General features: G+C 41.0%; 2 protein-coding genes across 4 annotated transcripts; both read right to left on the reverse strand.

The window, feature by feature from the left end:
* Positions 1–381: 381 nt before the first annotated feature.
* On the reverse strand, positions 382–122,856 carry LOC126188329 (ralA-binding protein 1). Of its 3 annotated transcripts, none has more exons than XM_049929927.1 (13): positions 122,748–122,856; positions 115,870–115,967; positions 102,154–102,292; positions 72,786–72,988; positions 63,377–63,493; positions 63,096–63,240; positions 42,530–42,707; positions 39,777–39,907; positions 28,274–28,457; positions 25,305–25,692; positions 19,404–19,587; positions 19,102–19,225; positions 382–713 (listed from the first exon to the last, which is right to left on the reverse strand). In XM_049929927.1, exons 2-13 carry the CDS (start codon positions 115,952–115,954, stop codon positions 603–605), a joined length of 1,989 nt encoding a protein of 662 aa, XP_049785884.1. In that variant the 5' UTR covers positions 115,955–115,967; positions 122,748–122,856; the 3' UTR covers positions 382–602. The 3 variants fall into 3 exon arrangements, with proteins under 3 accessions (XP_049785884.1, XP_049785900.1, XP_049785892.1); XM_049929943.1 differs by having other exon boundaries at positions 122,663–122,763; XM_049929935.1 differs by lacking the exon at positions 122,748–122,856 and adding an exon at positions 116,246–116,368.
* A 61,499-nt stretch (positions 122,857–184,355) lies between these two features.
* On the reverse strand, positions 184,356–214,350 carry LOC126188352 (uncharacterized). Its single transcript, XM_049929954.1, has 3 exons — positions 214,301–214,350; positions 196,224–196,287; positions 184,356–186,159 (listed from the first exon to the last, which is right to left on the reverse strand). Exons 2-3 carry the CDS (start codon positions 196,263–196,265, stop codon positions 184,597–184,599), a joined length of 1,605 nt encoding a protein of 534 aa, XP_049785911.1. The 5' UTR covers positions 196,266–196,287; positions 214,301–214,350; the 3' UTR covers positions 184,356–184,596.
* Positions 214,351–243,403: the final 29,053 nt, after the last annotated feature.

The raw sequence follows: 243,403 nt of genomic DNA on the forward strand, positions 1-243,403 counted from the left end.
TTCTTCATCAGGATAACTACTAATTCCTTCTCTTGCTATTTTTGAATAGAGCTGATGTGCTTAGTATTAACGTGTACAAAAGATCCTGTTCATCTGCTGAATCTTCAGATCTACTTTGTAAGGCATGTTGGAATGACTGTCTAAATACAATTGTCAGTTTGATGCACATTCTTACATGGATAACTATTAACAAGATCATCATTTTAATATACCCATAGAAAAGGGAGTAGTACCCTTTTATGGGATTTTTCTCACATTGTTTAAACATTTCCACACTCACAAAGTACATCTACATTACACTTGAAGCTACCTAAATTCTCTTACTGCATACTCCACACACTTCTGTTTCTCAAAAAGGATAATTTGAAATGAGAGTCAACATAATAGCATACTTGTTTTATTACACACTTTGTACTACATATAATATCAGATACAGTTCAGTAATGAAAGCAGAATGATACTGTTACTTTGAGTGAACTAAAAACTTTCACCAGCCTGCTTATTGTAATAAAACTTTGTATTGGATAGTTGGAGTAATTAACTTCTTCATTATCAGTATCACCTCTTTCAACAATAAGTTCTTTGTTTTGCGTGTCACTAATTCATATTTGTTTTGACTCTTGTGAGAGTTGCAGAAGGCTGAGCTGAACTCTGAGGTTAATACATGCCTTTCTCTCATCCATGATGCATTTTATGAGGCTGGCCTTCTTTTGCTGAAAAACACCCAAGTAAAATTAACAAGAGCAACAAGTAACATAACCAATTAAATGACGGCTGTGGAAGTTTAATCTCTTATGAGAAGCGAGTTTTTCAACTGCAACTTTTACAAACAATACTGCTTCGCAGAGCAGAGCAGAGCACGCATGAATAATAAATTAAACTGGAACCTTTTCTGCTGTATTGTTCAATAAGTAATCAGAGTTATATATTATGCAAGATAAGACAATGGTGATAGTTGATACTTAAATTATATACTTGGCATCACATCAGTAGTATCATAGAACATTGAAAGCTTGTTGTGTGCTACAATTAAATTTACAAGCAATAACAGAAAGTATGGATATCTTCTCACTAGATGGTCTACACAGTGCATGTATGACAGTATAACAAGATAATATTCAACATGATTTTAAAAAGCACTTAGAGTAAACTCTGACAACTAATCTGAGGTAAAATCTGATTCCATTTTGAGATTATACATATAATTCAGATATTTCTAAATTACCATCTTTTCCTCTAACTTCATAACTCATTCTGATTATCTACTGAAGGGTACAGCAGAGCAGGTTACGCACGACATGAATTGTGATTGAGAACTTCTGTGATTCGTGCACGAGTGCTACATTTGTAAGTTTTGGCTGAAGATCGCATAAAACATTTAAATTCTAGAATGCTTTTTTGTCAAAAATGAAAAACACACTCCATTACAAAATAGTGCACTTAAACTACACACACAAGGTTTTATGTATACATATAATGTAAGGATAATTTCTGTAAATTACAAAATTTCATCAAGTTAATGTTGAAATTATGTATCTTGAGTAACTGTGAAGATAATACTATATAACTAGTGATAATAACTCTTTGTCATTTTATATACTTAAGTGTTAGCTATGAAGAAATGGTAAAATACATCACTGACTTTGAAGTTTATAGCTTGCTACATGACTTTCTTTTATAAATAAGTTGTTAATACACGACAGTACATATAGTAGTATTAACTTATTTCACATCAGTTATTTGCTCACACACACCATAAATGGAGGAGGAGGAGGAGGAGGAGGAGGAGGAGGAGGAGGATACAGGATGTCCTAGTTATCTTGACCACCTCAAATAACTTTCTGTCCGGCAGACAAAAAAAATCAAGCAAATATTGTTTAGTTAGCAGGGGGCATTAACCAGCATGACTGCTTTTCTTCTATATTTGTTGGTACAAAGATATAAGCTGCAGTATGTCTTTCTTAAATAGCATCCTATATTTTTTATTTAATAATCCACTTTATCTCAAGACCTGTTCAGAAACTTAACACACTTTTCTCACATGACATATTGAAAGCTTTGGATCAAGGCAGTCAGGTAGGTGCACTATTTCTTGATTTCTAAAAAGCATTTGGCTCAGTCCATACCTATGCTTATTGTCAATGGGGTCCCAAGTGAAATTTGTAACTGGACTGAGGACTTTTTGGTAGGGTGGGTGCAGTATGTTATCTTGGATGGAGAGTCGTCATCATCAGGTGTGCCCCAGGGAACAGTGTTGGCACCCTTGCTGTTCATATTGTATATTAATGACCTTGCAGACAATATTAATAGGAACCTCACACTTGCAGTTATCTACTATGGAGCACTATCTGAAAGAAGTTGCATAATTATTCAATCAGATCTTGACAACATTTCAAAATGGCGCAAAGACTGGCAACTTACTTTAAATGATTAGAAACATAAAACTGTGCACTTCATAAAATAAAACAAAAATGTAGTGTTCTATGACTCTAATATCAATGAGTCACTGTTGGAATCATCCAACTCATACAATTACTTGCGTGTAACACTTTTAGGGATATGAAATGGAATGATAACATAGGCTCAGTTGTGGGTAAAGCAGGTGTTACACTTTGGTTTACTTGTAGAAAACTGGGGAATGGCAATCAGTCTACAAAGCAGATTACTTATAAAACACTGGTACAACTGGTCCCAAATAGGATTAACAGGGGATACTGAATCTATACAGAGAAGAGCAGTATGAATGGTCACAGGTTTGTTTAATCCATGGAAAAGTGTCACAGAGATACTGAAGTAACTCAACCAGCAGACTCTTGAAGACAGCCGTAAACTGTCCCCAAGAAAGTCTATTAACAAAGTGTCAAGAGCTGGCTTTAAATGATGATGCTAGGAATATACTAAAATCCCTTACATACTGCTCACATAGGGATTGTAACGATAAGATTAGAATAATTACTGCAAGCACAGATGCTTTTAATCATTCATTCTCCCCGCACTCCATATGTGGATGGAAAGGGAAGATACCCTAACAACTGGTATAGTGGGACTTACCCTCTGCCATGCACTTAACACTATGATGCAGAGTACAGATGTAGATTGTACCATTCACGTAAACATTACATAATTGAAAATGTAACACAGGATTGACTTTGACTCACTGTACTAGCACACAGAACAGCTAACTGGGGTAATGTAACTTGTCTGATTGTTGGAGTTGACAGTAAATAGTGGGAACACAAGAAAAATGCACACTGCTCATTTAGTCAGCCGTCCTCATTGTCCTCATGCAAGTCTTCAATTGAAGACATTTGTCTCAGTGATTGGCATGCATTTTATCGTGTTTCCATGTGTTTGTTGTCAATGCCAGCATGTGGATGACATATATAACCTCAGATACCTTCACTGTGAGCTAATACAGTGGAGTCAAAGTCTACTTTGTGTTACATTTTGAACAGCATCATGTTAATGTGAATGGTACACTGTGATACAAGTTTGGAAAGATCTTGAGGACAAGAAGTGGATTACTGAATAAAATACGCAGGGTGCTCCTTAAAATAGGGAGAGTGAATGAAGTTCAGTTAGAAGAAATAAAAACTTTGAGTTTTGCAGTTGAAATCATAATTCTGTCAGGGACAGCAAAGGATTTGGAAGAACACAGCAAAATAACTGCTGAAGGCTGAAACAGATAAGTTAAAAATGCAGACTAACTATTGCAGAAAAAGCATATTTGTAAAAGAGGAATTTGTTAATACTGAACACAAATTGTCACCAAGTGTTTTCTGGACTGTAGCCTCATACAGATGTGAAACCTGGACAATAAGCAGTTCAGACAAGAAGAGAACAGAGGCATTTGAAATGTGCTGCTACAGAAGAATACTGAACATTAGATAGGTCAAGTAATTAATGATGATGTACTGAATCAAGTTGAGGAAATGTCAGTTTGCTAATGGTAATGGGTGGAAAAACTTGGGGGGGGGGGGGGTAGTGTGTACTACTAGAGGGTGACCGATGGATGATTACAGTAAGCAGATTCAAATCGCTGTAGGTTCAAGTAGTTATTCAAAGATGAAGACTCTAGCACAGTATAGAGTAGTGTGGAGAGCTGCACCAAATCAGCCTTCGCACTGAAGATATCAACAAAAATATGTAGTGCTGTTCATGTTCTGTAACAAACAAAGATAAAAGAAGGGCACTTATGCTGGTTAATTTCACTCTGCTACCTAAACAACATTCTCGTTATTTTTTGAAATTTTGTTTCTGGACAAAAAAATTATTTGTGGTGGTTAAGATAAACAGGATACCCTGTAGTATACCAGAGTTGGAAAAGATACGATTTCTGCTATAATGTTGATCTACTGCCACGTTAGACAAGATATTGGAAGAAGAAAGAAGACTTAGAGACAAAGAAAGAAGACCACTGCCCGAATGTAACTGTGGAGCAAAAAATGAAGCTACAGAACGTAGAAAAACGTGCAATGTGAATTTTGTAGCATGAGCTTTCAGTGGTGTAGACAACACAAAATATGGGTTGCAAACAAATAATATGGTCTGATAATTCAACTTTTTTCTGCTACAGGATGTGTTTACGTTTGGAGAATACTATGAGAAGTGAACAATGCAGTCTTCAACTGTTAAATATGGCGGAAGTTCTGCATTTGTTTGGGTGGCCATATCGTAGTGTCCAGTGGATCCTATAATTACACTGCAGGTAGCTAGCAATCACAGTATCTAAATATTATTGATTGACTCATTAAACAGTGGCAGGAGCGCGCGCATGCCCCCCCCCCCCTCCTACCACACACACACACAAACACACACACACACACACACACACACACACACACACACACACACACACACACACAAAAGAAAAAAAAAGAGAGGTGTAACTTATGCAAGCTTTCAGAGTCAGTGGCTCCTTCTGATAGAAGAAATGGCTCTGAGCACTATGGGACTCAACTGCTGTGGTCATAAGTCCCCTAGAACTTAGAACTACTTAAACCTAACTAACCTAAGGACAGCACACAACACCCAGCCATCTACATCTACATCCATACTCCGCAAGCCACCTGACGGTGTGTGGCGGAGGGTACCTTCAGTAACTCTATCGGTTCTCCCTTCTATTCCAGTCTCGTATTGTTCGTGGAAAGAAGGATTGTCGGTATGCCTCTGTGTGGGCTCTAATCTCTCTGATTTTATCCTCATGGTCTCTTCGTGAGATATACGTAGGAGGGAGCAATATACTGCTTGACTCTTCGGTGAAGGTATGTTCTCGAAACTTTGACAAAAGCCCGTACCGAGCTACTGAGCGTCTCTCCTGCAGAGTCTTCCACTGGAGTTTATCTATCATCTCCGTAACGCTTTCGCGATTACTAAATGATCCTGTAACGAAGCGCACTGCTCTCCGTTGGATCTTCTCTATGTCTTGTATCAACCCTATCTGGTACGGATCCCACACTGCTGAGCAGTATTCAAGCAGTGGGCGAACAAGCGTACTGTAACCTACTTCCTTTGTTTTCGGATTGCATTTCCTTAGGATTCTTCCAATGAATCTCAGTCTGGCATCTGCTTTACCGACAATCAACATTATATGATCATTCCATTTTAAATCACTCCTAATGCGTACTCCCAGATAATTTATGGTATTAACTGCTTCCAGTTGCTGACCTGCTATTTTGTAGCTAAATGATAAAGGATCTATCTTTCTGTGTATTCGCAGCACATTACACTTGTCTACATTGAAATTCAGTTGCCATTCCCTGCACCATGCGTCAATTCGCTGCAGATCCTCCTGCATTTCAGTACAATTTTCCATTGTTACAACCTCTCGATACACCACAGCATCATCTGCAAAAAGCCTCAGTGAACTTCCGATGTCATCCACCAGGTCATTTATGTATATTGTGAATAGCAACGGTACTATGACACTCCCCTGCGGCACACCTGAAATTACTCTTACTTCGGAAGACTTCTCTGCATTGAGAACAACATGCTGCGTCCTGTTATCTAGGAACTCCTCAATCCAATCACACAATTGGTCTGATAGTCCATATGCTCTTACTTTGTTCAATAAACGACTGTGGGGAACTGTATCGAACGCCTTGCGGAAGTCAAGAAACACGGCATCTACCTGTGAACCCGTGTCTATGGCCCTCTGAGTCTCGTGGACGAATAGCGCGAGCTGGGTTTCACATGACCGTCTTTTTCGAAACCCATGCTGATTCCTACAGAGTAGATTTCTAGTCTCCAGAAAAGTCATTATACTCGAACACAATACGTGTTCCAAAATTCTACAACTGATCGACGTTAGAGATATAGGTCTATAGTTCTGCACATCTGTTCGACGTCCCTTCTTGAAAACGGGGATGACCTGTGCCCTTTTCCAATCATTTGGAACGCTACGCTCTTCTAGAGACCTATGGTACACCGCTGCAAGAAGGGGGGCAAGTTCCTTCGCGTACTCTGTGTAAAATTGAGCTGGTATCCCATCAGGTCCAGAGGCCTTTCCTCTTTTGAGCGATTTTAATTGTTTCTCTATCCCTCTGTCGTCTATTTCGATATCTACCATTTTGTCATCTGTGCGACAATCTAGAGAAGGAACTACAGTGCAATCTTCCTCTGTGAAACAACTTTGGAAAAAGACATTTAGTATTTCGGCCTTTAGTCTGTCATCCTCTGTTTCAGTACCATTTTGGTCACACAGTGTCTGGACATTTTGTTTTGATCCACTTACCGCTTTGACATAAGACCAAAATTTCTTAGGATTTTCTGCCAAGTCAGTACATAGAACTTTACTTTCGAATTCATTGAACGCCTCTCGCATAGCTCTCTTCACACTACATTTCGCTTCGCGTAATTTTTGTTTGTCTGCAAGGCTTTGGCTATGTTTATGTTTGCTGTGAAGTTCCCTTTGCTTCCGCAGCAGTTTTCTAACTTGGTTGTTGAACCACGGTGGCTCTTTTCCTTCTCTTACGATCTTGCTTGGCACATACTCATCTAACGCATATTGTACGATGGTTTTGAACTCTGCCATCACGAGGCAGAGAAAATCCCTGACCCCGCCGGGAATCGAACCCGGGAACCCGGGCGTGGGAAGCGAGAATGCTACCGCACGACCACGAGATGTGGGCCTGATAGAAGAGTTGAAGGGGAAAGAGGAGGGGTGAAGAAAAAGGACTGGAGAGGTTTAGGAGAAGGGGCACAGTTCGGAAAAGTCACCCAAAACACCGTCGCTGCCACTTGGTTAGTAGATTTTTTTACCTATCTAGTAACATTATACTGTCAAAAACTGATTATGTTTTTGTTATAAATACTATCAATGGAATAAATGTTGGAACTTCAGAAATCAAGTTACATATGTTGTCCAACAATAAGACCATTGTGCAAAAAGAGTGGCGCATTGTCAGAAGAGAGTACATATTCTGAGTGACATGGAGAGACAGTTCTGCGGCAGTATGGTAACAGATGCATCACAGTGTGGGAGTGAAATGGTGTAGCACCTGTAAACGAACTCTAAAGTTGAAATACATGGAAGAGTGTGATTTTTGTGAGCAAAATCTCTAAACTGCACATAGATTCACTGTAAAATTCTGGTGACATATGGACTAATTGCAATGTTGCCTTCACCTGTAATGAGGTGATGCTGGCAATTTGACCAAAGTCACACAGATGTGGGTGGTGCTGACAGGGAAGTCCAGATCTTGCATTATGTGATTTCATATTTTCAGCACGCTGAAAGAATATCTGGGCGGGGGAGGGGATTTTCCAACAATGCGAATATTCTCAAAGGAGTTCTTCAATGGCTCTGTGACCAAGAAGTGGATTTTTATCATCAAGGAATTAAACAATTAGTAGAATGCTCCAACCATTGTGTACTGGGAATTTGTGACTATGTTGAAAAATAGTGTCATGTATCTGTGCCACTTTGAAGTGTAATGCAGCATTCAGTAAAAGTTCCACGTGGGAAAAATATATCTAAAAACAAAGATGATGTGACTTACCAAACAAAAGTGCTGGCAGGTCGATAGACACACAAACATACACACAAAATTCAAGCTTTCACAACCAACGGTTGCTTCATCAGGAAAGAGGGAAGGAGAGGGAAAGACGAAAGGATGTGGGTTTTAAGGGAGAGGGTAAGGAGTCATTCCAATCCCGGGAGCGGAAAGACTTACCTTGGGGAGAAAAAGGGACAGGTATACACTCGCACACACACACATATCCAACCGCACATATACAGACACAAGCAGACATTTGTAAAGGCAAAGAGTTTGGGCAGAGATGTCAGTCGAGGTGGAAGTACAGAGGCAAAGATGTTGTTGAAAGACAGGTGAGGTATGAGCAGCGGCAACTTGAAATTAGCGGAGGTTGAGGCCTGGCGGATAACGAGAAGAGAGGATATACTGAAGGGCAAGTTCCCATCTCCAGAGTTCTGACAGGTTGGTGTTAGTGGGAAGTATCCAGATAACCCGGACGATGTAACACTGTGCCAAGATGTGCTGGCTGTGCACCAAGGCATGTTTAGCCACAGGGTGATGCTCATTACCAACAAACACTGTCTGCCTGTGTCCATTCATGCGAATGGACAGTTTGTTGCTGGTCATTCCCACATAGAAAGCTTCACAGTGTAGGCAGGTCAGTTGGTAAATCACGTGGGTGCTTTCACACGTGGCTCTGCCTTTGATCGTGTACACCTTCTGGGTTACAGGACTGGAGTAGGTGGTGGTGGGAGGGTGCATGGGACAGGTTTTACACCAGGTGCGGTTACAAGGGTAGGAACTGCACAGGTAGGAATTCTCGTTACAATGTATCCTTTGTTACTGCAACCCCATGTGGCCCAAAAGTTTGCTAACAATCCATGTCCTTCAATTGCCCTTCCTCCATCTTTCTCTCTTTTTCCATGCCCCTGTCCCCACACCAGCCTTCACTCAACTTGTTACATTTCTACTCTACCATAGCTCACCCATTCCGACCTTGCCTTATCACTTTCCTCTTTTTTCATACCCTGGGCCCTACATCTTTACCTATTATTTCCATTTTACTGTAAGTTTTTTTTCCTAATGGTGCCTTCATTAGAGTCAGTATGTGCTTCATGTAGCGCCTTAGTGTGACCTTTTCCGATTCCCTCCCAACAGGTTCTATCTTATCCACACATACTCTGACTGTCCTCTTGGGTGCTAGTACACGTTAGGGTCATTGAGAATCTGTATAGTATCTTCTCAGAATCTCCATCCATGGACACATCCATTGTGATTCTACACACAGAACTGAGAATCACTGGAACAATGACATGGTTCCATTCCTGTATCAGTCATTGTGTATAACGTCAGCGTGTCCGTCTCTGTTGCTGCAGCAATGAAAACTGCAACACTGTTTGCTGTTCTGACACTCTTTGTGATTCAGATTTTGTCACACCGTCTATGTGGTACTTGTCTTACTGCACAAACAATATGTCTGTTTGCAGGTGGGACTAGCCGACAGCCATTGATATCCCGCAGGATACTGATTACAACCCTCCCCTGAACCCATCGATTCCACATTCCTGTTGTTTAATGCATTGAGAGCAGCAATATTGCAGAATGATAAACTGCTGTTTTGATAAGCCACAATTTGACAACTGTCAAATTCAGACATGTGCTGGAAGATATTTCTCTTTCTTACATGAGCCATAAAACAATCTACTCAAAAATAGTTGGCATTCAAATGTGATTTTTGAATGCTTCTGTAATCTTTCCTTGTATACAGAATGTAGATTGAGTTACTTCTAGCTTGTTTGTGCAGTTGCACTGAAATGCTAATCGTGTCCAAGTACGTATTGCATTTCAGATACATTTGATATTCATTGCATGCAGTCTTCATGATGCAGATTTAATGGCCCACAGTGTACTTTCCCAGACAAATCAACAGGCGCTGGTTATCATCAATTTTTGGGAGACAAATTACTAGCGTTATCCAAGAACATTACCTTTGCATATGTGATTCATGCATAATGGGGCAACACCCCATTTCTCTACACATTTTACACCTTATGGTACATAACCCAGATGTTTAATCAGTGACTGAGTGGCCTTCCCATTCATCTAGCCTTAATTCCTAACATTTTTGGGTCTGTGGGACATTTAAAGGAAATGGTGTATTACACACCCATTAGGAACGTGCACACTTATAACAGTGGGTGTCACATGCCAGATGACAGCCAGGTGTCTTTGCACACATTGGGGACTGACTGAGGAGGATGTGTAAGAATAAGAGGTAACCAAATTAAGCACCTCCTGCAGTGTCTTCAAACTGATGGTTATAAAAGGACAGAATGTTCCATATTACAACAAATTACTCTAAGACAATAAATAAATAAATAAATATCTGACTTGGACAGAAAACAGTAGATGTGATGTACATGTACAGACAAACAAATGATTAGAGCTTCAAAAAAAATGGATGATTTATTCAAGAGAAAGAGCTTCACAAATCGAGCAAGTCAATAACACATTGATTTGAATTGGCATTGGTGGAATTGTTGGATGTTCTCCTGAGGGATAGTATGCCAAATTCTGCCCAACTGATGAGTCAGATTTCCAGATTCCCAAACTTCTTGGAGGGCCCTGCCCTTAATGCTCCGATACGGTGACCTTGCTGGTCAAGCTGGGTTTTGGCAAGCACAAAGACAAGCAGTGGAAACTCTCGCCATGTGCAGGTAAGCATTATGAAGCACAGGATGGCTTGCCATGAAGGGCAATGTACCGCTGTGCTGTAGGGGTGCCACGGATGATGACCAAAGGGGTCCTGCTATGAAATAAATAGCACTCCAGACCACTACTCCTGGTTGTCGGGTTGTACGATGGGTGACAGTGAGGCTGGTATCCCACTACTGTCTGGGGCATCTCCAGACATGCCTTTGATTGTCATTGGGGCTAAAATTGAAGTGGGACTCATAACTGAAGAAAATTCTACTCCACTCAACGAGATTTCAGGCTGAAGAAGTATCTGGAGACACCCCTGACAGTGGTAGGGTACCAACCTGACTGTCACTCATCATATAATTTGACAACCAGGAGTGATGGTCTGGGGTGCCATTTTATTTCATAGCAGGAACCCTTTGGCTGTCATCTGTGACAGCCTTACTGCAAAGGGTATATCAATGATATCCTACACCCCGTTTTGTTGCTATTTCATGGAAAGGCATTCTGGGCTTACGTTTCATCACTCTAATGCCTGTCTGCACAGGGTGAGAATTTATATTGGTTGTCGTTGTGCTTGCCAAATCCTACCTCAGCCAGCAAGTTTACGAGACCTCTTCCCAATTGAGAACATTTGAAGCATTATGGGCAGGGCCCACCAACCAGCTCAGGACTTTGACAATCTGACGTGCCAGTCGGACAGAATTCAGCATAATAACCCTCAGAAAGACATCCAACAACACTATCAATTAATGTCAATCATAATATCTGCTTGAAAAACGGCCAGACATGGCCAACTTGCTGAATTTGTGATGATCTCAATTTTAAATAAATCATCCATTTTTTCTGAAGTTCCAATCATCTGTTTATCTGTGCATGTACATCACATCCACCAATTCCCACTCCATTATGATAATTCCTTCATTGTTGCTTTTTTAAGTGTATGTTTTAGCAAATTTTCTACTAGTTTTGACCAGTACCTACTCTTGTAAGAAAATGAAACATTTTTTTTAAACATCCTATATTTGAGCAGATTTTGGGTTCTGGATATGCCTAGTAAAAGGTAGGACACATATGCTTATTTAAAAATTGTTTAACTCTGATTTATAAATAAGCATGTTTGTAAAATTTCTGGCAATAAACCTTTGGTCAACTTTTCATTGATTAGCCCATCTAATACAGGCTCCACTGTATGTGGCCCGGTGCAGTCCCTGTTGCTGCAGCCATCAATAACCAAAGGGAGAGATTAGATTAGATTAGATTTACTTTCATTCCAATTGATCTGTAGTGAGGAGGTCCTCCAGGATGTGGAACATGTCAGAAAAACAACAATACATGACAAATATTTACAACTAAAACAAATAAGCTAATGTACCATTCCACAGGTCCCAAGTGGAGTGATCGTCATTTTTTAATGAACACTAAGAGTCATTTTACAAATACTAATGCACTGAATTTAAAATAAAAAAGTTTTTTATTTATTTATATGGTAATAAACATGTAATACAACTACTGTAATACTTATTTACAATAAACACATTACTGCACTGAAATGGTGCAGAAGTTAGATTATACTTACACACACACACACACACACACACACACACACACACAAATTTTCACTGAACACATTACTGCACTGAAATTGTGCAGAAGTTATGTTTTACTTATATACAAATCAGTTGGTTTTACTAAGAAATTCATCAATGGAGTAGAAGGAGTTGGCCACCAATAAATCCTTTAGGCTTCTCTTAAACTGAATTTCATTGGTTGTTAAGCTTTTTATGGCTGCTGGCAAGTTATTGAAAATGTGTGTTCCTGAATAATGCACACCTTTTTGTACAAGACTAAGTGACTTTAAATCCTTGTGAAGATTATTCTTATTTCTAGTATTGATTCCATGAATTGAGCTGTTGGTTTGAAAAAGTGATACATTTTTAGTGACAAATTTCATTAAGGAATAAATATATTGGGAAGCTGTAGTTAGTATCCCTAGTTCCCTAAACAGGCTTCTGCAGGATGTTCTTGAGTTCACACCACATATAATTCTTACTGCACGTTTTTGGGCCCGGAAAACTTTAGCTTGGCTTGATGAATTACCCCAAAAAATAATCCCATATGACATTATGGAATGAAAGTAAGCATAGTATGCCAGCTTTTTCATTTTTATATCCCCTATGTCTGACAAAATTTGCATTGCAAACAGAGATTTGTTAAGACGCTTCAGGAGTTCTGTGGTGTGCTCCTCCCAGTTGAATTTATTATCAAGCTGTAATCCCAAGAATTTAACACTGTCCACTTCTTCTATCTTCTTGTCATCGTATGTTAGACATATACTCTTGGGACACCCCTTACAAGTTCTGAACTGCATGTAGTGTGTTTTTTCAAAGTTTAGTGACAAAGAATTGGCTAGGAACCAGTGATTAATGTCCACAAATATTTTATTGGCTGATCTTTCTAAGACTACACTTGATTTGCTATTTATTGCAATGTTTGTATCACCGGCAAACAAAACAAACTTGGCATCTGGTAATGTTACTGATGAAAGGTCATTGATATACACAAGGAAAAGTAAGGGCCCCAAAATGGAACCTTGTGGGACCCCACATGTAATTAGTTCCCAGTTGGATGATGCCTGATAGCTTGATACATGTCTCTTTCCTAATAACACCCTTTGTTTCCTGCCAGAGATATAAGATTTGAACCATTTTGCAGCATTTCCTGTTATGCTATAATATTCTAGTTTACTTAAAAGGATATTGTGATTTACACAGTCAAATGCCTTTGACAGATCACAAAATATACCAGTTGCCTGCAATTTTTTGTCTAATGAATTAAGCACATTTTCACTGTAAGTGTAGATAGCCTTCTCAATATCAGAACCTTTTAGAAATCCAAACTGTGACTTTGACAATATGTTATTTGAGATAAGATGGTTATAAAGACGACTGTACATTACTTTTTCGAAAATTTTTGAGAATGCTGGCAACAGTGAAATTGGACGGAAATTTGATGCTATTTCTTTATCTCCCTTCTTAAACAGTGGCTTAACTTCAGCATATTTCAGCCATTCAGGAAATATTCCACTGATAAAAGACTGGTTACACAGATAGCTTAATATGTTACTTAGCTCAGAATCACATTCTTTAATTAACTTTGTTGATATTTCATCATACCCACTAGATGTTTTTGATTTTAAAGATTTTATGATGGACAGTATTTCTGTTGGGGTAGTGAGGGTCAAATTCATATTATGGAAGTTACTTGAAATGTCTGGTCTAAGGTAATCCATAGCAGCATCTACCGAACCTGACAACCCCATCTTTTCAGTAACAGTTATAAAATGTTTGTTAAAAAGTTCTGCAACACTATACACATCTGTCACCAATGTATCATTTACTCTTAATGCTATTTGTTCCTCTTCACGTCTGGTTCTACCGGTCTCCTCCTTCACTATATCCCATATTGTCTTTATTTTGTTATCTGATATGACTATCTTTTCCTTGTAATATATTTGCTTTGACATCCGTATTACAGTCTTTAATATTTTGCAGTATTTCTTATAATGTGCTATAGCATCAACATTGGAAATGTTTCGGATTGACAGATACAGTTTTCTTTTTGTTTTACAAGATACCCCTATTCCTCGAGTAATCCATGGCTTCTTTGTAGACTTTGCTCTAACCTTGGTAAGTTTTCGGGGAAAGCAGTGTTCGAATAAGGTAAGCACTTTATTAGCAAAAATGTTATATTTTTCATTCATGCCATGAGCACTGTAAACATCAGTCCAGTGAATGTCTCTGAGGAGTGTCCTAAAATAATCAATTTTTGGCTTACTGATTACCCTCTTGAGCTCAGATTTAACCGATTTTATATCCTGTTCAGTATTAACATTTAACAGAAGGAACTGCATGTCATGGTCTGAGAGGCCATTGACTATTGGTTTTGTAATATAATTTTGTTCATTGGACTTTTCTATAAAGATATTATCAATGGCTGTTTGTGAGCAAGTGGCTATCCTAGTGGGGAACTTTACTGTGGGAATTAAGTTGAATGATAGTGCTACTAACTCAAATAAGTTCTTATTGGGAGAGTCTTTAAGGGAATCTACATTGAAATCACCAGCAACCACTATTTCTTTGTTTTTGGTTGTTAAATGGGCCAGTAGAGCTTCAAGGTGGTTTACAAACAGATTAAAGTTACCTGCAGGTGCTCGATATACACTTAATATTATGAAAGATTTTTTGTGAAAATCTAATTCTGTTGCACATGCTTCCATATGCTGTTCTAGGCAAAATTTATGAATGTCTATGTTCTTAAATTTATGACAGTTCCTGATGAATGTGGCAACTCCTCCTTTCTCCATTTCTGATCTACAAAAGTGAAATGCTAACGTAAACCCTGTAACACTTAAAAGTTCTATACCAGTGGTCACATGATGTTCAGAGAGGCAGATTATGTCAGCTGGGTTTGAAGACTCTAATTCATCTATGCAGATAGTTAATTCATTAATTTTATTTCTCAGTCCTCGAATATTTTGATGCAATAAAGATAGCTGACATTTCACATTGACTGAGTTAAAATTGGGTGGAGTTAAAATATCTGCTGACAGTTGAAAATTCTTAGCCAATGGCTGTTTATGCTGATGTAATAAGGTGGAATTATGTTTTTTGATTTCTTTCTCAAACTGAAGGTTTGTCTCAGTTCTAACCTCTCTTAAAATTTGCTTTCTTTCTGTCCTCCCTACCCTAAAAAAGGGTCTTTTCTGAATCCTATAACCACTGGTATTTTATCACTCATGACAGTGCCTCCCCCCTTTAACTTTCCTGCTATTTCCCCAGCCAATTTACCCTTCCCCTTCCTGTTGAGATGAAGGCCATGCCTAGTATAATCCCACCTACTGAGAGAAGCAACATGAACCACACCAATGTGTGACCCCGCACCCGACATGAGCAGCCGTTCCAGCTCCAAATTAACTCTCTTGACAGAAGAGTTCAAATGAGGTCGGTCATGGCGCCCAAGAACAGATACAAACTCAACACTAGTATGCCTCGATGCTGATGCAATCTTCGCCAGGTCACACTCTATACTGTACCCAGGATCTCTGTCAATACTGTTACCTGCTCCACCCACTATAACCACGGTGTCTTCCTTAGTGAAATCTTTGCAAAGTGATCCTAAATCCTCTGTCACCTGCTCCAGACCAGCACTAGGTTTAAAAAAGTTGGTGACCTGGTATTCTGATCCTAGTTCATCCTGCAAAAGTTGGCCAACACCTCTTCCATGGGAACTACCTAACAACAACACTTTCTTTCTCTTTACTGATTTCCCTACATTCTTACTTTTCAATTTGCTGCTGAAAGTTTGTTGTGCCCTGTCTACACCTGCAACTGCTTGAGGCTCACCAGCTTCTAACTGAAGCAACAGGTCAAATCTATTTTCCACATTCACCATAAAGCTGTCAGACAAAGTTCTAGGCCTGTTCCTCCTGTTGCCTGTTGCCACTTCCCACCTCTCTTTACCTTCTCCCTCCTTAACCTGTCAAGATCTCCCCTGGCCTTGTCTAACTCAGCCTGAAGGGCGGCAATTTTCCCCTCCTGTTCCAGTATCTTCCTATCTCTACTACAAATTCTACAAAACCACTGATGAGTCTCATTTACTTCCCCCATTCCCACGCCACTACAGTCACCCACATGGAAAAAACTACAGCACCCATCACACCAAAGCCCCGACCTAACAATTCTACGGCAAGTCAAGCACTTTTCACTCACGATAAACATAATAGTTTATTAAGAATAAGTCAGTTAAATTACAGATAAACACGAAAATATGGTTACACAAATTTGGCCTATACGCAACTGTGTGTAAACAAAAACAAAAGTGCAAAGTTTCTGAAACAACAAGTTAAACTTTACGCTACTTTCCGGAAATGCTAGTTAAATAATGAAGAGGTACGCTAAGTTAAATTGCTGGAGAGAGCAAGGAACAACTAAACGAAATTCTATAGATTTGCTGCAGCAGAACGTAAACAGAAAATACGACTGTACGTTCTTTTCGCGTTTTCTGCTATATTACGTAAAGAAAAATGAAACCTTTAATGGTACACTTAAACGGCACACTAATACACTTATTTACCACGTAATCAGTACTAGTCTATTTGTTTTATAATCTAAAATAACTTATATTTACGAGAACACCAAAACTCGCACTAGTCGCATCTGTCTGTGAATTGTGTAAACTTTGCCTGCATGTTGTATTTTAACTGTTTGCATATTATATTTTCTGAGGCAGAAAGAGGGGACCAGCTCATCATTTGTCTAAATGAATGTGGGAAATTGCCTAAAAACCTCACTCAGACTGCTCATGGCACACACATACATGCGGATTTAATCTGGGGCTGGCTCACCTTCCTGTCTCACAAGCTAGTGTGCTGTGCATTGAGCTAAATCACCAGGTTAGCAATAAGTCCTTGGTAACCTTTTTTAAATAAAATTAGAAATTTAAGAAATAGTTTTATAGTGAAAGTTTTGTATTAGTTTTCGGGCTCCCTCTTCAAACTGACAGCAGCAGGGTACTAGAAGTAATTTTGCTCTAATTATCAAAGGGGACTAACAAAGCGATATTACCTATGTCAATATATATCCTGTGTAATTTTATAGTGGATAGTAAAATGCTATTATTTTTTTGAAAAGTCCGGCAGAATGTAAGAATGAGTTCCATTCCAAAACAATGTTCTAATCATGTAAATGAAATATGTATGACAAACCACAATGGAAGACAGTATATTGAATCTGAAAAGATAACAGAATTAAGTATATACATATACAAAAAATCTGAAATTGCTGTTCATTTCCTCTTCATACCTTCAATTATGGAAATCAACTTGAAAGTGCCAAAAATTACAGGAGGGGGGTAATATTTTGATTTGAAGTTCAAATATTTTCTTGGATTGCTTGCAAATATTCCAAAAAGAACATTTCTGGAAATAACTTACAAAGTGGAATGAAATTATATGAGCGTATCATGTTATTGACTGGGAGACCATGGCTGGTGTTGTTCGGCTGCCTTGTGCAAGTCTTTTTGTCACCACTTCAGCTACTTGAGAGCCCACAATCTAGAGGCAGCAATACTAACCACTAGACCATGAGCTGAGTGCAATGACAATCATGTACATGTGTGAGTTGGGGGGAAAAGATTATTATTATTAATTTTACTGAGATCACAAAAGTCATGGGATAGTGATATGCACAAATACACTTGGTGCTAATATCGCTAATGTCACATATACAAGGTATAATAGGGCAGTAAATTGGTGGAGCCATTTGTACTCAGGTACTCATGTAGAACAGTTTCAGACATGATTATGGCTACATGATGGGAATTAACAAACTCTGAATGTGGAATGGTAGTTGGAGCTAGATGCATGGGACATTCCATTTCAGAAATAATTGGGGAATTCAATATTCCAAGATCCACAGTGTTAAAGAGTGTGCCGAGAGTAACACATTTCAGGCATTACCAAGAACCATGGACAACGCACTAGCCAATGGCCATCACTTAACAAGCAAGAGCAGCCGCGTTTGCATAGAGGTGTCAGTGCTAACAGACAAGCAACACTGCATGAAATAACCACAGAAATCAATGTGGAATGCACAACAAATATATGCATTAGGACAGTGTGAAAAAATCTGGTGTTAATGAGCTATGGCAGCAGACAATGAATGTGAGTGACTTTGTTAACAGCATGACATCACCATCAGTGCCTCTCCTGGGCTCATGGCCATATCTGTTGAAGCCTAGACAGTTGGAAAACTGTGGCCTGGTCGGAATTGTCCCAGTTTCCATTGATAAGAGCTGATGGTGTGGCACAGACTCCAAGTTGTCAACAAGGCACTGTGCAAGCTGGTGGTGGCTCAATAATGATGTGGGTTGTGTTTACATGGAATGGACTGGGTCCTCTGGGTGTTTGGCTACTTGGAGACCATTTGCAGACATTCATGGATGGCATGTTTCCAAACAATGATGGAATTTTTATGGATGACAATTTGCCATGTCACCACGCTGCAATTTCTCATGACTAGTCTGAAGAAAATTCTAGATAATTCGAGTGAATGGTCTGGCCATCCAGATTGCCCAACTTGAATCCCATCAAACATTTATGGGACATAATCAAGAGGTCAGTTTCTGCACAAAATCCTGCACCAGCACACACTTTCTGAATTATGGATGGATGGTTGTAGAGGCAGTATGGCTCAATATTTCTGCTGGGGACTTCCAGTAACTTGTTGAGTCCATGCCATGTCAAGTTACTGCACTAATTCAGGTAATAGGAGGTCTGACATAAAATTAGGAGATACTGCATGATTTTTGTCACCTCAGCAGTTTATTATTATTATTATTATTATTATTATTATTATCACAATACCTGCAGTAATAAATTCTCTCGCTGCAAGTCAGTAATGCGAGACTCTATTTCTAAATCTTCTGCATCACTACCATCTGTATCAGAGGCAGAACTGCTTCCATCTGAACTAGTTATTTCTAGGCTCCTGAAAAAAAGAAGAAATTGATTAAAAGAAAAATAATGACATATTGCATAACCAATATGACAAACATAAATTGCTTAGAAACATTTTTCACAGTAGAATTCTTCAGTACAGTTTAACAACAGAAATATGCAGCTTTCATGCTGTATGCCCTTCATAGATGCTAAGATTAGATTATTACCTGTAGCCACATTTAGATTTAATTGCGGCAATCTCAGCCTGGAGTCGCTTCACTTCTGCCTTCTCTCCTGCTACGCGGCCCTGGAGGTCAGCCTGGAGATTTAACAGTTCACGGTATTCCAAACGCAATAATGTTTCTTCATGGTGAGATTCACTGGAGTCCTCCACTTCTGGGGAATGATGTTCTGCAATTTTCCATATTTAATTTAATGTTGTATCACTGCCAGCGCAAAACAGAAATTACACTAAATGATAAGACAACATACGCTGAAGTGACAAAAGTCATGGGATACCTCCTGACATCATGTCAGACCTTTTTTGTCTGGCGTAGTGCAGCAGCTCAATGTGGTATGGACTCAACAAGTCATTGGAAGTCCCCTGCAGAAATATTGAAACATGCTGCCTCTATGGCCATGCCCCATGCGCCTAGCTCCAACTACCTTTCCACATTCAAAATCTTAATTCCTATTGTGCAGCCATAATTACAACAGAAACCTTTTGATATGAATCACGTGAGTATAAATGTCAGCTCTGATAATGCACCGCCCTTTTATACCATGTGTACATGACATTACTGCCATATGTATATGTGCATATCACTATCCCATGACTTTTGAAACCTCAGTGTACAAATATTGATATTTAGCCATTTCATTTCAGCAAGACACAAATTGCTCTATCACCAGGATGTTTTATACACTTTCCAGAACAGTGATGTTGATCACTCATGCACAGACTTGGCATCTGTAGTGACTATAGTTTTCAAATGAAATACATGCACTGAAATAAAATGATCAGATCCTTGGGAATGAGACCAATTAAGAAGCAATGACTCCTCTCCTCCATTGCTACTGCTCCCACAAACCCCAAGGAACAACCTCTAGTAGGAATGTTTAGGAAGCACACAGAAACATCAGTGACAATGAAAGCTTGAGTCAGGAATGTCCGGATAACCTATGTCATGCTTTTTCTGCAGCATCAAAACATACTGAGTAGTTTTGCATGTAAGTCTTATATTGCAGCACTTGTTTCCATAAGCGTGTTTTACTTTCTGCAGTGACTGCACCATTCTGTACAAAATGAAAGAATGTGTTTTTGAATACACTATTTTCTGTGTTACTGTGTAAAGACAATTTTTTGAATTACAGAGCTTTTGATACAAGGGACAGAATATTTGATTGATAATAATAGTGAGTAAATAATATATATTTTAATTCATACAGGCTTGTCATTTTTGCAGTGATGTGCCACAATTGGTACTTGATAATGTGCTGAAATTTTCTTGTTCCCAGTTTTTTTTGTGTAGCATAATATTTTTTTTTTTTTTTGGGCACACAGCCTATGGGTCTTTAGGATGGCCTGATGTGTGTTTGAACCATTGACCTCCCGAATGCAAGTTCTGAATGCGCCAACCACTGCACCACCTCGCTCTGACATGGTGGGTTGTATACAGTACCTTGAGGTGTAGTGTTCTTGCTGATATATACACCACACAACTGCAGTCAAGTTGCAACTGCACACAAGCTCTATAAAACAGGTGCAGCCACTCTTGTTTTTCTCCCCATACACAATGGGCAACATATTCAAAATATTAAGAGCTTTGAGGGATTGAGTTCTGAAGTTCCTCTGGTGGTAGCCACATAGCTCATGATTGGAAGTGTGACCCACATACTTCACTGTCTCTTTAAAATTTAAAATGTGTTTTTCAATTTTGTATGTAAAAGATTTTATTTTAAAACTAGTTTTTAGCACCCATTCCTCCAGCTTCATAATTGTCACCTGGCATGTACTTTCTGTAAGTGTGATAGATGAACTAAAGTTGAAAAGTCATCCAGAAATAAAGAACTCTTGACTGGACGCCTTATGTAATATTACGTGTAATTATTAAAGACAGGGCCACACACTTGAGGGACACAGTCATCTTGTATAGAATGATCCGACAGGACATCTCTGACTTGATATCTAAATTAGCATGGCGAGAGGAAAACCTATAAAAAAATTAGGGAGATGTCTCAGAATCCATCTTGTATGGAGCTGTATGTGGCTATAACGCCTCCATGTATTATCACAAGCCTTCGACTGGCTGGGAAAGAAAACTGTTAGGTGATGCTTATATAGGAAAACCTATTATGTAGCCACCTCTTTCAGGGTTAGCTGATCAATGCTGGATGATGTCTCTACACTGAAAGCGACTAAGGAACTATCTGAATTCTAAAATCGAAATAGGACAGGGCAGTGGTTGGTCATCCATTTCAAGGTCTTTCTAACACAGCTAGTGATTGCAACACAATAGCTACTTCGGCATTCCTGTCCTTCTTAGGCATAATAAGTGGAATTGAAGTAGCCTTCTTCCCTGTTACAGGAAATTGTCCCATCTTAAGTCAAAAAGTTCAGGAAGGATCTCCTCATCAGTTCCAGTGAAGTGCTGCAGTGGATGTTACTGATACCTGGTGCTTCATGCTGCAGACAATGCTAAATTCACCATGTAAACACAGAGAGGACAGTTATAAACTATGTCACAGTTTTGTATGAAACTGATTAATGAATATATGTGTAATTTTCAACAGATATTGAGACAGAACCATTCAAATGTTATCTGTTTGGTTATGAGACATTTCTCTACATTCAATGCGTAATCTTCTACTTTTGATTCCTTGACATCATTCTCAGTCCCCACATCTTAAGCAGCATTTGCCCAGTCTCTACATCTTCAGCAGCATTTGCTGTATGATCTTGATTCTGTGTTACATTTTGATCCTGCCTGTCACCAATATCATTAACAGTCACACATGCTGGCAGTGCAGTTACTGATACCTTGTGTTTCATGCTGCAGACAGTGCTAAATCCGGCTTGTACATATAGTGGAGCCAGTTATAAACTTCATCACTGGTCACACTGAAGTCCCTCTCAGTAAACACTTGTACAAATGGACAGCCAGGTTCTAGCTGACAGTGGCAATGACTTGAGGAAAGTGCTTTGCTGTGGTCCGTGTAATGCACCTTTTGCGGATTGAGATACTCCCATTAATCATTACAGAATTAAGAGGACACTTCCACTTCTCCCTAAAATCTTCCTACAGGCTTCTCACACAAGGAGTGGTTTAGAGGAACAACTTTACAAACTGTTCCTATGATCTTTTGCTCTCCCTAATTTTACAATGGCTTTTGCCCCCACCATTTCAAAGCTACCAGGTTCTCATAAGATTGTGCACATTTGGGCCTAAGCAGAGCCATGTACCTGCCATAGTAGCAGAATGGCATTTGCCATCGCAATAGAGGGCCACATGCTCTTGGTAGCTCTCCCAAATTGACATGGAAGCATCAGTGGTGTGGTGAATCATTTGGTGATATGATGCATACAATACTAGACACTCTCTCCAAATTCTAACAGATCCAGTTGGAAGTACAATGCTTACCTTGCTGAACACTCATCTAAGTGGCATTTTTAAATTTTTTTCAGCACCTCTCTGTCTGGTAGATGTATCTGGATTGGTAAATGGTCACTGGAGTGAAGGTTATCATCCATTTCCCAATGAGCAGTGTGCCTGAGAACCGCAGAGCATAAGGATAGATTGAAGCTAACAAAAAACAAAGGTATGTGTGAGTACACTGGCCTGGTGCTGCAACCCAGCTGTGGTGAGGGCTTGTGTCAGGTAGAGTGGATATGAGGACTAAGGAGGCAGGGAAGGAAGACTGACAGTAGAGAGGGAGAAGCCACAAGGAAATGGGACACAGAATGTCACACAGATGTGCCCATCCTGGCACAGGCAGGGACAGTTGCACTGCTGCACATGATGATGTGGAGGAGGGAGTGGTGATATGGTACAAAAGAACAGAGCACCTGCAAAGGAAAAAGTGAGAGTAGATGTATAGAGGTATGAGGATAGGTATGGAGCTGAGTATGAAACAGTGGAAAGTGGAAAGGCTGTGAAGCAGCCTGTGTGCCACTAAGTGCTCTTTACTCTTGGTCACAGTTTGGCTGCAGCCATTCATTTCAGTAAACAACTGGTTAGTGGTCATGCCCACATAAAAGGAGATGCAGAAGTTACAGAATAGTAGATGACCTGACAGTGTTTGTAGGTGACTCTTCCTCTGACAGGATAGGATATGCCTGAAATGGGTTGTGCTACGTGGATGCATATGACAGAGCATGGTCCAGGATATTTCACAGGTTAGGTGCGAGGATATTCCTCATTTTAAAGCCTGCTGAAAGATAGTCAAAGCCACGGGTCTTTGTAGTGGACTATTTATTGAAGCTAATCAAATCAAAACTCAGTATACCCTTCAGGCCAATAGTAGAATCATTACATGAAATGAAACATGAATCCTTCACATATAAATGATACGGGACATGCTGGCAGATATTCTGGAGCCATTTGTGCTCCTACAACACTCAGTTAGGGACTTGTAAATTCAACAGGACTCCCACCACCAAACTTCTTCTGCATCATGTCAAGGCAATTCAATGAATATATTACAAACCTATGGTAATTTTCATGGCTTCTGGGGTTATCTGATCTCAAATATCCAGGGTTAACAAAGGGTGCTGTTAAGAGAGATCTGCATTTTCAATACCTTCTTCAATTCTTTATTTCCATGAGCTGCGAATCTCACATTACTATGATCCACAGCAGTCATCACTAGTTGAATGCTTTGTGCATCTAGAAAGGTGTCTCAAGTTCAGCATTTGCAAGATGTGAGGAATAGTACTACCAACAGTTTTTTAAGTCAGTACCATTTCGAAATTAAAAAAAATACGTACTAAGGTATCTCAATAATTTTATTTTTACATGAAAGCCTGTACCTTAATCTACTTTTCAACATAATTTCCATCAATATTGAGGCACTTGTTATAATGTTGTACCAGTTTTTGAATACCTTCCTCATAGAAGTCTGCCATCTGACTTGTTAACCAGTGCAGCACCACTGTTTTGACTTCATCATCATCTTGAAGACGCTGACCATCCAGGTGTTTCTTCAAGTGCGGGAACAGTTGGTAATCACTGGGTGCAAGATTGGGGGTGTACGGAGGATGATCTCGAGTTTCCCATCGAAAAGATGTGACGAGATCTTTCGTCTGATTCACCACATGCGGACGGGCATTGTCTTGCAGCAAAACGATGCCCTTGCTCAACTTCCATGGACTGTTGCTTTGATTCTGGTGTGACGTAGGCCACCCATGTTTCATCGCCCATAACAATTTGGCTTACGAAATTATCACTGTCATTGTGGTATTGCTCAAGAAAAGTCAATGTGCCCTCTAAAGATTTGGTTTTGTGCACATCCGTCAACATTTTCAGTACTCAATGTGTGAACAATTTTTGGTAATTCAAGTGCTCGGTCACAATGCCATACAAAACACTACGAGAAACATTAAGAAAGTCATCCCGCAAGTAGGAAATCATAAAGCATTTGTTTTCTATCACCTTATTGTCCACTTTCTACACCAAACTTTCATTAACGACCGAAGGACGCCCACTCCGTTGTTCGCCATGGACATTTGTGCAGTCATCTTTAAGTGCTCTGACCCACTTTCTTTCCATTCCATCACTCATACTGTTTTCTCTGTAAGCTGCACAGATCTCACAATAAGTATCAATCGCTTTTAGGTCTTTAGAACTAAGAAATCTTATAACAGCCCGTACTTCACAGTCGGTGGAACTCACGATTATCGGAGGCATCTTAAACACTCAGAAAACAAGGAAGAATCAGACTGTAATAGTGTCAGTATGTAGATTAAGGTACAAGCTTTCATTTAAAAACAAATTATTGAGATATCTTAGCACGTCTTTTTTTAATTTCAAAATGGCACTTAGTTAAAAAACACGCCTCGTATAAAACAGATGAGATGCACACCTGTGTGACTTTCAACAGATATTGAGAAAGAACCATTCAAATGTTACCTGTTTGGTTATGAGGTCTTTTCTCTGCATTCTTCCCATTATCTGCTCCTTTTGATTCCTTGACATCATTATCAGTGTCTACATCTTCAGCAGCTGCTTGTGATTTTGAAACATTTGCTGTATGATCTTGATTCTGTGTTACATTTTGATCCTGCCGGCCATCAATGTCATCAATAGTCACAGATGCTGGTGGTGAAGTTTTCACTGTGCGTGTTTCTGCTTCTTGTTTTACAACTGCAGTTGTGCCAACAACTGTATCATCTTCTGAACATGAATGGAACTTCTGTAGTGATAAGTCAATATGGAATTCATCCTCTGGCGGTTTCTCCTCCAAGCTCTTCTGGCCATGATTCATTTCCTGTGATCTTTGAACAGTCCTCAGTTTTCTCTAAATTGGACAAAATTAAAAATTAACTATTATATAATAAAATATATAAAAAAACATTACATTATAGATATGCTGTAAAACAGGGAACCACTGTTCATATATAATCAACAACTCAAAAAGAAAATTGTACAAATTGACAATGAAGACATTTAAAAAATGGTTCAAATGGCTCTAAACACTATGGGACTTAACATCTGAGGTCATCAGTCCCCTAGACTTAGAACTACTTAAACCTAACTAACCTAAGGACATCACACACATCCAAGCCCAAGGCAGGATTCGAACCTGCAACCGTAGCAGCAGCGCGGTTCCAGACTGAAGCGCCTAGAACCGCTCAGCCACAGCAGTCGGCGAAGACACTGAATCAGTCGATGAATTCGTATATTTAGGTCAGTTGAAAGTGCAACTGGAAGTACAGCAAAACAAACAAACAGAGGAATAAAAATGGCCTGGGTAGTTTTTGGGGAAACTAAACGCAAGTTTTATTTGTTGTGAAATGAATGAAGATAAAGAGAGGCAACCGTATCTTGTGTTCTCCTGGCAGCCAGGGAAAGGAGCAGACATAAATAAAGACACACTCTAGTCTTTGTGCTGTTGAGCTTAATAAAACAGTGAGCTTAAGGAATCTATGATGTGGACAACACACCTAAACTATTCTCTATAATCATTTTTCATAAATGTTATAGAAATCTGAGCAGCAACCACAGCAGCAAGTCAGAGGGACAAAGCTATTTAACAATAAATTACTATTAGATATCTCATCTTATCTTCTTATTCTTATTATTCACACACACACACACACACACACACACACACACACACACTATGGTAAACAGAAAATTTCTCAGTGAAATATTTATTATGTGTTGGGGTCACTTACTGTGTATTGAACAATTATAGATTTATTTTCCACAACAACTGCATTTGGTTTACATCAAAATCAGAGGTTGTATTATGAACGGTACTGTTCTGAAACAGATTTGGAAATATGACATGGTATCAGTTTTAGTGGGCTTCCTACACAGATTGTCTCTTAAAGCGGCATTCTCTCTACTGAAAGTGAAGGTAAATTTTAGATGAATAGTATTTACATATAGTTGTGCAATTACTGTTCCCTAAGTAGCCATCCAAAGGCAAAACAAAAACTTCTTGGCCCATCACAGGGATAACAATGAAATGAAATGTTATTTTTGTTATGTTGGTACATGTTACATAATATGTGAAGTGACAACTTGATATATGGAACAGTTTTGTTTGTTTCATTCAAATTAATACACTGGGTTATAGCAGATATAGCACCACACTAAAATTATTTGTTTTGAACAGCATATAAACATAGGAAACTCATCATTTTTCAGAAGTTGAGAATTGTTTAGTTGAATTTATATAAGAAGAGCCATTTAAGGGACATTCCTAAACTTCAACCACAGAGGAAAAGAAAGTCCACAATGTAATATTGGCCAGTCAGCACTGAATAGTGTACAAAATAGATAATCCCATAGGTGTAACAAAAGAAAGAGTATGGTACATTTGACATGAATAACTGACTATTAGAAAGCTTTGTGTAAGACGGATATAAAGTTGATTGAATTATGAGCTACAGAAAATAATAAAATAAATTTGTCAGCAATATTTGCACTGCTTCAAAATTAATCCAATTGATGTTAGTTACTGTGGATGAATCATATCTATCAGTTTTACCTGGAATAAAAGTATCAATTAGAAGCCAGAGAAACCTGAACAAAAAAGGCAACATCCATTTCATCTGCTGCAAACAAACAGCCAGTATTTTCTATGATGTAAATGGGATTCTACTTGTTGATTATCTTGTGAAGGGTAAGAGAATGACTAGTGAATACTGTGCAACTCTTTGAGACCAAATGTATGAAAAGTGGCCCAGACTGAGTGAACTGCTGGAGCATCCAACCTGTTCTCCATATTCTGCCTTCTCTGACTTCTCCATCTATGAAAATGTTTTGAGGCCAATGAATTTGCTTAGGTAACTGGAGACAAGTATTCTGTAGTCTTTCCAGAACTGCACTTTAAAAAATGAATCTTTCCATTGAGAAGAATGTAGATGGTGAGTTATAACTGACATTAGCATGTGATGAGAACAGAAAAGATATCAGTCAAAACATACTGCAAGTGAATAACTAAGATGAAAAATATACACAGACTGAGGGGGAAAAAATGAACAAATTGAGAACAAATAAAGAGGAACATGTGGACATGCTGTAGAAAGTGAGAAAGGTGAAAAGAGTTATGCTCGTATAAGAGCAGACCATTGGATAGAATCTGTCTATGGTACTCTACAAATAATTTCCAAATCAAGCCATCCTTATTTAAAACTGAGCACTCTAATTAGTACAGAACTACCTACTCCCTGGAGATGCCATGAGAGCTTAAAAAAGCTGCTCTTCTGACCTTTCGGGGTCATGAACTCAGGAAATATGATTTTAATGCAACTTGAATAAATAACAAAACATTTTCTATAGTTTTCTAACATGTCAGTCATAATCACTTACCATATTGACTTCTCTTAAATTTTAGGAGTCTTTAAGTAAAATGTATATTATCAAACCTTGAGTTGTGTGATTAGCCTTTGCACCTCCCAGAGTTGTTCCTCATTTCTCTTTGACACATAACCAGCATTCATTTGTTGATGAATGTGGTTAAGTAATGACTCCTGCTTTGCAAGTTCAACTGATATTGCAGGCACTGTGTCTGGAAGGCTTGGGCTCCCGGCACTCAGCGGCGGCACGTATCTGCTTGCACACATGTACAGTGTTCACCCACACATTGATAAAGTTATCAAAAAAGCAGGATGTCAAATGAGATATTGTACCTCTTTCACTTGAGTTGTGTCCCATGTTCTAAACTGAGTGGTTTTAACTTACAAAACTAGTGTACAGCTCATATGAAAATGGGTACATTTTCTTAGAATGAATTTCATAAACATTACTAATAATGAAAAGTAAACAATTAGATACAAGGTCCTCATTATCAAATGCCACCAGAAACTCATTTAGTGGGTGTCAGGATTACATTTATGCACTTACATTTTATGTACTTTTTATGAGAACCACATATGCACAGAACATTTGAGTCAAAGCTCTCTTTATATTTGAATGTTCACAAATTTATTCATGTTCTACACTATGTCATTTCATCAGAATATGAAGGAAACTGTACTAATCTTGATTTATGAAGTTGTATCCATTTGGAAATTTCAATAACTTCAGTTTTTGTGACAGAAATGTCAAAAAAAAAATTAGGTGTGAACTGATTTTTAGCTGGAGACTAAATAAGAGTGAAAGAGAGAAGAAATGTTGGTCCGGTGTTGCAGTACTACTGGGATTGGCCCATCTAATCAATTCAAACATTATGCCAAAGCCTGAAATGACTAAATATTCTGCAGTGATCGTATATTCCGCTGTTGTAACTGCTTATGTTTCTCTTGAGGTAGCTTTTGATGGGCATGGCAATTTGCTACTACCACAGAAAACAAATGGCTATAAAATTAGGGTAATATGAAAGAAGACCATTTTTTTAAATTTTATGTGTATCTGAAAAGAACTGCTATTATTCTGTTTCAACAGTGGCACAGCCACTGATTGCACTCAAACACTTTTACATGTCTTGAGCACAGAATTTATTCACTTATTATGCCTTTCCTGTTTCGGCTTTCACCATTTTTAAAGGTTACAAAAAATTGATAAACCGGTATCAGTAAAGGAACATTATGATAATGCCACAAAATATACATCACACATTGATATAAAGCACTCACCAGAAATACATATTAACCCAAATGGATATGTCAATAGGAATACATGATATCTAGTCAACCTTCAGTGATGACAAGATAGTGCAAACCGATTTACAGTATAGTGATACCATGAAGTGGAGAAAGCCATTAGGTGGCATTACAGTCATGGCAATTATAAAACATAATTTTTGATGTACAGAAATAATATACAATCAGTGAAAGTACTAAGTTAATTATCTGCACAACTGTGACAATGGTACTAAACAGCACTGTTGGCTCAAGGTTCTCTATGGACCAACAGTAGCTCGACAACCTGGTGAACAGAACTGCGCAGGAGAAAATGAAAAATTCTATCTACAGGAAAGCAAAAAATCCAAAACTACATAGAGACACGCATGAAGATGAACATAACACACAGCAGGCGTGAATGGCTGATGACTGAGCACATGGAAACAGCACAAGTCACAAGGCGAGGTCCACGGTGGTTGAACTCAGTGTTAGAATTGCTCTGTCCAACTTACTATTGCCCATAGGTAAACACTTCCATCAGCAGGTTCACCCATACAAAGTGTTACCTGTGCCCACCATGGCACTTGTCCACACTAGCCTGCTGCGCTACTAATGCCAGCTCATATGCCTCCTTCCATCCATCCATCTGTGTTGTCTGTCTGTTAATTTTGTCTAAACCCATCATCCCTGATTAAAGCCATGTAGGACCAAAAATGGCTAGGCTTGGGCTGTGACCTACTATGCAGAACTGGAGAGAGCACCGGAAGCCAGAAACTGACCAAGCACCAAACGAGACAACATCATCACTGCTGGCTCCATCAGAGGGGTGGTAGGGTGTAAATGCTGAGGCAATAGTTGGCCCACCAGCAGTGATGGATGCAAGGCCACATCCAATGGCAAGGAGGTGGAAGAGGCATGGAGATGTAGTATGGCAGTCAGAACCCACGGGCTTCTCATCAGTAGTGCAGGAGTAAGCCTTGCTGGGGCCCGAGGCAGCAGGCAAATGGAGGATGGTGGTAGGTGCAAAGGGGATGGCAATGGGGAAGTGCACCACTGGAAGTGACAGCTTGATCCTGGAACAGCATCTTGCATGAAGAAGGAAAAGGGGTGGGGGAGTCAAAACGGGAAGTTTCAAGAACCAAGGAATTTTTCACAGGTTAGTTGGTCTAATGACAGAACTAAGTGGCATCTTATAGCAACACAAGGAAAAATTAAAAAATGGGTTTTCTTAAGTCTGTTTAGAACAATACAAAATTAATTCCTGGAATCAGTATATGATGTATGCTTCAATTGAATCAGGAATCAACCATCAAAGACATATTTCCTCACAATCTAACCTGATGAAACCATTACCTGTGCAAATTCATCACAACTGTCCCTAATAATGTGGTATAACATATTTGAGAAAATAAAGAGACATTAATTTCCTTTGAACAACCAAAAAGTCACACTGCAGACAACCTGACTGTAGCTATTCTCATTGAGCTAGATAAAATGAAAGTAAGGTAAATGAAACACCTGGAAACTGACAGCTCAGTGTTTTCATTGCAAATGACCTCAAAAGTAGAGTCCATAAAATGTTCACTTTATTCAGTTCTATGCAAATCAGTTATATTTAATTGCTGAACACTGTGTGAGAGGTAATAAGCAAGTGTGGATTTTCAGCAACTTGAAAAGAATTTCTAACTTTTTCTCAGTATTCTAAGTGCACAACTGTTTTTGACACGGCACATTCTTACGTGTCCTCAGTCCATCAGGTAGAATTTCAAATCAAGGAGTGCAACCATTATATACAAATTCCACTAGGAAATAGTTAAGTGGAGAGGAAAAATTATTGGCAATGATTACAGGTCAATAATGAAGGCTAAGTGACAAAGAGTTTCATGTAAGATGAAGATTTTCTCTCACTGTGACAATCTGTTCAATGAAGTACAGCATACGAATATTGATGCAGTGAAAACTGTTCCATATGTATATCACTTTGCAGCACCTGAGTGTGCATGAGATGTCTGCGAATGCATCATGACTCATATCAGGGATGGAATCTATTGCATGTGAAGTATTTTCAAAGCTATTAAAAATTCACAATCACAGATTTTCAGCACTATATGGGGGGTGGGGGTTACAAATCCATATGAGGCTATGAGAAATTATTTTATACTTTTTAGTTTGATTTAAGAACTTAATATATTAAAAATTCATTTTATTTAAATAATTATTTTGTAATCACACTGTGTATAAAAATTTTAAAAGACATAATAGAAACAAAACAAAAAAAAAAACAATCTTTTTCATTCATATTCTTCATGATTTATTACAGTTTCAAGTTCCACACCTTCAAAGCGGGCGAAGTCGCAGTGAGGAGCCAAAACTTGCATCCTGACACAATTCCCAAGAATAGCCCATATTACCATATACAAGGTAATTCTGAAATTCCTGTTACAAACTTCTAGGGCTTGTAGAGGGTTTTTTTTTTTTTTTGTTGGGTTTAAGGGCGCTCAACTGCTGAGGTCATTAGCGCCCAGTCACTGTTGTTAGAGCACATGGAATCTGGTAAAACTCAAGGGGATGGAGGGGACACCAGAAGGACCCGACAAAGATGCAGACAAAATAAGTAAAAAGATTAAATGTCTTTGGACAAGCCAGTTAAAGTTATAAAACGCAGAATACGAGCAGCTGCTCGAGCGTCATCAGCTAAAACATGCGGTAAAGTAGATGGCAGGGACAGGACAACACGAAATTGACTAAAACGGGGACACGACAATAAAACATGGCGCACTGTTAATGCCTGACCACAAGGGCACTGCGGGGCTGGGTCACCGGAGAGCAGGTAGCGGTGGCTAAACCGGCAATGCCCAATCCGCAACCTGGTCAGAAGGACCTCCTCGCGCCGAGATGGTCGGGAGGATGTTGTCCAAGCGGTTGGTAGCGGTTTTACTGCCCGGAGCTTGTTTCCTTGGAGGGATGCCCAAGCATCCCACCACAACGACACAAGCCTCTTACAGACATCCCCACGAACGTCGGATGACGGGACACAATGGGAAGCTGGCCGAGGCAGGAGGACTGCAGCCTTGGCTGCAGCATCCGCAGCCTCATTCCCAGGCACTCCCACATGTCCGGGAACCCACAGAAAGCTGACAGAACCACCGTTATCAGCGAAAGAATGGAGGGACTGCTGTATCCGTTGAATCAAGGGATGGACCGGATAGGGAGCTCCAAGGCTCTTAAGAGCACTGAGTGAGTCAGAGCAGAGTACATATGATGAATGGTGGTGGCGGCGGGCATACTGAACGGCCTGATGGAGAGCAAAAAGCTCGGCCGTAAAGCTGGAACATTGGTCGAGGAGCCGGTATTTAAATGTGGCGGCCCCGACGACAAAGGCACAGCCGACACCATCGTCAGTTTTGGAGCCATCGGTGTAAATAAAGGTGTGACCGGCAAGTCGAGCACGAAGTTCGGCAAACCGTGAGCAATACATTGCAGCCAGAGTACCCTCCTTTGGGAGTGAGCTGAGGTCGAGATAAATATGAACCGGAGCCTGGAGCCAAGGTGGTGTCGGGCTCTCACCCTCTCTGCAGGTGGTAGGGAGGGCAAAATCCAATTGTCGAAGCAGGCGACGGAAGCGGACTCCGGGGGGCAGCAGGGCAGACACATACAACCCGTACTGACGGTCGAGAGAATCGGCGAAGAAGGACTTGTAAGAGGGGTGGTCGGGCATAGACGACAGCCGGCAGGCATACCGACACAGCAGTACGTCGCGCCGGTAGGTCAACGGTAACTCGGCAGCTTCAGCATAAAGACTCTCGACAGGACTAGTGTAGAAGGCTCCGGTCGCAAGACGTATCCCCCGATGGTGGATGGAGTTGAGCCGGCGTAAGAGGGACGGCCGAGTGGACGAGCAGACGAAGCTCCCATAATCCAGCTTCGATCGGACTATGGACCGATACAAGCGAAGCAGGACAGTGCGATCCGCTCCCCAAGATGAACCGCTAAGAACTCTGAGGACATTAAGGGAACGTGTACAACGGGCTGCCAAATAAGAGACATGTGGAGACCAACACAGTTTCCTGTCCAACGTGAGCCCTAGAAACTTAGTTGTGTCCACGAATGGGAGAACAACGGGACCGAGATGTAAGGATGGCGGAAGGAACGCTTTATATCGCCAAAAGTTGATACAAACCGTCTTTTCTTCAGAGAACCGGAAGCCATTTGCCACGCTCCACGAGTAGAGGCTGTCTAGACAACGCTGAAGGCAGCGCTCCAGGAGGCATGTTCTCTGGGCACTGCAGTAGATCGCGAAGTCATCGACAAAGAGAGAGCCTGAGACATTAGGTGGAATGCAATCCATAATTGGATTGATCGCGATGGCAAAAAGGGCTACGCTCAAGACGGAGCCCTGAGGCACTCCGTTCTCCTGGAGGAAGACGTCGGACAATACGGAGCCCACATGTACCCTAAACTTTCGATCCGTTAAAAAGGAATCAATAAAAAGGGGCAGGCGACCGCGTAGGCCCCACCTGTGCATAGTGCGGAGGATACCTCCTCTCCAACAGGTGTCATAAGCCTTCTCCAAGTCGAAGAACACGGCTACCGTTTGGCGCCTTCGCAAAAAGTTGTTCATGATGAATGTCGACAAGGTCACGAGGTGGTCAACAGCGGAGCGGCGGCGGCGAAAGCCGCATTGGACATTAGTAAGTAGCCGTCGAGATTCAAGAATCCAGACTAACCGAGCATTAACCATGCACTCCATCACCTTACAGACACAGCTTGTAAGAGAAATGGGGCGGTAACTAGAAGGAAGGTGTCTATCCTTCCCGGGTTTGGGTATAGGAACAACAACGGCGTCACGCCAACGCATGGGGACTTGACCTTCGGTCCAGACGCGATTGTAGGTACGGAGAAGGAAGCTTTTGCCCGCCGGAGAAAGGTGTGCCAGCATCTGAACGTGAATGGCATCCGGCCCCGGAGCAGAGGACCGGGACAGTGCAAGCGCACGTTCGAGTTCCCGCATAGTAAAGGGGGCATTATAGGTTTCCAGATTCAGCGAGTGGAAGGAAGGTCGCCGAGCCTCTTCTGCCTCTTTCCTGGGAAGGAAGGCAGGATGGTAATGGGCGGAGCTTGAAACCTCCTCGAAAAAGCGGCCAAAGGCGTTGGAGACAGCCACCGGATCAACAAGGACCGCATTACCTGAGGTCAGGCCAGGTACCGAGGAGTGGGCCTTAATGCCCGACAGCCGGCGCAGGCTACCCCAAATGACGGAAGAGGGAGTAAAACTGTTAAAGGAGCCGGTGAAAGAGGCCCAAAAAGCTTTTTTGCTGTCTTTGATGACTCTACGGCATTGCGCTCGGAGTCGTTTGTATTCAATACAATTCGCCAACGTAGGATGGCGGCGAAAGGTGCGTAAAGCACGTCGTCGAGCACGGATAGCGTCCCTACAAGCCTCGTTCCACCAGGGGATGGAAACGCGACGTGAAGAAGTAGTACGAGGAATGGAACATTCGGCAGCATGGATGATAACAGCCGTGAGGTATTCGACCTGACTGTCACAACTGGGAAAATCGTGGTCCGGAAAGGTCGCCAGGGATGAGTAAAGTCCCCAGTCAGCTTTCAGTATGTTCCAGCTCGAAGGACGTGGGGATGGGGTGTGGTGCAGGAGATGAACGACACAGGGGAAGTGGTCGCTCGAATAGGTGTCAGAAAGGACATACCACTCGAACCGACGGGCAAGGGTGGTAGAACATATCGAGAGGTCCACGTGGGAGTAGGTATGAGTGGAGTCCGAGAGGAAAGTCGCATCGCCGGTATTGAGGCAGACAAGATTGAGATGGTTGAAGACATCTGCCAAGAGTGAGCCTCTTGGACAGGATGCAGGAGAGCCCCAAAGGGGATGATGGGCATTGAAGTCGCCAAACAATAAAAACGGCGGGGGAAGCTGAACGATCAGGTGCATCATGTCAGCCCGACTAGCAGCAGACGATGGTGGAGTGTAGATGGTACAAACTGAAAAAGTAAAAGCAGAAAGAGTAATGCGGACAGCTATTGCTTGGAGTGGGGTGGTCAATGGGATGGGATGGTAATAGACGTCGTCCCGAATGAGCAACATGACCCCACCATGAGCTGGGACACCGTCCACAGGGGTGAGGTCATACCGCTCCGAGGTATAGTGGGTAAAGGCAATACGGTCAGTCGGGCGCAACTTTGTTTCCTGGAGTCCAAGGACGAGCGGACAGTGCAGGCGGAGGAGCAGTTGTAATTCCTCCCGATGAGATCGAATACCTCTTATGTTCCAATGAAACAACGCCACCGCTAGTCAAAAAGTTGGGGGAACGAGACGGGGGAAGAGCTGGTCACCTCGACGGCCGCAGAGGGCCAGGTTGCGAGGGAACAACGCTACAACCGACGGGAGGCGGATCCGGTTCCATCGACTGGTTGCCATCTGTGGCCGCTGTCCCTGGTTGTGTAGGAGGGGCAGCATCATTTGCCGACGAAAGGCCAGCTGAGCGCCTGGCAGCAGAGCGTCCCGGCGAAACTGAGGACGGCCGGGAGCGGCGACTCACGGATGGAGCGTCAGTCGAAATGCGCCGGGGTGGAGAGGGGGATAGAGACTTCTTCTTGGAGGCCTTCTTGGAAGGCCGAGGAGGCACAGGGATGGTGGGCTGGACCCGAAGAAGGTCCTCACGCGCGGGGTCCGTTTTGGAACGCCGGACCTCGGAAGCCGGGGTCCGGAATGTTTCCCCGATGGACGCCTGAGAAGAGGATCGCTTCTCAGGTGGCGTGTGGGGAGAAGGAGGAGGAAGGGTGGCCCCTGGGGCAGAGGGGGTGGGGGCCACGGGGGAGGAGGATTTGGAAGGGAGGGATTTGGGAGGCGGAGGCAGAACCCCCTGATGGGCGGAGGAGGCAGAGGGGGGACAGGAGAGGGGTGAGGATACCGCGGAAGGAGTGGACACAACTGAGGCAAACGAAGTGGTCAATGGCACGGGATGGAGGCGGTCGTACTTCTTCCTGGCCTCAGAATAAGACAGCCGATCCAAAGTTTTGATTTCTTGTATCTTCTTCTCCTTCTGATATGCGGGGCAGTCTGAGGATCTAGGCAAGTGGACGCCAGGACAATTAACGCACCGAGGTGGTGGGGTGCATGTATGTTCCTCACGAAGAGGACGTCCACAATCGCCACAGAGGGGCTCAGCCTCACACCGTGACGACATGTGCCCAAAGCGCAAACACCTAAAACAGCGCATAGGAGGCGGAACGTAGGGTCGCACGTCACACCGGTAGCACATTACCTTTACCTTCTCCGGGAGAACGTCCCCCTCGAAGGCGAGGATAAAGGCCCCAGTGTCGATGCGACGGTCTTTGGGGCCGCACTGGACTCGCCGGACGAAATGCACGCCTCGGCGCTCCAGGTTGGCCCTGAGCTCCTCATCAGATTGTAGCAGGAGGTCACGATGAAAAATAACCCCCTGCGTCCTATTGAGTGCCAGATGTGGGACAATGGAGACTGGGATGTCCCCTAGGCGGTCGCACGCCTGGAGCGCCGCCGACTGTGTGGCGGACGTGGTCTTGATAAGAACGGATCCTGAACGCATCTTGCTGAGAGCCTCGATTTCCCCGAAGATGTCCTCAATGTGCTGAACAAAGAACATGGGCTTGGAGGTGGCGAATGTCCCCCCATCGGTTCGAGAACAGACCAAATAGCGGGGGAAGTACTTCGCTCCAAGCCGGCGGGCCTGTCCCTCCTCCCATGGAGTGGCCAAGGGGGAAGGGGCAGGAGAACCAGAACTAGAAACGGTACCTTTTCTTTTGAAAGACTCGGGCGCAGAGCGACCCGATACATGGTGACGTTTCATCTGCGAAACGTCCGCCCCGATACCACCCACTCCGACCAGGGGCTCTCCCCACGGGCGCCACCCAGCCGCAGCAAGGGCCACCTGGCAGGATGACCATTGCCGGGAGTCCTGATGCCCCAAGGAGACGGACATCTACTCCTTGGCCGACGTGGGGAGGGTGCACCTCAGGTATCGGCAGTACGATCCCTGTGTTGTCAGGGGGCTACAACCTAGAGGGTACATGACGACCCCACCACAACGGGCTGGCTACCGTGCTGGATTTCTGGTGCCATGGAAAGTCCATCATGATCGCTGGTGCAGATGGAGACGCACTATGGGCGTAACTGGGACAACCCAAAAGGCGTTTAGGCCCAATTTGAGTAATAGTGGGTATGGTTACAACGCCGGTGCATTGCTGAGTGCCAAGGTCTGAGTGCACTTAGGACCAGTGGTACACCACGTAAGGTGTCCTTCCCCAAAAGGCTCGTACTTCTGTAGAAATTTAGAAAAATGGAGGTCAAACCCCAAGGGGGACCATCACATGGAAGGCCGAAACGGTTGAAACTCCTTTTAGTCGCCTCGTACGACAGGCAGGAATACCTCGGGCCTATTCTTACCCCGGACCCGCAGGGGGGGTAGAGGGGGATGAGAACATAACATTTTGAACAGGAACCCATTTCTGAAAAACACTGTTTCCGTGCTACAACCGTTTGAAAACATATTGGTAATGCAACCACTTTTACAAGTAATTTTTTTATAATTCCACTCATTAATAACCAAAAAAATTGCTCCTGTACTCGTTGATGGTCTCTCTTCAACGTAATGCACTAAGGCACCTTCCACTTCTGGTGTTTGGCGTCTCCTTGGAGCACCACAGACACACCTGCTGATGGTGAAGGTATGCCTTTCTAAGCCATTGCATAATTGTGGTGGAAAGGGTATGCAGTGCACTCATATGTTGTGGATAACAATCATGATAAAGGTGATGAGCAGCTCCTCCATTATCATGAGCTTCGCCATACAGGAGGATCATGTCAGTGTATTTTGCAAATGTGTTTCAACTATGTTGCTCTAACACTCAGAGACAAATGAGTGAGGCTCGAAGCAGTCAGAGAGGTAGGATGGATGTCAAATTATATAAGCCAATCTTATGTAAGCACCTGCTACCATGACTACCATGTTGCATACCTACCCTGCAAACATGTTTTCAAACAGCTGTAGCATGGAAAGGTATGTTTCCAGACATGGTGTCCAATTCAAAATACAGTATTGTCTACTCAGTCCCCTCTACAAGTCCTAGAGGTTTGTAATGGGAATTACTAAACACCCTGTATGCCTAGCAATTGTGAAACATTTCCAGGTTTACTAGTGATATACAAAATTCCACTGTTGCACTAAACTGCGATGGTTGTAACATTACAAAAATAGAGGACTGGTGGGGCAAGTTCAGGGAAGTTTTCTGAGTTTTTGACATTTGGTAAAACCCAGGGACACAGATATTTTATTAAATGCTGTAGCTGTGGTGAACACAACCCCAAAAATTATTAAGGAAATTTATTTTTAATTACTGAATAAATTTCTGTCAGACTTATTACTATTCATTGGAAATGTAAAGTACACACCTGTCAAGCTCCCTTAGATATCTGTACCATGCATGGAGAGTTGGGGAGGGGAACTGGAAAGGGAATAAGGAGGGGTAGGTAGGAAGGGGGTTGACATTGGTGAGAGCAGAAAGTGTGGGTGAGTAATCGAGTAATACATCGTGAATACCTTCCACTGTTCTGCAATGAGTCTGAATCACAAACATTATACATGGCCACACTAAAATGGTGCTAACTGGTGCTGTAACTAACTAGGTCCTATACTTACCCACCATCCCAATGATTCCACTACATCAGATTGCATCACATTTACACACACAAATAAATAACAATAATAAATATGAGTTGCTTTTGAATTTTTGATATTTGAGCAATGCTCCACTAATGACACAAATGTATCACTCTGTGTCTAATTACATTTGTTCTCTTTATATCTTTCTATAATGTAATTTTGCTTATGTTTCTTGCTTGCTTGCCTGTTAGCTAGCTAGATTGCTCTTCTATGTTATATGTAAACACTATGTTGACCTGATTATGATTTGTGATTGAAACTGGATATAAATTTTAGACAAATTTCCAATGTAGCAGCTTCTGGCAATCTGAATATATCAGTTCTGAATCATCTGAAAGTTGTAGAGCATTAACTACAAAAGTTTCTTGTTAGAATATCTGGGTTGATCCACTAAATGTATGGCCAGTAAAATTGGAAGCTTGAATATCTTTAGGAGCACTATGATTCACTCCTCAAGTATTTTTGAGGTAAATCATAAATCTGTGTACTCGTATTTCAGTCCAAAGGCATTATCTAAAAATCTATTTAAGTTATTTATCAAATGTAATTTCATGAAAAAAAATCCATTTCATCTCTCCATAACTTACTTGACAATACTGATATCGGGGAAGAGGGTTCGGCAGTGACACAGCAATGTTGTAAGCAGTCGGTGGCTCATTTGCAAAACTGGGCTCAAAGTTATTGCTATGTTTTGAGCATTCATTTTGTTGTACTTTTCCTGAAATAGAAATAACGGACAATGCCTAATTTTTGGTGCACTGAAAAACATTTATAAATAGTTTTCACAATAATTAATATTTCATTTTTGGCTGTATGCACCTCACACTAAGACATTTTAGAACACTTAAAGAAAACTATGCTCTTTTTATAACATTTTGTTTGAACCTTCCTGACAAGTTAAAACTTTTTGTGCAGCATCATGACTTAAAAGGCAGACTGTAAAAGCCTGAACCATCCAAGGTTATATCACACATTGATTCAAAATACATATCTTTCTTTTGTTACTGTAAATTCTGCAATAGGGTGTTTATGAAATGAGATTTTCATTCTGCAGTTTGGTTAATTTGGTATGAAGTTTGCTGCATCAGACACTAAATGCTGGAGCAGGGCTCAAGATGGAATAAATGTTGCATCTGAATGACTGTTCACTTCAAATTTATTTGAAAGACATTCTTATCATTTCATTTTTCTTTAACATCTAATGTGTTGTCTCATTAAGTGTTTATTTTTTTCTGGAACTGACGTCCCATGTTGAGACTTTTTTTTACCATTTTGCCTTCAGGTGTTATAGGCAGAAATTAGGTACTGTTTAAAAAATGTGGAGTTCGGCAAGTGTTGATGCCAACAATGCAGCTCACAAGCAGTTCAGTTAGTTTAGTATTTTGCATGTTTTGTGGGTTATATTTGTGATAAATTGCCATGATGTGGAACATGTCAGTAGGTTTACAAATAATGAAATTTCGCTGTGAAAACATTGTTTAAGCATTACCTACAACAAAATTTGAAAAAAATAACCCAACCTCATGCATATTATCCAATCAGAAATTCACGTCTGGAGTAGAAAGAGTTGCCAAACAACTCCTTCCCATGCAAAAGAAAGTTAAATTGTGGATAGTGTAGGCTGCTTTTTATGAATGCTGCTCTTAATTTCAGATTCTTCACAAAATGCTTTATAAGAGAGCAAATGTATTATGAAGCTGTAGTTAGTATGCCTTTTTTTTAAACAATTGCATACATGAAGTCTGTGGATAGACACTAGATATCCGTACAACAGGTTTCTATGGAATGAATACTTTGTGTCTACATGTATAATTGGTTCAAAAATTGCTTCATCAGTGAATGAAATTATGTAAACTAAGTTAATTTTCTAATGTTTTCATCAATTAGACACTGAAAAAATATTGCTAAACACAAGAATTTGAGAAGACCTATTCATGTTCACCTAGGAATTTTGAACAATCAGTTTTATGTATTCCTCTCCCCCTCCCCACCCATGCTGTTTGTTATTGGTGATGATATATCTTGCCTTACATCACTGAATGAACTGTGATATTTCTAAGTGATAAATCATCAACCAAGAAAGAATAATACTTTTAAATATTTCATTTATTCTTCATTTTTTGCAGCTCTATTGGGATTCATCATGCTTGCATCACCAGCAAAGAGCATTATTTCTGCTTTGTCAATGTAAGATGGAAGGTCAATTATATATAACAAGAAAAGAAATAGTCCCACAATTGAACCTTGTGAAATGACAGTAATAATTTGTCTCCACTCTGAGGAAGATTCATCATGAAAATTGCACTAGTTATCTAAAATGACCCTTTGCCTTCTATCAGTTAAATATGAAAGGAAGCACCTATTCATTGCATCTCATGTCCTCTGTATGATTAATTCTTTATTACATGTTTACTTCTTATTAACTAATGGAAAATGTGTTTATGAACTGTGATGACAAGAGCGAGAATTTATTAACATGATTCACTTTAGATAAATGAGAATCACAACAGAATAGGTAACAAATCTATCACTGTTGTGGTAATTTGTTACCAACTCCAGTGGACTGTGTATGTCTAATAATAAGACTCTTCCTTGTTCTATTATCTTATTACCACTACACTAGTATAGTCTTGTATCACAGGCTGCTTTCCAACATGTCTTTCTGCACCTGTATCACCCAATCACTTCTGTCACTCTCCCTTGGATTTCTTCTTCTCACTTAAATTACAAATCAGGTCTTCAGTATGTCATGGTTTCATGTCGTAATTGACTTCCTTGGACAAAGTATCAATTTTTGATACCAAAACACTGTGTAGAGCAGTGATCATGATAGTACACTAATCATTTTTCATCTTATATCACTATGAAAAAAAGAAAAATGGCGTGCGCTTTAAATAGCTCATGGGGAATCCATAATAGGAACTTCAAGACTTCTCTGTCTTTGCCAACATGGTGAAACTGCCAAGCAATGTTTCCCACTATCATGACTGTGTCTTTCACAGTTAGTTGTCAGTTTTGAGTAATGGTGTATATGCAAATGCTTTTGTTTCAATGTTGTATCATTGGAGTGCCATTTTTTCAAATAATCATTGTACAGTTCATCCAGGTTTCTGTACTTTTAATTATTTCAAGTGAATAGATTTTGGTAAAACAAACTGCTTTGCAATAATGTATTTAGTAATTTGTCCTTCACTCTGAATGAAAAATCAGTCAAGAAGTACTAAATCATAATAAAATGGCTAAAGAAATGCCGAATTGTAATAAAAGTTATTTACAAAAGAGTGGATTATAGATTAAGAATTTCTGTTTTCACAAATAACTGTTGCAATAAAATACTTACATGTATTGTTACATTATCAAGATGTACCATCATCCAGCCCAAAAGATGCAAATTACATTTTGGGAGCTGGCTAATGAGTCCTTGCAGTTCAGCTTCACGAATTGTAACTTCCTTCTCTGCAGCAGCCTCTTCAAATCGAGACAGAAGATCATTTGTCAAAATAGGTTCTGGTAGTTCCCTAAGTAAGAATAACAAATAATTTAAAATGCCTTCATGAATATACTCTCTGGCAGTACTTAACTTACAACACTTCACAGCTGCTGTGAAGTGTAAGTGTTCCATGTTATTTGTTATCAGTTTACTTAATATTAATCCAACACATGTATTACGGGTCATCAAATGACAAATATCTATTAGAATTAATAATGTAAGTTTGGTGAATATAGTTTGTGTTACATGATCAGTATTTAAGCTGACCATGCTTTTGTGAGGTTTTTTTGGCACTATTCATTAACATTTGTGAACTAATTAGAATAAAGAGAGATGATTTAAAAGCATTTATGACACGTAGAGACAGTATGCAAGAGGTGGTAAACAATAATAATGAGCCTTTTGAAAAATGTAAGGTGTGGTGCATTGCTAACAAGTTATGTATAAACACAAAAATGGAGAAAATTTGTTTTAATCTGAAGGTACAGAAAGAAGAGAATCACAGTGTCAAATTACTGAGACTAAAAATACACCAAAGGCTCTCATGGAATGACCATATAAGCTATCTGATAGGCAAACTTGCACATGATATTCCTGCTGTATTAACTAAGATATTCTGTCAGTAAAAGTTTATTGATGCTTTGCTACTATGCATTCTTTCAGTCACAGCTACAATATGGGATTCTGTTATGGTGTAATTCAACAGGCACAAACTGTGTATTCAAATGGCAAAAATAAAGCAATTAGATGTATACAAAGATTGGGTCCAAGAGAAACCTGTAAGGAACACTTCTGCCAAGTCTCCATATGTATAACTGCTTAATATATGTAAAAGAAAATACACAACAATTTACAGAGAGAATAAAGTTAAGTTTGCCCAGCACTAGAAACAACTGCATGCTTGATATACCACACTCTAGGCTGTCACTGACACACAACAGTCACAAACACCTAAGTCTAAAATTATATAATAAACTGTCACAATCAGTCACACCCCTCACCCTCTTTAAATTAAAGGAAGTATTAGACACATGGTTTAAAAATAGAGCATACTACTCAATTGAAGAACATCTTGGAAGGAATGCATAATGAAATAATGTAACTATCATTAACTAAAGGTGTAAAACTGTATAATTAATTATTGAATGTAACTATATAATAATTATTACTGAAATGCTATGATTAGTAAAAAGGTTTATATATTTATATGTGTAAGTAAAACAACGATGTGTGTAAAATGTAAAAAATACTATCTACTAAAAAGATGTATGTATATACAGAGGCAATTCTAGAAGTCAGTCAAGGTGGGGGAGGGGGGGAAGGGGGGGGGGGGGGGAATGAAATATCGCTTAAGAAAAGAAGAGTTGGGGTCCTTCACTGACAAATTGGCACACTTTGGTGTTGCTTAAAGTAGTTTTTGGTAACTGTTTTAGAGTTCAGGGTACAAAGATGTCTACAGAATGTGTGTGCCTGGGAAAATAATATGATTTGACCCAGATGTCCGGCGATTTCGAAGTGTTTGTCTGGGGTCAGCAATTTAAGTGTTGGTAGGCATACCCGGCATATTTAGCTTTCTTGATAATTGTAAGTGGTACTTGTACATTAATATACATCCAATGTATATTAATAAATAATAAGATGCCCATTTTAAGTTAAATGATACTTATGGTTTAGATAGTAAGCTATTTGCCACTCTTATTCTTTTGTTAACATGTGTTTAAAATACATTGCAGCCTAAATCCCATTCTAAAAAAATAATAATAATAATAATAAAAAATGATTGAATCTGTTGAAGTAATATATTCACTGGTTTCTGAAGTCATTTTATCCAGTGTAATATGATACTCCATTGGGGGGGGGGGGGGGGGGGGGCATAGCCCCGATAGTCTCCCCCCTTGCCGCCACCCCTGTGTACATGCATGCATAATGTATAATGTAAAAATTAGTAACAACTATACTTTTATGAATATGTAAAATGTATTTTGATGAAGCCAACTGCATGGTAAACATACTGAACGGCTAATAAATAAACATATAACATGCACTACTACTTTTTCCAGGCAGATATTGCTAAAAATTACTTTTACAGGTACCACTCTCACATATATCATGATCCAAAGATCCCATCATATGGACTGAGGGTAAGTATCTTACACAAGCAACTTCTGAAATATATATTAACAATTAATGGAAAAATTATTTGTGTTCATGCAGTAACTGCATTTATTATAATACAATGTCCTTCAAACATGCATGCATGACTGAAAGAACAGATGATTTGCAGCTGTGAAAGTCAAGAAATGGGTTCATATACTGTAAATTCATAGTAGCGCCAGCTACTTGTGATAAATGAAAATTTGTGCCACACCAGGACTCAAACCCAAATTTCCAACTTATCATGAGCAGTTGCCTTAACCACTTTGGCTATCCGAGCACATCCTCAGTACCAGTCCAGTCTCCCATATGCCATGCAGTCACATTTCAAATGCTCACACTTTCATGAAACTAAGCTCTGTATGACCATTGTTATTATTTTGTGTAATCATTTTTGCCCCAAAATGCATGATATTATCATTAATTGCAACAGCGCTTGTGTGTATGCGGCAACTGCATTTATTACAATACAATGTCCTTTAGATATCCACAATTAGCAGCAAGCCTACTTAGTAGAAGAACAGCTGAAGAACAGGGCCAGTGTCATGGGGAAATGATGCAGTCCTTCACACAGAATGTTTGCGCACTCTGCCACTTTCTGCATCCAAAAATGACAGAAGCTGACAACATCTCACATTTGATGAAAGAAGTTGTAGAAGACATGTACCAAGTTCTTCTGGTGAAGGATGCCACAACATCCAGGGAATTCATCAAGTACTGTCAGGTGCATCGAGGAAATGAAACAGAAAAACAATCGGACTAAGGAAGTATGACTGACTACCAAATGTGGTCGCTACGGCAGTTGTGGAAGACCACCATACCTCATCTCTCTCATACACCAGGTGGTGAGACAAGAGATACAGCATTTCACGGCAACCAGAACTAGAGGGAAGGAAGATCAGGATTTAAATTCTGTCAACATCGTCATCAATAGAGACAGGCAACTAGGACTGTTGTACTTAGTAAGCAAGAGACAGCAGCCACGCCGGCCGAAGTGGCCAAGCGGTTCTAGGCGCTTCAGTCTGGAACCACGTGACGGCTACGGTTGCAGGTTTGAATCCTGCCTCGGGCATGGACATGTGTGATGTCCTTAGGTTAGTTATGTTTAAGTAGTTCTAAGTTCTAGGGGACTGATGACCTCAGATGTTAAGTCCCATAGTGCTCAGAGCCATTTGAACAGCAGCCACGATTGTTGACCTGAGGTGCTGGAAGATAATTGTAAATGTTTAGGAAGAGGTTTCTTAATCTTTAGCATCAATCTCCACCCCCATCTGAATGCCCCAGGAAGAATGCATTTGACCAACTTGGAGTTATGCTGCAACCACCAAACAGCAAACAAGCACCCAACCATCACAGCTATAATGAACTCCTACACCAAACATAATTCCCCATAGAAGAACAGAGATTTGGAGGACAGCAGATAACACCCTGGCCTGTTCCTGCTCTGGATGCCCTAGCACTCTCTACACTACAGCAGAGAAAATAGGTGAACTTTCAATGACTACTTCACCACCTTATGTCAACCGTCACAACAGTTCTATTCATACCATTTGCAGATGATTATTGTCAACCTGTGGGTCAAAACCCATCACCATGCCCTGGGAAAGATTACTCTCCAACACACCATAGCTGTTTCCCATTGCAGTTCAAATGTACCAGCCACTCGCCTAGCCGCTGAATTCAGGAAAACTAAGCAAGGCAACCATCTATGGAAGTGAGGTGGCTGCAAATAAAAATCCTCCATGGACAACAGTTACCATGATGAAAAAAAATATCAGTGTCATCATCAATGGGCAACCTGTTCACGTATTAGTTAACCGGGGTTCCGCTTTCTGTAATGTTGGGTGCTTATTGTCGACAGAATGGAGTCAATGTTATTCTTGGATGGACTTCTTGCAGGCAATGCAAGCAGTCATAGATTGTGGAGGATGGGAGATCCAGAGTGATAAAGCTATTTCAAAAAACAAATACAACAAAGATTGTCCTCTGTGAATGTTTGCCAATGAAGTGATAACCATTCCAAGTCAGTCTTGGGATGCTTTCAAATCTGGAGTGGAGAACAGACAGACCAAGTGGACCACTGGAAAACACCATTGAACGCTGGGCATCACCCACCAGTTAACCATTGCTCAGGTAGAATGTCTGCGGCTCAATGATGGATAATTCAGGAGGAAGCAGAGAAGATTCAAGATGCAACCATTTAACATTCAGAGAGTCCTTGGTCCTCTCCTGTGGTTCTTGTGAAGAAAGATGACACACAGTGTTTCTGCATCGACTACTGACAACTAAACAAAATCATAAAGAAAGATGTCTATCAACTGCCACACACTAGACAGTTTGAGAGGAGCAAAGTATTTCTCAACTATTGACAGCTCATAGACTACTGGCGAATCAATGCTGATGATCCTGACTGGGAAAAGACTGCTTTAATAATTCCTGACAGCCTCTATGAGTTTAAAATTATGACATTTGGACCGTGTAACAGTCCAGCCACATTTGAACATATGACTGACCACTTGCTCGATATATTAAATGCATGACATGTCTTTTTTTGTCTGGATGACAATGTCATTTTTTTGGAGACATCTGAAGAACATCTAAGCCACCTTACAACTGTGACGAAATGTGTTCAGACTGAAAGCCTCCATCACAATTTGCAAAAGTGCCTCTTTGCTCCCCACAAAATAAAGAAATTGAGGCTTCTAGTGCATGCTGATGTAGTCCATCTTTATCCAGAGTAAATAAGAGCAGTCACAGATTTTGCAATTCCTTGAAAGATATATTATGCGAGAAGTTTTCCTGGAATGTGCTTGCATTACTGCCAAATCATGAAGGGCTCCTGTACCAAGGAGCAGATACCAAATTTTTCTGGAATGATGTCCAAGAAAGGTCTTTCCTTGTCCTTGAGGGGACACTACTATTTTCTCCTGACCTAGCATTGTATGAAGAGAATGCCAAGACAGAACTTAACACTGACACTAGTAGTTATAGGATTGGTGCATTTCTAGTGCAAATTCAGGAAGGTGTTGAAAAGGTGATAGCTCATGCTTCTAGAGTATGCTCCATGTATGAGACGAACTACTTGTACAACTGATAATGAGTATCTTGCAGTTGTTTGAGCTGTCAGCAAGTTTCTGCCACATTTACTTAGCAGATCATCCACTGTTGTGATGCACCACCATTATCTATGCTGGCTGACTAGCCTGAAGATCCACTGGGTCGAATGGCCGGATGGACACTAAGGCTTCAGGAGTGCGAAGTCCCAGTGGTACATAGAAGTGGATGCAAACATGTACACTGACTGTCTTTCAAGGAATGTCAACAATGGAAGCATGTGCCACAATTACCTCCAATGCATCTTATACCAATCCCAACTGCCGCAGTGCCATTCCACGGAATTGGAATCAACATCTTGAGGAGATTCCCAAAGTCAACAAATCAATCACTGCACTGCTATGTAGTCAAATCACTGCACTGCTATGTTGTCAGTAAAGCTGTACTGACTGCTGTAACTCCTGAAATTGCAAAATTCCTTTTAGAGGACCTAATTTTAAATCACAGCGCTCAGCCCATGTGTTGATCTCTGATTACAGAAAAGTTTTACAGTTGAGAATAGTATCAGATAAAATCATGCTGTGACATCTCCCACAGGATGACAACTGCCTACCATTCACAGACAAATGACCTCATAGAATATTTTAAGAAACCATCAGATATGCTCTCAATGTATGTTGATGGAGAACAGATCAATTGGGATACAACACTGTCTATTGTGACATTCGCATACAATGCAGTGTGCAAGACACTATGTGTTTCACGTTGATCTTTCTGCTAGATGATCATGAAGCTGAAATGAGAATGGGTACATTGTCCCTGTTTCAACCGGATGACACTCAAGATGACTACATAAAAATGCTTCATTATCAAGATTGAAAAGCAAGGCAGGTGGCTTGCATATGGAGCCTGAACACCAAGGAATTGTCCATGATCTCTGTGTGAAACTCTACTGCAGCCCAGAGGTGCAGATCAATGATAAGAGATTCCAGGAAACTGAAGACCTAATCAACCACTGCAAATTTTCAATGGGATGGGCTACCTTTGATGTTCACCATAGCGGAGATAATCTAACAACATGACTAGAATGTGAGGATCTGCCAGGACCACATACAGAAGATCACTGACAATATCTAGATGTAGGGTGCTGTAGCTGGCTCCAATGAGAATTTCTGAAACATCAGGTCACTGAATCTTCAGGACAGGGAACAACGTCATGAGCTGTGATGCATGTAGTATGGCATAGGGATTAGCATCCTTAGCTGGTGTACTGGAGATTGCCAGTTCAAACTCATCCATCAGCAATTATTTATTATTTTGCATTTATCATTTTGGAAAGTTCTTGAAATATCTTATGCTGTAATGTTTGTATATTCTTGAATATTCGACATTTGTACAAATATTTGCATTCTGGAATATTCAATGTTTATATAAACAGCTGCACCCATCTCAATAGCTGAGATCACTGACACATGGTTGTGTGGTGGTGCTTGACCTGAGGCAAGCCAGTTCAAATCCTGCTGGTGAAAAATTTTCTTTGCCAGTATTTGCCTGGCAAGGGGAGGAAAGGTGGTTCCATAAAGCTCCTGATTACCAGTCTTTGTGCTAATGTCCTGGATTTAATTCCAAACCTCTCTGCTGTGTCTTATGATGTAGGGGCACATGCCACTGTTCCTGGTGCTGTTTGAGAGGACTGTGCTGGGTTTCACCCTCTCCCTTCCCATCATCCATACTACACTGTACACACACTGATCCACATGACACAGATACACACTTGACACTTTGTAGCCAGTTGGGGGAAGGCAATGGCAATCCACCTCCACTAGGATCTTGTCCAGACTGTCAGTGAAGGATTGCTGCATCTGATCCACTGCACTCATTTCCTGAGTATGGGATTACTTTGACTTTGATAAATAGCTGCAATCTCCTCCCAGGAGGTCAGCTCTGTTCTGGCTGTATTTGGTTTTCATAATTTAACATGCTTTCAGTGCTAAATGTTGTATTTCATTGATGACCCTGTTTTCAGATTAGGACTTAAATGCTGTTATGACATGGATATATTAATAACTGAGTAAAACTGATACCAGTTTGAAGAATGAGTTGAATACCACAGTATTTTATTAAAAATAGTTTGTTATGGTGTGTGCTTACATTTCTCCATTCTGAGAAAAGGCTGACTCAGCCACAAGAACCTACAGTTTAACCATGCTACAAATTGATTTTTTAACATATGCACATACATTGTCAGAGGTGAAAATCTTGTTAATTACTACAAAAGCCTTTTATGATCACATGAGGACAGAAACTCATACCTTTCAAAAGTCTCTCACTTACCTACTCCCCCAAAAGCCTTATTAACATTAATTGTAATTGTCATAAGTCACTGGTGTTTTAAAATACTATAAATGAACACATTTACATTGAGTATCAGGTGCTATGTGATCAAGCAACAGACAAAGAATCTAGAAATAAATTTTCATCTTAAGTTATCAGAGGTGTCAGTTGGAAAACGATGTTAACAGTAGGATGAGAGCCATTTTCATTGGAATTGGCATAACAGAGTTTTTAATGAAGTTCTGGACATAACTGTGGGACAGAGAGACACACAAAATAAAATTTTGGCATTACAAGAACAAATGACGTGTTAGTCTGTTGGTCGTTTTTGGAATAACCGCGCTGGGAGGCAGCCCACAGCTAACACAAAGAGTATGAATCAGCATGAAACTTACATAATGAGAGATAATTACTACTTGCACTACTAAAATTAAAAGCATGGATTCTTGTTGAAACTAAATTGGTACCATGAACAGTCTCCCTCGTAGTGTAAGAAAAATACAATACAACATATAAATACTGAAGCCAAAAAATGAATAATGTATTCAGGATAATTTTTCTTACTCTGTCCATGAAGATTTTTAGAATGTCTGAGTTTGCAGCAAACTTGGAGCTCTAATTTTCTGTGGTTGCTGATCATGCAGTCCATCCACTAAATCTTGATGATTAGAACATGTATATTTTAAAATGTCTTGCAGGATGGAAGAAATGACTCTTCTTATGATTGCAGGCAAACGTCATGCTTACGAATGAATACAGCATTTACTACACAACTACACACATTGTTGACGCACAAGTGAAAATTATACATCCTTTTTATGTGAGATCTTAAACATAAATACTCTCAAGCGAGACTGAAACAAAAGTTGTTAAAAAAATTGAATATTCTCTGGACATTGCTGTTCTATTACAAAGATAATTTTAAAAGCCTATATTTGCTGCACTTTGCAGCAATGTACAAATTTCTTTTTCTTTTTTTCTTTTTTTTTTTTTTCTCACGATAAAGGATGACAGGCAAAACAGTTGCAGGATAAAAATTTATTAAAATTCTCGACTGAGGTTTCGGTATCTATAAATATACCTTCATCAGAAGTAAAAAACCTGAACTACAAATTTCTTATTACTAATGAGGAAAAGGAATCATTCATACAAATTAATAATGAGAAAAAATAAAAAGGTATGATGTTGGGATCTAGTTGTTTAGTATTTCACAGACTCTATTGATGGAGAGTGTTAAATGTATCCCAACAGACATCAAGGTGTTCTAAAGCTATTAACATCCACAAAGCCATGCATCTCTGCCAAAGCCAAAGCATAAATGAAGTTCCTGGCGCAGATGACACGAGAGAGAGCTTTCTGTGCAATGCATCATAATCAATATTAAATTTTTCATGTGTAAGTTTGGTTTTAGCTGAGTTGAAATTATATCTTTAAGGGATTGAGAATGTTTGACATTGTGATGTATCCTGATAAAAACAATAAATCAAAGGTCAAAAGCAGTCGTCTTTCACTAATCAAAAAAGAAACCTATCAGATATTGCTGTAGAAAAGGAATTTCTATCATACACATTTTTGAATCCTTCCTAGATGGAAGAACATACTCAGTGTAAATCTAACAATATTAGAACACGAAACAGTTTACAATATTATATAAACAGAGCCAGAAACGTGTGGACAGTCAAATGTAATCAATTTATAGGACTGAGACAACAAGCATGGCATAAATGGTCATGCAACAAAAATCAAATGATGATAAAATGTCTCAAGGATGTCAGGGAAATGGTTACAAAACACAGAAGAAAAATTCACAGATAAAATGAAGATGCAAAATTACAAGAAGCAGAAGCATAATTGAATGAAAATAATTGAAGATATTTCTACTGAACATTCAAAAAGAAATTGATTAAACACACCTCACCCACACAGCAATTCAAATTGCCCTTAATAATAGTAAAAATTGTGAAATCCAATCTCAATACTTTTCTAAATTACTTAACTGTGAAAAAACACAAAATTGTCAAAGAGATTCAATTTCTTTTCTTTCCAACAGAAGCCTGAGTCATAACCACTATACATACAGGAATTAAACTAGATAACCCAATCTCTGAAAAGTAATGAGGCTCATGGGACACACACAAAGAATAGACCAATACAGGCTAACTTGTCAGATTCACACATTCTTGGAAAATTCGGTTACTAAACTGAACTGATACAAACAAACAAAAAAAGATCTTATGAATTTGGATCACCAAATTTACAGGATCTAGAAGGAATTAGAAAAATTACACTAACACACAGTTACAAGGAAGAAGAGGGAAGGACGAAACTAGCAGGTATGAACAGAACAATGGAAACACTGTCACTTGTTGTGCATGAAAGAATAATAAAAGGAAGGCCAACAAGTGTTAATTCTGCATGATCCTAAGCAAGCTATTCAAGAATGATGAAGAAGAATAAGAATACAAACAAAAGCATCAACTCATATCTGGAACTGGTACAGTGCAAATAAAAGGGAGCTTATGCCTGTTAACCGATGTGCCAGCCCCATGTCATGAAAAAAATCAATGATAAGCAGCTCAAAAGAATCCAAAGTACAATATCCACAGCACAGATATCACATGGTTATGCCAGCTGGAAATAGAGGCCATCCCTGTCATAATTGATTCCCTGGAATTAATAATGTGCAAGTACAGGTGGGCTGTTTCAAAAAATCATGATGGTGTCAATATAGCAACATACAGGTATTTCTTGGAACGACTCATATCATCTCAAAAATAAAATTGTTTCAATGATTCCTAAGGAAACTGGGAGCAATCTGCAATAGACCTCAAATCCAATGACTGAAATCATATGTTGTAAAAATATTGATGGGAATAATGTGTTTGTTACAAGATATTAATTTCAAATTAATTAATAATGAAGTTATCCTGACAGTCATGGCCTATTGTTAGAATTGTCCAAGCATCTGACTGGAGTGATTTGCAAAAGCTATGGCTAATCCAGCTGATGTTGGCTAGACCAGGATCAATGCTCAGGTCTCATAAAGGAAAAAAAGGTTTTTTCAAAATCTAACCATTTTCTGTAAGTTAATGTAATAACAATGCAGTGAAATCAATCCAAAGCATTCCCAGATAGGTAGATAAGATAGATAGATAGATAGAGAGAGAGAGAGAGAGAGAGAGAGAGAGAGAGGAGTTTACAAAGAGAAAACCATACAATCTGGGCTTGAGAACGTATAATTTGTCACTTGTTGTCCCAGTTCTTGAAGAAGCCTACTGACATTGTATTCTGCAGAGTTCTCATGAAGATTATCCATCTTGTGTTCACTGAATGGATATAGTTGCCTTTTTTATCCCCTATTGCAAGTCTGTGGTAGAGACCATTGCTTCTTCTGAGGAACTTGAGATGAGTTTCAATATTATTTGGGCAATGATCTGCAAATTTGGGGTGTGTACTACCACTTTTCAAAGCTCTAAGGTGCTTAGAATATATCATTTTAAGGTTTCTGCATCTTTGGTCCATGTAGACAGATTAAGACAAACTAAAAGTTAACTATGAGATGCCATCATTGTCAAACTTGCCTTGGGGGGGGGGGGGGGGTGTTGTCAAACTGAAATGTTTCTGTGCTGTGTTGTTTGTGGCATACCTACTAATATTAATATATTTAGTTCTTGTTTTTTCAGTGTGTCCCCAGCCTAAGGACATTTTTGTTCATGCTTGTTGCTATTGTCCACAGAAGCAAAATCTGTTGCAGGAAACTGTGGGTAAGGATCTTTTTAACAACATTTACATTAAAAATAAGTTTGCTTTATGTAGCAAGTAGTTGTTTATTTTAGCTGCAAACTTCAATGTAACTGTCAAGCTGGCAAAGAGGAAAGACTTGTAATTTTTGAAATGTTCCATGATTTATCATGCAAAAACAAACAATACCTTCATCTTCAATGGCTCATTGAACATCACTCAGCCGCACAATGACATTCTCATGATTTCGACAAAGAATGACTGCCAAAGAGTCAAAGAAGTATCTCTTACATGTACTCTGTGCTGACTGGAAGTATTCAGAGCAACATAAGTAGAAACACTTTTATGAATATGCATGCTGTCACATGTTCACAGATCAACATCTCAAGGAGAAGCACCTTTGGATATAAGTGGTTTCAAATCCTGAAATGCATACTATTTACAGCGAATATGCAGTTTTATCAGAGAACAAACAGCACAGTTACATGTTACAATAATTGAATAATTTTTTACAAAAACAGTATCCTAGTGACATAGTGAGATACAAATATTGTTTTAAAATGTTAGTAAAATTTTTCTTTTCATTTTTGAAGGCTTTTTTTTGTAAAGAACTAGGAGTAAATATTAAACCACCTTTGAATTTAAATCTGCTACATCAGAGTTAGCAATGCATAAGCCAAGGAGAATTAGATTTTATTCATCTATGAAAATGAGCAGCAAAAAATGTATACAGAAAGGTGATACAGCCTGCTTGGTGTTTGACTAAATGCAGAACTTGCCACTCTCCCCTATTCCTGTGGGTAAATGTATTTTGCATTCATAATCTCCAGGATGACAGCTGTCAAATCTATAAGAGGCACTTAAGTGAAAATGAGATAGATGAAAAAACAGGAAGTAAACTGTTCATTGTTTCAAAAGTAATCACTATAACTGTTAATATGTTTATCCCACTGAGAGGCAAGATGGTTAGTGCCTTCAGGAATACTGTGATCACAAAACAGAAAATTCTTGTTAAATTGGTAAATTCAAGAGACATTCCTGACTTCAACAAATGTGCCCAGAACTGTAAAAGAAAACTGCACTTAGTGATGAATCTTATGGATGAAGTGTCCTGAGGAAAGAAAAGATTTCTTTTTCTCTAGTTTTACACCTGGGGTTTGAGTACTCAGCTTCCCATCCTGGACAGTAACAACCCACCCATTCATTGGAAGCATTGTGGAGAAAATCTTCAGCTTATTACAACTTGGACAAAAGAAAAAAAGAAATATTTTCAAAGGTATACTGCAAGCTTATCCCAAAAGATGAGTTCTCGTAAAAAATTTAAAAAATGGAAAATTTAAGAAACATTTATTTATTTATTTATTGGCTTGGAGGACAGTAATATACTAACATATTTATTTATTTGGAGTTAATGTTATTTCATGGTTTACAGGCAGATTTCTTTTTAAAATTTAAACTAATGTAAATATTATTCAGTATTATCATGATTATTTCTTTAAAATCATTTTCTTCACCGAATAAAAATTTCAAAGTTTTTGTTAAATTCTTTTCTGATTATCTTATTTAATGTTGAAGAGAATCCTAACACAATGATTACCATCTCACAATATATCACAAAATGAAAATATGCAAAGTAAGTCAACTTAAGTTCATAACATTTCTCTCTTTGAACCTGTCAACACTTACTATCCCTTCACGTCACCATTTCTTCTTCACATCACCTGCTCCACCAAACACAACCCCTGACCTCAATTGGGCCATTCTGCTGTGACAATGTAACTGTCCATCAATGGGCTCTGAAGAAGAATGGAATTTTATAAACTGATCTGTGATGTTCTCACAATTAAGTTCTTATTTATAGGCTTCTATGCCTTTACCATATGGTGACAGGTTATCTTAACCCATTCTATTACTTGTGTACCACCAAGGGTTTGCAGTATTGTAATAATACACAAAAAATTGGTTTGTCTATCATCACCATATGAACTTTACTTTGGCTCAAAAAAGAGTGAAACACACAACAATAAAGCAAATTGATAACCAACTCACATTGTTATTTACAATGAAAATCTTGAAAAATATTCTCTTTTCATTTACTGGGAACTTCAAAAAGTAAGTTACTCATTATTATGGCAGGCTAAGTAACTTTTATTCAGTGCAACATAGTAACAATGTCTCTATAAATAATAGTCACATGATTCTACCAACTGTTCAATTTCTCAACAATATAAATCCACTCCATGGTCACAGAGCCATTCAAGAACTGCTACATGAATATCCCTATCACTGGAAAAATCTGCGATGGCTGCGTAACAGTTCTTCAACTGCCTTAAAATTATTGTCTGTGGTCAATGTTGATGGCCTTCCTTCCTGATCAGCACCACCCCTGTCTTTGCATTCTTGGTCAAATTGTTGTCACCATTTCACCATGGTTGGATGCAACATTGCATTTGGTATATATACCACCAGAATTTCATAGTTAATCTGTGTGCTATTTAGAAATTTAGACATTTTGCTCCATGTGCTTCAACTTTAGAATATGTTTCCAGTTACTGTGTCATTTCACTCACACACTGTGATGCACCCTTTATCCATAATGCAGCAGAACTATATCTGCAGCAAACCCAGAACACATACTCACTTCTGACATGTGCTGCTCTTGTTCCACAATGATCTTACTATGGGATGATATGCATAACTTAATTTTGAAGACCCCTCATAGCAATACGCAGTCATTTGCAGAATCATGAGCTGAACATGAACTACACTGATAAAAATGTGGTGAACAAATTGTAAAATCATCCCTCGCTATTAAAGAGAGTGAGAAATGATGCTAGTTAACTATCTATTTAGGTCTCTCCCCCAAGGAAATGCACTAACTAAACTATGTGTAACAGAGCTGATACACACTAATTTTCGGCCCAACAATGGATCAACAGTTGCAGGTAATCACATAGTGTTCTGGATTAAGCACAGTGGTGACTAGCTGTGAAATGAATGTCAAAGATTGTGATCCATACTGTCAGTGTTGCCCATAAATTTCACCATCATTGGAGAATGGATGTGCTGGCTGTGGGAGGTGCCTATGGCTCACTATATATGCCTTTGTGCATACCACTGCTGCATCGTCCACAAGTCTGCTGTGCAACATTTCTGTATGGAGCATCCTGACTGAAGGATATCCCAGCTATGTGTGGAACTCAAAGTGTGTCTTCCAAGTGGAAAACACAAAATGACTCTGCTGCAATTAGAGGCAGGAGTTGCTCTACTAAAGAACAGAATCCATGCAGAGTCTGTATGTTCTGCAAACATTTCTGTTATAACCTTTAATTCACGAATAACTTGCGTGGATATACAAACGTAGAAACAATAGTGGGTTTCATGCTACCAACTCCGTAGCTGTCACTCAACTGCCGTGCCATGACATGCGGCCGGCGCCGTTCATAGCCAGGTGGCGCTCCCGCGCTCAGCCGAGCTGCGGAGCGCCTCTATCGCCGTGTTTGTGTACTGACGTAGCGGCACTTTTAAATCTCGTGGCACTGTCACAACACTTTTCCCCCCTTGAAAAAAAAAAAAAAAAAAAACCACACTCACTTCCTTGGAGACACGGACAGTGCGGAGACATCCATGGCCTCTTGGGAGACCCCGAGAAGATCCTGCGGTGAAACATGAGAATATGGTCGAAAATGTCCAGGACGGAAGCCTGTGCGTGGAACGTGCCTCCTGGACGAGATGATGGGTGAAAACTCCGGAGCAGCATCCATAGGTGTCGTGGACCTGGGGTTGTGCTCCAGCGAGATGGGTCCCGGAGAAGGCGGCGTCACGACTGGGGCTGGTTCCGGCTTACTCTGAAGTGGCAGCGACGTTGGCTGCAGCGACACGCACGGGAGATCGGCAGCAGCGACAGGACTGGCTTCTCGAGCTGGTGGAGGCGAAAGAAGGGGCGGTGGCACCGGCGTGGCCACCACTCGTGGGCGCATCTGGTCGTAATGACAACAACCATGCCGTCGTCCGTACGTATTTCACAAAGCCGGCGGCCGCGAAGAGCCTTGACCACCCCTGGAATCCATTTAGGGCAAGATCCATACCCTCGTGCCCACACGTCGGCGCCCACCGAGTATTTTCCCGCACTAGGGGACACAGTACTAGGCCTGACAGGGTGAAGCAGGTGCAGTAGAGTGCGCGGTTGGCGGCCATGCAAGAGTTCAGCAGGGCTGCGATCACCCAGAGGCGTGAAGCGATAAGAACTCAGAAATTGCAACAGAGCGTCATCGGTAGAAAAATCAGTAAGGAATTTTTTCATCTGGCTTTTGAAAGTGCGGACAAGGCGCTCGACCTCCCCATTCGATTGGGGATGGAAGGGCGGTGCTGTAAAATGATGAATCCCTTGTCCAGTACAAAAATCACGGAAGGCCTGCGAAGAGAACTGAGGGCCGTTGTCCATGACAATCGTGGAGGGAAGACCTTCTAGCGCAAAAATTTTGGACAAAGCCAGCGTCGTCGTCGCAGTGGTGGGCGACGGACATCGAACTACAAACGGAAACTTCGAGAAGGCGTCAATCAACAGTAGCCAATAAGTGCCGAGGAAGGGGCCGGCAAAGTCAGCGTGCACCCGTTCCCATGGCTACGCCGGATCAGGCCACGGAGAGGGCATTGTACGGGGTGCAGGCAGTTGTTGAGCACACTGACCACACGCAGCGACCATGTGGGAGATGTCCGAATCGATACCGGGCCAATAAACATGCCTGCGGGCCAGGGACTTAGTCCGAGAAATCCCCCAATGGACTTCATGCAACAGTTTGAGAACATCTTTGTGAAGAGAAGCTGGTACCACGACCCGTGGAGATGCGCCATCCATGGCCAGAAGAACAACACCCTCACGAACAGATAGACGAAGGCGCAAGGCATGGTAGTTGCGAAGGGGATCCAATGCCCGGCCCTTGGTCCTGTCCGGCCAACCCCGTTGAACAAAACCGATCACCTGACACAGGACCGGGTCCCTCGCAGTAGCCGACGCGACCTGCGAACCTGTAAGTGGAAAACCCTCGACCGCACGACGTTCTTCCTCATCAATGTGGAAACAGAGTAGTTCATCTCGATCGAAAACCGGGTCGGGGCCCATCGGCAAACACGACAACGCGTCAGCGTTGGCGTGCTGGGCCGTGGGGCGATAGTGAATCTCATAGTGAAAACGAGACAAGTATAAGGCCCAACGTTGCAGGCGGTGAGCCGCCTTATCCGGAAGCGACGCCGAAGGGCTGAACAGAGAGACCAGCGGCTTGTGGTCGGTGATGAGGTGAAACTTAGAACCATACAAAAAAACGCTGAACTTGTTTAGAGCATAAATGATAGCGAGCGCCTCCTTTTCGATTTGAGAGTAACGCCATTGGGCATCGTTGAGGGTCTTTGAAGCATAGGCGATGGGTCGTTCCGACCCATCCTCATACCGATGGGCGAGAACAGCCCCTAGGCCATAATGTGACGCGTCAGTCGCCAGAACCAAGTGCTGACCCGGACGGAAGGTGGCAAGACAAGGCGCCGACTGCAAATGAGCCTTCAGGCGAACAAAAGCCTGCTCACACTCGTCGGACCAACAGAAAGGGACGTTTTTGCGTAACAGCTGATGCAGAGGATGAGCCACCGCCGCCGCGGATGGAATGAATTTGTGATAATAAGCAATCTTGCCTAGAAACGCCTGAAGTTCTTTGACCGTAGACGGCCGGGGGAGAGCGGTGATGGCCGCAACGTGCTGACGTAGAGGACGTATACCTTCACGGGACAAGTGGAAACCAAGATACACAATGGAGGGTTGGAAGAACTGTCACTTGTCCAGATTGCACTTCAACCCAGCCAAATGCAGAACCCGAAATAATGAATGCAAATTGCGAAGGTGCTCCTCAGTAGAGGCCCCCGCAACAACAATGTCATCCAGGTAGTTGATGCAGCCAGGAACGGAAGCCGTGAGCTGTTCCAAAAACCGCTGAAAAATGGCTGGCGCACTAGCGACACCAAATGGTAACCGCTGGTACTGATACAACCCACAAGGAGTGTTGATGACGAGAAATTCCTTGGAAGACGCATCCAACGGCAACTGATGGTACGCCTCCGATAAGTCAAGTTTGAAAAAGAACTGGCCCCCAGCGAGCTTGGTAAATAACTCCTCAGGACGGGGAAGAGGACAAGTGTCAATGAGACTTTGAGCGTTGACAGTGGCTTTAAAATCGCCACACAATCGCAGACTCCCGTTGGGTTTAGAAACCACCACGATTGGCGATGCCCATTCGCTGGAGGTAACAGGAAGGAGAATCCCTGAAGCTGTTAACCTGTCTATCTCAGCCTTGACAGGTGCACGCAACGCCATCGGAATAGGGCGTGCCCGGAAAAACTTAGGGCGAGCTGTAGGTTTAAGAGTAATGTGGGCTTCAAAATCCTTGGCACGACCCAGACCAGCAGAGAACACGGACGAGAATTCAGAACACAATCCATCCAGCTGTTGATATGGAATATCCTCAGATATGAGGTGCACATCATCATCAACGGAGAACCCAAACAACTGGAAAGCATCATAACTGAACAGATTTTCAGTGCCCGCATGATCTACCACGTAAAACGTGAGGGGCCGAACAACAGACTTGTAAGCAGTGGAAGCATCAAACTGGCCAACGATAGGAATTTTCTGTTTATTATAAGTTCTCAGATTTCGCGTAACTGGAGACAAGGGAGGGGAGCCCAACTCCAAATACGTGCGAGAATTAATGAGAGTTACTGCAGAGCCAGTGTCCACTTGCATGCGAATGTCTTTATCCAGAACACTAACAGTAACAAACAACTTATTTGTTTGAGAAAGCACACAGTTAACATCCATGTCTGATGCCGCGTCCTCGTCGACAGGAACGTGAGGGGACTGACACACAGAAGCAATGTGGCCTTTTTTCCTACATGAATTACACGTGGCCCAACGTTTTGGACACGCGGCCCTGTCATGCTGTACGAAACAACGTGGACAAGAAGGAAGGGCGGAACGAACCTGTTTCTGTGGTTGCTGTTTTCGCTGTGAGCATTGCGGCCCAACGCGACATTGTTTACGCGAGTGAACCGCCGCCACATCATCGTTCTCCTGGGAAACAGGCAAACTGTCCGTGTTGAAAGTTGACTGTACAGCACCCACATCACACCACGCGTCTATTTGCGCGCCAGCAGCGTGAGACCTTCAAAGGATTGAGCGATGCTTAGAACTTCCGACAACGACGGGTTTGGCAGTTGTAGGGCACGTTGCCGAACTTCTTTATCAGGAGCAAGCCATAGAATAGCATCCCTAACCATTGAATCAGCATAAGACTCATGATGAGTGTCCGTGACAAACTGACATTTCCTACTCAGACCGTGTAGTTCCGCCGCCCACGCCCGGTAAGATTGATGGGGCTATTTACGACACCGGTAGAACGCCACGCGGGCGGCAACGACGTGGGTGTTTTTTCGGTAATAGTTAGACAATAAGTCACACATTTCTTGGAAGCACAGAGAGGCAGGTTCCCGCAGAGGGGCTAACTGTGATAGCAGCTGATAGATCCGTGGGGAAATCCAAGATAGAAATAACGACTTACACATCGGGGCGTCGACAACGCCGAAAGCCAAGAAGTGTTGCCGCAAACGCTTCTCATAATCCTCCCAGTCTTCAGCGGCCTCGTCGTAAGGAGGGAACGGAGGCGGAGAAGAGGACGACAGACGATGAGTAAGCGACGTCGACAACGCCTGAATAGCAGCCGTCAGCTGTGTTTGTTGTGCCTGAATAGCAGCCGTCAGCTGGGTTTGTTGTTCAATGAGCGCTTGCATAAGCTGTTCCATGTCTGCCCAGACACGAACACGCAATACACCAACGCTGGAAAAAAATATCTGACCTCGTTGCCAAAAAGTGTTATAACCTTTAATTCACGAATAACTTGCGTGGATATACAAACATAGAAACAATAGTGGGTTTCATGCTACCAACTCCGTAGCTGTCACTCAACTGCCGTGCCGTGACATGCGGCTGGCGCCGTTCATAGTCAGGTGGCGCTCCTGCGCTCAGCCGAGCTGCGGAGCACCTCTATCGCCGTGTTTGTGTACTGACGTAGCGGCACTTTTAAATCTCGTGGCACTGTCACAACAATTTCCCATGTCTCAAGCAGCAATTGACAATCAGAAAGTACCATTTTTGTTCCACCAATGACAAAATTAAAGAGACACTGTTGCACTCCCACCAACATAGAAAAAAAGTGGCCCTACCAATCAAGTGTACTGAAACTCCTCTTCCAGAAACCTGCATCTAAAAATGTTACGTCACAATACTCCAGCCAAGCCAGATGTCTTATATTTGGCATTTTTTGCACACTGTTTTCTAGTGTGGTAACACAAAAAGAGAAAAGGAAAGAAAAAAAGGGAAAAATGTTAGGCTAGATGCCGAACATGCAGTCGAAGTGCATGACCATCATTTCCAGGGACTCGCCATGTCTTTTGAAATATTTTGAGAGCGGTATCTCCCCTACAAAGTTTTCTCTTAGGAACGACTCAGAAAATTGGCCATGTTATTTACCATATCCTCTTTCTGCCATGGAAATGTTTCAAAGATGTTCTTTGCAGAAAAATGTTGAAGAGTGTGCCTGGCCAATAATGGCTCCCCAGGAAGCATACAGCGCACAAAGAATAGCTCTCTCCAACACCTGTGTCCCCTACCTGCTGAGTCTAGCACCAGAGACCGATGCTTTCCCTGTTTGCTAAACCTTCAGGGGTTGTAATGGTTCTACTATGGAACTGTCCTTGTTGCTCTGCAGCTGGCACAGCATGGAGGAATCATCTTAGCCCACACACAGTACATGCAGTGAAATATCTACAAGTTTTGAGGTGGAAAAAAAGGAAGAAATCACCTATGCAATCTTTGTTATTACATTGTAATTGAAAATAAATATGCTTTTCCACAATTTTCATGATTTCAATTGGGTTTAATTTGAAATGTAATTGATTTTCATATCAAACTGATGCTAATTTGCATATAAAATGTCACTAGTGTGACAAAAAAATGAAAAAGGTAATGTAGAAAATATTGTTAAGGCAGTAAAGATAAAAACTCTAAGACTGTGATTAACAGCAAGCTTACCTGAAAAATTGTTTGAGAAGGCTTGTAACAACTGGAGGCTCATAGTCAGACAGTTGGACACATTCTCCTTGATTATATAATCTCCTAAGATACTGGACTTTGGACTTAATTCCAGAGAGCTTGTATATAGAGTCCATGGTAAGACCTAAGAAATGAACTCAATTTACTAACACTAGTGAAAGTATCTACACAAAATAATCTTGCACACCAAATATAATATAAAAATGTTAATATATATTAAAAACACATTTATACATGTAAAAAAAGGGCTAATGACAAACCATTTTCTTGTACATAATCAATGCATTCTCGGATCACCAATGGAATATATGCTCCATCATGACAATGACTTCTTTCTGTAGCCACGTGTAGTGGGACACCAAAGACAGGTTGCTCCTCTGTAAAATTGTGACTTTTTTAAAATTTATTTGTCCTTTCAGTAACAGTCAAAATTTATAGAACATAACTATGAAAATGTTAAAAAGGACATTTAAATCTTTTATTTTTATTTTTTTGGTTACATTGTTCAGTAGGGTGCTACTTCATTGTAGTGTTAATCCCAAGTTCTCCAGAAACTCTTATTATCAAGTTACAAGGTGATTTATGAATAAGCATCTTTGGAAATCATTCACAGCAGGAAAAAAATAGTTGCCGCATAATTTCATTGATGGCCTAACAAGCATTATGGAAATTATGAATGTGCTTGAACATGAGGCTGGACCTGCCTGCTACAGCTTATGCACAAAAGTGGACAAAAAGTGTGTTGACTGAGCAGAACAGCAGATGACTGAAGCTGCCAAAGCAGACTACAGGACCACCAAGGTCATGAAGAATATGGAGGAGGATCTCCTTCTGGATTTGGAAGGATTGCTGTATGGTACAGGAATAACTGACTAGAGGTATGCTTAACTTAACTACAAGAAATGTAACCCAAAACTTTCAACACACTTTTCTCGAAACCATATTTTTCAAATTGGCAAAAAATATAACTTTAGAATGGTACATAAATTTTTTGTTGGAATTTGATGCACTCTCGATTGAATTCTCTATCAGTGTATGTAGCCACTTATTTTCAGTTCACACTTTTGTCTCAATATTGTGTGTGAGGAAAATTACATTTGTTTCAACATGTCACCATTTTGTTAGAACTTAATATTTTTTTTTAATTATCCTATGCATGCTGACAGAAAATTTATTGAAAATGACTTATACAAATTGTTTTGTTAAAGTTCCATACTTGTAGTTCTCCGGAAAGCATTTGACATTGTTCCCCATTGCAGACTGTTAACAAAGGTAAAAGCATATGGAATAAGTTCACAGATATGTGAGTGGCTCGGCTTGAATTCTTCTTAAGTAATAGAACCCAGTACGTTGTCCTTGACAGCGAGTGTTCATCAGAGACAAGGGAATCATCAGGAGTGCCCCAGTGAAGTGTGGTAGGACTACTGTTGTTTTACTGATACTACTTTGGTGTATGGTAAGGTGTCGAATTTGAGTGACTGTAGGAAGATACAAGATGACTTACACAAAATTTCTAGTTGGTGCGATGAATGACAGCTAACTGTAAATGTGGACAAATGTAAGTTAATGTAGATGAGTAGGAAGGAAAAAGCTGTAATGTTTGGATACAGAATTACTAGTGTCCTGCTTCACACAGTCAAGTCATTTACATAACAGGGGCCTAACATTGCAAAATGGTATGAAATCGAATGAGTTGCGAGAACTGTGGTCGACTTTGGTTTATTGAGACAATTTTAGGAAAATGTGGTTCATCTGTCATGGAGACTGCATGTAGGACACTGGTGTGACTTATTATTCAGTACTGCTCAAATGTTTGGGATCCATACCAGATCACATTGAAGGAAGACATTGAAGCAATTCAGAGGCGGGCTGATAGATATGTTACCATTAGGTGGAACAACATGTAGGTGTTATGGAGATGCTTTGGGAACCCAAATGGGAATCCCTGGAGGGAAGGTGATGTTCTTTTTGAGAGACACTGTCAAGAAACATTTGAAGATGGCTGCCAAACAATTCTGCCGCTGCCAACATAAATTGCGTGCAAGGCCCACAAAGACAAGATATGAGAAATTAGGGCTCATAAGGAGGCATATAGACCGTCGCTTTTCCCTTGTTCTATTTGCGAGTGGAACAGGAAAGAAAAAGGCTTGTAGTGGTACAGGATACCAGCCGCCACGCATCATACAATGGCTTGTGAAGTATCGATGTACATGTAGATGAAGTCCATGGAAGTAGAAATATGCCCCAAGTGTGCTGTGGTATGTTGTGCCAAGACCACCAGGTTGGATGGCAGCTAGGGTCTATGTGCCTCGTGGTCAGTGGCTGCTGTAGGGCCTGGAAACTCTTGAGCATAGACTATTCCGATCTCAGTGCAGCCATAAACTCTTTCACATAAATGTGTCTGGCAGGCTTTGTTATTATTGGTGGTTTAGAAAGTGAAGCAAATTATATGTGAGGTTCCATCAGCCTGATACAGCTTAGCAGACAGCCAAACAGCAGTTTAAAAATTAAAGGAGTGGACTTTTTGTCTACATTGCCCTACATTCTAGACCACATGCAGATAGTGCACTGTAACACCCTGAGTGGAATGACATTTCCCACCAGACACTTCCGCATCCTACACTATTCCCAGATCATGTAGATGGCCTGACAGAATTCAGAGGGGAAATTGGTTTTATTGGTGCCTTATGTGAACAACTCGGACACAGACTCTGTGGTGGTCAGGTTTTGTATTCAAGACTGTACATGTTTAGGGACAGCCAAACCAGTCTGGAAAGTGCAGCTTTGTGTCAGTCATGAAGAACTGTGCTCTGCTGCTAGTGCTATAGACAATGCAGGGGGAAAACAAATATCAAACTGTCAACAGGATCTAGTTTAACCAAGGAACAATGCTGATAAATGGTAACCAGTCTGTGTCAATTTTTGGATGTTTTCAAATCTGGAGTGCAGAAAAGACAGACCAAGCATCCCATAGCAAAACACAGTACCAGCAGTGGTGAACATGCACTAATTAGCCAGCACTCATATAGAGTGTCACCAGCTGAATGACAGATATTCCAGAAGGAAGTGTAGAAGATGTTACGACATCATTGTACCTTCAGAGTGTCCTTGCCTCACCTGTGGTCTTTGTGAAGAAGGAGTATGACACATGGCATTTCTGCACCAACTATTGACGACTGAACAAAATCAAAAAGAAAGATGTCTATCCATTGCTCCACATTGATGATACTATAGACTGATTGAAAGGAGCAAAGTATTTCTCAACTATCGACATGCAGGCTGACTACTGGAAAATCGAGGTTGATAAGGCTGGCCAGGAAGAAACTGCTTTCATAATTCCTAACAGCCTCTATGATGTTGAAGTTATGATTCCAGAATGAAACTTTCACTCTACAGCGGAGTGTGCACTGTTATGAAACTTCTTGGCAGATTAAAAGTGCACTTGCCCGTGAAAGGCAAAGATCCCGAGTTCAAGCGTCGGTCGTGCACACAGTTTAATCTGCCAGGAAGTTAAAGTTATGCTGTTTGGACTGTGTAATGCTTTAGTCACCTTTGAATATATGGTAGACAACCTGCTTCAACATTTTAAATTGATGACATGTCTTTGCTATTTGGAAGATGCTGTTGGTTTTTTGAAGACATTTTAAGAACATCTGGACCATCTGAAAACCATGCTAAAGTGTGATTAGACTGTAGGCCTCCACAAGAAGCATGCCTCTTGGGTGACCAAGAAATAACAATTTTGGGAATCTAGTGAATGGCAATGGAGGCCATCCCAATCCAGAGAAAATAAGAGGAGTCACAGATTTTCCATCTCCTTGGCACAATTGTAATGTAAGAAGTTTTCTCAGAATGTGTTTCTACTACTGACAATTCGTGAAGGATTTCTGTACCAATGCACTTCCCTTGCAAGAACTACTCCAGACACATGCCAAATTTTCGTGGAACAAGGCACAAGCAAGATGTTTCCTTGTCCTTAAGGAAGCATTAACATCTTCTCTTGCCCCAGCATTGTACAGTCATCATAAAAGGCTTGTTGATACCCAGCTGAATACGACAATGTGCATAATATCTGGTGCAATTAAATCTACTCCAGTTTACTGGCTTCCACTGTTAACTGGTATAATGCCTCTTGATCTACGCAGATGTACTGCCCTTATGAGATAATTCCACAAGATCTCCAGGAATTCTAACCTATCCGTGCATAGCAACCTGCCACTTCTAAATCGTAAGAGACTGAAATCATGCCATCCAACTCTGTGCAATGCTGCTGACATGGTTGCTAAGGATTTCAAACCTCTTGAAGAATGGTAAGTCCGTGGTAAGCAGTGACAGATGTGCACCTGCATAACATCTTCTCCGGTGCTAAACTTCCAAGTGGATTCGACCTACCACACAAGACCTGGGCTACTCTCAACAAAATCCGTACCAGCCATGGCCGATGCAGGGAAGCTCTCTTTAAGTGGAAGAAGCTGCCTGATCCAGCCTGTGACTGCAGGGCTCCATACCAGACTGTTCACCACATTGTCAGTGAATGCAGGATTCGAGCCTATCATGCTGCCAAAGATGACTTCCTGCTAGCAACTCCAGATGCAGTGTGCTGGATTGAAGGACTGGATATTCAGTTGTAAAGACAAACTTAAGTTTCTTGTGTGTCAATATGTACATATAAATATGTGATTTAAATTCATGATATGTCTGTATTAGCCATATGCTAAATAAATAAATGTACCACAAGAATTCCGAGGCAGAACATCACACCGACAGATAGTATAATTATGCTTTCCAGAGTACTCTCTGAGTCCGGGATGAACTAGTCTGCAACCCTCGAAAGAATGCCTTGCAGATTGTTTGGGCCATCAACAAGTTCTTGCCCTATTTATTTGGTGAGCCATTCAACAATGTGATGGACCACTATTCACACAGTGGCTAGTCTGAAGGATCTGTTGGTTCGACTGGTGAGACAGGCACTGCAGCTTCAGGAATAGTCACAATGATATATAAAAAGAGATGCAAATGTACGGACACTGGACACCCTTCAAGAAATCCTTGGTGTGAATGAAATCTTAATCGTTGTTGCATTAAATGAAACTGCTGCTGAGCAGAGGGCAGATCCAGCACATTTGGAAAACAGAGGCCTTGAAGGAGGAGGCAACAAGCAAAAGAGAATTTGAAATAATAAATGGAGCATTATATAAGAGTAACTATGATACCAATAGGGCAGAAATGGTTACTCCTCATCCTAGCTCCTCTAAGCCAGTTACCCTGAAGTTTTAGATGATACTCCAACATCGGGTCGTAGGGTGTATGTGAGGACTCTAGGTAGAAGCAGATCCAGGTATCACTGGCCAAATCTCTACTGATCCATTAGACATTGCGTGAGCTACTGTAAGGAATGCCAACAAGAGAAGTACGTGCTGCAGTTACCTTCACAGCATCTCGTACTACTCCTGCTTACAGCAACACCATTCCACCGAATTGGGATCAACCTCCTGGGATCCAAAAGCTGATGAATGGGAATCAACGGACAATAGTCTGCACTGATTACCTCACCAGCTACGCTGCCACCAAAGCTATGCTGACTGCCTAAGCTCCTGAAATTGCAACGTCCCTTGTAGAAGACAACATTTTGGAGCACAAAGATCTCATGTGATGGTCTCTGACACAAGTATCAGAGGTAGTTTCATGTTGCGATGTTATCCACAGGATGGCTACCTACCATTTGAAGACAAATGGCCACAAAGAATGGTTTGATAAGACATCGGCAGATATGCTCTCAATGTAAACTGATGTCAAACAGAGAGACTGGGATACAGTACTCCCAATCATGATGTTGACATATAACACAGCGAATCAAAACACTACAGGTTTTACACCATTCTTTCTGCTACGTAGTAGAAGATCAAATGCCAATGGATAGACTGTTCACATTTCAACAGGGTGAAATTTGGGATGGCTATGTGAAACACTTCATCACCAGGACATTCAATGCTCACCATAGTGAAGATGATGTAACAACATGACCAAAGCACAATGATCTGCCAGTCACCATACTGAGAACAATTGACAAGATCTAGATCCTGAGTGGTATAGCTGAGTTAAATGAGAACTTCTGAAACAGTACATCACTGTTTTTCCAAGAGAGGAAGTAACACCACAAGCTGTGGTGCTAGCAGTGTGGCATAGTGTTTAATGTCACTGGCTGGCATGCTGCAGGTCTGAATGTTCTTGAAATATATTGCATTTGTCATGTTCGTATATTCTGGAATATTCAATGTTTGTATCAATACAAGCACTGTGGAATATTTGATGTTGAATAAAAAACTGCACTCTCCATGCAGGAGGTTAGTTCTGTTCTAGCTGCACATTGGTGTCTGTAATAAATATGTTATATTTCAATGATTTCCCTGCTTTTGGATTTGGACTTTAGTGTGCTTACATAAAGTGATGGTATTTTTAACTGAAAAATTGTTGGCAGACATTTTGCAACAAAATGTTCCCCCACTCCCAACACAAAAATAAATATCTTGAAAGATTTTTTCAAACAATGGAAAATCCAGGATGGAATGTAAAAATATTCCGAGAAGAAAATTTGCCACTCACCATACAGTGTAGATGCTGAGTTGCAGATAGGCACAACCAAACGATTTTCACACTTAAAGCTTTCGGCCAATGGCCTTTGTCAACAATAGAGACACACACACACACACACACACACACACACACACACACCAGTGAGGTTTCAGTTGCTTGAGACTGCAGTCATGTGTTTGAGTTGCATTTGCGTGAGTGTGTGTATGTATGTATGTGTGTCTATTGTTGACAAATGCCATTGGCTGAAAGCTTTAAGTGTGAAAATCTTTTTGTTGTGCCTATCTGCAACTCAGTATATCTGCTGTATGGTAAGTGGCAAATTTCCTTCTCAGATTATTGAAATATTTTGTGTTTGCCATGTTTTTATAGTCTGGATTATTCTATGTTTGCACAGATAATAGTATCCTGAAATATTCAAGAACTCATTTCGAAAATAGTTACAGCTAATGATGTAACATGTGGGCATTGTTAGCCTCATCATACAATGCCAGAAATCTGAAATGTATTATATAAACTAATCCAAATACTATACTGGTTGATTACTGTAAAAAGGGAAATAATAAAACTTCTATGCAGCACTGTTTACACTCCAATAAAAGAACACTGCAAATACTTTGTTTACAATCTGAAATATTTTTTTTATTATATATTTGTTAAATTCATATTAATTATTATATCCCATGTGTCTTCTGATATTCCCAATATATTTTGAATAAGTACATTTATTCTTTAATGTCTAAAGTTCTACTCAACCAAAAAATGTCACGACTTCTTTATGAAGAAATGCACTCTCCTTATATCACGATTAAACAATGCACTCAGTGATTGCAGTAAAAAGAAATTAATTAAAATTACTGTGTAATCTCTTCAAAACAGTATGAAGCAAAAACTTTGTGCCACAATATGAAATAAGAGCTCACTTGTTTGTTTAATTGAAATAATTTACCTTGTTTATCTATCCATCATATACTTCCATATAAACTGCTCAAAAACAGTTATGCGCTGCCCACATGATTAGCATAGTTCCCTTTTTAAAATCATAAACCTGTTTCTAAATATTCTTCTTGACCATAGGAATTCACTATCTAAAGTAAAATGTTTAAATGGAGGTAAAGGTAGAGCTGCAATTTCTACGCAGCTCTCTTAAGTGTGTTGTGTTTCCATGTTTGCACTGTTCTGTCTGTCAACATGTCTTAAGGATTGTTTTGATCTTAGACCTGGTGCACATTGTCACTTTATGGTAATAAGGGTTGTCAGCATGGGTAGTTCCCTACTGAATTGGTGCACACCACACTGGTATCATTCAAACTTTCAACTATTATCATGAGATACAAAACACTGAAGATCAGCCTCATTGTGGTTGTCCACTGTCAACAACACCAGCTGATGAGCGGCACCTGCAAATCACGTTTCATAGGTTTCCTGAGAAGAATACAACAGTGCGGTACTTTTTTGAAGGCAACCAAGAGTGCTGCATCATCCCAGACAGTATGTAACCATCTCCACATGATCAGTTTGGCTGCTGGATGCTCTTTAAAAACAACAGTACAAATCCCACAGAAGTGTGGAACACAAGGAAGTAGGGCATGGAAATTTTTCTGAGCAGTTTATAGTCAAAAGAAAGAACTACCACTCTTGGGTGAAGCATTATAATTCTAATTAAACAATGTAAGAATTTTTATGAGAAAAGCTCACATGTGATACCAATTACAAGTAAATAAGACAGCCAAATCATAACGAACACACAGGAGTAGAATATCAATAATGTGTCATTCTACCTGATTGCAGTGTGCTCAGAAGTCAAAATCTGCATAATGTTATAACAATGAAATTGTATCTTTGATTTCAAATGCTGTACTAATATATTTCTACACTTAAGTGGAATGACATATCAGTCAGTAACAATAACTGGTAATTGTAACTAATGAAGAACAGCTGCAATTAATCATTCCAATGCTCAGTGACTGAATAATGAGCAGCAGGGCAGACTTCTCTGTGTGGAAGTTCACGTGAGCTAGTAAGTGTGATATTGTAAACTGTTTGCAAGTCTTGTTATTTCTACATGGTAGGAGGGCTTCCATAGAGTTTTAATGGAATGCATAAGTGCCCATAACTAGCTGAAGTACTGCACTGATGTTAGCTCAGACAGTTCAATTCAGGGAGTACTGTCCAGGAAAGAGGTGTCTGTCTGCCTTCAGTGCTTGGTTTGTTTTGCAGTTTTAACCTATCACAAACAATTAGTACTACATAAAGTGGCTTATTAATGAATCAGTCACTATATTATAAATGAAGCTATACTGAAACAGAATGGATTTATCACATTCAAATACATGGATGGCACACACATAAATACTTTTGGTTAATGTCACAAATGTTTAGAGCAAACACATGAAAAGTCAGACTGTGCTGAGACAATACCAATTTGTAGTAAACTTCACACACACACAAAAAGAACAATTTATAATAAATTATTAGGGTGCAGTATTTAAAATAAGGTGTGTTTCAGAGTTATATGTGAAAATATGAAGAGAAAGACAAGAGATTGCATGACTCCAAGAATGCAACAAACAAGCCTGGATGAAAAGCAATTGTGCAAACTGAAACAGGGACCCTGACTATGTAGATCACACCTGTGATAAACACACAGTTAAATTAATTATAACTGTTTCATTTGATGTCATCTGGCAATAATTTTTAAGTTGCACAACAGTTTCAATGTAATTCATTACCTTTGGACTAATGACGTCCATTTGATATGATAAAAATCTATCAAAATGGTGAACTTTTTAGATAGCAGCAGGCATACTGAGCACAGCTAACAACTATCATTGGGGACCCCATATTAACCACATTAAACAAGCAGTGAATCTGGTATACATTCATTTTTCAACAGTTCAGGGAAAAAGATATCTGGATTAAATGAGAATAAAGGCATGTAAGAGGCATACAGCATGGTTTTAGAACCTCATACGGTTTAAGAGGATGAGAAGAGAATTCAGTAGAAGGAGAGAAAGATATGACAATAGGTATTAAACTATCATAAGTAGGTTTTATATGATGTGAAATATAGGTTACCACCAAAGATTGAACCATCTTCCAAATGTTTTGATTTTTTGCGTTCCTTTAATTTCAGTTTCATTTTTGTTTCCTTTTCCTTCTTTTTTTCTTTTTCAGAGTCTCTTTCCTTTTCTTTGACTTCCTTTTCTCTCGATTTTTCCCGTTTCTCTTTCTTGCTTGGAAATTTAAATGATTTAGACTTCTTAGACTTGGATGGGCTTCTGGAAAAAGAAAAAAAAACCAGAAAATTTTTTCTTATGTACATGCAAGTGCCTTTAGTTTGAACTTAAATTCTTCAGTTATTTCCTTTTCAATTAAATTCTACAATGAATGAATTAAACAGTGTTGCCATTCAATTGCTAATAAAGTAACCTCAGAAAAGGTTGGAAAGGTCACCACTCATCATAAAAAAATGATGCAAATGAAAAATTATAGTGGAAAGAACAGATATCTTGAACTTCCAAATTAGGTGATATTTTTATGTAGAGGCCAAGACAATGCAATGCAATGAAAATGAGTTATGCTCAGCTCTGAGAGAGTGTGCATCTCATGTTTTTTACAATGATGCAAATAGATGTGTACTGATACAATGAAAAATTGTCTAATTTGCTGCTACATAAACATGTTTAATGAGTACTATATGCCAAAAAAGAGTATACCATATGAGGAAGTGTTATATAAGGTCCAACAATTTGCACACCTCAGATTTCAACTTAATTGCTTTATCTGTTGAACAATGACTTGTATGGAATAAGTTCTCTTACTCTGTTCAGAATACATGCTGCACTGATTGTAAGTAACTTTTTTTGTTATGAAGTACTAATCTCGACTTCCTTATCCTCTAGGGAAAAATATTATGTTTAAATTGTTTCCATTAACATAATTGTATGTACTAGGTGAAAGACTAGTTAATACCCTGACAAATTCTTTCACTATAGTGTTTCTTCTAAACAGTTTATTTTTGCATGGTCACGGATTTAAGTCATTAGAACATGTGAAAACAAATTCTATGGAACATTGACAACAGAAAGCTTAGTAAATATTCTGCTTCATTTAAAAGAATTTCACTGTCATTTCAATTAGCATAAAAACTCAGTGAGTATTGATGTAATAAACAAATTTTCAACACAAACAAATTTTCACCACAACTGATAATTAGCAAACAGCACAGCAACAGTGACATGTAGCACATCCAACAGGTTACATATGTTTTTTTATTGGTGATGGGTTCCTTAAAGTAGGAACACTGATACAGTAAGCCGATTAGTGCAGCCCATTCACTGAGAACCCCACAAGAAATGTTATTTCACAGTAAACTGAGTTCATGAAATGTAAATTTTTATTTGTATAATAACAATGGAAATTCTTGGATTTAACAATACACAAAACAGAGGTACGGCAACTGCTCACATATAGCTGACCGATGTGTTGCCCATAGGAAAACACAACAGTAAACACTCAAGCTCTTCCTCTTTCTCTAGAAAAAGTACATACATTCACACACACACACACACACACACACACACACACACACACACACACACACACACACACACACATAGACTGACTATTGATCATTGATAGTAGTTGCCTGGGCAGTTGGAGACAGGAAGGGGGTGTGAAAGAATGCTCGAGATGAGGAGGAGGCATCAGGATTGTGCGAGGCAAAATCAGGGGCAGCGCAATAACGTGAGAGGGTAGAACATATATGAGGTAGAGAGAGGGAGAAGTGGATGAGAAGTGGATGAGGAGGGAGATAAGTAGGGAAGAGAGAAAGGATGAGTAGAGGAAAAGGGGGGGGGAGAGGGAAGGTGAGGGGGGGAGGGAGGGGGCAGATGATTCTAAGTGGTGGTGGGGAGACAAGAGAGGTGTGGAAAGACAGAACATGATCTGGACATGAGAGGAATGATGTGGACAGAAGAGAGAAGCAAAAAGGGAAAATGAGGCAGTGGAAAATAGGCTAGTGGAGGTTTAGGGCCAGGGGAAATACGAGAGTGTAGGATATGCCTGAGAGACAATTCCCACCTGCTTAGGATAGAGAAACTACCACTGCAATGCAGTATCCAAATGGTTTACCAAGTGAAGCAGGTATCGAAGTATTTTGTGTTCTGATGCATTGAATGCCCTGCCTTTTGTAGAGTAAGAAATGCATGTTACTGGATTGTGGCAGGTGGTGGTTGGTGGGTGTATGGGACAGGTCTTGCATCTGGGCCAATTACAAGGGAACAACCCGGGGGGCGGGGATGGGAACAGGGATGGAGAAGGATATTCTGCAGGTTTGGTTGGTGGCAGAACACAACTTTGGATGATGTGGATAGGATATCCCTCATTTCAGGACACAACAAGAGGTCGTCAAAGTCCTGATGAAGAATGTGGTTGAACTTTTCAAGGCCAGGGAAATAACTGAGTAATGAAAGGAGTGCTGGTCAGCAGATGGTTAACAGGTGTACTGCTGTCAGAGAATGAGACGGCAGGGATGATCTGTTTATAGATGAACTGGTAGGATACTGTGTGTCAATAGAGGCTCTGGTATGGTTGTCGGCATTATTTTGACAACTCCTGCTTTCCATTACATATGAGGCGAAGTAGTAAGGTAGAGACCTGCTCCACACTCCCACCCAACATGTTCTACTGCAGTCCAGTCATGGGCATTTTGTGCCTTACAAAGGGCAGGGCTATGGGTGAAAGCAGCCATGTCGTATATCAGCTATGCTGCAGTTGCTGTGCAGCATCCTGTGTGGGCATGACAAGTAATGAACTGTCTACTCGCATGAATGGCAACATCCAAACTGTGGCAAACTGCAGATCTGACCATCCAGTTTCCAACCATGCTACACACCACAACACAAATGACTTCAATAACTGATTTACTGCTTTCAACCATCTACTGTGCAACTCGGTCATGAACTGCCCAGACAGGATGTTCGATTCCTGGGATGACATGTCACCACTATTATGGTTTTGTCTCACCCAACCAATATGCAGAAACTACAGGCATTACTTGGTAAAACAGTGTAATATCACAGGTTTATACCAGGTGCAGCCACTCTGGCTCATCCTCCCCACCAGTTGCTTCACAAAAATATTCCTTTCTTTTTAAGTGATTGCCAGCCTGTGAACGTGCATATAATTAACTTAAAAATAAGTTACACTCCATACCTTGCCTTGCAGCTTTTCAACCTGGAAAATATTTAGTCTTGGCCACAGATGCACGTCAGTATGGGATGGGGGTGGTTCTGGCCCATTGTCATCTGGATGGCTGTGAGCAACCTATCGTCTTTACATCCAAAACACTCAATGCATCTCAGTAGCATTACTCACAAGCTGAAAAAGAAGCCCTTGCAATCGTTTATGCCACAGAGAAATTTCATATGTTCTTATACGGTACAAAGTTCCACTTAGTCATGGATCACAAAACTTTAGTTTACTCTTTTCACCCTTTAGATGCTTTACCTAACAAAGCTGCTCACTGCATTCAATGTTAAGCCTTATTTTTGTCATTATATAATTGCAAGAGTCATTTCTGTCCTGTGTCACAGCATATAAATTCAGATGCTTTGTCTCGGTTCCCATAAGGCCCTGTCTGTTGTTTAATCAGGAGAAACTGTTGTGTTCTCAACCTGACATGGAAGAGAGACAGACTATTCATGGTTTCCCAATTACCAGCCTTGTTTTACACCAAGCCGAGCATCCAACCTGTTGTGGAACTTCTATGCATTCTGTCACCATCTTTCCTTGTTAGATGGTGTTATTCTCGTGTTGGTTGCAAGGGGTACTTCCCATGTTGTAATTTCAGCAGCACTGCATTGGGAAGTTCTCAACCTGTTACTTCAGGTTATTGGGGAGCCTTGTGCACTAGACAATAGGCATGCCAGCACATGTTTTGGACTGGTATAGACTGCAAGATGGAGTGCTCGATCACAGCCTGCCTCAAGTGTCCAAATTAACAGGCAGCACCACACACTCTTTTTTCACAGCACCCCCGCTTCCTTGGGAAAGAATCCATACTGACTTTGATGGAACTTTTTAGACACTTTTTGGTTGGTTGTTGATACCTTTTCTAAGTTTCCTTATGTTGTTCACTGTCCACCTATCACAGCAGACATGACAGTCAAGGTACTTGCGATCAATTTTTTCCATCAATGGGGTATCAGACACTGGTCCTCAATTTTTGGCTCAATCTTTTCAGAATTTTGATGAAGGTTTGTTGCATTTTGTTGTAGCCTTGCTCTTGTTGGGTCAGGTCTGCTGTTCATCTGCCCTGTTGCTCAATTCCGACATGGGTTTGAATCCCATCTTTCCTCTTAGCATTGTCATCATTCTCACCTGCTCACTAATGTGTGCACCGGTATCCAGTGACTCACAGATATAGCAATTGGTGATGAGGAAAAAGGAAGTTGTTTCATAGTATGGAAGCTAAACTGATTAGGCAGCTTGAGCAACACCAGCAGCTGATGCACCCGTAGAAGATACAGATAGATTTGTTAAAAAAGTTGCTTCAGCTCTTAGCGGACAAGTTGTGTGTGTAGGAGGCCGTTGCGCCCCAAGGACCAGTGCTTCCTGCACTCGACACACACAGACGATTCATTGCAGCAGTCACTCTTTCTGTCTTGGGCAATCCCAGACACATTTTTTCTCTTCCAAAAATTGGCGCCTCTGTCTGAGCCCGTCACCCTCTTCTTTCAGGAGATCTGCAGTCTGCTGACTAATTATTATTCCTAGCAGTACCATGTGGTGCCCTCCATGCTGGTATTTCATCAATATTATAAACAGCTCGGACAATCATACCACTCATGGGTCACTGACTTACAAGGACTTAGCTGAAAATGTGATTTTACTTGGGTTAACCAAGGCTTCCAACACCGATTCCTTGATTCATGATCTGGTGGTTCAACTGGTGCCTGACCCAGAGGTTCACATGGTGGTGCTGAAACAGGATAAACCATCATTAGAGGACATCTTGCGCACCACTCATTTATTTCAAATTGTACAGGTGGCTAACAAACATCTCATGGCAAGGCCGCAAGTGGCGGCAGTTCATGCACCACCATGTGCGCCAACCCAGCATCGTCATCATCGGATGACCGCCAGATTGCAGCAATGTCGTGATTCGTCTTTGTCAGATGTCTCTATGACTTCTGAGCCACCAGTCACTCCTCGACGATGGCTATGGGGGCCGCAGTGTTTTTTCTCTCACTCCCAAGCAGATTGTCCAGAAGTTGGGCACCTCCGCTCAGTATGTCACAGCCACATAATCCGTTCCATCCAGTGCCATGACCACACCAGGACATGGTATATGTGACGTGATCAGTAGTCCCCAACGGCGACCCTTAATGCAGAAATTGTTTCTCACCCTTTGCATGTCCCACCAGGACATCCGTTTTCAAGTGGACACTCAGGCCACAGTCTATTTGATCAATCAGGCAACTTATGTCTGACTGTATTCACCTGACTTGTCATCACCCTCCGCATTTAGGTGGCCTATGGTGATGGAATGAGTCTTCTTCATGGGTAGTTCTCAACTGTGGCAACTTAAAAATATGTTACCCGGCTTTTGATGCTCTTTGTCATTGACCATTTGTCAGCTACCACCATTTTTTACCTCACCACCTTCACGGTGTTTGGATTTTTTGTCTTGGATTAAGTCAAGGTGGTTTCCACTGCAGTCCTTTTCCAGGAACTGGACAGAGTTTCCGTCTCTCTTTCAATCAGATTTGGGTTGAGCTTCAGACTTTCAGGTGCACATCAGCCTTTGGCCAGATACCACACCTCATTTTTACTGCACCTCACTGATTCTGGCGACCACGTGGGCTCGATTGTCTGCAAGCAGCTGTGGTTGTCAGACCTGTCAAATTTAATGCTTGGGCCATGCCCCTAGACATCATCTGGAAGTCAAACGAGTCTCTTTGCCTGTGTAGTGATATCAAGATGACCATCAATGCTCAGTCACAGATAGGAACCTATCCTATTCCCCAGCAAGAAGATCTCCTTATGAAACTGGCTGATGGGGAGTATTTTTCCAAGATCAACCTCACTGATGCATACCTCCAACAGCCCTTAGATAAAGCATCTCAGAACATTGTCATTCTTAACATGCAGTTTGGGTGGAATAGGTACAACTGACTCGCCTTTGCCATTTCCTCAGCCCCTGCAATATTCCAGCAATTTCTGGAACAGCTGATGTGGCATACTCTGGCTTGTCTCAATTACTTGGATGACCTATTGTCACAGGATCCTCTCACCAAGTGCATTTGGCAAACCTTTGTACCCTGCTCATGACCCTGCAGGACGCAGGCCTGTGTTGTTGTTTGAAGAAGTGCAGATTTTTTCAGCCAGGAGTGGAGTACTTGGGGCACTGGCTCTCCAAAGAGAGTATCTGGTCTACCAATCAGAACTTCGCCACAAGCACTTCTTTACCTCACCTGACAAACTTACCCTAAATTACAAGCGTTTTTGGGCAAGCTTAACTATTATGCTAAATTCTTACCCAGGCAGCCCACATTGCACAATCTCTCAGCAGTGCATAAAAATGGGGTCCCTTCTACCTCGACCCCTTCCGGCAACCAGACTTCTGTCAAATTTAAAACTATGCTGACATTCACACCCTACCTCATGCCCTTTTTTCCTGACCACCCATTGGTAGCGGCATCCGCATATGGTATTGGAGAAGTCGCGGCACACAGGAGTAGGGATGGTTCCGAACAGCCTATTGCAAATGCATTCAAGACCTTAACCCCAGCACAGTGCAACTATTCACAGACTGAAAAGAAGGCCTTGACAATAGTGTTCACAGTCAAGATATTTCATGTATACCTTTTCAGGACACGGTGCTCTCTAATTCCAGATCACAAGCCATTGTTGGCATTACTCAGGGCGCATTCCAATCTCCCAGAATGAACAGTGCAATGCCTTCAGTGCTGGGTATTGTTCTTCAGTGCCTACAATCATACTATCCAGTACAAGTTGAGAGCCCAGCATTTTAATGCTGATTCATTTTTCCTTCTACTGGTTGGCCCAGACCCAGAGTTCGACCAACAGGAGGTGCTCTGCTTCTACATTGATGCTGAGAGTCAACATATGTTGGATGGTTTTCCCCTTATGTCCAAGTGACAGGCCCTTCACTATGCAACCCATGGCTGACTCCATTATCTCATTCATCCTTTGACGACAGAGCTCCGCCCTTGTAAATGACTTTCTCATGGCCAGTCAGTTGTGGCTGGCATTAACCTTTTGGATAGTGAGAAGGATGCACACTGAGTGGTTATGTTGGTGGAATTGCATCATCGGGGATTGAGTTTGCTCCACCAGGGTCATTGGGGCATGTCCCGCATGAAGATGCTGACATGCATGTGTACTGGCACAGGATCAATGGCGACATCCAAAAGGTGGTCTGTAGTTGTGCAGCATGAGCCCACCACCAGTCGGCACCCTTTCTGTTCTTTGCCCCCTGGCAGCCTCCTTGGGACTGCATCCATCTCAATTTTGCAGCCCATTCTTGGGTTCTATGTGGTTGCTCATTGTGGGTGCTCACTTGAAGTACCCCTATGTCATATGCATGGCATCCGCCACGGCTGATGCCACCCTTACAGCCTTAGCCCAAGTTTTGGCCATTGAAGGGTGGCCTCGCACATTAGTCTCTGACAATGGCCCACAGTTCACAGCCTCTGCCTTCAAGGGCTTCTGCACCGCCTATGGAATCAAACACATCTGTAGTCCTCTGTTCCATCCTTCCTCTAATGGTGATGCTGAACATCTGGTCTGGACTTTTAATCAGCAGATGAAGAAGGGTATTGAATCCTCCGTGCCACTATGGCTGCCCTTATTTTGTTTTTGAGCACTTATCGCACCACACCAATTAACAATCATAGCCCTGCGGAGCTTCTCTATGGTCACCAGTCTACAACCTTGCTTCATCTGCTGTCACTATCACTGTCGGAACCTCACTCCTGTCCCTCCAGATGTTACATCACTGGCACGGCTGTGCGGGCATGCTCCTGTGGGACTGTTGAGATTTGGAAACCAGCAATAGTAGAGTCCACCCACAGGTGACAAGTTACGTCATCAGCTCGAGCGCCATCGCCACAACCAGCTTAGGCCAAGGACACAAGCATCCTCTCTGCTCCCCCTTTCACTGCCCTCTGGTGCTAATGCGCCACGATGACCAGAACCGCAAGCAGCTACTGCAGATGTCCCCTTGTTGTCCCAGCCCTCCCCTCTGGCTCCCTGTGGATCAGTGGTTCCCCCTGGATCGCCCATCTCCAGTAATGTTCTGATGGACACCACCAACACAGTCTGGGACATTTCTGCCTGTATGCACCCATTCTGGGGTGAGGGATCTGGTATCAGGCCACACTGAAGTTGGATGCCCGCTGAAACAAATGGCTCTCGATGGTCGTGTCAGTGCAGTGCTGCACTTGTCTAGTAAGTGTGCCACCGTATCACTACCCCGGCCAATAATGTCCCTCATGGCTGCCAGAAATACTGCCACACCTTGACTGCTCAGTCAGTCATGTACTTTGTCTGACAGTATTCACTTTCTATCTCCACTGTCATTCGCTGTGGGCAGCACATCGCCTGGGCCATGCCTGCCACCCTCCCTATGCAGTCTGTGGCTACTCTGTCAATGCCCAGGCCACACACTGGCAACACAGCTAAGCCTCTCAATGATCCTGTAGTGTCTTCTCTTGCAGTGGGATGTTTGGGGGGAGAGTGTGTAGTAAACCACACATTCTACACCTCCACCACCAATACCGTGGCGTGTGTCACACATTTGAATGGCGCACTCTTCAGCTGCTCTAGACAACTTGAGCCAGTGGCCCCTGGTGGGCTTATGCTCTTTATGTTGCCACGTGTCGGCTCTGGCTGCTAGTCTTGTACATGCCACTAAACTAGTCTTGTACATGCCGCTAAACTGTATTGGACTACTTATGTTTATGCTGTCATGCTGTCACCTAATAAATAGCTGATGGTTCCTCATGACCATGTCATATTGTGTTCGGAGTTAGAACACTACCCTCTCCTTGCCTTGTGCATCCTTCCCTACCCTTCCCACCTCCATCTGTCCACCCACCAGCTACCAGTAATCAACAGTCTTGCCACAGTCACGAGTGTGCACATTTAGGTGGCTTTGTGTGTGAATGTATGTACTTGTACAAGAAAAAGAGTAAGAGCAAGAGCTCAAAAGCTATAATAAATACTGTGTGTGTTTGTCTCATCTAGTACAAGGTTCATTTCTATCAGAATTTGGGAGATTTTATTGTACAATTTAACTTTGAAGATGAACAGCCTACCTGACACCATACCAAAGTAACATAAGGGAGGAAAGGTGTGTTCACCATCTGTCTGCAAATCATGTATACCATTCTCTGTGTGTTCTCGTATTTTAACTGTCTGTGTATTGTATTCTTTAAGATGAAATTTCAGGACCAGACCAAAACTTGACCAAACAAGCATGCGAAACTGCCTAAACCCACAATCAGGCTGACCAGTGTTCCAGTACACAGTCATTAATCCACCGCACAGATTCAGTCCATGTCTGGCTCACCACACACTCACAAATAGCGTGCTGCACAGTATGCTAAATGAGCAGGTCATGACTCCCTCTAGAAGTACTGGAGATATTCCTTGATGTAACATATGCCCCATCATTGAGTCCTTTCTTCTTGTCAGTGTTTTCCACATATGCTCTTCCTTGCCATCCACCTAACTTTTAGAACCCTTCTGTAACACCACATCTCAAACGCTTAGATTATATTCCTTTCTGGTTTTACCACAGTCCATGATTAGTTTCATTATAATGCATATATTTTCACATATTTCTTCCTCAAATTAAGGAGATGGAGGAGCGGACATGTGTGATGGATGGAATGGGGGGGGGAGGGGGTGCAGGTGAAGGTGTATGTGCACAGATGGACAAAAACATAATTAAGTATAGCTCCAGACAGCAAGCTCTCTTTCACAATTTGCTGGAAAAATAAACATGAATCTTTCAGTCTTCTTCAGTCAACACATGTAACAGCTCAGCTTCCAGACACATAACAATAGTTCACCAAACATGAGTTATCAAAACAATTCCTGGAGTTTATCCACAGAACCTACAAGCAATTATTTGTTTAAAAGGAATATAAGGGTTTGTCATTCCATCACAGAGAAGGTCATTGGGGGACAGAGCACAAGCTTATATGAAGGAAGGAAATTAGTTGTCTCCTATCCAACGGAACATTTCTGCAATTGTACTCTTGGATATGATACTAAAAATTCTTGCATATTGATACTCTGTCATCTACGTAGAATCATTGGGCAGCCAGTTCCAGATGAACTCAGAATGGAGGCTGAAATGCCAGGTAAAAAGATGCATGGGGACAATGGATGTAGATGTCTACATTTTTATCAACAGCCCATAGCTCTAAAAATATTTCAGTCAGGCCTAGAGAGAATTCTGACTTATCCACATTTCCAGTATTACAGGAAAGAGCCTCATGAAAATTCTAATGCTCACATACTCTAAAAAAAAAAAAAAGAAGAAGAAGAAGCAAGATTGAGGTTTAAAGTCCTGTCAACAATAATGTAATTAGAGACAGAACACATACTCAGAATGCAGAATGATCGGGAAGGAAACTGGCAGGGCCTTTTCAATGAAACCATCCTGGCATTAAGAGATTTGGGGAAATCACTAGAAAAGCTAAATATGGATAGCCGGACAGAGATTTGAATCATTGTCCTCCAAAACAAGCGTCCTATAAGTTAATACATGACAGATATACATGGTATGAGTAAACACTTGAAACTGCCACATTGTTAGATCAGCTAATCATGTTGTGAGAATAAGTTACTGATCCATAGAGTTCGACTTTTGTTCTTTGAAAGTGTTGTTTGTTCACTGTATGATATGTTCATTTTTGTCAAACTGTGCTCCTGTAGTTTTGTTAAATAAAAGTTATCATCATCATACATGGGTGCTCATTTCATCAATACCCCTAAATAAGAGTAGTGAAATAAAACAACCCTTTTGTTTTTACATTCCTATTTTGAAAATTCTGTAATTCCAATGGTATCTAATAAGTGATTCGGTAATTCATTAAATCTCATAAAATTTATTATTCCATTTGGTTACTAGTAGGTCATGCTAGTCCAATTTATGTTCACAATACTTTGCTTGTACAAATGAAACCATAATTAAGAAAATTTAGGTTAACATTGTGTTACCTTTCAGTATTTTATATAATATGATGTATATTCAATGTAAAAGTCTTTTCTATTGCATTCGCCAGTTTCAGCATGAAATAAGCACGGTTTTGTGGATAGTTACTCCTAAAAATGTTGAACTTTTAATTGCTAATTTAATAAATTTACGGTGTAGTTTTGTTGACTTTATTGTTAGTAAACATATAAATAGGAAGAGCGGAAGACTCAAGAATGGCCAGTTGGAGACAGTTTTGAGACGCAACCACTGTCTTGCACATCTGTGCAATCATGTAATTGTTGTAATACAGTATTGTGACTACGTAGCCTGTTATGTGGAGTAGGCTCCCACTAAGAAGAAATGGTGCAGCTTGTCATAAATAAACCACTATAAAAGCAACTAGGTACCTGGATTATTTCATGGAATTCAAATAACTTGATCCAGTTAGCAGATGAAATGGACCGAGAAAACGACCACTTCAGCAGCAGCAGCAGCAGCAGCAGCAGCAGCAGGAGGAGGAGGAAGCAGATTACTCCAAGTTACACCAAACTAAGATACGTATAAGAAATCAACGGAACTATATAAGTGTCACTGCAGAACTAATTACTAAAGTGTAATGTTTTGGAAACTATTCTAGCAGTAAACATTTGCATTTGTCTCAAAGTAATTCTTTGAGTGGTGGGGGCCAATGTGATCAGTAAGAAACACCCCCATGATCACACATTTCTTGAGGCCTATGGAACACAAAAATAACAACAAATTTTTGAGGTTTTTTGTTTAAATCAAATAATCTCTTTTCGATGTTGAAAATTTCACTGTCTTCCCCACGTAATGTAACAATAGTTGTTTCGTTACAGTGGTTTCACATCAGACAAGTATTTTCCATGCTCCGCATAATAATACAACATTGTCATGAGAGACAGGCATAAACTATTACGCAACATTGGCAGTGAGATCCAGCATCTCCACCAAGAGATTGAGTTTCTGGAACTTTCTTCATTTGTACAGCAATCAATGAGTGCAATGCCATGAGTAAATATGACCTTGGACCAAGTTCAGTGATCCATACCATGTATAACCACTACACAAAGAAGGGACACATCAAAACAGACGTAACAAAGTTAACTGTTCTGGTGCTCTCATCCGCAATGCGACACACATACAAACTTCAGTATCTGCACAGGCATGATAATGTCACTTCACTACACCATAGATGCAGATACTTTATGGCCTGACAGTGGCTTGATAATAGCTGGGGAACAGAACCCCATGACAGGGTGGGTTGGTTGGTTGGTGGGTTGGTTGGCTGGTTGTTTGGTTCAGAAGGGGGAAAGGGAGGAGGGAGCAAACTGCAAGGTCATCAGTCCCTTGTTCCCAGTAGAACAATTATCAATTACCCAAGGGAAAGAAGAAAACAAAGATGACGTATGGCACAATAACAGGAGAAAGGAAGAACCAGAAAAATGACAGATGGATAACAAACACTCTAATGGACAAAACTGGACAAGAAAACCACAGAGACACACAAGAAACAGGGAGAAGAGATTAAAAACAAGAAAGCAGATTACCATGGCTGGCTGACCATGAGAAAAAAAAAGGAGAAGTCAGCCACTCTGTGACACATTAAAACCTCCACCCTAAAAGCCCTAGGGTGGAGGACAAAGAGGAACAAAGGACATGTGCTCCAACTCAGATCAAATGATAAAACCCACCTTCATGAATAAAATGTAAAACTAAAGCTGCTGTTGAGGCATTGTCGCCCAACACCAAAGTAAGGGTGCTGGGAAAGTTAAAAGTCCACCACAGAGCAGCTAAAAGTGGAGCAAGTCCAGCGAGAGGTGGACGACTGTCATTTGGGAGCCACAGCAACACTGAGGTGGGTCCTCATGACGGAGGAGGAGGAAACCATTTGTGAGCCATGTATGGCCAATGCAGAGCCGACAAAGGACAACTGATTCTCTGCAAGAAGCCCACAGGGAAGAATTCCACACATTCGCAGTGTCCTTAATGACACACAGTTTGTTGTGCATACTGTTATGCCACTCCATCTCCCAAAGCCAAAAAACCTTGCGGTGAAAGACAGAACGCAGGTCTGTTTCAGAGATGCCCATCTCCAGGAGCAGTTTACATGTAGCCTTTTTTGGCCAGCCCATCAACAAGTCTGTTGCCCGGGATTCTGACGTGTCCTGGGGTCCACACAAAAAACACCACTGAACAACTGGACCGTTCCAGAGCATGATGATCGCTACCAAAGGATGGCAAGGGTAGTACTGGTCAATAGCCCATAAGCTGCTCAGGGAGTCAGAACAGAGAAGAAACGACTCACCAGAACAGGAACGGATGTACTGAAGTGCATGAGATATGGCCACAAGCTCTGCAGTGAATACACTGCAGTCAGCAGGCAAGGAATGCTGTTTAATATGGCCTCTGTGGACAGTGGCCATACGCAAAGCAAACATTACCATCAGCCACCAAGCCATCGGTATAAACAACTTCAGAGCCCCAGAACACGTCAAGAATCAAGAGGAAGTGACAGTGGAGAGCGGCGGGGTTAGCAGAGTCCTTAGGGCCATGCAAAAGGTCCTGACATAGCTTCATCCGAGGTGTACACTATGGAGGTGTACGTGAGTGGACCTCAAGGAGCGATGATAAAGGGGAGGATACCAGTTTGGAGAGAAGGGATCGCACGCGAACCGCAATCGTGAGCCATGACCTGGGCTGCCGATGCAGGAGATGAACTGCCGCGTGTGGGAAAAGGAGACGGTAATTCGGATACTCAGGAGAACTACGAATGTGTGCAACATAACTGGCGAGCAGTTGTGCAGGTCAGATCCGCAATGGAGGGACTCCAGCCTCCACCAGGACACTGGTCACTGGACTGGTTCTAAAAGCTCCAGTCACTAGGCGAATGCCACAGTGGTGCACTGGGTCGAGTAAATGCAACACTGAGTGTGCCACCAAACCATAAACCAGACTCCCATAATCAAGGCAGGATTGAACAAGGGCTCTGTAGAGCTGCAGCAGCATAGAGTGATCTGCACCTCAGTTGGTGTTGCTCGGGCAGCAGAGAGCATTGAGGTGTTGCCAGCACTTTTGCTTAAGCTGACAAAGATGAGGTAGCCAAGTCAATAGGGCATCGAAAACCAGTCCTAAGAATCAATATATCTCCACTACAGTGAGTGGATCATCATTAAGATAAAATTCAGGTTCCGGATGAACAGTACGATGCCAACAGAAGTGCATGACACACGACTTAGCGGCTGAAATCTGTGCCTTGTAAATGGCTCCCTGTAGGCACCACTCAGCAACACCAGTACTGGAGGAGCAATACGAAATGCAGAAGTCGTCCGCATACAGGGAAGGGGAGTCCAACGGCCCTACAGCTGCTGCTAGGACGTTAATGGCCACTAAGAATAGAGATACACTCAATACAGAGCCCTGTGGAATGCCGTTCTCCTGAATACAGGGGGAACCATGGGAGGCACCAACTTGGACACAGAAAGTATGGAGCAACAGGAAGTTTTGGATAAAAATCGGGTGCGGGCCCCGAAGACCCCACTCATACAATGTGGCAAGAATATGATGTCGCCAGCTCGTGTCGTATGCTTTACGTAAGTCAAAAAAGACGGCAACCAGGTGTTTAGCATTGGAATGATGGTGCTCTCTCACCATTGCTATGGAAGATGCAATGTGCAAGGGCGCTGAGGAGCTCCCACTCTGTAAATGGGGCATTATGGAGTTCACTGTGGCAAGTAGTGAACAAGAGGACTTTCCTTTCCATCTGCCATTTGAGAGTGCAAAAGGCTGGGGGTAGTTCTCCGACGCAGAGGCTCGAGCATAGTGCTCAGCAAAGCGCTCGGCAATCGCGTTTGTGTTGGTAAGAGCACGCCATTGATGGTAATGCCAGGGACACCTGTTGGGTGTCTGATCTTCATCCACACTTGGGAAGGTGACACATGGCACCCAATGGTCGACACATACCTCTCTCAATACTCCTGTTTCCATCGTTTTACAAGCAAGCGAACCCGGGCAAGGAGCTGCTTAAAGGCTATTAGGTGTTCTGGGGAAGGGTGCCACTTATGTCGCTGTAGTGCTCACCAATGCTCTTTAATTGCCTCAATGACTGCTGGCAATGACCAAGGGACTGTCTTTCACCGGGGGCACTCTAGAGAACAAGGGATCATGTTTTCCACCGCAGAAATTATCGTTGTAGTGATCTGCTCAATCACAACATCAATGGCACCATGTGGTGGAGATTCAACAGTGACAGCAGAGGTGAAGGCTACCCAGTCTGCTTTGTTTAAAGCCCATCTTCTGGGTAGGCATTCGTGGGCATGATGCCGGGGGAGTGACAGGAAGATGGGGAAGCGGCCACTACCACACAGGTCGTCATGTGCTCTCCAGTGGATAGAAGGGAGAAGTCCTGGGCTGCAAATTGATGAATCAATGACCGAGTATCTGCCCACACTGAAATGTGTGATGGCCGCAGTATTTAAGAGGCAGAGGTCGAACTGGGACAGTCAATTTTTGACCTCTCTGCCAAGGCCAGTAAGCGTGGTGCTACCCCACAAGGAGTTATGGGCATTAAAATCTCCCAAAAGTAGGAAAGGTTTAGGGAGTTGATCAATCAATGCAGCCAATACGTTCAAGGGTACTCCACCATCTGGAGGGAGATATACGTTGCAGACAGTTATTTCCTGCGTCATCTGTATCCTGACAGCCACAGCTTCAAGAGGAGTTTGAAGGGGCACTGATTCACTGCATACAGAGTTCAGGACATCAACGCAAACTCCATCTCACACTCTATTATATTTGCTATGGTTCTTGTAATATCTCCTGTAGCCGCGAAGGGCAAGGGCCCATATTGCCGGGAACCAGGCTTCCTGGAGGACAATGAAGAAAGCAGGTGTAAAGCTTAACAGGTGCCATAGCTCAGCTAGGTGATGGAAAAAACCACCGCATTTCCACTGGAGGATGACGTGATTGTGAGATTGGGTAGGCATGAAACACTCAATGAGGCAGTCTACACCACAGGGTCACCTGCTGCCACTGACTTATTTCTTGAACAGGCTATATCCATTGTGTCTGAGGGTCTGGCAAGATCCAGGTCCTTGGTGGATGCCAGAATCTTCACCTCATCCTCAGACGCAGAGCTTGTAGGCAGTGGTGGTGTGGGTGCCACCGCAATTCCCTTGGTCTTGGGGGGTTTTCTTTCTGGATTTCTCTCTCTGATCCTTGGCTTTCTCTGGCTGCGAGGGCTTAACTGATTCAGTCTCTGGGACTGAGGATGATTGTGAAGCTGCTTTTGGGCACTTCAGTCACTGGCGGGTGTCATCTTTCCCACTAGCAGAAACCTGGGAAGGGAGGGACCCAAAGGACCCCTTCCTGGCGAGAGGAGCTGAAGAAGACTTACGCTTCTCTGGCTGAGAAGTGGGGACTGAAATAACTGATGGTTGGGGGACAGTGTTCCCGAGGTAGGTGGTGCGGGAGCAACAGGGAGGGAAGTGCCCCCCACCATCAAGGGAGCAGGTGTAGTCTCCGGCTCTGAGAGCCAACTGGAACTCGTGGAACTGATGGGCTACAACTGTTCTCATAGTGGCGGCATAAGAGGAGGTCATAGCCATAGGATGTAGGTGCTCAAATTTCCTCTTGGCCTCAGTGTAGGTCAGTCAGTCCAGGGTCTCGTATTCCATGATTTTCCTTTCTTGCTGTAAAATCCTGCGGTCTGGTGAGTAAGGGGAATGATGCTCTCCGCACTTGACACAGATGGGAGGTGGGGCACACTGAGTATTGGGATGGGATGGATGTCCACAATCTCGATGTGATGCTGGAAGTTCAGCCATATGTCTTCCCACTTAAAGCACCACATTGGGGGAGCGATATATGGCTTGACATCACAGTGGTAGACCATCACCTAGACCTTCTCGGGCAATGAGTCACCCTCTAAGGCCAAAATGAAGGCACTGATGGAAACCTGGTTATCCCTCGGACCCCAATGGACGTGCCAGAGTAAATGAACTCCTCGTTGCTCTAAGTTGGTGTGCAGCTCGTCATCAGACTGCAAACGAAGGTCCCTGTGGAATATAATACCCTGGAGCATATTTAAGCTCTTATGAGGCGTGATGGTAACGGAAACATCCCCCAGCTTGTCACAAGCGAGTAATACCCGTGACTGGGCAGAGGATGCCGTTTTTATCAAGACTGACCCTCATTCCATTTTGGACAAGCCCTCCACCCCCCTACCCTCAAACTAGTCCCCTAAATGCTCTACAAAAAACTGAGGCTTCATTGAGACAAAGGAGTCCCCATCAGCTCTCATACACGTGAGGTACAAGGGCGAATAAGGTTCGCTGCCATCCTTAGCCTGACGTTCTTCACATTGTGTGGCCAGGGAGGGGAACGATTTAGGATCATATTTCTTTGCATTGTACTGAGACTTGGAATGCTTAAAGACTGCTGGCGTTTGATCACCAGCAAGTGATGACGTGGTACGCTTCATCACGCATCATCCGCTCTGATGCCACCCACTCCGACCAGGGCTCTCCCCACGGGCACCACCCAGCCACAGCAGAGACCATCTGGCAGGATGGCCATTGCCGGGAGTCCCGATGCCCCACGGTGACGGCCATCTACTCCTTGGCATAAATGCGGAGTTAACAGCGCAGGCACCAGCAGAGCAATCCCTGTGGAGTCAGGGGGCTACAACCAACAGGGTACATGGTGGCCTCACCATAATGGACTGGCTACCATGCTGGATATGATTTGCAAAGAATTCCATGGTCATCATTAGCGCAGAAAACGACACTGCATAGTGGGTGGAGGAAAACGCACCCAGGAAGACATCCTCACTCAAGAGATGGAGGATAAGCGGGACTGCAATGCCAAGACAAGAAAGTGGGCTGAAGATCCCAATGCACAATGGATACGATGCAACATGAAAGGTGCCCTTCCCCAATTGGCTTGCTCTTCGGGAAAATTTTGAAAAATTAAGGCCAAACCCTACAGGGGACCATCACATAAAGGCCAAAAGGTGTGAGACTCCTTTAGTCACCTGTGCCGCCCATGGCAGGTTTATGCACTATTCCACTGTGATAACTATGCCAGCTCATCTACCTCCATTGTACCCCATCCACTGGTGCCCCCACCCCCACCCCAAAAGGGCAAAAATGACCAGGCTTGGACTGAAAGCCCCAGTGCAGAACCTGAGAGAGCCTGAAAACCTGACAGTGGACCCACCACCGAATGAAGCAATGCCAATGCCACTTCTGGAAGGGCAGGAGGGCATGGAGGATGCAGTAACTGGAGGTCCACCAGCTGCAGTGGAAGCAATGTCACCTCCATCAGCAAAGCTAGGGAGGAGACGGAGGAGGAGGAGGAGGAGGAGGAGGAGGAGGAGGAGGAGGAGGAGGAGGACGTGGAGGAGGAGGGTGGAACAAATTCCATGGCCTCCACATAGGCAGGTGCAGGTGTGGAATTCACTGGGGGTGGTTGTACAGGCAGTGGGAGGACAGTAGAGTGCATGGAGGGTGTGGCAACGGGGTGGCATGCCACTGCAAGTGTGCACTCTTACCCAACTTGCTGCCCGACAGACCAGCAGATCGCAATGGAACATCCCTACAAGGTATGGTGCGGTTGATTTGCATGAAAGGTCAGCTGCTACCTACCAAAATCCACCACAGACAACAGACAACCTTTGTGGCCCACCATGAAACCTGGTAGCCATCCCTGTCATCTGCCGAAGGACGAGGCCAAAACACCAGCCCATTGTGATCCTTGGCATGCCACTGAGGACACAACAAATCCATTACACGACCAGAAAGCTCAACAATGCATTGTCATGGGAAGTGGCAAATGAGGACTTCCTCATTATGATCTTAAATATATGCAATAAGCAATCCACCGCTGAGTTAGAAGCCAAGCGAAAGAAGCCGAGTGAAATCGAGTGGTAGTCAGATACTGTATGCCACTGCAAATGCGAAAGTCCTCAAACCCCCAAGAGACAAATTGCCAACAAGATGAACTTAATGTCCTTCTGCAAAGCTGGTTAAGAGGCTGGTCAATGTGGGTGGCCTGGGGAATACATGGAACATAATACAACATCTTGCCCAAAAAAGACTAGAGCTCCACCCAAAAAGAACTGGAGCTCCATGATCTTCTTGGGCATTAGTAGGTTGACAGTGGCCTTGATGTGATCATCAGTGGGGACTATACCATCTTTACTAAGCACTTGACACAACAATGCACCTTCAAGGACAAAAAAACTGCACTTCTCCAGCTTGCAACAAAGACCATTCTCTGGCGTCAGGGTTGACACAAAGGCCAAGATGTTTCTAGAATTAGTTACATATGGCCCCAAACAATAGGTCACATTTACGATGTTCTTCTATTCCTCAGTCTAAATATTGCAGCCAAGTCCAAGCTAACAGTGGCTGGTATCACAGATGTTTTGGGTCTCAAGCTGTGAGGTGCACAGTGCCATGTGACTAGCCAAACAGCAATGGCAACCTGGAATAGGTTCAAAAATGGCTCTGATCACTATGGGACTTTACATCTAAGGTCATCAGTCCCCTAGAACTTAGAACTACTTAAACCTAACTAACCTAAGGACATCACACACATCCATGCCTGAGGCAGGATTCGAACCTGCGACCGTAGCGGTCGCGTGGTTCCAGACTGAAGTGCCTTTAACCTGGAATAGGCATGACAGATTATACACCTACAAAAAGTCCTGACAACAAAAAGAATGTTGACTCACAACCACACACAGACAACAGTGCAGTGGCAAATAAGCTATTTATAGCATATAGCACTTGCTGAAAGGACTCAGTCACTACAAACTTTGGTGTCTAATACAGTGTCATGGCACATACGTATTTCTGATGAAATTTCTGGTTTGGGTTTTTTAATCAACACTGACCCAGAGGTCAGGATGCTCCCTGCCTGGCCCACAGCCATGGTAATGTATGATAAATCTCTACATTTAATGGCTGTAAACAACTCTATTACCCTCACTCATGGCAGCAAGAACTTGACGATGATATAGGTTTCACTGGCTATTTTGGGTAGATGTTTGTGACTGCAGACATTAATCAGCACATGATAGCTGCTGCTTTCCTTCCACATTTCGCACTTATGGTGAATTTTACGACTGCTTGTTTAATATACAGGATCGATGATGCAAAGCAATGGGAACTCAGGACTGTTCTGTGGGTGGCATGGTAAGAACAGGCAACACTATAAATACACAGCTCTTCCACAACAGTAACATTGTGCACACTGTGGAGTTTTTGTTGGTGTCACAGAGGTTTATGAAACAGGGTGGCATTAAGCACAATACCATGCACTGTATACACACAATGCCAGGTTCATCTGTTTCATAAAGTGTCCATAGGATCGCACCATAATGCCTAACAAAAACTAAAGCAATATTTGAGGAAATGCTTCAATTAGGAGTTATATGTCATTCAGACAATCTGAGAACATCTCTTTTACACCTGGTTCACAAGAAGGATGGCTCATGGCTTCCCGGTGGCAATTACCGAAGGTTGAATAGTGGAAATGTCCTGCACAGGTAAACCGTACCTAATATTCAAGAATTCACATATGCTTTGGATAGTCAAGGTTTTCACACTCCTGGACTGCCGCAAGGCTTAAAATCAAATTCAGATAGCACCTTTTGATGTACCTTTTTGAATTCTTGTTTATGCCATTCAGACTCAAAAATGCAGCTCAAACTTGGAAACGTTTCATTAATGAAGTTTTGCAGGATTGGAATTTTATTTGGCACATTTGGACGATATCCTGGTATTCTCTCCTGACACTCATTTACATGGAGATATGTTTATGAAGTATGACAGAGACTACATAATTATGGAATTCTATTAAATGAAGACAACTGCATCACTGGCAAAAGTAACCTTCCTTGACCACAGGGTAACATCTGATGGTACTTGTCATTAACTGGAAAGTTGTTTATTTCATGAGACCTGCTGAAGCCAACTGATTACCAATAATTAAGGTTTTACTGGGCATTGTGAATTTTTATTGCCATCACTTTCTGGTGGCAGTATCTCTAACAAATGCACTTTCTAATCACAATACCAAGGGCAACTGAATACTCAAATGGACTCCGTAAATGGGCATGGCTTTCTGTGATCTGCACATGAGCATTGCAGAAGCAGTGCTACTTACCCACTCTGTACCATGTAGCCACTGGCCATTGTTGTGGACGCCAGCCAAAATGCACTTGATGCTGCTATTCACCGAAAAGTCAGCAACTACTGACAGCCATAAATTGTTACCTCCCCCAAACAAGTGATATAAGAGACTATGAGACATTTTTGCCCTCGAATTCTAGCCTGGCCATTGAGGATCTATACATACAGCAAACCAATCACATCAGCCTTTCAAAACACCAGTAGTAGGTGCTACCCTCAACAATTCAGGCACACTGAATTGAGTTCTATTTACCACACTTACCATGGACATAACAGCATATTAAAGGTACAGACACATAGTCACAGACTGCTTTTCTTGTATTTCCAGTGTGTTTAACATTTTGAACAACAATGATGTTGTCCAGCTGAATCAACAGATTAACAGCAACTCCATGGGACTGAGTCTCAAGCAAGTCGAGGTGTCAGGTAGCATTTCCAAAATAAGGTGGGGTATCTGACAACGGAAGCCGTGGATATACATTTCACTGCAGTTTCACAAAGTGACATTCGACAGCATCCACAACCTGACACATCCATCAGTAAATGCCACAACTAAGTTATTAACCATTTCACTACTACAGGCATATACGTATGTCCAGCAGGTAGAACGCCTAGATAGCTAAGGGTGTACACGTACGGGTGAATGGAAGAATCTCTAGATGTCTACAGACATTCATTTACACCAGACAAGTAGAGAGACCTGATGGCTAAGGGCAGGAGCACGTAAACAAACACAACATAATGGTGACTCACTTTTGTCCGCATTTCAACATACCTGCCAGTGCTGTCATTATTTCATATTAAGATAGTGCTACAGCTTCCACCTGCTTCTGGGGCCCTTTCCACTTATCAGTTGTGCATTGGGGTAGCTCTTTTTCCGCGTTTGGTGAGACTATGTTTGCCTATATTGTCTTTGAGATGCTGGAATGTAATTTATCAGACAAGGAAATCATGGAAATCCTCAAGAACAGTAGTGACTAAGATGGTAGTGATACTTTGGACCTTTCTTTGGACTAAGATTTGGATGTGTTGGATATGCTGCTGATTCTTCAGCACCACAAGAAACTTTTTCAGAAGTCAAAAGTACAATCAAGTGAAATTTGTGACTGGACTGAGAACTTTTTGGTGGGGAGGACACGCACGTTATCTTAGATGGGGAGTCATTGTCAGATGTAAAAGTAACTTCGAATGAACCCCATGGAAGTGTGTTAGGAACCTTACTGTTCATGTTGTTTGTTAATGACCTTGCAGACAATATTAATAGTAAACTCAGGCTTTTTGCAGATGATGCAGCTATCTATAACAAAGTACTACCTGAGAGAAGTTGCATAAATATTCAGTCAGATCTTGATAAGATTTTAACATTGGCAACTTGCTCTAAATGTTCAGAAATGTAGATTTTGTACTTCATAATATGAAAAATCATAGTACCTATGTAAACACAGTAGGAATCAGCTAACTCATGCAAATACCTGGGTGTAACACTACATAGTGATATGAAATGGAACGATCACATAGTTTTAGTCATTGGTAAAGCAGGTGGTAGACTTCAGTTTATTGGTAGAATACTGGGAAAGTGGAATCAGTATACAAACGAGATTGTTTACAAATCACTTGTGGAACCCATCCTACAATATTGCTGAAGTGTGTGAGACCTGTACCATATAGGACTAATAGGTGATATTGAATGTATACAGAGAAGGGCAGCATGAGTGGTCACACCATGAATAGTTCTTTTATCCTTTGGAAATTGTCACTGAGATACTGGTTGAACTGAACTCTCAGACTCTTGAAGACAGACATGAACTATCCTGAGAAAGGCTGTTAACAAAGTTTCAAGAACCGGCTCTAAATGATTACTCTAGGGATGTACTGCAACCCCCTATGTATCACTCACACAGGGATCGTGAGGATAAGATTAGAATAACTACAGTACGCACAGGAGTGTTCAAACAATCGTTCTTCCCATGCTCCATATGTGAATGGAACAGGAAGAAACCCTAATAACTAGTGCAATGTGACATACCCTCTGCCATGCACCTCACGGTTTGCAGAGTATGGATGTAGATTCAGTAAGTCATTCAGATTTTTTAAAACTTTTATCATTTGAATTTGTTTCTGCGATTTGTAAAGAGATAAATAATTATTATAGTTTTCTTACCAAACAAATGATGACAGTACCCAGCCAGTTAGCACAAAGGAAACATATGGAGCCAGAAGAATTTTATTGCTTCTTGGCATGTTCCTTGCTTATACCAGAACTAAAACATTATAAGTGAATGAATACCGGTCAAACAAATTTTTTGCTTCAAACATCAATATTTTCACACTTAATGTCCAGGAACAAGGACAAACTGATTCTGTCTTTATTGCACTTTAGTGACAATATTCCTGTGAAAATACAGCTCATTGTAGAGCACACAACAAAAAACTTCCATGAGGCCATGGCCCCTTTGAAAGCATAGTAGTGGATGAATATCTGCTACTTTTCAAAGGAAGGCTGCAATTTAAACAGTATACACCAAAGAAATGTAGACTTTGGTTGCTAAAATTTTTGTTCTTTGTGACATACAAACTAATTATATTATAGACTATATTGTCTACACTGGTGCCACCATGGAAATAGAATCTGGAAATGTTAACTGGGGAAAATAAGGTGACATTGTCATGAGTTTGTTATTGCCATACCTCAACAAAGATCATTCCATTTGTTTAGACAAGTGGTATTTGAGCCCCAAATTATTCCTATGGCTCTATGACAAATGTACAAATGCTAGTGAACAGTATGCAAAAACAGGAGGTATTTGCCCTTGCTGCATGATGAACTGCAAAAAGGGAAAACGCAGTTTAAGTACTGCGAAATATTGTTGGCTCTAAAGTGGATGGACAACAAAGAACTCTGAATGCTTTAAATCATAAATTGATCAGAGTTTGTCGAAACTGAGAAGAAGGAACATAAAAGGGGCAAAATAATCTGAAACTGACTTGTGTGGTGAGCTACAATAAGTCAATGTTGATAAACCAGACATGATGTTAAGTTCTGTACAGTGCATTCGAAGGACAATGACGTGGTACAAGATGGTCTCCTTCCAGTTCACTAGCTTGTGTGTGCTAAATCCAAAAACAATTTTTGAAATTAAAAAGAAACAGAAGACACCATTGGCAAAATTGCAGTTGGAACTAACCTGCCAGCTGCTGGATAAATTTTATGGCCAAACATGTAAACTGGGATCCCACAGACAGCAAAGCAAGAAACTCCATTTTGACTGAAAAATATACAAGGACATTATCCAGCATTCCTTGGAGAAAGAGGAGATTCCCCTTAAAGGTTGTGTAGTATGTGCTGCCAATTCACAGTGGAAAATGACACACATAGGGTGCAAAAAGTGTGATGTTGCCCTTTGCATGACTCCAAGTTTTGAAAAATATGACACATTAAAGAAATATTAGGTGCTTCCAGTAATGTATGTATCAGGAAAAGGAAAGTAAAAATAAGCAAAATGGGGGAAGAAAACAAAAAACAGGTTTTTAATTCGAAGTCAATGGCAGTCGAAAGCCAGCACCAAAAATAAGGATGGGAAACCATAAAACTAAAGCAGAACATGACAAACGGAAAGAGAAAACAGTGAGCAGCAAGCAGGTAGAATCATATTTTTGAAATTTTATTAGAGAATCAAGCTTAGGCTTTAATTACAAATGAACAAATAGGCTTATTGCAAATTAAGTTATATCAAAATTTTCCTTCTTTAATTCGGCATCAGGCTACACAAGACAATTTGCTTCTGAAGTTCAATTACCATTATTTATTTACAATTAGATTAAGAATTGTTTTTCTAAGTTTTGGGCATCTTTCCTATGATCTGCTCACTTATAACTACATATCTTGAAACGTATTTGTCCGATGTTAATGAAATTACATTGAGTTCAAGGCAAAAATACTGGTAGTGTGAATCTCAAGTTACAGAATTTTTCAGTAAGCAGAATAAAGTTTTTATCATTTTTCTAGGATACTATTTTCGCAGTTCATGATAAATGACTAATAAAGCATGAGCTAGTTTTGATGTTCTCTTTTGTGGTTATCAGAAACTGATACCACTAAGGCCTTCCAGTTTAATACTGATACTATAAAGTGTATTATCGAATATTGGTTCTATATGTGCTGGAACTTACAATTAGCTGACAGTACTGTTCCTTGCCATAGGCAGCAGTGGTCATTGGCTGATCAGCCCCCCCCCCCCCTGAAAGGTACACAACATGTTCACTCTTGAAGCCAGCCAGGCAGGGAAGACACTCAGCCCTCATAACCGCAACAGGGTTAACTAACTGTTTCAAATGGCTCTCAGTGAAAAAATATGTTCAGATGTAGGCTCATGTGCATAATCAATGCCAGTGCTGCAAGGTTGGATGCCATGTTCATGCAGATATTGGACACTTACCTGTGTCTCCAGTGAGGTTCAGTCACATATACATCGACATTGTTGGCCCTCTGACCTCTTTAGAAGGTTAAAAGTACCTCCTCATGGCAGTTGACAGGTGCACGAGATGGGCAGAAACTATACCAGTGACAGAAATGACTGCTGAGACAACTGTTAAAATACAGGGTGATTCAAAAAGAATACCACAACTTTAAAAATGTGTATTTAATGAAAGAAACATAATATAACCTTCTGTTATACATCATTACAAAGAGTATTTAAAAAGGTTTTTTTCACTCAAAAACAAGTTCAGAGATGTTCAATATGGCCCCCTCCAGACACTCGAGCAATATCAACCCGATACTCCAACTCGTTCCACACTCCCTGTAGCATATCAGGCGTAACAGTTTGGATAGCTGCTGTTATTTCTCGTTTCAAATCATCAATGGTGGCTGGGAGAGGTGGCCGAAACACCATATCCTTAACATACCCCCATAAGAAAAAAATCGCAGGGGGTAAGATCAAGGCTTCTTGGAGGCCAGTGATAAAGTGCTCTGTCACGGGCTGCCTGGCGGCCGATCAATCGCCTCGGGTAGTTGACGTTCAGGTAGTTACGGACAGATAAGTGCCAATGTGGTGGCGCTCCATCCTGCTGAAATATGAATTGTTGTGCTTCTTGTTCGAGCTGAGGGAACAGCCAATTCTCTAACATCTCCAGATACTGTAGTCCAGTTACAGTAGCACCTTCGAAGAAAAAGGGACCAAAAACTATATTGGTTGAAATGGCACAGAAAACGTTCACCTTAGGCGAGTCACGTTCATATTGAGTTGTTTCCCACGGATTCTCAGTGCCCCATATACAGACATTGTGACGGTTGACTTTCCCGTTAGTGTGGAAAGTTGCTTCATCACTAAACACAATCTTTGAAACGAAAGATTCATCTGTTTCAATTTGAGCAAGGATAAAACCACAGAAATCGATTCTTTTAATCTTATCAGCTGGAGACAGTGCTTGAACCAATTTCAGACGATAAGGTTTCATAACTAACCTTTTTCGTAGGACTCTCCATACAGTTGATTGTGGAATTTGCAGCTCTCTGCTAGCTCTGCGAGTCGATTTTCCTGGGCTGCGAACAAATGCTTGCTGGATGCGTGCTACATTTTCATCACTCGTTCTCGGCCGTCCAGAACTTTTCCCTTTGCACAAACATCCATTCTCTGTAAACTGTTTATACCAACGTTTAATACACCACCTATCAGGAGGTTTAACACCATACTTCGTTCGAAATGCACACTGAACAACTGTCGTCGATTCACTTCTGCCGTACTCAATAACACAAAAAGCTTTCTGTTGAGCGGTCGCCATCTTAGCAACAACTGACGCTGACGCCTAGTCAACAGCGCCTCAAGCGAACAAATGTACAACTAAATGAAACTTTATAGCTCCCTTAATTCGCCGACAGATAGTGCTTAGCTCTGCCTTTTGTCGTTGCAGAGTTTTAAATTCCTAAAGTTGTGGTATTCTTTTTGAATCACCCTGTATTCATCACAAACTGGTTAGCATGCTTCATCTGTCCTCTTCACATTATAACATACCAGGGCCGGGAATGTGTGTCCAATCTGTTCAACAAATTGTCTAAACTGTATGCTGTCCAACACCAGCAAATTACAAGTTATCATCCTGCCAGAAACGAATGGTTGAAGGGTGGCATAGATTTTATAGGCTGTCTTCATGTGTCATGAAGAGAAGTGAATGGAAGCACTTCCTCTGGCTCTTTTAGGACTATGGAGGCCTTATAATTCGGACATTGGTTGCTAAAATGGTATATGGAGGCCCATTAATGATAGCAGCGGTCTACCTGACACCTGCACCAGTGCCATACCAGGCGGAACTATCACTGCTGGTACAGCAGATTCAGGAGGATGTCTGCCACCTGCTTCGTGCCTCAGCAAACACCCAGGGCATTAATGGACTGCTCCCATGTCATGCTATGCAGTGGTGTAGTTCAGCCCCCATACACTGGGCCTTAACAAGTGTTGGAATGTGGGTATGACATTTTGGAGTTTGCAAAATGGCAAATGCAGCAAAATATCTGTTGAAAGAGTGCTGGCGTGGGTCATACCATTGACTCCTTTGAACAGCATGCTGACGACCAAGGTTACACAATGCCCTGACACACCCACGCAGACCTCCACTACAGGTTCAATCCCCAGCTGCCAAACAATGGCCAAGTGTTCAGCCACTCCTACAACTGCACAAGTGCCAGAATCAATTGACCACAAAAGATCCAGATGACAAGCAAGGTTCAATACATCCCAGGTGCTCCACACTATCATCAGTGGGGGTGGGTATGGAGACAAGAGGAAGGGGTGGGCAGGAGAGGGTGGTGGGTAGTAGGGAGGGCTATGGGGATAAGATATCGATCCATGAAGATTAATATTTGTTCTTTGAAAGTGTTGTTTGTTCACTGTATGATAAGTTTATTCTTGTCAAGTTGTGTTCCTATTGATTTGCTAAATAAAAGTTACCATCATCTTTTCACATGCAATGTGAAATAAATGATTGTTACCATAATAAAGCTAAAGTGGGAAATGGAACTGTCAATAAATTCTTGGCTCTGGCACCAGACATGAAAAAAAAAAAAAAAAAAAAAAATTCACCTCTGTGTCAGTTCACTTGGTCTGCATATTCTGACAAGCCTTAGACCAATAATTATCCATGTTTCTTATTAATTTCTATAGAGCCATTGTAAATAACTTATCAAACAAAACCAGTTTTGACATAAATAAAAGTTACCATCATTATAAGTGGGTGTTCTTTTCACATGCAATGTGAAATAAATTATTGTTACCATAATAAAGCTAAAGTGATGATACAGATTACACTACGACAATAAATTTTAATTGATGGGAAATTAACCATAAGAATGTTTCACTGAAACTGTGTGTGGTGCACCATGAAGTGAGAAAATCAATACTGTAAAATGTCTAAGAGAGAGAGTAGCTTATTTGGAAAATTGCTGACTGGAGTGCTTATTTGCAATTCTCCAATAGTGATGCAAAAAGTCAAATTTTTTAGTTAGCGTTCAACAGTATTCAACTCTTAATGAATCGAAAATAATCACAATGAATGTCTGAGCAAAGAACAAGGCCAAGAATTAATTATTTTGTCTTCATCCTCTTCACCCCTGGGTCGGTCACTCAAATGTGAAATTATTTAAGCATTTCCAGATATGACAGGAAGGGAAATCCTATATGGGTCAAAACTGATTCACAAAGTGACCACATGACCTATTTTTATTGCCTTCATCAGAGTGTATAGTTATACAGGTGCCACTGTTAATAACTATTGTTCTGCAGAATTCCAGGAACACCAGCTGATTTAACATGTGAGAGCTACAGCAGCAGAATTGTCTGTCTAAATAAAATTCTTTGGTTAAAAGTAATACATCGAACATGTTTCCAGAAGATAGATTTGAAGTTTTTAGAATGCTTCTGTAAATTTACAAGGTTCATCACACAAAACAACCAAATATTTAACAAAAAAAAATTCAAAATGCAAAATGAATTACTTTATCTCAGGATCCTCTTCAGGTGAACTTTCTCCTTCCAGTGCTGCATATCCTCTGTCTTTTTTGGAGTCTTTCTTATCTTTCCTTTTACCAATCAGTAAGTCTTTTTTTGAAGGGCGCTCGTGTGCTTCATCGCTGACTGAAATGTAAAAAGAAGTACAATATTTTTCAACCTGTATCTACCAAATTAAATTCCTCTTAATAAGAATCAAGAACCATTTCATAAGTTGTTCTAACACAAAGTTGGATAAATCAGTACAGATTCAGAGCACTTGATACCCTTGGGTAACAAACGATCTCCAAAGGCAGGAGAATCAGAAATGGTCAACAGTGATGGGTATAGTGAGAACTGTTGTATTAAAGACACATACATACATACATACGTTCATTCATTTATTGTATTCCATAGATCCCATCAGGCAAGACAAACTTCAAGGCTGTGGAATGAGTCAAGGCATACATTAACAAAAGGCAAGCTATATACCGTAACAACAATAAACTGTCACTACACTACTCCATGCTATTCATGATTACGTCGGCTAAATTTAATTAAGTAAATTAGATTGAAAACTGCCATTTTGAAACAAGCTACTGCACCCTCAGTTACACTACATTCTTGCTAGTAACACTTATCCTGAGTCCTACATACAGTACTCGACTACTTGTCAAGCAGCTATAGAATGAACACTTCTAATTGTCATGTAGCTGACAGAAATTTTCAGTCCTTGAATCTAAATATTCAGATGATTTGTAGAAAGAGTAGCAAATGAGATATGCTTTAACTTTAATATGAATCAGTAGGAATTCCCAATTGATTGCTTTATATTAGATAGAAGAGTATGGAATACTGAAAATTAATTTTGCATCTCATTTTGTGATTGTGTAAATCACAGTTCAACTCAAACTCATTTTTACTGACAGCAACAAAACTATTAAAGAATAAATATGTTGGGGAGTATGTATTTAAGATTTCCAAGATCCTTAGACAATTTTCTTACTGTTCACTGAATAAACAGTTTATTTACTTTAGGTGCACTGCCCCCGAAGATAATTCCATGAAACAAGAGGGAGAAAAACTATGCAAGATAAGCCAATACCTCTGTCTTCAGGTCAACACAATGATATAAGCTTCTTAGGGCAAAACACACTGAACTGAGCTTCTTGATTCATTTATCCCTGTGTTGACTCAATTTTTAGCTTGTTATCTAACTAGATCACAACGACAATATTATGAAAAGGAGAGACTGATACTCATTGTATGGCAGAGATGTTGAGTTGCAGACATGTGCAATAAAAAGACTACTAAACACATAAGCTTTCAGCCTGAAGGCCTTTTCCCAAAATAGGCAACACACACACACACACACACACACACACACACACACACACACACACACACACACATGCAAATGCAGCTCACACACACAACCACTGTCTCTGGCTGCCGGGGCCAGACTTAAACAGTGGTCATGTGCATGTGAGCTGTGTGTGTGTGTGTGTGTGTGTGTGTGTGTGTGTGTGTGTGTGTGTGTATGTGTGTATGTGTGTGTGTGTGTGTGTGTGTGTGTATGTGTGTGTGTGTGTGTGTGTGTTTTGTCCATGTCAGAAGAAGGCCTTCAGGTGGAAAGCTTATACATTTAATAGTATTTTTGTTATGCCTTTGACTGACTTTGACTGTTATGTCTTTGACTGAACATCTCCACTATATGGTGAGTAGCAATCTATCCTTTTTATAATATTGTCGCAGAAGAAGCTGCACTGCACCGTGGTGTAGTGCTTATGAAGCTAAAATGTTGCATGGAGGATTGCAAGTTCAAAACTCATCTGGACTGTACAATTTTAATTTCTATATTCGGTTCGAGTACATTCTAGAAGTATCCGCAAATGTCAAGATTCATTGTAGTATAATGTTCTGTAGCCATATATATACTATATGTGTTATGGCCGGAGGCAGTGTGCTCTGCACTCTTGTATGTGTAAGTGCTGAATAAACCTTCGTTAAGTGAAGTTAGTGTTCGTCACTCATCTAATTACACCTTCTTCTACATGAAGTTATTCTGGTGGAGGTGTCGGGTATTGGAACTTGTGACAGCACACATTATTGATGACACAGTGGCTCCCATAAGGCCACGACAGAGCCGCCGTTTATGTGGCGAGAAACCTGAATTTGAGCCATATTCAACAGATTGCAATCTATCGGAGTCAGAAGAAGAAGAGGACGTTACAATGACAGCAACTGTATGCCACCACATGAGACATCCTTCTGGGTTCTCTGGTGACAATGGCCAAGATCCAAACAAGTGGCTGAAGGTATATGAGCATATAGCCAAATTTAACAAATGGGATGACACCGTGTGTTTGGCTAAGAATTTTTTCTACTTGGAGGGCACTACTAAGCAATGGTATGAGAACAACGAGGAGAAGTTCGAAAGATGGGAAGTATTCCAGGCACAACTGCGCAAGTATTTTGGTGACACACGACAGAAGAAGTGCAAGGCTGAAGATAAATTTAAGTGCAAGGCACAGTGTCCAGGAGACATTACAGCATCCCACATTCAAGACATCTTGGAGCTGTGTAAAATAGTGGATCCTAGAAAGGAGGAGGAAGGTAAGGTTGCACATCTCATGAAGGATGTTGCTGAGGATGTGTATCAAGCCCTACTCCTGTAGGAGGATTCAACAGCAGACAACTTCATAAAATGGTGCCAGTATATCGGGACAATGCATCAAAAAACAATTACACGAAATAAGTTTGAACGGCTTCCAAATGCTGTACCGACGTCTGTGATGGAGGAAGCAACTGATTTCACAAGTGTTCTTCATAAGATAGCGAGAGAGGAAGTTCAGAAGGCATTTGGATTGCACAGCGAGCAAAAAAACCGAGAGAGGTGATGAAGGGCATAGTGGCAAAAGAAGTTCTAATAAGATCACCGCCAGGAAGAGAATCAGTCATCAGGAGTCGTCAGAGTATGCAGGACCGATGACTTGTTCCCGAACTAGGAGGACATAACACTGAGATGCTGTTCTCTTAAGGGGGGAGCAATGTCGCAGAAGAAGCTGAGTAGCACTGTGATGTAGTGGTTATGATACTATACTGTTGCATAGAGGGTCATGAGTTCGAAACTCACCTGGTCTGTACAATTTTAATTTCTATATTCGGTTCGAGTACATTCTAGAAGTATCCACAAATGTCAAGAATCATTGTACTGTAATGTTCTGCAGCTGTATATATACTGTATGTGTTCTGTAGCCGTATATATACTACAATTCGTTCCGCACTCTTGTATTTGCATGTGATGAACAAACCTTCGTTAAGTGGAGTTAGTGTTCATCATTCATCTAATTACACCTTCTTCTACGTGACAGTATTGTCATTATTCCATCCTAGATTTTTCACTGTTAGATCACACGGAATTTCACTCAGTGTGTTTCATTTAGTGCATGATCATTAATAACTACTTCCTGTGCTAACAAGCCACTATTGCTTGTTTGAGATCACATGATATGAATCTTTGAGAGATTAAGATTTAAATTGTTAGCTTTGAACCAGTTGTATGCCTGTTCAGCTTTCATCTGAGCTATGTTGGCTAAAGTTGAGCTGCTAAATATCACAATACACAATAATCTTCTTATGAAATATGTATGTGTAATCATGTTCTAATTTTTAACTTACACTAATCACTGTACGACAGCATGAAGAGTAATAATCACACTACAAATGGAAGTAACTTAACATAATTTTAGTAAATGACAAAATCATTTGTTCATAATGAAAAAAATCTTCAGTCCATAATTAAAAAATGCTTTTTGTATAAAATAATAAATCTTTAGCATTACAGTCATATTGTAAGCAATTGAAATACAGTTATTTGTAATGAAAACTTAATTGCACTAAAATTAATTGTTAAAAGGATTTATTTTATAAAACTTAGAATGGAAAAAATTTACAGTTCATAATACAGGTAACTGAAGATATATTTATACTCTCCACTGACCTCGATGTTACATGTGAAATTATTTGTATTATTACTTTTCATTGCAATCTACATCAAACAGTAATTGTAATAAAGCTGAAAGTATGATGCATTGTCAAAAGTCTAAATAAAGGCTGATGACATGTCAAAGCAGTGCAGTAGTTAAACTGAGAGTCAGTTGGTCAGTAGTTGTTATTCAGCTGTTATGAAACAATTGTTGGTTGGTTGGTTGGTTGGTTGGTTGATTTGGGAGAGAGAACCAAACAGCAAGGTCATCTGTCCCATTGGATTATGGAAGGATGGGTAGGAAGTCAGCTGAGTCCTTTTAAGCGAACCATCCCAGCATTTGCCTGAAGCGATTTAGGGAAATAACGGAAAACTTAAATCATGATGGCCAGATTTGGGTTTGAACCGTCATTCTTCTGACTGTGAGTCCAGTGTGCTAACCACTGTGCCACCCCACTCAGTATGACAGTTGTGCTGGAGTTATTTCAGTAAGGCACAAGTTTTTTATTAATAAATGAAGAAAACCAAAAAATCATGTGCACTGGATTTTCATCTCAAAAAGAAAAAGAGAGATTTGCTAAAAAAAATGCAGATTAATCCAAAAAGTAACAAACTTAGGACATCTGCAATGCACAGGAATGAATTGTAATCAAGATCAGCAATCATTGTCACCATTGAATTCTACAAGAGAAGTACACAAAATACAACTTTAATTTCCTGATATAAAACTTCTGCAACTTGCAATACAACTCGTTTAGTCACTGAGCAAAATGTAATTTACAACGAAAATTTTGAGTGAACTTATCTACAGTGAGAAACAACATGTTAAAGTCACTTGTGTTATCAAAAATATTACAGTTCGAGATCAATATTTTAAAGTCATGAGAAGGTCATTTAAGGAGGTTGAGAACAACATTCTGATTTTAGTTTTGCGTCTGTGACACAGTCTGTCCACGATACTCCTGTGCGTCCAATGGATGCAGTACACATCACTAGTCTCAGAGGGTGCCACACACAAGCAGTCTCAGTATGGTGACACAAATAGTATGATCAGCCGCCTCATAGATGGTGCACATACAAGGAACTAGTTCAGGCCCCTCATAGAGGGCACACATTTAGGAAATACTTTGTGTTCCCACTACAAATTGGCCATTCATCTGTGAATAATTATGTCTGCCACCAGAGAGAACGCTGAAACTCAGAACTATTTTACGTAGCTGCCAAACAGTTCATAGGAATACATTTGTAGGCCGAGCACATGATTTAAGTCACTGCACGCCGACACTGAGCCAGTTCCAGGAGTTCTTCAGTTCTACAGTTTTCTCCTAGTTACCTACAGTGCTGACCAGTTCTAGTTGCTGGACAGTTTATGCTGTGTAATTTGCAAAGTGATAGTCAAATTGTTTATCTATTGAGAGACTGAACTTAAACTTTCAAAGTGGCAGTCCACACTGAACTTCAATTAGATTAGTTAGTAATCACCTACGGTGTTATGTTAGCTTAGGTACAAAAGTTTACATCTATGTCATGCCTTCTCTGGAAGCTAAAGATGAGAATATTTGGATGTCTCTTATTTCAAAAAAAGATTGTGATTGTTTCTCATATGTTGCCTAGTGATTATGTTTAAGAAATAATGCCCTGTGAAGAGTTTTTAGCTAGTGTACAAGTACGCCACTTCCATTTAGCTAAGGATATTTGTGGCAGGCGGGTTCACTTCCTGTTACCTTTACGTTGGGTACCTACTTCAGATGCACACAACAGATGTGCTCTGCTTTCTGTTATGCAAGAGGAATGGCATGAATGCCATAACACTTTAGTTTGCTGTACTTTCGTGATAAAACACAATCAAGGGTTTGTCAAGATTACAAAATATTCCAACATGGCAATTTTTCTTGCTTAGTTCTGTTAGCACTCCACTGTTGCAGTCCTGTGTTGCTTCTCTGTGAATAATCCTTCACAAAAGTCAAAATGAGAGGCCATTAACAAGTTCTGTTCAGTTACATGAGTCAGTATTCAACCACATGCCATTTTTCCATTCACTTTTAAAATAGTTGGAAGAAGTGAAGTATATCCACAATTAAAGGTAATTTGCTTATCTCTTGTTTTATAAATGAGCATTTCTACAGAATTTTTAAGTCCTTCAGGAAATACATCCTGAGTCACTAACAGTTTAAGGGTTGTCCCATCAAGTCTGCACAAGATTTTAATATTCTGCTAGAAATATCAACCAGCAAAATTACTACTTTTTAGTGAGCTGTTGAATTTGTAGTCTTCTTAGGTATTTTATTTTTGAAACTGTCTATTCATGGCGTATGCAGTGTCTGCACAGGTAAACCTAATGCATCTGTATTTGGTTGTCTATTAGTAGGTGCAGTGTTTGCTGCCACTGTGAGGCAATAACCATTGAATTTTGTGATCAACCGTTTGAGACTGTCATTTTTTCTGTCACAGCTATTTTCTGGAGGCTCAATGACATTTGATTCACTATTTTTATTTATTTCCATTTCTTCTTGTTTAGTTATGTTCCAGACTGTTTTTGCCTTACTCTTGGAGTGTTTTCTTTATTGAGCATAGTACACGAGTTTTGCTTTTTTTAATAACTGACCAGAGGATTTTACAATACTGTTGATAATGAAGTTTCTGTCCTGACTACAACTTGAACTCTGAATTAGAGCTCTCTCTGTCCAACAACGGTATTTTATCCCAAGAGCTATCCACTCAAGAACATCATATTTACAGCATCACTGCATCCATTGAAGAATATTCACATTTATGAAGTTCATTGTATAAATACTTGATGTCGGAAGTGTAGTATTTATAATTTTAAATAAGTGTGCATAGAGATCATGTTCACTTCTATACTTACAAACTGACTTGTCCACTGTCTTAACATAAGCTGCTTTTGTAAATAACATTACCAATAAAACAAAATACAATACAATACCCTCTGTTTGGTTTGGTTTTACTCTTATCTGCTTCAGAGGAAAACACGTCTCGGAGAGCTCTAAGAATATGTTTAAGAAAGACTTTAATTTTCAATCCACACTATCTGCTTTATAATTTTTTTCCCCAGAGATTTCCCTGTAATTTCTTCCTAAATGCTGTGATCAAGCCACTGTTTATGATTCAGCAAGGCAATGCCTTTCTTCTATGATGTTATGGTCAGGTAAACCACTGACTTGATTTTTACGGCTAGCTCACTGCAGGTTTTTGAGTCTAACAACAACTTGTCAATAGTAGTTGCACTATGTCCTTCAATCTCCAAAGGGAATTTTAGTGTGGAAAATAATCCAAAGCTAAGCATCAAAAACTTCTGATGTCCTCAATCAATACTGCTGATAGAAAATCAAACAAAGACAATGATTCTTGCTTTGGTTGTATGCATTGCTACTTTGTTTAATACTCGCTTCATAAGAAAGGAAGAGTACATTGTGGAGGTGATCTAGACTACTACATATTTATATAGAGGAAAATGTTTGCTGAGAGACATTCAGAAGAACACAAGTCTGGGGCAAGCATTCTAAATGTTCAAATTTGGCACAATAATAACAAGATCTGAAAAGAGAGATAGAGGTATTGAAATCAGATGTGGCAACAATGATTAGAGTGGAGTGGATAGGAAAAAAAATATACTCGTATTTGGGCTGTAATTCCATGATACTATTAAATGATGACTGAGGGTTCAAACTAGAAAGCTATTCATGCAAATATGTTAAAATAAGCAGCATAACGACAAAATTCTTATCCTGGAGAATGAGATCCAACTAAAATATTTGACAAACCCCTAGAAAAGAAACTGGTTACATTTTTCAGGGGGTAATGAGTGATAAGAGGTGAAATAATCAGTGGCTGGTTAAGACAGGTGCAGCATTTGCCGGGCTTTCAGGAAGAAATGGTGATGACGATCTGTTAAACTAGTATGGGCATAAATTTTTCTGTTTTTAAAATAATATTTGTGTAGCTCTTACTTCCCACTGCAGATACAGTCTCCTTAGGGGCCAGAGAGAATTTTGGACTTGGAGAAGGTGCCAAATATGAAAATGGCAGTAGTGTTTGTGGTTAACATGTTTGATATGGCCAGAGGTTGAAGCAGACTCAGAAGAAGTAGCTGAGTTTCTGCTGGAGAGAGCAGACACTGTTGCTGTAAGTCCACATTATGAATATGTCATCAGTGAATATGAAACAGCCAAGAAGCCTAATGTACTGTTCAGATAGGCAGAATTTCTTTAAGTGGCATGTAAACAGATTTATGTAATAATACCCCTGACAGTTCTGCTGATTTCCTTGTGTCAATTTGGCCTCCAAAAGAGCTGTAATTATGAGTTAGAACGTAGTTAGACAAGCATGTTACAGGAAGAAGTTATGGTTTAACATCCCATCAGTGTTGATGTCATTATGGTCAGAGCACTCAAGTCGGCAAAAGAATTGGCTGTGTTCTTTACAAAGGGACCATCTAGGCATGCTACGTATTAGGAATGAGGTGGTGGGGTTAGTGCCAGGATTTTCTGAGAGAAGTAGCAGTCCATGGCAACATGACAATGGTAATGGTGAATGCTGTTGTACAACATCTATGGAGATGCAAGTAAGGAGATTATGGCAATGGTGCTCTCCGAGAGATGGTACAGCAAGTGATTAATATCTCGTATATAGGAAGGGATGTTGAAGAGAAATTGAGAGAGACAAAGATAGTTATTTTTTCTCTGTGCACATCGTAACCAATCTTTAACTGGAAGATCGAAAGAGCTCGGTCTGTGGAGCTTTGGGTGCAAGTAAAATGTGGCTGAAAGGGCAACTGTCAGGAGGAGGAAGGATGATTGATTTCCAGTCTGTGAATATCTGCTTGATCCACAACTGTGATGCTAAAATAATTGGAAAGGAGTGGATGAAGGATCTAGGAGCTAAGCGGGGGATCAGGAATTCCTATTTACTTACCAGTGGTTGGCTGAGTGGGAGAAAGTTGTGAGAGTGTAGACTATTAATGTGAAATTAATAATCTAGATAGACTGGCTATTGCCTCTGGGTTTGTGACTTGTGAATATAGAAAACTAACACTTTTCAAACTTTTGTTTCAGTCTCCACAATGCACATTCAGTAACAGGTATTCCGAAATTGATAACCAGCTGTAGCAGACAACAAATAGCTTAGCTATAATCACTGAACACTATGAGCAGAGGGGGACCTCCTAAAATAACCAAGGAACAGCATAGATGGAGTTCCAGACTAATATGCATCTGCGTCATTTCTCAAATGGGGTTTCTGGGTGGTTTAGGGGATCACATCTCCGTACACGAAAGTCTCAGTGAAAGAAGGGAACTTCTTGTTATTTACTTAGAATCAAGTGTATTATTTTGCTGTGTGATAAATACACTGAAGAGCTAGTGCCTAATACCAATGTCTCACCATTTTTCAGCCTCTCACTCCCATGCGGGGATGCTGAGTCAGTCTTTCCAACAGACAGATTTGGAACACACAGAAATACACACATCAAAAAAAGTTTTTTATCACATCAGTTCTGAGAGTTCTGGAAAGTGTACAGAAAATTGGAATAGAGATCAACATAAACATCATTTCCGCTCTTTTTATTGCTCATGAAAACCACACATTGCATGTTGTACCACCATACAGTGAGACCTTCAGAGGTAGTGGTCCAGATTGCTGTACACACCAGTACCTCTAATACCCAGTAGCATGTCCTCTTGCACTGATGGAAATGGAAATGAAGTCCTATGCTTCTTGACAGAATGTAGGGGAACGACACGGGAGACCCACACCGCCGTACTAGGCAAGGTCCAAATCGAGGTGGTTTGCCGTTGCCTTCCTCCAACCGTTATGTGGATCAATAATGATGATGAAGATGACATCCAGTCATCTCAGCGCAGGTGAAAATTCCTGTCCCTGCCCGGAATCGAACCTGGGTCCATGCTGGGGAACGAGAACTTACCACGAGATCATGAGCTGCGGACTTCTTGCACTGATGCATGCCTGTATTCGTTGGGGCATACTATCCACAAGTCCATCAAGGCACTATTTGTCCAGATTGTCCTCCTCCTCAATGGCGATTTGGCAAAGATCCCTCAGAGTGGTTGGTGGGTCACATTATCCATAAACAGTCCTTTTGAATCTATCCCAGGCATTCTCTATAGGGTTCATGTTTGGAAAACGTGCTCGCCACTCTAGTTGAAAGATGTCATTATCATGAAGGAAGTCATTCACAAGATGTGCACGATGGGGGCACGAATTGTCGTTCATGAAGACGAATGCCATGCCAATATGCTGCCAATATGGTTGCACTATCAGTCGGAGTATGACATTCACGTATCGTACAGCCGTATCGTCAGCCTCATATAATGCCACCCCAAAAGAGCAGGGAACCTCCTCCATCTAGCTGCACTCACTGTACAACATGTCTAAGGTGTTCAGCCTGACCAGGTTGCCTCCAAACTTGTCTCCTAAGACTGTCTGGTTGAAGGCATATACGACACTCATTGGTGAAGAGAATGTGATGCCAATCCTGAGCGGTCCATTTGGCATGTTGTTGGGCCCATCTGTACTGCACTGCATGGTGTCGTGGTTGCAAAGATAGACCTCGCCACAGATGTTGGGAGTGAAGTTGCGCATCATGCGCCTACTTTGCACAGTTTGAGTTGTAAAACAACAACCTGTGGCTGCACGAAAAGTATTATTCAACATGGTGGCATTCCTGTCAGGGTTCCTCTGAGCCATAATCCAAAGGTAGCAGTCATCCACTGCAGTAGTAGCCCTTGGGCAGCCTGAGCGAGGCATGCTGTCGACAGTTCCTGTCTCTCTGTGGCCATGTCTGAACAACATCACTTTGGTTCTCTCCAAGACACCTGAACACTTCCCTTGTTGAGAGCCCTTCCTGGCACAAAGTAACAATGCGAACACAATCGAACTGCGGTATTGACCATCTAGGCATGGAAGAACTACATGACAACACGAGACATGTACCTTCTTCCTGGTGGAATGGCTAGAGCTGATCAGCTGTCAGACCCCTTCCATCTAATAAGCGCTGCTTGTGCATCATTGTTTACACTTTTGGGCTGATTTAGTGACATCTCTGAACAGTCAAAGGAACTGTGTCTGTGATAGAATTTCCACAGTCAACATCTATCTTCAGAAGTTCTGGGAACCAGGGTGATGCAAAACTTTTTTTGATGTGTGTATAACAGATCTGTGGCAGCATGGGCATGGTCTTAGTCATCTGGAAGTGTGTGTGTAGTATGTACAGTGGAAAGTGTAGAGTGACTAAATTACTTTTTATGTTGTTAAGCCAACTTGTTCGAAGTAAGTACAAACATAAGATGATTTATTGACAACAGCACTCCACATCTTTGACACACTGGTGACCCTTCACGATGTAAGAGAAAGCCATGTGCCAGTGTGTAATGCTCCACTCTGTGCCTTAAGTGCTACTTCTTCAGCTCAGCATGGTCAGAAGGAGATGGGGCACAGTCACACTGACGGTTTTACTGATCACAGCTTACAGCTCCTAGTACCAGACACTGAGCTTCCCGCCAAATGAAGTATTTTGGGTCATGTATGTGGTAATAGCCTGCAGAGGGACTGAACAGCAAGCAAGAGGTGAAAGGGAGCAAGCCTCCTTGGTAGCCATATGAGCAGTTCATTTCCCCAGATCCCTATGTGACCTGAAACCCAGCAGAAAATTATTTCCTTTTCCTATCTTTGCAAGAAAATGCGAGGGTCCTGGACACATTGCAGCACCCTGTCCAGTGAGGGCAATAGCAGAAAGGGCACTTGGGGAACCAGAGCATATGAGAAATTTCCTGCCATGATGCAGTTTCATCTTCTCCACTGCCCTCAGGGTATCAATTAATTCCACATAAAAATATAATCTGGGGTGCAATACTTCCTTTACCCGTTCACTTCACTTCAAAAAGTAACCTGAGCCTATGTAGCAGCCGAGGGTGATCCCTACCCTACCCCTGGCTTTAGACCCTAATGCCCTCTCCCTGCAATAATTCAAGAGTATCCCTTGCAACAATATCATATGAAGTAGGATACATTTGCCATGGCTGACTATCATATGGAACTCAATAATTCTGAGAGAATATTGTCTACACTAGGTACTTGGTTTCAATTAACGTCATTCAATTTTCAGTCAAATTCTTCTCACAATATCATATTCCTCATCTCATCTTCATTTACCTCTTTTAACCTTTTTCTTCTGTATATTTCTTGTATATTTCATCTTTCCTCTTTTCTTAGTACTCGCTTGCCACCAGAGCTATTTATATTCAGACAACTGTTTCTTGTTTCTCCATAAGCTTCTTTAATTTTCCTATAGGCAGTAACTATCTCATAATCATTCACACTTCTAAAGCTTTGCCTTTTTGCTCTACCCACTTCTAGTTTGCCATTTTGCACTTTTTGTTCATCTCAGTTGACATCAATATTCCCTCTTGCCTGTATCACTTGCTAATCTTTTATATATTTTTTCCTTTCTTCAATTACATTCAATACCTTTGGAGTTATCCAAGGGCTTCTACTAGGCCTTGTCTTTTAACTATTGATTCTCTGCTGCCTTCACTACTTCATCTCTCGAAGTCGCCTTTTCATGTTCTATTGTACAACTTTCCCCATTTCAGACAACTATTCCCCAATGCCCTCTTTGAAGTTCTAAACAACCACTGGTTCTTTCAATTTATCTATGGCCCCGCCTCTTTAATTTCCAACCCATCTGAAGTCTATAGCCAATAAATTATGAGCAGAGTCCACATCTATCCTTGAAAATGTTTTGCAGTTTTCAGTCTAGTACTGGCCCATGTACCAAGTTGTGGCAAAATTACATAACTAACATTTTGGTGTCTGCAGGTCCTAGTCACATAAAAAATGCCATTTCATGATTCTTTAGCCAAGTGTTAGCAGAGATAAACTTTGCTTTGTGCAAAATCCTGCTAGATGACTTCCCATTTCATTCCTTTACCCCAGCCCATGTTTTCCTATTAGCCTACTATTTTCCTCTTCTACATAAAATTACAAAATTACAGGCCCCCACCACAGAAAAAGTGTATCTTATTTAACTTCATTTATGGAGCATTTGGGCTTAAGTGAACTTATGGTGTACCAAGCTCTTTCACTGTATGCTACTGCTGGCAATTTATTTCTCTTGGTCATAGCCATTCAGGTGATAGCATACGGTAGCCAATGAGAAAATCTGAATCTAATGATTTGTTTTGGCAGAATATGTGAACTGATCTGCGTTTGATATGGAGAGTGGGAAGAAAACTAGAAATGTTGTCAGACCCACCTGTAGCATAACCCAATGCCTGGATTAGGTTAGAGTGTGACAATTTGCTTGCGAGTTGGTGAAGCCAACAAATTGAATGGAAGGAAACTAGATGAGCTGACAGACTGACCTGTAGCAATGTCACAGATTGAAGCATAGCATATCATGACATGTACATTCGTCATTAGGATAACCTACTTGTATCTCTTATTTTCAATTTCACCAAATGTTCCTCCATGTGGTTATATTCTAACCTAATCAAACAAAATTCCAGTTATCTTTATTTACAGACCATAGGAAATTATGAGCGAGGGTTGGCTACTGTCAACCAACTCATGTTTCATCTTCTTCACTTCCCACCATTCATCATAACAGCTGCAGCATGCAAAAGTAATGCCCTGGTATACTGTATGTGTACTTTTACTAGCATATGCATTAATTCTCATTGCCTGCTGCAGAAATACTTACAGTCACTTTCATTACTCTTCTTTCCTGATTCGGATGCGTAAAGTCCTGGAAAATCTTTTTCAACATCTGGGCTTTCAAATTCCATTCTTCACTATCTCCTGGGAAAAGAAAAAGACTGAGTTCAGCCAATGCAAAGTAAAAACTTATGTAAAATAAAATCACAAATTTCACTTTAGGCCCATATAGAAAGCACATGGCAATATTCAGTATTGACTATTATCTTCATGTTTCTGTTTCTGAAAATACAATAATACAAGAGAAGCATCTAGTTTTTACTCCAGTTTAAAGACTTTCCAATACAGAATAATAAATATTTTCAAACTTTTAAATAAGGAACGCAGATTGCAATTTAACAAGTCACTGATTTCCCACTTACCAGAAATAAAATGTAAGCTCAGGTTGAACTGGGGTGGGTCAGGAAATCAGGCATGCCATTCTAAAGGAGCCATTCTTGCAAGTGATTAAGGTGTCGTAAGCACTGCTCCTGCTGTCTATTTTGCTTGTATCTTGTTTCCAGATCTCTGATACATCCAAAAAGACTGAACATTTACATCTCCTGATACCCTAATCATGTAGCATGTCATTTAGTAATAACGAAACCTTCATTGTCTTTATTGCTACTTAAGACAGAAGGTGAGGATACATTCTTCAATTGTTTAAACAGGAATATCTAAGGCAGAGTTAACAGTCATAAAGATGGGAAAAAGACAATATTTTATCTCCAGCATTCACAGCACTGCAGTTGCTACTTTGTCAGTATAAACTGACGAACAGTTAGTAGGAAAAAGAAACATGAAATGATAAGAAGTACGAGTAGCAGTACAAGTGAAGCAGTTTAATTGATATTAATGTTTTCTTAAGAAAAGAATTTAATATTCAAGTCTTAATGTAAATATATTAAAATTTTTAGGGTACTTTTACTCCTGGCAATACTTTATGTACTTGAAATATTCCAAGAGACACAGTTGCTAAAATTCGATATTAAATTGTCTGAAAAGTGTTGATGGAGATAACGGCTCATATACAATGTTAAACTGCAGTTACTCTGATCACTGACAAGTAAGACCATCCTCACACTACCAGAAGAAAGTAAGTATGATATATATTACTACCAACAGGGCAAAATTTAGTGCAGAATCAAATTTTCTTTTATTCTTTCAAATGTTCCATTAACAAAAAAAGAAACAAATTTTAGAAACCTAACCTGTATACTAGATTAAAAATAAACTCACTCTATACTGCAACAAACTATTTGTGTTACATCAGGTAAATGTAGCGAAGTAATTTAGTAAGAAAACCACTGTTCTTTAAAAAATTAGCTGCTTCCTCAGTTATTTTAAATACAAGCACACTGGTAGAGAAGTTAGTTCCCCCATCTCCCTCCCCCAGGAGACATCACCCTACTTGATAACATTACTTCTAGACTTGGCAATAGTCTCAGTTCAGCAAGGAAAGGAGTCCACAAGTTTCTTTGGTATGCCACATCCAACTAAAGCCACTTACTAATGATTAAATCCTGTAGAGCTGCTGGGTTGTGAGGACGTTGACTGGTATGTTTCACCTACAGTTCCAAATAGTCCCAAACAAAGTCTATGGGAATTAAGATACATGATCTAGCAAGCCAGTCTAGACATGATAAGAATGCCCCAGTGTTTGTAAAAGCACAAATATATGTGTGTTTTAACATGGCTGTTAACATCTAGGAAGGCAGGTGTGTCCATACTGCCATGACTTGTGTCAGTAGTGGAGGTGCAAACGTCTGCCTGGTACCAGCTCTGCATCAGTCTGCAATGCTCCAAAGTAGCAAGTGCACTCTTTTATGGGGCGAGTAATATTATTTCCAGTCAGCTTATTACATAGGTCTATTCTCCTTGTCAGTAGGTCCATCTCATCCTGAGGCCTATGCGACCTGCTCCTCCCTTCCAGCCTTCCCTTATCCATCCATCCTCTCCTCTCTAGGGAGAGTTTTTTCTACCCCTTCTCTTTTACTCCACTTCTTTTATTTGTCTATTTGCAATACTCAAAATGTTGCCTTGTGAAGGTAAGTACTGATCAATTATTCCATCTGTCTTTAATTTTACATATTAAATGCTTTGCTGCTCCTCTCCTTCTAGCAATGTAGTGCTTCAACTCTTATCTACAGGATAATACAAGCAAGAATTAAGGCAGCATTTTCTGCAACAGTACTAAAAAATTTCAAATTAATGATTATGAGAAGGATTCGATGCAACTCACCATAAAGGTGGCACATTAGGTGGCGTTCCTTGTGGTACAAGGTGTGTAAATATATGATTAGTATGATTAATTCATCCAAATAATTGAGTTGCAGACAGGCACAGCAAAAAGACTTGACACACACACAGCTTTCAGCCAACACTTTCTTCAGAAAAGAAAGGAAACACCCCCCCCCCCCCCCCCACCCACACACACATTCACATGACCAGACACACATCATACACACACATGAACGCTATCACCCCACACACATATGAACACTGTCATCTGCCACTCTGGCCAGACTACAACTGTGGTTAATGAAACTGCTTTCATTCAACATAATAGCTGCAGTCTGGTCAGATCAGCTGGTGATAGTGGTCATAAGTGCATGAGTTGTGCCTGCTCGTGTGAATGCGTCTGTATGTTTTCCCTTCTTTTCTGAAGAAAGGTTTTTGGCTGAAAGATCAGTTTGTAACAGTCTTTTTGTTGTGCCTGTCTGTAACTCAAATTATGATCTTTAATGTGGATAGCAATCTATCCTTTTCATAATTGTTGATATTCCAACCTGAACTTCCTTTGTTTAAAATTCCAGATCATTTTGTTACAATAACTGTTTGCCTCATTTAGAAACTTTATCTACTCAATTGGTGATATTACAATATTGTTAAGCAACAATCAATCTTTTCTGATGCAAAGCTGCTTTTCCCTATTTGTTGATTTGATTTTCAAACATTGTAGTGACTGTACACATTGGCTGTAGTGACAGTTGTACTGAGGTAGAGAGGAGAGATTCAACCCCATGTCTCTGTAAATCATCAGTTTCCGATATTTTCTACCATTTAAAATTTTTCTCATACCTAAACAACTTTTTAGTTTTTGAAGATTACATACACTGAACATATGTTCATAAGTACACATAAATATGTTTACTGTCCATGCAGGTTTTAAGAGATCAGAATATGGAATATGTAAGCTCAGTTAACTGAATTTTCTTGTTGCACATAATTTTTATAAACAGTGAAGCGAAAATCTGACGTGAAGTCAGAGTTTTCCAAACTCACTGCTTATATATTAGAGTGATGCTAATATTAACATATTTGCATAACATTTATTAATGTCTGCATCAGCACAGTTTTTTCCCATTCTTTCAAACCAGTATTACATACTATCTCTCACAACAATGAAAATAAACAATTTTTGACAATATAATGCAACTGGATAGATAAAAAGATCTAATCACCAAGTGGCGGCAGGAGCATATATAAAAGGTGAAAACTTTTGGAGCCAGAGGCTGCTTCTTCTGGCCGAAGGGTTGACGGGAAAGGAAGAAAGGTGAAAGAAAAGGACTGGAATGGTTTAAGAAAATGGATAGAGTTCATAAAAGTCACCCACAACCCCAGTTCAGAGGAGACTTGCTCGACAGGATGAGAAAGAAAGACTATTATCCATGGGCAGTGACAACTGCTAATTAGATTTATGTTTCACATTTCACTGTAAATATGTGTGACTTTGTATTGTTTGTGTAAGATAATGGAAGAACAGTACAAAATGAGTATGTGACAAAGAGTACACTTGTGGAGGTGACTGAACCACACAAGCAAGACCGCATATCAGTATAAAACATAAGCTTCACTCTGATAAATAGAAAACGAGAGCTAGTGTAGCAACAAAACTGACAAATTGTTCCAACTTGGAAAGAGTTCTATCAAGAAAATGTGTTTACCATATTTCCTTTACGTATCTGAATAACAAGGAGCTCCTTGAGTAGGCTACGAGGTTTCAAACTATGTTTACGTCATTTGATGCCCCACAAAGAAAAAGGATTGTATGGCATTTATTGGCTGGGATATCCCCTTTGGGGTTCGACACCACTTTGGCGACTTGCATGTCAATGATGATGCAAATAATGATGAAGGACACACAACACCCAGTCCCCTGTTGGGAATCGAACCCACGCCCCCTTGCATGGCAGGCGGTGACACTAACACTGCGCTACAGAGGCGGACAATGCCCCACATATTTTCTACCATGCAACCACAATATTGGCTGCTAATGGCAACAGGGAGCATGACTGGAGGTATCCAATGGCGATCACAGCATGATGCTACAGAGCGTAGTTGAACTGCTTAGTCAATGATTATCTGACAACAGTGCTAGTGATGTTGATACAAAGCAAAGCAATTGCAACTATAAACAACGCAAACATTACATTACATGTACAACAGTTGGTGAGGAATTCAAGGAATTTCACACAGTGAGAAAGAAGTGGCAGATGAAATATTAGTGTTTCTGCAAGATGAGGCAATGAAATGTGTAGTCATATACATGCTTGACGGTGTGGACAATGGACATGAGGTGTACAGTGATGATGATACGTGCTTAATAAGTGAAAGTGATATCATCATCCTTGTCGGACAGGGAGCCACAAATCCTGTCAGCAGTGAAACGTAGTAAAGGACAATTGTTGTCCAAGGAGCAGGTACTAAACATAATTCTGTATGTCAAAGATCATGCACCACATAAAAAAAAAGAATTATGAACAGATTTCAAATAAGTCCACAGCAATATGACCAAGTAGTGCATAAGAAAAACTATGGATGTTCAAGGGAGAACAGGGCACACTTGTTACAAAAACTGGTGTTTGTGCATTTCAAGGATGCTCTATACAATTCACGGGATGTGTATGATAGTGACCCACTGTGTTATATACATTTAAAATGGCATTTGTCAAAGATTACAGTGACTTCAAGGGAAGCATTGGATGGTTGTGTAGCTTCGAACAATGCTAAGGAATTGGAAGACGTAAGACAACGAAATTTCATGCAAAGTGTTAACTAATGATGCACAGCAAACTGCTGAATTGGCTCAAAAATTTGTTGATGAGATAAACAAACTTATCCCATTGCTAGAAGGGAATTTGATCTCAACTCCAACTAACTGGGATGTGAAGAGGAAATGCATATGAAATGAATCCTGGAAATAAGAGGAACCAAGAGAGTTGCATCAAGATCAGCTAACATCAATGCCTTCATGCATTTATATACAAGTATGCCGACTGTAAATGTGGATGGTAAATTGGCTGGAAAGTTATTTATTGTGCTGCAAGAGGTTTGAGGTGCTCTGTCACACACTATTTTTTTCTCATGTTTGTGACCTTGCAAGGGCAGTAGCCAACATTTAGGCCTACATCAAAGCAAGTAAGAGTGGGAAAATGTGTGTAAGAGAACTATAACTATGGTAAGAGCACTGCTTTTGACCAATTGCTGGTCAAAATAACTTTCTTTTGCTTGATGCCTGGTCTACGGATAAAAATAATACTCCTTTAGAGCAAACTATCCCACCTGAAATGTGTGTGACACTGCAGTTCACACCATCTCGAACCACTAGGCAAATTCAGCTTCTGGATGTTTATTTTTTGCCCATGACTATAAAACATTATCTACAGTTCCATCTTACAGGATAGCCAGTTTCACGATAAGCTCCACAAGAGACTGTTTTACATGTGGTTATATGCCATACATTTGATCAATTCTCATCACCCTGTTACACCAATATGATTCTACATGCATTCTTTAAGAGTATACATAGCTCAGCATTCTGCAGGTTTGTAAATCCCAAGGAGGTTGCCTTCGATCTTGATGGTGCAAACCTTTGTGATCACTGTGGTGTTCCATTTTTCATCCAGTGTCATGGTGCAAGTTAGGGGTTTGTTTTTAACATTTCTTGAATGTCAACAATGTCCATTTTGTGAAGAGTACATTCAATAATATGGTTGATTGCTGCACCTACCAGACACTTATTTTCTGTTGCCCTCCTGATGCACATTATGGTAAGTCATTAGCAGCTAATACTGTTCCTCTCATAATTGTTAATACAACACTTACAACTGAGCCTTACTACAGACTGAACTTTTAACTTCACGCTCAAGGGGAGCCTTGTAAGATCTGGACCTTTGCCTTTCATGGACAGCTGTCTCCACACTGAGCCATGTACTGGAGCCTCACATACTAACCAAAGCTTTCAAAATGAAGACAGGAAGAAGATAGATTAGCATTGAACAACCAATTGGCAACGAAATCATCAGATATGGTGCACAAACTCAGGTTTCATTCATTCACAGACCATTCCATACTGTAACCTACTTCTATTAAACATACCAATAACGAATAATGAATTATCCTGTGTGATATTCAATATGTACATGGAAGCAGTAGTAGAGAAAACTGAGTACGGGTATGGAAAAAATTAAAATTCGACAAGATATAAAAACAGGTTTGCCAGTGACGCCGTAATTTGGTCAGAGACTGCAAAGAACATGGGAAATAAGTTGAACGGAATGAATAGTGATTGCAATATGAATACCAAGTGTATTTGCATGTAGTCTAATTAAAGAGTGTGAACCATTACAAGCATTAGGCGAGTTTTGGTTTCTGTGAAACAACATAACTTACTACGGCAGAAATTGAGAGAATACGACACGCAGCCTTGTAACAGCACCACTGTTTTTTCAAAGACATGAGAAATACTTATCATTAAATATAAATTTATGTATTACAAAGCAAATTTCTGAACTTACAAAGTGAAATTCGATTAGCCACTATATTACCCGATTGTATTTTCTTTACAAGGAATCAAAAGTCATCTAGAAAGTTAAAACAGACCTTTACTAATGTACTGTCACATGTCTCTTGCCGCCCCCAATCAGCTGTTCATGAGCACTAGATGTAAACATAAACAATTTTTGAAATCGATACTTCGGGCATAGTCGACGTTGTTCGATTGTCCTGGACTCGGTTACAAGGTGTTCATGTGCCGTATTTATAGTGTTTAACGATGTCTCGCAGAAATTGAAAACATGCTTGAGACCGTCAGAAATTTTTATCTTCATAAAACCAAGTTTGATTATAAAAGTTTCAGCAGACTTCTACAATAAATTTTCATATGCCATTTCTTTCCTTAATATGGCGCCGAATATGAAGTTACGAGCTTAATACAGTTAATAATTCCGGAGAAATATGTTGGAAATGAAAAGGCTTTATGTATACCGTGAAACAGAGTGTATTTCGCATAACAGAATAACAAAATGGCGGAAATAACAAACACTGAGAAGCATGTAAATGCAGATTCGAGTGCTGCAACTACTTGCGAAAACTGAGGACTTATATCTGCACCTGCGAAAAGCGCACGACGAAAGATGTCATGTTCGTAAAATTTAATAACATTACAGCTGTGCTAATGAAAACATCAAGCGTAAAATGGGGGTGTGCAGTAAATGTGACGATTATACGTAGTGGAGAGTGGGGCACTATGAACCACAGGGCATAATGAATCATATAGCATGATTTCGGTATAAGGTGTTAAATTATTTTTTTCCTCTGTGCATATGTCGTCAGTACTGCTCAACTGACTGCCATTTGTTATCTGCAGGATCTAGTTCCCGCCATTAGTGTTGTAGTGGTAACCCAGATAGCACAGTAAGCCGGTTTCAAACTTGTTTCCAGATGTAAAGTTCAAGTATATAAGCTTGATCAAAGCTGGAATATTCAGGCCTGTTAGTTGGATTCAAGCTTGAAACAAACATCAAAGTTGGCAGAGTTCAAGCTATATTTCAAGCTTGACTTATCAAGTTTGGCTCCAGCTGTATCTACACACATGGAATAATTATTAATTTGAATTTATTGAACCTAATTAATTAAATAAATATCAGAATGGAAATGGTGTGAAAAAAATTATCAAGACATGTATATTTAAAAATTTTTATTTTCAAAGTGTTTAAAATTGTTTTATTTTAAAATTTAATTATTCTGAAGCCCCTCCGGCCCCAGCACACAGACCAGAGCAGGATCAAATATCACCGACTTCTGCCGGTATAATGATCCTGTAACAGGTAAAAAAAAATGTTAGCCATACCTAAACATAAAAAATGTAAAAAGTTGAAACTGATCAACCTAAATATAATTTATGCCCCAGATTAGCAAAATAACTTCAAACTCACTGATGTAGTAAGAATCATTAACTAGTATAAACGTCACTGAGTAAGCAGCTGCTTCTGGTAACTCCATTCCAAAGAGTTTTAAAGTAATTTGAAATAACTTTTTGTTTGAAATTTTTAAAGTAAAGATGACATATGGGTAATTTTGCGATGACTTCATAAAGAAGCCACACATCACTATTTCTAACAGTTTCAGGGCCATTTAATCTGAATTTGAATTATAAAGAAACAATTACTTGAAGTCATATACACCTCATACTGTAAGCTTATATGGAAACTACCGTTTAGAAAAATGTAGACGTTTTATTCTACCTGCAATTATTTTTTGGCGAGTGAAACGGAATCAAAATGAAATAAAAGATGAAATCGAAATGAATTTCAGAAATTACCAGTTCAGTGGAACTGAAATGTAAAAGAACAAAAAAAGGCGACATTTTAAAAAGGTAAAATAACATTCAGTTTTAATTTATTGGTGCCACGTACTAGAGAGATAGTCTAAAATGACCTCTTTTTGCTGAACATCTTGTAATATGTATTCTTAGCTGGTAATCCATTTCACTTTCATCCAGGCTCAATTTTTCTATGTAAAAGAATATGATATTCCTTTACATTACGTAATAATATTTAACATTTCTAATAATAATGTACCACCAGAGAAAAATGCACCAACATACCTGTAACACACTATATATCCTCTTCAGACCCGGTGTAGCTGTAAGGCAGGAGACGCGACACACTTACCGAACTATTTTCCAGTATAAAACAAACTTCTCAACAGTCAACAATCATTAACGCGCGTCACAAAGGTAAAATGGCTGTAAACCTAGCAGAGTCAGTGCAAGGCTTATAAACGATTGTGGCGCTTCCCGTGGACGTCTATGAAAGCTATGCTGCGCGCGCATCTGCTGTACAGCCTTCCAGGGAAATTACAGTTTATTTCAAGCTTGGGAAAATTATTTTAATTCAAGCTAAATTTTTACAGCTTGATGTAAACTGTGTAACAGGTTGATTTTTCAATCTCGAATTTTCAACTGAACCTATACTCAATATCCACCTTGAAACAAGCTGTGTAACAGGCTTATTTTTCAATCTTGAATTTTCAACTGAACCTTAACTCAATATCCACCTTGAAATAAGCTTGAGTGCTAGCTGGGAATATGTTAGTTTCGCGGCAGTGAAGTAAATTTTGGAGACGTAGATAGATTGAATTTTGTTCAGTCCTTTGCTACCAATTTTAGAGAAAGTAAGTCATTGTAACAATATCAATACTGTATTTTAATGATACAGATCTTCGAATATTGACAATGTTCATACATAACCTCACATGAGCTTTGTTTGAAATATGTACTGTTGGGGCACATTTACGCAAGCTCTCCTGGGGCACAATAAGCCATGGTTCATTGTGCCCCATGGTGGTCTATTGTGCCCCAGGAATCGTTTAATTGTCCAATACAAGCATGCTGTACTTTGTTTCCCTAGCATGGGTAAAAACATATGTGTAGGTATTTAAGGCTTTTAAATTACAGACGTTCAGCAGTCCTGTTTTATAGTATCAGGTTTGAAGATGCTTTGTTCATACCGCAGGAAGACAGACAGAGGTAAAACTGACCACGATGTTATGCAAGAAGCTGTACAGGATGTTTTTAATAAGGGCTTGGCAGTTGGCCAAGCAGCTAAATCTCATTCAGTACCTTACCCTACTCTTCAATGATACGTTCAAAACATAAAATGTGGTTCCAGAGAAAGATTGACACCAAATTATGACAATGTTAAGGTATTTTCTGTGGAGCAGGAGAAAGAGTTAGTGGAGTATTTGTTGCATTCTTCTAAGATATGCTTTGGTGTTGACAGTAAAACATGCAGGCGTTTAGCAGGTGAGCTGGCTTTGAAAAATGGTCTGAAATGTCCTGAGAAATGGCTGGAGGGAATGGCTAGTGTAGACTTGTTCTTGGGCTCATGATACAAAATCCCATTTTAAGTATCTGAATCGCAGAGGGCTGCAGCTTATCGAGAGCAGCGTCCTTTAATCGGTACACTGTTTCAAATTTCTTAAAAAACTTGAAAGACCTATACCGGAGATACCCTACTTTCGCTGATGGTACAAGGGTTTTCAATCTGGATGAAACCAGTACCTCAACTGTACCAGATAGGCTTCCAAAGGTAGTGACACAAAAGGGAAGTAAACAGATTTCTCGAGCTACTAGTGGAGAACGTGGTGTCTTAGTGACCACCTGTTGCATAATCAGCGCAGGTGGTACTTTCCTTCCCCCAGCAATGATATTTCCTCAAGTACATTTTAAACAACATATGATAAGTAATGCACCAACAGGCAGGGGTTAGCAACAAAGACTGGCCGGATTAGTAGCAAACTATTTGTGGACGTCATGAAACATTTCATCCAGAAACCCAGTAGTAGCAAAGACAATCCTGCACTTCTAATTTTAGGCAATCATCAAAGCCATCTGTCAATTGAGGTAATAGATGTATCAAAAGCCAATGAGGTGGTTATGCTAACGATACCCCTGCATACCTCAAGCAAACTGCAGCCTCTAGATGTAGGAGTGTTCTCTTCATTCAAGGGAACTTATTACTCAGCATTAAATTCAAAACTCCTACACAGGAAAGGCACTCCTCTCACTATTTATGATGTAGCTGCATGTGTCAACATTGCCCATGACAGGTCAATGACACCCACTAACATATGTTCGGCTTTCAAGAAATGTGGAATATTTCCATTTGATGAAGTCATCTTCACTGACGAAGACTTTGTGGTCAGTGAAGTAGCAGACAGGGTCGTGGAGGCAAAACAGAACAACTTCAGATGTTAATTCTCTCCATCATATCAAGGATGCACAATCTGCAAGACAAGCCTCAGTCGATGTCAGCCAGTCACAAGATCTGCAGCAAGAAGGACCATCTGCAGTGCTTAACACCCAAACAGCTTTTCCTAATGGAGTTTCTCCTGAAATAATTCGAGGATATCCAAAAGCAGAGAACAGAAAGAAGAGCAATAAACGTAAGAGAGGACGAAGTTTAATTGCAACTGACACACCAGAGAAAGATTTCTTGCAAGCCACAAAACATCCCAATAAAAAGGTCAACTGGAAGCTTTATGAGCAGGAATCAGATGATGACATTAGTTAGGAGCATTATGAAGAGAGCGATGCCCATGTGGATCTGTCTGGTGAATCTGAGTACAACTTTGAAGGCTTGAACAAATTACCAGAAACAGATGATTTCATTTTAACCAAATTTGAACTGAAAAACAAAACACCAGTTTACTATGTGAGGAAGATTTGGAAACCGAAGGGTGATGCAGGAGACTACCAGGTATCATTTTTGAGAAAAAGTGAAAAAATGGGATGGAAGTTTTATTTTCCTCAGGTAAAGGATGAAACTTTTGTTCCAGCTAACATCATACTTTACGTGCTCCCAAGACCTGCTACTGATGGTGTGACAAAGAGACAAAAATCATATATCAAATTTGGAATCAGCTTCAAGTCAATTGATGTTTGGTAATTCCAAAATAAGTTACATGACTGTGTGCCTACAGATTTAATTATATGATTCACATGTGAAATATATGTAAACATTATGTTTAAAGCACACTTACACATACTTTGTATGCTGAATAGGTTCTTTCAATGAAGCTGTTTAAAGTGGTTCATTGTACCCTACATGTGGGACACAATGAAACATTTACCAAATTTGCTTCAAAGGCAAATCAATTACTGACACTGCAATCATATAAGGCCATTTGATACTTGAATGATTAAACTGTATCATCTGTAAATCACAACCCTGTAATAAAATTATTGGATGAGTGACACGAAGAAATATTTTTTATGGTACAATGTGCCCCACTCTCCCCCTAAGGCATAAAACTTAAGAACAAAGAGTGTGCAAATGAGGTCATCTGTGTGTTACTAAATGAGATTACAGGTCTGAAACATTAGTATGAGACACTGCTACAGCAAAAAACGTGAACTTATCTTACAAAATAAGCATATAAACTAAACATTAGAGTGTCCACTGCATTTCACAAAAGTGCTACTGCTACTGAAGATGATGAACTGTGTAATGAAACACTGGAATTACTTGTAATGAATGCAACAAAAAGTTTCTTTTTCGATGTGGTGAAGTGGAACCGTTAGTGAGGAGTGACAGAAATAGGCAATGCATTAGAAATGTAGCTAGTGTAAGTCTAAATTGTCGCCAATTCGGATCTCTTTGGGTGAAGGACAGCAAATCAGCGACAATGATCTACTGAAGGGAGGACTGGACCACTTAGAGCTAGCAATAAGAACAACAATGGACGAGTATGAAACGTTTTCACCAATAATTCTCCCGACAGTGAAGCTAAAAGCAGCGGAAGTGCCGTTTATGGAGATAAATACACAAGCAAGCAGAACGCATAAGTTTCGCTGCATCACCTATGTTATCTGAGTATCCAGCCCATGACTCAGACAGCGAAACAACTACTAGCACCGGCGAAACAGTACACAACAAGACACCCAACAAATTTCTAAATAGAAAGCTTCAAGAGTCAAGAAAATTTAATTTATGCTGCAAATTTTCATTTATTGTTTCACCTCAGTTATACATTTTAAATCAGATAACATGTTTCAATCACTCTGAATCCTCTTCAGATCTAAAACTAAGTAAAACGAAGTATGTAACATCTAATATTTTACAATAAGTAGAAAAGAAAATAATTGTACATAAATGTAGAATTTACCTAAGTAGTTGTGTCTGCTACTATTCTGGGTGATCAGTTGCTCAACAGATGCATGTTTATTATCCCCAACACATCTCCACAGCCATCACTGACACCTGTCATCTATGGCCTGCAGTGAACCACAGTGGCCTCGGCACTGGTTATGGACAGCGCCATTTTTCCATGTGTGGTATAATTTAACCATGGGAGCACTTGAACAGTTTACAAACTTAGCTATTTCGAAAATGCTTTCAACCCTGGCCTGAAAGCCAATGACTATCCCCTTCTAGATGACAGATAAACTGCTCCATTTCTGCGTTCTCTTTCACATCAGCCCGACGCACTTTATATGCCCTCAACTGCTACTGCTGCCACCTACCGTCTGTGAGTGGTTATTTCACATTGACATCGAACACAGGTGGTGCTCATATTAATGTGATTGAATCATTACTGTAACCTGCACCCTATGAATATATATGCCATTTCTAAGCACCATCACATTGATGATCTCTGGAAAGGTCGTCGTTAGTGATACGATTTGTTGTAACAAAATAATGGGAAACGCCATAATGGTGGTGAAAGAATATTCATATTCAGTTGTTCTCAAGTGTTATGAAATTACGCCGTTTTAAGACAAAAGCACATTATTATAACTGCTGGAAGTCTTCATAAGATTGTAATTTAGAATAAAAGTTCGTTTAGTGTGGTTTTTTATCACACTGTAGTTGGTAGAGGGGCCAAGTAGCAACACAATATGTAGCAGGTTTGTGTCTCACTGCAAACAGTTTTTTTTCTAAACGTTTATAGCACTTTCTTATTAAGTAAATAGAGATAATTTCTGCAGTATTCGATGTCATGCAAATATAAGTGTGCTCTCTCTCCGAAACGCATTTTTACGATTTTGTGAAGCTTTGTAGGCTGATGTTTTTGGTGACTGAGCATGAAACTTTCTTTTTTGTCTTTTAACATGTTCATGGATATTGACGTTTTTATTTGTGTATACTACAGACAGAGCAACATGACTAACATATGGGCAAGTGAGAGAATATGCATTTAAATAGAGCTAACTTAGGAATTTTACGAGACAGAACAGGAACAGTTTTTCCTGCAAGTAAACAGTATAATTCAGTCTTCAGCAACGAATGATTACATCAAAATAAAACTGTCAATGAACCTTCTAACTCACTGCAGTTATAATACAGATTTAAAATTCGCTGTTATTTGTTATGCAAAGAATATGTCTAATGGAGTAGCTGGCAAATAGTATATTTTGGATGAATGTAATTCTAACTTAATCTCTGTTGTGATACAATACCACTCAGGGCACGAAACTGAAAAATATTTTGAACATAAGCTGTGGTTCTTTTCCTTGCACAAGATAAAATGAAATAAAATCCATTAAAATCAACTGGAAACAGAAAACAAAGAATTACCATGATGTTAGCAGTTACTACAGAGAGGGAAAAGCTGCCCCCTGGGTTATGCTGAAGTGTGAAATTTTGCCCAATCAAAATCACTATATGAACTTCGTGGTTCGTTGCCAAGACAAACTGATCAGTAAGAGATATTACCTATTTCTTGATGATATTAAAGATTACTTCCTCAACAGTAAAGAATAAAGTTGGTTCGTTAAAGACAGACATAACAGCTATATCTGGACTCGTGACTTCAAAATTGATGATTCTTGATGTCATTTAAAACTCTCTCAGAAAACATGGTTCCACTTGATTTTTAAAAGACATCATACACTCACTCCATCTGAGCAGGTTCAGAGTGCATCAGTCAGTCACACACACAATGAACTCTCTCTTCATAGGGCACAATACGACCAGATTCTGTCATCAAAGCATTAAAGAATCCCCATATAATCACTGCCACGGGTGGCAGTGAGAACAATGTACTTTGGGAAGAGAACAAAGAAAATATCGTCAGCTATGAACAAATACAAGTAGTTAAGCTAATGGGGACATCAGTGAAATCCGTGATTAGAAGGCTGGTAATTCTGCACTATTTATCTACATCACACAACAACAAAAATTTGATTTCAACAGTATTTGTAAATGGCTAATGTGGTGTAACTTTTTCTTTCAAGTTTTCTCTCTTCCCCTTCTCAAAATGAAAGGTGAAATCTGTATCTAGGTCAATATGGTAACGAAGACTCATGTAATAAATCGACATAAGATACACACTACATAATAAAAAGTATGTGGACACTTATCAGTCGACATTAATATGAGGTGTGTCCACCCTTTATCTTTATGACATCTTGAACTCTGCTGGGGACACTTTCAATGTTATGTGTGAATGTCTGTGGAGGAGTGGAATCTATTTTTCCTTATGAATAAAAAATGAGAGGATGAAATGATGTTGCATACTGGGTTCTGGAGCGAGTCGACATTCAAAATCATCCCTAACGTGTTCCATTGGGTTTGGGTCAGGGCACTGGGCAGGCCAGTCCGTTTCAAATGTTACTGTTTACAAACCTTTGCTTTCCAATTTCTGCTTTACGACAGGGTGCACTGTCATGCAAACACAAACAATCATCGTCTCAAAACTGTTTCCGTACTGTACACAACGCTATGAAGTGTGCTCACCTCCACCCACTTTTAACTTTTTTTTGGGTGCAATAAAGGGACCACACTCTAACCACAAAAAAAACAGTCTTCACCCCTCCTCCATACTTGACTGTTTGCACTACCCATAATGGCAGATGACGTTCTCCTGGCATTCACCAAACCCAAATTACTCCATCGGATTGTTACAGAGTTTAATATGGTTCATCACTCCAAATCACTCGTTTCTGGTTATATGCTGTCCAGTGACGCCACTCTTTGTATCACAACAAGCGTCACTTAACACTGACTACAGAAATGTGTAACTTAGGATAATCTGCTTGACCATTGTACCCAGTCATTGTGGACCATTAGATCTTGTGAGTGATTCCTTCTGCTGACCTCATGTGATCTTTTTCCATGACAACTCTCCACAATGTTCGTTGGTCCTTGTCCTGCTTGGTTTAGCTGTGATTGTTCTTTTACACTGTTCATTTACATTTCCACTTCACAGTCACATCACCAACTGTTGGCTTCAGCAGCGTTTAAGGATTAAAATGTCCCTGCTGAATTAGTTACTGAAGTTATCCAAGGACTAGCCCACATTCGAAGTTAATGAACTCTCCTGACAAACCCATTCTGGTAGTATGTCTCAACTGACGATACATATATTTGCACAAAAAGTGCACTTCCTAAGCATCATTAAAATTTGTTGATTGGCTAACAAAGCAAGCCCCTGACTACCAATCAATTCTGTGAAGACCACACATCAGTAGCAGTTTCAATTTGTGGAGCAAGTTTTAAGTCATTCATATATATATGGCAAATTTTATTGAAGCAGTAAAAAATGTAAACTGTATAAATCAGGACAATTATACACGATATCTTAGAATTCATTTCCATAACAGTTCCTATATCATTGTGAGATGATCCTTGGATGAATAAACCAACAAATTTTGTCTGACAGTAGAGATAATCGATGGCTGAGTAAGTTTATTTTCAAACACATTCTGTTCTAATGTCTCTTAATTTACATCACATGTAGTATAGAATATTACTAGGTTTGGTTGGTGCATAATTTCGTAATGCATTTAGTTTATATGTTGGTACTCCCATTTCTATAGATTTATTCATCGATTGTAATTTTTTATTTGTAGTTTGCTGTTGCTATTTGAGTTTGCATATTGTCATTTGGAGTTAATGAGAAGAGCTGTGGGCACTAGAAAATGAGCTCCAAGCGGAGAAATGGGAACATGAGTTCAGTAGAGTGGTGACAGTGGAGGAGGCAGCCAAGTATATGCATAATGTCATTCGAAAGAGCAAGTCAAGAAAATGTTTTTTCGTTTTAAAGATGATCATTTTGACATTAGTGACTCTCCACATTTGGAAAGACCTTTGGCATTAGATGAAGGCAGTTCAAATACATTAATCCATAATGATCCATGTTAGTGTACTTGATAACTGGTAAATGTTTTGAAATCTGATCATTCCACCATCGTGCGACATTTACATGCAATGGGAAAAGATTCAAAAATTGGATGTATGGTTATCATATGCTCTAAGCCAAAATCATAAAAATCAGCCAGTGGCCACAGGTGCATCTCTGCTTGCTGGTCTCAAATGGCTCATGAACAACTCTGACCATTCCTATCCTGTATCATTACTGGTAATGATAAATAGTGTCTTAATGCTAACATGAGGAAAAGAAAGGAATGATTGAGTCCAAACAAAGCAGCAACTCCCCGTACAAAGACCTTGACAGAAGTTGGTGTTATGCATTTGGTGGAACAGCGATGGTGTGATCTAATACGAATTGATTCTATCAGGTGTAAGCATCACTGCCATTATTTAGCGTCAACAATTGATACGTCTTGCAGGCAATGACCAGAAAGTCTGCATGAAGTGATGCTACTCAACAATAACTCCCGCCTTCACTCTGCTAGACTGACAAAAACACTATACAAGAGTTGGGTTGGGAAGTTACTCAACACCCACCTTACTCACCCGATCTCGTGCCCTCAGGTTTTCACCTCTCTAATAAACAACCTTCACGTAACTTCCTTTCCAGATGAAAATGCACTCCAAACATGGCTCGACGAGTTCTTCGCCTCAAAACCACATGTTTGTGGAATTGAAAAGTTACCTCAGTGTTGGAAGATTGCTGTAAGTAGAGATGAGGACATTTTGAACATTTCCTGTAACAAAGTGTTTGAAGTCACGCTGCTACGTTCTGTTGCTGTGTGTTTCCATTCCATGATTAATGTGATTTGAAGAGAAGTAATAAAATGAGCTCTAACATGGAAAGTAAGCGTTTCTGGACACATGTCCACATAACATATTTTCTTTCTTTGTGTGTGAGGAATGTTTCCTGAAAGTTTGGCCGTACCTTTTTGTAACACCCTGTATATTCGACGTATTTATTCTAGTCACACATAATATGTCTCTAAGTATCTATTCTAACTCGCCCTACAGCCACAGCCGTTCACTGAACACTGCTTGTTTTGAATTTGTGGATGCTGTTCAGTACCATACAATCTCCATCGAATTGAATGTCATTTACTGAGTACTAAAATATACGATCAGCTCTGCAAATTATGAAAATTTCTCAAACTATTAAAAACGCTCATATAAGTGACCTGCTCCACTTAGCTATTCAACCCTAACTGGCTCACTCCCACACCTAAAGATATACAGCACCAAAACCACCCCTGTTTGTACAATGGCGCTCCCCTTCAGTGGCGCTACTTCATTGGAACGAAGATGCATGAGGGTGGATCCGATTCGCTAGGGACAGGATCGATATCTGTACCCTTATAAGTTTTATTGTTAATGTCTCTTAAGCTACATAACATTTTCTATGTAATAGTACGTTATAGTTTTGCGGACACAGTAACTGAGAGAATATGGTTTAAAATGGTTCAAATGGCTCTGAGCACTATGGGACTTAACATCTGAGGTCATCAGTCCCCTAGAACTTAGAACTACTTAAACCTAACTAACCTAAGCACATCACACACATCCATGCCTGAGGCAGGATTCGAACCTGCGACCGTAGCAGCAGCGCGATTCCAGACTGAAGCGCCTAGAACCGCTCGGCCACAGCGGCCGGCTGAGAGAATAGTCACTTATATTATGAAATAATTTTTTATTAAAAATTCTTCCACAGACTTATTAATAATACGGGGCGTCCAACAAAGGACTCATTGATTTTAAAAGTAAGTAATGTGCAAGCTGTAAGAATTTTATACTGAAGCTACAGTAGCTATTAGGAGACGTTGCTGTATGCTGAACAGGTTCTATCAGCATGCTTGTCCTTGGCAAGCAATCTTTGCAGTTCCAATATAATCTCTTGAAAATGCTCATAGAAGAGGGATGCACCAAACAAAGAGTGAAATTTTGCATCAAACGTTGTAATGTCTGAAAGGAAACTGATTTAGTTGCAACATTGATTGACGATTCAGTCTTGTCCAGAGTGTTGGGATGATTCTGGAAGACAGTGTCTTTGGATGTACACACAAAAAGTTGGCACAAGTCGTCACACCTGGTGAATGTGGAGGCCTGTCGATGTATGCTCCATTGAATTTGGAATGATCCAACATAATGACTATATATCTGAAGCATTTTTCAGGGAAACAAAATGTGTTTGGTGCAATGAGCTTGGATCTCACCTTGCGTGAACCACTTGGTGTCTGATCGACCCAAAGACGAAAAAACTGCTGTTAATAAATCTGCCGCAGCCCAAACTGTAGCCTTGGGAGAATGCTGTGGTTCAGTTGTTTCACTTCACACACCAGGATATTTTCGGAAACAGAACATTGGCAGTTCATTTTATTCACAAATCCCTTCAGGCATAGTCCAATATAGCCACCCATGATTCAAGTGTAAATGTTCTTTATGTGTGAATCAGGTGCAGGCAACATCAAATCCTTCATTCTCAATCATTATGAAAATCTGGCCCACAAAGTCAGTTCCTTCACACACAGCAGTACAAGTACGACTTAGTGACTTTGAATTTGGAATAGAAACATGCGTAAAGTGTTTCTCAGTACTGAATGCATTCAGAAACACTTGAAACCAACCTCCTGCAAGTCTTCAGATGGAATTCCTTGGGTGTTGCTGAACAAGAGCAGAAATTATGGAAGTATTTTCAGGAGTAACTTCAGTTTTCCTGGGGCCAAAGCTGAGTGTCCACTAATATTTAATTCAGAGCTTGCTAATGGTTTTTGCGCCAGATTCTTTTGGAGTATGCATGGAGCTTGAAAAATCCATCTTTTTGTTGTAATACTGTTTTATAACCTACGATATTTCAGTACCAGAAAGACATGTTGTTGAATGTGCTACATGATTTCAACCTCTAAATTCGGCGAGCTAATCGTTTTCATGTTTCACCGGTCGAAATGATCACACTGGGCTGTGGTGCGACATATGTAGTCACTGCATGTTGCGAGTTCAGGACCATCTGTTGGCAACTTTTGCAACTACTACTTCGAAAATTCTTCATAAAATTCATATGTCTTTGATAATAAATGCCAATTTACTCTGACTGTCACATTACAGCGTGTAAAACACATCTTAACATTCCACAGTGTATTTCAAATGGCGAAATTCATACAGGCAGTCAGCGGTCTGCCACGTCACATCAAGGTTTCTCGAGAAGGAAGGTTTGACGTTGTCGTCGTCTGCTGTCACTGAAGGTTAAGCTTTTTTCGCCGAGCTCATTCAGAGAAAGATAGTGGATTTTATGCTTTTTGCGTATTGTTTATTCTTATTTTGTTATTGTGCTTTGTTTTCGTGGCAAAATGCAAAAATTCCATAACGACTTCGATACCTTTTCGATTGGATGTTCTTCCCCAAGCGAGCTCAGATATCTGGAAGCGAAAAATCATTTACATTTTACATAAACAGAAAAAAGGGCTATAAATAATAACGTAACTTGAGAAGCAGTTTTGATTAAATAAGCGAAAAAGGTAGCTCTAATGTAAATAAAAAATGGACCTTAATGGATAGGGTAAACATACTCTATTTATTCTTTCAAAAATATTATTTTATATGTTTGTAGATATATATTTACGCTAGCAGATAAATTTTGATGTTTTGAACTACTGTTTCACTTTTCAGTACTTCGCCACACAACATGATCAAGAACATATGTTATGAAATTCGCTTTCGTCAATAATAAACTTAATCACGGTTAGTCTCTAAAATCAAATACTGTACTTCAAATTTTTGTATCTCAGACAGTAACCTCACTTACACTGTTCAGTATTGGGCTAAACGAATTGACGGTACATGATGTGATTAAACAGTGTGAATACACCTTGATGTGATGATTTCTTGACGTGATATTACGTGACAGCCAGTGTGAACTGGCCTTATGCATATTGTTTATTGTGTTCTTCTGTTTGTTTTCATGTGATTTAATTTTAAAATCAGCGAGTCCTCTGTTGGGCACCTTATGTTTCCCAGTTTTCTAGCAATTTTTGAGGGATATTGGATATCTTTGACTTGTAGTTCATAGTGTTAGAAATGGGCCCATGGAAACAATTCTTCTTTAGTATGTTGTGAAATGCTTGATGTTACAAGTATTAGAAACATATACTAAGTTTGTTCAGCATACAAGTTTATAAAAGCATGTCCCAAGAAAAATTAACATCATCAGTTCCTTCAAATCTAGTGTATTTAGTTCTCACTATTTAAGGTTAGATATCACAGCTCTTTTCTGTAGTTTGAATAATTGATATATATTTGTTAAAGAGACACCATAACATATTTTACCATAGCTTAATGCAAAATATGTCTTTACACTACTTTTATACGGTTTTAGAGGCTGCATTTATGCAGTAGAAATAAATTTTAGCTTGTGTTTGCATTTATATGTTCATTATTCACATCACTTTCATAAATTATTATTTTACAGTACATTTTATATGTAGAGTTTCTGCTATACAGTCATCATTATGTACATTGAAGTGTTTATTGTGGCTATTTACAAGTCTGAAATTGAAACTCAATATTTTTTATGTTTTATAGGTTTAATTCTGCAGACATTAGTGCAAAATAATTGAGTTTTATATTAATATTTATTATCAGACTTTCTGTATCATTATCATCGAATTGTATCATCTAGATATATTTCATATGGCCTACAATTAATCCTTTGGGAGATTATAAAGTTGACTTGGATGAATGAAATTCACATATGCCATTTATTCAATGATATATTTACAAAACAGATCAAAGATTAAAAAAACAACAATGGGTCAGCAAATGAAAAACATAGTTGTTCTCCTCACCCCTACAAGTACTGGAAATATTAATTTGTGAACTCTGAAAGTCCCATAACTGGAGTGATGCACACTATTGTGACTCAGTGCAACAGCACCCCTTGTATTGCAGAACACACTGATTGGTTTGCACCCCTGCTATCACAAAACACATTTAATGGTTTTTCACAGAGCAGTACTCAAAGGTATATACAGGGTGTTTCAAAAATGACCGGTATATTTGAAACGGCAATAAAAACTAAATGAGCAGCGATAGGAATACACTGTTTGTTGCAATATGCTTGGGACAACAGTACATTTTCAGGCAGACAAACTTTCGAAATTATAGTAGTTACAATTTTCAACAACAGATGATGCTGCGATCTGGGAAACTCTATAGTACGATATTTTCCACATATCCACCATGCGTAGCAATAATATGGCGTAGTCTCTGAATGAAATTACCCGAAACCTTTGACAACGTGTCTGGCGGAATGGCTTCACATGCATATGAGATGTACTGCTTCAGCTGTTCAATTGTTTCTGGATTCTGGCGGTACACCTGGCCTTTCAAGTGTCCCCACAGAACGAAGTCACAGGGGTTCATATCTGGCGAATAGGGAGGCCAATCCACGCCGCCTCCTGTATGTTTCGGATAGCCCAAAGCAATCACACGATCATCGAAATATTCATTCAGGAAATTAAAGACGTCGGCCGTGCGATGTGGCCAGGCATCATCTTGCATAAACCACGAGGTGTTCGCAGTGTCGTCTAAGGCAGTTTGTACCGCCACAAATTCACGAAGAATGTCCAGATAGCGTGATGCAGTAATCGTTTCGGATCTGAAAAATGGGTCAATGATTCCTTTGGAAGAAATGGCGGCCCAGACCAGTACTTTTTGAGGATGCAGGGACGATGGGACTGCAACATGGGGCTTTTCGGTTCCCCATATGCGCCAGTTCTGTTTATTGACGAAGCCGTCTAGGTAAAAATACGCTTCGTCAGTAAACCAAATGCTGCCCACATGCATATCGCCATCATCAATCCTGTGCACTATATCGTTAGCGAATGTCTCTCGTGCAGCAATGGTAGCGGCGCTGAGGGGTTGCCGCGTTTGAATTTTGTATGGATAGAGGTGTAAACTCTGGCGCCTGAGACGATACGTGGACGTTGGTGTCATTTGGACCGCAGCTGCAACACAGCGAACGGAAACCCGAGGCCGCTGTTGGATCACCTGCTGCACTAGCTGCGCATTGCCCTCTGTGGTTGCCGTATGCGGTCGCCCTACCTTTCCAGCACGTTCATCCGTCACGTTCCCAGTCCGTTGAAATTTTTCAAACAGATCCTTTATTGTATCGCTTTTCGGTCCTTTGGTTACATTAAACCTCCATTGAAAACTTCGTCTTATTACAACAACACTGTGTTCTAGGCGGTGGAATTCCAACACCAGAAAAATCCTCTGTTCTAAGGAATAAACCATGTTGTCTACAGCACACTTGCACACGTTGCACGTTGTGAACAGCACACGCTTACAGCAGAAAGACGACGTACAGAATGGCGCACCCACAGACTGCGTTGTCTTCTATATCTTTCACATCACTTGCAGCGCCATCTGTTGTTGAAAATTGTAACTACCGTAATTTCGAAAGTTTGTCCGCCTGAAAATGTACTGTTGTCCCAAGCATATTGAAACAAATGGTGTATTTGTATCGCTGCTCGTTTAGTTTTTATTGCCGTTTCAAATATACTGGTCATTTTTGAAACACCCTGTATATATTCTTGCAAAGTCTACATCTACATCTACATTTACATCTACACTCACACTCTGAACCAATGACCTAGTAGTTTGGTCCCTTAGGAATTCACACACTCAGATAACTACACTCTGCAAACACCTGAAAAGCATATGACAGAGGTTATGTCCCACTGTACCAATTATTAGGATTTTTCCCTATTCTACTAATATATGGAGCATTGAAATAATGATTGTTCAAATGCTTCCATGTGTGCTGTAATTAATCTAACCTTGTTCTCACAATTCCTATGGGAGCAATATGTAGGGGACTGTAGTATATTCCTAGAGTCATCAACTGAAAAAGGCTTTCTCAGGGTAGATTACATCTATCTTTAAGATTCTGCCAGTTCAGTTTCACTGGCATCTCTGCCACACTCTTACATTAATCAAATAAACATGTGACCATTTGTGCTGCCCTTCTCTGTAGATGTTCAGTATTCCCTGTTAGTTCTGCTTGGTATGGGTCCCACACACTTGGACAATATTCTGGGATGGGTTGCACAAGTGATTTATAACCAATCTTCTTTGTAGACTTATTGCATTTCCCCAACATTCTACCAATAAATCGAAATCTTCCACCTAATTTACTGGCAACTGAGCCTATGTCATTATTCCATTTCATATTTCTGCAAAATTTTACAGCCAGGTTTACTGACTGATTTTAGCTGGGATTCACGATACTGTACTCATAGTTTTCTGAAGTGCACAATTTTGCACTTCAGAATATTCAAGATGTGTTGCCAATCTGCGCACCACTTTGAAATCTTATTAAGTTCTCAGTGAACATTTACGCAACTTCTTTCAACAGTACTTCATTATAGATATCTGTACCATCTGCAAAAGATCTGAGGTTACGATTAATATTGCCTTGTTCTCCCTCCAAAAATATCCTCAATCCAATCATATAATTCTCTTGATACCCCATATGATCGCACTTGTGATAATAAGTGTAGATGTGGCACTGAGTCAAATGCTATTTGGAAACCCAGAAGTACTACATGTACCAGGCTACCTAGATTCAAAGTTTTCAGTATGTAGTTTGTGAAAAGTGCAAGTTGAATTTCACATCATTGATGTTTTAGGAATTCATACTGGTTGGCATTGAGTAGGTCATTCTGTTCGAGACACCTCATTATGTTTGAGCTCAGGATATGTTTAAGATTCTAGAATAAATTGATGTCAAGAATATTTGACAAAGTTTTGTTTCTCGCTTCTATCACCATTCTTGCACACAGGTGCAACCTGTGCTTTCTTCCAACTACTACACACAGCTTTTTCTTTGAGGTATCTATGACAGATTATATACACATTCGGGAAAAATTAATATACTATCCTTTTAGAGGTTTCCAAGTCAGTCAAGATCCGTTGTTGCAACAGTGCATACGGAGTACCTGAAATTATTACATTTACAGATCAATAGCACAAGCAGTTCAGGAGTACCAATGTACTGACCATGCTGGAACAATCATATCAGTATGTGGCAACAGAGGCGCTGACTCTGGCATCCACTCGATCTTACAGATGGCCAGTACTGCCTTGGGACACGTTATTCCACTACTGCTTGACCAGTTCACATAATTCTGTAAGAGTTGTTGGATGATGAGTCACATGAGTCAATTCTCGTACCATCATATTGCACACGGACATCATGCTGGCCAGGTAAGGTGCTGCATGTCTTGCAGAAAACTTTGAATTTCACAGACAGTGTGTGGGCAAGCATTATCCTGTGGGAGCAACACATCACCTTCTCATTGCAAGAACAGCAAAACAATGGGTCTAACAACATTCTACACATCCAGAGCACTTATTAGCGTCCCCTCCAGAAACACCAAAGGTGAACAAAAGTTGTAGCTTATCACACCCTAGACTTTAAAGCCTCATGTGGAGCCAGTGTGCCTTGGATTAACGCACTCTATGGGACAGTGCTCACCAGGTATATGTCGTACACTCGTACGACTGTCACTTATGAGAAGCAGAATCTTCTTTTAGGAATTGTAGTTAAAAGAGGGGCTAACCCAGCCGAAAAATCAGTATAGTTTCTGATAATGATTCAAGCAGATCTTGGAGATTCGTTCAATTTTATTATTTCAGCTGTTTCCCCATTTATTTCAGTAATCTTTGTAGTTGTTTGAGAATTTAATTGGTGCAATTCTCCCTGATTTCCCTTTGTAAAGGAACATTTAATGAAACTAAGCAATTCCGCTTTTGCTTTGTTACCCTTGATTTCAGTTGCTGTCTCATCTGCATGCAGATGGACATTAACTTTTGTGCCACTAATAGCCTTTACAACACGACCAGAATTTCTGTTTTGTGGGAGACCATTTGACAAAATTCTGCTACATTAATCATTGAAGGCTTCATGAACTGCTCTCTTCACAGCCAAACGTGTTTTGTCCAGCACCTCCGTATCTGTAGATATATAGGAGGCCATGGCCTGTGCTGCACGTCAGTGTAGCAGTAGCTCATCAGAAAATTGGCATTTTGAATGTTCACATGCGCAGTGGAGGTGGCTTGTGAAATGTTGTGGGCAGCATTGTAGCAGAGGTGTTGACTCAGGCCCATTGTAACAACCAGTAGTGGACACCAGAAAGTGACTTCCGCTGCAGGTTTGCCTCTGCAGCTCAGTGAAAGGCATACTGAGGCAGGCAGGATTAAAACATGGCGTCTGGCATGACCGATGATGATGGCATGTACCCACAGCGAAAATGTTTACCCACACAAGGGGGTGATAGCTGGATGGTCTAGGGTTCTAACCCAGTCCATTAGGAAGGTGACCAATGGCAGATGACAGTCACCAGCAGCTGGGATAACAGTAAAAAGCCGCCACGTCGACAGCATTCAGATACAGTACAGGCAGTCCCCTGCAGCAGCAGACACTAGAGTCCTGTGATGGTAGCTGGCTGATTCATCTTAGTGTGTAGACTGGCATGGACTACTCCTTGGCTAGCAGCTGGTGATGACTAAGGGTGAGTTCCTAAATTTGGCGTTAATTATACTAGCCAAGTCCACTACTGCTTCTGCAACAGTAGTGGTTATTTCACTCTAAGCCACAAGTGCACAATAGCCAGTTGTCGAGCAACCATTACATTATGCTCTAGTTCTTCCATTGTATCATCACAGCCCTGATGGTAATGCACAGCTGTCGCCATTTCTCCTTTCACAAGCCCCTTCTGACAACTTCTGCAACGTCAGCTTGCTGAATAATGGTTCTTGTGTACTGAATGCAGGTTCTTGTGCCTCAGCACCTAGTTACTGTGTAGATTTGTGATCCCTCCTACATCGTCACAAGAACCATGTGCTACATTAGACGGAACCATGGCACAATAACGAGAAGATGCCATCCTTTTGTTTTTTTTTCTGCTATCATTATTAAGTGTTGTAATTGTACAACAAAAAATTACTTGAAAATTAACTACATTGAATGTTTGGAATAAGTAGTTGTCATTTTTGTCTCATACCATAATACTGTATATGACTTATCAGGAAATCTTATAACTTTGGTCATGATACCATTACATTTGTAATTATGAATTTGAACTACAACAAAAATAAAAACAATTTTTTAGTGAGACGGTGCGAAAATAAACTATGTTGCCTGAAGAACTTGTTTGTCACATTATTTGTATAACTAATCATATTACTAATGTGAAAGATGAACCACCAAAACCAATAACAAAGCTACAAATTTCATTCAAAACAAGAAAGAGAAGTAAAGAGAGATATCCAATCACAAAGTACATCCTAAGAAAAAAAAACGATGCACCACAAAAGAATAATGTAAATTGGATATACATTGATATTCATACAAGTATCGACAGAAAATGCAAAACTGTAAACTTTGGCGGCCAATGGGTGAATGTGTGACACTGCAGCAAAATTTCACCATGCAGGTGGCAAGGATAGTAAACAAGGGTATGTTGATACCAAGGCACAAAGTCTTCGCCAATTTCGTCTTGTTTACTCAATTGGAAAGTAACTATGGCCTGCAGACATCAGCAAGAGCAGATGTCAGCATTTGAAGAGGACTTTAGTTGGGATCAAAGGAGCCAATTGGAATAATCGCTAAATCGCTCTACGTTTGTATAGGAGTGATGCAACTATTTGATGATGTTGTGGGCATGAGAGTAGGAAATTTTTGTAGGTTCCCACTCTTTATTGAAAGGAAAAATGAAAAAAGGACATAAATCACAAAATACTTTTAGAATTTCGCGATTTATGTCTTTTTTCTAAAGAAAAAATAATCTATAACCCACAAAAGTATCCCTCTATCCTTTCTTTCGACTCATTCACCTGAATATAAGGAAAATAAATAACCAAATGAACAGGAAAATGACCAATTTTAGATATAATACATATTTTATTATATATGTTTTTATGTTTCATCAGTAGTAAGTGGGCATGTCGAGCATGAAACGAAAAAAATGGCGACCAGCACAGGAGTGAGTAAGAGTAATAATAATAAAAAATTTCTATTAAACTAAAAATTATTTTCTTCATTCCATTGTCTCTCAAAGTAACCTGTCCATCGTAAAAAACTGAACATCTCAATTAGTTATTAATTTGAAATATAGCCTGGTAAAACAATCTTAAACTTGTTATTAATCTCTATTCAAATTTTATCTCCATATCTAGTAATAAAGTATTCAGATCCACTAATGTTACATGAAACACTACCTTCTAGCTCACAAATTTTTTAAGACAAATTACAATTACTTGTATTATTGAGTCTCCTGAGAAGGGTTAAATGATCTTGAGAAGGGTTAAATGATCATGGTGACGTACATTTTATTACTTTTTGTTTAATATTGTCTACATAATTAGCATATTTTAGATTTTCCATCTCTTGAGATGTTATTTAGGAATTAATAGTCTCATTTCTTCAATTCAAAATAAATTCTTTCAATTTCAAAATAAATTCTTTCGATTTCTTCAACCAATTTTTTCATACATTCCATGAATTTTTTGTGAAAACTTATTCAACCTCTTTTTTCATAGCTTCAAGAATTTTATGTGATAATTTAGTTCTCAACATATGACTGGATGTTTATACACTACTGGCCATTAAAATTGCTACACCAAGAAGAAATGCAGATGATAAACGGGTATTCATTAGACAAATATACTTTACTAGAACTGACATGTGATTACATTTTCACACAGTTTGGGTGCATAGATCCTGAGAAATCAGCACCCAGAACAACCACATCTGGCTGTAATAACGGCCTTGATATGCCTGGGCATTGAGTCAAACAGAGCTTGAATGGCGTGTACAGGTACAGCTGCCCATACAGCTTCAACAAGATACCACAGTTCATCAAGAGTAGTGACTGGCGTATTGTAACAAGCCAGTTGCTCGGCCACCATTGCCCAGACGTTTTCAGTTGGTGAGAGATCTGGAGAATGTGCTGGCCAGGGCAGCAGTCGAACATTTCCTGTATGCAGAAAGGCCCGTACAGGACCCGCAACATGCGGTCGTGAATTATCCTGCTGAAATGTACGCTTTCGCATGGATCGAATGAAGGGTAGAGCCACGGGTCATAACACATCTGAAATGTAGCGCCCACTGTTCAAAGAGCCGCCAACGTGAGCAAGAGGTGACTGACACGTGTAACCAATGGCACCCAATACCATCACACCAGGTGATACGCCCGTATGCCGCTGGCGAATACACACTTCCCATGTGCGTTCACTGCGATGTCGCCAAACACGGATGCGACCATCATAATGCTGTAAACAGAACCTGGGCTCATTCAAAAAAATGACGTTTTGCCATTCGTGCCCCCAGGTTCATCGTTGAGTACACCATCGCAGGCGCTCCTGTCTGTGATGCAGTGTCAAGGGTAACTGCAGCCATGCTGTTAGTCCATGCTGCTGCAAACGTCGTCGAACTGTTCGTGCAGATGGTTATTGTCTTGGAAACGTCCCCATCTGTTGCCTCAGGGATCGAGACATAGCTGCACGATCCGTTACAGCCATACAGATAAGATGCCTGTCATCTAGACTGCTAGTGATACGAGTTCGTTGGGATCCAGCACGGCGTTCCGTATTACCCTCCTGAACCCACCAATTCCATATTCTTCTAACAGTCATTGGATCTCGACCAACGAAAGCAGCAATGTCGCGATACGATAAACCACAATCGCGATTGGCTACAATTCGACGTTTATCAAAGTCGGAAACGTGATTGTACACATTTCTCCTCCTTACACGAGGCATCACAACAACGTTTCACCAGGCAACGCTGGTCAACTGCTGTTTGTGTATGAGAAATTGGTTGGAAACTTTCCTCATGTCAGCACATTGTAGGTGTCGCCACCGGCGCCAACCTTGAGTGAATGCTCTGAAAAGCTAATTATTTGCATATCACAGTATCTTCTTCCTGTCGGTTAAATTTCGCGTCTGTAGCACTTCATCTTCGTGGTGTAGCAATTTTATTGGCCAGTTGTGTAGTCCTCAGTGATATACTTGATTTAGTACCGAAAACCACTTTTTTATGTATCACTGATTAATATTCATTATTTCATTTTAATTCTATTATATTTGTCTTTCCATTGCTAAGTTTAAATTTATCTTTTAATATTTCCCTACACATGCAATCATAAAAATCATAGTTTGTTAAGACAGGACAATTTTGAATTAATTATCATTTTTTAATTTTTGTTGGCAATTGGGAATTTTTAATAGCAATCTTTCAAAATCTGCATTAATGAGGAATGGAACTTCCTGTATATGTTGATAATTTTTAGAACTTACATAGATACCTTTCTCTGGTAATTCTACTTTTAATGGTTTGTTAACTAAGCAATGTGATGTATGACTGGCTAATTTTTCCTTGCTGTTGAAGTGGAGTAACACGTATCATGTTTTGTTATTCGACTTAAAACAAGCGTAGATAAATTTTTTATGTAACAATAGTTGCGAATTTTCGCCAGTTTTGATGTAAAACAAATTAATGTGTTTCTGTATTTCAATTTCATAACTTTTACTGGATACACTTGATATTTTTCATCAAATGAATAAACATTTGAAGACTGGAACTCGTTTGTAGCATATGGAAAACAAAATCACAGACCGCTGATATCTGCTGTGAATTGGTTTTTACTCTTTTGGATCAGTTTTTACTCCTTCCTGACTAATTACATGCCTTAGATAATTTACTTCTATTTGACTGAAGTGGCACTTACCAGCACTGAGTGTTAGGTATGCTGTAGTCACTTAAAAACTTCTGCCAATCGTTTTATATATTCTTCCATATCCTTTGAAAATACAATTATGTCATTAAGATAGATCATGCACCTTTTAGGCTTCAGTCCATGAAGGATTCCATCCAAGAGCCTCTTAACTGTAGCTGGTGCATTTCCGATTCCAAATGGCATCTTATGGTGCTGGTAATGTCCCCATGCTGTGGTAAAAGCTGTCTGCAGCCAGTCTTCTGCTTCTGCTTCTGCTTCAAGTTAGTGCTGGTCATTCTTCAAATTCTTTATCAAGAAGTATTTACATTGACACAGATTATCGAGTGTTTCCATATTCTTTGCCATGAGATATGCATCAGTGATAGCCTTGCATTTAGGAAGTGATAATCGCAGCAGAACCTGTGTTGCTTTTTACCATCTGATTTTTTTGTCATGATGACAATGCTTGTATCCCAGGGACTGTCACTTTGCTTGATGATTCCAACAATTAACTGCTGGTCAATGAATTTATCATCATAGGTTGTAAATGCTTTTTTACCCTGTATTGCTTCCTATACACTGGTGCATTGCATCCTTTGAGTATTCTGTACTGTGTTATGGATGACACTGGATTGAACAAATATTCGAATGTAAGCAATAAATCTTCCATGTTTTCTTTGTCTTTTCGTTGCAAGTGTTTGACTTAAACACATATTACAGAATTGCTAATGATTAGTTTCTAGCCATGGTCGTCTTCCAACTTATCAATATGCTCTTATTCCAAGACACTCAAATGGGCAAACACTTTGGCAGACTAATGTTTTCCATCCTAAAACTATCCAAACTCACTGGAACCATAAATTCTCCATCTACATCTTTAATGTGTACTACACTCCTGAGCACGATAGAATGCAACTTATCTAACTCTTTGTTGCTGGTCAACTGTTCTACCATGTACAGTAATTCCCTTGGTAAGTTTGTACCTACCTTACCCCAGATCATTTTTCCTGTACCTGCTGGTACATTATCCCAGGAATTAACTTTTAGCCTATGTGTATGCAATATAGCTGATAACCATGGTACAAGAACTGGAGTGCCAGTCATTAAAAAGTACCCGTTTTTCTCTGCAGAAGTCCTTCTCATATAATGTAAGTCACTAATTTCCTCCTCAGAGTAAGAAAATATTTTATTGACACCCACTTGCATAGGGCGACATGATGATTATAATAAAATAAGAGAAATCAGAGCTCTCACAGAAAGAAATAAGTGTTTTTTTCCTCGCATGCTGTTCGAGAATGGAATGGTAGAGAAGTACCTCAAAAGCGGTTCTATGAACCCTCTGCCAGGCACTTAATTGTGAATTGCACAATAATCATGTAGATGCAGATGTAGACTCTTCACGACAGGCTCACCTTGCAACATTGTTTCACTAGTAGCTCTCTTCCCTAGCAGATACAAAGTTCCACCAAGTTCAATCATACACCACAAAAGATCAACCATAGCTCGATGTTTTTCCAGAAAATCGAGTCTGAAAATTGCACAGCACCCCTCAGTATTGTGTAGCAACACAATGATCCATAAACATTTCAGCCCCAACGCTAAAAGTGAGCAGTGTTGTCCCCAGTGTCCACCTTATTGTAACCGACTCCAAGTAAAGTATGCTGCGGAGACTGAAGTCTTTTCCTACATAAGAGGTCCAGGTCAACACCTGACACATGTACACAAATGTCTACCAAGAATTTATGTTCCTTATTATTTACTGTGCCAACCAAACAAAAAATGCCTCTGCAGTCGTCCTTCCAAATGACCTTTGAAGGTCAAGACACCCTCATTTGCATTTAATGAACACTTCTTTTTATTGTTCTTATCCCACTTTCTATTGGTTTTGTGACTAAGTTCGCTGCGTTTTCAGTAAGTTTAATAAACACAACAGATACACATAACCCGGCCTTAGTCATCATTAATATAGTCTTCTTCACTATTTACAACTGTCTGCCAACGTTGGAGAAACTTTTCGATTCTGCGACTGTAGAAATCATGTATTTTTGAGGTGAAGAATTTTTCGAGTCATCTTCGGAGTGCATTTTCATCCGGAAAGGAAATTCCTTGAAAGTTGTTCGATAGAGGGCAGAAAACGTGAAAATCTAAAGGCGCAAGATCAGGTGACTAAGTAGATGCAGAATGATTTCCCGACCCTTTTCCTATTTGATGTTTTTTGTCAGTCTAACAGAATGCAGGCTGGTGTTATCCATAGTAGCATCACTTCAGGCTGTCTTCCTGGTCGTCTGCGTCTGCAAGACGACTCAGTTGTTGAGAATATGTCAGCAATACACCTTGGAGGACCAATTCGTAGTACATCACACCATCGATGTTCCACCAGATGCATAGCACTATCTTTCGTGGATATGTGATGGTCTTCTTATGGGGATGGGGAGGGGGTTGATGCTTTGTATGGTCTCAACCATTCCTTTCTTTTCCTTATGTCAGCATAAAGACACCGTTTCTCATCACCAGTAACGATACAGGACACGAATAGTCAGTGTCGTTCACGATCCAATGGAGACGAGCAAGTAGAGATGCAGATATGGCCAGCCACTGATTTTTTGTGGTTTTGGCTAAGAGCATGCAGTTCCCATATACACGATTTTTGAACCTTCCCCACTGCAGGCAATGTCACATGATGGTAGAATGATCACAGTTCATCAAATCTGTCAGTTCTCGAGTGGTCATTGTGGATTAATGCAGCTATACTGGTTTTAACGATCTTCATCAAAGATCTTTCTGAACGTGGAGAGTCACTAATGTCAAAACAATCCTCCTTAAAAGAGAAAACCATTTTCTTGCCCTGCCCTGTCCAATAGCATTATCCCCACATGTAACACAATTTTTTCTGGTTGCCTCCTATGCTGTTACCTCTCTACTGAACTCAAAGAGGTATACGTCGGAAATATTCCGATTTCTCCACTTGGTACTGCATTTTCTAGCGTCCACAAGTACTCTCACTACTCCCAAAGGACAATATGTTAACTCAGATAGCAACAGTGAACTAAAAATTAAAAATTACGATCGATAAATGATCCCTTAGCAACCTGAATACCAACATGCAAAACATAAACGTTATAAACTTATGCACCAACCTATACTTTTGCAGTCACATGCATTATGCCCAGTGTCACTATGTTCAAAGAACTGTGGCTGGCGACATTAAACCTTCATGTGGCCCCTAGTCCACGTCTGTGTCATCTGATGTCGGATGAGAAGGCACCATGGTCACTCGATTTCTCAGTCGAAATATCTATCTTTTCCAGCTGCGTGCAGTTCTGATAGCTGACGACAAATCACAAGGATTTTCCATTCTCACCCATCATGACTCCTCACGAAGCGTCCAAGACCCTATTCTCTGTTTCCCCACAAGAGGAATTTGTCTGCCTGTGCATTGTGTGTCAATTCATAAGTCTACGAGTTCACTTTGAAAATTCTGTCAGAGAATGTCTCTACTGACTCAATGCGCTTTTGCATTAATCCCATGATCTTTTCCCTGAAGAACCTGGCACTATATTCCTTATTGTGGCGTTCGGTAAGCTCTGTGGTGAGCTGATCAAATGTCTTTGTTTTCAAAGGGTTTCATGCTATGTGACATACGTTTTAATGTCACCCATTAGCCAGAGACTACTCATAAACAGACATATCGAATCAGGCCAATTCCCTAACCGAGTTTTTTTCGTCACATCTTCCAGAAAGGCTGACACATCCTCTGATGCTTTCCCAGAAGAAGGCACAATCAGACTACCTGCTGGAGGATCAGTGGATGGTACAGGTACATTCACTAAGGTCTTGGTATCCCCTCCTTGGGATATATGATCAGCCCAGTCATGGCACATAGCTCTTCTAGTTCCCTCTGCATCTCATCACTAATCATACTTCATCTTGCCTTGTCTTGGAGTAACATGGCTACCTGACATTTCAAAACTTCACTAGCCTTACTTAGAGTTATAGAAAGGGTTTCTGGCCATTGTGTGACCTCCATTTTGAATTATAAAAAACTGTATTAACCTTTCCTGCATGTCATGGTCTTTTGGGAATCACTGCAGCATCGTGCTTCATGGTCAAACCTTCTACAAGTTCCATATGTTATTTAGATTAGATTAGATTTACTTTCATTCCAATTGATCCGTAGTGAGGAGGTCCTCCAGGATGTGGAACATGTCAGAAAAACAACAATACATGACAAATATTTACAACTAAAACAAATAAGCTAATGTACCATTCCACAGGTCCCAAGTGGAATGATCGTCATTTTTTAATGAACACTAAGAGTCATTATACAAATACTAATGCACTGAACTTAAAATAAAAAAGCTTTTTATTTATTTATAAGGTAATAAACATGTAATGCAACTACTGTAATACTTATTTACAATGAACACATTACTGCACTGAAATGGTGCAGAAGTTAGATTATACTTACACACACACACACACACACACACACACACACACACACACACACACACACACAGAGAGAGAGAGAGAGAGAGACACACGAATTTTTAATGAACACATTACTGCACTGAAATTGTGCAGAAGTTATGTTGTACTTATATACAAATCAGTTGGTTTTACTAAGAAATTCATCAATGTAGTAGAAGGAGTTGGCCACCAATAAATCCTTTAGGCTTCCCTTAAACTGAATTTCATTGGTTGTTAAGCTTTTTATGGCTGCTGGCAAGTTATTGAAAATGTGTGTTCCTGAATAATGCACACCTTTTTGTACAAGACTAAGTGACTTTAAATCCTTGTGAAGATTATTCTTATTTCTAGTATTGATTCCATGAATTGAGCTATTGGTTTGAAAAAGTGATATATTTTTAATGACAAGTTTCATTAAGGAATAAATATATTGGGAAGCAGTAGTTAGTATCCCTAGTTCCCTAAACAGGCTTCTGCAGGATGTTCTTGAGTTCACACCACATATAACTCTTACTGCACGTTCTTGTGCCCGGAAAACTTTAGCTTGGCTTGATGAATTACCCCAAAAAATAATCCCATATGACATTATGGAATGAAAGTAAGCATAGTATGACAGCTTTTTCATTTTTATATCCCCTATGTCTGACAAAATTCGCATTGCAAACAGAGATTTGTTAAGACGCTTCAGCAGTTCTGTGGTGTGCTCCTCCCAGCTGAATTTATTATCAAGCTGTAATCCCAAGAATTTAACACTGTCCACTTCTTCTATCTTCTTGTCATCGTATGTTAGACATATACTCTTGGGACACCCCTTACAAGTTCTGAACTGCATGTAGTGTGTTTTTTCAAAGTTTAGTGACAAAGAATTGGCTAGGTACCAGTGATTAATGTCCACAAATATTTTATTGGCTGATCTTTCTAAGACTACTCTTGATTTGCTATTTATTGCAATGTTTGTATCATCGGCAAACAAAACAAACTTGGCATCTGGTAATGTTACTGATGAAAGATCATTGATATACACAAGAAAAAGTAAGGGCCCCAAAATGAAACCTTGTGGGACCCCACATGTAATTAGTTCCCAGTTGGATGATGCCTGATAGCTTGATACATGTCTCTTTCCTAATAACACCCTTTGTTTCCTGCCAGAGATATAAGATTTGAACCATTTTGTAGCATTTCCTGTTACACTATAATATTCTAGTTTACTTAAAAGGATATTGTGATTTACACAGTCAAATGCCTTTGACAGATCACAAAATATGGCAGTTGCCTGCAATTTTTTGTCTAATGAATTAAGCACATTTTCACTGTAAGTGTAGATAGCCTTCTCAATATCAGAACCTTTTAGAAATCCAAACTGTGACTTTGTCAGTATGTTATTTGAGATAAGATGGTTATAAAGACGACTGTACATTACTTTTTCGAAAATTTTTGAGAATGCTGGCAACAGTGAAATTGGACGGAAATTTGATGCTATTTCTTTATCTCCCTTCTTAAACAGTGGCTTAACTTCAGCATATTTCAGCCATTCAGGAAATATTCCACTGATGAACGACTGGTTACACAGATAGCTTAATATGTTACTTAGCTCAGAATCACATTCTTTAATTAACTTTGTTGATATTTCATCATACCCACTAGATGTTTTTGATTTTAAAGATTTTATGATGGACATTATTTCTGTTGGGGTAGTGAGGGTCAAATTCATATTATGGAAGTTACTTGAAATATCTGGTCGAAGGTAATCCATGGCAGCATCTACCGAACCTGACAACCCCATCTTTTCAGTAACAGTTATAAAATGTTTGTTAAAAAGTTCTGCAACACTATACACATCTGTCACCAATGTATCATTTACTCTTAACGCTATTTGTTCCTCTTCACATCTGGTTCTACCGGTCTCCTCCTTCACTATATCCCATATTGTCTTTATTTTGTTATCTGATATGACTATCTTTTCCTTGTAATATATTTGCTTTGACATCCATATTACAGTCTTTAATATTTTGCAGTATTTCTTATAATGTGCTATAGCATCAACATTGAAAATGTTTCGGATTGACAGATACAGTTTTCTTTTCGTTTTACAAGATACCCCTATTCCTTGAGTAATCCATGGCTTCTTTGTAGACTTTGCTCTAACCTTGGTAAGTTTTGGGGGAAAGCAGTGTTCGAATAAGGTAAGCACTTTATTAGCAAAAATGTTATATTTTTCATTCATGCCATGAGCACTGTAAACATCAGTCCAGTGAATGTCTCTGAGGAGTGTCCTAAAATAATCAATTTTTGGCCTACTGATTACCCTCTTGAGCTCAGATTTAACAGATTTTATATCCTTTTCGGTATTAACATTTAACAGAAGGAACTGCATGTCATGGTCTGAGAGGCCATTGACTATTGGTTTTGTAATATAATTTTGTTCATTGGACTTTTCTGTAAAGATATTATCAATGGCTGTTTGTGAGCAAGTGGATATCCTAGTGGGGAACTTCACAGTGGGAATTAAGTTGAATGATAGTGTTACTAACTCAAATAAGTTCTTATTGGGAGAGTCTTTAAGTGAATCTACATTGAAATCACCAGCAACCACTATTTCTTTGTTTTTGGTTGTTAAATGGGCCAGTACAGCTTCAAGGTGGTTTACAAACAGATTAAAGTTACCAGCAGGTGCTCGTTATACACTTAATATTATGAAGGACTTTTTTTGAAATTCTAATTCTGTTGCACATGCTTCCATATGCTGTTCTAGGCAAAATTTATGAATGTCAATGTTCTTAACTTTATGACAGTTCCTGATGAATGTGGCAACTCCTCCTTTCTCCATTTCTGATCTACAAAAGTGAGATGCTAACCTAAACCCTGTAACACTTAAAAGTTCTATACCAGTGGTCACATGATGTTCAGAGAGGCAGATTATGTCAGCTGGGTTTGAAGACTCTAATTCATCTATGCAGATAGTTAATTCATTAATTTTATTTCTCAGTCCTCGAATATTTTGATGCAATAAAGATAGCTGACATTTCACATTGACTGAGTCAAAATTGGGTGGAGTTAAAATATCTGCTGACAGTTTAAAATTCTTAACCAATGGCTGTTTATGCTGATGTAATAAGTTGGAATTATGTTTTTTTATTTCTTTCTCAAACTGAAGGTTTGTCTCAGTTCTAACCTCTCTTAAAATTTCCTTTCTTTCTGACCTCCCTACCCTAAAAAAGGGTCTTTTCTGAATCCTATAACCACTGGTATTTTACCACTCATGACAGTGCCTCCCCCCCTTTAACTTTCCTGCTATTTCCCCAGTCAGTTTACCGTTCCCCATCCTGTTGAGGTGAAGGCCATGCCTAGTATAATCCCACCTACTGAGAGAATCAACAAGAACCACACCAATGTGTGACCCCGCACCCGACATGAGCAGCCGTTCCAGCTCCAAATTAACTCTCTTGACAGAAGAGTTCAAATGAGGTCGGTCATGGCGCCCAAGAACAGATACAAACTCAACACCAGTATGCTTTGATGCTGATGCAGTCTTCGCCAGGTCACACTCTATACTGTACACAGGATCTCTGTAAATACTGTTACCTGCCCCACCCACTATAACCACGGTGTCCTCCTTAGTGAAATCTTTGCAAAGTGATCCTAAATCCTCTGTCACCTGCTCCAGACCAGCACTAGATTTAAAAAAATTGGTGACCTGGTATTCTGATCCTAGTAGGTGATAATTTGTGCCATGATAAATTTCAATCCATGCACCTAGTTGACAGTAATTACCCTTTCCTAAACTTACTGTGGAACTGTGATAGGTCTGTAGGCTGTGGGTGTTCTAAACAATGCCACTTTTCGGTTTCCTATGCAGATCCTTCTGACTCAACATGGCCTCAAAATAAAAGAAAACAGGCCAGTAAAAGCTGGTTACTAACCTCACTGCATAATGAAAGATATCGAAGGCTGCTGATTGGCAGGTGTGGCTCCTCAATGGCAGCGATAGCTGACGTTAGCGCTTCTGACGCCAAATTTGCAGGAGCCTGACAGATGCAGTCCCCTATGTGGTTGTAGGATAGTTGAGCAGATGTGCAAAGATATTGTCCTGTGGTGCGCCGAGGCACTAATAAGACATCAACCAATTAACAGTCAGAGATTTTTACAATCACTCTGTATTCTTGCCAGTCAGCCTAGCAGCGGCCATTTTGTGCCCGTGTTACACAGAGGGGCAGTGTAGCACATCGGCTGGCACAGCTGTGTGACTGCGCACTTATAGCGGTAGACTCTGAGCTGCCGGCGGCTGATAACACTTCGTCCGATTGGCTAGATCTTCTACTGCAGCTAGCAGAGTTAGTCTTCCATAGGTACACGATGCAGATGCAGCGACCAGACTCTGAAAACGAGCGTAAAGAAGGCGAGGGTTTTGTAGCAGTCTATGACATCATGCCTCCATATTGGTGACTGAAAATGCTCCAATTTTCTGAGCCAGTCAGCTTTCTCAGCTGGCCTAACGTTTAGTATCAGAGTTTCAGTTTGTAGGCTCAAGGGTGTTCTTGTGTCGTCAATACTTTTAGTTACTGCACATAGCCCCATTGACAGAAAGATGTTGTGTCTACTCTGCACTGTTGTCAAGGTGCTGAATCAGATTTTCCTAATGCTCTCTCTCCCACAGCCTGAGGCAATGAGCTCCCTGTTTTTTGTTCTTTGGCTCTTCTGAGTGTTATGCCATTGTTGTGTGCTCGACAGGCGCGCTCCTCTTAGCTTTGTCCCAGTTTACTTAAACACAGTTTTACTCCTCACTTAATTTCTATTCTGCTGTCCAACAACTTACCTATAAGATTAGTCATGATACATTTCATACAATATTCTGATCAACTGTATGTTATATTTAGGAACAAAGTTATTATGAAAAATAAAATTAGTTCATTTTTACTAAACCATTCATAAATGTCCCTGATTTCATTAATGAGACGTATTCCCTACATTTTCTATTTGTACGCTTATTTCTACAGATGTAATTACTATCAAAAAGTTACCCGTCTAGTCTACAGAAATAACTTTCATCACTTTCTTGTGGCTGAAGAATTTTTTTCTAAAGTTTCATTCTTATATAGAACAGTCCGGGTATACAAGTCATTTATATCAGCTTACCTTCAGTTAGTCACCTGTTCAGAGTTATCGGCAGTAGCAGAAAGTTTCCAATAAATCTACAAACTCGTGTTTCCTCCTGCAAAGAAAATAGCTTTGTGACCAGCTCATGTGTAGCACACTTGCTTGTAGCTTCCATCTCTAATGTCAGCACTATAGAAGAACACACTGCAGGTGAGCTGTATCTTGAATGTTGACTCAAGCTACAGTATTTAGAATAAAAGTTGGAACATGTTGTCATCACAAAGTAACACCTGAGTCACGAAGTTGTCCAGTATTACAGCAAGCAAAAGGTGCATCTTCGGTATGTTTTCACATGTCAGAATCTCTCTGAGTGGGACCCATGGAATATGTAATGTAGCACTGCAGCCTTATTTCATCTTCAGTGGTTCCTAGATCACCAAGTCTCAATGTGTTGAGTAGTACTCTGGCTTCATGGAATGCCACATTTATTTACTCTGTCATCATCATATCATGAGATAACTGCCAACATCTTATCACTACCACATCAGCTTGTCACTATATAGAAGACTGAAAGAGGGTATACAGTGTGGTCATACAGTGTAACTGCAACATAAGAATTTTTTTACAGTCTCCTCGTATTCTCAGTTTACATTTTACAAGTGGGCCTAAATTGGTGTTTATACTCATTGCACAGTCTTCTTACATGGCATGTCACAATACAACCGAAAACTGATGGTAAGTATTTTGCTCACTACTTAGAAGTAGTCATGACTGATTGCACGATGTCGGATAATGGGGAGCTCAAAAGGTCAGACAGAAATTGGAGTATTCCACAGTGAGTTCAGTCTACAATGACTATCGACTAGGACCTGTTGTCTGGGATGAATATCTGCAAGTCGGTCTGGGGAATGTTAGGAGCAGCGCTGCATTGTACTACTTGTAATTTTATATTATTCTCAGCTGCTAATTTCATTCATCTATATACCTCTACTATGTACGTACCTGTTCTAGTGACTCGCCTCAGCTACTTCTTTGTACAGTAATAGGTAACCTGAAAGTAACACGCATACACTAACAGGTCTAAATAAACATTCATTAAACTTCAGACAATACGAGAGGCGTCCACCATATAACATCACTTAGTGCAAACTGGCATCCGGGTCACAGAGGCTCCACACACCCACCTTGCACCGCTGATTAGTGATTCTCTTTGTCTCGATGTTTCAGTGTTTCCGCAGTATCCACAGTTGGAAGACTTTCCTGATGCAGCGGTAATAACAAGACCAGGAATTTTAATTCATCATATTTCAGATGAAATACACACGAAATACACAGCCTCACAAGTGGTGAAGCACCTAGAAGGCCTTGGCCAGATCTCAGAGTAACCTAGTACACGTTCACATCATCAAAGGGTATGTAAATCATTAGATTTACAATTCGTTGTGTCAAATAGAGCGACCACGAAAGTGCATTAGTGGTTTTCGTGACTACTGCTGTTATGAGGGCTAGTAGGGTACACAAAGAGGCGTGAGCAGCTTCAAATATAAAGTGATCTCTAGAAGCCGGATTTTTATGTAATCACATCTCCTTTTCCTTGGCTCCTAAGTAGTGAAAAATGTAGATGTTGATGAATTTTGTTGCTTGTCTTCATATAATAATTCATTTTATCGTTACATATTTTATGTAATTCACTATAATTACACGTATGTACATATTTTAACTTGGTGCTTCATAAACATACATATTCTTTCTTGAAACTTCCTGGCAGATTAAAACTGTGTGCCGGACCGAGACTCGAACTCGGGACCTTTGCTCTTCGCGGGCAAGTGCTCTACCAACTGAGCTACCCAAGCACGACTGACGCCCCGTCCTCACAACTTTACTTCTGCCAGTACCTCGTCTCAGATGGTAGCGCACTTGCCCGCGAAAGGCAAAGTTCCCGAGTTCGAGTCTCGGTCCGGCACACAGTTTTAATCTGCCAGGAAGTTTCATATCAGCGCACACTCCGCTGCAGAGTGAAAATCTCATTCTGGAAACATCCCCCAGGCTGTGGCTAAGCCATGTCTCCGCAATATCCTTTCTTTCAGGAGTGCTAGTTCTGCAAGGTTCGCAGGAGAGCTTCTGTAAAGTTTGGAAGGTAGGAGACGAGATACTGGCAGAAGTAAAGCTGTGAGGACGGACCGTGAGTCGTGCTTGGGTAGCTCAGTTGGTAGAGCACTTGCCTGCGAAAGGCACACATTCTGGATATTCTTTCTTTCTTACCCTTCTTGGTATTCCGTTACACCCTCGGTAGGCTACTCCCTTAGAAAAATATCTCAATTCGACCTGCCGTAAAAGTTCAAGACAGAAAGCAAATTATCTCAAAAAATCACGTTCTACAGCAGTAAAGCACGGTTAGTTACTTTTTGATTTGAATTGTGAATAATATTATTTCTGCATGATTATCTAAGTTTCGGAAATTCAGTTCTCAAACGGAAAGCACATACGATAACAACAGTGGGTGCAAAATTGTCGAAGCCGTCATTGTGTGTAGTAAAGTACTTCGTGTGCTGTCGAGTGTGGTAGTGGGCAAACAAAAGTCTGGTAGCTCACAGGGGTGGATACAGAGTTTTTTTCAGGGGAGTAGGGGCGGGGGGAGGAGGGAGGGGAGGCAGAAGAATCAGAAGGGTGTACATGTCCTTTAAGCGTTGCGAGAGTAGTTTTAAAATAAAAACTCTCTCTCTCTTTCTTTTATTTTTCCTTGCTCAGGCTGTGTAGGCATGGAGGCTCATGGGCCGTCCCCGTCCTTAATCCGCCATTGGCCCTTGGCCCCCAAAGATTTCCTATTACTAGCGATGTCTACTGATTCAGAACTAGGCATTCTGTACGTCTACTAAAGTTTGCCAAATAATACTTCTTAAAACTTCACAGCTGTTAGTGCTCATGATGACTCTTGGTGCATCACAATTATCATCAGTTAAGATCTTGGGTCACAATGGATGACACCATCTGAGTGAGAGACTGTTCTATGTCGAACGTACAAAAAGCTGATCAGGTACCCTCAAAAGTCTTAACTTCAGCAATATATGCATAGTGATGCACACACAAAAAACAAAGCAGTATAATTGTCTAAAAAGTAAATGTTATTGACGCAAATACAAAGGACTACAAACTCCACAAATGAATTCCTACATGATACGTGACTGTCTATGGCGGCTGCGAAAATTGTTTGGTACAAACTTCATGTGCTTCAGTATCGATCGTTTCTACAAAAGTGCTGCAGGCAACAGGGTCTTAATGAACTGACGTTAAGAAAAGAAATTTGGATTTTTGCTACCAGAGGGATTTGAAAAATGTTTGGTCGTATATAAGTGTCCACCAAGCATCAACCATTCAACAGTGTACAGCTCGTTTTGTGAATGACACTCTCAAAGTGCTCTGGCCTGAGGAAACGCAAGAACAAAAAGTTCTTGTTATGTATTTGGATGCTGCAGCCTAAATCCTGAAGATGACAACTGCCCTATGTGTTTTCTATCCACAAAATATCCACTGTGTCTGTTGGATCGGTGCACTGCAATGTATCCCCAAAAAGTGCGCAGTAGCTGTCCAGAAGTAAATAAAATAATTTCATACACCAAGAAAGTTTTCTCAGAGCCCCGTATCGTGTGCTGCTTTATAGCGAATCGCCGCCAAACCTAGCATTGCTCCTTTAGGTCAACCTAGAAGGTGAGTCACATGGATTGAAGCTATCGGATTTTATAATGAACATTTCCAAGCCGTGGAATCTGTGATTGATTCGTTAACGAGATAATTTTCTGTTTCAGTAGGAGACGCACAAAACGCTTTCACCATACTCAAAGTGCTGTGGCGTACACCCTTAGCAGTTTCGGCTTTCTTGCTAGTTAGGAATTTGAATCTATTGGCTTGCCTTTGCAGAAATGGTTAGAAACTGTTGAGAATGCAAGATGGAAGTTAATTATATTAGAGGTAGCTTTGAGCAGAGGGTAGTGAGTTAGTCTGACGCTGTTTTGGCACGAAACTCATGCCACTAAGCTTATGCTACTATTTGCAACATTCTCAGTGAGGGATAAGACGAGGATCCTGTGTACATCCGTCCCGGAGTACTTCATGTCATAAAAACTGCACCGTCAACATCCCATGATGTAGAAGGATCACTGTCTTCGTACAGAAACATACTTTCAGATGGGCAGCATTCAATGAGTGCAGAGAATTTGCAGAAGTAACTGCTTCTTCATTGCGCTGCAAAATGAAAGTTAAGATAAGGCATTTTAGTAATTTCAGAGAAGATGAGCATTTTAGTACACAGACGTGACCGAAAATGAGTTTATTTACACTTTTCAGTGACGTTATTGTGACCATCAGTCAAAATACTGAACAACCACATTTTGCAGTGCGTACTGCTGTGAGACATGCAGGAAGAGAGTCAATGAGGCTCTAGAACAGGGATTCCCAAAGTGGTCGATATCGACCCCTTGGGGTCGATATCAGTTTCCTAGAGGTCGACATAAACGAAAACTGGTTTTGGGGGTCGACGAGGTCTAAAAATCGACCCCTACTAAATTAACACAAGTTCTTATGTTGTGTTACGCGTGCTAAGAATAATTAAGGCGCGTTTTGACTTGCTCTCTATTTGACGCTTACGCGATTTAACACGAACGAATTCATGATCAAGTCCAAACATGTTCCTGATATTTTACTATTTAACGAGCTTGCACTTAGGTTGAAAGTTCATTTGCGTTTGAAAATCAACGAAAGTGGAGATTTAAGGCTGCAACTCACCAATATTGAACCGGATGTGTGTTTTTTCTTCTAAACGTAAGCATTTATTAATGGTTCTTTTGAGATTAGAATATATTGTTCTTTCTTTATTTATATTGATTAGTGTTTTTCTTATTGAGTTTGATTATGATTATTTTTTTCCTGTTATTTTTTTTTGTTTTTTCTGTTTGTGAAGGTGCTCTAGGTCTTTCTATTTTAGTTTCAATAATTCGTTCTCATGGTAATGATTTTTTAAATTCTTTTGGTTTATCTTTATGTTAATAAATTGGTAGATAGTCACCAGGTTCATCCATCACACTGAATGTTTTATTTTCTATTTGCGAATTAATACTTTTTTAAGTATAATTTCCTACCTACTTACGATTCTTTAAGTACTTAATTTGTAATAATCATTATAAATTAAACTTGATATTTACTAAATTGTATGTCTTTTTATTTTGTTAAATTTTGATGAGAAAATGAAGTCAACTTTACTCACTTAACCAAGTGCAAAGTTTTCCAATTGGTACCTTAGTACCTCGGTATTTTGTATCAATAGGAAAAAACTAAAGATAGGCCCCCTTATTCGTAATAGTCTGCTAACTTAAATCATTGCTAATTCTCACTCTGTCTTCTTCTATTGACCTAAGTCAGAATGAAAAATAACACTCTGTAGCAGCTGTTTTAAGTTAGCGGACCATTATGAATAAGGGGGTTGATCTTAAAATTAGGTAATTTGGACATGGGGGTCTGAGGTAACAGTTCATTTTGGAAAAGGGGTCACTTGTCCAAAATAGTTTGGGGATCCCTGCTCTAGAAGATACCGAACTCCAGTTGCGTGGCCAGCTGTGCTAGGTATCTAAGTTGAGGATCCAAGGTGCAGACAACCTGATGGAGGTGGTCTCACAGATCCTCAATTGGGTTTAAGTCTGATATGTTGGGTGGCGAGTGGAGTATGGTAAACTCATCCTGGTAGTCTAAAAACCATACATGTGCGCTGTGAGCTGTGTGGTATGTTGCACTGTCCTGCTGGTAGATGCCACTGTGCTGAGGAAAAGCAGACAACATGTAGGGGTGGTCATGGTCCATAAGGACTAATGCATATTTGTGTCCTTCTGGAATGACTAGATCACCCAAGGGCTGCCATGAAAACATTTCCCAGACCATAATGCTTCCTTCTCTGGCCTGGATCCTTCTGACAATTGTTGCAGAGTGTTTTCAATCTGTCTGATGGTGTATAAAATGTGATTCATCTGTAAAGGCCACCTGTCGCCACTTAGTGGACGTCCAGGTGCGGACTTTCATGCAAATTCCAGCCTTCGTCGCCAGTGAAAAGTAGTCAGGTGCCTCCTGCGGATGCCCATCCACAGCACTGTTTGCTAAATGGTGGTTGAGGAGACACTGTTAGTAGCCCTTTGGTTAATCTCGGTAGTTAGTTGCTGAACAGTCGCATCCTATCGGCCCTTACACATCTCTTCAGCCATCGTTCACCCCTGTCGTGTATGGCCTATGGTGCACCACTGTTGCCTCAGCACCACTTTTGGTTCACGACGTTTTGCCATGTGCAGTATACTTTAAGCAACGTGGCATGCAAACTGTTTACAGACTTACAAACTTATTTGTTTTAGAAATGCCAAAAATTCAATGAGCATGCCTTTTTTGAACGTCAGATAAATCGCTCTGTTTCCACATTACAACAACGACTCCACTGTTTTCTTCATCCTGCAACATACAACAACGACTGCACTGTTTTCTTCATCCTGCAACACACTTTATATATACTCCACTGCTAGTGCTGTCACCTGCCGTCTGTAAGTGGTTATTGCATGTTGATTAAATATAGGTGATGGTCACATTAATGTACCTGGACCATGTATTAGTACAGTAAAGACTTCCAGAATAAAAAGATCAAGTAATGTATAATACATCATCTTAATGTGCTTTTCGTATTTCTGGTGTGTTTAAGTGCGTGTTAACAGCATATGGTAGGCTACAGTGTAATTAAGGAGCTGATTTTAGTTGAAATTATTGTTTTATATCGAATATATCGAATTGGGGAGAAGAGGAGCTTGTGGCGCAACTTGACTAGAAGGGATCGGTTGGTAGGACATGTTCTGAGACATCGAGGGATCACCAATTTGGTCTTGGAGGGCAGCGTGGAGGGTAAAAATCGTAGAGGGAGACCAAGAGATGAATACACTAAGCAGATTCAGAAGGATGTAGGCTGCAGTAGGTACTGGGAGATGAAGAAGCTTGCACAGGATAGAGTAGCATGGAGAGCTGCATCAAACCAGTCTCAGGACTGAAGACCACAACAACAAGAACACATCGAATATTCAACAAAATGCAGATTTCCATTTGTGTTGTACCTGTAATCATCACATAAATATGTACATATTTTGTATCACGATATTAAATAAAAATCCGTGCTTTAGTGATCTTTGTGAAGGACACGAATATGCATCTGATATAGTTTGAAAGGAGCCCCATTGTAGGTCTCTGTTTGAATCTATACTATGAATTTACTGCAACTGACTGAATTCGCCGTGGGTCTACTGTTTGCAACTATGGAATTAATGTACTACTACAATAATCTCTAGGACTCTACCTACGGCACCACATCGACCACACATCTCTAAGAACTATTATAGCACGTTTATAATTCATCTACATCTACATCTACATCCATACTCCGCAAGCCACCTGACGGTGTGTGGCGGAGGGTACCTTCAGTACCTCTATCGGTTCTCCCTTCTATTCCAGTCTCGTATTGTTCGTGGAAAGAAGGATTGTCGGTATGCCTCTGTGTGGGCTCTAATCTCTCTGATTTTATCCTCATGGTCTCTTCGCGAGATATACGTAGGAGGGAGCAATATACTGCTTGACTCTTCGGTGAAGGTATGTTCTCGAAACTTTGACAAAAGCCCGTACCGAGCTACTGAGCGTCTCTCCTGCAGAGTCTTCCACTGGAGTTTATCTATCATCTCCGTAACGCTTTCGCGATTACTAAATGATCCTGTAACGAAGCGCGCTGCTCTCCGTTGGATCTTCTCTATGTCTTGTATCAACCCTATCTGGTACGGATCCCACACTGCTGAGCAGTATTCAAGCAGTGGGCGAACAAGCGTACTGTAACCTACTTCCTTTGTTTTCGGATTGCATTTACTTAGGATTCTTCCAATGAATCTCAGTCTGGCATCTGCTTTACCGACAATCAACATTATATGATCATTCCATTTTAAATCACTCCTAATGCGTACTCCCAGATAATTTATGGTATTAACTGCTTCCAGTTGCTGACCTGCTATTTTGTAGCAAAATGATAAAGGATCTATCTTTCTGTGTATTCGCAGCACATTACACTTGTCTACATTGAGATTCAGTTGCCATTCCCTGCACCATGCGTCAATTCGCTGCAGATCCTCCTGCATTTCAGTACAATTTTCCATTGTTACAACCTCTCGATACACCACAGCATCATCTGCAAAAAGCCTCAGTGAACTTCCGATGTCATCCACCAGGTCATTTATGTATATTGTGAATAGCAACGGTCCTATGACACTCCCCTGCGGCACACCTGAAATTACTCTTACTTCGGAAGACTTCTCTCCATTGAGAATAACATGCTGCGTCCTGTTATCTAGGAACTCCTCAATCCAATCACACAATTGGTCTGATAGTCCATATGCTCTTACTTTGTTCAATAAACGACTGTGGGGAACTGTATCGAACGCCTTGCGGAAGTCAAGAAACACGGCATCTACCTGTGAACCCGTGTCTATGGCCCTCTGAGTCTCGTGGACGAATAGCGCGAGCTGGGTTTCACATGACCGTCTTTTTCGAAATCATGCTGATTCCTACAGAGTAGATTTCTAGTCTCCAGAAAAGTCATTATACTCGAACACAATACGTGTTCCAAAATTCTACAACTGATCGACGTTAGAGATATAGGTCTATAGTTCTGCACATCTGTTCGACGTCCCTTCTTGAAAACGGGGATGACCTGTGCCCTTTTCCAATCCTTTGGAACGCTACGCTCTTCTATAGACCTACGGTACACCGCTGCAAGAAGGGGGGCAAGTTCCTTCGCGTACTCTGTGTAAAATTGAACTGGTATCCCATCAGGTCCAGAGGCCTTTCCTCTTTTGAGCGATTTTAATTGTTTCTCTATCCCTCTGTCGTCTATTTCGATATCTACCATTTTGTCATCTGTGCGACAATCTAGAGAAGGAACTACAGTGCAATATTCCTCTGTGAAACAACTTTGGAAAAAGACATTTAGTATTTCGGCCTTTAGTCTGTCATCCTCTGTTTCAGTACCATTTTGGTCACAGAGTGTCTGGACATTTTGTTTTGATCCACCTACCGCTTTGACATAAGACCAAAATTTCTTAGGATTTTCTGCCAAGTCAGTACATAGAACTTTACTTTCGAATTCATTGAACGCCTCTCGCATAGCTCTCTTCACACTACATTTCGCTTCGCGTAATTTTTGTTTGTCTGCAAGGCTTTGGCTATGTTTATGTTTGCTGTGAAGTTCCCTTTGCTTCCGCAGCAGTTTTCTAACTCGGTTGTTGAACCACGGTGGCTCTTTTCCATCTCTTACGATCTTGCTTGGCACATACTCATCTAACGCATATTGTGCGATGGTTTTGAACTTTGTCCACTGATCCTCAACACTATCAGTACTTGAGACAAAACTTTTGTGTTGAGCCAACAGGTACTCTGAAATCTGCTTTTTGTCACTTTTTCTAAACAGAAAAATCTTCCTACCCTTTTTAATATTCCTATTTACGGCTGAAATCATCGATGCCGTAACCGCTTTATGATCACTGATTCCCTGTTCTGCGTTAACTTTTTCAAATAGTTCGGGTCTGTTTGTCACCAGAAGGTCTAATATGTTATCGCCACGAGTCGGTTCTCTGTTTAACTGCTCAAGGTAGTTTTCAGATAAAGCACTTAAAAAAAATTTCACTGGATTCTTTGTCCCTGCCACCCGTTATGAACGTTTGAGTCTCCCAGTCTATATCCGGCAAATTAAAATCTCCACCCAGTGAAAGGTCTCTGTTGGATTCCTTTCATGTTTAATTTCTTAAATCTGTTGCCATTTATGGAATAAATTCCTCTTCTAAATGTACTGTGGCGTTTCCGACTATCTGGGAGGAGACTGAGCAGTGGAACGTGTTACTTTTACACATAAACAAGAACGATCTGTCACACTACTACACTTTAAAGCACAGTTTATATGTAATTCTTATATGTAATTCATGTCACACAGTCTCATACGGAACCTACATCCGCTTTCTTTTATATACTGTATATGATAAGATACTGTCATCCCCCTTCCCTTTTGTGTGAGAGGATGAATGAGCATATGTATTTCTAGTTGCATGCTTGAGGGTAGCAGACAAGGCTGTCTGCTAGAGAACAGTAGGACCAACGTCGGAACAGGTAGCTACGCTTCCTAAAAGCAAAGAGGTTTCTATCCTTAGTATGGTCCTGTCCGTCCGTTGTCATGTTGGTATAGGAAGCTGCCCCTCTGGCCACTTCCGTTGGTCTTTGTGAGCTACCCCCAGGAAGTACGCTCGGCAGTAGGGCAGTTGCTGGGTGGCCGTGGCGAGCGTCTGAAGTGGTAAGATCTCCGGCTAAGCGCGTGTCTGTTAAGTCCGTAGGACAATGGATTTCTTAAGTTCAGCGTAACTGAAAATTTAATCACCTTGATTTCAGGTTTAGCTCTAAAATATCTAATGCTATCTTAAAGTGCAGCGGAGTGTAATTCTCGTGTTAAATTCAGATTATTTTGCGGTAGTTGCTTTGTTACTACTTTGTGAGTAAAGTGGAACCACGTGTTGATCAGTAACTCTAAGTTCATCAATCTTAAATGCGAATGTTTGTGTGATTATAACGTCTCGTCTTGAGAATATTTTTTTTAATATAGCAACTTTTCTTTATGCTTTTCTTTATGTTCAACCCACGTGGGGTGTACTTTGCGAGACCAGTACCACGTGCTTATATAACTGTTTGACCCATCAGGTTAATAGTAAGACGTTAGTAACCAGTTCAAGGTTTTTCTTTTGTCAATTGCTTTTCGATCTAATGTATTTTAATTATCAAAATTATCGTGGAGTTGTACGCTTTGTGTAAACCAAGTTGACCACGTGAAGCATGTGGTGTAATCATCAAAGTAGCCCTCAGCTATTCTTTTTGCGAAGACTTCACAAAGAGTTAATATGAATTTAGTATACCAGTGTGTGGTAATTACATGACGGACAGGATTGTGGTATGAACGTAATTTCTTTGGGTAAAAACTGAATCTGTTGGTTGTGGTTAATTTCTTCTTGCTTATGTTTCAATGTTCTTCGTGTGTTATTTTATGAATGCAGTGTTGTATCCAGTCTCCCAATCTTGGGTCCATATTTTATGTGTTCCGTAAGATTACAATCTCACATTCTTTTCAATCGTAAATAAGGCACCAGCTCAGTTATAACTCACGTATAATATGCTGAAATTTCAATGAACAATCTTAAAATAAATTTCCAAATATAAACTGATTTCTTTCCTTTTATTTAAATTCTCCTTTTTATATATATATATATATATTACCGGTTTTGTATGACTATTAAAAGATTAGGATTCATGTTAGTCTGCTTGGTAAACCTAGACTAAATATCTGATGAAACAGTTGCCCAGTAATCCACGGTTAACGTCCCCAGACAGATCACGGCTTTTAACCCACTTTCATTGTCAATTAGCACCGATTTCAGCATACCAAATTAGAGTTACAATATTACACTTCAGCATACAAAAATAAAGTAGCAATATTACACATGGCGACCCTGTTCTGTGATTCCGCTAGACTCTGGAATCTCTGAAATGTTAGATTGCGAGCGTGTTATAATCTTAATTTTTTTTCCCTACAGCGCTCAAACAACTTCTGCGTTGTTTCCGAGCAGACTTTCAAAAGATTCACGGCGTTGTTGATCGGCGTTGCGTTGTTTGTCTTGTTTTGTTTTTTATATTTGTGTGTTTTATATGTCTGTGTGTTTTTTTTATTCTCGCTTGTAAATTCCACTGTTTCGATCAAAGATAAAAACTTGTTTTGCGTGTGAAAAAGTGTGTACTAGGTTGGGTATCTTTCGTGTGATTCGTAATTTTTGGGGGACACATTTATTGTGATTATTGTGTTGCGTACAGAGTATAAATTGCACTGATGCAAACACGTAACCAAGCTAAAAGTAAGCGGTCCAACAACTTAAGCAACATGGACCAAGGGGATAATTTGATTTCCAATATTAACGCGTCGGGCGGTTCCGAAAATGCAATGGGGAATACTTCAGACGAAATGCAAAACAGCACGAACGGGCTCACATCAGAGCCAGAAATTAATTTGCCTCTAACTAACCAAATTGATGTAGCAGAACTCATGAAAGCCTTATTGCAACAAAATAAAGAAAACGCAGAGAAATCCGAGAAATCGATCCGCGAGCTAGGCGAACAAATGACGCAGAAATCAGAAAAATCGTTCCGAGAACAAAAAGAATCATCCGAAAAATCGATCCGAGAGCTAGGCGAACAAATAGACGAAAAACTAATCCAGCAGACAAATAAAGTCGACAAGTCGATGCAGAGAGTGTCCGATGATATCTCACAAAGAATAAACAATCTGGCAAGTGAGATAAAAAGTGATATTATGAAAGAATTAGGCCGTACATTTGAACAAATCGATGATCGTCTGCAAGCTTTAGAACAGAGCAAGCGGAGGGGCGATACCGAATCTAAAGAAAGCGAAGAACGGCTGCTTAGGAATTTCCAAGAGCTGAGGGAAGAATGCCAAAGGGAACACCAGCACGTAATCTCGAGAGTCCAAGAGGCGGAAACGCATTGTCCCACATCCGTTAGCAACACAATAGCGGATAACAGTTTAGCGATCCACGCGTTGGAACAGCAAATAGAACAATTGAAGCAGACTGGGGCGGAGGACAAGAGACAAATTGATGATAAGATTGCGGCATTAGCGGACACTGTAGGCACGATGAAGCTGACGGAAAGCGAGAACAATACTACACCGGTAGCGGCCGCAGAGACCGAAGAAGTGCGTTCGCTTCTTAGATTTCAGAAGGGACAGTTTGAAGTGAACAGACAACACAAAGCTGTAACAGGCGAATTACAAGAACGCGTGGCGCATCTGGAAAACCGCATGGCGTGTGATTCCGAACTCGCCAATAGCACTAAAAATAGCCGTACGAACAGTGCAGAGAGGGACTCCGGCCACGAGGGAGATTTTGACGACAGGGAAGAATGTAATTTGAGAGGCAGACATGAGAATAATAGAAACATTCAAGGGCCTCGCCAGGAGGAAATGCGGGGATTTGATTTCAAACATTTCCTCACGGTGAGAAAGTTTGAGATATTCCGAAATTCGCAAAAAGGAATACATCCACGAGCATGGCTCGAGCAATTTGAGTTCTGTCTTCCTCCCGACTGGGCAAGTTCACATAAGATAGAATATATGTGTGGCTATTTGGAAGGCGAACCGGCGATTCGCATGAGGTCGGCAGCGCGTCACTGCAACTCCACTCGGGAGTTTCGACAAGCCTTTCTGTCCGCCTATTGGTCGGAAGCGGCACAAGATAGGGTCAAACATGGCATAATTATGCTGCCAAATTTGAACCAGTCTGGTTTCGGCAGTCCTGCACGCCTATTCGACCACATGCTGCAGGCAAATCAATTCCTATACGACCCATACGGGCCTGCGGAACTAATTAGGATATGCATCACCAAATTGCCGATGCACTTGCGGCACGTCATTCTTGCGGGACGATGCAAAGAGGACGTGGAAACGTTTAAGACGCTTCTCCAAGAGTTGGAATACAATACAGGAGAATGCCCGCCTAATCAGGCACAAAGTTATTTCGGGGCACAGCAGTGCGATCGCAGTCGTGGCCGTAGTACTAATCAACGGCGTGACTGGTCGTCGCGACGCGAACGGAATAATAATCGGGACCGCCGTATAGAAACTGGGGTGACAGTCGCGAACACAGGTGGAACAACAGAAATGATCGAGGACGTAGACAGGATCGTGAACGCTACAGGTACGGCAACCAGAATCGTTACTACGATGAATACGGTGGGAATAGGACTGTAGGCGGAGCACCTCATGATATCGAAATTCGGCCGGCCAACCCTAGACATAATCCAGCAAATGGAAATGAACGAAACCGGCAATGACAAACGATCAGCGCAGAAGGCGCCCAATCGGAACAAATGAGCGACATGGCAAATGAGTAGAAAGGACAGTGAGAAGTAGAGAGGACGGTGAGGAGAAAGAATTGATTAGTTTAAATTTGTGACGTATGCATTTTAAATAATATGTTGATAAAAATTAATGATAAAGATGTTTCTATGTGATGGATTGAAATGATGTTTTAATTTTTTTTCTCCTTGTGCAATTAGGATTTAGTTTGATTCAAACGTGAAGATAAAAGGTTTCTTTGTGAACGAGTAAAATGCTGTTTATGTTTTTTTTGTGTGTAAATTGAAAAGAGTCGCTTCTGAGGAAAGCAAGATCGTTGCTGAATTAGTGCATAAACTCAGGGGAATATCCGATCTGTGGGTATTATGGGTCTGGCAAACCCAGGTCCCCAGCTGTTAGTAGCCTTGTTTCCGATTTTCTGCTTTCAGTGCTACTATCTATCTATTACTATTCTATATCTGTCAGTATAAATGAGGATCTCTTACTATAGTATGCGTGCTGTATGAATATGTTAAGATAGGAGAACTCTGAGAAAGGAATGAGTAAGTTTGGAATCTTGAAAACAGGATGCGATAATACGATTGTTGAACCATTGGCTTCCAATATGCGATGATATGTTAATATTGATGATATATGTCTTTTTTGTTCTTTATAGCTGAGTACGTAAAGTGCTGTCTGTGGATTTCGTAAGTATATTGATTCCCTTCAAGGTGAAAGAAGAATTGTGGTTTGTGTAATTTACGTGGCTCTGAAATATTATTGTGGTAGTCAAATACGAGCAGCTTTTCAGCAAATGGAGAATGGAACAGAAATATGGATCCTTTTTGTAGTCTTGATTGATGTTGAGCCAAAGCCTAAAAAAAATTATTCTGCGTTAATACTTGTCCTAGAAAAGCGACGTTTATGTGTTTTTCTGATGCTGTGAGCATTACAGCTTACTGTTTTCGCTAGTGCGGGATGCACTGCAGCCTATATGATTTGTACTGAGGAAATTTCCCTCTTGAAGGTAGAGGATGATTAAATAATTTTGATTATGGGAACGAAGGAAAGCTTGGTTTAAGGTAATAAGGATAAAGCAAAACATTTGTCATTTAAACTACAGGAGGATTCGGATCTTTTGTGTCTGTTGTAAGTTCAATATGTTAAGATGATACTGTTTTACAGAATAGAGGTGACCACAATTTTGCCATTCATGAGAAATGAATCCAGAATAACCACCACAGGCGAAATAACTGATTTGGAAGCGAAAGGTAACGTAAAGAAGGAACGAAATCGCAGCAAAATGGGTAAGAAAATGTAATATAGCCTGTATAATGCAAACATTTTTAACCTTCTCAGAGTCATCTGCGTGATTAATTGTTGTGATAACGTAATTTTAGGTGAAATTTTCTTACTGTTTTATGTGTGAATATATGAGTATGATAAATGTATAATTGCGAGTCTCTTTTCAGGTGTGCGAACTGGTATAAATGTTTTGGCGTGTAAATAACCATTGTTCTTTTTAATGTGTATGTTTAAGGAAAGTTCTCCATATTTATCATGTGACAAGACGTATGCCGCGAGCGTCAAGAAGAATGTTGTAGTGGTATATACACGGTGTTGAAATAGCATTGAAGTAGCTTATTGGGTTAACTAGTAGTGGATAGAAGTAGAATATTGAGTAATGCATGTTTATGGGTAGTTAGTTTGTAGAATAGACAACAGGTGTGCATGTATGTGTGTGTAAATAACATGTGAACCCTATGCTGTCCTGACCTATACTTGCACAAGGCATAATCCTATTCATTTTAGTGAATTAATAAATAGCATTTGATTTATTAAAATGTAAGTGAACCACATTAGTGATGTGGATTTAAATATTATATTGTCAGTTCATTTAAATTTTTATTTTTATACTGTCAAGTCATTTCACTTTTATTTTTTTTACATTGTCAAGTCATTTAAATTTTATTTTATATTGTCGATTCATCTAATTTTTTTATTTAAAAAAATATTAAGTCTCACTTTGTTCTTAAAAATTGTGGAAGACAATACTAAGTGGTATTATGTATGACATTGTGTAATCACATAAGGATGATGAAAAATTTCTGTGAATGCAGTTGAGAACGTGAAAGCGAACCGGCAAAACTCTTAAGAGACAGCGGGAGCAGCCGGACTAGTTGTAAACTGGCGGGCTTCCCAGCGGGACACGCTGTCATCCGGGCCACTTTGGGAGCGCGGCCGACAACAAAAGGAGAGTAAGCGGCAAACACTTTCCCTTGTACCTGGAGCTAATGGGCGGCCGCCCCGGGCGACCCTTCCTCGAGGCGATGACCTGAGATGGGCGAGCGGTCCACCGCGCGGAAATCCATCTGCTGGCAACGCACCACACGCACGCGATCGTGACGAGACGGCCGCGGTGAAACAACACAAGGGGCGTGGAGCCTTTTGACAGGTACTGCCCAGAGAAGCTTGCAGACGTCAACGACGCCTATCAACATCTCCTGACGGATGCCCACTGTCAAGCGACAGTAAATCATGGTTCGATGTTCTCTGGTCGCTAAGGGTGGCACAAAAGAAGAGCCATTAAGTGTCATCCTTGCCCAGGAATATCAACCTGGCGTGTCAAACGAGGATACCGCACGAATTTGACAACACAAACATGGAACCAAATCGAGATGACGTGACACGGGAGAAACTTCATGAGAGGGCAGAGACGGCGGGATCGCACGCAACAGATGGACAAAAAAATCCCTACTGACAGCTGCGGCGACGAACCCCCCCCTTTTTCCCTTATACTGTGCCTCGGAACAGTGGAAGTACTGAGTGTGTCAGTGAACAGTGATTATACGGTTCTTAGTCCAGTGCATATACGTGTGTTTCTGTCAGAGAAACTCTGACTCATGTGTTTTGCAGGAGTTCGATTTATTGGTGTTTATTAGACTGACTCTTGTATTTTGCAGGTGTTCTATTTATCTTTTTTAGACTTTGACTCTTGTATTTTGCAGGTGTTTTATTTATAGGTGTTTTTTTGTTTTAGATGTTGACTATTGTACTGTTTTATTTATCAATGTTTGTTTTTGTGTCATGTATTAGATTTGTGATATTTTGTTTCGTAAAGTCATTGCTGTGGCATTGCTTCGTTTATCAGTCAGATAGCTTTTTATTCTCATTGAACTGTGATCGATTAGCCTTTGCATGGGGCATATTTATTGTGAGGAACTCCTTCAGGGTAACAATCACATAATTATTGTAGTTTCAGTATAATGACACAGTGCTCATTGTTTGCTAGCTAATTGAAATATAGTAGAGTGATTAAATGAGTGCCACATAGTTATTTTAATTCTACAAATTATTAGTTTTATATGATATAGAATTTTTTTGCGATAACCACTTTGTAAAACATGTTTTTTCTCTTATCATTTTGTTGCTTTTGCAGATTGTGCATTGTTATGTTCTGCTTTTTAATACCGATGTTATTTGATGTTCTTTTTTTAATTGCTGTGGCACCTTTGCTATTTTCATAAATTTTGCTTGTTAATAAACAGTCATAAATTTTCCTGTGATCAGTTGGCTCTTGCAGTGAGCAAATACTGGTGAACTCCATAAGGGTAACAACCAGAAATTGTTTTCATATTAATGACACAGGAACCATTGTTTTTACTTGCTGACCGAATTAGGTCTACACTACCTTTTAAATAGGTGTCACAGATTGTGTTCTTTTTTTTCTGTTTGAAATTGGTAGATTCTAAAGATGTGTTGAAATTATTGTGTTTTAGCAAGTAGCTGGTGTCCTTTTGCCTTTTCTTTTACACTTTTGGTTTAAGTAGGGTGTGAGAAGCCTGCTTGGGAATGTCCTAGCATGGCTAGAAAATTCCCTGCACAGTCTTTTCCCGGAGCGTTGGGGTTATGAAAGGTCTCTGTTGGATTCCTTTCATGTTTAATTTCTTAAATCTGTTGCCATTTATGGAATAAATTCCTCTTCTAAATGTACTGTGGCGTTTCCGACTATCTGGGAGGAGACTGAGCAGTGGAACGTGTTACTTTTACACATAAACAAGAACGATCTGTCACACTACTACACTTTAAAGCACAGTTTATATGTAATTCTTATATGTAATTCATGTCACACAGTCTCATACGGAACCTACATCCGCTTTCTTTTATATACTGTATATGATAAGATACTGTCATCCCCCTTCCCTTTTGTGTGAGAGGATGAATGAGCATATGTATTTCTAGTTGCATGCTTGAGGGTAGCAGACAAGGCTGTCTGCTAGAGAACAGTAGGACCAACGTCGGAACAGGTAGCTACGCTTCCTAAAAGCAAAGAGGTTTCTATCCTTAGTATGGTCCTGTCCGTCCGTTGTCATGTTGGTATAGGAAGCTGCCCCTCTGGCCACTTCCGTTGGTCTTTGTGAGCTACCCCCAGGAAGTACGCTCGGCAGTAGGGCAGTTGCTGGGTGGCCGTGGCGAGCGTCTGAAGTGGTAAGATCTCCGGCTAAGCGCGTGTCTGTTAAGTCCGTAGGACAATGGATTTCTTAAGTTCAGCGTAACTGAAAATTTAATCACCTTGATTTCAGGTTTAGCTCTAAAATATCTAATGCTATCTTAAAGTGCAGCGGAGTGTAATTCTCGTGTTAAATTCAGATTATTTTGCGGTAGTTGCTTTGTTACTACTTTGTGAGTAAAGTGGAACCACGTGTTGATCAGTAACTCTAAGTTCATCAATCTTAAATGCGAATGTTTGTGTGATTATAACGTCTCGTCTTGAGAATATTTTTTTTAATATAGCAACTTTTCTTTATGCTTTTCTTTATGTTCAACCCACGTGGGGTGTACTTTGCGAGACCAGTACCACGTGCTTATATAACTGTTTGACCCATCAGGTTAATAGTAAGACGTTAGTAACCAGTTCAAGGTTTTTCTTTTGTCAATTGCTTTTCGATCTAATGTATTTTAATTATCAAAATTATCGTGGAGTTGTACGCTTTGTGTAAACCAAGTTGACCACGTGAAGCATGTGGTGTAATCATCAAAGTAGCCCTCAGCTATTCTTTTTGCGAAGACTTCACAAAGAGTTAATATGAATTTAGTATACCAGTGTGTGGTAATTACATGACGGACAGGATTGTGGTATGAACGTAATTTCTTTGGGTAAAAACTGAATCTGTTGGTTGTGGTTAATTTCTTCTTGCTTATGTTTCAATGTTCTTCGTGTGTTATTTTATGAATGCAGTGTTGTATCCAGTCTCCCAATCTTGGGTCCATATTTTATGTGTTCCGTAAGATTACAATCTCACATTCTTTTCAATCGTAAATAAGGCACCAGCTCAGTTATAACTCACGTATAATATGCTGAAATTTCAATGAACAATCTTAAAATAAATTTCCAAATATAAACTGATTTCTTTCCTTTTATTTAAATTCTCCTTTTTATATATATATATATATATATTACCGGTTTTGTATGACTATTAAAAGATTAGGATTCATGTTAGTCTGCTTGGTAAACCTAGACTAAATATCTGATGAAACAGTTGCCCAGTAATCCACGGTTAACGTCCCCAGACAGATCACGGCTTTTAACCCACTTTCATTGTCAATTAGCACCGATTTCAGCATACCAAATTAGAGTTACAATATTACACTTCAGCATACAAAAATAAAGTAGCAATATTACACCAGAACTATAACATGGTGGGGAAATCTACTCGAAATATTTTCCAAATTATCCTTCAGGTGCTCAGCCACAACAGCTGCTGAGCCAGGAGGCCTATAGAGACATCCAATTACCATGTCTGAGCCTGCTTTAACCGCGACCTTCACCCAAATCATTTCACATTTCGGATCTCCGTCAATTTCCTTCGATACTATTGCACTTCTTATCGCTATAAACACGCCTCCCCCTTCACTGTTCAGCCTGTCTCTGCGGTATACATTCCAATCTGAGTTTAGGATTTCGTTACTGTTTACGTCTGGTTTCAGCCAACTTTCTGTCCCTAGTACTATATGGGCGTTGTGATCGTTTATTAATGAGAGCAGTTCTGGGACCTTTCTATAGACGCTCCTGCAGTTTACTATTAGCACATTAATATTGTTATTCCCTGTTACATTTTGCCTACTCCTATCTTGCCGCGTCTCAGGAGGCGTCTTGTCGGGCCTAGGGAGGCGATTCTCTAACCTAAAAAACCCCCATGTGCACTCCACACGTACTCCGCTACCCTTGTAGCCGCTTCCGGCGTGTAGTGCACGCCTGACCTATTCAGGGGGACCCTACATTTCTCCACCCGATAGCGGAGGTCGAGAAATTTGCACCCCAGATCTCCGCAGAATCGTCTGAGCCTCTCGTTTAAGCCTTCCACTCGGCTCCAAACCAGAGGACCGCGATCGGTTCTGGGAAAGATGCTACAAATAGTTAGCTCTGATTCCACCCCGCGAGCAAGGCTTTCCGCCTTCACCAATTCCGCCAACCGCCTGTACGAACTGAGGATGACCTCTGAACCCAGACGGCAGGAGTCATTGGTGCCGACATGAGCAACAATTTGCAGTCGGGTGCACCCAGTGCTCTCTATCGCCGCCGGTAGGGCCTCCTCCACATCTCGGATGAGACCCCCCGGCAAGCAGACAGAGTGAACACTGGCCTTCTTCCCCGACCTTCCCGCTATTTCCCTAAGGGGCTCCATCACCCGCCTAACGTTGGAGCTCCCAATAACTAATAAACCCCTCCCCCCGTGTGCCTGCTCGGACCTTGCTGAAGGAGCAGCCACATGTCCCCTCACAGGCAGAGCGGGCGATGCCACACGGCCAGCCTCCACATTGACCTTCCGCCTCGTGCGCCGCGAACGCCGCTGTGGTAGAATGCTCAAATCGTGTTACTCATATTGATCTCTTAGCCATCTACTTCGGGTGATCTGAATGCATCCAGGATACTGTTGACATCAGTTCTACACTCAGAATTCGTGGGAGTTATGTGTAAACGCCTGATACCGTATACCTCTGGAAATCTAGAATAAATTGTTGTACCACGCTTCATCCACTAACAATCTAAACTGTCATAAGCAGTGTGGTGTAAGTTGTAACAGCAGACCCTCACAGCTGTGAATGTTCGCAACGTTGGTCAACAGAAGACTTACCACACCAACACCCCAGTTGAAGGAAGCATACCTGCATTCATCTGAAATGATTTAGTAATCCTGTGAAAACATTGTGTGTATATCGCACTTATAGATGTATATTCAGCAGATCAATGCTACTAACCCTTTGAATCTGAGCACTACTCCCTTGGAATTTTTTATATGAGCTGATTTAGGTATAAAGTTTGCTGATTTCGATGCAGAGTTGACTGATTTGCTGTATGTATACACTTTAGAGTCTATCTTCAATTCCTGTTCTGTTGGTTTGGATACTTTTACTTGATCCCCATCATGATCCTTCCATACCTTCATCCCAAATCTTTTGCTCTCGCTTTTGCTGTGGTAAGCATGCATTTTCCTAACAGTGTGTGATCGTAGCAAGCGCCAAGGTGGTCTTACATACTTTTGTCTTGAAGTCACAACAAGTTTCTATCTTTCATCTTATTTCTAATCACATCTACATACTCTACAAGTCATCATATGGAGCATAATGGAGGGTGTTTTGTATCACTGACAGTCATCCCTTTTCCTATTCCACTCGCAAGTGGGACGGTAGAAGAATGACTATGAGGTACAATCATAGTTGTAAATCGTTCTGCTGTCTGTAATAAATGTATGTTTGGTAAATTTTCTTATTAATGGTTCGTAAAAAGATCGTTCCCACTTTTCTGAATTGCTTCAATGTCTTCTGTTCGTCTGATTGACTTGTTAGAATGCCCATTATGTTATGTTTACATGGCAGTAGATGTAGAAACTCTTGCACGGAACGTCACACTTTCTGAGAAATTCTCAGAGGATCTCTGTTACACTTTCATTGACCTATTATGGGCCTGGTAGCCTGTCTCTAAATTCGTTTGATCATTACTTTCATACCTACATGATAACAACATCAAACCAGTGGGTGAGTACTGTAGCACTGGCTGTTACATTTATCATTTTCGGAGAACTTCAAACGCAGAAACAGCTGTCAGCTTGTGAAACGTCCAGTCATCTGCGATGGAGTGCTGGGCGACCTCCTTGGGCTGAGCTCCAGTGGTCAGCTGCGACTGTCAGCCTGGCAGGCTACCTGAAGCCAGTGCTCTGGCTGACAGGGGAGCATGTCTCAAGAATGTAACTATACCAGAAAAGGAAAGTTGCTATTCACCATATAGCGAAGTGTTGAGTCGCGATAGGCATGTGGTAAAGGGAAAGAAACTATGGAGAGTCGGTCGAGGAAATGGTTGGTATCTTTTATATAGGAGGATAGGTTCCAGGTAATGGGTTGGTGTTGGTCTGTGAGAACAGAGATTCTCTCAGTGGGGGTACGGTAATCGGCCACAATGGGGCGTCCTGGGTGGTTGGGTTTATGGACTTTAGGAAGCATGTATAAGGTGGGAATGCAGGGAGTGGTAGGGGTAAGTAGTGAGATGGACTCTGGGGAGAGGTTCTGGGATGAGTCTAAGGATTTGAGTAGTGACTGGAGATCCTGCTGGATTGATGGAATGGGATCACTGTGGCATGGTTTGTAGGTGGAAGTATCTGACAGCTGATGGAGTCCTTCTGCCACGTAATCGTTGCAGTTCAAAACAATGGTGGTGGAGCCTTTGTCAGCAGATAGGATTATAAGATCAGGATCAGTTTTTAAATGGTGAACTGCGGTTCTTTCTGTGGATGTAAGGTTAGTTTGCAAGTTGAAGAATTTGGGGAATGATGGTGAGGCAAGGTTCGAGGATAAGAAATTCTGGAAAGTTAACAGGGGGTGGTTTGGAGGCAGTGCGTTGTTTCGAACCGCAAGGATTACGTGGCAGAAGGACTCTGTCATCTCTAAGATACTTCCTCCTACAAACCATGACACAGTGATCCCATTCCAGCAATCCAGCAGGATCTCCAGTAACTGCTCAAATTCTTAGGCCCATCCCAAAACCTGTCCCCAGAGTCCATCTCTCTACTTACCCCTACCACTCCCCACACTGTCACCTTCTACATGCTTCCTAACATCCATAAACCCAATCACCCAGGACGCCCCATTGTGGCCAGTAACTGTGCCCCCACTGAGAGAATCTCTGCTCTCATAGACCAACACCTTCAACCTATTACCTGGAACCTATCCTCCTATATAAAAGATACCAACCACTTCCTCGACCGACTCTCCACAGTTACTTTCCCTTTACCACACAGTGCCCTGCTTGTCACTATTGATGCCACCTCCCTGTACACTAACATTCCTAATGACCATGGCCTTACTGCTATCGAACACTACCTTTCCAGAAACCCTATGGATTCCAAACCAACAACCTCCTTCCTAGTCTCCGTGACCAACTATATCCTCATCCACAATTACTTCTCTTTTGAAGGCATTACCTACAAACAAATCCGCGGTACGGCTATGGGCACCTACATGGCACCGTCCTATGCTAACCTATTCATGAGCCATCTAGAGGAATCCTTCCTTAAAACCTTGAATCCTAAACCCCTGACCTGGTTCAGATTCATTGATGACATCTTTGCTATCTGGATTGAAGGCGAGGACACCTTATTCACATTCATTGACCGTAATTATCCTCCCATCCTTGTACAAAAACAAATCTCCCCTGCTTTATCTTTCCAGTCTCCCACCACCTCCCAAAGTCCCACAGTCCAGCCACAGAGAAGCATTCCCCACGCAACTCAGTACCATTCGGTTCAGGACTGGAGCAACTGAATTACATTCTCCGTCAGGGTTTCGATTACCTCTCGTTGTGCCCTGAAATGAGAAATGTCCTACCCACTATTATTCCCACCCCTCCTACCATGGTATTCCGCCTTCCACCAAACTTACACAATATACTCGTCCATCCTTACACAACCCCTGCTCTCAATCCCTTACCCCTGTAATAGACCTAGATGCAAGACCTGTCCCATACATCCTCCTACCACCACCTACTACACTCCGGTCACTAACATCACCCATCCCATCAAAGGCAGGGCTACCTGTGAAACCAGTCATGTGATTTACAAGCTAAGCTGCAACCACTGTGCTGCATTCTATGGAGGCATGACAACCAACAAGCTGTCTGTCTGCATGAACAGCCACCGACAAACTGTGGCCAAAAAACAAGTGGACCACCCTGTTGCTGAACACACTGTCAAACATGATACCCCTCATCTCAATGACTACTTCACAGCCTGTGCCATATGGATCCTTCCCACCAACACTAGCTTCTCTGAATTGCACAGGTGGGAACTTTCCCTGCAATACATCCTACGTTCCTATAACCCTCCTGGCCTCGACCTTCGTTAGTCACTTCTCACCCATCCAGCCCCCTCCCTGTTCCCATTCTAGCACTACACAGCCGTCATTTCACCGCTACACCCAGTCTTTTAATTTATTTCTATTTTTATTTCCTACTTTCCGCTACTTACCCCCTCCCCCCTCCGCGCCTTCTCTCCTGCCCTCCATCTAAACAGCAACACTTCACTGTCCGCCACTCCCACGATACTATCCCTCCCCCTCCCTGCCCCAGCCCCCTCCTTACCCTCATCCAGTTGCCATTCCTATCATGAACTGGTGCTGCTGCTCGCAGTGTAGTTTCAGCTCTCTGAGACTGCAGACGTGTGTGCAAGTTGCGTTTCGTGAGTGTGTGTGTGCATGTGTGTATGTGTGTCTACTGCTTACAAAGGCTTAATGGCCAAAAGATATAAGTGTGTGAATCTTTTTATTGTGCCTATCGCGACTCAGCATCTCCGCTATATGGTGAGTAGCAACTTTCCTTCTGTGGTATTGTTACATTCCATCCTGGATTTTCCATTGTTTTATTCATGTCTCAAGAATCTGTTTATGGATGGACCGAGTGCTATTGTGGACCACTGTGTTCAACATGACATGCATATGCAGGGTGATTCTAGTGCTTGTATCGCTGGCGTGTTATGTAACCTATAATGTTATATCTGGCCTGCTCGCTACTAAACTATTAGTCCTACAGGAAAAAATTAGCAAAACCTTTTTCTACGAAATTTAATGTAGTCAGATTTTGTAGTGGCATACGTTTTCGCTGGAGGGCATGATTTTAGAGGTGTTTAAGAAAAACCCCTAAAACTGACCTTCAGATGCACCTCCACCTCACACTCATACCTCACCAGTCAGTTTTTCTAGTATGTTGTCCGTGGCACCCACTCCTACCACTGTAAAAAATTTCCCACTGCATGAACAATTCCCGTTATTCTATCTGGTTTGGTCCCTATTGGTATTACGCCATCAGCAAAAAATAACTGGCTACTTCGTTACCAACATGCCCGTGAGCGTGATGAACTAAAAACTGCTTTTGTAATCGGTACGCTAAAACTAATTACCGTTGACAATTGGAGCCAAGCTTAACCCTTACAAGTACAGTAATTTCATAGTCAGAAGGCCTGACGAATACAACGATGTGATTGTTTATTTTATAAAATTCTCGAAATTGTTAGGTGAAATTGACAGATATGTCAATTTATCCATCTGTAAGTGCTCGACTAAGCCGGTGGCATAATAAGGAAGACCAGAAAAGGTCGAGTGTGGGAAATAATTTGTGCAGTCATAAATGTTTGTACAGTGGTAGGAGGGAGCGCCATGAACATACTAGAAATCCTGACTGATGGGGGCCTTGTTTGAAGATTACTTTTGTATGTCTTTCATGTCTAACTCGAAAACTACGGCGTCTAGCGAAAACGTGTCCCAGTACAAAATTTAACTGCATTCAATTTCCTAGAAAAAGGTTCTGTGTACTGTGTCATTTTTTCTGTAGGGCCAATAATTTGCTCGTAGCGAGCGAGAGAATATGAAAATCTCACGCGTGATTTATGAAGACTAGCTTCAACATTGCAGGTTGCATAAAACGACAGTGTCAGGGGCAGCTGACTCATCCTGTATGGATGTGTATACACTGTGTGGGCAAAAGTATCCGGACACTTGGCTGAAAATGACTTACGAGATAGTGGCGCCCTCCATCGACAATGCTGTAATTCAATATAGTGTTGGCCCATCCTTAGCCTTGATGACAGCTTCCACACTCGCAGGCATACGTACAATCAGGTGTTGGAAGCTTTCTTGGGGAATGGCAGCCCATTATCCACGGAGTGCTGCACTAGGGAGAGGTATCGGTGTCGGTTGGTGAGGCCTGGCACGAAGTCGGCGTCCCAAAACATCCCCGGGGTGTTCTATAGGATTTAGGTCAAGACTCCGTGAAGGCCAGTCCATTACAGGGCTGTTACTGTCGTGTAACCACTCCGCCACAGGCTGTGCATTATGAATAGGTGCTCGATCGTGTTGAAAGATGCAATTGCCATCCCCGTATTTCTCTAAACAGTGGGAAGCAAGAAGATACTTAAAACATCAATGTAGGCCAGTGCTGTGATAGTGCCACTCTAAACAACAAGGGTACAAGCCCCCTCCATGAAAATCATAATTACAGTTACAAATTATACACAGAGCACACTATATCACCACCGCCTCCGAATTTTACTGTTGGCACTACACACTCTGGCAGATGACGTTCACCAGACATTCGCAATACCCACACCCTACAATCGGATCGCCACATCGTGTACCGTTTTCCACTGTTCAATCGTCCAATATTTACGCTCCTTACAACAAGCGAGGCGTCGTTTAGCATTTACCGGCGTGATGTGTGGCTTATGAGCAGCCGCTCGACCATGAAGTCCAAGTTTCTCACCTCACACCCAACTGTCGTAGTACTTGCAGTGGATGCTGATGTAGTATGGAATTCCTGTGTAATGTCCTGGAAAGATGTCTGCTTATTACACTTTACGACCTTCTTCAACTGTCGGCAGTCTCTGTCAGTCAACAGACGAGGTCGGCTTCTACGCTTTTGTGCTGTACGTGTCCCTTCACGTTTCCGCTTCAGTATCAAATCGGAAACAGTGGACCTAGGGATGTTGAGGAGTTTGGAAATCTGCATACAGACGTACGACACAAATGACACCCAATCACCTGAGCACGTTCGAAGTCCGTGAGTTCCGCGGAGCACCCCATTCTGCTCTCTCATGATGTCTAATGACTACTCAGGTCGCTGATATGGAGCACCTGGCAGCAGGTGGCACCACAAACGTAATATGTTTTTTGGGATGTCCGGATACTTTTGATCACATAGTGTAGATTCTGGCCAAGCGTTTTTGCTATTTGCATTGTGGCGACTGTTTACTTTACTACTTTTCCCGCCAGAAACTGCCTTCTCTGCAGCTGATCAGCTTGTAGCTCTGATGACTGCCACGAGATGTCACTCCAAACGTCAATTATAGATGAAACATATAACCATACACGTGTTACACACTTATAATAATTACAGTTAACAAATTATGCACAGACCGTCCTTGTTAATCATTCTGTTAACGAAAACAGTATCAAAACTCCAATGATACTCCCTGGGATTAGCTTTTACATGCAGATAAGAAAACACGGCCGAGGACTATAATTTATAATGTGTATAGGTGTCGCTGAGGTTTTTCCGCTGTGGTAGACTGCACTAAGTGGATTCGCACTGTTTAGAATATGTCCTGCATGTGTAAACAGTTGTGCTATTGTGTATAGTGTTGTGTGATGTAACAAGCATCTGTGAGCAGTATGTATATGGACATGGCCTTTTGCGCAAGGTTCTCTATGTTTTGAAATATTTTAACGATGACAAACCTTTTATAATGTGCTGATTTTTATCCACTTGGCATCTTGTGCGTAAGGTTCAGCGTAAAATAAACATGTTTTACAACAAAAGATTTGAAGACCTGAAGATGACAGCAAAGTCTGTTGAAACCGCTTCTCTTTAATAAACTAATATTTTGTGCTGTTCTGAATGTTTTTTTTTATCAGAAAAATAACAAGTGTTCAAAGTGCGAGCATTTTATTTGACGACTCGTGTATCACAATCAAATTATGGGACGTCATCTTACAAATCTCACAAGTTCTCTGTAAAAAAAAAAAAAAAAAAAAAAAATTCGGGCTTAGTTCGACTCTAACAATAATTTCTAGAGTATTCAGTTTGTATGGAATCTTTGTTTAAAATTAACAGAAGTAGACATGAAATCATTCTGATAAATGATATGGCATTTCTGTAAACAATACATGGAAATGCGATGTCTGTGAGTATAATCAACTATGTTCCTTTTTAATCATTTTTTGCCGTACTATGAAGCAAATACAAAAGCACGAAATACAATATACATCGGTTTACAACTTCTCTATTATTGTTTTTTTTTTGCAATTGTCGATTTGCGATTCTTTTTGTTGTAGTCTCATACGGGAGTATTTTCCTCCCAACAGATTCCCTCTTTTCGAAAGATTGAGCTGGAAAATAAACCACTCTGACATTTTATATAATCGTTTTACGAAGTGGGAGGATTAAACCTTCTGAACTGCGTTTTAAGAGATGCGGTGGATGGCAGAATTTCATCTCGAGCCTTAACAACTAACTTCGCGCTTGGTGGCGACACGAGAGGAAGTGTGCTTCGGACAGACTGTGGCTTGTCGCTGGCTGAGGTGCTCTGATTACCCGTTCCAGGAACTGTTCTGTATTTGTCTAGGTCGCTTTTCGTGCGAGATATAGACCGATAACCTCTTATCTTAGAGATTTCTTGCATCGTAGCATCGTTGAATGAGTTATGCCTATGCACAGGCACTGGTTTCCACGTCTTATTGAGCATTCCCGTTTTGAAAGAAGAATATGCCAGTGGTGTTCTCGTTGCCGCAGCGAAGAGCCCTGAAGAGTCAGAAATCTCAGCGCCGTTCTGAGAACCCGGTGACTCATTCGTAATATCGAATTTTCTAGTGTTGGTACTCAGAGAAAATGGGGAACTACTCTGCTTGTTTCTTCCTGTTGCGGTTAAACTTGTACTGCTGTTGACGGTGGTACCGTGTTGGTCCTGCCAATGATTTCGTTCCGCTTCTGTGTTAACACTAGAAGTTGTAGGACGATTAAGATAGATGAATAAAGAACTTTTATTATTTAGTTTGTTCTCGGCTGTTTTTGAAACAGTCTCTCCAGTTTCACTACCTGTGGTACGATACGCGTATACCCGAGAGTAGGAGAGAGGTGATTTGAAGTCTAATCTGTTGGTGATGTCTCTCTCGCCCACAGCTGGATATGCACTCTTGATCTGGTGCGCTCCAGTTCTGTTAACACTAGAATCCACTTCATCGGTCGTGGTAGGGAGCGAGGGTTTCCGAAGGTAGTTAACAGCTGATTGGAAGTCTGATGTCTTAGAAACATCACCCACAGCCACCGCCCGTTGTGTCCATTTGGTCTGTCTTGTTTCAGCCCCGTTAACGGCGGAGTCAGTTACTTCGAACTTTGCTGAAGTCGAGTGTTTCCGAAGGCCGTGGACAGTTGATTTTAAGTGGTCATCTGTTGGTGTCGCCCGCTGCGCCCATCTAGTCTGCAGTGGTTTAATATCACTAATTCTGGAAACATTTCGCCCATCCAAATTCCCTTCACGCGCAGACATGGTTCGACGCAAGTGTACGTTGCTGTTGGCCGATCTACTAAACGCCGTTAGTGGCAAGGAATTCCTTAACGATTTAGACGGTACTTCTTTAACTGTTGTTTCGAGCATCGATTTGTGTACTGGTGTTACGTATTTTGTAGAAATTTCTCTGACAAGAGAAGGGGCCTTAAGCGTATCGTCACCATTGTTTTTCACTTTGGTGCTTGCGATGGACTCTTGGACAGTGGAGCTGCTTCTTTCTTCATCAGTCGAAAAACGCCGTGATTTTGAAACCACCCATCCGTTCACAGGACGGACGTTGTCGGCTGTGTCGTTGCCCTGAGTCTCGAATTTGGCTCTGTTCTGCAGATACTTTTGCCGGAAAAGCCTCTGTGCCTCTAATAGGTCGAGGTTGTCGAAAGCGTCCAGAGATCGGCTGCGTTGATGCTGCCTATGCCTCGTGTTCTGCAAAAACAAACAGAGACCCCTGCCATGAGACACACTACAGTTAGAATAAAATAAAAAATTCACTGATGAAAAAGTGCATTACGTATTATTATTATAACTGAATGTAGGACATCATAGTGAATATTACACGTGGAACTTAAACATAAAAAAAGATATACAAAAATATAAGCAAAAGACGTGAATTTGGTCCCAAAGCCCAAAATGTACCGGATAAATAGAGTTACGTGGATTTTGAGCAGTTCGTTCATAGTACAGAGTTTGCGTAGCTTTCTGCAGCGAAGGAGGTGTTCTGTGTTGCGCAGTTTGCCACATTCAAAGATAAATTCTCCAGGCACACGTTCCTTTCGCTTTAAGTTTTCCTTGCACCACTCTCCTCAAACCTCACCTATTGAGTGTAATTACAGATAGCTGCCAAGTTGGGCTGTCGAATCACCAAGTGCACAACTCTGGTTTGAGTATGTCCGCTACGGTTCCAGGTCTTGTGCGGACCGTTGAGCATCGGTGACGCAAATGATGGGAAAGACACCACATTCAATCACGGTCGGATCATTGGAGTGGACGCATGGGAATACTCAACGTCAAAAGCTGGGCAAGGTACAGAGTTTCTCAAGAGCAACGTTCGACACTAGCCATCACGAGGACCTCAGTTCAAACGACACTGTCACCTTATTATCTGTCATGGTCAACACTGTGTGGCTAAAAATCGTCCGACTGTAAGACCGGACAGGCGGACTACACTGCAGCAGATAATTTGAAAACTAATTCTGAACAACAACACCCATATCATACAGAACCACTTCCTTTAGTGCACAGAAGGCAATGTCCTTTACCAGTTACTCGGTTAATTGCAATTCACATACCAAGGAGATTTCATTTATTGTGGGATCACCAACCTAAGATACTCCATGCACAAACAAAGTTTCACTTGCTTAATGGATCACAATATGCATTAGCATACTCCCCTAACACACTCTTTGTTGTTGTTTTGGTTGTCAGTCGGAAAACTGGTTTGATGCACCTTACCATGCTACCCTATCCTGTGCAAGGCTCTTCATCTCTGCTGCAGCCTACATACATCTGCTTACTATGGTCAAGCCTTGGTCTCCTTTCACACTTTAACCCCCACACCCAGTCTCCCTTCCACATACACTTCCCTCCATTTCCAAACTGATGCTTCTATGATGACTCGGGAGTATCCTATCAAACGAGTCCTTCTTTTAGTCAAGTTACGCAGTATGTTTTATTGTACTTCAGTTTTACTCCGCACCTCCTCATTAGTTATCCGATCTAGCCAAACGATCTTCATCATTTTTCTGTAGCACCAAATTTCAAAATCTACTTTCTCCTCTTGTCTGAACTGCTTATCATCCATGTTTTAGCACCGTATAAGTCTACCCTTCAAATAAATGCCTTCAGAAAAGACTTTCTAACATTTGAAATTGTATTAGTTGTTAACAAATCGCTCTGTTTTAGAAATATATTTCGTGCTATTTCCAATCTGCGTTTTATATCCCTTTCCTTTTGGCCAACGTTAGTTATTTTTCTGCTCAAATAGCAAAATTCATTTACTAATTTTAACGTCTCACTTCCTAATCCAATTCACCTACATCTATATCATAATCCGCAAGCCACCAAACCGCGTGTAGCGGAGGGTACTTCTTGTACTACTAACTGAGCCACCCTTCCCTGTTCCACTCGTAAATGGTGTGTGGGAAGAACGATTGTCGGTAAGCCTCTGCATTTCGTAAGATATATGTGGAAGGAATTAATATATTGTCCGCTTCTTCCCGGAAAGTGCTCGCTCGAAATTTTGATAGTAAACATCTCCATGGAGCACAACATCTCTCTTGTAGCGTTTTTCACATCGCTATAACGCTCTCGCACCGACTAAACGAAATGGGGCGCTTAGAGTTGGATCTTCGCTATCTTTTCTATCAGTCCTACCTGTAAAGGGTCTCAGAGTGATGAACAATGTTCAAGAATCGGTCGAACAAGCGCCTTATAAGAACTTTCTTCGTGGATGAGTTACATTTCCATAAGATTCTGCCTATGACTCTTAAGTCTGCCATCTTGTTTTCCTACTGTTTGTTTTAAGTGATCATTCCACTTAAGGTCGTTCTAGATAGTTACTCCCAGATATGTTGCGGTAGAAACTGTTTCCAGTAATTTGTCATCAACAGGCAGTTGTACAGTAGTAGATTGCCTTAGAATCGCCTGATTTAATTCGACTGCACACCGTTATCCGTTTTAACTTCTGTTGATGTTCAGTTTATTACGTCCTTTCAAGACACTGTCCGTCCACTCCGTTGAGCTGTTGTACCTAGGTTATTGCAGTCTACGACAGAATTACAGTGACATCAACAAACTTCAAAATTTTATTTCTTATCCCTGAACTTTAATTTCTATTCCAAATTTCTCCTTGTTTTCCTCACTATGTTGCTCAATGTACAGATTGAATAACATCGAGGATAAGCTACAGCCCTGTTTCACTCCCTTCTGAACCACTGGTTTCCTTTTAAGTTCTTCGAATATTTTAACTGCAGTGTGCTTTCTGTATAAGCTGTGAACAACTCTTCTCTCCCTGTATTTTACCCTGATACCTTCAACATTTCAAAGTGTGTAGTCCAGTGAACATTATCGAAAGCTACCTCTAAATAGACAAATGCTATAATCGTAGGTTTGCATTTTTCAGTCTATGTTCTGTGATGAATCGTAGGGTCGGTGTTGCCTCGCGTGTTCCGACATCGCTGAGATCTGCTCTGCCAGCTTTTCCACTGTTAATGTTTATACGAGGGTTATTTTCAAAGTAAGAACCGACAGCGCATCGTGTCCGCGCCCCCTGTTACGTGACGTGAACGGTTGGCTACTCTTAGCCAGTCTCTCACTACGCCACCATTACGTTTCACGTCCCTGCCGGTGTTGGTCTTATGGTTATACTACTTCGTTTGTCTTCACATCAATCATTCTTTCCGTCAATTGTGAAGTGTGCTCGGTTATTCGCTTCTTAAATGCAAAACGAGCTTGTCCTAATGAAATTCACCAGCAGCTTATTTAAGTTTATGATGTAATGAATGCGTGGAAACGTGCTTAAATGCTGTAGGCTGTTTAATGAAGGAAGGACAGATGTTCATGATAAGGATGATCTGTACGGCCTACTGTCATGAATGAAGACTTGAAGAAAGGCTTTTTGCCAAGAGGTATGACAGTAAATGACAAGTGTACTGTGAAACATTATTAAAGCTTACACGCTCTATTCAAAATCGCCGGCGGGGACTGGTATCTTGTAGAGACGTTCTGCTTCACGACAATGCTCGACCTCACTTTGCGGCAAGAAGAAAGACGCAACTGGACAGGTTTCATTGCGAATTACTGGATCATCCACCATACAGCCCTGACTTAGCACAATCAGATTTTCATCTGTTTCCAAAACAGAAGGAATTTCTTGGTGTAAAGCGCTTGGAAAATGATGATATGTTGAAAGAAACTGTTACTAATTGATTTAACAGTCAGGCGGCAGAGTTATTTGATACTAGGAGCTAAAAGCTGGTGCCACGACTTGACAAATATTCAAATGTTCATGGTGACTATGTTGAAAAGTGAAAAAATGTGGATATTGTTGCCTGTGATACAGTTTACGTTCATAAATAAAATTTCTCTGACACCATTACAAATCGTTTCTTACTTTAAAAGTGACCCTCTTAGTTTTTTAGTTGGTGCCATATTGCAATCATCAGTTATTAATACGATGGTTCTGTAATATTCACGCCTATCAGCACTGGAGTTATTACATTCAAGTCTGACGGTATTTCACCTTTCATATATCTTGCGTACCAGGTAGAATAATTTTGGAATGGCTGGCTCTTCCAAGAAGCTCAACAGTTCTGAGAGAATCTCTTCTACCACAGGGGTCTTGCTTTAACTTAGGTCTTCCACTGCTGTGTCAGATTCTTCTCTCAGTATCATATCTCCAACCTCATCTTCATCTACTGCCTCTTCCCTTTCTTCCAATAATATTGTCTTTAAGTTTTCCTTGCGCACCCCTTCTATATATTCCTTCCACTCCATGGGCGACTGAACAGGTGACATCTACTCTAGCAGCGTTTGGCATCCCCTTTCGTTCTGATGACAGTGGCGACACGTAACGGCATAGACTCGATGAGACAATGAACACGCTGGGGAGTCATCCTTGTCCATAAGACCTTAACAACAGGAGGGCTCGCCAGAGAGGTGTCCAGACCGCGTATGGTGTCAGAAATATCCTCAGATGAATTGGAAACTTGGCAAACATCCTCTTTCCCGTGGAGTGCTTCTTGAACCATTGTCACACTTGAGTTCCACATCTTACTTCGAGCGATCTGGTATTTGGTATCTAAGAATATTGGAAAGCTAAGATCGCTTGTTGTAATATATATATATATATATATATATATATATATATATATATATATATATATATATATATATATATAAAGAGGATATGTGAGAACTAGATATAACCTTGGATGATCTGCAAAACGCTCAAGAAACTGAATGACAAGAAAATAAGCTTTAAACCAAAAGCAGAAAAAAATCACACACAATGGAAAGGGTATTTACAGATGAGGAAAGACAGGAAAGATCAGAATGAATGAAAAGATACTGGATAGATAAGAAAGAACGAAACAAGAACTTACTGAAGAAGAGGACCAGGAAATGACTGACTAAAGTGGTCCAAAGAGGCCGTAAAAGCACATAATAAATAATAATAATATATACAGGGTTATTACAAATGATTGAAGCGATTTCACAGCTCTATGATAACTTTATTATTTGAGATATTTTCACAATGCTTTGCACACACATACAAAAACTCAGAAAGTTTTTTTAGGCATTCACAAATGTTCGATATGTGCCCCTTTAGTGATTCGGCAGACATCAAGCCGATAATCAAGTTCCTCCCACGCTCGGCGCAGCATAATGAGTTCGAAAGCATTGTTGATGCGAGCTCGCAGTTCTGGCACGTTTCTTGATAGAGGAGGTTGAAACACTGAATCTTTCACATAACCCCACAGAAAGAAATCGCATGGGGTTAAGTCGGGAGAGCGTGGAGGCCGTGACATGAATTGCTGATCATGATCTCCACCACGACCGATCCATCGATTTTCCAATCTCCTGTTTAAGAAATGGCGAACATCGTGATGGAAGTGCGGTGGAGCACCATCCTGTTGAAAGATGAAGTCGGCGCTGTCGGTCTCCAGTTGTGGTATGAGCCAATTTTCCAGCATGTCCAGATACACGTGTCCTGTAACGTTTTTTTCGCAGAAGAAAAAGGGGCCATAAACTTTAAACCGTGTGATTGCACAAAACACGTTAACTTTCGGTGAATTGCGAATTTGCTGAGGATTCTCTACTGCCCAGATTCGCACATTGTGTCTGTTCACTTCCCCATTAAGAAAAAGTGTTGCTTCATCACTGAAAACAAGCTTCGCACTGAACGCATCCTCTTCCATGAGCTGTTGCAACCTCGCCGAAAATTCAAAGCGTTTGACTTTGTCATCGGGTGTCAGGGCTTGTAGCAATTGTAAACGGTAAGGCTTCTGCTTTAGCCTTTTCCGTAAGATTTTCCAAACCGTCGGCTGTGGTACGTTTAGCTCCCTGCTTGCTTTATTCGTCGACTTCCGCGGGCTACGCGTGAAACTTACCCGCACGCGTTCGACCGTTTCTTCGCTCACTGCAGGCCGACCCGTTGATTTCCCCTTACAGAGGCATCCAGAAGCTTTAAACTCCGCATACCATCGCCGAATGGAGTTAGCAGTTGGTGGATCTTTGTTGAACTTCGTTCTGAAGTGTCGTTGCACTGTTATGACTGCCTGATGTGAGTGCATTTCAAGCACGACATACGCTTTCTCGGCTCCTGTCGCCATTTTGTCTCACTGCGCTCTAGAGTGCTCTGGCGGCAGAAACCTGAAGTGTGGCTTCAGCCGAACAAAACTTTATGAGTTTTTCTACGTATCTGTAGTGTGTCGTGACCATATGTCAATGAATGGAGCTACAGTGAATTTATGAAATCGCTTCAATCATTTGTAATAGCCCTGTATTTTATATTTTGCTTATAATGCTTACAAAACTGTTGCAGAAAATTCCCAGCTTACCTATTATACTAATTTCTAGGTATGTGCTTCGTATATTTGATAGGCCATACATCACAATAAGATCCCTTTCACAACTCTTATATCCTACCCATAGTCGCTTAACCCAAGCAGTTGGCTGTTGCGCAGCATATTACGATGTTTTATGTTTCTATTGTTAATTTTATTTTCCAAGAATTTTTGAATATAAAAAAGGAAAGGAAAAGTATATGTTTTGTCAATTCTAACAGTTAATTTATCTGCATTTGTATGCAAGCTATAAATGTAGTAGGGTATCGTCTAGTTGTTTCGGTGATTCAGGTATGAACCGACAGTCTTTGCCCTATGTTGGGATATTATTTAAATGCATGTTGTTGTTTTCACTTTGACCGATGTATAATTTTTCCTTCATATGACAGCTATTCCTAAATCAGTGTATCTAGCGATTACAATTTTGTATTTCAAAGAATATTTATTTAATAGTTGGTGAGACGGCTAACTTACGCCACCTGTTGATCAAACGTGTAACCGCCCATCGACGCTTCCACTAAATGTCTGCTCAGTCTTCCCGATGTGATGTAGCTATAACGGCTCCACTGACGAAATCGTCTTCATGTTCTCGGATTATGATCACTGAGGTGTTTTGAATGCGCTCAATGACAAACAAACACTTTGTATAATGTTAATTTACTATTAAAGGCCTTCAGCATAAAATAAAAAGATGCATCTGCTCGTCTTCAATACGGCCGTCATCAGTATTGCCACCATACTGTTACTCAGAAACAATTACATGTATGTGTTGTCCGAAGCTGTCAAACGAAACTACATGTCGCTCTTGTCACACTATTATTCGCTGCCATAACACAATGAACAAATGCTTAGCTTCACCTGACTCAGCATCTTCTATCAAGTGGCCTGTGGCATATTTCTTGTGGCGACAAACAAGCCGAATGCCAGAAATCACACAATGCCTTTTGAATCAAATAACTATTTACACAATACGAAATGACGTTAAAGGCAAATTTTAAGTATCGTTCAGTAGACGAAAAAATAACTCAGTCACCCTCAGAGATCAGCGGTTCTGTTTTTATACAAATCGTGCTTATACGATGGACATTCAGTTACTGAAGTGACAAACTAATGTACGAAAAAAACTGTATTTTGACCAAATGAGACTTTTGCTATTTCTCAGCATAGTCCCTGCCAATATTAACACACTTGTCCAAACGATGAACTAATTTTTGTTTTTATCCTTGATGGAAAGAAGTCTTTGTCTTGTTGTTTGACCTCCTCCTTGTCGCTGAACGTTTCCACGTAATGGCTGACTAAGTGGACCAAACAAATGAAAATCCGAGAGTGTCAAATGTGAACTGTAGTGAGGATGGGGTAGTATCTCCCAATACAATTTTCCAGTGGTTTCTTGGGTCAGCTGGGCGAAGTGAAGACGAGCATTGTCGTGCAACAATAGCAAGCCTGTTCTTTAAGATCCGCGACGTTTTTTTTTCTTCTCATTACTGGCTTTACTTTGCACATCAGTGAATGTGAATAGTAGGCACTGTTTATTGTACGGTGATTTTCCAAATAATCACAAAAGACGACATCTTGGGCATCCCAAAAGAAGGTAAATGTGACTTTTCCCGCTGCCAGCATTTATTGCAACAGTTTTAGCTATATGTTCAATTTTAACATAACGGTCTTCACGAATAACGTCGTCAATACGGGTTGCAGGGGCAGAAACTGACACTGCAACTGGCACGCCAGGACTTTGCTTGTCAGTCACTGTTCGATCGTTTTGAACTATTCTACTTACTTATAAAAATTTCCGCGGCTTATGCATCTTTCACCATACTGTTAAATCATTCGAGACAAGATTTTAGCCGGTCTTTGTCCTCCAGAAACCAAAAAATGGATCACTGGACGTTGTTCAACTAATGTGGAAACTTCAGGTGGACACACCATCATTAAACATAATAGGAGGACTTTAAACGACAACGGCATTGCCGCAGTGGTAACACCGGTCCCCGTCAGATCAGCAAACTTAAGCACTATCAGGTTTGGCTAGCACTTGGATGGGTGACCGTCCAGTCTGCCGAGCACAATTAGCAAGAGGGGTGCATTCAACCCTTGTGAGGTAGACTGAGGAGCTACTTGACTGGGAAGTAGCGACTACGATCATGAAAACTTATAATGGCCGGGACAGTGGCGTGCTGACGTCACGCCCCTCCATATCCGCATTCAGTGACGCCTCTAGACTGGGGATGACACGGCGGTCGGTCGGTACCGTTGGGGCTTCCGAAACCTGTCCGGATGGAGATTATAAACAAAACGTTTTTTATCCTTCAGTTGTTCTCAGTTCATCCCAGTGATATCAACCTCAAGTTATGAGAGTGCAAAACTGATACAAACTGCTTCAGTTTTACACCAATTTGCCTCTATAATTATCGAATGTCCCTCGTAATACACTCGTTGAACCCGGGTGACATGGGGATAAAATGGCTCAAAACATAAAAAAACGAAAAACAATACATAAATACCAAAACAAAAATTAAACAGAATGTGACTGATATACGTGTCAAACGATTGTATATGATTTGTAGATTACAAATCTGGAATCGAATTCTTCAAGGCAAAGTGTTTCGCAATTTATTGATGCATTTTTATGGATTTTTTAATTAGCTGATAACGATTTGGCATGCCAGATATCCCCAATTTTGTAAGCAACTGAACATAGTCTTTAACCGCATCTGTCTTAGAATATTAATTACACATTATAACAAACTACGTTAAATAGTATTTATTACACTCTTGCTAATCGCTAAGCTATGTAGCGCTCACGTCAGGTCACATTTAAATCGGTCCAATAGTAATCGTTGAATACATTAGAACGCTACCATCGTGACCATAGTCTGGCAATATGTGTCTTTACCTTACAGAACGGACAGTTACGAGGGTTGGCCCTTAGCTGCAACATTCATTCTCGATTCCTTGTATTGATAACACTTTAAACAGCAACTGCTGTATCAGGCAATACTTGGGTGGGTTGGTTGGGTTTATCTGGAGAAAGACACCAAACAGCGAGTTCATCGGTCTCATCGTATCAGAGAAGGGTGGGGAATGAAGTTGGCCGTACCCTGTCAAAGGAACCATCCCGGCATTTGCCTGAAGCGATTTAGGGAAATCACGGAAAACCTAAATCAGGATGGTCGGACGCGGGATTGAAACGTCGTCCTCCCGAATGTGCGTCCAGGGGGTCCTTGGAACATAAGGTACTCCAACGACATACTGTATGCCGCATTTCGGCAGGAAATTGCTCAATCGCACGTGGCGAGGAATGTGAAAGGCTCCTTCCAAGACATCAATTCTTTCCTGACCTGTATGTTGGCTTCGTGCGTCGTCTGACGAACATGTCTCATGTACGTTAATCATCAAGTTGTTCGTGTTCCTCCAACAACTGTTGTTGATGCTACTCCTACGCCTACTTGTGGAATCGCCACACACACCTCGCGTAGGGAGATTCTCCAGAAACACGTGTGACTCAGAGACTCATTGGGAAGAACGTGGGTGAGTGCCAGGCCACATATGCACCGGTATGCGATTCGATCTCCATTCTACTACTATTATTCTATCGTTTATCCTTCTCATGTCTCTGGCAATGTTTTTTTAATGTGAAAAAATGCCAACCTGAATCGTAGTTTGAAGTCAACCTTAAACTGGAGGCCCCGCTATAAGTGGCTGGGCAAGTCAGTTCTCCAATAGGTCCATGCCCAGTAAAGCACTGCGGTGTTGAACCCAGCCTTAATGTGAACAAAGCTTTACCTTTTTTTTTACATAATTGGTGGTACAAAGTTCGCTGCAGCAGCATGGTCTATTTATGTTCAGCTACCTGAATGGTAATTGTGAAAAGGAACTAAGTTTTAAATTACAATCAAGAAATGAAAATCTGTAAATGTGTACCTTAACAGGATTTGGAACATCATCGGAAATTTCTTCTCTCATCTTGAAATGTGGGCTGAAGTACCTGAAACACGCAAAATAGTATTTTTACAAGATCAGCTCTTCCTTAGTTCAGCTGCTCTTCTTTACTTACTTATCACGTTGCTACAGTACTTTTACTGACTAGAGAACTCTTATGGAAAAAGTCATACGTTAATAAATACATTAATAAAAAATTAAAATTCGTTCACAGTATTTCCAGAATAAAGAAGTTTGAAAACATAGGAGTTTATTGCATATCAGAAAAGACATTCGAAAGAACAAACACTCTATGACTGAATATTACGAAAGCTTGATTGTAAATCGTCATGGATAGTAGTGTGCAGTGACAGCTTGAGGACAAGGATGAAAACTGCTCAGCTACAAAGGGATCTGAATGAAACAACTTTATTTTAATGACAAACCGAGAAACTGGGCAGCAAGTCTGTGAAAGTATACAAACTGAAATTTCCTGTATGTCACATCCTTATTATCGCACTGCATTAAATACCAATGCGTTCAGAGGATGTAACCCAAAATTTGGTTTGCAAATACACTCCTGGAAATTGAAATAAGAACACCGTGAATTCATTGTCCCAGGAAGGGGAAACTTTATTGACACATTCCTGGGGTCAGATACATCACATGATCACACTGACAGAACCACAGGCACATAGACACAGGCAACAGAGCATGCACAATGTCGGCACTAGTACAGTGTATATCCACCTTTCGCAGCAATGCAGGCTGCTATTCTCCCATGGAGACGATCGTAGAGATGCTGGATGTAGTCCTGTGGAACGGCTTGCCATGCCATTTCCACCTGGCGCCTCAGTTGGACCAGCGTTCGTGCTGGACGTGCAGACCGCGTGAGACGACGCTTCATCCAGTCCCAAACATGCTCAATGGGGGACAGATCCGGAGATCTTGCTGGCCAGGGTAGTTGACTTACACCTTCTAGAGCACGTTGGGTGGCACGGGATACATGCGGACGTGCATTGTCCTGTTGGAACAGCAAGTTCCCTTGCCGGTCTAGGAATGGTAGAACGATGGGTTTGATGACGGTTTGGATGTACCGTGCACTATTCAGTGTACCCTCGACGATCACCAGTGGTGTACGGCCAGTGTAGGAAATCGCTCCCCACACCATGATGCCGGGTGTTGGCCCTGTGTGCCTCGGTCTTATGCAGTCCTGATTGTGGCGCTCACCTGCACGGCGCCAAACACGCATACGACCATCATTGGCACCAAGGCAGAAGCGACTCTCATCGCTGAAGACGACACGTCTCCATTCGTCCCTCCATTCACGCCTGTCGCGACACCACTGGAGGCGGGCTGCACGATGTTGGGGCGTGAGCGGAAGACGGCCTAACGGTGTGCGGGACCGTAGCCCAGCTTCATGGAGACGGTTGCGAATGGTCCTCGCCGATACACCAGGAGCAACAGTGTCCCTAATTTGTTGGGAAGTGGCGGTGCGGTCCCCTACGGCACTGCGTAGGATCCTACGGTCTTGGCGTGCATCCGGGCGTCGCTGCGGTCCGGTCCCAGGTCGACGGGCACGTGCACCTTCCGCCGACCACTGGCGACAACATCGATGTACTGTGGAGACCTCACGCCCCACGTGTTGAGCAATTCGGCGGTACGTCCACCCGGCCTCCCGCATGCCCACTATACGCCCTCGCTCAAAGTCCGTCAACTGCACATACGGTTCACGTCCACGCTGTCGCGGCATGCTACCAGTGTTAAAGACTGCGATGGAGCTCCGTATGCCACGGCAAACTGGCTGACACTGACGGCGGCGGTGCACAAATGCTGCGCAGCTAGCGCCATTCGAGGGCCAACACCGCGGTTCCTGGTGTGTCCGCTGTGCCGTGCGTGTGATCATTGCTTGTACAGCCCTCTCGCAGTGTCCGGAGCAAGTATGGTGGGTCTGACACACCGGTGTCAATGTGTTCTTTTTTCCATTTCCAGGAGTGTAGCATAATTACAGTAGCCAGCGTTAGAAAACCAGAACACCGGAAGACAACACAGATTTGGCATTAAATGGTATACAAAAGTGATAGATGCACAATAAAGTAGCTGCACGACGTCCAGGATAAGGGTCAATATCAATACTCTGCAATTAATTGTTAATAATACCTACATACACAATGCAAAATTGTATGGGATGAGCACTTAGTTCCAGCTGAAGCAGGATGAGTGAATGAGAATACTACTGAATACATTGTCAGCTTCATTTCTTTGTTTCTGAATACTGGTGTTATTGAGTGAATCGCTCTCGCAATACACACACACATCAAAAAAAGTTTTGCATCAGACCGGTTCCCAGAACTCCTGAAGATAGACGTTGACTGTGGATATTGTATCACAGACACAGTCCCTTTGCTTTGACTGTTCAGAGATGTCACTAAACCGAACCAAAGATGTACCATGCATGAACAGCGGCTATTAGACGAAGGGGGTCTGACAGCAGATCAGTTCCAGTCATTCCACTAGGAAGGAGATACACAGCTCATGTCTGTAGATCAACCATGCCTAGACGGTCAATACCGCGGTTCGATCGCGTCCGCATTGTTAATTTGTGCCAGAAAGGGCTCTCAACAGGGAAGTGTCCAGGCGTCTCGGAGTGAACCAGAGCGATGTTATTCGGACATGAAGGAGACACAGAGACACAGGAACTGTCGATGACATGCCTCGCTCTAGCCGCCCAAGGGATACTACTGCAGTGGATGACTGCTACCTACGGATTATGGCTCGGAGGAACCCTGACAGCAACGCCACCATGTTCAATAATGCTTTTCGTGCAGGCACAGAACGTCGTGTTACGATTCAAACTGTGCGCAGTAGGCTGCATGATGCGCAATTTCACTCCCGACGTCCATTGCGAGGGCCGGCCGGAGAGGCCGAGCAGTTCTAGGCGCGACCGCTACGGTCGCAGGTTCGAATCCTGCCTCGAGCATGGATGTGTGTGATGTCCTTAGGTTAGTTACGTTTGAGTAGTTCTAAGTTCTAGGGGACAGATGACCAAAGAAGTTAAGTCCCATAGTGCTCAGAGCCATTTGAACCATTTTTTGTCCGTTGCGAGGTCTATCTTTGCAACCGCGACACCGTGCAGCGCGGTACAGATGGGCTCAACAACGTGCCGAATGGGCCGCTCAGGATTGGCATCACGTTCTCTTCGCCGTTGAGTGTCGCATATGCCTTCAACCAGACAATCGTCGGAGACGTGTTTGGAGGCAACTTGGTTAGGCTGGACACCTTAGACACAATGTCCATCGAATGCAGCAAGGTGGAGGTTCCTTGCTGTTTTGGGATGGCATTATGTGGGGCCGTCATACGCCGCTGGTGGTCATGGAAGCCGCCGTAACGGCTGTACGATACGTGAATGCTATCCTCCAACCGATAGTGCAACCATATCGGCACAGCATATTAGCGAGGCTTTCGTCTTATTCGCACCCCCCCCCCCCCCCCCCGTGCACATCTTGTGAATGAGTTCCTTCAGGATAACGACATCGCTCGACTAGCGTGGCCAGAATGTTCTGCAGACATGAACCCTATCGAACATGCCTGGAATAGATTGATAAAGATTGTTTATAGACGACGTGACCCACCAACCACTCTGAGGGATCTACGACGAATCACTGTTCAGGAGTGCGACAATCTGGAGCAACAGTGCCTTGAAGAACTTGTGGATAGTATGCCACTACGAATACAGGCATGCTTCAATACAAGAGGATGTGCTACTGGGTTTCAGAGGTCCCGGTGTGCACAGCAAACTGGTCTACCACCTCTGAAGGTCTCGCTATATGGTGGTACAACGTGCAATAGGTGGTTTTCATGAGCAATAAAAAGGGTATAAATTATGTTTGATCTCTCTTCCAATTTTCTGTACAGGTTCCAGAACTCCCAGAACCGAGTTGATGCAAAACTTTTATTGCTGTGTGTATAACGATGAAGATGATGGTGACGTTTGGGTTTAAGGTGCTTGACACTAAAGTGCCCTATACAGTGGTGAGTATGGTTTTAAAAAAATGATATTTAAAAAGAGTCCAACAAAATTCTGTGAAACCACACATCCTCACATACATAGATACAAACAACTGCACTGACGGTAAAAAAAAAGCCCTATGTCAGGTATTAAAATGTACAGTAAAATAAGAACAAAGGGCAATAGAGGATAATTTCAATAGCTATAGCAGAAACGTGTGAACGGCTGATCATGCATCATGAATCATTAACTCTGCAACACAAAAATATCACCATACTAAAAGCTTAGCCTAAAACAGTTTGTCTTAACCTGGGAGCATTGCCCCTGTGGGGTAAAATTAAATTTTCTGATGGGTAAAAACGAAACTGTTCAATTGCCCTTCAGTGAGGAAACTACATCAAAATTTGTGTTATTTATGATGCAATAGAATACTGTTAATCTTACACACCGTTACTGACAAATGGCTTTTAGTCAGATTGCATTCATATGGAATATCGTCTCAGCTATGCGACTGGTTTCGTGTTTTCCTCAAAAATGGCTCTGAGCACTATGGGACTTAACATCTGAGGTCATGAGTCCCCTAGACTTAGAACTACTTAAACCTAACTAACCTAAGGACAGCACACACATCCATGCCCGAGGCAGGATTCGAACCTGCGACCGTAGCATGTGTTTTCCTGAGAAAGGTCACACAGTTCGTAGTAACTACGGGAATTCATCCAGTGAAACTAACGTTACATCTGATGTTCCCTGAGAAATGTGATGGGCCCTTTGGTGTTCTTAATCTACAGATAAATGGGTACGAGACAACCTGTGCATCCTTCTTAGATTGTTTTCAGATGATGGCGTCTTTCACTGTCTAGTGAAGTCAACAGAAAATGAAAACGAATGTCCAAACAATATCTGAATAGTGCGAAAAGTGGCAATAAACCCTTTCTGTAGGAGCGCACATTGCGCATTCTTGATGGAAGTTACGACTCCTTCCACTCTCAAGCTTTAGTCTACAGTTGCAAGGTATCCATGGTCTGCAGCACTCCCGTGCTAAAAGGGCAACAGGTGATTCGGAAATCTTAATTTTAATAGGTACATTCCTGTGTTTCTAGACGCTCTTCTATCTCACACTCAAAACTTTGTGGCAAGTTATGTACGTACAGCTGCAGAGATTATTGTTCTATATGCTAAAAAGTCTTATTTGTTCAGTTTCTCTAAGGAAAATTCCAGATGAAATTTTTGTAAAACGCTTGTCTATTTTGTACATTAAATTCGGGAACATCGGTAGATTCTTTCGAAATAATGCCTTTTCTTCTTTCTCTTGTATATTTATTTATTTATTTATTTATTTTTGTAACTTCATCATAGAAGCACAGTAAAAGTTACGTTCTCTGGTGTTTTTTATGAGAAGTTACATCTCTTTCTATGTTTACTTCCGAGCCAAATTTTTATAAGAGCTATTAGAGATCAACAGTATTCAGAAGTCTTGTCCATTATTTTTTAATATGCTTCCTCGGAAAAATAAGGAAAAAAAGAAATTTTGTCCACATACAACCTCTCATCTGAAGTATGTTATGTACAGAACACTACACTATTATAAATGCACAATGGTGTTTTTTATCTCAGTCTTTAGCTGTCACAATTCAAAACAAGTTAAAACACCCACCATCCGCCTCCTTAAGTGCGCGCTGCTATAGCATTAGCGGCCGTAGTTAACAGCAGTAGGATATGTTTGAAAAATGATTCGGTGAGATTGTATACTCAGAAACCAGCGTTTCTCTGTTGTGATTAAGAAAAAGAAGAAAGAAAACTCTTAATTAGTCTGAAGAAAGAATTTTCGACAGATGACGAGAATTAGGAAAAAGATTTTGTCTTCAGAAATGGCAACAGATCAAGATAAGAAGTTAACGAAGATTAAATTACAGCTACCACTCAGATTAAACTTCGAACATTCTTCAGGATGCACAAGATATCTTATCTAGTGAATCAGATACCAGTTGCAATAACTCTCTTCTCACCTGTATTGTTAAACCGAGCAAAGTCGAAGTCACGCAGTCCTCGGGTAGTTCATAACATTTAGCACGTCTTCACAGTGCCTGTATGGTTTACTTGTAGATTCAAATATACTGTAATGCTGAGTTTGGTTTAAATCAACAAGGAAAATTTTTAAGCATCAGGCTCTGTGGATTCTGCATCCGCTCGACGCATCAGTGTCCTCAGACCAGAAAGATTCTGAGCTGGGTGGCGATAGCCGAAAGCCTATAGGTACCGCACCGTGTGGATGTGTCTCGGTAAACACTGTGCTTGGGACACCCATTTGAAGTTCTTGAACCACATGAACAGTGTAGACGACCACATCAAGGTCGCGGTGAAGATAGAGACATACTATGCCTTGCCATTTCTTGACGTTATTGTTCGCCGAAAAGTAAATTTACTTTTGAGAATCCTATCTCTAAAATTTTAACATACAACCCTGCCACATAACAAGGCGAATTCTCAGCATGGGGACATCATAATGTAAACTCCGCAACAGACTCAAAGGAAATGTTCTCTTTGCTGTATTTAGAGTGAGAATTGATTAAGATCTTAGCATGTGATCGATTGCATACTTGTAATGTCCATGTCATCGGTAGAAGAAATAAATCGGCTAATATATAGGGTGTTTCACAATTAACAGCGTAAAAGGATACAGTTGAAAGTCCACGATACTGGAAGCAAAACGAGTGTCATAAACAAAGTCTGGAAATGAACCGTCTGCGAGATAATTATGACCAGCCACCACTAATTTGATACGTGTTAGGGAAAGGCAGCAATACTGTAAAACGTTAACAAAAGTCATTAGAGATATTTTAGCAGAAGTGCAGGTGTTTAGAATGAACACGTCAACAATTACAGGAATGTAGTATTAGTAAAAGAAGGTTTTTAAAGTGTTTTCCTTGTACCCAGATGGACACCTGCACCCGTCGTCAAAATGAGTTTCGAATCCTTTCAAACACGCTTCGATCATTTCGAAGTTCTTGACAATCTTTGATAAGTCTCTGCTTCAATTCTTCAACAGTGTTAACTCGAGTGACATACACTATACCTTTAAGGTGGCCCCAAACACAGAAATCCATGGGGTACAGATCACGTGGTCTAGTAGGCCACAGTAAAGATCCACCTCGCCCAATCCACCTTTGGCCATATCGATGTATTAGACGTCGTCTCAGCATAGTAGCAAAGTGTACCAGTGTTCCATCGTGCAAGTACCACATGCTATAGCGTCCCTCTAAGCCAAGGAAATATCATCAAGCATTCCTACAAGATAGTGCAGCAGAAACCGAAGGTAATTCCATCTACTGAGTTTGTCTGGTAACATGAACGGCCCAACAAGACAATCACTTAGTAAATCAATGATTTATTTATTTACTGGCACGTCAAGTTCCGGATCTCCAAGGTCATGGAATGTGTCAGTACATGAAATCACAACGTAAAAGTAATAACAGATAAAAATAAAATGTTCATGAAATGTTCATGAAAATTCAAACTGTAAGTTAAAGTAAATGCAATCAACAATACGACAAGAATCAGCTTAATTTTTCAAGGAACTCCTCGACAAAATGAAAGGAGTGACCCATGAGGGAACTTCTCTGTTTCGGTTTGAAAGCGCGTGGATTACTTTTAAGATTTTTGAATTCTTGTGGTAACTTGTTGAAAATGGATGCAGCAGCAGTATTCTGCTCACCTTTCTGCACAAGAGTTAAGGAAGTCCGATCCAAATGCAGGTATGATTTCTGCCGAGTATTAACAGAGTGAAAGCTGCTTATTCTTGGGAATAAGCTAATATTGTAACAAGGAATGATAGTAAGGAACCATTGAGAGGCCAATGTCAAAATACCCAGACTCGTGAACAGGGGTCGACAAGAGGTTTGTGAACTAACACTACCTATTGCCCGAACCGCCTGTTTATGAGCCAAAAATATCCTTTTAAAATGGGAAGAGTTATCCCAAAATATATACCACGCGATATAAACGAATGAAAATAAGCAAAGTGGACTAATTTTCGTGTCGAACGATCAGTTACTTCCAATATCGTTTGAATAGTAAAAATGGCAGCATTAAGTCTTTGAACAAGATCCTGAACATGGGCTTTGCATGACAGTTTACTATCTATCTGAACACCTAGAAATTTGAAGTGTTCAGTTTCTCTAATCATGTGCCTATTCTGTGAAATTAAAACGTCAGGTTTTTCTTAGAACTGTGTGTTAGAAACTGTAAAAACTGAGTCTTACTGTGATTTAGCAATAGTTGGTTTTCTACCAGCCATAAACTTAGGTCATGAACTGCACTATTTGAAACTGAGCCAATGTTGCACACAACATCCTTTACTACTAAGCTAGTGCCATCAGGAAATACAAATATTTTAGAGTTACCTTAATACTAGATGGCATATCATTTATATAAATAAGGAACAAGAATGGCCTCAACACTGATCCCTGGGACACACCCCATTTGACTGTACCCCACTCAGACCCCTCATCATAGCCATTTTCAATACTGTGAATAATGACCTTTTGCTGTCTGTTGCTACAGTAAAAGGTGAATCAATTGTGAGCTACTTCCTGTATTCCATAACTGTCCAACTTCTGGAGCAATCAAATGCCTTAGTTAAATAAAAAAATATGCCTAGCGTTCGAAACCTTTTGTATAACTCATCCAGTACCTCACAAAGAAAAGAGAATATAGCATTTTTAGATGTAAAACGACATCTAAAGCTGAACTGTACATTTGATAGCAAATTGTGTGATATAAAATAATCAATTATCCGTACATGCACAGCCTTTTCAATAACTTTAGCAAACACTAATGGCATAGAAAAAAGTCTAAAATTGTCTACATTTTCTCCCTTTGTATAAAGCGGCTTTACTGCTGAATACTTCAGTCGTTCAGGAAACTGACCATTCCTAAAGTAAAAATTACAAATATGGCTAAATACAGGGCTAACATGTGCAGCACAGTATTTTAATATTTTGCTAGGCAGTCCATCCTATCCATTAGATTCCTTAGTCTTCATTGATTTAATTACTGACTCAATCTCCCCCTTGTCTGTATCACAGAGGAGTATTTCAGACATCAATCTCGGAAATGCATTTGCCAAGAGAGTGTAAGGTGTCCAGATTTTATGCACCTTACATAAGCTTGATCCATAAGGACAGTATGATACAGTATGAGATCCTCAGAAAATAATACTTATACTTGCACAGAAAGGGATAGGGGCAGAACAATACATTATTCCTTTTAATGTAAATATGGAAAGGTAAGTAGCTGCACGGCATTAACAGGGCTAGGCTGCGACCCAGCAAGAAAAATAAAATTCACCTATAGCAAGACGGTGATTGGCTGAAGCCATATTGGGAGATGCAGACGCGACACGGTGGGGAGATCCCCGTTATATAAAAGCATTTTGAGAACTAAAATTTCTAGATCTCTCTTTCGTTTCGCGGCGGACCTCACAAGTGTGTGGAAAATAGCGTGGGCATTGAGAGCTTTGCTTTCCGCAAAGTGAGGACAATACGCTTTATGTATCGTGGCGACAGATAGCAAAGAGGTAGTTAATTATTCCTGTGGGAATTTTTGCTGGCAAAGTAATTGTGCGCATTGCTCCAACCATTAGCGAGAGTGCAATAGCCATTATTTCGACTAGGCAAAGATTAATGTTCTATGGAATGCACGAAAGTTGAGACTGAGTGAGTACAGTCAAGGCCAGAGTAGGGAATTAGCGTTTCAGATCCAGAACGGAGACAATGACATTGCAGATGCTGCTTGGTAAAGTACCATTGCGCTTTAGGCCACAGTAAATGTTGAGTCTAGATTTTGCTCACTCCAACTTGTGTACGCTTTGTTAACATTGAATATCACAAGCTTGGATACTAACCTGCCCTCACATTGAGTACATAAGAGTGTTTTCATTGGTTTAAAAAGTAAATTTATTCTCCACCACCTCAGTGCATTGACCAGCTACAACAGCGTAGACGATACCAATAATTTCAGTAAACATCTACAAACAGTACACTAACTTTATCTCTAATACCTCTCATATTTTGATGAAATATGCTAATTCCTTCTCTACTTGGAAACATGACGTCCTTTTAAGGTGAGCCCTTAGTTAAAGGGACTTCCTTTAAGCAGGTATACCTATCAGCTGACTTCAATCTAAAAAAAGGTGCAGCTCTAACACCAGCTACTAGATGAATTTTTCCATGAGTGATCCCACCACCACCCACAACACTGTCACCTATAAGCTTTGCCAGCCTCCCCTTCCCATACCTATTGAGGTGCAGGCCAGGCCTAGTGAAACCCAACTACTGATAGACTCAACTGGCACCACTGCAATGTGAGCCATGCTTTCTGCCATCAGCGCCCTCTCCAGCCCCATGTTAACGTGCATATTAGCCTCATTAAGATGAGGCCGATCATGACGCTGAAACAGTGGCACGAAATGCACATTAGTGCCACCAGTTTGAGTAGCTATCTTTACCATGTCACCATCTACATCATATTGCCAGTCACTATCAAGAGTATTCCCTGCTCCACCCACTATCACTACCTGATACTCCTTCGTAAAATTCCTACATAGCTCCCCTATGTTGTCAATCACCTGAGCCAACCTTTCATAAGTCTTCACAGTGCTGGTGATCTGGTAATCACTCCCCAACACTTCCTGCAACTGCTAGCCCACATCTCTACCGTGCGAACTACCTAGCAGCAGAAGCTTCTTCTTTAGACTTCTCGACTGACCTAGGCCTCCTAACTGCTGAGCACTGCTGCGTGTTTCCTACAGCTACAGATACAAGAGGATCCTCTTCACTCAACTCTGGCAATTGGTCAAATCTACTGCATATACGCCAAGTATAACTGTCTGAATACCTCCTCCTCTTAGCTGCCTTCTTGCCAACTGCCAGTTCCCATTCTCAGCACCCTTCACCTTCCTCAATCTATCTAATTCCTCCTTTGCGTGTTGTAACTGCACCTGCACAGATCTTACGCTCCTGCTCCTCTATCAGCTTATTTCTACTGCAGATTCTGCATTCCCAGGAGAGGATCTCGCTAGAATGCCCACTAGCTTCCCAACTGCATTCCCTCCAACGAAAATACTTCGAACAAACCCCATACCGTAACCCACTACCCACAAACCTACGACAGAGCCTAAGCTTCCACTCACGGTAAAGTTTTACAGTTACTGAAAAACACTATACGTCTACGTTACCTAAGTTCAGTTACACCAATAGAACTATTTATAGAACTAACAATAGCGGTCTCGAAATTCTCTCTCTGCTAAGAAAGCAACTACTTTTTTTAGTACTAATAAACCACAACTAATACCAATATCAACAAAACTTCACAAAATTATTAGCTAAAACCAAAAATTCAAGCAGCCACTGGAACACTCAATGAAGTTAAAACAGTGAATGAAAATTTTATTGAAAGGTTTCACTAGAAACAATAAGAATCGTCAGCTGAAAACTACAGCACGAAATTTACTAAAAGACTTCAACGCACAGAAAACTCTAAAAAACACAGCGAATCAACGTTTCCAAATGTTTATTAAATCGTTAATTCGCCACCAACAGCACGAAACACCGCTGAAAACTATTAAAGGGGATAAGTTGTTTCCAAACAAGAAATACAGCGCACACGGTCGACATGTGCACTGTTACGCAGATATTTTCAGTGCAGTATAGGCACAAAGGTAAAATGGGAGTCAGAAATCAAACGAAATGAAATTACTCCGTAACGAGACACTAGGGGCCACAGGTCCATTATGCCAAACATGAACGACTTCTGAAATTTTGTCGGTGACATTCTGGTTTAACCTTGCATTGTGTGGTAGGTAAGGAGTCACTCAAGAGAATCATATGATTTATTATGTAGAGTATTTATTACGCATAGTATACTGTACTGATTACATCTATATCTACATCTACATGGATGCTCTACAAATCACATTTAAGTACCTGGCAGAGGGTTCACCGAACCACCTTCACAATTTTCTATTATTCCAATCTCGTATAGCGCGCGGAAAGAATGAACACCTGTATCTTTCCGTATGAGCTCTGATTTCCCCTATTTTATCGTGGTGATCGGGTCCTCCCTATGTAGGTCGGTGTCAACAAAATATTTTCACATTCGGAGGAGAAAGTCGGTGATTGGAATTTCGTGAGAAGATTCCGTCGCGACGAAAAACGCCTTTCTTTTAATGATTTCCAACCCAGATCCGTATCATTTCTGTGACACTCTCTCCCATATTTCGCGATAATACAAAACGTGCTGCCCTTCTTTGAACTTTTTCAATGTACTCCGTCAGTCCTATCTGCCAAGGATCCCACACCGCGCAGTAGTATTCTAAAAGAGAACGGACAAGCGTAGTGTAGGCAGTCTCCTTAGTAGGTCTATTATATTTTCTAAGTGGCGTGCCAATAAAACGCAGTCTTTGGTTGGCCTTCCCCACAACATTTTCTGTGTGTTCCTTCCGATTTAAGTTACTCGTAATTGTAATACCTAGGTATTTCGTTGAATTTACATGCAGGGTGTATCATATTGTGGTGTAAATGCATACAGTTGAAAGTACACAATAGTAGAAGCAAAAAAGTCTCAGTAAACATAGGTCCACAAACGAACCGTTTGCGATTTTGTGATTACCAGCCACTACAGACGTGGTTCTGTGCAAACATCAAATGCCGGTGCGTGGTGTGATCTTTGTTTACATTTTCGAGACGTGAAGTTGTAAACAGAATGGACACGACAGTGTAGTACACAGAATACCAGTCGTTTGCGGAGAGTCAGTTGTGTTATACAAGTGTTGATGGTTACTTGGAACATTGAGGAGTATGCAGATACGCATTTCACATATGATAGGACTAACAGCAGTGCGCGGGAGGCTTCACGCTTGTGCCAGAAAACAAGTACTGCACGAAGGCACCCTAAGAGAGTCGACTGTTTACAAGAGTGCATCGCCCGCATCTCGTGGTCGTGCGGGAGCGTTCTCGCTTCCCACGCCCGGGTTCCCGGGTTCGATTCCCGGCGGGGTCAGGGATTTTCTCTGCCTCGTGATGGCTGGGTGTTGTGTGCTGTCCTTAGGTTAGTTAGGTTTAGGTAGTTCTAAGTTCTAGGGGACTTATGACCACAGCAGTTGAGTCCCATAGTGCTCAGAGCCATTTGAACCATTTGAACAAGAGTGCATCAGTCCCTCCGAATAGCTGTGAGCTTTGCACGTCCTGTGGGAGCAGGTGGACCCGCACAAATTACACATGTGCTTGAAGATATGATGCAGGAAACAGTCTTACACTCTTCAGTAATCTCGACAAGGGAACTTGCCAGACAAATTCCTGAAAAGAGTCACAGTAGTGTTTGGAGAACAATGCATCACAATGCAATGCACCCGTACATCTCCAACGTATTCACTGTCTTAGTGAGGCGGACTTTGATCCTAGACTAAACTTCAATTAGTGGGTGCAACAAGCTGTAGGCAACACTACATTTGACAATAACATTTTATTCACAGATAATAAAGGGTTCACTCGTGATGGTGTGTTTAACTATCACAACTCTCGCGTTTATAATCATCTAGGCTCCAGCCCACATGCTGTGCAGGGGTCTTCACATCCGCACGCAAACAGACGTGAACATCGTAAACAAGATGCGCAGTAGAGCCTGCTCACAGGGAGATCACGGCAATTGCAATAACCCGATTTCCCAGTGACTTCGCTCATTGGAAGAGCAGCCAAAGTAAGCGAACACGTATCTCAGCTTATCTGTAGATACCTACCGTTTCTGAGAAAACGACGGTCGAAATTTTCGAGGTCCTCTATGTGCCTATTAGCATAGTACGAGTTCCACAGTGGCACAGCTGCTATCGTCGAGGCTTCCAGTTTTGCTCTCTTGTGTTTGATACCCAATTATTGTTTTTATTTTTATTTCTTGTTTTGTTTTTATTTATCTATGTCCGTAGAAGATTACTGCACGAATGTTTTCCAATGTATGTAAAGTAATGTTGTCATTATTCGTCTACTAATTGTTTGGTGAATGAATTTAAAAAAAATAGAGAGAAAATGATTTGAAATTGTTTTCGGTGACATTCCTGTAGTTTATCTTGATTCATAATCAACTGCAAGGCAGTTTTCGGAAAAAATGATCCGTTAACGTGATTCACCACGAAATTGTTGACAATGCATTAAATCTTCAACAACGCTAAAGAGGTTTCTTTCCCAAGTGAGATTCACGCGAAGAAATGTTACTGTGGTAACCTGTCTTCGCACGATACTCATGGTGTTCGGAATTTCTATGTTTCGAATGTTTCTACAATCGGTATTATCCAAGAGAATGCACCAAATCTTTCTGAAGAATAAACATGATACTAAAAATAAGAATTAATATAATAATTGATTTAAAAATGAAGTGTAGGAGTATGGGAATTTAAAAAGCTCCCAACTACTGAAAATATCATACATATATGCATTATATAATAAATGTATAACACATATTGTGAAATCCAGCGTTGATTTTACTGTTAATAGCCCTCGTATTTCCTATTTTGTTATGAAACATTTGTGTAGTAGCCGTTTACGAACATGGGTAGATAAGTTAAATAAATAAGAAAGAATCGTGTTTCGAAAACGGGGCGCGAAAGTACGAAGCTACGATGGTATCCACTGTGCCACCGTTTCAGTCCAACTTTCAGTGTACTACTAGACATATAAATTACGGCGAAAAAATTGACCGCCGTTTTCTCAGACACGGACGAATATGTACCGATAAAGTGGGACGCGTGATCGCTTGTTTTGACCCCTCTTCGACTGAGCGAAGTTTTTGGGAAGTCGGTTGATGGCGGTTGCCGTGTTCTGCTCGTCAGTCGATCATCAGCCTCGGATGTTTTGCCATCGAGTCACGGGAAGCGCTCCACAAATAAATACTCCGGGAAAACACATTCGAAGTTGAAGGTACCACCAGAACAAATCAGTTTAAACGGCAAAGTTCTTCATAGTCAAACACAGGAAGCAGTTGCAAATGTCTACCAGTTTACAAAGAAAGAAGCTGAGCTAAGGGTTCCATTGAAACTAAAACCCGCTTTCAAAATGACTGACCGAACAACTGAAGTTTCGTTTACTAACGTTCGGCTAATCAGGAGAGAACTGGAAAGGGTGCAGGCAGGTGAACCCTCGACATTTTCAGCAAGGAAAGGTACATAATATGTTTGAAGGCCAGTTTAGACAATTTTAATGCGCAAGTGGTGAATAATTTCTAGGTTACAGTTAAAAGACCTTCTTTAAAATAAATTCATAAAAAGCTACAAACTTTAATAAATTTTATACGGTGTGTAAACACAATTCGTAAATTTCTTCGTACTCTAGGATTTACGTGGATGAAGACTGCGAACAACCGAAAAGTTCTCCAGGAACAAAGTAGACTCACGGATAAACGAATTGCTTATTTAAAAGGTATCTGAGTTTTCAGATGTGAGTGTCGTCCAATTGTCTATGTGAACGAGACATATGTTTACATTTGTCACACAACATCGTACGAATGAAGAAACAATTCACTGCGGGATCTGTTGAAAACTGTTTCAACAGGAAGCAGAATTAACATCAGCCATGCTGGCGGGGAGGACGGTTTTTTACTCATTGCCTACTTAGGTTTAAATTTGGACAGAAAACAGGGATTGTCACGACGAATGGACTTCTGAAAATGATGAAAAATGGCTCAGGGAGACATTAATACCTAATCTACTACCTCATGTCTTAATTATAGATAACGTCTCTTACCACAATAAGCAACTGATCCGTGCTCCACCATCAAACTGCACGAGGAGATATCCTGGTTAACACAAAAGGAAATTCACTTCCACAAACACGTGCTGAGAACCCAACTGTTTTCATTGGCCAAATTTTCAAACCAGGTCACATCACTCGTAAAATAAACACTATTTTAACGGAACATAGTCATACTGTGATATGACGTCCTTCATACCACCCAAAAGTGAGACCTATAGCGCCGATATGGGGAAGAGTCAAGAACGACGTTTCCGTACGTAGTGCGATATTATGAATGGAAACGTTATTAACATTTATAGATAAACAAAAGAAGACTCGAAGAAACGCTTTGAGTAGGCAAATAAAATTGAAGGGCAGTATATTTTAAGTGAAAGTTTACTGTACAAAGTGCTGGAGGTGATCAGAAATGTAAGTGGTACAAACTCGAATACATAGTGATGGAAGCAATACTGATTCCGCAAGTGAAGAAAGTGAATCAACTGATACTGCCATTGGAAATGAAAGAAGGCACTGGCACCGAAAATTAAGAAACGTAGAGTAGAGCCTTTTTTAAATGTGTTTGTGTGTAGAAGTAATGATAGTGAAAGATCCATAGTATTATGTCAAACCGTGAACTCAATTATTTGTAATGTGGAACGGTGTATGCAGTTACTCTAACTCTTCTTAACAGTGAAGCTGCTATTTACGACTAAATTGTATGTTTCGCATGGCTATGCTTGTAAAATAAACAGTTTACATTTTCGTATACATGCTCGTTCCGCCTGTAACCCATTTGCTCGTCCGCTACACTGAAATAGCTCTTCCCCTGTTTTGCATTTTGCTTTCTGCACACACGAGTGTTCTTGTTTGTCTGCATGAAGTGCACTTGGTAGCGACAGCAATGTCCACTTTATTCATCGTCCTTAAGTTTTCAGTTGGTAGTGCTCGGCTCTGTTTTTCCTTCAGTCTTAGTTAAACAGCAGCAGCGATGCACAGCAACATGGATAGTTTTAGTGATGGGGAGTTGACCAATATGCACTAAATGTATAGGTTCACCGAATGCACAACGATACTATGCCGAACTGTTCCCGAAGCGACAGCAACGTGATCACAATACATTTTCATCTGAAAGTTTTTGTGTTACACTATGTTTTGTGTTGCACGTTCTGTTGATTTCTTGTCACAGGCTTTTTTGACTGTTGTGTTGTTGCTTTCAGAGAAAAACAGCGAATTGGATCTAAAACCGAATAAACCACACATATACCTATGAAAATGTATAAGGTACGCTGGTTGAAAAAGCAAGAAAAAGTAAAACCTCAAACAGAAAACAAGACAGCTGTTACAAAGAAGGCGGTAGTTTGAAGCAAACGATAACAATACAACATATGCTAAAATGCCGAAATACCTTAGACAGGGTGTCAGAAGATATGCTGGAATATGACAAGGAGAAGTAGTTGAAAATAATTGCAGTATGAAGAAACCGAAACAGAAAATTATGTTGAGTAGATATCACGTTTCATCAGTTAATGTGATAGATGGTATATTAGCGAATAACAGTGAGATAGTTGGTCAAACAAGTGTAGAAGACTTACTGAAGTTCTATAGTGAAGAGACGCTGCCAGAACTACATTTCTTCGTGGACTGCTTGCGACATGAAAATTGACAGACTGTATAGTACTAAGTGATTGCGATCTACATTTCACTTGCGTTATGTATTTTCTCATACAGGTGATACAATTCACATAGTTTATGCTATAACGTGCCGATCCAGGTAAAGCAGTGGTAAAACACTAAAATTGCTTTCGAGAGGGCGGCCATACAGAATTAATTAGGTTCAGTGGCTTCCTTGAACCTTTTAGGATGAACGTTGGGATATCTCAATTGAAAAACACACGGCCGATTCCCTGCCCCTCCCCTCCGCATCTCGAGCTTGTGTTCCGTATCTAGTGTCCTCGTATTCGAAGTTAAATCCTAATACTCCTTCTTGATACCAGAACATAACTCTCTACTTAAAATGTATTTACAGTTATATTGCTAAATGCCTGTCTTTGTAAGGCACACCGAGGCACAGTTGTGGTAATCTAAAACCATCAGCGTCAAACAGATCGCTTGAGATTCGAAGTAATGACAGACGCTGTCATAGGTCATGAGGCGTCTTGTACGCACGAAGGGAATAAAGTGGAAATTTAATGCCATGTCCACACAGCTGCGGGCAGCTTGCGAAACTGTCATCGTTTCTCTGTGAAGTACGCTTCGACTAGTAGCGTTAGCTGCTGCAACTTATCCGTACTTACAAATAGAAGTGCCCAAACAATGGTGCTGCGGCAGCAGTCCGAAGCGAAACTGACAGTCCGACTCTCGGCGTGGAGTCTCCGAGATAAGATAAGATTATACTTGGTCTTTTCAAGGAAACTGCGGATATCTTTGACACGCTCTATCAACGATTTTGCGAGAACTTATTGAATCTTGCACGTATCACAAACGTTTCTCAAGAATTTCTCAACAGAATCTGATATCTCTGCATCGTCCGGCACGTATTCCAATTACGTTTAGTTGTTCTCCTCTGCCTTAGCTGGCACTGAAAATTTCGCAATAATTGTAGCACAATCTTGTGGAGAAAATTGTTGATTTTTACTGCGCATGATGCATTTTTTTCCCTCTAATAGAAAATAGGTGTTTCAGTAACGTATGAATGGTGGGCTCCATGTGGTTCCCAAGTTGTGCAGCGACCGTAAACCATATGTTTGACCTCTACTTAAGACAGTATTACTATTCAGGGCACATATTGGTTGAAAGCATCGATGATGGCTGTTACTCAGTTGAAATCGATTTGCAAAAGTGAATAAATAAAACATGATTTTGCGACTGGTTGCTGCATATTTGGTAAATTTATAGTTTCAGTAACTGCTGTCCTTTGCCAGTACTCGTCGTCTCGAGGTACCATTTCTGCCCCGTGAAACAGACGACACGGGTTCGAGTTGCGCTCTTGGCATGGATGTAGGTTTTACAAGTTTCGTTGCTGTGCTTGTAACCTATAGATGCGAAAGTAAGTAAAACTATTGTAAATGAAATAACGTAAGTATGAAAAAGACTAAAAAACGAATTAACTGGTTCTAAGAACTACAAGCTAACTGTCAATAAAGAACTAAATAAACCCCACCATCTCAACCAAGACATTCGTCTCTTAAAATTACTTTCGGTCTGGTTTGCAATTCCAATAACTACAGTATAATTTTACTACGGGTTCACAGTATAGTGTATATGATTCTGAAAGTCTCTCCCTGATGGGTGTCCATCCATTGAACGAACGATAGAATCCAGAGAGGTAAATATGATGATGAAGTCCAATACTGCTTGACAGAACGTAGGGGACGATGCGGGAGACCCGCACCGCTGTACTAGGCAAGGTCCTAGCGGAGGTGGTTTGCCATTGCCTTCCTCCGACCGTAATGGGGATGAATGATGACAATGAAGACGACCTAGTCATCTCGATGCCGGTGAAAATCCCTGACCCCGCCGGGAATCGAAACCGGGACCCCGTGGTTGGGAAACGGGAACGCTACCGCGAGACCACGAGCTTCGGACAGAGGTAAATAAAGAAAATAATAATTTAAAGTAAAAGTCAATAAGTTTTTAAGCAGCAGTGTTCCATCCATTTGCCTTACCGTGAGATTTGTGGGCCCCAATGCGACATTTTCTGCCAATTTTACGAGCACAATAAGTAATGCAGCTCATTTTTTAACCAGATTGGGTCTATTCAGGATTCCAGTACGCCGTATTATTCCCTACTCTTTCAACTGCAAAACCTTGTTTTCAACATAATCTCTGTGCAGTGCTACCGCCTGATGCCACCTCACAAGGAGGACCTGTATGCCCGCACGGGACCACTCTACTGGTCGACGTCGGAACCAGCTTCTTACTGCATCAATAACTTCCCGATCATCCACATACTGCTTCCTGCAGAATGCATCCTTCATTGGGTCAAACAATGGAATTTGGAAGGTGTGAGATCCGGTCTGTAGGGTGTTTGAGGAAGAACAGTCCAATGAAGTTTTGGAAGCTCCTCTCGCATGCGCCGGTTCGTGTGGGGCCTTGCATTGTCATAGAGAAGTTCCTACGCATTTTTATGGCGACGAACACTCTGAAGTCGTTTCTTCAATTCCCTGAGGGTAGCACAACAAATTTGAAACTTAATCGTTAATCAATGAAGGTGGACATCAACAGAATAACCTCTTCAGAGTCGCAGAAGACCTTCGCCAGGACGTACGTTACCAGCTGAGACTGCGGCTTTGAACAGAGGTGTGGCGCCACGCCATGGATTGCCGTTTTGTTTCCGGTTCCAAGTGATGAATCAATATTTCATCACCTGAGACGAAGTTCGACAAAAACTTGACACTATCAGCCACGTAACGTGCAAACAATTCCGTACAGGCGGTCCTTCGTTGTTCTTTGTGATCTTGTGTTGACGACCAGTTGAGCAGGGAGGTGTTTGATTGTGATCAGTCGGTCACCTCGAATAAGAGTGTCCGCACTTTCCAACATTACAGTACTCACATGTGTGCCGATGGCCAGCACGCGAGAGATCGGACAGGTTTGCGTGATCTTCTTGCGGTGACAGACGCCTCGCTCAACGACTCACCGTGCTTTTTTTCACTGTCACATCTCCGTAGACACGCTGCATGTCTCCGATGCTCTGGTTTTCGGCCAAAAGAAACTCAGTGACAGCTCTCTGCGTGAACGCACCTCCGTTACAGACGCCATTTTGAAGGCTACGTATAGCGCCGCTGCCTATTGGAACTTTATGAAATTATAGGGGCTGAAACGCACTTCTTCAAACTCCACTACTGGTCATTAAGATTGCTACACCACGCAGATGATGCTACAGACGTAAAATTTAACCGACAGGAAGAAGATGCTGTGATATACAAATGATTAGCTTTTCAGAGCATTCACACAAGGTTGGCGCCGGTGGCGACACCTACAACGTGCTGACATGAGGAAAGTCTCCAACCGATTTCTCATACACAGACAGCACTTGACCGTTGCCTGGTGAAACGTTGTGGTGATGCCTCGTGTAAGGAGGAGAAATGTGTATCATCACGTTTCCGACTTTCATAAAGGTCGGATTGTAGCCTATCGCGATTGCGGTTTATCGTATCGCGACATTGCTTCTCGTGTTGGTCGAGATCCAATGACTGTCAGCAGAATATGGAATCGGTGGGTTCAGGAGGGTAATACGGAACGCCGTGCTGGATCCCAACGGCCTCGTATCACTAGCAGTCGAGATGACAGGCATCTTATCCGCATGGCTGTAACGGATCGTGCAGCCACGTCTCGATCCCTGAGTCAACAGATGGGGACGTTTGCAAGACAACAATCATCTGCACGAACAGTTCGACGACGTTTGCAGCAGCTTGGACTATCAGCTCGGAGACCATGGCTGCGGTTACCCTTGATGCTGCATCACAGACACGAGCGCCTACGACGGTGTACTCAACGACGAACCTGGGTGCACGAATGGCAAAACGTCATTTTTTCGCATGAATCCAGGTTCTGTTTACAGCATCATGATGGTCGCATCCGTGTTTGGCGACATCGCGGTGAACGCACTTTGGAAGCGTGTATTCGTCATCGCCATACTGGCGTATCACCAGGCGTGATGGTATGGGGTGCCATTCCTTACACGTCTCGGTCACCTCTTGTTCGCATTGACGGCACTTTGAACAGTGGACGTTACATTTCAGATGTGTTGCGACTCGTGGCTCTACCCTTCATTCGATCCCTACGAAACCCTACATTTCAGCAGGATAATGCACGACCGCATGTTGCAGGTCCTGTACGGGCCTTTCTGGATACAGAAAATGTTCGACTGCTGCCCTGACCAGCACATTCTCCAGATCTATCACCAATTGAAAACGTCTGGTCAATGGTGGCCAGCAACTGGCTCGTCACAATGCTCCAGTCACTACTCTTGATGGACTGTGGTATCGTGTTGAAGCTGCCTGGGCCGCATTGTACCTGTACACACCATCCAAGCACTATTTGACTCAGTGCCCAGGCGTATCAAAGCCGTTATTACGGCCAGAGGTGATCGTTCTGAGTACTGATTTCTCAGGATCTATGCACCCAAATTGCGTGAAAATGTAATCACATGTTAGTTCTAGTATAATATATTTGTCCAATGAATACCCGTGTATCATCTGCATTTTTTCTTGGTGTAGCAATTTTAATGGCCAGTAGTGCAGCTCCCATCACTTTGCGTACATCTACTCAATCTAAGAACTCGACGATAAAATTCCAACAATGGTATAATTCTTCTCATCCACGATTTGTCAGTCAGATTTGTATTATCTTTGTTCTAAAACTGTTCCTCAAACGGAGGAGTGTGGAAGGGAGAGGGCGCACTTTTGCAAAGGAGCAAGCAGGCGAAAATGCAAGAGAGCCTAATTAGAACTATTCACTGGCTAGGGGCTTCATAGCTGACACCGTACAGCAAAAATTTGGGAGTTTCTGCAAAAGATGTTTCAAAAAGATTCATCCAATTTCACAAGATTCTGTCTTCTTCAAGAATGAAAATAAAAACTTAGGACGAATTTTAACATACGCACCGAAACTGAAAGTTTATCTTGGGGCCAGTTGTACATTATCTGATTAAATGTATACATACAGCTACCGGCTGACGTTAATATTGGTTTTGTTTAGCCTTCCCCTTTATGACAGCTTCAACTCCTCTGGGGATAGTTTCCGTGAAGTGCCTGAATGTCTGTGGAGAAATGGCAACCCATTCTTCCTCAAGAGCCGAAGCTAGAGAGAGAGTAGTGATGCTGGATGCTGGGGTGCGGAGCTAAGTCGACATTCTAAGTCATATCAAAGGTGTTCCGTTGGGTTAAGGTAGGAAATCTTGGTGAGCCAGTTGATTTCAGGAATGTTATTGTCCACATAGCATTGCCTCAAATGGTTCAAATGGCTCTGAGCACTATGGAACTTAACTTCTGAGGTCATCAGTCCCATAGAGCTTAGAACTACTTAAACCTAACTAACCTAAGGACATCACACACATCCACGCCCGAGGCAGGATTCGAACCTGCGACCGTAGCGGTCACGCGGTTCCAGACTGTAGCCCCTAGAACCGCTCGGCCACCCCGGCCGACACCATTGCCTCACACATGCCGTTTTATGACAGGGCACACTGTCATTCTAATACAGTCATCGTCTCCGAACTGCTTCTTTACTCTATGTCTTCATATCCTTCAGCATTTAGCGTCACATTAAGCGCAATAACGGCGCCGCACCCTTACCGCCAAAAGACTTTCGTACTGTAATACAAGCCTCTCCTTACTTCACTGCTGGCACTGGACTGCTGGTAGAGCTTTGGAACTCACGAGTGTTCCCTTCCGCTGATTTCATGGGATTTTTACAGCTTTTCTTCCCAATGCTCGACGCTCCCTATCCGTCAGTAAATGAGATCTGCTTGGTCTCGGCTTAGCTGTGGCTTCATCTTCGCGTTTCCACTTCGCAGTCACGTCACCAGCAGTGAACTTGGGCAGCTTTAGACAGGTTTAAATGTGCCTGATGGATTTGGTACTCAAGGGACATCCAATGACTAGTCGACGTTCGAAGTCATTTAGCTCTCCTGATCGAATCATTCCGATGTTACACCTCATCTCCTTTTAAACAAGCAGATCCGCCTCTTGAGACATCTAGTGGTCAATTCAGCATTACATTGAGGTGTCTGATACTTTTGATAAGATAGTGCAAGATGCCGGCTCATTTGATTGCCAGTTCATATCGTTACCGGTAAGGGTCTCCCTGGATCAGCTCTCTCGCTCGGTCATTCGCTGCGCAATGTGCATTGGGCCGCGATGGCGATAATGCAACAACAGAAAGCATTCTGTCTTAACTAATTCAACAGGTAATATTCAGTAACAAAAAAATTATGTTTTCTTCAAGATTGCGGCACTGCACATCCTACAGCTCAACTCGCTCGATGACGACACCAGCATTTTCAAGATACTGGTTGTTTATACAGGGTAAATCACCTAAAAATTGCTCCGCAAATATTGCGGGAAGTGGGGTTTTCACTGAATGGATTGGTACTCAGGGGCTCGTATTGTTAGCCAATCAACAGCCTGTAATAATACTTAGAAAGTGCATTTTTTGTGCAGGCATAGACTTTTTAAATGGATCTATACCTATGTGTTAACAAACTAAAAGTTGGTTAAATTAGAATGTCAGTGGTGTCTGCTGCAGGAGTCCAGTGTGAGTCGTTTACGAGAGCTGTCGTGTGCCAACGTACCCATGACCCCACAACGTGAGTGAGGTTGCCCGATTTCTCGTTGTATTAAAGCGGACTGTGGGGAATGGTGTACCACTCGTGCACATGTAATGAGATGGAATGGTTGTAAAAAAGATCCTAGCCGGCAGAGATTGAAGAAAAATGCCAATCTTTGTCATCGACAATTGGTTTCAAAACCGACAGGAATTGCCTGTATCGATACATGTAGCTCCATCTCAACCAGTTTCTGAGCGAACATTACGAAGGCAATTGCATGCAATGAGCGTTTGGATTGGGATACCTCGCAGATGACCATTGTTCTCATCGGCACATAAAACTGCACATTTTTGTGGTCCAAACAACAAACTGCACAGTTGCTGATTGGAGACGTGTTGTGCGGTTGGACGAGTCGGGATTTTACCTCTTATGGTATGACGCAATGCGTCGAGCGCACCGGCGTCGCAATGAGATGCACAACCCAGTGTGTGTGGAGGGTGTACGATAGGCCGGAAGTGGTTCTGTGATGGGTTGGGGCTGTTTTTCGTACCCTGACTTGGACTTATTCACTGAGACCACTGTGAGAACGAACCAAGATGTTCATTTTATCATTCCCGGTGACAGAGCGTTGCCCATCCTCTACACCGTCATCATGAGCATGCTGTGGATATTCTCATCTTCCGAGAGGACTAAAGCGTTGTCCGTAGGACTGCACACACATATTCTTGCTTTGACGAACACTCATTCTCCCATCGCACTTCGACTGGTCCTATACATCAAACAGTCTTCATCACTTGCAGAATGTCTGATTATTTAGAATGGGAGGTGAAATGCAGCAAGCAACATCGCCACTACTGGGCAACACCGTGGGTAACCAGTCATCATTGTGCGATTTCAGCTGAATATGGCTCACCTGTTGAAACTTGTGCAATCCCAATTGAGGCCATGCTCAAGGATACAGGCGGTGTTACACGTTAGTAACGTGGAGGCGACTATTTTTTGTGCTATTTGCTTGCTTACTGGCAGCGATGGTCACTTTGTAATTCTATGCAGATTTGTTCCACCATGCCAAATATTCACCTGGAGAAGAAAGAAGTCAACTGGATATTGATCTGGAGAACATGGTGACGTGCGGCTAATTGGAAGCCCAATTCAAACGTTATTTGTCACTTCTACTACTGCACTGTAGAACAGTGCACTGTCCTTTTGAAGGTACACTCTCACTGTATTTGTTCATCATTCTGACTTTCATCTAAACTCTGGCGCCTAATGATGGATTCAGATTCTACTCACAGTCATGCATCGGCGTAAAAAATCTCTTATCACTGTCAAGAACACTGGAGATTATGTGCTGCTTCACTTTTCTATCACGGTCATTGACTCACAGTATTACGTAACTCAATATTGCACACACATAAAAAAAAAGTTTTGCATCACCTCGGTTCCGAGAGTTCCGGAACCTGTACAGAAAATTGGAATATAGATAAACATAAATATCATTTGCGCCATTTTTATTGTTCGTGAAAACCACACATTGCATGTTGTACCACCATACAGCGAGACCTTCATAGGCGGTGGTCCAGATTGCTGTACACACCGGTACCTCTAATGCCCAGTAGCACGTCCTCTTGCATTAATGGGTGCCTGTATTCTTCATGGCATACTATCCACAAGTTCATCAGGGCACTGTTGGTCCAGATTGTCCCACTCCCCACCGGCGATTCGGCGTAGATCCCTCAGAGTGGTTGGTGGCTCACGTCGTCTATAAACAGTCCTTTTCAATCTATCCCAGGCACATTCGATAGGGTTCATATCTGGAGAACATGCTGGGCACTCTAGTCGAGCGATGTCGTTATCCTGAAGTAAGTCATTCACAAGATGTGAACGATGGGGGCGCGAATTGTTGTCCATGAAGACGAAGGCTTCGCCAATATGCTGCCGATATGATTGCACTATCGGTCGGAGGATGGCATTCATGTATCGTACAGCCGTTACGGCGCCTTCCATGACCACCAGCAGCGTACGTTGGCCCCACATAATGCCACCACAAAACAGCAGGAAACCTCATCCTTGCTGCACTCGCTGGACAGTGTGTCTAAGGCGATCAGCCTGACCGGGTTGCCTCCATACACGTCTCCGACGATTGTCTGGTTGCAGGCATGTGCTGCACTCATCGGTAAAGGGAACATGATGCCAATCCTGAGCGGTCCATTCTGCATGTTGTTGGGCCCATCTGTACCGCGCTGCATGGTGTCGTGGTTCCAAAGATGGATCTCGCCGAGGACGTCGGGAGTGAAGTTGCGCATCATGCAGCCTATTGCACACAGTTTGAGTCGTAATACGACGTCTTGTGGCTGCACGAAAAGCATTATTCAACATCGTGGCATTGCTGCTAGGATTTCTCCGAGCCATAATCCGTAGGTAGCCGTCGTCCACTGCAGTAGTAGGCCTTGGGCGGCTTGAGCGAGGCCTGTCATCGACAGTTCTTGTCTCTCTGTGTCTCCTTCATGTACAAACAACATCGCTTTGGTTCACTCCGAGACGCCTGGACACTTCCTTGGTGAGAGCCCTTCCTGGCACAAATTAACAATGCGGACGCGATCGAACCGCGGTATTGACCGTCTAGGCATGGTTGAACTACAGACAACATGAGCCGTGTACCTCCTTCCTGGTGGAATGACTGGAATTGATCGGTTGTCGGACGCCCTCCGTCTAATAGGCGCTGCTCGTGCATGGTTATTTACATCTTTGGGTGAATATAGTGACATCTCTGAACAGTCAAAGGGACTGTTTCTGTGAAACAATATCCACAGCCAATGTCTAACTTCAGAAGTTCTGGGAACTGGCGTGATGCAAAACTTTTTTCGATGTGTGTACATACAGCAGATTAGGAAGCCTGGGCAACAGTTATAAAAACAACACAAATTGACACACACCAAGAAATGTTTGCCCCGCCGCTTCTGAAGAAAGCGAAAAATTGTATATTTTTCTAAAACAATAAAAATGTAATACCTATACAGATGCGCGTCATAACCAGATAGGAAATCTTAAGAATATGTCCGTCAATATGAATTACGTATAGAAAGTGGGAGATTAAATTTATTTTGATGGTTTGGATGAAATATTACAGTTTTTCTAGATAGTCACATTTTTCATTCGTGTATGAAAATTAAACGTAGCAGTTGCTCCTTAACATAGCTCGTTTTCATTAATTTCTACACTATGTCCTTATCGTATTTAGCCACAACGCACAGCACCAGATTTTTCATCATAGTATATGGTTCTCGTTTAAAAATATTCCAAGTAAATTAGTCGACTGAACAATTTAAATATCTCCAAAGTATCCAAATCGTCGAGTCTAAAAAAGTCCGCCTTTAAACACGAGTGAGCTCTCATGATATTATTTCCTAGAGCACGAAAAATATGAGTCAAGAAGGGTATTTCAGCCAGTTGTTGGCTGTTCTGTCAAAACGTTGCAGGTTCGAGTCCTTCCACAGAAAACGGATCTGAAGTTTAATTCATATATCCAAACGTTACCTTGTGTTCTCGTCCGAAGGTGTTCATTTACGAACGTACGTTGCTGACCTCACAAACGACAGAGATCCGCTACTTCGTTATTATCTACTGTGATTTAAAATTGTTTTGAAGTAAAAAGGTACTGAAGGAAATACCTGGAAAGTAGACAATGTACTATGTGTCCATGAGTAGATATCGACTAGGTATGATTTCCCTAAATCGCTCCAGACAAATGCCGGGATGGTTCCTTGAAAAGAGCACGGCCGATTTCCTTTCCCATCCTTGACACTGTCCGAGCTTGTGCTTTGTACCAATGACCTCGATGTCGACCGGACGTTAAATCATTCCTTCCTTCGAATTAGTACTGAGAATGTTACGTACCAGATGTCAAAGTATAATATTTTTACCACAATCGAATATAGTGAACCGGTGATTTCTGGGATAAAATGAGTTTTAGGCAAATAGTTTAGGGTGAACCGAATTATGAATTGCATGGAATCTGATTTAAACTAGAGGAATCGATGTTAACTTTAAAATTTCTAATGATAAATTGGTAGTTTGGTTTTACTAGTGCTCTCAGAATTCAACGTTTCTGTCCTGGAAATGTTTTTTGCTTCATTGATCAATTCGATGAGGTATTGAAAACAGTTTCGCACATACTGATGGGTTGTCCAATGCTTAAGGAGAAAACAGAAATTTATAAGCGTAAAAATTTATTTTTGCCGTTGTATTGGGGAAAAGTATTTTTATTACAATTTCTATTTTAAATAGTTGCACTGTTTTCCAATTTGACATTTTAAAATAACAGTTTTTATTGAAAATAGTATTTATTATTTGAATTTCTTTTATCAAAGAAGACTTTTGCCTTTTTCGGTCATAATATAGCCAGTCCTTTGTTACTTGGTGGCGAGATATACTTTAAATTATATGGTCGCTGCCCTGGGAGAGGGGGACAGAACTAATTGGTATTGGTTACTTTTTGCTGGAACGTGTCAAAAAGATATTGTATTTAAAGGAAATGAAATGATATCCCGAATTCAGGGAGCATTCAGATCGCTAGCTGCATACACATCAGCGAATCTAAACTGCCAAAAGATGGGACATGGTTGTGCATAGTGTAACACTGAAAACATTTTATCATCTATTCAAAAAAGCTGAAAACAAATAGTATGTTCTTTTGTAATACACTAGAGCCAAGAAAATTATCTGAACTTAAAAATCATGAAATTTTTACTTGTAAAATGCCGAAAAATACGTTTATTTAATACGAGAAACGAGATAAAAGGTTTTTTTCCTCACTACGATATCAAAAAGGTCTTTTTAGGTCTATTCATTACGCTGGATAACGTTTACCCTACCAGTGTCAGAAAAATTGTTTTGGTAGTATTATCAGATTGGCGAAATGTACGAAATAATTCTCTAGACAAAAAGTTTAAATTATGAAAGCTTCCTTCCAGCATAATTACTTCTGAATGTCTTCTTTTGAATTCTCTACTTTCCAGCAGAATCTATATCTTGTGAAAGTCATCGAATGGTTAGTTCTTAACGGTTAACTTAGAATACTTGTCATTCAGAAATCGTACAACACACCATGTTTTGAAAAAAAAAAAAGATATACTCATACAGCTTACAGGTCTGAAACGCCATTAACATCAGTATAATGAAAATCAGGAACAAATACTTTTAGAGCGTTTTCGTTAAATGCTGCTATGAACACAGACAGAAACGCTAGGAATCGCCGTTAAATAGAAATATGACGAAGACGTGAGTACATCAAGCGACAATAAAGTCAACTACGAACTTACTTATGAAGGTGTGCTGCAGCTTCGACGGTCGCTTTAGAAAAGTGAACAAGGCTAAGATGTACCAACGGTTAGGAAAAACATCGGTGAAGGGGAAAAAGGAGGGGGTAGGGACTCAAACGACCAGTTGAATAACAACCAAACAGCACTCAGCGTCTGCAGCGCATACTCTACGTGTCTTGCAAGGAGAGTTAAGTATACTGTGGGTACAACGACATGCATTTATGCTGCCAAACAAATTGTATAAGGGGCGTTCAAAAAGAAATGAGCCGGAGGCATAATTATAGACACCAGACAGAAGTATTGACCCTGGCTGTTGAGACACTTGTCCCACTGTGACACAAGGCGGTGAGTGGCTGTCTCATAAAATTCCCGGGGCTGCGATGTGAATCAGTTACGCGCGTACAGCTGGACGTCGTCGTTCACACGAGTGCAGGGAAGGCTATCTTGAAGTTCTTCTTTGACCAAGATGGCCCCTTCTGATTCACTTCCCGCAGTACGGGACAACAGTGAATGCCCAGCGTTACTCGCAAACCTTGACCCCCCTTCGCCAAGCGATCAAATCAAAACGACCAGGCAATCTCACCCGTGGTCTCATTCTGCTCCACGACAATCCAAAGCCTCATACGGTCAACACAGTCGCGGCACTCCTGCAGAAATTCAAATGGGGGGTTCTCGGCCACCCTCCTACAGTTCGGACCACTCTCCTTGTGATTACGCCATTTTTGGTCCCCTTAAAAAGGCTCTGAGGGGCAAACGATTCACCTTGGACGACGACGTCCAGCTGTACTTGCGGAAGTGATTCACATCGCACCCACGGGCGTTTTACGAGGTGCATTCAAGTTCTAAGACCTCCGATTTTTTTTCTCCGGACTGGAAAGAGATAGCAACATGCGCATTGTTTTAAAATGAGGCCGCGTTCATTGTCAATACGTCCCAGAGATGGCAGCACCGTACGGCAGTAGGAATTTTATCGCCAGCGGCGAGAATGAGAACTGTTTTAAATACTTAAAATGGCGACGTTTTCCTTACTTGAACAGCGTGCAATCATTCGTTTTCTGAATTTGCGTGGTGTGAAACCAATTGAAATTCATCGACAGTTGAAGGACACATGTGGTGATGGAGTTATGGATGTGTCGAAAGTGCGTTCGTGGGTGCGACAGTTTAATGAAGGCAGAACATCATGTGGCAACAAACTGAAACAACCTCGGGCTCGCACAAGCCAGTCTGACGACATGATCGAGAAAGTGAAGAGAATTGTTTTGGGGGATCGCCAAATGACTGTTGAACAGATCGCCTCCAGAGTTGGCATTTCTGTGGGTTCTGTGCACACAATCCTGCATGACGACCTGAAAATGCGAAAAGTGTCATCCAGGTGGGTGCCACGAATGCTGACGGACGACCACATGGCTGCCCGTGTGGCATGTTGCCAAGCAATGTTGACGTGCAACTACAGCATGAATGGGACTTTCTTTTCGTCGGTTGTGACAATGGATGAGACGTGGATGCCATTTTTCAATCCAGAAACAAAGCGCCAGTCAGCTCAATGGAAGCACACAGATTCACCGCAACCAAAAAAATTTCGGGTAACCGCCAGTGCTGAAAAAATGATGGTGTCCATGTTCTGGGACAGCGAGGGCGTAATCCTTACCCATTGCGTTCCAAAGGGCACTACGGTAACAGGTGCATCCTACGAAAATGTTTTGAAGAACAAATTCCTTCCTGCACTACAACAAAATCGTTCAGGAAGGGCTGCGCGTGTGCTGTTTCACCAAGACAACGCACCCGCACATCGAGCTAACGTTACGCAACAGTTTCTTCGTGATAACAACTTTGAAGTGATTCCTCATGCTCCCTACTCACCTGACCTGGCTCCTAGTGACTTTTGGCTTTTTCCAACAATGAAAGACACTCTCCGTGGCCGCACACTCACCAGCCGTGCTGCTATTGCCTCAGCGATTTTCCAGTGGTCAAAACAGACTCCTAAAGAAGCCTTCGCCGCTGCCATGGAATCATGGCGTCAGCGTAGTGAAAAATGTGTACGTCTGCAGGGCGATTACGTCGAGAAGTAACGCCAGTTTCATCGATTTCGGGTGATTAGTTAATTCGAAAAAAAGTCGGAGGCCTTAGAACTTGAATGCACCTCGTATGAGACAGCCATTCACTGCCTTGTGTCACAGTGGGACAAGTGTCTCAACAGCCAGGGTCAATACTTGTAACATACAAGTACTGGTTTCTGTAACTATACCTCCGGCTCGTTTCTTTTTTAACGCCCCTTATACTATAAACAAGAGCGAGCAGTGTTTCTACTTTTGTGTATCTCACAGTTTTTCCGCTTTACCTCTAAAGTATCACTTTCTATCTGTCCGTTCCAAGTTACCTCTTACGGTTCTAAGAATTTTGCGTCGGGTATGCGAGCCAAACCACTAAACAAGCCGAGGAGGAAATGAAGTAGTGCGAGTGTGGGAGGAGGGAAACTGATTCTGCAAGGATGGAGCAACCGTCAGTTAATGTAAAGTGAGGCTGTCTGTCAATCATGTAAACTTTCTTTTAGGCGTATTTTATCTAGTCATGTATCGCATTTTCTGAGCCGGAGAACAGGCACTAGTTTAGGATTTGCCTAAATGGGCGTGGGAAACTGCCTGAAAACCACACTCAGGCTGGCAGCTGAAACACACAAGCGGTTGTATGTCAGCTGTGCAAGATTTGATCCGGGTCATATACTCACCTCCCCATCACGCAAGCTATCGCGCTGGGCGTTAAACTATACGAGCAGGTCTGCTCCTTCCCGTTCAGTTATATGCTAAAAGCCATCAAGCTGCAAGTCGTAAACATCAGCCAGAAGTTCCTTCTTACGCGTAGCCTTTCAGGCGCTGTATGCGTTACACAATCCACTTGCAGAATCCATATTTTGCTGCTTCAAAATCTAACAAACTGCACTAAGATCAACGACGAGCAGCAGTTAATATTTCAATGCAGTATAACTTCACTTATTTACTCTTCACTTTTCTATCCCAACGAAATTTAACCACTTCCGCCGCGGGAATTAGCCGAGCGGTCTTTGGCGCTGCAGTCATGGACTGTGCGGCTGGTCCCGCCGGAGGTTCGAGTCCTCCCTCGGGCATGGGGGTGTGTGTTTGTCCTTACGATAATTTAGGTTAATTAGTGTGTAAGCTTATTGACTGATGACCTTAGCAGTTAAGTCCCATAAGATTTCACATACATTTGAACATTGTTTTAACCATTTCCACTATCTGGATACGAAATCTACCTGGATATTTAATCGTCCTTCCATGTTTAGCGAAATACTCATTTTCCTCTAAATATAGGGCTCCCTCTTTCGTCAAGTTCCCTCCATCCCTTTCCAAACGCTTGGTTCAGAATCCTCCTCTCCATATTTTCCATTCCACATTATTTCCAAAACACTCACTGCTCACTTCATACGAGAGTGAAGTGCTCGTTTATTTTTATGTAAAGACTGCTGTCTTTTTTTTATATTTTAAAGTACAACATATTTTACTCAAAATTTTGACTGCACAGCCATCGATTTTAACAATTTTAAAAGCGTGTACATATGAGTGGTTCCTGTTGTCATGTCCTAGTTCATGAACCACGGGCAACGTATGAGTGGCCAAGTAAGTGGTCCTGACAGTCAGGATACCAGTTACTTTGGAATAAGGCTGGGCATCTCGGAAATATTCTGAGTCGTGGTCACCTTTGTGCTCAGACGGCAAAGTCTACCAAATCCACCGGTTAGTCGCTCAACCGTTAGGGGTAAAACCCATTCGGACCCGGGGCAAGTAAGGCTAGCAACCTGCTTCCCCGGTACTTTAAATATGATGCTGGCAACAATCAGAGCAAAATTCCTCGGACCTTTGGAGGTGACGGAGCCCCACCTCCAATTGACAAACCAGGGACTCCTAAGATACGACTCGGTAAACGAATGGTAACGAGATGGAGAGCTATTAATATCAATGGGAGCTACTCTGGGAAGAAGGTAGAGTTGGCAGAGGCTGTAAGTATGATGGGGTTGGACGTTTTAACTGTTAGTGACATTCGGGTAAGTGGTGAGAAAGAAGAGGAAGTGGGAGAATACAAGGTTTACCTGTCAGGAGTCAAAGCAGGAATAGCACAATGGGGTGTAGGGCTTTACACCAGGAAAGAAATGGAATCCAGCGTAGTTACAATAAGGTACGCAAACGAACGACTGATGTGGATAGATTTGACAGTGTCTAACAAGAAAATTAGGATTGTGTCAGTATATTCGCATTGTGAAGGGACAGATCAAGATAAAATGGATAGTTTTTATGACGCACTCAGTGGCGTAGTTGTTAGAGTAAAGGACAAGGACAGTGTTCTGCTCATGGGTGATTTTAATGCCAGGATTGGAAATCGAACAGAAGGGTATGAAAAGGTTATGGGTAAATTTGGAGAGGATATGGAGGCCAACAGGAACGGGAAACAACTCTTGGATTTCTGTGCCAGTATGGGCTTAGTAATCACAAACTCCTTTTTTAAACATAAGAACATTCACCGGTATACTTGGGAAGGCAGGGGAACCAGATCTGTCATTGACTGTATAATAACAGATCAGGAATTCAGGAAGGCTGTGAGGGACACACGTGTATTCAGGGGATTCTTTGATGACACTGATCACTGTTTAATCTGCAGTGAAACTGGTATTGTGAGGCCGAAAGTGCAGCAGGTCAGGTCCATATGTAGGAGGATAAGAGTGGAGAAACTTCAAGATAAGGAAATCAGGCACAAGTACATAGCAGTGATCTCAGAAAGGTACCAGTTAGTTGAATGTAGTCAATTACAGTCATTGGAAAAGGAATGGACAAGATACAGGGACACAGTACTAGAAGTGACTAAAGAATGTCTTGGAACAGTAGTGTGTAAAGGTAGGATGAAGAAAACAGCTTGGTGGAATGACACAGTCAAGGCAGCCTGTAAAAGGAAAAAGATGGCGTATCAAAAATGGCTACATATTAAAACTCAGGTAGACAGAGAAAGTTATGTTGAAGAAAGAAACAAAGCCAAACAGATAATTGCAGCATCCAAGAAGACTTTGGAAACAGGTTGGAGACTTTGGGTCAAGCTGCTGGAAAACCATTCTGCAGTGTAATTAGCAGTCTTCAAAATGGAGGTAAGAAGGAAATGACAAGTATTATGGACAGGTCAGGAAAACTGCTGGTGAATCCTGTGGATGCCTTGGGCAGATGGAGGGAATATTTTGAAGAGTTGCTCAGTGTAGGTGAAAATACGATCAGTAATGTTACAGATTTCGATGTACAATGGGATAGGATAGGAATGATGATGGAAATAGGATCACATTTGAGGAAGTGGAGAAAATGGTCAATATATTGCAGTGCAATAAAGAGGTTGGGGTGGATGAAATTAAGTCGGAACTCATCAAATACAGTGGAATGTCAGGTCTTAAATAACTACACAGGATAACTGAAATGGCGTGGGAGTCGGGACAGGTTCCATCAGACTGGACAAAAGCAGTCATCACACCAATCTTTAAACATGGAAACAGAAAAGATTGTAACAACTACAGAGGTATCTCTTTAATCAGCGTTGAGGGTAAAATCTTCTCAGGTATTGTTGAAAGGAAAGTGTTAGTATTAGTTGAGGACAAATTGGATGAAAATCAGTGTGGGTTTAGGCCTCTTAGAGGTTGTCAAGACCAGATCTTTAGCTTACGGCAAATAATGGAGAAGTGTTACGAGTGTAACAGGGAATTGTATCTATGCTTTATAGATCTAGAAAAGGCATATGACCGGGTTCCTAGGAGGAAGTTATTGTCTGTTCTACGAGATTATGGAATAGGAGGCAAACTTTTGCAAGCAATTAAAGGTCTTTACATAGATAGTCAGGCAGCAGTTAGAGTTGACAGTAAATTGAGATCATGGTTCAGAGTAGTTTCAGGGGTAAGACAAGGCTGCGACCTGTTTCCACTGTTGTTCATATTATTTATGGATCATATGTTGAAAACAATAAACTGGCTGAGTGACATTAAGATATGTGAACACAAAATAAGCAGTCTCGCATATGCGGATGACTTAGTTGTGATGGCAGATTCGACTGAAAGTTCGCAAAGTAATATTTCAGAGCTAGATCAGAAATGTAAGCTCTATGGTATGAATATTAACATCTCCAAAACAAAAGTAATGACAGTGGGAAAGAGATATAAACGGATTGAGTGCCAAATAAGAGGAACAAAGTTAGAACAGGTGGACAGTTTCAAGTACTTAGGATGCATATTCTCACAGGATGGCAACATAGTGAAAGAACTGGAAGCGAGGTGTAGCAAAGCTAATGCAGTGAGCGCTCAGCTACGATCTACTCTCTTCTGCAAGAAGGAAGTCAGTACCAAGACTATGTATCTGTGCACCGTTCAATCTTTCGACCAACTTTGTTGTATGGGAGCGAAAGCTGGGTGGATTCAGGTTACCTTATCAATAAGGTTGAGGTTACGGATATGAAGGTAGCTAGGATGATTGCAGGTACTAGTAGATGGGAACAATGGCAGGAGGGTGTCCACAATGAGGAAATCAAAGAAAAACTGGGAATGAACTCTATAGATGTAGCAGTCAGGGCGACCATGCTTAGATGGTGGGGGCATGTTACACGCATGGGAGAAGCAAGGTTACCCAAGAGACTCATGGGTTCAGCAGTAGAGGGTAGGAGGAGTAGGGGTAGACCAAGGGGAAGGTACCTGGATTTGGTTAAGAATGATTTTGAAGTAATAGGCTTAACATCAGAAGAGGCATCAATGTTAGCACTGAATAGGGGATCATAGAGGAATTTTATAAGGGGGACTATGCTCCAGACTGAACGCTGAAAGGTATAATCAGTCTTAAATGATAATGATGATGATGATGTACATATTTGATCTATTCTTGTGTATTTTATAAGTGTTCTTAGCTGAAGGATGGTAATCATAAGCTGCCCTTCCTTCAGGTGGAGGGAACGAAACAACACTTCACGAAAATATGTGTGAATTTTGGCGTGTATTTCCTTCATCACCCCAGTGAAGTTGATGAGACGTTCTACTCTGCAGTGATTACTGTAATGGGAGAAGAACGCTTCCAAATCCTCGACTCACTAACTGGATTTAGATATTCAAAATGGCTCTGAGCACTATGGGACTTGACATCTGAGGTCATCAGTTCCCTAGATTTAGAACTACTTAAACCTAAGGACATCACACACATCCATGACCGAGGCAGGACTCGAACCTGCGACCGTAGCAGCAGCGTGGTTCCGGACTGAAGCGCCTAGAACCGCTCGGCCACAACGGCCGGCGATTTAGATGTTTCGCGGATTTCTTGCATCTGTTAAGGTAAATGCTGGGATACTGAAAAGAATAGGATGGTTTACTTCCCAGTCGCCGTCTTACCCGATCTCGTGCCCCATCACTAATCACCTCGCCGCGGGCAAAACGTTTAATCCTAATTTCTGTTTCCTTTCTAAGTTGTTATTTACAAAGCAGTAAACACAGATACCCCGTAGATCAGAATGCCGCCTTTTCCTTTACAAAACTAATAAGTTGAACTGAAAATCTACGTTTCTACCTTTGTGCAATGAAGTGTTTCTTCTCGTCTCCGCTAAGGTTGCAGATCTCTTTGTTCTTTGGAAATTACCTGTAAGTAAAAATTCTTTATTACTACATTGTATAATTTTATGTCAACTCTGCAAGTGAAAGTGTTGCAACTAATTCACCACAGCTGAATAATTCTGTTGAAAGTCCTTCAGTTTTGAAAGCAAATGCCCGACAAGAGATGACAAGGAAAGAAGAAAAAACTTTTTAAAAAGAATATATGTGCAAATATTTCATCACATTTTCATTCACCAACTATTTGTATATTGTTGATGCATGGTGAGAACAGTTTTGATATTAAAAATATATAAATATATTACGTAATCACACTGAATGGGGACTAATTTTCCTGAAAGCACTTGCTGATTCAACAGGTCAGAGTGTAGGATCATAAAAATGTATAGATTTCCTTTATTTCCGTCTATGACGTTTTGCTCCTTAGACCACTGGTTTCGCTAAGCGATGACCATCTTCACATCTGCAGCAAAATGTAGGAAAATCAAGAACAAATAGTGGATATCTTAGGTATTAATAAACCGCTTTAGCTGTATTTAGTACTTCATTATTGGATCCAATAAGAGGATTAATGATCCAATAACAGAGTACTACATACAGCTGAAGCGGTTTATTAATACCCACGATGACTATTCATAGTTGTGGTTGCCCTACCTATAAGGTTGTCTGCAACTGGTGGACAATTTACTTCTTAAAACGATAACACGTGACATAATGAAAAGTATTATTTTCATACAAGTGGAAAATATGCGATTAAAATATGACGAAAGATACACTGTTTAAAGTCCTCATAGACTGAAGAGCCAAAGGAACTGGTACACATGCCTAATATTGTGTAGAGCCCCCGCGATCATACAGAAGTGCCGCAACACGACGTTGCATGGACTCGACTAATGTCTGAAGTAGTGCTGGAGGGAACTGACACCATGAATCCTGCTGTACTGTCCATAAATCCGTAAGAGGTGGTAGAGATCTCTTCTGAACAGCGCGTTGCAAGGCATCCCTGATATGCTCAATAATGTTCATTTCTGGGGAGTTTGGTAGCCAGCGGAAATGTTTAAACTCAAAAGAGTGTTTCTGGAACCACTCTGTAGCAATTCTGGACGTGTGGGGTGTCGCATTATCCTGCTGGAATTGCCCAAGTCCATATCCGTCAGAATGTGCAATGGACATGAATGCGTGTAGGTGATCAGACGGGATCCTATCAGAGTCGTATCTAGAAGTGTCAGGGGTCCCATGTCACTCCAACTGCACAAGTCCCACATCATTACAGATCCTCCACCAGCTTGGACAGTCCCCAGCTGACATGCAGGGTCCATGAATTCATGAGGTTGTCTCCATATCCATGCACGTCCATCCGCTCGATACATTTTGACACGAGACTCGTCCGACTAGGCAACATGTTTCCAATCATCAACAGTCCAATGTCGGCGTTGACAGGCACAGGCGAGGTGTAAAGCTTTGTGTTGTGCAGTCATCAAAGGTACACGACTGAGCCTTCGCCTCCAAAAGCCCATATCGATGATGTTTCGTTGAATGGTCCGCACGGTGACACATGTTGATGGCCCAACACTGAAATCTGCAGCAATTTGCGGAAGAGTTGCGCTTCCGTCACGTTGAACGATTCTCTTCAGCCATCGTTCATCCCGTTCTTTCAGGATCTTTTTCCGGCCGCCGTGATGTAGGAGGTTTGATGTTTTATCGGATTGCTGATATTCACGATACACTAGTGAAATAGTCGTACAGCAGAATCCCTACTTCATCGCTACCTCGGAGATGCTGTGGCCCATCGTTCGTGCACCGACTATAACACCACGTCCAAGCTCACTTAAATCTTGATAACCTGCCATTATAGCAGCAGTAACCGATCTAACAACTGCGCCAGACACTTGTTATCTTATACGAGGTGCGACAATAAAGTAATGAGACTGACGTGAAAAAAATGTTGCTTGCCGTTTTAGTCAAGTTTAGTGTTGTATCCTTCAAAGTAGTTCCCTTCTGATTGCACACACTTTTTCCAGCGCTTCTGCCATTGATGGTAACATTTCTGGAACTCATCTTCTGTAATATCCTCCACGACCCTCGTCACAGATTTTTGGACATCTTGTGTTGTTTGTCCCTTTACAGCCGTTTGTACTCTTGGAAATAGAAAAAAGTCACACTGAGCGGTATCTGGTGACTATAATAGTATTGAAATTTGTTTTGCGGTTAAAATTTGCTGTACTGACAGATCAGTATGGGATGGCGCATTATCATGATGCAGAATCTAATATCAGCAATGTTGGCACAGACACGAAGAACTCTTTTACGAAGCCTTTCTAAAATTTCTTTGTAGTAATATTGGTCAACTGTTTGTCCAGGAGGCACCCACTCCTTATGAACAATTCCCTTGAAGTCAAAGAAGCACACAAGCATGCATTCACTTTTGACTTTGAGATCCGAGTTTTTCTTGGTCTTGGTGATCCCTTTGAGCACCATTGCGAACTTTGGCGTTTTGCCTCTGTATCGTACTGAAAAAACCAACTTTCATCGCCAGTGATAACACGGCTAAACAATTCTGGATTGATTTCCGTTTGCTCTAACAGATCTGCTGCCACATTTTTCCGTGTTTCTTGCTGTTGCGGTGTGAGATTTTTGGGGACCATTTTTGCACAAATCTTCCTCATACCAAGATCTTCAGTTATTATTAGCCAAACCATTTCTCGATTGATGTTCACTTCTTCTGCAACCATTTTCACGGATAATCTTCGATCAGATCATACGAGTTCACGCACCCTCGCCAAGTTGACATCCGTCCGTGAGGTTGATGGTCGTTCACTGCGGTCTTCATCTTCAATATTCGTTCTGCCATCACTAAACATTTTATGCCAATGAAAAACTTGAGCTGTTGACATAACCTCCTCTACAAAAGCGTTCTCAAGCTTACCGTAAGTTGTCGTCGCGTTTTCATCCAATTTAACGCAAAAGGAAATGGCATACCGTTGCACAGTATTACGCGGTTCCATTTCCGCAAGGAGAGACACAAACACGTGTTAACTTATTGCAGGACAACTCACGACTGAGCAGTGGATCGATGTGCTGCTTGGACTAGAAGCAGCTTATAGACTAAGGCAAAGATATTGCGTCTACACAAGCCTGCTGGGTTGCCACATCTTGAAAAGAAAATCAGTCTCATTACTTTATTGTTGCACCTCGTGTAAGCGTTGCTGACCGCAGCATCGTATTCTGCCTGTTTACGTATCTCTGTATTTGAATATGCATGCCTATGCCAGTTTCTTTGGCGCTTCCACGTATAAAGAAGCGAGAGTGGTTTCGTCACAAAATGCACACGCAATCTGCTTAGTATCGTCTCTAATATTTGAAATTTAGGCCACAGTGAGAGCAGAGTCATCATGTTAACAGCGCTACTGTTCACAACAAACTGAGGTACAGTAGCGACAAAATATTTTTGTGTCATAAGCTCATTAGAGGTCGGTACTGTAGGCCTACACATATTCGTCAATTTAACAACTATGCATAATGCAATAAAATGAAAAGTATGGTAAGTATAAACTATAGTGGGCTATATAGGTAAAAATCGCAGCACCAAAAAGTAATTAATGTAATGTAATGAAATTTTGGGAATACATTTGTCTAGGTAACATATTTAAGTGATTAATATTGCAAGATCATAGGTTGATGTAAGCAGGAGAGAAGCCATTGCGAATATGAAATGCTGGTACACTGGTAACCAGTGTAACCGGCAGAATGTTGAATGCATGCATGCAAACGTGTATACACTGTGTTGTACAGGTACCAGATGACAGTTTGTGGGACTGAGTTCCATGCCTGTTGAACTTGGTCAGTCAATAGAGGGACGGTTAATGTTGTTTGTGGATGACGCTGGAGTTGTAGTCCGGTGATGTCCCTTATGTTCTCGACTGGGGACAGACCTTGTGATCGAACAGGCCAAGGAAATGTGTCGACACTCTGTAGAGCATCTTATATTACAACAGCAGTATTTGGGCGAGCGTTATCCTGTTGGAAAACATCTCCTGGAATGCTGTTCATGAATGACAACACAGCCGGCTGGTGTGCAGGCCAAGGAAATGTGTCGACACTCTGTAGAGCATCTTATATTACAACAGCAGTATTTGGGCGAGCGTTATCCTGTTGGAAAACATCTCCTGGAATGCTGTTCATGAATGACAACACAGCCGGCCGGTGTGACCGTGCGGTTCTAGGCGCTCAGTCTGGAACCGCGTGACTGCTACGGTCGCAGGTTCGAATCCTACCTCAGGTATGGATGTGTGTGATGTCCTTAGGTTAGTTACGTTTAAGTAGTTCTAAGTTCTAGGGGACAGATGACCACAGATGTTAAGTCCCATAGTGCTAGAGCCATATTGAACCAATGACAAGACAATAGGTCAAATCACCAGACTGACTTACAAATTGACAGTCAGGGTGCGTGGGATAACCACGAGAGTTTTCCTGTTGTCGTACGAGACAGCACCCCAGACCATAACTCCAGGTGTGGTTCGAGAGTGTCTTGCACACAGCCAGGTTGGTTGCAGGCCCTCAGCTGACCGCCTTCTAACCAACACATGGCTATCACTGGCATCGAGGCAGAACCAGCTTTCATCAGAAAACACAACAAACCTCCACCCTGAGCTCTGGCTTGATCCCACTGTAGTCGCAAATGGTGGTGTTTTCGGGCCAGTGAAATACTTGCTACAGGGCGAGTGGCTCGGGGCTGTCTTTGAAGTAACCGATTTGTAACAGATCGTTGTGTCGCTTTGGTGCAATTGTTGCTCAAACTGATGCTACAGATGCAGTGCGATGTGACAACGCTACACGCCAAACACGATGATCTTCGCACTTGATAGCGCCACATGTGGCCATCCGCAACACGGTCTTCTTGTGACCGTACTTTATCGTGGCCACCGTAGCCAACAATCATTTACTGTGGCTACATTCCTGACACGTATTTTTGCAATATCACGGAAGGTACAGTCGTGCTCAAAAGTATCCAAACGATCTGAATTGCATTTCGCCTGATTCGCAAGCAACCCACATAACGCAGCTGTCTAGCAGGTCCTCTAATCTCTCCTTGGTACAGTCGTTTGACTATTGAAAATGGTTCCAACAAGTCACCACTAGAAAACACTGCTCTGTATCGCAATAATTCAAGATGTAAAGTAATACCACGATACTAGAAATATCAGGGAACACCTTATCACAGATAAGACTGTCCTTAAGGCTTGTAAGCTCACATTTATTGCAATAAATGACATACCTGAAATGTTTCCACTCTCATTATTACGTCAGATAGGTAATGCACGTAGTAAGTTCGTCGGATTCATGATTTCCTCTTCAAAGTAACATACCGTACTTGTTATTTAACACAAAATGACATCAAAAATTTAAGTTATTCACGAGCAGCTAGTTGAGAATCTGTATGAACTTCAAATGACACGACGAACTGTCTCGTTCTGCATATGGATTCAAACCCAGGTCATGCAGACTAAGATTTCGTGATTGACGTAAACTAACAGTCATTCCTGACTAGACATACAGAGTGTGATATACCCCGATTTTAGACAGTATCAGTTATAAAGTATCAACTTTAAATTACATAACGTAAACGTTTTTAACGGACGCGAATTCCTACCCAGCGAGAAACGTTAAATATTGCTTCTTCACAAGTAACTTACTTGAATTGCCTTGAGGTAAGGCTTTGTGTTGGACAGGGATTCGAACCCAGAACCTAATCGGATTGTTATCGAAGCACAATCAACTGTGACATATCGGATTTTCACGGCAGTAGCTAGATGTTTTAACTGAAATGGCGAGACGAAACATTAATTTTTTCCTTCCATGACTCCAACCCGGCACCTATTGCTGTTATATTCTAGAGAAAACGAACTTTAAATATGGGTTTGTTACACCAGCAGCTACATGTGAGCATGTTTGAACTAGAAATAATATGACGAAGAGTTCAGTGCTGACTGGGAATCGAATCCCACACATATCGTTGTTGACTACACACAGACGTCAGCTACCGAATTTTTCTCCACCAGATGCTCGGAATAACGTCCTTGAACTTACAGTGATCTCGCAAATAGTTATATGTCTCACTGGGAGTCAAAAACGTCAGATATCGTTAGTGTTGACAATGAATGAAAATGCATTAAAAATCAAAATTATTATCCACCAGCAAATATGTGTTCTCATGCTAGAGCTTGATAATTCATAATGAAAACCTTAGTGCCTGGCCAGGATTCGAACCCATTCACGCGCAATATGTGGAGATGTTGAGGAATCTGCAGTTTTGAACAAACAACAAATTGTAGTCGAGCTGTATTGTCACGAAGGGATCAAATTCCGCGTTGAGTGCGGTCTGAGTTGCTTTCCCAGTTCAGAACCAATTTTATCGGCATACAGAAGCTCAAATAAAAGATGGAATAAGTGTCCTGTGACTCTACATAGCGTTTGTTTCATCACTAGAAATAAATAACTATTATAAGAAAGGATACTGGTGATAGAGTTTCTACATGTCGCCACTCCTGACTTTATTGTGATTCAACCTAACGTCTACTTGGTAGAGAAGGAATATCACGTTTAACGTGAATTTCAGACCACAATGCCATTATACCTTCTTCACTTGGCGTAGCCAGAAGCGAATAGAATCCGTCTCTCCCTATCAAAAAGCACCGGCAGAAGTTGGAATCGAACCTAGACCGTGACTATATGAACTTATCATCAATCCAACAGACCACCAAATCCGCTTCTCTCTGACTCATTTATCTATCATAACTCCGATGCGACACACTCGATGAGAATTCTGACACATAGGCTTCCTGTAGTGGTTTGCAGTACATTCATTTACTTGGTTGACCGAATCGCCATGAACTAGCTCCCTCGGTTATCCATTGCATACATTCGACTCTATTTTGCAATCACTGAAATAAAATAACGTAACTGCTACCTACACAGAACTGCCAACAGGATAGGATGCAGAAATTTAAATAGAAAGTGTTCCTTTCCATTTGAGCTACTCTATTGCGCTACCTGTTTGTTGAAACTATCGTGAGGTGCAAAAGAAAAGCTGTAACTATCTGTCTCTCAGATGTCTAGGTCCAACCATATGCATTATCTCACAACACTGTGGAATGCAGAAGTTCTGGAGGAAGTGTTGTTGACTTCCGGAGGTGCTCTAGCTACTTGACAGCTAGTAGCATAACGGCAAGTGTTGCGCACTGTAGATAAGACGTCGCGAGTCCTATTACATTCGCTGGTACATTTTTTTAAACGCAATTCTGCTGTCTGCTGAAGTTATCAATTTAATGGAACTTTGAACATAATTCACTTCTCAACCTAAAATAGACGCATGTGGGAAAAGGGCTAACTTCTGCAACATTTTGTTCTTCTCATGTTTAATAGACGGCCAGGCAGAAGATGCATCTCGAAGATTTTGTATTTTGTATGGGGAGAGCGCTTCATGCCAAAATAGTCAGAAAAGTATTTTCTACATTAGCTGTCGTCTGGCAGTGGCATATTATTCTTCTTCAAACCTTGTTTGACAGCTTTAACTCAGAACAAGCTTTCTACATGCTTGCAATCAATAAACTGCATGTGCATTGTCAGACTGTTATAGATAACATCAGAGAATTCGCATATGTCGTTTATGATTAATTTCTCTCTCATGTTTAGTATTGTTTTAACAACACTAAAAGAAACCTTACGAACATTGTGCACTGTATTATAAGAAATGAAATAAAACAACCCACGATAACCTTACGACGAAAGTCTGTTTTAATAAAACTCAGTATCTGTACACAAGCGTGCCTCTATCGGCGCGAATTAGTAAAATGCTACTCACTTACATTTCGATTGGGTCTGTGTTTAATTGGTATGCTGTGTCATATTCAACAGGTATGCAAATGTGGCATTTCATAAATAAAGTTATGTATTCCTAGAAACTCAAAATTTGCTTGTCACAGCGGAAAGAGGCGTTACCTGTTGTGCAGCATTGTAAGTTTTTCACCATTACACTATGAGCTGAAAGTATTTTCTTGCGATTTGCTTATCAGTTCATTTCCTTCATAGTTATAACCCTAGCATGTGAGTCTTAAGTGAAGAACAATATTGAATTTTGTATCGATGACGGTCGATTCGAATTTCTTCAGAGACGCTTGTATTGTGAAGCAGATTGACAGTCAGAAAGCCGAGATCTATTACCACTAACACAACTTACTAAGTCTAGCTGCCAAGAGGATTTGATGTGTGAAGGTTTTCTTCTGATTTCATTACAGAACTTGTTCTGGAAATTCGCAGCTCCATAAAATTAACCACAAAAAAAAGCTCGTACACGCTGGCTCCTACAACGGTTAGAACTGACGAATCCTTGAACCGTTGCAACACGAGACACAGGCGGTACCACGGGGCTATGAACACACTGCTGCTGGCACCCTACTCTCATCATGGTATTGGTCGCTCAGCCTCATAACGCATCGTGAAAGATAATAAAAGTTGTCACTTTTGTGAAGAATAGCATTTCTTTAGTAAAAAAATGGAATTTTCTGTCTCAGGGTCATAGTTTACATGAGGAGTATATAGCACGAGTCATTCAAATGGAAAGGGAATATCAAATGAATTTAGCGCGTCAATTCAATACCATATGCGGAAGTGTTTAGATTAGATTAGATTAGATTAGATTAATACATGGATCATGAATACGATATTTCGTAATGAAGTGGAACGAGTCAAATTTTTCAATACATGACATAATTAAGTTAATTTAACAACATAATTAAGTTAATATAATAACTTTTTTATTTTTTTATTTTTTATATATTTTTTTGTTTGGTTTTTTCTTTTTTTCTTAATTTATTATTAAAAATTCCTCTATGGAGTAAAAGGAGTTGTCATTCAGAAATTCTTTTAATTTCTTCTTAAATACTTGTTGGTTATCTGTCAGACTTTTGATACTATTTGGTAAGTGACCAAAGACTTTAGTGCCAGTAAATTCACCCCTTTCTGTGCCAAAGTTAGGTTTAATCTTGAATAGTGAAGATCATCCTTTCTCCTAGTATTGTAGTTATGCACACTGCTATTACTTTTGAATTGGGTTTGGTTGTTAATAACAAATTTCATAAGAGAGTATATATACTGAGAAGCAACTGTGAATATCCCTAGATCCTTAAATAAATGTCTGCAGGATGATCTTGGGTGGACTCCAGCTATTATTCTGATTGCACGCTTTTGTGCAATAAATACTTTATTCCTCAGTGATGAATTACCCCAAAATATGATGCCATATGCAAGCAATGAGTGAAAATAGGCGTAGTATGCTGATTTACTAAGATGTTTATCACCAAAATTTGCAATGACCCTTATTGCATACGTAGCTGAATTCAAACGTTTCAACAGGTCATCAATGTGTTTCTTCCAATTTAATCTCTCAGCAATAGACACACCTAAAAATTTTGAATATACTACCTTAGCTATATGCTTCTGATTAAGGTCTATATTTATTAATGGCGTCATACCATTTACTGTATGGAACTGTATGTACTGTGTCTTATCAAAATTCAGTGAGAGTCCGTTTACAAGGAACCACTTAGTAATTTTCTGAAAGACATTATTGACAATTTCATCAATTAATTCTTGTTTGTCAGGTGTGATTACTATACTTGTATCATTAGCAAAGAGAACTAACTTTGCCTCTTCATGAATATAGAATGGAAAGTCATTAATATATATTTTGATCTTACAACCCTGAGAAATTACAACCTTAAGTCCAACTCTAACCTCAAGGATTTTCAGAAAAAACTAAAGACATTCTCCCCTTCACAAAACCTCCAAGAATTTCAGAAGAACTTGATTGAGGCAACAGAAACAACCTTTCCAAAAATGAGCAAACCGAGACACCCGTGGTGGGACAGCAACTGTAATGAAGTTCTGCATGAAAGACTTAAAGCCTGGAAAAAGTGGAACTCACATAAAACTGAAAACAACTTTGATGAATTTAAGCAAGCCAGAAAGAATGCCTCGAAAACTATTCGCAACACCAAGAGAAAATATGAAAAACAACAACTGGACTCAATCGAAGAGAATTTCAAGAAATGCAACACGGCAGCTTGGTACAAAACATTCAACCAGAAACTCCGAGGATACCAGTCCCCTTGCCTAAACCTTATGA

The sequence above is a fragment of the Schistocerca cancellata genome, chromosome 1 (assembly GCF_023864275.1).
Source record: "Schistocerca cancellata isolate TAMUIC-IGC-003103 chromosome 1, iqSchCanc2.1, whole genome shotgun sequence".
Lineage (NCBI taxonomy): Eukaryota > Metazoa > Arthropoda > Insecta > Orthoptera > Acrididae > Schistocerca > Schistocerca cancellata.

Excerpts from the sequence above, each read along its gene's own strand:
- LOC126188352 (XM_049929954.1), bottom strand. The coding sequence starts at position 196,265 with ATGAGAGAAGAAATTTCCGATGATGTTCCAAATCCTGTTAAG. Across the intron at positions 186,160-196,223 it reads ATGTTCCAAATCCTGTTAAG|AACACGAGGCATAGGCAGCA; the intron begins GTACACATTTAC and ends TTGTTTTTGCAG.
- LOC126188329 (XM_049929927.1), bottom strand. The coding sequence starts at position 115,954 with ATGGAATTTGAAAGCCCAGATGTTGAAAAAGATTTTCCAGGACTTTAC. Across the intron at positions 102,293-115,869 it reads GAAGAGTAATGAAAGTGACT|TCAGCGATGAAGCACACGAG; the intron begins GTAAGTATTTCT and ends TTTACATTTCAG. Across the intron at positions 714-19,101 it reads GAGAGAATTTATTACTGCAG|CAAAAGAAGGCCAGCCTCAT; the intron begins GTATTGTGATAA and ends GGTGTTTTTCAG.